The sequence below is a fragment of the Dendropsophus ebraccatus genome, chromosome 1 (genome assembly GCF_027789765.1).
Source record: "Dendropsophus ebraccatus isolate aDenEbr1 chromosome 1, aDenEbr1.pat, whole genome shotgun sequence".
Taxonomy (NCBI): domain Eukaryota; kingdom Metazoa; phylum Chordata; class Amphibia; order Anura; family Hylidae; genus Dendropsophus; species Dendropsophus ebraccatus.
In genome coordinates, this window is record NC_091454.1 from 124,133,173 (window position 1) to 124,421,530 (window position 288,358).

General features: G+C 39.0%; 1 protein-coding gene across 1 annotated transcript; it reads right to left on the reverse strand.

Moving 5' to 3' along the window:
- Positions 1-4,284: 4,284 nt before the first annotated feature.
- Positions 4,285-205,182, reverse strand: SEMA3A (semaphorin 3A). Its single transcript, XM_069978371.1, has 17 exons — positions 204,562-205,182; positions 149,413-149,570; positions 133,972-134,034; positions 106,008-106,127; positions 75,901-75,994; positions 70,827-70,946; positions 56,227-56,369; positions 53,842-53,956; positions 52,929-52,998; positions 52,326-52,470; positions 46,863-47,082; positions 40,119-40,210; positions 38,249-38,290; positions 34,870-35,027; positions 30,102-30,169; positions 13,987-14,129; positions 4,285-10,164 (listed from the first exon to the last, which is right to left on the reverse strand). The coding sequence occupies exons 1-17, from the start codon at positions 204,671-204,673 to the stop codon at positions 9,709-9,711; spliced, it is 2,319 nt and encodes a 772-aa protein (XP_069834472.1). The 5' UTR covers positions 204,674-205,182; the 3' UTR covers positions 4,285-9,708.
- Between the last annotated feature and the right edge of the window lie 83,176 nt (positions 205,183-288,358).

Genomic DNA, 288,358 nt, shown 5'->3' on the forward strand with positions numbered 1-288,358 from the left:
TCAGTCTCCTCCTCAGTCCTGTTTCATGCCTGGAGGTGAAAAGTTGCTGTGTGAGTAGCTTTACCAGTGCCTGGTAGTAAGGTGCTGGAGCAAGTTAGAGGTGAAATGTTTAGTTAGTGCTCAGACGAGTAGGGTTTTATTTTGTGTTTGCCACTGAACCTGCTTGATGTATAAAGGCTGTTTATTTTCTGTTGCAGACACCACGATAAACAATTCAGATGCAGCTGTCAAAGTTGACAGCTGCATCTGAATCCTTTATGCAGCTTCATCCCTCGTGTGTAGTGGGGTGGATCCCCCCCCCCCCGGGACTTTGTCCTGGGGGAGCCATCCACACATCCCTCACCGGACGGGGTCTGTGCCGTAATGGCGCTGATCCCAGCTCGGCATTGATTGCTTTCGGCTGCTGCAGCCGGAAGCAATCCAGTGCCTATCTCATTGATCTATGCTGTATAACTATACAGCAGAGATCTCAATGAGAGATCAGTGTGTATATAGTAGAAGTCCCCCAGGGGGGCTTCTAGTATATGTGTAAAAAAAAGAAATATAATGTTATTATTAATAAAAAAGCCCTCTCCCCCTAATAAAAGTGTGAATCACCCCCTTTTTCCATGTTATAAACAAAAATAAATAAATAAACATGTTTGGTATCGCCGTATGCGTAATCGCCCGCACTAATAATCACATTCCTGATCTCGCACGGTAAACGGCGTAAGCGTAAAAAAATCCCAAAGTAGAAAATTGCCCATTTTTGGTCACATCAAATCCAGACAAATTGTATTTAAAAAGTTGTATATGAACATTGAAGGTATCGATAGAAAGAACACATCATGGCGCAAAAAATGACTCCAAACATAGCCCCATAGACCAAAGGAAAAAAGTGCTATAAGCCTGGAAATGGAGCGATTTTAAGAAAGATATTTTTGTTAACAATGGTTTGAATTTTTTACAAGCCATCACATAAAAGAAAAGTTATACATGTTACTTATCGTTGTAATCGTAATGACTTGAGGAACATATATAACGAGTCAGTTTTACCCCAGGGCGAACGACGTAAAAACAAATACTCCCCAAATAAACTGAATGTGTTTTTTCTTCTTTTTTTATAATTTCACCACACATTTATTTTTTTTTCTGGTTTTGCAGTGTACTTTATGAAAAAATTCAGCCTGTCATTACAAAGTACAATTAGTGGCGCAAAAAATAAGAGCTCATGTGGGTTTCTAGGTAAAAAAATGCAACTGCTAAGGCCTTTTAAGCACAAGGAGGAAAAAAACGGAAGAGCAAAAAAAAAAAAATCGAAATTGGCTCTGTCTTTGGCTATGTTCACACAACGTCAAAAATTTTGAAAAGGCCTCCGATTTTCATATTTAATAAAACGTCCGTTTTTGCCGAGATTTAACTGACTGCATTGGCAATGCATTGGAGTCAATAGGAAGACGGACGTCCAATGCACACAATGCATTGAAAAACAGACGTTTTTGCCACGGACGTCAAAATAATGAACATGAACATTATTTTCGGACGTCTTTTGCAAACAGCGGACGTTTTTTATTTGTAGTTCACACACAGTTTTCCTTTTGTCACCGTTCTGTCTCTTTTTTTGCTATTAAATTCAATGGACTTTTCAATTAAGCCCCATCCAACTGCCGATTAGTAACCAAACTAGAATAATGTGCAAACATCCGTCAGTGCACTAAGAGAAGGGCAGGCTGCTAAATAACGTCCATTATTGTAGACTCAAAATGACGGACGTCATTTTAAACGGAGCTGAAAAAATGTTGTGTGAACATAGCCTTTAAGGGGTTAAACTGACAATGTTCATTATAATTTATCTTTATCAAAGTGTTTGGTACTGGGACATTGTTTAATTCATTACATCTGTGCTGTCACATCACTAATTCATACTGTGTTGTGTTTTCTATTCCTCTGCTGTGACATCACTTAACAAGTACTTGTGACCATTAGTGCTTTTAGCTTCAACATAACTATCTTTTGAATTTGTTGCATTATACCATTGAGAATTTTCTTTCTGTGCTGTTATTTCCATATGTTCGTTCCATTTGACTGTTACCTGGGCTGGTGTAGGTTGGTTCTCCTTTTATAATATACAATCACAGACTACAAGACTAAAAGAGAAACTGTTAGCTAATCAAGATCTTCCAAACTTCATACATGGCTTTTTTTATTTATTTATTTCTGAAGTGTCATAGCAACGTGGCTAAGGACACGCCCATATGATACTTCAGAATGGCAACAAAAAGCAAATTCCAAGGCGATTGCATCTTCAGACAACTACAGTAAAGGTATGGATAGTCTCACTATGTCCATATAGCAAGAAACAACAGTATTTCACTTGCATAAACATAGATCTCACTCAATGGTGCTCAGTGATCCAAAGTGTCAGCAATCAAGTAGTCCAATATATAATGAATAAAATAAGAAAGGTCACAGCATCTCACCTACAATGAAAAATGGCAAAACTTTGTGGGGCTTGAGAACACAAAAACGCAGGTGACATCTCCTGCTATGCCCCTATATAGTAATAATGCCTTCTGCTGTGCCCCATATATAGTAATACATGTCCCTTGCTGTGCCCCCATATAGTAATAATGGCCCATGCTGTGTACAGCTCCCATAATAATAATTCACCTGCTGTGCTCCCATACATTAATGCTTACATCCATTACTCTTCCAGAACTTACTGATCTCTACTCCTTATATTTTGGTACTGTATGTCTGTGTACCATGCCAAAATTTTATTTGAAATATTGTAAGAAACTCATAGCCTTGAACATTACATAAACACTACATGACTAAACCTACTAGATGCAAACCTGTATTTGCCACCAGGCACAGAGGGGATCAGTTGCAACTGCACCATTTATCAGCACTCACAAAGCAGTGAGGTTGTGTAAGTACCCAAACTTTTTGTTTCTCTTTGTAAGTGTGTGTGTGTGGGGGGGAGGGTAATGACGTGTTGGACTTGCTTACAAAAGAGAGGGATAGTTGCAGGGTGTTAATACAATGCTCCTGTGATGGGGCCAGGTAGTCATTCCTCTATTCCTTCTCTAGTTGCCCCCCTGATGGACAGATTAAGGCGACTCTGTACCCACAATCTGGCCCCCCAAACCGCTTGTACCTTCAGATAGCTGCTTTAACTCCAAGATCTGTCCGGGGTCCGTTCAGCAGGTGATGCAGTTATTGTCCTAAAAAAGCAACTTTTAAACTTGCAGCTTCGTGCCCTACGGGAGTGGCTTACATTGTGTATGCATTAGGCTGGCACAACCTGTCTGTACTTCCTCCCCACCCTCCTCATCATTAGGAATGCCCCAGGCAGATTGCCTACTATTTGGCAGCTGTGTGAATACTGAACATGGGCTGGATCGTTAAGCACCTATGCAATGTTCGCACAGGAGACAATCTGCCTGGAGCATTTCTAATGATGAAGAGGGTGGGGAGGAGGGACGGAGAGGTGGTGCCAGCATAATGCATACACAATGTAAGCCATGGCCATAGGGCACAAAGCTGCAAGTGTAAAAGCCAGAGAATGAAGAGTATAGAAACTATGGATAACCTCAGGTGGAAACACTTTTCTGTATCTTCAATAGTCATAACCTTCTATACTGGTGTGAAATCCTACTTGTGAAATCCAAAACAGGCAGTTACAGCTGTGGTGAAAGTGTACTGTGAGTACAAAAATGGCACAAGTGCAAAAAAAGACAGAGAAACTGTGAGGTCCCAGCAATGGTCATCAGCGCCAGTAACTGCACTCCAAAAAAACAACAACAAAAAAACATTGCTGTTATAAGAGGTGTTCTTTTTGGAGAAAGGAAAACACTGCATTCCAAGATAAAAACCTTATATCACCTGTGAAACATGTTTGTGGTAGTATCAAGATTTGGGTCTGTTTCACTACATCTGGGCTAGGATGATCTGCCATCATTGATGGAACAATGAATTATCATTTATACTAGAAAATTCTAAAGGAAAATATCAGGACACCTGTCTGGAAGCTGAATTTTCGCTTTGAATGGGAGTCATGCGGACCCTAGACACACAAGTTGCTCTAGCAAAGAATGGTTAAAGAAGAGCAAAGTTAAGATACTGGTAACCAAATACATTTGGTTCATTCTTGGTGGTTCTGTCTCTATAAAGAAATAAGCAGTTTTGTACATAAAGCTAAAATTATTTCAAGGACCCCATTAGTATTAAAACACGTCACACTTTATTAATACTGACTTAACATCCATACTATACTTTTATGTTACTTTTACTAGCGTGCAAACTTTCAACAGCATACTGTATTACATGTGTTACACTACCAAAGACACAAACACTGCATTATACCATGCATCTGCACAATTCATTCTCCAAAGCAGTACCCTACATACAGTATGTTCTAATTCCAAAACTAGAAGTGTTGATATGACACAGTGATCTGGACACCTACAGTAGGCACATGGTAATTTGGCTCATTAATTATTTAGTTTATAAACATACAGAGTTTAGGGTATTTTGAAGAAATGTTTATTTAACAACTGAATACATGCCAAAAAGAATAATTTACAGCAGCAAGTCTTAATACATTTCCTCTCCAGTTTTTTTTTTTTTTTTAATTCCCCCATACAATGCATTGATACATATTAACAATGAAACATAAGCACTTTGTTCTTCGGCTTGTTGATAGAAACACATTAAAACAGCAAAATTACCACTGTTAGGCCACAGTATGTGGCTGCCATTTGGGCTTTGTAATGATTATATTTGTATGTGAGCACATTGAAATGGAGTACCTATGGTTATCAGTACATTACACTGTACCTCCCTAACTATTGAAAAATATTTACATCTCTGTTGGCTAATGTTCAGGTAGCAAAACCAAACTATTTAAACACATACCATTGATATCACTAAATACTGCATAAAATGGGATCAGAGACTTTCTTCACATGCAAATAGTTGTTCTGAAGGATTTTTTTTTTTTTACATACAGTAGTTGCTCTAAGTGGGCCTCAAGTCTGTACAATAAATGCAAAGCGGCATTTTGCACAATTGTTGTCATTGTTGTCCAATACTGAAGCATTGTTATGTTATATGGTTCATGAATATGATAGTGGAAGACATGTTAGAAAATGTACAGAATTATCTATTTACAGTTATGTGCTTCCCATTTCCGGCTCCATTGCTTAGGTAGAGCAAATATGTTTAACAACTACTGCACGCTGAATAGCTGTGCGTATATCCCATTTGTCATGTATTATATCAGTAAAAGGATAAGTAAAATTATTGTGCTGACACATAGGTGCCTTGTTATGGTTAAAAACCACTTTGTGCTACCACAACCATCAAAAAAGGAAGGAAAATAACATCTAGATATTGTAAATAAAATGCTACTTTGGATCCAAGGTTATGGCCAAAAAGCTTTCCATAGTCTAATGTTTCAATAAATATATTTTGCCTAACCTAGATTTCTTTATGACCGAAGAAGCAAGATCACATCACTTTACAATAGTGAAATAGTTTATTTTGTTATAGTCATCATGTAATAAGAATGACATGTGAAATAAATACACTTCAGATGACATTTATGGTAACCATGGTTTAGAAAAAGATTTTTTACCTTGCTATTTATTCATTCTTGCTCATCTACTAGACTGCAAAACGGCATGGGACAACCAATTGAAGTAACACATTGGGAGCAGTAAATAAAAAATAAAAAAAGGTAAATTATATTAATGAGCATCCTGTAAAGCTATAGACTGTAGATGTTATTACAGGGCCAGAACCCCTGATACCTATAGAGACGGCATCAAATTCTACATAAACCCAGACATTATCATTTGTTGACTGAAAACTTTGTCTAAGAAAATAAAGGTCTTCTATCTAAATAGTGTATGTCACATTATATAAGGAGTCCAAGGCACTAGAGTATTTAAATCAATACAGAGCAACATGAAAATGTTTTTGAAATTTTTGTTTGACATTTTTATTTTATTTTATTTTTATTTTTTTTTGGGGGGGGGGGCATTGTTTACTATTTCCTAATGTTTTTATGGATTTGGAATAAATAAGGAAGTTTTAATCTGCTCATACTGTTAGATAGCTATTAAGTCAAGGAGAGATGCATGGTATGTTTTATCAGAAGCTTGGAAAAGTCTTTTTGACTCTCTATACCAGAGAATAAAAGCATTTTCTTACATTCTGGAAGAACAGTTATAAAAGGTACCACATGTCTTCTTGACCTAACAGCTATCTAATGGTGCGTTTACACAGACAGGTTTATCTGACAGATTTTGAGAGCCAAAGCCAGGAATGGATTTGAAAAGAGGAGAAATCTCAGTCTTTTCTTTATGACCTGTTCTCTGTTTATAGTCTGTTCCTGGCTTTGGCTTAAAAAATCTGTCAGGTAAATCTCTCCGTGTAAACACACCATAACAGTGTCAGCAATTTATAATTTGATTTACAGCTGACAGATCACTTTTAAGCACAGAAATCTGTAAGTAGGGCCTGGGACACTTTCTTTAAATCACCCTATGTCATTAAATTTGGCCAAACACATGGCATAACTGTTACCTGGGAAGCTATTTGATGCAACCATAGACATTTCCGTGTAGGTTGGTCAAATGAGCATAGTAAAAGAATTGACAATATGGCACCTCTGGCATAAATTCCCTCAGGAGATACAGTAAAATTAGTTAAAAATCAATCACTCCCCCCCCCCCTTTCACTATTGACCCCCATGTCGAACAGCAAAGACTGAGGCTATCAGTGGTCAGCTCCAGTAAAATAATAAGGCTACATTAAGTAGAATTACAAAGGTTAAAACGCAATCAAAAAAGGAATTAACAACTTTAGGTATACAAATGCATTATATGTACTGTACTTGACAAATGCCATTTCATGAGATAGATTGTAACAAGTAAAGTTCTCTAGTGGATGTTACTGGAAGTTCTTCAGCAGTTCTGCCTGACAGTTTACATTATTACCATTTGCAATATTCAGAATTAAATTAAGATGATTAAGTAGATGTTTAGACTGATTCTTTTATAAAAAAATATTTCCTGCTTGTAAAGCAGAAAGCATAATGTATATTACAAGATAGGGATAAAACAAAAACATAAGCATAACAATAATAATTGCCATTTGGGCATTTGATGGACATATTATGGACAGCTTAAATGTCACCTGTGGTAATGGAATTTAATGGCTATATTGAGAATTGTGAGGTTAAAGGGTGATAAAAGTGAACCATATAAAGCAAACAGTCAAGTTATAAAAAATAAGCTAATTTTATAGGATAATGAAAACTGAAAAGAACAAAAAACTTTGTTGCCTATAGTAACAACACAGTTTTCATGTAGTTGGTGCTTGAATAATGAATGCTGACCTTGGATTGATTGCTATGGGCAACACAGACAATTTTTCTTTCACACTGTTTTTGATCATCTCCCCTAATGTTTTACAATGTAAAAAGGATAAAATTTACATTGTAGTGGCCATTGTTAATTGTTGCAAATGAGCTTCAATGTTATCATTACGCCACTAAGGAAATAAATAAAAGCAAACTATAATTTTTTTTTAGAATAACATTGGAAAAACTTACTGGCTGAAGATGCTTACATTCAGGCCTCGTTCACACGCTGTAAGGCTCTCTGCAGCCAGCCAGCCTCCCTGTCATAATGACAGTCTATGGGAGTCTCGCACACCTCCTCTCTCCGCGCTAAAGTATGGTTCATTCAGTGTGCACAGAGCCTAAGACAGCGGCTGTTCTGTGACACGGCCGTGTCACAGAAAGGCCGCTGTATGTGAAGTTTAACCCAGCCGGTATTGCAGTACCGGCCAGATGAACATCACTTATTTCAAATTAGAATTCGGACACATTCGGGTGTTCCCGCATTCCAATCAACCATAGCAGACAATGTAAAGTCCAGCTGGAGCCGCACTTTACATTGTCTGCACAATCAATTTTGTGCGGCCACCATTCAATGAATAGTGGCCGCACAGTGTATACACTCCGGCCGGGATTCCATAGAACACAATATCATTTGAGACACTTTCAATAAATAGTGGCTGGTGTTGCAAATTGCAACAACAGCCGTTATTTATTAAAATAATACATTGTGTGAACTGGCCTCAAACAGAAAACTAGTTCTTGCCTTCCACTATAAGATTTGATCTAGATCTTCTTGAAGATGTTGTATAAGAAAAGAAAAACATGGCAGCTTTTATTCACAACAGTGTCATAATCTCTGATATTGCAGTGCATACCTATGCAATATAACAGGGTTATGCTGCAATACTAGACCTAGCCTATATACAAGGGGCACCATTTCTGAAACTTCATACAACCTTATTGACAACTTTAAATATATAAGATTGCATAGTCAGTGCCCAGAATTTACATTTCAATTTGTCATATGATAAAATCAGATATCATTTGATGGACACCAATATGGACATATATGTATATGCAACCATATTGTACTGTTTTAGATATTCACCAGAATACTTGGTTGCATTTTGAATACTGGATGGATACTTTATATTGTGTAAATCACATTATATTTGCTGATGTTGTAAAAGTAATGGTTAATGATCACAATCACCAAACTATCTAAACTATCCATAATCTACATGTCAGATCAAAACAACCTGTAAGAAACTTTTATATTAGCAACTATCCTAAGTCAACTATTACACAAATGAGTGGTATAACTAATGCAATTTATCCATCAGTAATGCCACTCATTCTTCATTAAAGCTAAATGTGAAAAATATGGAATATTCCAACATCTCGTACAGCTTCTCCTTATGCCAGATGGACCTTGGATCCAAAACATAATTTATTCAGGATATTTGTTCCCTTTTTTTTTCACGTGGAGTTTCTTTTTCATTACAAAATATGTTTAACATTTAAATGTTATCCCCAAAATATGACACATCATCCCCTTGTTAAGTATTCAATGCATTACTTTTTAAAATAAAAATGTTAAGTCAAAAAAATAAAATAAAAATAATTTTCTATTTTCAAGAAAAATTGCGTGCAAGACAAAAAATGTGCTATAACTAGTAAGAAACCAAAAAGAGGAACAAATTACATTTACTGCATATTTGTCATGGTATGTTTAAATTAAAGTTTAGTACATTAAAACTTAAGGTCAAAGTTGGTTGAAGATATCAGTAGTAGATCAGTAATCACAACTTGTTTGCTTGGGAGCAGCCAAGTTATTGTTGCAGTTTTGTACATTCCCCGGCATCATCTTATCCTATGCACATAGTAGGTAGAAAAAAAGCAAGTTACTGTAAATGTACAATATAAAGATATTGTTAACAAGGATAATGAATGTCATATCTAGTTCCAAAATGGTGCTGACGACTGATGCTAGGCTTTTCTCATTTCAATGGCAAACTAACTGTTTCTCCTTAGAAAAGTAAAATAAATGGAAATAAATTGGATGAGGATTGTTTCAGAAATAGGAAAACCAAGCTGTGAGTCTTTGTCTTTAAAATCTTACAATTTGTCTATGAAGTCTAAGTCTATTTGGAAAGTCACTAATGTATTTTATTTAGACTTAGTAGAAAGTTTTGTTAACTTTCCACTCTGTAAACATCCAAATAATGCCATGAAAAGATTCATGAATATTGCATTTTTCCAGTTTAATGTCTATACAAATCCTATTCGGATGAGGTTTGAAGAGGTAATGTGGATTAGACACTCCTTGGTGCCCTTTCAAATTCATGGGTCCTCCTGTTTCTGCCCTTCTTATTTTCTTGTAGGTGCTTCCATTTGTTAGGGCTAACCTGGGCATTGGCATTTTTTTGCCGACGTTGTTTACGGTCTCTTTTCCATACTTGCTCACAAAATTCATCCATACTATTGAGATTTGGGTGGTTAATAAGCTGCATGAAGTCTCTATACCAGATCTTCTGTGTGGGTGACATGTTGTTTGATGGTTCTTTGTGCTTCTGGCTTTCTCCATCTTCTTCTTTGTGCAGAAGTTCATCAAGATGCTCTGTATCAATAATTTCTAGAGTTACTTTGAGGAGTGTTTGCATAAATCCATGTTCTACTGCAATACAATAATAGATTCCTGAATCTTTCTTCTTTAAGGTGCGGAGGAGAAGACCATGGTCTGTTTTTATTGTGCGATCATCCATTCTTACCTGTAAAAAGGGAGAAATTACAATCGTAAGCACTTTAAAATCCTGAGTGTACATTAATAGGCAAAAATCAGACATTACAAATCTCCATTCAAATTATCTTACTACAAGAGTAGAGAGGGCCCTGCTTGTGAGAGCTTACAATCTATGAGAAATGGGGTTTATCTTGTTTTGAGCATGGATTTGTATTTAACAAAAACACAATTTGCTTAAAGCACCTTGTGTATTAAACCTTGTAAATGTGTATTCCGGCGAAACTAGGGACAGTTAATACAGGGGAATAACTGTACTCTTATAACAAGTTATCATTATACTATATTATATTATATTATCATATTTCTCACATGATGCCTACTCAAAAGTTTGGGATCCTTGGATTGCTCTAATGAAACATAATCAATCTTAATAGATTGTTTTACAACATACGATACATGTCTGTGTATGGATCTTTTGCATTTAGGTCTTTGCATTTAAATCTTTAATGTGGTGAGACGCAGGAATCCCCCCACCCTCTTTCCTCCCTCCCTCCCTCTTTCCTCCCTTCCTCCCTCCCTTCTCTTCTTTTCTATTCCCCATCTAAACTCCCCCCCTCCCATGGTTCTGTTAATTCCCCCCTCCCTTCTTTCTCACCTAAGACCCTTTCCACATTATATATCATTCTAGATGAAACTGTTACAGGACTGTAACTTGTATCTTCATCGTGTACTGCATTTGTGTACAGTTATAGGCTATGTTCACACATTTTTTTCAGCTCCATTTAAAATGGCGTCCGTTATTTTGAGTCTAAAATAATGGACGGTTTTCAAAGCCTGTCATCCCCTTAGTGCAATGACGGGTGTTTGCACATTATCTTAGTTTGGGGTTACTAATTGGCCTTTGGTTCTGGCTTAATTGAAAAAAACATTGAATTTAATAGTAAAAACGGAGACAAAACGGTGACAATAGAAGAACTGTGTGTGAACAACTAATACAAAACGTCCGCTATTTGCAAAAAATGTCCGAAAATAATGTTCATGTTCATTATTTTGACGTCCGCGGCAAAAACGTCCGTTTTTCAATGCATTGTGTGCATAGGACGTCCGTCTTCCCATTCACTTCAATGCAATTGCATTGGTGTCAGTTAAATTGCTGCAAAAACTGACTTTTTTTAAATAGCAAAATCGGATGTTTCTCCATTTTTGACGTTGTGTGAACATAGCCTTAAACTGAATTTGCAATAGGATCTACAAACCCTTTCCGCTTTTCTCTCTGTTTTTCTTAATGTCTTTTACTTGACACTTTTAAATAGCTGTTCGTTCAAGAAAAACAAAGGAAACCTTGCGTATATCAGTCTGTGCTTCCATAACATAAAAATGCTTATTTTTCTATGCAACGTGTTAAAGAGTTTTTCCCCTGAGCTTCTGCTCCCTATTCCTGCATGATTGACAGCTTGTCAGTTGAGTCCTAAGCAAGGAATGGCATGGGAGGGGGAGAAAAGTGGCATTCAAACTTATAGCAAGTCAGGGGAAACCTCTAAAAGCATGTTTCTATATTATGGAAGAACAGAAAGATATATGAAAGGAAATGTCTGTCTCTTTGCTCTAGTAGTTAACCGTGTCAGCATGTACCATATATATAAGTACATGATATTGGTACATGGATATGCCCATTCAGCCAATCTGTGGGCATAGTGGTGTCCCAACAAAAGTACTGCGTATTGGGACTAGGGCTGCAAGAGAATGTTAGCAGCAGGGAGCAACTAAGGTAACTACTCTACTTTGTAACAATAATTTTAGACAGAATCAAGCTTTCACTGGGTAATATATGTGTCTTAAACTTAGACACAAATCTGACAAGCTGTCTAGTGTTGTATAGAGACATTCTTTAAAAGTAAAAGTGGTAAAAGTATTATAAGTCTTACACCTTATGCACCATCTTGGCACAATATACACCTAGAAAGTATTGTAAATATATTGAAGAATTCCCAACTACAATTTAATGTTAACTTAGCACAACAATCACTGAGCTCAGGGAGATCAGCAAAAAAATTCAATGGAGTACTTGAAATTATACTGAACATATGGTAAAATAAAGAAAAAAATAACTTTCCCTATAGTTATACATATAAATTGTATCTATTTATATCCAATACTACTATGACTTACATAGAGGCTATGTTCACACAACGTTTTTTCAGCCCCATTTAAAATGACGTCCGTTATTTTGAGTCTAAAATAACGGACGTCATTTAGCAGCCTGGCCTCCCCTTAGTGCAATGACTGGCGTTTGTACATTATTGGGGTGTGTCCATTGAATTTAATAGTAAAAAAGGAGAAAGAAATACTGTTTGTGAACAACTAATAACAATGTCCGCTGTTTGCAAAAGACGTCTGAAAATAATAATCATGTTCGTTATTTTGATGTCCGCGGTAAAAAGTCTGTTATTCAATACACTGTGTGCATTGGACGTCTGCTTCCCATTGACTTCAATTGCCATTGCAGTCAGTTAAATCCCGGCAAAACCAGCCTTTTTTTTTTTAATACCAAACTCGGACGCTTTTTCTCTATTTTTGACGTTGTGGGAACATAGCCTAAGGTCTATTAAAAATAAGCAGACCGCAAAATAAAGTGAAAGACTTACAGGTCTCCCTTTAACTGAACAGAGCAGTAATCTTTTAATATATTTAGATGCAAAGTACTTGGGTGGATAAACAGATTGAAAAAAAAAAAACAACTACCATCTACATCTACATATGGCAGTTGTCTCTCATTTTTGTTTCTTGACCTTAAGCTGTACATCGAAAGTTAACATAGCAGCTACTATTTACAACTAAATGTATTTTACTATATACTAAAAAAGTTAAAAAAATTCATGCTGAAGAATTGTGTTGTCACTTCAGTCAGTATAACAGCTAAATATGCTCTTAGCTGCTATTGTAAAAATGGTTTTATACTTGTTAACGGTTTCTAAAGAACATTTGTAGTGTTATTGTAATCACAAATCACTTTATGCTTATATGCATCATATATTTATCTGAAGAAGAAACAAACAAACAAAAAAACCCTATATAATTACATTTTATTTCAACCAAACTGTGCTAATATAGAAATTTACAATTAAATAAAATAACTTTTCCAACTTTTTCAAATTACCTAATAAAGCATATTCAGCTTTTTACCAGCCTGTAACTTTTTTTATACACACTTTAAAGATACTACAATTATGGTGGTGGCACCAGCACTTAACAATGCTACTACATGTCAGTGTCTTTTTTTGCTATGCAGTGAACACTTAAATGGAAAACAATCTTATACTCCTTCATACTTTGACTCTATATTTAAAGGAAATCTGAACTCCAAAATTCTATTGGTTATATAAAGGTGAAGATGATATCATAGTTTTATGTTTTAGTTTTGTTTTTGTAGACTAACAAAATGCATGAAAAAATTACAAGGTATTGTGTATCACTTTATCTCGGCAATGACAGCCTCTGAAGAGAGGTGGCCTTATTATTTACAGAAAGAAAAGCAGACAAGCAGCCATATTGGTTTACCAAATGGCATCATTTACATATTAATAAAACGCTTCCTTCATAAAGAACTGTGCACTGGGACACAATATTAAAGGCACCATGTGCCTCTACATAATGTCCCGTTACAATGTCCTTACCTGCTGATAGCTTCTCTTTAATTAATGTATCAAAGCATTTACATTTTTCTTCCATGTAACACGATGATAAAATACAGGAACTGACTGGCACTAACAATTCAAATACTTTAATTATAGTTTTTGTCATTACAAATACTGCAACGTTAACGTGAAGAGGACCTAAAAGTACTATTTACCTCTTCTTTCCTGTCATCATTCTGTTTCTTAAACTGCCAGAATACTGTGGCTCTCTGTGATTTTGGGCTGCACTCAAGGAAAGTACTGCTGTTCTCCACACCATAGATTATCTTCTCCTCCAAACTTTGTCTATGTGGATCATCTGAAAGCAGAAAGAAAATCACATCAATATGCACACATGACACTTTTAGTCTGATACCTTTCTTTTTCAAACATGGTAAAGTACCAATGGTTTTAGAACTTTTTATGTTATGAGAGACTGAATAAACCATTTTGCTAACAATTAAGTTAAGTTCAAGCACATTGTATGATCACATCTAGCACAAGTATCATCTAAAATTACGATTGCAAAACATAGGCAGGAGATGCTTTTTTTTAGTGGGTCTCTATTACATTATGGCTAATAGATGGTGGTCTTAGGCAAGAGACCTATTCATTGTGAGGTTCATATTTTATAACAGAGCACAAAAAAAACCAAAAAACAAGAGATGTCATCTTTAGGCCACATTCACACAATGTTTCTTATATTCCATTTAAAATGCCATCTGTCATTTTGAGTAAAAAAAGATTGCTGTTTGGCTGCCTCCCAGTGCATTGACAGCTGTTGGTACATTATTCTAGTTTAGGTGGACTAATTGGCCTATGAGTGTGTTTTTGAATTGAAAAGTCCATTGAATATAATAGTAAAAACAGTGAAAAGACAATGAAAAAGTAAAAAATGAGTGTGAACAACAAAAAAATAACGTCCGAATAGATAATAATAATAACAATAATAATTGACAAGATAATTATTTTGATGTCCGCACAGACAACACCAGTCATTTTATACACTGTGTGCATTGGATGTCCATCATTCCTTTGACTTCAATGCATTGCTTTGAAGTCATTTACATAGCAGCAATAACAAACATTTTTTAAATAGAAAAGGTGGTTGCCTTTTCTCTTTTTTTGATGTTGTGTGAAGATAACCTAACATAGTCCATTATCACAAAAAGCAGGATATGCAGGCTGGAGACACAGCCATGCCAAGGGTTCGGGACTTCTACGGAGCTGAACGGCAACTGATAATAATCACTACTAAACTACTGGGAGTCGTAGTGATTAGATGAGAATAACATTTATTACATTGATAACGCGTTTCGAGGCTTGACCTCTTCTTCAGATAAGTAGTCTGAGGGTTGGCTCATTTGAGAAGATTATGAAAAATTACACATGGTATTTTGTCAGTATTTCTGTCAGTATTTTTGTCAGTATCTGTAGCCAAAATCAGGAGTAAAGCAAACAGAGTAAAATTAAAGTGAGTTTCAAACCACTTTTGCTTTTGGTTGAAAAATTACTGGTTGATGTACTGATGGAAATACTATATGTAAACATAACCTAAATGTAGACTGTGCATTCAAAAATTAAGCTGGATTTTAAAAAGACTGAGCGTATGTTTCCACTATGGGATTTTAGTGCAAAAGGAAGGCAATCTATTCATAATGACGGACATAAATCATTATCATGATCATCCCATTGTGGAAACATATTCTAATGCTGTTGTAAAACTGGTGCGTCTCGTGTAAATTTGTACTATTATTTGTACTATCTATTAGCTATCTTTTACAAGAAAATTGTACAGAAAAAAGTGTCACATTTTTGACGCTTGTAAGCCATGCCTAGTTTTTAGTAAACCATACCTTCCTATCCCTAAATACTCCCCATACAGAGAAAATTTTGAAACAGCCAAGAGTTCTTGTGCTCTTTATAAGGAGGGGTAAGTCTCAGACAGACACCTTTGCTGGTGACTTATATCTGTGAGAATAAATTGGTGGGCAGTGATTTTCCATTACGTCGTTTTATGTTGATGGCTGATCCCCATAAAGATTATGCACCAAATTTATCAAAGTGTCTCAGACTATTAGCTGGGTTAAATGGCAACTAAGTCCTGCACCAGATTTTTTGGTGCACTTTGGTACAATGTATTGCATCTTAAGCCCAACCTCCCTTTACCAAGACCACACCATCTTTTCCAAGGCCACAACTGGCAAAAATATTTAAATATTGTCTAAAATTTGGTTCAAGTTACATAGATTTGTATTTGGTGCAAGTTATGCCATATATTTTTACAAACAATTCTTATAAATAAAGATGATAGCAATGTATCATCCAACTAATAACACCTTTTCAAACAACCATATCAGGTTTTTTTGTTATTCAGGAGAAAGAAAGTGAGATATAAAGCCATTATGGGCATCCTATTCTTCTTAGAAAAAAAAATATAAAAATACATCTTTAGGCTATGTTCACACAATGTATATTTTGTATAGATCACAGCCATTGTTGCAATTTTCAACAACGACCATGATTTAAACAAAACATATGTTGAATGTGAATGAATGGAACCCCAGCCAGAGCGTATACACATAGTATACGCTCCGGCCATGATTCCATCCGGCCGCACGAAAAACTGACATGTCAGTTTTCTGTGGCCGCTATTAATTGAAAAGAGGCCACAGAGAACCTGTCAGTAAACACAATGGAGCGTGCGGCTCCAGCTGCACACTCCACTGTGTGCAGCAGTAAATTGGGATGCGGGCGCACACGAGTGCGCCTGCTTCTGAATTCAGCAGTAGAGAAGATCATCCAGCCTGTACTGCAGTACTGGCAGGGATGATCTTCAGTAACACCGGCCGTTCTGTGACCTGACTGGGTCACAAAACAGCTGATGTCATACATAATGTGAACATGGCCTTAGGCTATGTTCACACGCTGTACAAACAACAGCTGTTTTGCATGAACGGTCGTTGTTTAACACTACCTAGGGATGGAAATAAAGATCACGATCATTAATTCCGCCCATAGGTAATGTTAAACAATGGCCATTCATGAGCAACGTCCGCTGTTTGTACAGCATGTGAACATAGCCTTATGGACCAAATGATTGAGAGCCCCAATAATCCTTAGTAATTTTACCTGTCACTTCACATTTTGTAAAATGAAATCCTAATCTACTGTTTAGCTCTGAAAGGGGTTTTCCTGAAAAGTCCTGTGTTTCAGTTGGACCACCCAAAAAGAACCTAATTGTGGGCTTTAACAGAACATTCTAAAAAAAAAACAAAAAAAACACTTCTACAAACATTTAATAATCTTGGTATTTACAAATATTCTTTTTCTTCACTTCAAGCTTGTAATTTCTTATATTGCACAAATTATAGGACACATAAAGCAGCAAACCTATTATGGTTGATCCTTCCTGATCCAGTCAGCTTCCTTCTTTACAAGGGAATTGGGAGGTATACTTTACAATTTATGTAATCTGGCCTTGTGGCTTTCCATATAAACTCAGTTTGTGTTTGTATGGTTAAAACATGTTTTCCATAATATATTGCAGTTGGATATTGTTTTCCACAGTTTTATAGGGAAGATTTACAATCAGTGGCAATGTTATTGAGGAAACAATCTCCAATCAATTATTTCCATAATATATTTACTTTTGACGAATTGGGAGAACAAATGCAGCAGTTTTAGTTGTTCTACTAATTATTTCCTTTCACAAGAGCAGAGTTTCCTGAGTATTAATCATGCTATAAAAAATCACTTTGCAATTACAGGCTATTATCCCCTTGGCATACCTTACTGAAAATGGTGTTTATACGTCAAAATTTCCTAAACAAACCACACAGTTGAGAAAATTAGCATTTAAGGCAGTGACATAAAGCATAAGCATCACACCTTACATGATAAAAACACAGTAGGATAAGAAAATATTTACAATGTCTATTAAACAAAGAGACCACCAGAACATTGTGTGGCAAGGTCACATTTGCAAGGTGACCTGCAAAAGGTAATTAAGGGAATGCTGAATACTTAAGAAACTAAGCAAAATTCTCGGACTTTCACTATACCACACACATAGAGAAGCTAACACTGCTTCCCTACTCAGAAGTGTGATCATTTCAACAAGAAATTTTCTTTTAAAAAGAACAATAATTTATGTTTTGGGCTGCAAAATATTTTGGCGCTTTGGTGTCAAAAGTACTTTTTTTTCTTTTGCTTACAAAGGGGTAAATGTTCTGCACATTAATTTAAATGCTTAAAAACAGGGTACAAACAAACAAATAAATATGATGGGTGCCGTGTCACCACACCGGCTATTCCTGGATGTGCGGTCTCATCTCTTTTTTCTTAATTTAAATGCTATAACTGGAATACTAGCGTCATGTAGTTCACAAAGGACTACATTGATATTTCAGAACGTTATGCAATTATTTATTTGTTGATTGATTGATTTTACTGGTATAGCTAACATTTTCACCCACAGATTTTAATAGTCTTAGATGAAAATATTTTCTATATAAAATTAGGAAAAATTGCTATTGGCACTTTTTCTCATAAAAAGAGGTAGATTTAAATTTTAAAGACTGGGGTATGCTAATATAAAGTTTGGCTTTGAGGGTAAGATGTGAGGCTTTAATGTAAAGGGGTGGACCAGCGCTGTGGGAGCAGGCAGTGCTCCTAACGAAACTACACTGAAATGTTATATGGAAGACCACAATGTAAGACAATAAATCAATTTCAAATAGCCAAAGAATGAAAGTTTATTAAATCAATCACAGAAAAACAATTAAAAACAAGACCTGGGGAGGTGGGGAAACCATGCTGCTGGGACAAGTTGTTTAAAGTGCCAGTGCATCCATGTAATGTGTAAACTATATAATATAGGCCATCCAGCATAAAGGGCATACAGTAAAAAGTGCTAGTGCCAGTAGCTACAGTACGCTGATAGGAATCACATACATGTGAACAAATACATATGGATGACAATTAAAAGTTTACCGATATGCAACCAGTTCCCAGTCCACTGGTCCCCCCACTTCACACTCCTATGCCGTTTCGCTCTCCAAGCTTCGTCTTACCAGACAATGGAGCACACAACTAACTGCCTCCTCAGCATCTCCTGTGCAATAGGAGTCTATCAAAATATTTTGTCCTGTTAATGTAATTATTGACTACCCGAATACCTGAATACCCGAAAGATATTAAAAGCTAAAAATTAGAAAAAATTCAAATAAGAAAATTTACTTTATATTATTATTATTTACTTTTTAGAAAGCTGTTAATCCTGGTAAATCATTCATTTTATTGACAGCAAACGGTTTCTATGCATTAAGAAGCATAACATACTGTATATGACAACACACATTAACCCCTATCTATGTAGATTTAAATTTTTTCTATACAGATTTTGAAACCAAAATCTTTGATAAAGGGTTGTTTGACTAAAAGTCTTATCTAAGAAAACTGTTTAAATAGTGGCCCCCGACAAAAGAAAACAATCTGTAGCAGAATGACCTCTTGTTTGTTTTTACTAGCTTTCATCATTTTCATGGTATATTCAGCCATCTGAATATAATACACAACATAAAAACCAAGCATAGTCATATGGTTTCTAATAGTTTCAGATGTTGATATACTATGGGAAAAGTACTGAGATGGAAAGTATGCACTGTAACTGTGGGTTGCAGAATACACATATAGTGCCGTTAAAGGTAAATTTACACGTCAAAACTCATTTTAGCAACAGGTTTAGCCCATGTTATTGAGCGATATATCAGTTGTACTACCCATACTTCATAGTTTATTAAAGGGGTAGTCCACCCAAAAAAAATTTCTTTCAAATCAACTGCTGCCATGAAGTGACAGAGATTTGTAATTTACTTCTATTAAAAAATCTCAAGCCTTCCAGTACTTATCAGCTGCTGTATGCCCAACAGGAAGTTGTATTATTTCCAGTCTGGAGAGCAGGAGGGGTTTTCTATGGGGATTTGCTCCTGCTTTGGACAGTTCCTGACATGGACAGAGGAGGCAACAGAGAGCACTGGGTCAGACAGGAAAGAAAACACTACTTCCTGCTGGACATACAGCAGCTAATAAGTACTGGAAGACTTAAGATTTTTTAATAGAAGTGAATTACAAATCTCTGGCACTTTATGGCACCAGTTGATTTGAAAGAAAAATTTTTTGGGTGGACTACCCCTTTAAGATATGGTGTTGATGATTATAGTACAATAGTGCTTTAGGCTATGTTTCCACTTCGGGAACATAGTGGAGAAAGGCAGCAGCCTCATTATAATCACTGATGCAAAGATCTCAGACTGCAATCAGTAAAAGGAAACAATATTATTCACATTTAGGCCCTATTACACTAATCGATTATCGGACATATTATTGGCCATTATGGACGATAATCGCTTTGTGTAATAAAAGGCAATGATCAGCCGACATGCGCGATGTCAGCTGATCGTTGTCTTTCTGTGTCTTTCAACATCTTGAGAGACAACGATGGCAATAATCTGCTGCTGTTGCTCCATGTCATAAGAGCGGAGACAGCAGACCGCTGCTATTTCGTATGGGCTCCCCGGGCAATCTAAAGATCAGCTCCCCACGGACCCCCTGCACTTACCCGCTCGCTGTCTAGGTGTATAATAGCCGTGTGTAATAGGGGCTTTAGATTCTGTAAACTCTGACAATGTTCACCTTACACCTAAGTGTTTAGCTAAATATGAGATAGAGCTTTGATACACTTCATAAAGATCCTCAGTCAGTTTATCTGGATCAACATCTAAATGTAAACAAGAATGTGTTTATCCAGAAACTACAAGCAGAGGTCTTGAAAATGATGGTTACTTGGAACACAAGACACAAGAAAGTTACCTAATGTTTCAATATACACTGAATACTCTGCATGTACATAAAACTCAAAATCCCATTGAATTGTCTATGCACAAAAGTATCCAAAATATGCACAAGATGGAGCTCTTTGCTCATGTAAAGCCTGGATTTGAGTAATGTTGTATACATCTGAATTGTCAGCTTCAACAATGGGAGTAAATCACATGCATACAATATATGTGTCTCAGGGTCATTTTTTGATCATTTTTTAAAAATAAAAGCAAAATAAAAATTAAAGATTAAATGATGTATGTAATACACAACTGTTTGAAAACATATTAACATTTTATTTTAAATTAATTTTAAAGTTCATGTAGCTGTTTAATTCAATACTAAAAAATTACAAAACTGAGAAGTCATGTATTAAAGGGAAACTATCAGAAGGTTAGATAAATCTCGAGGCACTGAGGAGGAGGGTATGTCTCTTACCTTCCCCCTTGGTGCCATTGCTGTGCTGTTAGCAGTGTAATCCCCCCAGAGCATGATCTGGTCCGCTTCTTCTAATGATAATCAATGGATCAGACAGGCCAGCTCATGCTCTGGGACCGAGGATCACACTACTAATGGCATGGAAACGGTTTCAAGCGGAAGGTGAGAGTTATATCTACCTTCTTGACACCACGTGAACAATAGGGGGCTATCAGCAGGTTAGATTAGTCTAACCTGCTGATAGTTCCCCTTTAATCCAACACAAACACAAAGCATGATGTGTCAAACACCAATTCTTCACAAAATACTAACTACCAGTCTCGGACTGGCACGCAGAGGTACAGGAAAGTCCCTTGGTGGGCCCCTGAGCAGGATGTGGGTCTCCCTGTTAAGCAACTCCAGGAAAACATAATATCCCCCAGCACTGCTGCACGCTCCATCCACCCGGTCATATATTAATCTAGGGTTTCATCTTTCATTTATAGAGGAAGGGAGTGACCAGAGTAACAGGCAGTAGAATGTAATCTGCAGAATCCGTGCAGCCCCTCTCCTCTCCCCTGGGATCTTCCCCCATCTCCTTTTCTCAGGATACCTCCATCTGCCCTATTTGCTGCTGCTGGCAGTCGGGACACAGGAGGAGAGGAAGGAGAAGGATAACAGACAGCAGTGTGGCTTCTGAGCAACTCCTGGAGCTAAAGATCTGACAACATATGAGCTGAACCTGGTGCTTTACTGTACCTGAGGTAAATTTGTGTGCACATGAAGTATGTTTGTGTGTGTATGGTATGTGTGTATTACTACCTAAATATTTTTAAGGTACCATGCGTCTTCTTGACCTAACAACATCTAGCAGTGTCAGCAGTTTGGAAGATGAATTACAGCTGCAATGTCACAGCCCGGTTGATGGATTGCATGCATAGCCAGGCAAAGCCAGTCAGTGAATGCAGCAGTGTCCCACCCCATTCACTAACTGGCTGAGCGGGCGATTTATCATGACTTTGCAGCTGGGGGAGCTGCAGAAGGTTGGCGGCTGTCACACATAATTAAGAAAGCACTACTTGAGCACGGGGACAGGTAAGTATATATTTTTTATTATATTCCGAGCGTGCTTGTGATTTTGTTAGTTTTATGGGACTTTTATGGGTTGTTAATGGTGTATATTCTGAGCAGAGACTGGTTACAAGTGGTGTGCCACAAGGGTCTGTTCTGGGTCTTATTCTTTTTAATATGTTTGTTAGTGACATAGGAGAAAGTTTGGTAGGTAAAGTTTGTCTGTTTGCTAATGAAACAAAAGTGTGCAATAGGGTTGATGTTCCTAGAGATGCCTGTAATATGGAAAATAATTTAGCTTTGCTAGATAAGTGGTCTAAACATTGGAAATTGAAGTTCAATGTTTCTCAATGTAAAATAATGCACTTGGAGAGGGGAAATCCTCTATCCGAGTATTATAATGGTAGTTCTGTGTTGGAAAAAACTTCAGAAGAAAAGGATTTAGGGGGTAGTGATTTCTGAAAGCCCTACAATGAGTCACCGGTGTAACCAGACAGTGGGAAAAGCTAGGCATGCTGGGCTGTAGAGCTAGAGGGTTAACCAATAGGAAGAGGGAGATTGTGATCCTGCTGTATAGAGCTCTAGTGAGACCACATCTGGAATACTGTAATGCAAAAAAATATAGAACAAGGTCAGCTCACCGTGTGAATATGTCCCAATATTAACGGCAACCCTCTTGGTAAGGAGCAGGTGATAAGAAATGGACCGTTCACCCAGGTATGCAGTCCATAAAAGTACAAGGAAATCACAGCTCCAAAAAACGTGAAGGAGTTAAAATGTCCAAAAATCTTTATTCCAAAGCATGTTAAAAAACAACAACCATGTTAAAAACAGTACGTCTCCGCGTTTCGGGGACAAGCCCCATAATAATGATTATGAGTCACGATTATGGGGCTTGTCCCCGAAACGCGTAGATGTGCAGTTTTTAACATGGTTGTTGTTTTTTAACATGCTTTGGAATAAGGTTTTTTGGACATTTTAACTCCTTCACGTTTTTTTGGAGCTGTGATTTCCTTCTACTTTTATGATCTGGAATACTGTGTCCAGTTCTGGAGACCTCACCTACAAAGGATATTGATAAAATAGAACAGGTCCAAAGATGGGCTACAAAAATTGAGGAGGGTATTGGGCATAAACCATATTAGAAAAGACTTAAGGATTTGAATTTGTATAGTCTGGAGGAAAGAAGGGAAAGGGGGGACATGATTGAAACCTTTAAGTAGAGTACGTTAAAGAACTAAACAAGGTCTAGGAGGGAAGTGGGTTTTAGTAAAAAAAAAAAAAAAACTGAACTCAAGAACAAGAGGACACAGTGAGAGGTTAGTCAGGGGAAAGATCAGAAGCAATGTGAGAAAATATTACTTTACTAAAAAAGTAGTGGTTGCTTGGAACAAACTTTTAGCAGATGTGGTTGGTAAATCTACATTAACATAATTTAAACAAATATCTATCCTTAAATAGTAAGAATGGGAATACTAAAAGGGCAGACTATATGGACCCAGTGGTCTTTTTCTTCTTCTATGTTTCTATGACTTCTTTTTAAGAAAGTGAAGTGGTGTGCATAGAGTGACTGACAAGTTACTAGCAGTGAGCTAGCATCGCTGGTAACATACAGAGCTCTGTGTAAAGTTACTAGTGATGAGCAAACATGTTCGTAAATGTTCGTATGAACATGCCGCTAATTGTTTGTGTTGGTCGATCACAAACAATTTATTCAATGATCGGAATGGTTATGATGATCATTTTCGAAATTTTCGAACATGAAAATGTACGCAATTGCATACGCGACTGCGTAAGTTTCCTCCCACCAATTTGAAAGAGCCAATGAACGTGTGGGGATGGAAGGGCACACCATGTAATCTAGTAACCATGTTCACTACTGGTATTACTGTGATTGGGTGTACAATTAGCGTCATTATGTACCTTATGTACATATAATAAAACGCGGCCCTGGGGAGAATTTTATCACAGTCTTTCCTGATTCCTGTGCCGTTTAGTAGGGAGAGTGAAACAAGCAGGGACAGAATCAGAATATAGCAAAGCAGCAATATTCACAGTGGTAGTTAGTCAGTGTAGGGAGGGAGAGTTGACCGAGTAGGGCTTAGAACGTTGTGAAATTGTCAGTGTAGGGAAGGTTATAGTATCCAGCATTTAAGCACTATAAGGATTAATTTCTTAAACATGTAGAGACCTGGCGTCCTCTGTGGAAAAAAAACTTAAAGTGACACTGTCACCGACTTTTTTGCATTATGACTTGATCCAGGGATTATTCAGGGTTTTTGCCTTCCCCTGGATTAACACAGTAGGGTTTCCCTAGGTTTAACCTGAGGGACTCTTGTTTTCTTTTAACATTATTTACTATGTTACTATGTTACTTCTCTACACAGGTGTAAAAGGGTAAATTTAGCAGTTTTCATAACTTATTTTGTCATATGTCATGGTGCTTGTTCCAGTAAAATGTGATCTTTTATCATCTGCAGATTGTGCTATCTGGGTGGGGCTTCACCTTCGAAGTGCTACTTAGCCCCACCCACAAAATCACCCTTGGCCCCAGATTGTGCTATCTGGGTGGGGCTTCACTGGTGAAATGTCACTTAGCCCCACCCACAACACCACTGTTGCCTCCCCTTGACATCATTGGCACATAGGCCCTGCCCTTCGGTGGCCATTGGAACAGGCAAGCCTAGGGACCTATGCCTATTATTACATGCCTTCCACATTTGTGTCATTTGTGAAGCACAGAATGTGGGAATAGGGTCTAAGAGTTCTTTACACACATTTAAGAGTATATCTATCATAGAGGGAACTTCCTAATCTGCTTGGTTAACCAGATCTGATTGGTTCTATGCATACCATGTGTTATTGATTGTAATAACCTGTGTGGGACTTCCCTCTACTGACAAACTGCATAGTTATCAAAGTAGAGGATTAAGAAATTAGACCAGAGATTATCAAAGTGATGCACCAGGCGAATACCTGAAAATACCTGCAGATCTTTAAGCAAACCATGTAATTTTTGCACAAATCTTTCAAATATTTATTTGGCGTAAACCCTGTTCACCTAAAGGGAATGCCTGATTTATTATGGTTTACACCTGTTTTAGAGCATGTGTATATTTTTGCATCTGTCTCGGGGTAGTCGGATTTACTAAGAGCTGTAGTAAATGGGGATTTTTATAAGCCCAGTGTACTTGTATGCCAGTGTCGAATAAATTTGCCCCTTTGCCATCCTCTGCTAGGTTTTAAAGCAAAGCTCAGTAATTACAGGGCCCAGTTTGAGCTCTGTTATAGGGGCTTCCTATCATCTGTGTTCACCACTTATTATTATACATTACAAAATGCTTCCCAAATGAATCCTTGAAATGTAGTTTCTCCCTAGGTTTAACAGGCCTTTAACAGATGTCACATACAGATGTCAATACACAATAAAAACAGTTATAAAATAAAAAAGATAACAGAAAGACTAGCACTTCTGTATTGCCTCCTCTACTTTTTAAGCATAGGACCAAGCAATGGACCTAGACAGGTCATGTAGCAAACCATGTCAATTACAAGATTTTTGACTAGGTCACAACTTTTTTTTTTTTTGTGATTCAGGTAATTGTGTACAGGAGCAGGGACAATCGACAGGCCTCTATCAATCAGAATGGACTGTAAAAATTCAAAAGAACGTTCAAGTTCATTCAAGATGTTCCTCCCATAAGGTCTAGGAATTAAATAGTTAATGGCTCTCCCAATGGATAATAATATTCCTGTAGCCATCTTTTGTAGCGGCAAAAGCTAGGCTTAGATGTCAAATGTAATACTCTTTTTTAAAACATAAACACTAAACTCCTCCAGATTCCATGGTTTAGCACACCCCTGTCTCTCAATAAAATCTCTTGCCTGTCCAAAGGGTTTACTGTCATTACAAAGTTAAACATGTGGATATTAAATTATACACAATCATGATGACCCCTTTTTTTTATTTAGAGTCATTTTAGAAGGTTACATGTAAAATATAATCTTTAATTCCTTGCCTCAAGCTAATGGAGAGGCATTCACCTTAAGGGAGCCCTAGTTGAGCTACTTGTGACACTGATGCCCTGCATATTATTCTGATTTCCTCTGCCACATTCTCTTAAAGTGACACTGTCATGCCCTATTTGCATTTTGACTGCTCTCCACAGGTGTAAAGGGTAAATGTTACAGCTTTCATTTCTTATTTTATATTATACCTCAGGGTGATTGTTTTTATCACCTGTGGATTGGTATATGTGGACGGGGCCTTGCGGCCTTTGTGCCACATCTCTCCGCCGGGCAGGGCTAAGTGGCGCTAGGGGTGGAGTGGTCTGGCACAAAGGACGCGAGGCCCCGCCAACATATACCAATCCACAGGTGATAAAAACAACTTGTTACCAGAACAAGCACCATGAGGTGTGATATAAAATAAGTAATGAAAGCTGTAACATTTACCCTTTACACCTGTGGAGAGCAATCAAAATGCAAATAGGGGGTGACAGTGTGACTTTAACCCTTTAAGGACATGGCCCATTTTCGTTTTTACGTTTTCGGTTTTTCCTCCTTGTGTTTAAAAGGTCATAGCACTTGCATTTTTCCACCTAGAAACCCACATGACCCCTTATTTTTTGCGTCACTAATTTTACTTTGCAATTACAGGCTGAATTTTTGCATAAAGTACACTGCGAAACCAGAAAAAAATTCGAAGTGTGGTGAAATTGAAAAAAAAAACGCATTTCTTTTATTTGGGGGAAATGTGTTTTTACGCCATTCACCCTGGGGTAAAACTGACTTGTTATGCATGTTCCTCAAGTCGTTACGATTAAAACGATATATAACATGTATAACTTATATTGTATCTGATGGCCTGTAAAAAATTCAAACCGTTGTTAACCAATATACGTTCCTTAAAATCGCTCCATTCCCAGGCTTATAGCGCTTTTATCCTTTGGTCTATGGGGCTGTGCGAGGTGTCATTTTTTGCGCCATGATTTGATCTTTCTATCGGTACCTTGATTGCCCATATACGTCTTTTTGATCGCTTTTTATTACATTTTTTTCTGGATTTGATGCGACCAAAAATGCGCAATTTTGCACTTTGGGATTTTTTTGCGCTGACGCCGTTTACCGTACGAGATCAGGAATGTGATTAATTAATAGTTCGGGCGATTACGCACGCGGCGATAGCAAACATGTTTATTTATTTATTTATTTGTTTACTTTTATTTAAAACCTGGGAAAAGGGGGGTGATTCAGACTTTTATTAGGGGAGGGGGCTTTTTACTATTAACAACACTTTTTTTTTTTTTTTTTACACATATACTAGAAGCCCCCATGGGGGACTTCTAGTATATACACTGTGATCTCTCATTGAGATCTCTGCAGCATAGATATGCTGCAGAGATCCATGAGATCGGCACTCGTTTGCTTTCGGCTGCTGCAGCCGAAAACGAACGAGTGCCGAGCCGAGGACGGCGCCATCTTGGACGCGTCCCCGGCCGGCATCAGTAACGGAGATCGCTCCTCCGGGACAAGGTCCCGGAGGAGCGATCTCCCCCACTAGACACCAGGGAAACGTTGCCTCCGGTAATCGGAGGCAGCTGTCAACTTTGACAGCTGCCTCCGATTAGCTAATTAGCGGGCACGGCGATCAGACCGTGCCCGCTAATAGCGGCGGTCCCGGGCTACACGCGGCACCCGGGATCGCGGCACTTCAAAGCGGCCCTGCTTTGAAGTGCAAGTGAGGACATAGGACGTACCGGTACGTCCTATGTCCTTAAGAGGTTAAGCAGTAAAAACAGAGTTTTTTTTTGTATAGTACTTAGATGTGTGAGAATATAATACACAAAATTGTCTCTGTTCCCAAAATTCATTTTAACACAAATGCAATGTAACATTGTTTATGAAAAGTGGTTATATAAATGATGTATGCAGCTAAAGGGATGCAGAGATGAAATATTAGATTACTTGCTAACCTCCACTTGGCCATTAAACCAAGGAAAATGTGAATAATGGTCAAAATTCCACAAAATACAATAATAAACTTGGCATTGTGCAGATCAGGCAACAGTGTTTATTATTGAAGGTTAATAACCTGTGAAAAAAATGCACGTTTACCATTTTGTGTGAGCATTAAAACCCATACAGTGATAGAATAATAAGAACAACGGATAAAGTATTTAAAGTTTGGGAAGTAAAATAAATAAGCAAAAAAAGAAAAAGTGAAAAGGGGGGTCTATACAAAAAAATCATTAGATTCTACAGATCAAGAAAAATGACATTTACATTTTTACTCTATAAGTTAACAATATTACAAATAATAATATTTAATCATAATAATAAAATTGTGAAAAAAAATCTGTAACATTTATATAGTGTCCACTATAGTGCCATACAGAAATTGTCCCCCTTTCACATTCTCTCTTTTTTTCTCATCTGGGGGGGGGGGGGGGGGGGAGAACAAACTCTCAAAGTGGGGGGAAAGAACAAACAGTTAACTACAATCATTGCACTTTCACACTAGTACTATGTAAGCATTATGTACAGTCATTTATTTTGATATGAATCAGTTGTGTGGAAATTGACATCATTTTACGCTTTTGCGTTATGGTTAGATTAGACCATATGTTGTTTGTATTCCTTTGTTTTCCCTATTACATTATAAACCCATTTGAACAGATGCCTTATTCTACAATGCTGGAAATTCAACAGTGTATCGGTGCATTTTTAAATTAACTGGTTTTATGTGGGAAAAAAAGAAAAGAAAACTCAGAAAGAAAAATGTTATGAGAAAGGTAACTACTGTAGATGCTTTCAGGATAGAGTTTGCCAGCAATAGGCCATTTAACGGCCGTCGTTTTGGACTTCTGTCATTTTGAGACCAAATTTTGAAAACACAGATGTCATTGCAAGATAACAGACACTATTTGGCCTCAAAATGACAGACTGCAAGCAAATGGCAAAAAAAAAAAAAATTGGCGTGTGAACCTAGCCATACATGGTAAGATGTTTAACCAATCTTATAATATATCTCTGTTTAATCATATCATCACTAGAGATGGTCGAACATCAGGAAATCTTAGGTTCGATCGAACTCAAACCTTCACGAACCTTCAGCATTTGATTCCCAATGCTTTCCCGTTCCGTGGAGAAGGTGGAGACTGCCCGAGTACCGCCTGGAAAACAGGGATACAGCCTAGGTAATAGGCTGTATCCCTGTTCTCCAGGCAGTACTTGGGCAGTCTCCATCTTCCCCACGGAACGGGAAAGCATCGAGAATCGAATGCTGAAGGTTCGAGAAGGTTAGAGTTCGATCGAACCAAAGATTTCCCTTTGTTTGATCATCTCTAATCATCACACAGCTGGTGCTGTAGTGATACTGCCACAGTTTGTTTTGAGTCTTCTTTTTTCTTTAACTGAGAATAATCTGCTGACCTGTTGCTCACACTCATGCCATCAACGTTTTTCGGGTTTCCCTTCCTCTGTTGTGCATTATCTCTGTCCGAGCACCACTGTTGACCAGGCCTTATTCCGCTCTGGCCATGCGCAGAGGGTTGGATTTTTTTTTATGAGCTACTGTACCTGTGCGGGTCTTCTGTTTCTATTGCTAAGTATTCCCAGTATATTGATTTCCTTGTCCCATATTTCAAGAATCAGACCTCAGATTTTATAAAGTGGCACATCACTTGAATCAGTGCCATGGGCTTGAACTACACAAGGAAAGAAACTCTTATGTGCAAGGTAAGTGCTAGATTTCCTTTAAGAATTTTCCACTGATTATAGTCAAGCTTGATAATAAATGAATTGTTAAGTGTTTTATGGAAAGCTCTCTCTTAGTTTCTAGAGAGGTATATTAGCATATGTAATAACTCTCTAGCTTTCTTTCTCATAAACTGCAAATTAATTATCCGACTTTACTCACCATGATGTTGTAAATCTGAACAGTGTGTTAGAGGATCTCCATTTCTGATATCTTGTCTTCTTGTGCGCCTAAAAAAAAAGCCAAAGAAAAAGATTATTTGCATTCCCACTTAAAGACAAAATCATTGTATGAGGTAAAATAGTTCCAAATAGTTTATTCATTTAAATGCTTAATATAAGCTGCGCCTAAGCAGTAGTTACAGATCAGTGGGCCCCAAGTAGCTGATCTGCACAGGAGATGGGAGAAAGGGTGGGCCCCCCATTGATCAGCCAACTAATTACATTCTATAGTCATTGCATAATGTACTTAACAGTGTACAGTGAGCTACTGTGTATTTTCATTATTATCTATTGTCTGAAGAAAAGCTAAAGAAACCTTTAAAATATTGCTCCTATTTTAAGGTAAGAGATAATTTAGCATATTATGTAGTCAAATAACCAAATTCATGTCCAATTGTCATATTTCAAAGGCAATGTTCTTTCAGAAAAGCTAGACAAGCACATTTAAATTGTTCCATATTTGATTTAGAAAAGACGGGTCCTCGTTTTATTGTAATCCTTTGTCATGTTTCTGATCAAGTTCTTTACACATCTAATAGCATGTCACACAAAGATCAATACATGTTATTCAGAATATGTTTGCTGAGAAGGTGTGTGCAGCTTCTTCCAGGACAATTGGAAATATTGATCTCAGCCTGCAAACTGCTGACATTTTGCTCAATAAGAAAGAGAAGCATTGTTCAAAGGGTATTTCATTTTTCAGCTTTTCGTAGCAGGCTTTACGAATTTAAAGTGGTCTTATTATCTGTTTCAAAACTCCAAAACAATAAAAACTGATGTGAACATGTACTTTTTCAATCAATATAGTTATAATTATGAAGGCAGCATAATTAATATATAAATAACATGAGGTGTATTACTTTTTCTTTTACCATAGAATGTATGTATAGGAGCAAGGACTCCTCTCAATAGCCAGAGTCCCTGCTCCTGTATTTTTTTTTAGCTCCGTTTAAAATGATGTGCGTCATTTTGAGTCGAAAATAACGGATGTCATTTAGCTGTCTGGCCTCCCCTTAGTGCAGTGACGGGTGTTGGTACATTATTCTAGTTTGGGATACTAATTGGCCTTTGGGTGTGGCTTAATTGAAAAGTCTATTGAGTTTAATATTAAAAACGGAAAAAGAATGGTGACAAAAGCAAAACTGTGTGTGAAAAACTAATAAAAAACGTCTGCTGTTTGCAAAAGACGTCCGAAAATAATGATCATGTCATTATGATCATGACGTCTGCGGTAAAAATGTCCGTTATTCAATATATTGTGTGTATTGGACGTCCATCTTTCCATTGACTTCAATGCATTGCCATAGCAGTCAGTTAAATAGCGGCAATAGCAGATTTTATTTTAAATTTAAAAATCGGCCACCTTTTCTCTATTTTTGACATTGTGTGAACATAGCTGTACTCTGATTGACAATGTAAACAATATTTGATGGGCCGAGTGCTACACAGATGCACAGATGCATACAGCATTGATAGGCAGGGTGCAAGAGTGCACAGCCCAACAATTGTAGTAATAAAGTTATAATTTTAGTTATAAAGTGCCAACATTTTCCAGAGAACTTCACAATCCTGAGGGTATAAACATAAAAAAAATCTGACATTACAGAGATTTACATGTAATCATCAAGTCACACATGAGGAGTATCGGCCCTGCTCCCTGAGTTGCCTGGCCATCACAATTTGGTCCCCATGAAGGTTTCCCAGAGCCTTCCGTTTTCCCATTAGGACAAGCCTTCTGGTTATTAGACCTTGGAACTTAGGGCCCTATTCCACCGGACGATTATCGTTCAGATTATTGTTAAATCGTTCAAATCTAAACGATAATCGTTCGGTTGAAATGCAGTTAACGATTAATGACCGAACGAGAAATCGTTGATCGCTTTATAAGACCTGGACCTATTTTTGTCGTTGCTTGTTCGCAAAACGTTCGCAAATCATTTGCATCGAATAAGACATCGTTCAGTCGTTCGCAATAGATACGAACGCAATGGCGAATAAATAGCGAAGAAAAACGATCGCAATTATGATCATAAGTAACGATTATCGTTCCATGGAAATGAGGGAACGTTTTCAGGTCTTTCGCAATAGCGGTCGTTTGAGATTGTTAATCGTTAACGATTATGCAAACGATAATCGTCCGGTGGAATAGGGCCCTTACACTTGGCTTCTGCTGCCAGACTATCCTGCTTGACCTTTTGACAACTGATCTGTGGACCTACAGTATCCCTGAATGCCTACTGCATGTTATCTCCACTACCTTGCAAGCTTCAGGTACTGGCCCATCACTTTGCATGATCTGTATCCTCCTGTACTAATTCAGGAATGTATGTGCCTCTGTGTTTGGGGTTGCTCTTACCAATGGGAGTGTTCTAAGTGGTCAGAGACAGTTGAGGGTAAGATTAAGGCTTCACTCTAAGGCTATGTTAAAAAAAAAGAGAAAAGGCGGCCGCATTTTCTACTTAAAAAGACCTCCGTTATTGCTGCAATATAACTGATTTCAAAGCAATGCATTGAGGTCAATGGAATAGCAGACGTCCAATGCACACAGTGTATAAACTGATGGATGTTGTTTGCACAGACATGTTATTTTTTAGTCTTTCCCCCATAGTTTTTCTTTTTTCACATCCTTAAACCATTTTTACTATTGAATTCAATGGGATTTTCAATTAAGGACACATTTAGGGTATGGCACACTGAGGAAAAGGCGAGGGATTAGGTCAGGAATTGAAGAGGAATTTCAGCTTGAAATTCCTCCCGTAAAATATGTACAGAGCAAAGTCCCATTGTGTTCAATGGGTTTTCTGCTCTGTTGTTCACACTGCAGAATTTCCGAGCAGAATTTTCTGTTGTAGATCTGCTGGAGGAATCCTATAAAAGGCAATGGGGGGCTTAAATTCTGCTTGAATTCTGCCTGAAAACATTCTGCTTCAATTCCTCGAGATTTGCTCAGTGTGCATATACCCTAGAAGGGTAATTAGTCCACCTAAAATAAAATAATGTACCAACAGCCTACACTGAACTGACGGGCGGCCAATCGGTGAAATGACGGACTTCACTTATCAAAAACAGAGAGGAAAAAATGTTATGCGAACATAGCCTTACAGTTATTTCATGTAAATTTAAATACTGGAGTATGTTACACTTTGCGTTAACATTTCTCATTAACTATTTTATACTTCGCCTGTTTTCTTTTTGGGATTGCATAGACTGCATAGAAAATGTCTGAAACGCGAAGTGACGTCCCACTAGCGAAAATCATTAGTTTGTCTAGGCGTTCCATAAAATGTTTCATTTCACACAATAACCGCAATAATAATTAACATTATTTATAAAGCTATAGCAATGCACCATATGAATAACATGTTGCTGCATTATTGTTGTGTGCAATGCCCATTATTTATAAAGGGATTATTGAAATCTTTACTGTTTTTATATGATGTAAATCCTTTATTTATGAGTACAAATAGCCTAAATAGAAGACTTTACCTTTTATTTTTTTTATATTTTCTATATAATTCTTTTTAAAAAATATCTAACATTTGTAGAAGTCCATTCATAAACAAAAGCTGAGCACACAAAGCTTGGCGTAAATGGTAAAAATGTCATTGTAGAAAATGGCTAGAGGATTTGCAAAGTCAGGACACAGCAAAGGGGATTAGTCTGAGAACAGAGCTGTAAATCCGCTTCTAATCATCTCACTCAGCTTCCTGTATACAAAAGTCAAGTATTCTTGGTGTAGAGACACTCGGTTGCATCAGTCATGTCAGCTGTTATATAGGGATAATCAGTTATTTTCTGCTGGGGATCAAAGTCATTTCATACAAAGGCTAAAAAGGAAGTGTACTGCGTCTCCTATGCCTTGGAAGGTTGTTTATTGAATAGATTACTTACAGTCTACTTTGTGCATGCTAAGAACAGATTGCACAATTGCACAGAGGTGATTCAATTTGTTCAAGGACATTTTCAATAGAAAGCAATAACATTTAAATTTGAGATCCCATTGCAAATGTGATTGTTTTCTTAAGCAGAGAATTCATTTGTTTTATTACATTCGGCTGCCCACTCTAACCATGTAATATATCAAAATAAACCACGGGCACAAGTGGCTTCTCAGGAAAATTCCCCTTCATTATTTTTAGTCAAACATTTCAAAGAATAGCGCAGAGTAATTATGGCAATCTATTTATAGAATTACAGAAGAATATCAAACAAATGTCATATGTGGAAATTAAGTCAACACATGAGTTTATGAAATAGGAGCCACAAAGCATTTTCATGCAGCTAAGTGGTAACTTTGTCTGCGATCAACTGTGGTCTCAGCTCTTTGATATGTAATGAATGAGGGAGGAACGCTGCTTCAAAGGCAGTGATTATGAGTCATTCAATTATATGATAATTAATGAATAAATCGGTATGATGACCTTTCATGATAATGCGTCTTTATCATTGTGCTCCTTTACTTAGTTAATTTTTTTGCTTTCCGAGGCTGCTTCAGGACAAATGGACATATGTATGTTTGAGGCATTTCATTTCAAGCCATAAAATAAAACTCAGCAGCACATACCATCTGCCCTCTTTGCTTTCTTTCCTATAACACCAAGCAGCCATATGTTATGGAGATTATGACATGTCAGAAGAATGTTAAAGGCACACAGAGTGTAATACTCTACAGGCTAATACAATAAGCAGTATGTCTTAGAGGTTATCACCTTTTAGCAGTAGGAAAGTAGCGGGAGCATGAAGAACCATCCCAGGCACAATAGGGGTCCCTGGCAAGACAACATTCAGCACATGCTTTTCCATAAACATCACAGCGGTGTAAAGGGATCTGGGAAACTCCCATCGGTGAACCAATGTACAGTTGTTGCTGTAAAATAGATGTTAAGAGCTAAATTAGAGGAAGAAATTGCATGGTAAAAGTCTTTCATTGATTATATATGTTTCCTATGATTTGATGGACATAACAGTAAGAAACATTCTTTTTTGTTTGTTTTACTGACATACCTCTATGTTTACTGTAACTTAGTTTAGAGAAAAAGAGAGGGACAGAAATTTTATATAACATGGTGTTCATTGAAATGAAATATATTCACATGGTGAGTTCTACAGGATGTTTTATAGCTTTGTAGTTTTTCTAGTAGAGGGGAGACCAAGGAGGTGTCCCTCCACATAATTTAAATATGAAAACTCCTTAAAGGGTTTTAAGACACAATAAATATTTTAAAATGCAGTGGGAGAGCTTTAAAAATAAAAAAGGCATACTCAACAGGCCAGATCCCCTTCAGCTGCTCTTTAGATGTCTCAAGATTCCCACTGCTTCTTCCTGTTTTCAATGACATTTTATGGCTATGTTCACACAACGTCCAAAAAGACAACCGTTATTGCATCGTTTTAATTAGCTTTACTAAAATGCATTGAAGTCTATGGAATAACGGATGTCTTTTTCACACATTGTATTGAATGATGGACGTCTTTTGAGGCGGACGCATTCAATACAATGTGTGAAAAAGACGTCCATTATTCCATAGAATTCAATGCATTTTAGTCAAGCCAATTAAAATGATGCAATAACGTACATCTTTTTAAACACAGAAAGCGGACGCTTTTTTCTTTTTTAGACATTGCGTGAACATGCGTGCCTATGTGTGCAGAAAATTTCCAATTAGCCTAGTGATTGGCTGAGTAGGCATTTCCTACCAAAATAAAATGTCATCAGAAAAAGAAAGAAGTGAACCTTAGTGGGGACCAAGAAACACTGGTCGGCTATGTTTACACAACGTTTTTTCAGCTCCATTTAAAATTACGTCCGTTATTTTGAATCTAAAATAACGGATGTTTTTAAGCAGCCTGGCCTCCCCTTAGTGCAAGGACTGATGTTTGCACATTATTTTAGTTTGGGATTACTAATTGGACTTTGGGTGTGTCTTAATTTAAAAGTCCATTAAATTTAATAGTAAAAATGGGAAAAAACCGGTGACAAAAGTAGAACTGTGTGTGAACAACTAATAAAAAACGTCCGCTGTTTGCAAAAGACGTTCGAAAATAATGTTCATGTTCATTATTTTGATGTCCGCGGCAGAAACGTCTGTTTTTCAATGCATTGTGTGCATTGGACGTCCGTCTTCCCATTGACTTCAAGGCATTGCCATTGCAGTCAGTTAAATCACGGCAAAAATGGACATTTTTTCTCCACTTTTGCCTTCTTTATTTTTAAAGTGTCACCTCTACATTTTTAAATGGTTATAAAGTCTGGAAAACCCCTTTAAACATTCATCACTGAAGCCACTAACTTGGTTATTCAGGACATTATTTATTTTTTTTATTTACTGACATAGACAAGATATTTGCTTGCAAGTACCATACTATTACAGATATATTATTGTGTAAGTACATACAGCACACTATTTACTCAGATGTTTTTATGTTAAAAAAAAATAATAAAAAAGTGTGTTTGTAGAAGTAACAGTCTTGCACATGTATTTTCCCAAAAATCGCTGCACCTCTGTAACTAACTCGTTTCATTTTTATTTGCTCAAGAGTCTTGTAGTTGCTCCATTAACTGCAGTGCATAAACTGAATTAACTAACTTGAAATCATTTTTGTCCTATTAATGTAGAACACTGCATCCATATGGTTATTTACAATATCCAGAACATTACATACATTATATTATTACTACAGTATACTAGCTGTACGACATGTGATTCTCTATGAGCAATTCTACACTTACAAATAAATACAGTATCTGGGCACTATGACAAATACCACTTACATTATGGGAGAAAGCAATCCCCAGTCACTTAATGTCAAACTGTCCAAGACAGACAGAAAGCCTTGAAGCCTGAAGTTGTGTTTCCGCAGTAAAGCAGAGTATATATTTTGATGCATTTAACTGTAGTTCTGCCAGCACAACAGATCCTTCCTTGCTCTCAAATTAAACATGTTCTATTGCCAAATACAATTAACTCAAACATACAAAAAAAAACATATGGATAGTGCAAGCTGTTTCCAAGCTGCATTACGGTGTGTGTTTAAACCATTGTAATATCCAGGTAATACAGCACTTAAGAGCCAGAGATATCCTGCCTTCATTGTGTGCCTTAACCTTAAATCATACAAATGCAATAGTGAAAAATAATTTAGCATTCGTATTCAATGGCGGCATAAATGACACGACAGCCTCACCATAATCCTCATTTAATATAAATTCTTTTTCACATTGTTTTGCCTATGTATTATGCATAGCTTCATCTGGAATTTCAGAACACTGCATTTGAGCGTGAACAAAAGTATCATGGGACAGCAGGACATTTAATGTTTTAGTTTAAAATCTGCTTTCCAAGTTTAAAAATACATAGGTAAATAGTTTCCAGTAAATAGGACTGGATAATGTGGTTGTAATATGGTTATATTACAATGTTCATTCACCATATCAGCTTATTTTATGGAGACATTGTGGAGTTATATTTGTATGCTATGTAAAGTTGGTTAAAGTATCAGTCCACTTAACAGCCCCTGGAAATAATAGCTGTTCACACAATGTAAAGTTGACTCGCACCTTACTTTACATTGAAGAGAATAGTTAATTGATTTGCAAGTCAATTGTAAAAAAAAAAAATGTTCCTGCAACCGATACAGAGGTATTGGCTGCAGAAACGTGCTGAAAGCAGCCCTGCAGCCAGGGGTTTAACAGCGTCTGTTACTATGCAGTGAACGCTGGTAAACATAGTGTGAACATAGCTTTATTTGTAATTATGGGACCAGTTTTAAACTAACATTAAAGATGTATTTCCTTTTAAGATATGTTTCTATACATGGAAAAATTATAGGCCTGCATTAGAATCCAAGATAGACTTTGGAGCAAGCTCACAGTCTACCAGCTGACAAGTTTACATTGAGCTTATGAGCAATGAGTGTATGTAATAGTTTCCTTTTTACGTGTTCTTGAATGATGCTGTTCAAAAACCAGCTTATGTGAAATTAAAATAAATGGATTTGTTATTATATTAGCCAAGAGCTAGATCAACCAAGATGCTACACCTATAGAATAATAGAAATATAATAAATGAAGTAAAAGTCACTGCATACTTGCTTTGTGGAAATCTCCATGGAGGAAATTGTAGTTGGTTCCTGGAGAAAAAAGCACAAAAAAAATAGATTGGCTTAGTCTAATTAACATCATCTATGCTTGTAAATAATGTTCACATGTTGTATAAACAATGCCTGTTTTTTGGCACTCAAAACAATGGTTGTTGTTTTAAATGCAAATTGCATTGAAGTCTATAGGCAGCAGTTGGAAATAACTGACATGATCATTATTTTGATGGTTGTAGCAAACAACGGCCGTTGTTTAATAGGTTGTGTGAACAATGGCCGTTGTTTGCACTGACTTTAGTGCAAATCATTTCATTATGAAAAGACTGACTGTTATTTTTATAAGAAGTACGTTGTCTGATCATAGCCCTAACATCAAACAAAAAATGTTTATGTTGCAAATGCAAATGTAACAAATAGTTGTCATTACACTTTTTCCCCCCTGATTTATTCTAATTTCAGAGCTGTTTTGGGCATGAATATAAATTGGTATGCTCACCAAGGCTTTCACATACAGTATTTCTGCTCACATATTCTAAGCAGCCTATATTAACACTGGATTTTAAAAACACCTGCAGGATGCCTCAGAGAGACTTTCATAAAGCACATGCAATATGTGCTTATCCATGTAGAAATAATATTTCAAAGGGCTGAGAAGAGCTCACTTCTTTGTTACAGAATATAATCGCAAAGGCAAATAAAAGAATTTGGCAAAGAAACAAAAAGATTAAGAGAATCGAGAAATATAACTATTGTGTAGAAAACTTTCACAGCAATAAGGAGTAGTTTACTTAAACCCACTTATTTTCCACTCATAATGTCTAAAAATTATAACAGTCAAATTAGTGGCCCAGTATGTTAGGTATTTCAGTGGTAGCGTTGGTTAAATTGCCAGTTTATACCAACCACCCAACTAGACACAATGCCAGAGTTATTACTCGCAGTAAATTGCTTTCTAATATAAAACAGGACATAATTTAATGAAACAATTTCATAGTTGGGCTCATGTACAGTACATGGCAATTGCTGAACCACTGGCACTCTGCTGCATGGAGACTGTGAGGCATTGTATTCTTCCAGACAAGAATTCTCTATAGGGAAAAATACCCATACAGTGGTACATTGGTTTAAGAGTAACTTGGATTGAGAGCGTTTTACAAAAAGAGCACACAGTTTTTCAAAATTGTGACTTGGCTTAAGAGCATTGCTTTGGTTTAAGAGCTCCCTGTACTGGATGGGAGAGGAAGTGGGGGCGAGGCATGGTCTGCATAGCGGGCTCTGTAGCATTGTACTCTGACCCAGGAAGTCTCCAACACCTTCCAAATCATGGCAGATGCACTCCAGGCTGGGGCTCACATCAGGGGACAGGACGGTGGAGATAATCTCTTCATAGCTTTAACCCCTCTCTCACCAGACAAAGAGTGCTGCTATACTGTGCCCACATCTGCCCTGCTCCTTCCTTCATGCTCCCTGCAGTCTCTGTTCGCCCTTGTGTTTCCCACCCTCTCTATTACTGTACAGTAACTTATGACATATTCAGCTGTTTCTAAATGTTTGTTTCATTTCTTTTACAAGTTATTTAGAAAAAAAAAAATAATATTTTTTGGGTGTGGAACCATTTGTCTGCATTTCAATTATTTCTTATGGGAAAATTTGCTTTGCTTTAAGAGTGGATTTAGATTACAAGCACGGTCCCAGAACAAACTATGCTCATAATCCAAGGCACTGCTGTACATAATATGACATCAAGTGCTACATCCAATTCTGTATTCTAAATCTGTGTGTGTTCTAGTATGAATCTATACTAGTATATTTGTAACGAATGCATGGGCCATTTGTATTGCTAAAAATATAGTATACATACCCTGAACACTGTCATTTCTTCCAGAAGTACCTCCTCTAAATCATGCCAAGTCTCCTTGGGAACTGAAACAACTTTTAAAACAGTCCCAATGTCTGGAGAAAAAAAGGAAAACATTTTTCATGTTATGATAGCTGAAAAATATGACAAATATATAAAGATTTAAGACGTTAAGTTTATTTGTGAAATGGTGGTATACGCATGACATAAAGTATCACCAACAGCACACAAAATAAATACTGCTACACCCTCTTTATTTGTATTACCGGTTCTTCAAACCTGAATTCATTCAATCACTGTCATGTTATCAAAAAAAGAGGGCAACATTATTTTACTAAGAAAGAAGACTAATATCTACTTAATCACTCAAAGAAAAATATTCTAAATTAAACATAAAATTCTGGAAAAATCAATGTACTGTAGAAGCAGGCAATATAATGTGTTATCTCTTTATTTTTACTTTGGCTTCAATTATTTAAAGGCAGCCTTTAAACTCCAAACAGGAAGTGGCAAAATATCTGAAATGCTAAAGTTTTTACCTATTGATTTACTTTAACCCCTTTAGGACAGAGCCAATTTCGATTCTTGGTTTTTGTTTTTTCCTCCTTGTGCTTAAAAGGTCATAGCACTTACACTTTTCCACCTAGAAACCCACATGAGCCCTTATTTTTTGCGCCACTAATTGTACTTTGCAATGACAGGCTGAATTTTTTCATAAAGTACACTGCGAAACCAGAAAAAAATAAATGTGTAGTGAAATTGAAAAAAAAAAATGCATTTTGTTTATTTTGGGGGTATTTGTTTTTACGCCATTCACCCTGGGGTAAAACTGACTTGTTATATATGTTCCAGAAGTTGTTACGATTACAACGATATATAACATGTATAACTTTTCTTTTATCTGATGGCCTGTAAAAAATTCAAACCATTGTTCACAAATATATGTTCCTTAAATTCGCTCTATTCCCAGGCTTATAGTGCTTTTATCCTTTGGTTTATGGGGCTGTGTGAGGTGTCATTTTCTATCGGTACCTTGATTGCGCATATCCAACTTTTTGATCGCTTTTTATTACAATTTTTCTGGATTTGATGCGGCCAAAAATGTGCAATTTTTGCGCTTACGCCATTTACCGTGCGAGATCGGGAATGGGATAAATTAATAGTTCGGGCGATTACTTATTTATTTTTATTTATAACCTGGGAAAAGGGGGGTGATTCAGACTTTTATTAGGGAAGGGGCTTTTTATTGACAACAACACTTTATTTATTTTTTTACACTTATACTAGAATCCCCCCTGGGGGACTTCTAGTATATACACTTTGATCTCTCATTGAGATCTTTGCTGTATAGTTATACAGCAAAGATCAATGAGATAGGCACTCGTTTGCTTTCGGCTGCTGCCGAGTGCTGAGCCGGGGTCAGCGCCATCATGGAACGGACCCCAGCAGGTAATAGATACGGAGATCGCTTTTCAGGGACAACGTCCCGGGGGAGCGATCTCTGCCACTAGACACCAGGGAAGCACTGGATCCGGTAATCGGATGCAGCTGTCAACTTTGACAGCTGCATCTGATAACCTTATTAGCGGGCACGGCGATCGGACCGTGCCCGCTAATAGCCACAGTCCCGGGCTACACGCGGCACAGGGACTGCGGCGGTTCAGAGCAGGGTCGCCGTGCGGCCCCGTTCTGAAGCCCCTTACCAACAATAGGACGTAAATATACACCCTTTGTCGTTAAGGGGTTAATGACTGACGCTTCAGATGTGTGTACATGTGTTAACTGTTTATTAAAAATATAGAAAAAAAAACCCTAGACGTTTTAAATGTGGTACCAAAAAATAGCAGTATAACTAAACTGTATATAATATACATGTTCTTTTTATGAGTTTTGTGTGTTTTATGGTTGTTTCAAAACACTTCAGTACATATATCAAAGGCCAAAAAGTGTCACATATGTACAAAGGTCTAGATAACATCTTTGTTGATCTTTGAGGGCACTTGTCAAACTAGTGTACAGCTGAATTTACACTTCACTATCCGTGCAGCTGCATGCTGGAGGCACTTCATTTAACTTACATGGCATGCCCTGAAAACATACAGCCTTTCCCAATCATGGGACAGACAGGAACACAAATGTGTAAAGTATTTGTTTATGTACTATAGATACTGACAAATAGCAGTATACAATAGGAAGGTTAATAATTGCTTCTTATCAGATGCTGAAACAAACATTTTCCCGAATTATAATTTCTATACTGTAACTGTGCTGGATACTCATATGCAGTTTTACTTACAGGTATTTTATGTACTTTTAAATACTGATCATAGAAAGGGGATGACTACAGCAAACAAATAGATATCATCCCTTAAACATCTGTGTTAGAATATGTTTTATTTATATTCATCTTAAAAGCTATTAACTTATTTTTTCCCTATGTCAAAACAAAAATTAGACTGTATACTTCACTGGTATGAGAGTGCTGAAACCTAATACAGATACTAATCAACCACAGTAAATCATAGTAAGGAAATTAATTCTTCTCTTGTTAAGTTTTGTCATACTTCCTGGGGTTAGTAAAAAGAAGCTGTAATCTGATTGGTTGCTATAGGCCGTGGTATCCAGCAACACATGGCATTGAGCAATAAATACCATAATGCAACATAAATTAAGTAAACTATTTTCATGAAAGGACATATACAGTTTTCTAAGACACAGAAAAGTAAAAGGGTCATCATAAGCACAGTGATTTTCATTAACAAAACTAACATTAACTTGCATATTTCCATTGATTCCATAAATGAAATCAATTCCGGCCTTCAGTATTATTTTACATTTAAACCATTTACTGTACTGAATCAAAAACCTAGTTTATAATTAATAGTTCAGACAATTCTATGATGATGTAATGATACCAAATATGTTATTATATTAACTTTTAGCTATATTTTTATCACTATCTATCTTATCTATGTAATTTATTTGAAAAATGGGAAAAGGGGGGTGATTTAAAAGTTGGGCTTCCATGGCAGTTGGGGGCCTCATGAAAGCCTATGGGTCTACCATGAATGCACAACTTAACTGGTCATGACTCCCAGCAGGCCCAAATAATCACATTTGGTTTCATTACATACAAAATGGCCTAATGAATTATAACAGCATTGTCTACACAATGGCTATGTTCACACAATGTTTTTTCCTCTGTTTAAAATGACGTCTGTTATTTTGAATATTGGCCGCCCACCAGTGCAATGACAGCTGTTGGTACATTATTCTAGAGCAGGTGGACTTATTGGCCATTGGGTGTGTCTACTGGATAAATACTGGTTGATAAAAGTTGAATAGTTAGAGTCATGGCTGAGAAGATGTATATTGCTCAATTAAATAACACTTAAGGCATACCTATCATTTAAACAAACTTCTGACATGTCATAGCGACTTATCAAGAGTGCATATCAGCGGGGGGGGGGGGGGGTCCAGGTGCTGAGATCCCCGCCAATCCTAGACTCAGTAGTGCGCACTCTGCCTCTTCCTCTTCACTCTGAACTGCTAATGCAAGCAGTCAATGTTTATAATGAAAGCCTATAAGAGAGCCTCAAATTACTCTGGAAAAATGAAAGCTGAGTTGTGTGTGGTTGGTATGGGAAAATCAGAAAGTTTTGCCTTATTCCACATTTGGGATGTGTGTCAATAAAGAAGCTGTGTCAACCAACAGCAATAAAAAATGGAATGTATTTCTATTACTAATTATAAGTTATCAACAACAACTGAGCCTCAGCCATTACTGGACCCAGGCCCATAAAAAGCTATGTTATAACATGGTAATGCACTGGTGCAGTTCGTGCAAAAGCTTTCTTTCTATCTAAATGAATATATTGTATATATTAGTCAATTTTTCCATTGTTTGTTATATAGAGGGTCCAAGTAAGGCCTTGAACTGGAAACTCTTGAAGTGGGCTACTCCTCCAAAGTTACCAGAAGATCCTCCAATGGTTCAAGATCTTACATAGTAATCTGCCATAAACTATAACGATATAGTGTAAGATGCAGTTAAAAGTGGTAATGTTGTCTTTACATTTATGGTGGTCTTTTGTAACAATTTTCTCCATTGTGCCCATGGTATCCCAATTTAAAACCGGCAACATCACTAAAGGAACTCTGTGATCAAAGCAACTAAATCAGGCCAGCAAAACAGCTTGAAATATCCTGGAATCCAGAAGAATAGGACAGCTGGGCATTTTGAGGAAAAGCATTTGTATGCTAGAACAACAAACTATTCATAGAATTCATGTTATCCCATAAAATTCCCAAATCTTGATGTGATTAACAGCAATCATTAACCTAGTAGTAGTATAGCAGAGCGCTGTGGTGTTTTCCCAAGGCAAAATAGTATGGATAAATTACAACATTTTTCATAGAAATGTGAACAGTATTATTTTGAATGCTAAATCTAATTTAAGTTCTGAAAGAAAATGTGTCAAGAACAAAATAGGGTAGTGCGAACTTTCAGCACTTATTATGCCATGAATGTTTTAGGGTAGATGCAGACTTTGATAAGTAAAGGGTGAAACTTGACAACTAACCTCTGGGCACCTTAATTAAAATGAATTGGTTCTCTCTGAAGAATACTCTACATAAAGTAAGTTTTGGAGACTCTGCATCTGCAGAAACTTTAGAGGTCAAAGGTAACATAAGTTAATCACTATGGAGACTGTGCTCAGGCCTCAGGTACCAAAGTTGCACTGTATCTGAGCTGCAGATCAAATTCTGAAGAGTAGAATTTCAAATACTTTTACACAAATTAAAACATCTACTTTTTTAAGATCAATAGGCTCCAGTTTACTTTAGCTTGGCCAAAGGATAAGAGGGCTATTAATTCACTTTAATGACAGAAGCGCTTCCACTATTTGAAATATTACCTCAGGTCATATATTTAGAGAATTGATCCACTGAGACATTGATTGCACTTGGTAAGTCACACAAGCTACAGGGTAAATAGAACAATGCAAATTTTAGACATTTTTTTATTCTATACATAGATCAAAGAATACAAATTATGACCTATCACTGAACTGTATTTTTGGATGCTCTGCCTTGTATTCTTGTGTTATATCCAATGTACTGTAGCCTTTTAAACTACTAGGAAAATCTCTAGCAGACAAATAAAAATGTCTTAGAATTTAAATGCAGTTGTTTTGATGGCTAGCATTATGTTTTAATGTTGGGACTTAAAACTGACATTGATGAGGATTATCTAAGGAAGGAAAGGAGTACTCATTCATCCAGAGTCAGTCTAATTTGGAATATTACTTCCCACTTAGGGAGATGAAGAACAGCTGTCCCTTAACCCAGACATGTTTGTAAAGACTGGTAACGAGAAGACTATCGATAATAAATAATTAAACATCATAATTAATAATTAAGCATGGAGGTGTTAAACCAGAGCTATGAGGATATCATTGTTCTGGAAATGCTCGATATATAATCCTTATCTGTCATGACAAATGGTGCAGAATAGATTACCATTCGGACAGGTGTTTACTGATAGCCACTTTGTTCAGGTCAGCCAGATAAATTGCTCTATAGTATCCTACAGCCATCTTGTTAAATTTCGCAGCAATGTGCTAATTAACATTTCTGTCAGCTTTAACCAAGTGTCTACTCAATAGTGTTACTATTCTACGTATGCAACAAACATGTTGATTGTCTGGGGGCAACAAATAGGCTGCAAACCTGCCTTAGCTTGCAATACTGTAAGTGTCATTTAATTAGCTTGGACAATACAATAAGCGTAGCATGTACAAATACAGATTGCGTAGAAGATATTTGCATTAAACTAAGTTGACAAGCCTGTACAAAGTAACAATCATTTGGCTTGCTGTAGGGAAAAGAACAGGCATTGTGAAGATCATGATGAAAGACTAGTTAAAATAATTGATCAAAAACACCTGCACTATTTCTGACCTGCAGCTAAAATAACATGTAAATATCACACTTGTATAATAGTGGAATAATAACACAAGTATCACATAATTTAATATTTATCAATAAAGGTATGGTTATCAATAATTGCATTCAACTGTAAAGCAAAATAATCTATCCATAGTGCCTAATGCTACATGTTCTTTTACTACACATTTAGTTTTCTGAAAGCACCGTTGCTAGAAACTATAGTAGAGTCAAACTGCATGTGAATGACAGAGAAAGTTTTATAGCTCCCACAGAATCAGATTAGCAGAAAGGGAACTAATTTTGAAAGCTCGACACCATAACACCCATAGCAAAAATTATTTCACACTTTAATTCTCAATCCACAAATGCCCTCTTCCTGAACTAACTATAAGACTTTCCCACAGATGTAAAATGTTAGGAACTAAAGCTTCAGACCAGTGTTCAGTTTTCTTCTGATTTATGTCAGGCATCAATTTGAACTGAGTCAGGAGATTTACAACGCAGGAATCTGAAAACTGACCCTGAGTACCCAATTGCATACTTTGATGGCGGCATTTAGCAATAATATCACACTCAGAATGAAACGGATCCTTTCCTACACACGTCCCTTTACTGTGATCTCATCCCAGTGTTAATATTTAAGCTATTCCTTTTAACCATGATTTTCATCGCTGCCTAAGGCTTTCCTGTTTAGTCTGAAGTTTACACCTCCTTACATGTATTCTTGACAAATTATACATCATGTGTACAGCTTAGTTATAAATAAATAAATAAATGTATAAATAAATAAAATACCTGTTCCAATAAACATTACATCATATTGTCCATCTTCTGCTTCAACACGATCAACTACTATCTGAGAGAACTGATAGTCCACTTCTGTTTTAATTATGATTGGACGGTTGTTGATAGGAAAAACAGAGTTGTACATCGCTGGGTGGCTCCTGGCAAACATAATAACTTCATCTGGGAGATCCTTTGTTGAGTCAAAACCTCCAAATGTTTTGCTTGGGCACTAAGGTTCAATTATAGAAGGTGGGAAATAAAAATAAATAAATAAATTCTAGTAAGACCAATGCAAAACTAGTTAGAAATAGTCAAACGAACTGTTGTAAGGTTAAAAAAAAAAACTACATAAATCTGTATAGCCTTTATTGCATATTATCAAATCACCCATACATTATTGGGGGGGGGGGAGTTTTGTGAACCTTAAGAGAATTTTTCACTAGGAAGTTACCTATTGTGTAAATCAGGTTTTTGTAGTAAACATTTTTTTTATTTTTTTTAGAAATGTTTCATACTTTTTTTAAATTTTAAATTTTACTATTTGTACTAAAAGTAATAATAAAAAGTAATAATAAAATCATGCAATTCTTATTTTGGCCACTATACTCATAATTAAGACTTCTCATTCTGTCTGTGATAAAAAAGTAGGGGTCTGCTGTAAAGTGATCTATACAGCATTGGGATATGTTTACACAGGCGTGCACGGATGCTCCCACATAAGAACACTGCGGCCTGAAAGATCATCCGTCCGGGTCTGCAGTACCTAACGCTGTGGGAACATAGCCTTAGGCTATGTTTACACTATGCATAACACCGTCCCTTGTAAAGCATTGAATTCAATGAAACCACTGCAGAAAAGAACGGACGCTGATTTAATTGCAATCAGTGTCCGTTCTTATCTAAAAAAAAAAAACAATGTTGTTTGAACATAACCTTATAATGATATTGAAGTGAATGGTTAATTGATTTGCTGGCACATCCGAAGGTGCCCGCAAGTCAATTGTTAAAAAGAACGTTACTGCGTCTGAAGAGGTATCGGCTGCAGGAACGTCCTGAATGCTGCCTGGCGTCCGGCAGTTTGCTATGTAATGGACGCTGTTAAACATTGTGTAAACATAACAAACTGTGTCCCATACAAAAAAAGCTTTTGGAGATGTTGATTGTGTTTATATCCATGAGGTTTGCCATAAAGCCTGTTATTAAATGATGTTAAAAACAGCCCTAGAAAGATTAGATTCCCCAAAATAATGTACTAAAAAATAAAAATTTTAATCAGAAAATAGTTTTAGTATGTTCTAGTATCTGGATCCAAGTACAAACAAATGTAGGTGATACATTCTCTTTAATAACTAAAGATTAATTAAATTATTCCTTAAAAAATACCTCCACTTACTCTGACAAGTCAAAATAAATTCATTATTCATGAGAGTGAGGGTGCGTGCACACTATGGAATTTCTGCAGAAGTGGATTCAGCCAGGTGGAATCTATTTGAAGTCTCAGCGGAAATTCTGTAATGTGCACGTACCCTAAGCAAGATGCAGTGGGAAATATGATTCAACAAAGGCATTGTTAGTGTACCCAAAGTTTGATATGACTGTGACATTAGAACTGTAATGATGGTTTCACGCATTGTATTTTTGGAAAAATGTTTAATTAGTTTTTTAAGGGTTCTTATAATTTTTTTTTAAAAAAGACAGAAAGTGAGGAATTCTAAACACGTTTTAAATTTTATTGTATATGTGTTTTAGAACTTTCTATACAAAAGTCTAAAAGTTAAGGGCCTTTTACATGGACCGATTATCAGGAAGGAGCATTGCTAGAAACACTACTTTAGCAAATAACTGGCCCATGTAAAAGTGTCAGTGATCAGCCGAGGACTGAAATCGCCCAATCCTCGACTAATCGCACCTTTTGTGCTGTGATAAAATATATCTCTATCAGGTACACATTTCCCTGTGTAAACAAGGGATGTGCAGCCAACAGCAATAAATTTGAATGGGTGCACATAAGATACAGGGATTCTTAATGTAGCTTTGCAATGCAATTGATTATGCCTTCTGAAGGCACTGCAAATATAGACTACTGATCTTCCTGATCGGTGCTGGACTGCTTCCATACACAGCCCCATGTCAGGATGTCTATTTGTCTGCTTATTATTAATTATTACTTTACAAAGCTTCATAGGTTAACATTTCAACCATCTTGTGAGCACATATAAAACCTCTTTAACTTTTCATCAGTTAGCTTCACTTACTCCACTTGAGCCAAGGTATTAGCAGTAAAGTGACAGAACCAGTTACATGTTACTATGATAAAGCCTTTTCAATACACCATTGTTTGTATTTACTCCACTGAAACAGATTGATGCATAAGTGAAGATTAATGTGCCTTAGTAAAGAATATTTAGTTCCAGTTAAATGTGTTATAGGTTATTTTTCCACTGAAATGACTAACAATTTGGTAACTATATAGTGTGTGCAGTTCTTGGTTTCAAAATATATTTTATAGCCTAACTTCTTAAACTAACATATTCAAAGTAGAGGTATACATTTCTCAAGAACGTACATCAGGGAACAAAATCGATTATCTTTGTTTTAACCTTGATCTCAGTGTTATTAATATTTAAATAGCAAATGGTATAAAGATCAATATTGTCACAAACAAGCTAGTGTTACCCTCCAACAGATTTCTGAGTTGGCACATTTTATAAACTGATCTATTAACATTTGTTTCATAATTTTATTTTTACTATAACTTTGATGTTTCGATTGCTTAGTATTTCTGGTAAGTAAAATGTAAGTTTACTTACCAGAATGGACCAGATTTATCAAACTGTGTGAAATAGACACCAGTGCATTCTGCCCATAATAATCAATCATTTTACCAGGGCTGAGCTAATATTCCTTTAAAAGTATTCTCAACCCTGAACTTTTTTTTTTGTGGGGGTGTTACTCACATGCCAGTCTCAAGAAAACTCTCTCCCCACCCCCCTCAAGCACACAAGCCACATATAGACTATGTTCACACATAGTATTTCTGTCAGGCTTTTTTCAACCAAAAACAGGAGTGGGTTTAAAACACAGAAAGGCTATGTTCATACTGTGTTTAAAAAAAAAAAAAAGGAAAAGGCACCCACCTATGTCAATGGAATAACGGCCATCCAATAAAGATGTTGTATTAAATAACATGCGCTGTTTGTGTGGCAATTATTTGCTGATGTTATTTTCCAAACAATGGATGTTAAAGGGAATCTGTCACCCCCCCCCCCCCGTAGGGTTAGAGCCCGGCCGACCCCCTGGTGCAGACCCATATACTCACCGCTTTCGAGAAATCCCACTCCTGGACCCTCAGCCGACATATCTCCATCCGAAGCCATGCGCGCGCTCCCAAAGATGAGTCCGATGCCCATAGAGAATGACAGCTCCAGTCATTCTCTACGGGCATCGTACTCATCTCTGGGAGCGCGCGCACGGCTTCAGGAGGAGATATCTCGGCGGCAGGAGCGGGTCCAGGAGCGGGATTTCTCGGAAGCGGTGAGTATATAGGTCTGCACCGGGGGTCGGCCGGGCTCTGTCTCCTTTAAAGTTTTTACACACTTTTTTGTCACCGTCCTTTCCTTCTCTTTACTACTAAATTTAATGGACCTCCAAAACAGAACAACACTGAAAATGGCCTGAAAAATTAGAAAAATTTACCAACAGCCATCATTGTAATGATAGGCGCCAAAAATGAAATGAAGGAAGTCATTTGGTAATCAAAATGACAAACCTAATTTTGTTTAATAGTAGTTTTCTGTAATAGTAGTATTGTGTAGTGTGTGTCCATATTTTTTCCAGTACTTGATCAGGGAAAATATGTTCCAGGAATTAACATTATTTATTTTCACATATTTTGGCAATGTTTTACAAAGCCAAAATGTTTAGCTATTAACCCCCTTGTGACCTCCAACATGTCTTTTTACAGGGTTCACCAAGGGGCTACATGTGTCTTTTTATGGCACTACAACAGAAGCGTGGCATCTCTGTGTCTGCTTTTTCTGTGCTCAGCTGTAGTGTACATGGAGACTAGTCTTTGCCCTACCTTCTGTACACTATATACACACTAAAAAAAGGATCCTGCAATCCTACCTAACTATAGCAACCTTTAGAAGTTCCCAGACCAGCACTAAGCAGTCTGACCTGTAATTTCAGCCATTTCAACAATGTATACTCTGCTTGGCAGCACTTTCTCCTGGCTCATTCTCCTTGGCCCTTCTCCCTTCACAGGCTTGTATGGGTAGTGTAAGCCTGTCTTCACTCTGCTGTTGATGCCTTTACCACAGTGATGAAGGGTGAGAAGTGAAGAGGGAGGAGGGAAAATAGCCTTGTAAGTACCGAAGGAAGTGCTGTTGCCTAATAAGATCTGATACAGACCTTCTCAAAGCATTCCTTAACATGACCACACAGTACTGAAAAGGTTTTTTTTGTCAGACAAGAGGCCAATGAAGCACGACATGGAAAGAGAGGAGCGGCCGCACATTCCACATATGGCTGACACTAGTGCCACTAGGCCTATTTTAAAAACCGCCAGGGTGTCGGTATATCATTTGTTCAAACCATAATAGCCCCGTGTACCATGTGCAGACTGCCATTCTTCTAATTGTGGTAGTGTCTAATAGGATGCCTGTTAGTTTTATACTGACAGAAATTGCACTATATAATACAAATGCAATTCCAATTACACACAAAGAATATGCACTCACATGGCTATGTTGACAAAGAAATACAATAAGTATTGCTCTTCAAGTGAATTTTGGTGGTTGTTTCATAATTATTGCCAATGTTTGCATTTAACTAAAATACAAAATGATTCAAAAAGTAGCATAAAAGCATCTGAATGGAGTTTATTGGGAATACATATTTTTAAAGAGAATTTAAACTTAAAGGGGTAGTGCGGCGGTAAAGAATTATTCACAGAATAAAACACATTACAAAGTTATACAACTTTGTAATGTATGTTATGTCTGTGAATGGCCCCCTTCCCCGTGTCCCACCAACCCCACCCGTGTACCCGGAAGTGTGGTGCGCTATACATTACCTGTCACGTGCCGACCGCCAATCGCGGCTGAGCATCGGATGACGCTGCAGAGGGCGTCCGGCATTCGGAACAGTCGGAGCTGTTCGCTGGCCGGCCAAAGAAGACATCACAGACTGAAGATCTGGGATGGGGGTCGGCACGTGAAAGGTAATGTATAGCGCACCACACTTCCGTGTACACAGGTGGGGGTGGTGGGACACGGGGAAGGGGGCCATTCACAGACATAACATACATTACAAAGTTGTATAACTTTGTAATGTGTGGTATTCTGTGAATAATTCTTTACCGCCGCACTACCCCTTTAAGCAATAGATATACGAGCTAGTATTCATTCAGTATACAGTATGAATACAATGCAATGTAAAGTAAAGCAAACAGTAAATATAACTACTTACAGTTCCTGGTCTTGGATAAGGAACTCTTCCTTGATAAGGCACCCACTGATAATTTGGACCATCTCTGTGAGCATATGGACCCAAAAACACTCTTCGTACATCAGACAAGCTATACATACATACAGCTGAACCCTTAAATACATTACTAGAAAAAAATTAATAAATAAAAAAGTCAAAAGCTAGTGGTTAATAATCTAGTGGTTAAGTATGAAAAATCAACATTCTATCTTAAATAGAGATATGCTGTCATGTTCTGATCACAGGAGGTCACCACTTGAATGGCCACTTGAATGGCACTAAGCAGCATTTTCTCACACAAGGGTTGGCAGGGAGCAATGCAAAGGAGATGCACATGAGGAAGGAGGGGAGCACATGGTTACCTTCAATCTCAACATTAATGATAGTCTTAGTATTTAGACCTACATGATCAAAACCGATGGCTTACCCCAACAATAGACTAATATTTTGTGTAATAGGAATAACTCCCTTAGTTGATGTGATCTGAAAAATCTGCTCTAATATAGTTTTAATATTCTTCTATATTTATAAGCCAGATAAAACATATAAAACATGTGACTTCAAATAGGGGAGAGAGTATTATACCTTGAAGTTGTAAAAACTGCATACACAACTGGATTTTTTGCATCTTTGGAGTTCATTAAATACACATCCTCTATAACAGAAGGGAAAAAAACAACAGTTAAAAAGCAAATAACAACTCTTGGTTGCATAAAAAAATAGAAAACAAACAAACAAGCTTTCTAAAATACTTTAGCGCTCAAATGAAAGTCATTACTCTAGCTGTCCACCACCATGTTTTATTACACTGCCCCCATTAAAGTGATTCAATAAATGTATATAGTAGTTGCCCTGACATACATATTAACTATTAGGGAATATGGCGATAGGTTTTACAGGTTTTCAAACATTTATAAAAAATTTTTTTGATATTTATAATATTCCTGTCTTTTACAAAACATTTGATATTCCACAGAGACATGTAGAAAGTTTTCAGGGTCAAGGTGTTTCGATCTCCACTACTCCTTGGCTCACTTCAATCACTGTCCAATTGCGGGAGACTCAATCCAAGTGTACGGGCCCTTCTGCCACTCGATGAAGGGAGTGAAGTACACAGCCACATGCTTCTCTCAGCTTGCTCTAATAATTGGTGAGGGTCTGAACACCCAGACACCGACCAATCAAAATGTTTGACTTGTCTCTGCCACAAAAGTATGATAAATTAAATACTTTTAAACCACAAACAGAAAACTATAGTACTATGTATCTCCTTTATCTAACAGTTAACAATATCATTATTTTGGAACATAAATTGTAGTCAAAAATTACTATATATATATATATATATATATATATATATATATATATAGTAAAATACTCAATCTTTGCACACAGTATCTTGTCATAACTTGAAAAACATACTAGACAGGCTATACAAATGAAACAATTATTCTAATATATTAATGAATACTTATTATTATTTAGAGATGATACTTACGTAATTCATCAAAATGTGTATCAATTCCATTAGGACCAGGAACCGAACAAATTAACCGAGCCTTCAGGAACGTCGTCCACTTGTTAACCAAACTTCTGTGCCCACCAAAGTCATTCTGTCAGCAATTAAGCAAACAAATGTCAAATTTTGGCAAACTTATCAAAAACAAAGATTTTTTTTTAAACGCTGCCAACTATTGAATAATTAGCAACAACCATGTGTCTTATATCTCCATTTACAGTCTGCTGATATGTTTGATCAAGGCTGCATGCTTTCCAAAAACTGTAATGTAAAAGAAATGTACAGTATATAACAAGCTCCCTATGCTATAGCACATTCCAGTAATGTTAGATTTGTCCTCTGATATAAATTATGTTGCTGTGCAATATGTTAGTGTGTTTAGACTCTTGGGAAAGGAATAAGATTTTGTTTTGCATTTGGAAAACATCTCAAATGTGTTGCTCATAAGGATTTGTGGGTTTTGTCATCACAGTACATACTCTAGAGAAGTTTTTGATGAATAACATATTTATATGCCATTGGGCATAAATATACATATGTATTGCACTCTAAACACTCTAAACATCTGGTATACAATCTCTTATTAAAAATAATAAGATGTCTCTTTATGAGAAAAGTGCAAAAATATCTGTTGCCAAATATTTGTTGTTTTTTTTTTTTTTAAATAAAATGAAAAAGCCTTTAGCAAAGAAAAACTCTTGTGTTAAACTCAGTGTTATGGATTTTTTTCCATGGAGTAATCATAACAGGGACAGACTGGTTTCTTAATCTCTATGGAATAAAAAATGAATAAATAAAGTATTACTGCATGCAATGGCATTCTGATAAGAGACAGATGAGAATGCCAAGGTTAGGGACATTTAACATCATACTTTAGATACATTTTTGTTGTAATACTAGCATATATTTTACATAAAATAACTCTTTTCCCTCTGCAGGCTGATAAGCTATTAACCCATTCAAGCTGAAGGCTAACAGATGTCTTACTGTCCACAGAAAAACTTTATGTATGTATATATCTTTGCTTGGCACTAATAGGATACCAAAATGGAACCAATATCTTTTCATTTTTATGAAGCACACAAGCACACATTGGCAGGCAGGCTTTCTCACACAGCCTTTGCCCCCTCTTATCAGTGTAACTCTGAGCCGCCTGTGCTCTACAACACACTAAGAGCATGTGCTGCACGGGCCTGCTCTATGCACTGGAGGCGGGCCTAGTGCCTGCAGTGTAATGATATCCCCTCCTCTCTGTGATGCGCCTCCATTAGAATCAAAGCTGGCTGCGATATCCTCTCCCCTTGGTGACGGGAGCCTTGATTCTAATGAAGGCACGTCACTGCAGGAGGATATATCAGTACGCTGGGAGCGCTGGGAGCGCCGGGCCTGCCTCCAATGCATAGAGCGGGCTGGTGCACTTGAAGAATACCAGAACCAAATGGGGAAACAGGGCAGCGTTTTGGAAAATAGACTGCACCATCTGGATGCCAGTGCTGGCACCAACAAGGTAGATATTATGTAGGATTTATTTTTTTATTTTATTTTTTAAAGGGACTGGTTTCTTCCAAAAGCAGTGTCACAGCTGCCCTTAGGTTTTGTGTGGTATAACGTCTTAGTTCTATGCACTGTAATACCTTATAACAACTGAAGGCAAGAGTGGAATTGTTTCAGTTTCTGGACAACTATTGCCAAATTCCAGGAAGGGTTAGAGTAAGACATTAGGTTCATAAATAGAGGTAAGTGAACCTCCAGCATGCTAAGGCTGCCTGGAAAACATGGATGTTTTTTAGGACTCCCTAGGTTGCATCCAACTTCTCAAGTCACTAAGAATCAAATGCAGAGCATTAGGGTTTTTTGCAAGCAAACCTCATTCTGGAGGTTTGCTAATTTCTATTGATAAATATAATACAATTTTGTAACTGATGTAAGTTGATGTATGTTTTACGTTAAGGTGAATGTACTACTTCGTTACATAAACTTTTTTTTTACATGAGCTGATCGGTGCCATCGCGTAGATCCCAGTAGTGCAGACCATTTTTCAAATACCCACCCATTTCTCTCCTGCTGCGCCAGTTTCTTCATATGCAAATAGGGCAACTTTATGCACTAGAGAAAGGCCCAGCCCCCTCAGTACAGCAATGTCCCCTCCCCTCGGTAACACAGTAAGACTTAATTCTGAAGGAGGAGCATCGCTGAGGAGTATCGGTACACTGGGGGGTGCATAGAGTGTCCCTATTTTCTTATGAAGAAACTTATGCAGATGGCAAGGCTACAATTTGAAAAGTGAAAAATTTTGCAAAGTGATACTGTGCATTCCCTTTAAATAATTTTATTCTTACTTTATATATCATACTATTACGTCACCTTGCATAATTGTCCTATCCTTGCATGTGTTGCTTTTCCAGCATGTTCTCCATCTATTGCATTTTCACGAAAGAAAAAATACACTTTGTCATCTTCTGGGTTGTCATTCTCTGGCACTAGATAAGCACCAACGAATCTAGGATCTAAGCAGAAGAGAAAAAGCATTTTAAATGTGATCAAAGCTTAGTAAAAGATGCAAAATATATCTTTAAAGGCTATTTTAAAGGTAGTATCCATAATTTCCGCAGATTCTCCTATTATAAATAGCTCTGAACAGCGCCATTTCCGGCTGTCATCTGTAGCCAGGGAGCACCTCTATTAGCCGGCGCGGGTCCTGTTGCCACGCCGGCTGATTAAGCATTTTAATACAGCTGTCAAACCTGACAGCTGCATTGAAATGCTTTATCACTCACGTCCCTGGTGTCTAGTGGGACAGATCTCCCCCCTTTTCCCATTTTATAAATATAAATAAATAAATAAATAAACAAATGAACAAACATATTTCGTAATCGCCCAAACTAATAAATTATCACATTCATGATCTTGCACTGTAAACGCAAATGCGTAAATGCGTAAGCGCAAAAAAATCCCAAAGTACAAAATTGCGCATTTTGGTTGCATCAAATCCAGAAAAAATATAATAAAAAGCGATCAAAAAGTTGCATATGTGCAATCAAGGTAACGATTGAAAGTACAGACCATGGCACAAAAAATAACACCTCACACAGCCCCATTGACCAAAGGATAAAAGCGCTATAAGCCTGGGAATGGAGCGGTTTTAAGGAACATATATTTGTTAAAAATGGTTTGAATTTTTTAAAAGCCATCAAATAAAATAAAAGTTATACATGTTACATATCGTTGTAATTGTACTGACATGAGGAACATAGATAACATGTCAGTTTTATCATAGGGCGAACGGCGTAAATGTGACCCCCCCCCCCCCCCGAAATCAAAACAAATTCCTTCTTTTTTTTTCAATTTGACATCGCAAATGTTTTTTTTTTTTGTTTCGCAGCATATGTTATGGAAAAATAGTGCCTTTCATTGCAAGTACAATTGGTTTCACAAAAAATAAGGGCTCATATGGGTCTCTAGGTGAAAAAATGCAAGTGCTATTGCCTTTTAAACATAAAGTGGAAAAAGCAAAAGTGCACAAACGAAAACTGGCTTTGACCTTAAGGGGTTAAAGACCAAAAATTCCCTATAGAGATGAATAGCGGAATATTCAGGAATTCAGACAGCACACAGCACAGTACTAACCAGCAAAGCATAGCACAAATAGCTGAAATGTAGCAACATCCTTGCAGTCATATGTATCCTATTGGCCAATTCAAGATGACAGGTCCTTATAATTTTGCCTCACTGACATAAATACAGATTTCAACAATTTAAGTAATCTTCTTTACCATTATAAGGCCGCTGTCGATGTCACTGTTAATAGATCGGTATCAAAGTCACTACTAAAGGGCCGGTACCAAAGTTGCTCTTAAAGGGGCAGCATTAAAAGTGCTCTTAAAGTTGCTCTCTTTTCAAGCAATACATTTTTTTTTTTTTTACTGGAAATGCACATCTAGTTTTATATGGTCACTTATTCATTTAAATAGGCACTGTGTATAACCTATGTAGCATGCACAACATCTATCTGGTCATCTGCCTGCCATTTTTTTAAAATTTTTTTGAAAGCAATTGTTAAAAATGAAAAAAATACTTAAATTATCTTGCTAATTTATCACATAAACCGAGGCACAACAGGACATTAAACACACTGTTGGAAAAATGGCCCCAGAGACTACAAAGTGCTATAAAAACTTAGGGTTGGCTCCCAGCACTGAGCCTTGCATGAAGAGGTGTGGGAGGCAGCACTGCCTCTTTGACACTTGAGCTTGCAAGAATAATTCATGATTTTATAACCTACAAATAACCTTCAGCTAAGAGACAAGTACTATTTGTTTTATCTAACTATCAGCTATCATACCATGTCTGCATCTTTAGGAACAATACAGAGCTGACAGATTTGCTTTAAACATAATTTTTTTTAAATTAATGCCTACATGCTTTACACCTCTGCTTTATATATACCGATGAAGGACCTGTAATGCTAAACTTAGAGTAGGAGATCATACAAAATGTTAAAATGCTAATATGAGGAAATATGTACAGAAATGTATCATACTCGTTTCATGACTCATATCCCCTAAGGGATTCTTACTGTCTGAAAATGAACACCTTAATTCAGAAATCTCAATATTTTAAGAAAACCATTAAAAAATAACAAATAGCAAACTATTTAGTCTCTACTACATCAAGCATAACAACATAAACATATATATTCTGCCTAGGTACATACAAGTATCCTTTATCTTGGGGATTGTAAAGAAGACAGTTGAACATCTACTTTACTTTAGATTAGTAACAAGTAGCAATGGGTTTGGCAGGAAGAAAGTTTAATGCTCGTTATATCTGCCTGGCTTTAGATGCTAACTTGGCATCAGGTAGGCTTCCAACTTACAAATCTCTGCATGTGAAGCATTTGGGCACCATCCCCAATGGCTTGGTATATACAATGATAGCACACATTTCTTGTGTTCTTGAAATGCTACAAAGGACATTGATTGATTACTTGCTAAATCTTTCATGGTTACCAATTCATCTTCCATGTACAATACAAACTCATTTGTAGCTACAGCTTCCTACAAAAGCAGTTGAGAGCATTTGTTTTTACGCATTTTCCAGGAAAATTAAGAATACAAAGATGGTCTTTGTTTTTTCTGAATCAGGACAATCTGACTTTGCCTTGACTTTTTCTATTACACTTTTTTTATGGCTTTGTTTGCACTGTTAAGCACTTGAGACAGGATATCTGTTCTTTAAAGTATCTTGGTCATAATAAAAGCCTCAGAAAATCAATCTGTATTGTAACTCCCTCACTCATTGGTGTTTTACAATTCCCTGAAAACACATAAAAATGACTACTTGTGCCAAAATGACCAACGATTCATATTTCCAATGAATTCTACAACCTGGTTTAAACTATGTCTTAAATGAAAGTTGGAAAAGATTCAAAATTATTTCACACAGGGCATCTGATAATTTATTGGACTCTCTGAGTTAATACTCCACCTTTTCATTACAACTAACAAACAGCAGATCACGATCTGGAACAATTGTTAGCATAATGCATGCAGTTATTCTTTATCCCCCTGGGAATTGTGATGGGAATTCCTTATTTTCTTAAAGGTGTATGGTACATTTAAAATACCTATTTATGACAGCAACATAACTTCTTTTGTAGTAAAACAGGAAATAGTAAATATTATACAAACTTCCTCTTTGAAGAATAGCAGGCAATATATTTTTGTTATGCTTTGCTATGAAACAAAATAGCAGCTAACAGTAAGCAGCTACATGAAGACATAACTCAGTGAAAAAGAAATGCTGTGAAAGTAACATGTTACTAATACTAACTGTATTAACACAAGGATAGCTTACTTGGTTCACAGGCAGTATAACAGCAGAGAAATCAGTATGATGTCCAGCAAGTTCCCTGCACTAGTGTTGGCATCAGATGGTCACTTTGGCAAATATACCAGCCAGTGTGAGCCGTATCTCCCCGCACTGATCTTTGCAAAATTGTGTGTGTGTGTGTGTGTGTGTGTGTGTGTGTGTGTGGTGGTGGTGGGGGCAGTTATGTTCTTTCACAGTTCTGCATATTTGTGTATCGTTTCACTGTTATCTGTTTTTATTATGGCAAAGCATTGCTTAGCATAGCATAATAAAAAAACTGTTGGTATTGGTAATGTTTTCTCTACTTCTACAACTTTTTTTCCTATTCATTTATCAGCCAACAGTATAAGGTGCATGGGGGCCTCCTGACTCCTCAAAGACAAATGATGTCCAAGGAGAGAAGGGTTGTTTGTAGTGTTGAGCAGCACTTAAATGTTCAAAGGCTTATTATTTGAGTTTAGCATTTTTACATTTTTTGAGTAACGAACCCCAATGAAATCAATTGGAGACTCAAGCATTCAACCAGGTGTCCCCTGCTTGGAAGACCGGGAGGGTGCTTGGTTAACCCATTAAATTCTATAGTTTTAATTTTTTTTGTATATTTTGCCCCCTTAAAATGCTGGCAATAATGGCATAACGCCAGAGTTCTAATGTGTCTTACAGAAACCTGTTACTTTTTTTGTTCTAATTTTTGTATATTTTGTTTAACCCCTAGACGACCCAGGGCGTATAGTTACGCCATGGAAGTCTGTCCCCAGACGACCTAGGGCGTAACTGTACGCCCTGGGTGTTTCTCCCGCTATGAAGCGTGCTCCGGAGCGGAGCGCGCTTCATAGGAGGTGGGGGCCGGCTGCAGTGAGCAGCCGGGACCTCACCGGTAATGACACGCTGCAGCGATCGCGCTGCCGCGTGTCATTAACCCCTTAAACGCCGCAATCGCGGCGCGACCGCGGCGTTTAAGTGTAAGTGACAGGGGGAGTCACCTGTCACTTACCGATCGGGACCCCCGCAGTGTGACTGCGGGGGTCCCGATCGGTAAAACGGACTGCAGGAGGTCTCTCACCTGCCTCCATGCGGTCCGATCGGCGATCTGCTACTCTAAGCCTGCACAGGCAGGCTCAATGAGCAGATCGCCGATAACACTGATCAATGCTATGCCTATGGCATAGCATTCATCAGTGTAGAAATCAGACTAATGTATGTACAAGTCCCCCAAAGGGACTTCAAATGTGTAAAAAAAAAAAAGGTAAAAACACTAACACACAACCCCAAAACCCCTCCCCCAATAAAAGTTGAAATCACCCCCCTTTCCCATTATATAAATAAAACATCTAAAAATAAATAAATAGATAAACATATAATATACCGTAGAGTGCGTAATTGTCCGATCTATTAAAATATAACAAGCGTCATTGCGAATGGTAAACGGCGTACACGAAAAGAGGGAAAAAAGTGCGCGGATTACCGATTTTATGTTACATTATATATATAAAAAAATTAATAAAAAGTGATCAAAACGTCCGATCTTCACAAATATGGTATTAATAAAAACTAGAGATCATGGCGGAAAAAATGACACCCCATACAGCCCCTTAGGTGAAAAAATAAAAACGTTATAAGCGTCACAATAAGCCCATTTTATTAATATTTAATTGCCAAAAAAAAGGATTTCATTAAAAAAAAATATATAACATTAGAGAATCTGTGTAACCTGCATGTGGTTGTGTTCAGACTGACCTATAGAATAATTGTATCATGTCGCTGTTACCATATAGTGCATTACGTAGACACAGGAACCCCCCAAACGTTACCATATTGCATTCTTTTTTGCGATTTCACCAATTTATATCTTCATAAATAATATATTTGGGATTCCATCATACATGTTATGGTAAAATGAATGACGCCATTACACAGTACAACTATTCCTGTAACAAATAAGCCCTTACATGGCCTGTAGATAAAAAACTGAAAGTGCTGGAGCTCTTAGAAGGGGAGGAGGGAAAAACGGAAACACTAAGATCAAAATTTGCACGGTCCACTGGGTCATTTTGGGCCTGGTCCTCAAAGGGTTAAATATCCCTTCAAGGGACAAATTATACAAAGGTAAATAGTGTGATACAACAACAAGGTGCTTGGTCAAACATTAAGCTCAATGGACCACTATGCTCGAACCAAGCATGCTCGTTCAACACTAGTCGCTCGTGATGGATTTTCACTACCCAACCCTTTTGTACTTGGAGGAAAAAGACAGCTCCAGAGCTGTCTGTCTGGCTGTGTCGAACATTTATATGTATGGGGAGGCCAACATTTATTAAAGGTGTATAGATATAGTACAATATTTACTGGTGACTATCTTGTATTTCACTTCAAATTAAAACCCCAGTTCAGAGTCTTTAGATCTCTGGCTTCTAATAAAGCCATGAGTATGACTTCTCACACATGGCTGCTGCATCTACATACATTTACATGCATCTAAAAGCTGTTACTTGTATGATACCTGTATACGCCTGTGTTAGGCATGAGTGAACCGAACCGTTACGAACGAGAAAGTTCGTTACGAACCTGGTAAAAATAGCAACAGCCACACAAAATTGTACTTTTGTCACAGAATAGACCAGGATACAAGGGATTATTACTCCTATAATCCCTTGTATCCTGGTTTTCTGTGAATATCAAGATGTGTGACGTCACACCTGTGAGTATTAACCAAGACACATGAAAGCAACTTCAGTGTTCAAGCTTATCGAATTTATTAAGGGAAAATCAGTTCATATCTTTACAATCAGTTTCAAAAAATAGAAGAACCCCGTTTAGCCGCAACAACAAAAAGTTTAAAAAAAAGTCCAAAAAAAAAGTCCCATCACTGTCTGAGAAACAAAAAAAGTCCAAAAAAAAAGCCCCATCACTATCTTAGAAACAAAAAAAGTCCAAAAAAAGTCCCATCACTGTCCCAGTAACAAAAAAGTCCTATCAGCTGTCCGATCAGCTGTCCCATCACTACACAGTTGTGTAGAAAAATGTTGGCGACTCATTGGGTATCTTGGTGTCCAAACCGTGCACCTCAGTGCTGATATCTGGTCCTTTAATTATGGGCAAGGGCAGTACTTGTCTGTTACTGCTCATTGGGTCAACATTCCCCCAGAAGACCACCAGAAAGTTAGCCCATTCTTGCCACTGTCACCTCCCCAGTGTTTTAGGGGGCCAGTTCTGCACAAGTTCTGCCTCCACCAGCTTTCAACCATCCACCGCTTTGACTGCAGTCCAACCTGCCCTGATGTCTTACCAGCGATGTCAGGCCTGACGCTCTCAGGCTGTCCTCCATTTTGTGTGCCTGGGTGAACGAAGCCACAGTGGGCATGAGCTCCTCTGGACCATCAGGAAGGAGATATATGAATGGCTGAGCCAAGGTCAACTAACGGTGGGAAGTGTTGTAGCCCACAAAGAGAGGAACCTTTTCTCTGCAGTGCAGCAGGGAGTCATACACTTTGTATATATGTGATAAACCTCATAGTGCACAGGCTTCTTCGAACATGTTGTGCCAATTGTTTATCCCTTTTGAGGACAAGACTCTGTGAGGACATCATCCCACTCGTCCGTATTCTGGAAAGTGCGGTAACCAACATCATGAGCGAGGAATCCCAGGCCACCACTCCAAGGCTGACCATCCTCCTCCATGAATAGTCTGTTCGCAATCATACTGGCCTAGGTGCAATCAGGTACTGCCTCCTCCTCCTCAAATAGTCTGTTCCCAAACATACTGGGCTTGGTGCAATCAAGTAGTGCTGCCTCCTCCAATAGTCTCTTTTCAACCATACTGCACTGTTTGCAATCAAGTGCTACTGCCTCCTCCTCCCCCTCCTCTACACTGGGTCCAATACAGTACTATTACTGCTGCTGGTTCCACTGTTAAAGTAAACCCTCTCAGGGAGTCAAATAAAAGCAAAAGAACAAAAGACAAATGACTTTTCTGAAATGAAACATAAGGAAGGTACCTCTGTTTCATCACTGCAAAATGGCCTTATGGGTTGCAGCAGCCCATACAAGCAAGATGTCTTTGATAATAAGAGAGGCTATATAGAAAATTATCAAGGGATTATTAAAGATGGCCAATTCCAGAGATAAGGGTATATCGCGAGAAGCAGAGTCAACATAATTTTAATCTACATATAGGTAAAATTGTTCCCTTAAAGAATCGGGTACTTCCATGTAACCTCATCCACAATTAGAGGGCATAGTCAAGTCACACACAAATCTACAATATGCTCTCTCTAGCACACTATAGATTAAGGGTGGTTGACTATGCAGATATGAAGGTTTTCTCCGAAATGGTAAATGAACAGAGTTAGGTAAGTCTAGCCCACACAGTCTCCTAGCATGTCCCTAGCTATAAATTGTGGTCTAAAGAGAAGGATTGTCTTTTATCTCTTACATGACATTACCAGGTTGCAAATGTAAGTGATATAATTTTAATGTCAGGGCATATAAAACTCCTATGCTTGGCCCTCTTTATAATCTTGATGTTTTGGACTGCCTTACCAAAAGTAACAATGTCCAAGTCTGCAACTGGCCTACTAGTAACTACAAAGAGTTAAAGAATAAAGTATAACTTTTTTTCTCTGAACAAATTATAACGGTTTTAATGATAGTGATCAGAAGAGGCATATTATAAAGGACATGAAACTATTAATTTTTAAAATAATGACAATGACTAATTCACAGGGTATCAGTATACAGTGGGGAAAAGAAGTATGATGTTTTCAACCCAATGCTTCATGGTTGGGACTGTGTTTTTAGGGTTGTACCCATTCTTCTTCTTCCTCTAAACACAGCAAATGGAGTTACTAAAAAGTTCTATTTATGTCTAATCTAACACATGACCCTCTCCTGTGCCTCCTCTGGATCATCCAGATAGTCATTGGTAAACTTCAGACGGCCTGGACATGTGCTGGTGTGGGCAGGAGGGCCTTACATACTGTAAAGGATTTTAATCCATGACAATGTAGTTTAATACTAATGGTATTTTTTGGGACTGTGGTTACAGCTCTCTAGTGGTCATCGACCAAGTCCTCTTTCGTAATTCAAGGATAATTCCTGACCTTTTTTCACAATCATCTTTACCCCATTAGGAGAGATCTGGAGCTCAAGACTGAGGAAGATTGACAATCTTCTTATGTTCCTTAAATTTCCTACTAATTGCACCAACAATTGTTGCCTTCTCACCAAGCTGCTTGCCTATTAACAGCACTTGACAAAGGGGGTTCCCCCAGAAACGTTGTGTAATGATGCACCACAATATAATCTCTCTCATCAACTGAGCAACTTAAGGACAGTGGCCCGCGAGCCGCCAAGTGGTGAAGCCACAAAAGAGCAGGAATACCGTCCACAACTTATGGGATTTTGCAGTGCACTTTTCAGAAAACACTGTACTGTTTTGTTGAACAAATCTGTAAATATATTGCAAGTATTGGAACAAACTTCGATTAAAATAAGTAGCGTATCAATACTTATTTTCCCCACTGCATATCATTGGCTTTATAATTAACGGGGTTATCCAGCGCTACACAAACATGGCCACTTTCTTCCAGAGACATCCCCACTCTTGTCTCCAGCTTGGCTGGGGTTTTGCTGCTCAGTTCCACTGAAGTGAATGGAGCTTAATTGCAAATCACACCTGGAGACAAGAGTTTTCTTGTCTCTGAAAGAAAGGGGACATGTTTTTGTAACACTGGATAGTCCAAAGTGCATACATTTATTGTCCAGTGTACATAAGGTGCGGCAATCAATAAAATGCAGAATAGGAATCCTAATTCAATTGCTAAAGTAAAGCAAATACACATTAAAATAATTAGTTCAAAAAACGTATACAAAGAGGAATTCTGTGATTCATTGCTCGATCATTTTAACACCGCCCCTCTTTCCACTGTAATTTCATCTTTATGCACATCCTATTGATTCTCCTAAACCTGTTCTATACATCAGTCCCAATTACGCAGTTTATTTTTATTCTTAAGTTTGACTACTACTGTCTGTAGCCCCATTACATAGTGACCTAAGTTTCCCTCTCTTAGTGTTTAGACTGTGACAAGCACTGTGACAGCTGCTACAGTTTCCCACGCTATCTTACAAGAATGAGCAAGAAGTATAAAATGGATGGAAGCAATTGGTAGAACAAAATGTCATTGCAAAAGGGAGAACAGTACTGCTGAGAGTTATTTCTGTGCAAAGTTTATCATTGATTTTTACACTTTAAGTGTCAATGTGCATTGCATTCAATTCAATGCAAAAGTGGGGTGTTAAGATCAATGTAATGGTTAATTTTCAACACTTCTACTACTATGCTGAAAACTGACATATTAAATTAAATAAATACATACACATATAAATAGCAATAAAATGAGTTCCATATTCACATAGTGAAGTATGTCTATTTACTAAATAAGGCTCCAAGGTAAGCTTTTGTCATGCACTCGGTGGTGGATTAGAAGTACCTAGCGTTTTTAGGATTGGACAAATAATGTCTGTTATAAGTTCAATTTAAATGATAATGCCTATCTAGACCTCAACCAGACCTCTAAATACAGATACTGGGCCTTAAAATGTATTCAGGCCCCCGAACTAGACAAAAAACAGGTGGGGGTAAGCTCCTTACCTCCGTCCTTTCAAATCCGCGATCTATGTGTAGAGTCTGCTCTCAGGCAGGCTCTATACAAAGATCGCCTATAACACTGATCGATGCTATGCTATGGCATAGCATAGATCAGTACATACAATCTAATTGATTGCATATTTTACAGTAAATAAAAGTGTTACAAAAAGTGTAATAAAAAAGTTTTTAAAAGTATTAAAAAAAAAACCTTATAAACCCCCTCCCAATAAAAGTTTAAAATACCCACTTGCCCATTATAAAAATATAAATATATAAATAAATATATTACATATCGTAGCATGCCGAATTGTCCGATCTATTAAAATATAACATTATTGCTCCCGCACGGTGAACAGCGTAAACGGAAACAAAACTAAAAAACGCATCAGGATTGCTGATTTTATTAAATTATATATCACAAAAAAATTAATAAAGAGCAATCTAAATTTTTCTGCCACACCAGTATGATATTAATAAAAAGTAGAGATCATGGCGCAAAAATGACACTACAACCAGCCCTGTAGGAGGAAAAAAAAAAGCGCTATGGCTCTTAGAAGGCGGGGAGGAACATTGCATTAATTTGACCTGGACTTTTGTTACATAGTTACATAGTTAATACGGTTGAAAAAAGACACATGTCCATCAACTTCAACCAAGGAGGGGATGGATACAGGGAAGGGAGAGGGGTGATAGGTTCTATATATATGCATTTATATTAATTTGGTCTAAGAACTTGTCTAGGCCGGTTTTGAAGCCCTCTACTGTTTTTGCTGTGACCAGATCCTGTGGTAGACTGTTCCACAGATTCACAGTTCTCATGGTAAAGAAGGCTTGTCGCCTCCGGAGATTGAACCTTTTTTTCTCCAGGCGGAGGCAGTGCCCCCTTGTCCTTTGAGGGGGTTTTACCTGTGCATCAAAGGGCTCTGTCTTGAAAGGGTTAAAGAAGAAAACAGACAAAAATTATTTTGTAGGTGCATAATTAGATTTCTAAAATTATACAAAAAAAAGTAATTTCCTTTTATTTTTTTAAAGCCTACACTTAGGCTTTGTTCCCACGCTGTCTTAAACTAGCCCACATACACCTATGTTAAAGTGATATTGTGACAATATCACTTTAAACATAGGAATTTTTTAAGGTTAAATGCAGCACAAATTAGTATTATTATTTTATTTTCTTACAAAAAGGTATTTTTACTATACCAAAGTAGTAAAACATAGAACAAAAACTTTAAAACTGGTATTGTTAAATAATGATGACCCATAAGTTTACATATTTATACCACACCTGATGTGGACATCAACAGACATCATAAAAAGAATCCCTTAATAAAAATTGTGAAATCCTGTGTTCCATTAAGAATAAAAAGATCTATATTATACATCTTGATTTTGCATTTACCAAATGCAAAATTAACATAGTTAATTACATTTAAATCAAGAGTTGTGACCATTAGGGGGCTAAAAATCCAATATCCTGGTTTCTTTCTTAAACTGAATTTCAGATCCCTCTATTTTTGTGGATTTTATTATAGCTATCACAATAATTAAACTAATCACATCCTACAGGATCGGTACACCATCTGGGTAATTCATTTAGACAAACTAAGTTCTATGAATGATGTTTCCCAACATTTTTCTACTGGTCTTTCAATCTGTTCTGTGTCCTTAATAATTGAATGCTTCACTCGAGTTTCTGAAGACACGTCCAATGGTTGAATGTCTCTCTTTAGCACCTTTGTAATTGATTAATGAATATAAGTCTGATCTGCATATCATGTGTGGCTTCATTTCATGCCGCATTCTATACAGACACTAATAGGTATCAAGTGGGTTGGCCTGATTCACTGGAGCATAGGACACACTGTGTCTCTGTTACTATAGCTATTTCACACTTAACCTTCACCATTGCTTCATGGAACGATAGATTTCTTCAATTTGTCTTCAGCAGATTGGAAAAACAGACTCAAATACCGCAATGGGCCTTTGTATACCACACACTAATCCAATTGTTTTTCAATTCTACAAACTTTAGGTCAACAATCAAGCTGCCGCTAGAAACTAATTAATTTGCAAATGGGTCTTATTTTCACAGGAGGAGATCTTTACAATGCTATGTCAGTTAAGCCAGTCACACCATGGTGACATGCATTATCACTACATCCTCCTTCTGGTACATCTCTTAACTTTCCCCATGCAGATGAACTCAAATTACCCGGTGAACAGTAAATTTGTATTGAACACCAGCTGAAAGTTCAACGCGGTGGTCTGAATGAAAAAAGATTGATCAATGATGGTGAGAATCTTGTCTGGTATGTGTGTGTTCCATTTGACATTACCATTTTAAGATTAAAGCTTGCTCATATAAAACCAAAATGTTCAACACATATTGACTTATCTATTCTTTTTAAATATATTTTTCCATATCCAAGAACTCTGGCTAAATCCACCTTGTCTAAGAAAACACATTACACAGGTTCACACTATGTAAAAACAACAGCCTTATTTCATAACAACAGCAGTTGTTGTGCTAACAACAGACGTTATTTTACAAATAACAGCCGTTGTTTGCACAACTATGGCCGTTGTTATGAAATATGGCCATTGTTTTTGCATAGTGTGAACATAGCCTAGTATAGTAACAAGAAATATTAATGGTTAGCAACTTAGATATCTACTTATACGGGTTTTCAGAAACCAGTTATTAGTGCAAATGCTATATAATACTAAGTTTGTACTAATTGTATGCAGATTTACAAACTAATATAACCAAAACAAGAAGTAACAGTGTATATAGGTGTCACATTATGTGGCCCACCTTTCTTCCATCACTATACATGTAACTAAAGTAAGTCAACAGGTCTTTAATACATACAGTATGTGCCATGGAACTACACCATTCCTTTATTTAGAATGACACTCCAATCCAATAGAGATCCAATGTTCTCACCTTTCGATCCCCTAATGGGCAGTTGAAGACCAGAGCAGTAAGTGTACTTTCACTGAACACTCCCCCCCATTGCAATTCAAAGTGTATTTGTGTTATCTGTGACGTTCGGCCCTTCTGGATTAAGCGGAGAGATACTCTGCTAATCCAGAAGGTTGGGTCTCCATGGATACGGAGATGCAGTCAGTCATTATTATCTGATTGCATCTCCATATTCATGACAACCTTTTAGATTAGCGGAGGACCTTTACACTGATCTGGAAGGGTTGATCACCACAGGTACACTTTAAGGCTATTTTCACACAATGTCTTTTCATCTCTCTTTAAAATGACGTCCGTCATTTAGAGTCTAAAATAACGGACGTTATTTAGAAGCCTGACCTCCCCTTAGTGCACTGACGGGTGTTTGTACATTATTCTAGTTTGGAATTACTTATTGCCCTTTGGGTGTGGCTTAATTGAAAAGTCCATTAAATTTAATAGTAAAAACGGAGACAGAACAGTGACAAAAGGAAAACTGTGTAAACTAGAAATAAAAAACGTCCACTGTTTGCAAAAGACGTCCGAAAATAATGATCATTATGATCATTATAATCAATGCTCATTATTTTAACGCCCGCGGCAAAAACGTCCGTTATTCAATACACTGTGTGCATTGGACGTCTGTCTTCCCATTGATTTCAATGCATTGCATTGCAGTCAGTTAAATTTCGGCAAAAACGGACGTTATTTTAAATCTGAAAATCGGACGCATTTTTAATATTTTTGATGTTGTGTGAACATAGCCTAAGGCTGGGAAAATGCATTATGCTGTTAAGGGGTACCCGAGCAGGATGCAGTATTTGCTCAAGTATCCAATACTTTCGAGTAGCCTAATACTCCAACAAATACTATATACCAGTGCTTCTCAAACTTTTTCTATTGGAGCTTCACCTAATAGACCAAATAGTGCCTGGGCCTCACCAGACTGACCAAGAAGATGCTGGGCCTCACCATCATGCAAAGATAAAAACTATTGCTCAGTCTACCCTTCATCCCTTAGACTCCACTCCCTGTTTTTGCCCTATGGAAAATTCATATCTGCCAAGCAGATTGACTACCTCTTCCATGATGCCTTGTATCTGTAGGCTTCCTGTTATCCAGAGCACCCGCTGCCACCCAATATTAGAGCCACATCTTTCAGCATATCGCTTCCTTAATACATTCCTGATGTAGCTTACATTCTAAAGAGCAAAATAAAATGCTGTACACTTTGATTCCCAGTAAATATATTACATATTAACAGAATAACTGTCTTTAGTTGCAAAGAATCATCAAAACTGAGAAGCATTACAACAGCAGTAATTTACTTAAAGATCTGTACAGAAACCAAGTAAACTGAATTAATCTAAAATAATGGAGCATACTTGAGATTTTTAACTATTCTCCATGGTTTATTCCAGAACATACAATCTAAGTGTTTCCACATCCACTTTGTTTTATAATAGGTGTTCTGCTTACCATTTAACCATCTGGAGTCATGCTGCTCTGTTCTAATTGGATGATGATTTCCAAGCGTGCGGAAAATGGCAAAATCTCTTCCCATAAAATCTGCTGCAGTCCCTGAATACAGCTCCCCATCTGTGAAATGAAACAAAAAATCAACAATTTATATTTTTTTGCCAGCACAATCATATTTAAATCCCACAATATCATAACATGACTTATGTCCTTTGTAAAATGGCTATAGCATGCTCACTTTTCATTCAGGAATCCATATAATCAGATACACACCAGATGTCCGACAATGGTTTTCTTTTCAATGTAAAACTGTGATATTCTATATCTGCCTAGCTAAATGCACTTACATATATGAAGCCTACATTTCATAAAGTTACCTGTAGGATTTGTCATCTAGATAGAATATACACACCGCTAAATGTGTTTACATTTAATCCAAGGCTACAAATTAGGCTCAATTCACACAGTGTTCTACATACAGTACAGTTAGCGGTATACATCTGGAACCGGAAATAAAAGGTATCAGGTATAGTTTATAGTATCGATCGACTTCTATGGGGAAGAGGCTTGCCAAAAGTGCTTAATTTTGGCAAACTTCTGATAGGTTTCCATCTGAATAGTTCTGTCTAGACATCTTATTTTCCAACTGTATTAAAAAACTGTACACCGCAGTATGCATTTGGGTCTGTATGAAGAAATAAAATTACATTAAGTGTTCACATTTACTTCAAAGAATAACACATACCTGTCAAATTGAAGTCTATTGTATGCTTATTATTTGATCACTCACCCAGTTGTACATTTTAGGTGGAATACAGTCTATTATGAAGTGGTAGTATATGAGTGAAAGTTAAGGTATAGAACTATGTGGTATTCAAAGGGTTAAATCTTGCAGTAGTGGTATTAACCCCTTCACATCCACAATCTGTGAATATACATTCCTACTGCTGATGTCCCATGATATGTACATATATACTGGATTCTCTATTAGCAGGTTGAGGGTCTTAATAGTTACAATAATCACCACTCCCCCAAATCGAGAAGGCCTGGGGAATAAAGTCCCCCCTTAGGAAACCTGACTAAAATATAACTTTTAATGCATAAATAAATGAAATATATAGTAGAGTAGATAAAAGAAAGAAAGGTAAAAGCATGATTTACAATGCTGATATAAACTGTGGATAGTACAGACCAGAAAAAAGAGAGTGTATCCACAGCAAAGCACAATGTTATCGCTAGTTAAAACCCTAGTAATGCCCCTTCTACATGTTTGGCTGCAACAACAGCGTCCTCAGGAAGAACAGCTATCCAAAGGAAGTAACCAAAAAAGGGGGATATTTCATCACCTAGTACCAAAGCCCGTCATGTTTTAAATACTTTTTACCAATGTAGTACAGCAAAAATACCATGTGAGAAATTCTAAGAAATTAAAAAATAATGGTCACATTAAGCGCTGAATATGTCTTAACGTCCCCATACACCTTAGACTTTTGTCAGCCATACCTGACACTTGCTGTGGGTTTGTCCATCAATCTGAGGTAAATAGGGTTCTCCTGAACAACCACCGACAGATGATGTCAGTGGTTATAGGGGTCAGACTTAATAGAAAATCACAATCCCGCCCCTTTGCTCAGTTAGTGATAACCTGCAGTGAGAGCTCTCTCCCCACAGACTACCTCTTCCCTCCCCATAGAGAATGAAGGAAAAATCAGCTGTGCCAACAGTTCCTGTGTACAGTATGTGGGAAGGGCGGGCTGTGGGTGCTCAGCTGTCATTTATTGAAGGTATATGACCACCTTAAAGTATGGGCACACAACGTTTTTTTCAGCTACATTTAAAATGACGTCCGACATTTTGAGTCTAAAATAACGGACGTCATTTAGCTGTCTAGCCTTCCCTTACTGCAATGACGGCTGCTGGTACATTATTCTAGTTTGGGTTCCTAATTTCCCTTTGGCTATGGCTTAATTGAAATGTTCATTGAATTTAATAGTAAAAATGGAGAAAGAACGATGAAAAAAGAAAAACTTTGTGAGAACAACTAATAAAAAACGTCCGCTGTTTGCAAAAGACGTCTGAAAATAATTGTCATGATCATTATTTTGACGTCCGCGATGATAACATCCGTTATTCAATACATTGTGTGCATTGGACACCCGTCTTTCTATTGACTTCAATGTATTGCATTACAGTTAGTTAAATCGTGGCAATAATGGATGTTATTTTAAACAGCAGAAGCGAGGGTCCTTTTCTTTATTTTTGACGTTGTGTGAACATAGCCCTGAGGTTCAAATCTCTAAAATCCAGCATCCACGTACACCTCATTAACAAATGAATGCCATTTTTTAATTTTGATACAAGGCTACATATTTCTCTACACTGCAAGATTCAAAGAGGCAAGAGCTAGATGGCCACTCAAATGATATGTAATTGAAAAAAAGAAAATTAGGATTTATTAGACTAATTCCACACTCATTTCCTTGCAGTTTTCATTATAATTCGGCTATCTAAAGAGTCCAGGGATGATTAGCTAGGATATAAATAATGAGATATATTAAAATAAGAGCATTATCTTTTAGAAATATAAAAAGCATTTAAGTATAAAATGAGATATACATGACATTAAGCAGGGATATGGAATTAAACAGGTTCACATCAAAGGTTTGCAGTACTATAAATGATCCAGCTTGCTCAGCATGAGGTATATGATCAAAAATGTACCAGCACGGCAGTCTTATTAACAATTTGTGTGTGGGTTTCATCCTGATGTACAAAAATACCAATAATTACAGCCTTGCCCATGTAATTTTAAGAAAAACACATAAAACTTTCAGCATTGAAATGACTTTGATGTTTTGCTCAACCTTTATATAACCTTATCCCTGTTTTGTTATCACTTACTCCACAGGCATCTGAAAAAAAGAAATCAATGGAACTTAATATAAAGGATCAGCACACCTTCCCGTTCCTTCACTGCATGCATAAGGTCAGTAAGATAGGTTTACAACAACAATGAGAGACTGCACATGATTAAATAGTGACATAATAAAAACTATGAGACAATATGCTGGTAAATTCATGTGACATGATTGGTTCACAAAGCAGCAAACTAGTTTAAATGGGATAAGAACGGGGTAAATTTCACCAGGAATTTTCTGAAATACTAACAATTCCATTAGTAACAAGTTCATAATAACAAGATGTGGAAGGAGGAGAGCATGAACAGCAAATTGTAAGAAAATAATAATAAAAAGTATTCAATTTTGCAATAGTTCAATTTTTCAATAATTTTTGCAAAATCAAGATACCTCTTTTGGGAAAAAAAAAAAGAAAAATCTACTTATGGCTATATTCACACAACAGTGTTTTTGCGGCCATCATGATTATTATAGACAGTAGTAATTAGCAAATATCAGACGTCTTTAAGATGGTCGTTGCCAATGAAGGCTGAAAAATCTGGTCATGTAAACTTGTTATACACACAACATATAAAAAGACCTCCATTGCTGCAATGTAATTGACTTCAATGCAATGCATTAGGGTATGTTCACACTTAAGTAAATCAGGCGGAATTCCACAGCGAAACTCTCTGCCGCGGAATCCTGCCTGCCTCAGTGTGCCATAGCCTGTCTATGGGAGAGGTTGCGCACCTCCGAAGCCACCGCTCACCGCTCAAAGAATTGACATCTCAATTCTGCCGTGGGATTCCACCTGATTTATTCAGTGTGAACATACTCTTAAAGTCAATGGAATGACGGACGTCCAATACGCACAGTGTATAAAATGACAGACGTTGTCTGTGTGGACATCAATATAATGATCATGACAATAAGGGCCCAAAATAATAAAGGCAGACTACACAGACAGGGTGGTTGTATTCTGTCCCTAATCTTCTATATTTAATGTTCTTACATTTAATAGTTCTTATATAGTATGACACTTTCTGAGCTAATAACATGTACAGCACTAAGCCAGAAAGGCTTCAAAAACAACTATGGATGTTAAAAATAAACATATTGGGCACTAGGTTACAATAAATGTGGTGGTAACCATGGAAATGGACCATAGCTTATTGCAAGACACAAATTGCAGTCAAACAATGTATATGTTTATATGGCTAATAACATGTCGATAAGATTTTATCTACTTATCTATATACTGGTAGGTTCACTACAACAAATTCTCACGGATATTGTAGGGTTTACTAACACAAAAAGTCTAGTTGGAAATGTTAAGCGTTAATTTACACCATTTATTGTGAATGAACCTTCTTTTCAAACATAAAGCTGGTAGTTGACTGAAATGATCCTTGCAGGAAACCAGTCTGTGGTTATTAACTGTGAAATATTCAAAGAAATGACTGCCATTTCAAGCAGGAAGGTCAACAATCGGCTTCAAGGAAACTGCCTCTGGAATGAGGGAATTACAAAACCAAATGTAACTGGAGAACAGATGTATTCTCACTTACACATTAAATTAGATACATTGTTGTGAACCAATAATAACTACATACTGTGGCAAAACTGCAGATTACACTGTAAAATAAAACAATAAATGTCCCCATAAACTGTTTGCAGTTATACAATTAGGATTACAGTATCTACCCCTGCTCAGTTTGTAGCACAAAGAGGACTGGTAAATTCATTTCCTTTTGCTTCATTCAGCTAAAAAAAAAAAAAAAAACACGTTTATTTAAATTTCCCCTAATTTTCTAAAATTTATAGGTGGCTGGATAGATAAATAGTTTTTGGTGCACTGGGGGGTGGGAATACTACCCCCAGTGCATTGATCCGCCCCCCCCCCCAAACACACACACACACTCTGCTGATATTTATTAGGAAAGTGTGTGTGTAGGGGGCCCCCCCCCCCCTACACACACACTTTCCTAATAAATATCAGCAGAGTGCATGGGTGCACCGGGGGTGTTAGTATTAGCATAGAGATTAAGCTCCTAATATCACAGAAACAGTGCCAAGGATTAAGGTAAAAAATTTACACTATAGGGACATAACAGCAGCTAAACAGATTACCCATATTGGTATAGCGATATGTTGGTCACAACATGTGTACTTACCAATCAAAATCGATGCAGTTAACAATTTTGGGTCATAAGGACTCTTTCCTCTACCATTTTCAAAAACTAAATCCACAAGTTTGAATACATTATCCTGTAAGAAAAAAGATAGACTGCTGTTATATATTGATTATATCAAAAGTTAAAATACTGACGTTTCAAAGTTAACTTTATAGTTGGGTTCAGAGATATAATTCGTTTTTTTAGATGCTCTAAATTCACAAACCATCACAAGCAACCATTACGTCTATTGATCCAAATGTGTCAAAAATGAAAAATAAAGCAATTTTGCAAACGGTCTTACCTAAATAAATCTTAATGGATTTAGAATATACGATTATTAGTCTGACTCTGTAGCCATGTGTTACTCCTTTCCGTATCATGTTTTGTCTTACAACGAATTCACTAGTAGTAGAAGTGGGGCACTCAACCTTGGTTCATGTTGATAAAACAAACTTTATTCCATGCTGGTATTGGAATACGGACTAGCGGAAGACGATTGTTTCGCGCGCACACCTATGATGTGACTCCTCTCATCGTCACCACTAGTCCACATCCTAATACCAGCATGGAATAAAATTTTATCTGCATGAACCAAGGGTGAGTGCCACATTTCTACTACTAGCGAATTCATTTTAGGACTATCTTCTCACATGTTGAGCACCACTGTATGGTTCAAAAGTTAAAGGTCTTCACTTATCCATTTAACACTAACCCAGCGCTTTGGAATCGGGCTAGTAGTGCCAAGCATTCTACTTAGTGGACTTCTGCCTTACAACTACTAGGTTAAAATATTACCTGCACACTATACTACAGTATAAAGCTATGTTCACACTACATAAGTAATTGCGGCCGTTGTTGCTGATTCACAACAACAGCCGTGGACACTACAGAACTTACGTAGTGCTGCCCTTTATGGAATCCCGGCCAGAGTGTATACACATAGTATACACTCCTGGCGAGATCCCGAGTGGCACCACAAAAAACTGACATGTTAGTTTTCTGTGGCCGCTATTCATTGAATAGCGGCCGCAGAGAACCTTTCAGTGCACACAATGGACCGTACGGCTCCGGCTGCACGCTCCATTGTGTGCAGCGGGGAATTCGGATGCAGGCACACACTGATGCACCCGCATCCGAATTCAGTGGCAGTGAAGCTCATCCGGCCGGTACTGCAGTACTGGTCGGGATGATCTTCTCTGACACCAGCCGGGTCACGGAATGGCCAGTATCTTACTACGTGGGAACATGACCTAATAATAGTAGTAAGACTTCTGGACATAACAAAGACTTTTAAATAAAGTTTTAGTTTTCTTGAAGATTTTCTATGTTGATTCCATGTAAATCATAGAGAATCCCCTTCCTAATGTTTTCACCCTATTGACTATGGCTTCCAGATTTGAAGTACGTGTTGCAGAAAAAGATGTGGAAAGTGTGCTACATAACCCAATTGCAGGTTAGTTACATTATATTGATAGGGGGTTAACCTTCATCCAAAACTGCAGACAAATCTGTAGGATATTCCTGGGATTTCTGACCCAGATTCCATGCTTTTTTTCTCATGGATAATTCTGTCATGTAAACATACAGTACTCTTAGGGGAAATTTATCAAAGGCTTTGCACCTATTTTTAGGTGAGTAATTGAATTTTTAACCCTTTTTTGGTCTAAGTTCTATTAATGAACCAGGTATTTTTTCACCCAAAACTTTGCATAATGCGGGATTTGCTCCCAATTTATTATTTGCAACTTTTAAAAAAGTCACAAAAACTGGTGCAGGCTTGCGTCTGGTCAGTACCAGGTGAATTTGCTTGCGACCTATTAAATTAGACATATTAAAATGGTTTTCCTTCTACAGAGCCTGCCCTGCAATCTCATTGTGAAGAGCTGATTTAAACCCTAAGAGGGAGATTTATCAAACATGGTGTAAAGTGAAACTGGCTCAGTTGCCCCTAGCAACCAATCAGATTTAATCTTTCATTCCTCACAGACTCTTTGGAAAATGAAAGGTGGAATCTGATTGGTTGCTAGGGGCAACTGAGCCAGTTTCACTTTACACCATGTTTGATAAATCTCCCCCTAAATCTCCACTAAAGTAGTAGCTATTAGGTTTATTAAACCATGTTATTGATTAATCTGTGCCACCATAGTACAAACATTTTTCCTTAAAGAAGCCAGAAGCCACCAGACAGGGAAAGGGCTCAGGTTTTGAGCCTGCTCCACACACCTTTAAAGGCCTCAGGACATGTATACTTGTCCTGTGTTGTAAAGAGGTTAAATAACTTAGACAACCCCTTGAAATGTTTACCTTTCCTTTAGGCTAGATGCTGTATTGATATGCATGCAATGCCACTAATGAAGGCTTATAATGTATTGTACAATCCATAAAGGTTCACCAGACCATTGAGGAAACAGATCTCGCCAAAGTAATTACATTTTGGGCATAAAACGGTTGATGTATATCTAAAGCACAACATGTGATATAATGGTGGCTATACAAGCATCCAGCATGTTTTATCACACATAATAAAAAGTGTCCAGCATTAAAGGTAAATTATATGCTGCGACAGCACCCTAGCATTAATGCATCAATGTGTGCATCTGATTGGCACCTCACTTCTTATGCCTTACTAATAATTATTATAATTAATAGCAATCTTTCCAGTGGCTATCAATTTATGTCAAGGGGAAGGCCATCCTTTTCAATTACAACTTCTCCTGTATTAATGCAATGTGTTACATTAAAGGAGGAAATAGCTATTAGAGTGAAATGAGCGGAAAGAATATTGAGTGTTTATATGCTTCAGTTCAAATACAGTGCTGACATGTGAGGTCTATTTCTGTATCATATAACCAGCATCATCATAACTGGATGCACACTTCGAAGTGATTCACAAGAAGGCCCACAGGACCAGGCAATAAAAACATTTGTCTCTTCTGCCGCATTCCTTTCATTTCAAATTGATTAAAGGAGACATTTTCGAGTGCATGTTAGAGAGCTTTCAGAATACAATGCTTTACATTACCACATATAATGGGACATGAACAGAATGGTAAAGTCACTGAAATGCGTAAGGTCAGAGGGCCTGTGAGGTAAAGACATGTATATGGTGAGTTATTCAAATATGATACTAAAATAGCGCCATTAACCCCCCCGCCGCCCGGAGCATACTTTACCTGCTCCACGCTCTGGGTTGCTTAGGGGGCTTCCGCCGTCTTCACGGCCCTTTCAGACAATCAGCGGCTGCGATGGGGCAGCGCACTGATTGGCTGAGCGGGACGTCAAGCCGAGAACCACCGAAGCATGCCAGAGGGGGTAAAGTATGCTGCAGATGGTGGGGGGTTAATGGCGCTGTCACGTTCATACTCCCAGCGGGATGTAAACCCCGCTGCTCGTATGTATTCTCAATGAAAGTCACCGGCATAGGATGCACAGCATATTTCGTTGCAAAGTTGCAGTGTAAAATCCGCTGTGAATCCGTCTGTGTAAATTTATTGTAATATTAAATGTACTAGTCCAGATGACTTGAGCTTATTAATAAAATCTGTGTCTGCATTATTTAGCAAGTCTGTACAGCTGGGGGCTATGTTTACACTGCGTATGTTTCCGTCCTTAGTGCAAACCGCGAATATACGCACGTATTTTTGAGGTTGATGTGTTCGCTTGAAAGTATACGATATACGCCCGCACAATGCACACTACGAATGAGCTTACGGCTGGATCGTATACAGCGCCATGAAAAATTAACAAGACCATTGTTTGAGGACGGAAATGTTGAAACTCACGGCCGTGGATTTCAGTGCGGTCCCGTACGAAGTACTTATTTCAGCCAAATTGAACTTGATTTTTCGATCCAAAAGGTTCTGTGAGTTTTATTGGCTGGGCGAAGATTTCCATGTAAATGACCTGTTTCAGATCGCTTCGAAACAAGCTAGGAAGCATAACTGTATGTTTGCGGTTCGTACGCATCCGGCCGCATGTCGATTTTTCCTACGCCTGTAGTTTCAGCCGCACATGTACAGTGGCGTACGAACTACGGCCGGACTCATACGCAGTGTGAACATAGCCTTAGAGTGGCTGAATTCGCCTTTTCCACAACTAAATGGGATATCCTATATACTAGTCTACAATTCTTACTTAGTACAGCAGCTAAACACCTACCTTTTACTCACTGTGATTTATACTTTTGGCTGTCCAAAGATATACACTTATAGTTTATTGTATAAAAGTTCCAGTTTTATATACCTGGTTGAATATGGTTCTAATTGAAATATCCTTACATACCTCATCTGAATATAACAATTTGCAAGATCTAAATGTCCTCAGACAATGTAATATACAGAGGTCTAATATACAGTTAGGAGCCAGGCAGTTTCTATAGAACATTTATTATTGCAAGCATATTTCCTAGGTCTAAAAGAGGGACATATAATGAGAGGGACAGAGGAACTGTAAGAGAAGGGGGATTTGGAAGCCGGCACTCCATGACGTAGTAGATTAAAATATAACTTTTATTCGTGCATTAAAATCCCATGGTGGGCACAACAGGACCTACGCGTTTCGCGCTACTGCGCTTAATCATGGTCTAAAGGAAAGTGAATTGGGAACGAATAAAAACAGGCGACCAACCAGTAAAAAGATCCCTACGTCATGGTTCATGTGCTGAACCAGCACAGGTGTTGCATAATCAGGTACTCCTGCTCATTTACCGAATGCAAGTACAAATGACAAATAGCTAGGGAGACAAGAGTCAATGGCAACTAAAATGAAATACGTAATTGTGTGGATCAAACCCAAGTGCAAATTACACATTAGAAATAATGATAGAGTAGGTCATTTTTATAGTTAAGATCCTTTGGATGCCGTGTGTCTAGGCGAAATATCATTTCTGCCTCCTTATGTAGAACTTGTTTCTGCCAGTCTCCTCCTCTCTGTGGTTTTCTAACCCTTATTATGGCATATGCACTGAAAGTGCTAACATCTCCCTCATGTATTTCTATAAAATGTTTGGCTGCTCCTGAAACATTGGCCCTATTTTGTTTTTTGATACTAGTGAGGTGTTCACTCACTCGTTGTTTAAATTTCCTTATAGTACAGCCAACATAGTACAGGTTGCAGGTTGTACACTCAATAATGTAAATGATATGATCGCTATTACAGTTCAGAAAATCATAAATCTCATAGGTTTTGTTCCCAGTACTGTTACTAAAAGTTTTCTTGTTATTTGGAATAAGCCTACAGGCTGGGCAACGGTTGTCTCCACATTTATGGCAATTGGTGTGCAATGTCTCAGGGTACAACATACTGGGTGATAGTAGATCACCCAGGGACTTACCCCTGCATGGCACACATCTGAAACCTTGATCAAGGATCTCAGAAAGGGTAGCATCCTGTGTTAAGATGGGAACATTCTTTTTAAGAATGTCTATGATTTGTTTATATTCAGATGAGTATGCTGTGGAGAAAGTTATTTGAGTAGGTGATGATTGTTCACATTGTGCGTCATTACTTATGGCTTTGGTTAAAAGTGAATCCCGATTTTTCATAGATACAATATTCCGGGCTCTTCTAATATTCTGTCTTCTGTAGCCCCTTCTGGTTAAACGGGCTGAAGTTTCTTTACATTGGGATTCAAAAACCGCATTGTCTGAACATATGCGTTTGATTCGTGTGAACTCCCCTACTAGAATAGCTTGTATAGTATATAGGGGATTTTCACTGGTGGCATGCAGAATAGTGTTACCTGCGGTGGTCTTACGGAAGACGGATGTGGTGACACTTTTATTTAAGTCTGACACCTGTAATTTAATGTCCAAAAAAGCAATTTCTGTTTTATGAAGATGGTTAGTGAAGGAGAGATTAAGTGTGTTATTATTTATATATTTGATGGAATTATTTACCTCTTCTTCTTCGCCATCCAAGACCAATAACAGGTCATCAATAAAGCGTCCGTACCATTTTATGTTTTGAAGAAATGGATTACTGGGGCTAAAAATGAATTGCTCCTCCCACCAGGCCATATGCAGACCTGCTAAAGTAGGGGAGAATTTGGCCCCCATTGGGGCTCCCTTTGTTTGTAGAAAAAACTCATCGTTAAAAGAAAAGTAGTTGTGTTTGAGTAGGTAAGTTGTTAAATCAATAATATACTCTTTGAGTTCTTGACTGTACTTGCTATATTTATACAAGTGATGTGTCAGGGCTGCAATCGCCAAATCATGCGGTATGGACGAGTACAGAGCTGTCACATCACAACTCAACCAGGAAAAAGAAGGACTCCAGCAAAAATTCTTAAAAATGTTTAAAACTGAACCAGAATCCTTCAAATACCATGGTGCTCTCACTACCAGGGGTTGAAGTAACTTGTCCAGCCAGGCGCATACCCTTTCATTAAGGGAGCCAACCCCCGAGATGATGGGACGTAGAGGTGGGGGTTGGCTCCCTTATGAATTTTTGGTAATCCATAAAAGATGGGCAGGGTAGGGGTGGCAGGGACAAAAAAGCAAATTGTTTTTCCTCCATAATGCCCAGTGCTATGCCCTCTTGGACAATGTTGGATAAAGTTTCCCTGAAGGTCTGGGTGGGATCCGATTTTAACCTACGGTAAGTTGTTGTGTCGTTTAAAATGTTGTAAGCACCATCACAATATGTCTTACGATCAAGCAATACAATTTTTCCGCCTTTATCGGCCATTTTAATAATTACATTTTTGTTCGCTTGAAGGTCTTTTATTGCGTTTCTTTCGCGATTTGTGACATTATTGTGAATAGACCCCACATTAGCCGACAATTTTTTGAGATCCCGCTCCATAGCATATTGGAAATTATCCAAAGCTTCCACCCAAGATTTGAAAGGGTAGAAGGAGGGATTGAATACAGTGGTTTGTACATTATATATTGCCTGCTGGTTTTCAGTAGTGCCGTCTATGCCCAAGTCTATTAACTGTAACAAATGAACTTGATCCTGTAAGCAAATGAGGGACATTTGGAAGGTATGCTGATAGGGGATTTGCAGTGCCTGCACCCTATACAGATTGGATTGGTTTTCCTCTTTCCATAACTCCCACATAGTTCAGTGGAGGCAGCCCTACAAATAAGCAGCATATTAAGACATTGCAAACAACTGTGCCAAATCACAAACTCAGCTTAACTATGTGTTAGTGTACAATATCGTTTTTAAATATCCAGTATTAACAGTATAGTTTCAATGAACCATATAACACTTGAAAAAAACACTAAATTGTATACAAATTGTATCCAGGTAAACCTGTTTGGTAGTTACAGTGCCTATTTTACCTCAAGTAACACAATACAGTAGAGCTGAATAGGTGATTAGAAGGCCGGGGTCATGGTGCCTGTTATAATCATAGCTGTCATGGTTACACTATTTCAGAACTGAAGATTTCTCTCTCTGCGAGGCACTATTTGGCCACTCATGGTGGGTGTCATAAATACAACAAAAATCTGACAATGTGCGTGTTTATATCTCGGGCAGAGGGGTTGTACCTATTATTTATTTCTGATTGTTGTGAGATATATAATTGTGTATCCTTATAATAGTTTATTTAGTACATTATTGTACCTGATTATTGGGGTTTTGTGTGCTGGTTTCAGGAAGAAATGCTGTGTAAAAAAAAAATCTGTCACTTTTGAATAAAATTCTTCCTGACATGGAGCCTTTTGCATTATTTATGTTTAGGAAAAACATTTTTTCCTATTATTCTTCATGTGCCCAGGAGAAATTATACATGGAGAATATCTTGACCTATAAATATATTCCCTCAGTTATCTTTAGTGTCATTTCAGCAGTCCGTCTAGGTAAAATCTTGGGCAAGTTTGTTTCTACATGTCCATTCTTCTGTGCTGCCATTGCATGTGAGCTGAGGAGCTATATGCCTCTAAGGGAGGGGGTAGATTGGTATATGGCCTGAAACCTAAACAGGATTTATAATGGTACAGCTATTTTTTTTCTCCTAAGCCTTTTTCCCTTGACAAATTAGGCATGGGAATTTTTTGTTTTGGAACCAAATCTGTCTCCCCCTGACCGACTACCAAGCTGGCGGTGCTGCTAGATAGGTATTAATAATAGGATTCAGAACTTACCTTTGTTGCCCGTGTCTGGGCTTTTTATTTTTGACAAAAAAGACCTTTATTCAGGCTGTGAATGTGTCAAAGAAGAGCCAGACCTCCACTGTTCCTGATTAACCCTTTAAATGCCGTGGTCAGATCATGACCATGACATGTAAAGAATCTGCAGCTGCATAATTACCTATCGGAATCAAAATGACAAGATCTCTGATACCGATGGGTCTCCATGGCAGACGGGGGTCTTATGAGGGTTCCCAAAGCTGCAATGGATGCCTGAGTACCTGGCCATGTCTGAGCACATCCGGGTACCTTGCCTGTCAGCATAATAAAGGTGACTAGTGCAGTGTATTAAAGTAGTGATCTAATGATCAATGGAAAGGTCCCCTTGTGGGACATGAAAAAGGTAAAAAAAATTGTACATAGTACCCCTATCCCCCTATAAAATAAACAATACATTTTACATTTCCCATCTTCTATTTAAAAATATGCATATGATGTATCACCACATCCGTTACGACCTGAACAATAACATTAAGTCCTGAGCTAATCTTCCCTGATCCTCAGGAGTTGTGGTGGCTCTGCCTCCTAAACGATACATGGTTCCGCTTTTGGTACATGACTCCACCTCCTGAACAGACTCCCCTGACCATAAACTTCTGCTTGCTGACCTGCTCTGTAAGTGCTCTTTTCAATTAGGAGTCAGTTCAGCTCCCAGAGCTGCTTCAGGCTGGTAAGGCAGTGTACAGACTACTATTCTGTAGGAGGGGAGCTGAGCAAATACAGTATAGAGGTTGATGTGACCAGCCATGTTCATGGATACTCTGATCTAAAATTTTGCCCACAGTATACATAAGGGTAATTCCAAGCATTGGTTGGACACTTCAACATCTATACTTGTTACCTCAGTGATATGACCACTGACTAATGTGAAAATCATCTACATTCATCTACATAAACTAGGATCTGCTACAGAGGTCACAGCACTGGCAGAAGGTACAGTAGATGTATTTGCTTTTCTTCTGATATCTGCAGATGCTCACTGTAGGATGGATGAAAGTCTGTTGCTCTGTGTTATCAGCCATTTCAGGTTGTGGAGAGCAGACTGTATGACAAGGTAAAGAAATGTACTGCTTCCTGCTATTTGTCATTTCAGCCTCTGATCTAAGGTCTTCCAACTTACTTGGAGTTCTGGCGTCTGAATCTAGGGGTATGATCTGGGTCTTCAAAATAATTAGGAGTCCTGTATGGGGTCAGTTTATTTGAGTTTCTATATGCTACATGGAGGGTGCTCTTCCCTGCTGCACTAGTGACCACTACATGTGGTCATGAACTGTAGGCGGGACCTGGACTGGAAAGTCTAAGCCCTGCCTGCAGTTCACATGTCCTAGCCAAGGTGGCTAGCACACCAAGGAATGGGAAAAAGAGAAACAAAAAGTGCTGAAAGGCAGTGTTTTTCCACATTGCATTTTTAACATAAACCCAATGAGGGATCACAGTCCAACAATTACCCCTCCCTGCTTCTGGGGGGTGCCGGTTTGTGGCATCAGCACTCAAAGGGGGAGATTTATCAAACATGGTGTAAAGTGAAACTGGCTCAGGTGCCCCTAGCAACCAATCAGATTCCACCTTTAATTCCTAACAGACTCTTTGGAAAATTAAAGGTGGAATCTCATTGGTTTCTAGGGGCAACTAAGCCGGTTTCACTTTACACCATGTTCGATAAATTCAACCCATAAAGTCTAGGGCAGCATGCACTGCAATACAGGCCTGACCACTAGTTATATTGGAGGTGAAACTCCTTGAATGGACTCATACTACAAAGCATGCTGTGTTGATATATGCAGGCTGCAATAGTGCTGACTAGCCCTCTGACATGTGTTATAGTTATATAACAGATACACTTTAGTTGGGTTGGCTGGAATAAGACCCCTCCCACCCCACCCCCACCCCCAGAAACCACACTATATTTGTCAAAGGCAGAGTTTGATATTACAGATCATTCCCATTGTAGAGAGAAGGCCATTTTACCTACTGTTATAGAAATCCTTTAACATACAGTAATAGTTGGATAATGTGCATAAAATAAAAATAGTTCTATGGCCTAAAACAGAAGCATATCATGAACAAAATAACATAAGGCATGCAAATCAAAATTGATAAGTTCTGCTTTCTAATTAAAAGGCCACTTGAGTATAATAGCTAAAAGGTCAAATCTGTTAAAGGAACAATGTGGTCATTGCACATGCTTAATGTACTGAAAACAGCTTATAAATTACTAACTTCCAGGCAAATGAAAAATGTTTGTTGTCATAGACGTCAAAGATTTACATGATACTTAGACAGGCTGTTTAAAAAGGTTAAAAGTTAATTTAAAATAATAAGAAATGTAAATGTGGCAGCTCATAAACTGATACAATAACAAATCTCTAAAAGGGGCAAATATTCCATGGATCTGCTTTATTCTAAGAACTATAAATCATTAATAATGTAGTCCAAGCTCTTGACTCCCATTGCTCTTTCTAACGTGCCCTCTAATCCTTTCTAAACATGGACAATTTAACCTCTGTCCTCCGTGCTATTTCACAGCGTTAAAGGGTGCTGCAGACAATGAGCATTTCATTCATCATCCAAATGACATGTTGTAACTGAGAATACATATATATGGAACGATATAATGCCACCAGAGGACAGAACACTTCTGAAATAAGAAGAATATAGCCAATCATGTGATTGTGTCCACCTCCATTTAGATATGCATGTTATGTATGTTAAGTTTTAGCAGTTAAACACTTTCTGAAATTAGGTCAATATAATTGTGGGTTGAGTTGCAAATTGAGCCTTTTTACCATTTTACACAACTCTCAACACTGCATGCTCCATTGTGTGCACTTGCATATAGAAAAGAGAGACAAAGCACTACTCAAAAAAATTGTGCACTGACAGGTCAGTTTTTCTTTGGCGACGCTAGGGATCCCGGCCAGAATTCCTAAGAAGGCAGCACTACGTCAGTTCTGTAGTAATCATGGCTGTTATTGCAACGGCCATGATTATTACGAAACTTACGCAGTGGGAACATGGCCTTAGTAAGTGTACTTACTGCACTTATGTAGGCTATGAAACAACGGACGCGATTATTACAAAACTTACGTTGTGTGAACATAGCCTACATGTGTATGGAACTAGCTTTGCAGCATTTACTGTATGTACAAAAAGGACACTCACTTCAAAGAGAAAGCCACATAGCATAGGCAAAAACAATATGCATTTTGCCAAATCATCAGTATGACCATAACTAGAGATGAGCAAACGTACAGTAAGTTTGAGTGTGTGTGACCCTGATCACTCAGTATTTGAATCCTGCTTCCTGGAGGAAGCCACAGGGCTGCCTTAAAAACACAGATACAGCAAAACACAACAATCACTGAGCTAAAGGAGATCAGAAAAAAAAAAACACATATATATATATATATATATATATATATATATATATATATATATATATATATATATTACAATAGAGTACTAGTTCAAGAGTCTCCATTGAAACATTTTCTATGTATGTCCCAATACTCACAACTGAGTTAGACTTTGATGCAAAAGGGGCCACCCTGGTATTTCCCTATTTAGGTTCCAATACTCACAACCGAGTGGGACCTAAAGGGCTACATATCAGGGTGGTTTGGTGATCCACTGGGAGGCAACCCTTAGCAATGGGTTTCCTTCCTAGGAGGACTATCTGGTTATTCCCATGAGACTTGTGTCTGGGGCTTCATACTGACCCCCCCCCCTTTTTTTTTTTTTTTTGTTGCAAAGAAACATACAGCCAGATACAGATAAATGACTGACATCATCAGCACCTAGCTAGACATCTCCCTTAATAATATTCACCTAATTTAGTGAACCATAAAGGTTAATTGGTTAATACAGTGTTCAATACCTTTGTGGTAAAGTGGATATGAGATAAAATAAAAAATGCACTTATTCTAAATGTGACTACAGTATGGCAGTCTGGTGGTGTTCAGAATTTGGAGTATCTGTGTAATCTTGCTGACAGTTGAAGGCATATGAACACACTCTGATCTACATATTTTTTTTTTTCTTGCATATAATGGTCTTTTAATGGTTCTCCTGTGTTCTGTCAAAGTGCGATATAATAGAGGGAAACAAATAAAACACATGCCATATTTTTGTTAGCTGAAAATTTGTTTTTAAGACTCTCACATTGAAAGGTGAGATCAGTTTAAGTTCAGATATGAGAAGTTTAGTTGGAGCCTTAGTTGACAACTGGTTCCTTGGGAAAATATATGTCCTTGAATGAGGAATTCCAGAACCTTACTAGACAACCTTGTTCTGTTAACATGCAGAATAATTGGAAAAGAGACTTGTGGATGGACACTGTGGATATTTACAGATAGTTTCATTTTCTCCAGCTACACTTTTATTGTCTGGCTTTGTAAGTTAAAATATGCTTTGTTGTGTCCAATTAGCTATAAACCTGAAACACTGCACAGAGATATATTCTAGAACATCAAATACAATACTCTAATGACCAGATTTAGAACAAATGTTATTTAACAGTGTGGTAAAAGGACATTTTTATTCTCCAGAAATACCCCAAAATTGTCTTATCAATATAAATAATATTGAAATACCATCATACCATCAAATCACCAGGCCCGCTCCTGCATGCCTTCATGATTTTTGGTTACTTTGAATAAAGAAGTTGGTGAGGTGAGGGCCCTCTACTATTTTTTTTTTGCCCGGATTGTATACATGGACGCAACTGTCTTTACTAGGGTGAGCACCCATCAGTAACTTCACCATACCCACTCTCGATATGTCGCATTTTTCTAAAACCTAAAGGTAGTGCCAGCTGCTATGTCTATTGAAGTTTGTATAGAACTGGCCTTAAGTATTATTGACCTGTTTATCTGACAATGAATTGCATGTTTTTTTACCAAGATATTAAAGGGGTTGGCCACATAATAGTAAAAGTGCTAAGTGTACAGTATTACACATTATGTTCCCATGTTGTATGACACCGTCCGTTCTGTGACCTGGCCAGGTCAAGCAATGGCCAGTGTCAGAGAAGATCATCCTGGCCTGTACTGCAGTACTGGCCGGATGATCTTCACTGCCACTGAATTCGGATGCGGATGCAACCTTGCGCGCCCGCATCCAAACTCCCTGCTGCACACAATGGAGCGTGCGGCCGGAGGGTTTTCTGTGGCCGATATTCAGTGAATAGTGAATGCAGAAAACTGACATGTCGGTTTCTTGCTTTGTCGCTAGGGATCCTGGCTGGAGTGTATACTATGTGATTCCTTAGAAGGCAGCACTACATAAGGCAGCACTACATGGCCTTAGTAAGTGTACTTACTGCATGTTCACAAGCTCCCTATGTATCTCATAGAGCTAATGTCAGACTCCCCTACTCCAGGTTATGCTGTCCTGCTTTGTGGTGAGTCTGTCCATAAGAATGGCCGACATGGAGGAGCATGGGAGCATGCCCTGCCCCCAGTGTCCACCACTGAGCCTGTATATGTCTATAGAGGACATAGGTGGGGGCATGGTCACATGCTCCTCCATGTCGGCCCTCTTATGGACATATTCCCCACAGAGCAGGACAGCACAGTCTGGAGGAGGGGAGTCTGATCTTAGCTCTTTACAGGGACCTGTTGTCACTACATATAGTGAGTACACTTACTAATACTGTATACTGAGCAATTTTACTATAAAGTGGACAACCCCTGGCCAGCAGGATATTGTCATGCATTAAAACAGGCATGGACTCACGGGACAGGGATATAATATTACCGCTTTATAAAGCTTTGGTGCGGCCTCATCTGGAGTATGCCGTCCAGTTTTGGAACCCGATTCATAAAAAGGATGTTCTAGAGCTGGAGAGGGTACAAAGACGGGCAACTAAACTAATAAGGGGAATGGAGCATCTTAGTTATGAGGAGAGGTTAAAAGAATTTCATTTGTTTAGTCTGGAGAAGAGACGTTTAAGGGGAGATATGATTAACTTATTTAAATATATAAATGGCCCCTACAAGAGATAGGGGGAAAAGATGTTCCAGGTAAAACCCCCTCAAAGGACAAGAGGGCACTGCCTCCGCCTGGAGAAAAAAAGGTTCAATCTCCGGAGGCGACAAGTCTTCTTTACCATGAGAACTGTGAATCTTTGGAACAGTCTACCACAGGATCTGGTCACAGCAAAAACAGTAGAGGGCTTCAAAACAGGGCTAGACAGGTTCTTAGACCAAAATAATATAAATGCATATGTATAGAACCTATCACCCCTCCCCCTTCCCTGTATCCATCCCCTCCTTGGTTGAACTTGATGGACATGTGTCTTTTTTCAACCGTATTAACTATGTAACTATGTAACCCCTTTAAGGGGATCATAATGATTACTAGAAAAGTTGCAGGCATAATCTGACCTCCGCCTTTCATGGCAACCATGAACAACATTGCAGTTGTACTATGGGGGCTACCCATTGGCCAATCTATGTAGGTGTTGTGGTTGCTACTGACCGCAGCATCGACAGGGTTAAACTGCAGAGGTTTGCACTAGTGTAGTCTCTACAGTTGCTGGGTGCGCTCTGCTTCTGAGCCCACTCGATCATTAAGGCATATGTGTACACCATGAGGCACCAAAGATGCATTTGTACATCCTGGAGTGGGAAGGGGTTAATAAAAAGTAGTCTTTTTTTTATTAATAACATATACTAAAAGCTATGGTCTGTTATTCACATCCTCACATTGCTACAGAGGGTAGATTCTGTGTTTCAGGTGTACAGTGAGGCAGAATTTAAAAAATTCTAAAATCTACTTGTAATATACACCTAGGTTTCCAAACATAAACATGCAATATCAAACAGATAACAAATAGGGAAATTGATGTAATTTTTTTTTATACAATCTACTTTCTGTTTTATTTTTCTATACGGTAAGCTTGAATTTAAGACATGGTATAAATTCAAATATTTTCTGTACTCCACAGTTTTATATTACTCTTCAGGAGTCTAAATCTTATTTCCCTACTCAGACTGTTGAACATATTCCAACCATCGCTGAAGAAAGCATTCTGTAATCTGAGCTGGAGTTCAAAAGAAATGGGTCACTTCACAAACAAGATTACAAGCTTCAGCTATGAACTGTTATTTTCTACCTGATCACCTCTAATAAACACTATACCTATCGCTGTGATAGCTGTCTGGCAAACATATAACTAGAAATTGTTTGCAACCTTTTGTAAAAGAATATGAAAGAGGCAAAAAAATATGTTGTATAAATCCAACCACAAATATTGCAAAAAAAGTTTTTTTTTTTTTTTTTTTTACTATGGGAAACAATATCTTTGGTGCATGAAACAGCAGAAATTCGAACATGCCTCTAAGCACTTGACTTCAAATCCAATCAGATTCCAAAAGATAGATAGATAGATAGATAAATAGATAGATTTATTTATTTATTTTACAACAGATTAGCCACTCAAATCAGATCTGATCAATTGTTTGTTAAAAGCCCCTCCATTTGTTATTATTCTTTTATCCAATTATGTAGTTTTAATTTTTTACATCCTTTTGACAGTAAGAATAAATATTATCTTAACATGCACATATCTTTTTTCCCCACTATAATATTATGCAATAACATTTATTATATAGTATATACAGGGGAAACACTTTATTTCCTGTACGTTTTGTATGCCATTTCCTTTACAAAGTTACATAAAATTTGTTATACAAGTGTGAAAACAGGATAAAATTAGCTTCAAAGTGTGAAGATCATGTCTGCCTCAATTGATTCTTTACTAGTGCTAATTCTATCATTACATGGAAAAAGAAACTGCTTTGCTGTCTGACACATTTTCTTTACTTACAGTATATGTTTCATTAGCCTCTTGAATACCGAGAAATCCAAGAGGCAGCTTGATTTCTCCTGAACAAGAGCCTTTGTCTGCATTGTAAAATACGCCAAATTATTTGCTAAAGTATATTTGACTTGTTTAGGGTTGCTGGCACAGAACAGTCTGAAAATTAAAACCAATAGGCAACACTAGCACTTTGATGGTAAACCACAAGGAAATAGTAGACTGCCAAAGTGGAAGGTTAAGGCCTTAGAATTGCTAGGGGCTGGGAGAATTTGAGGCTTACTGTGTACTGTGTGTAGTAAGAGATTTCTAATAAAGTAGCCATGTAAAAAGAGTTTATAGTCTCATAGCCATCATAAATGGAAAAAAAAACTATTTAGACTTAGGAATATAAGAATGAAACATATTACATACTTTTTTTTTTTTTACTTAAAAGAACAATACATGCAAATTCTTTTATTGGCGTATACCTAAAATATTCACAATTTTCTTTTAAACCTCTTTGTTGTTTAATTTAATATTCTACAAGGGAATGTAATCATGTGTTTCTAGAAAATATTGCTTTTTAATAAATGCAATGGGTTATTCTCTCTGCTCTTAAATATTTAAACAAATATTGCACATCTCCATATCTCCATTTACTCGTATAGTTGGATATTAGATTTGTAGTATATTGGATGCCTTTGTTATACTACATAAACACGTACTGTACAATTGTCAAATAAATTTGTCAAATAAATTAATTTGACAAATTGATGGCTAAGCCTAAATTACAGAGTATATAAAACAGGCAGAAACTTGTTAATGCTAATGTATATATTATAAATGTTTCTGGAGAAACTGTTGGGAGACTGAACATTTCAGAGTTAAAGTGTCACTGTCATTTAGTACAGGCGATTTTAAGAAACTTTGTAATTGGGTTTATTAGCCGAAAAATGATTTTTTTTTATCATGAAAAAGCAGTTTGAAGCTCTCCCCTGTCTTTATGGTGGTTTTCCTATGGAGAGAGGGAAATGAGGCACCAAAACAGGACAACAAAGAGTTAATTTACAGCAACATCACTGATCTGATCGCTGGTCTGATTGCCGTGCCCGCTAATTAGCTAATTGGAGGCAGCTGTCAAAGTTGACAGCTGCCTCTAATTACCGGAGGCAACCGTTCCCTGGTGTCTAGTGGGGGAGATCGCTCCTCCGGGACGTTGTCCCGGAGGAGCGATCTCCCTGTCTGATGCCGGCCGGGGACTCGTCCAAGATGGCGCCGTCCCCGACTCGGCACTCGTTTACTTCCGGCTGCAGCCGGAAGTAAACGAGTGCCTATCTCATTGATCTCTGCAGCATATCTATGCTGCAGAGATCTCAATGAGGGATTAAAGTATATATACTAGAAGTCCCTTAGGGAGGCTTCTAGTATATGTGTAAAAAAAAAAAAAAAAAAAGTTGTTTATAGTAAAAAGCCCCCTCCCCTAATAAAAGTCTGAATCGCCCCCCTTTTCCCAGGTTTTAAATAAAAGTAAACAAATAAATAAATAAACATGTTTGCTATCGCCGCGTGCGTAATCGCCCGAACTATTAATTAATCACATTCCTGATCTTGCACGGTGAACGGCGCCAGCGCAAAAAAATCCCAAAGTGCAAAATTGCGCATTTTTGGTCGCATCAAATCCAGAAAAAAATTTAATAAAAAGCGATCAAAAAGTCGTATATGCGCAATCAAGGCACAGATAGAAAGAACACATCATGGCGCAAAAAATGACACCTGACACAGTCCCATAGACCCAAGAATAAAAGCTTTATAAGCCTGCCAATGGAACGATTTTAAGGAACGTATATTTGTTAACAATGGTTTGAATTTTTTATAGGCCATCAGATACAATATAAGTTATACATGTTATATATCGTTTTAATCGTAACGACTTGTGGAACACGTATAACAAGTCAGTTTTGCCCCAGGGCGAATGGCGTAAAAACACAGTTCCCCCAAATAAAAGAAATGCATTTTTTTTTTCAATTTCACCACACTTTGAATTTTTTTCTGGTTTTGTAGTGTACCAAATGCAAAAATTCAGCCTGTCATTGCAAAGTACAATTAGCGACGCAAAAAATAACGGCTCATATAGGTTTCTAGGTGGAAAAATGCAAGTGCTATGGCCTTTTAAACACAAGGAGGAAAAAACGAAAATACAAAAACGAAAATGGGCCCCGTCCTTAAGGGGTTAAAGTAGTCATCAAGAGGGCAGCAATCTAATTGAAGATTACTATAAATTGACCCCTATTAGGTCAGTTTTACAGGAGCATGATATAAATTCATTTTTTCACTTGCAATAGGAATCTAATGTATAATGACCAGCTCAGCTCATTATACCCATTGTAAGCTATCATGCTATGGCCTAAGAGTAGATTAAAAGATAGATAAATACATTTTTATTAAATAGATGGTGTTTTTGTTGCTGTACAATGTACCTACATTATGTAAAATGTCCCTATCATCTAGGGAAAAAAAAACAGTTTTGCCAAAATTTAATTGCTTGTGATCTGAGGGTTTAGACTCTGACCAATCTCTTGATATTGCTTGGAGAAGCCTGCTTCAATCTCTGGTTGGCCGTGATCTCCATCCAGTTGCACTATAAACACTCAAACCCTGAGCTATCAAAACATTTGACGCCTCTCCGACATGTCATAAGTATTTGTAAATGATAGAAACACTCTAATTTTCTCTAATGTCCAGTGTTGTACAAATAGCTCTGAGGCACATAATCCTGAATGATAACAGAATAAAGGACTGATTGTGTTTTTTAAGAGGTGTAAAGTTTTTTTTAACCTGGTTAGCACTTTATAATCACCTACTCTAAATCCAGAGCATATACACATGTGTACATATCACCAGAACAAATTCCTTTTCAACCTGTTAAGAAGTATATGGCTAACACAAATCTGATGGAATTAGATATGTGCATTAATGATTTATTTCCCCCTAGAGCCAGGGAAATTCAATAGGTAGGGGTGGAGGTAACACACCCATTCAGACAATACATATGCTACATATTTACTTTTGCCATGCTTTTCCATTTGACTATTTGAAAATGTAAACCACACAGGAACAGGGTTATTATCGACTTCCTGAGTGCTTTATCAAACACGATATGTTTCACGTGCTATCCTCACCTTTTCCAACAATTGGAATTATTAAAGCTGAATCTAAGTTAGGGCTGTAGTTATATTTTTCTAAATGATCTGATTTTATGTGTAGAAGAAAGGAGCTGTAATAGAGACATAAGAAGAAAAAAAGGGTTTGGTGAATGGGTTCTAACTCTCAATGTGTAACACATCACTCTATTTTCGGATCTGAGTTAGTGCTGGTGTATGGGTTTATTCCAGCTTTGAACACAATACCTGCAACAAGGCTTGTATCTGGGATGTTTTATATTTTAATCACATACATGTGACTTTTAGGTGGTTAGTGGTATAGTTTTAGGGGCACAGAGGTTGCATTATCCTGACTTTGGTATGTGAGAGGGCCCAAAACATTTTATGCTACATAAGAGAACAATGAAATTGTTAAGAGATGAGGAAGATAACAATGCAGAACCCCAGTTTATTCCTATTTAGACCCTGTAATGCTTACAATGTATTGTAAATAATAACAGCCAATAATAAATATTTTGTGCACCAGGAAGAGAGATGTAATGTAATCCTGTTTTTTTCCCATAAATATACATAATATCTATCTATTCACTAAAAAGCCCCATCATACTAGACCATACTATTAGTTATGTGTTTTAGGCAGACGTCGGGGCGTAACTATCACAGTAGCAGCCATAGAGGCTGCGATGGGGCCCGGAGCATCAGGGGGCAAAGCAGAGACACAATTAGAACAGCATCAGAGAGATTACAGTGACGGGACCTGCACAGGTTTCTGCAGCTCCGGCCTCCCTGTATAGGATATGCTCTGCCACTAACTGTGGACTCCTGCCTGTCATGCTGCTCACAGCCTCCCCACAGTAAGCTGGATAAGCACCCAGCTTACTATATGGAGACTGATTCTGTCAGACAGGAGAGAGCAAGCAAGAAAAGCAAGGCCCCCTCCACTGCACCCCCAGGCCCCTTCCAGACCTCCTCACTAGGATCTAAGGCTTCCTCCTCACTCTCTGATGTCGCAACTGTAGAGGAAAGGGGGGAGAAGCTGCTGGAGTTATCTGAGGTGAAGGAGGAGGAAGTATAAACAGCCCTGCATCTTCCCTACATTAAAAGTAAATGTGCTTGTGTCTGTGTATGTTCATATGTGTCTATCATGTACTGTATATGTATGTTAGTGTGTGTGTGTGTGTGTGTGTGTGTGTGTGTGTGTGTGTACATGAATGTAAGTGTACTGTATATGTGCATATATATGTGTTTGTATATGTGTCTGTATATGTACATGTTTGTATCTGTCATATGTCTGGATATGGGCATGTGTGTATCTGTGTCATGCCTCTGTACTGTATTTGTGCATATGTATGTATCTCTGTCATGCATCTGTACTGTATATGTGCATAGGTATTTGTCTGTATATGTGCATGTGTGTATCTTTAATGTGTCTGTACTGCAAATGTGCATATGTGTGCATTTATGTTATGTGCCTATTTGTATGTATGAGTGTGTGTTAGTACTGTTGATGTGTATATGTAAGGTGCATGTGAGTTTATGTGTAAACTGCGCTCCTGACTCCTGACCATCCAGTTCCAGGCTGTCCACTCTCTGCTGTTGTCAGCGTGTCCACAACATCCACTGCCATGCTGCAACCTTAGGAAATGACCACCGGTCGGCATAGACTCTATACACTGTCTGTGCTGACCATTTTTTGCGGGAGCAGTATGTCAAAAACTGACGACTGTGGAGAGTGGAAAATGTGGCCAGGGGTGGGGTGGGGGTTTGATATGGGGTCCAGTCATTTCTAGTTACACCCCTGGGTGGATGCACATCTATAGATAGCCTTGGCTGTATGCATAATGGGAGTTGCAGTTTTGCAACAGTTCGAGGGCAGAAGGTACTTCATTCTTGAAATAAAACTTTGCTTTTGTGGGAAATCAAAGGGCCAGATTTACTAAGAGTCTCCTCGTTGCTTTGCTGCGTCCCATCGCCCGCCCTTTAAGCAAATGGGGCTGCACCTGGTGAATACTTTAAAATAATCCCAGGTTTATATGCAAAGTGGCCACTCCAGCTATACCACAGGTGTCAAACTTGAGGCCCTCCATCTCTTGCAAAACATCATGTCTGGAAAGTCAAAGGCTTAACTGTCCAGGTATTATGGGACTTGTAGTTTAGCAACAGCTGGAGAGCAATTTTAGAGGAAGAAAATTGTGAACAAAACATTGTGGCTTGCTGCTATATTACCACTACTTTAAGGGTTTTCTGATACAGCAATTGTTTGTGCAACTTGGCCATGGACCATGTAAGGATACTGCAAATGATGAATGTTTATGACTGCCTGATTAATTCAGTGATTATTTGTGCGGCCTGGCCGTTCAATTTTTTTGTGAGAAATTGGTAGTGGTGTCATAAAAATAGCAGTATCATAAAGAAAAACCCTCAATGTAGAGGTACATAGCCGCAAGACACAATGTTTTGTCCCCAATGTTCTTCCAGCCAAGTGAACTTCTTTTTTATATATACTCAAAAGCATGACAACTTGTGTTGGCCAGAGCCAGTATAAAGGGATACTATTTCTCTTGAATACATCTTTAGATACAAAAGTAAAGTTTAGAGTCTGAGCTGCATGTCCCTGTTCCTAACTCATACTTTCATTAGATGATTTTAGTGATAAAATCCCTTTAATATAACATTACACATTTCAATTCATTAGATATACAAACTGCCAGATTCGACTTCTACTTTGAATGAAGCTGAAAAATAGACACCGTAGATAAAAAGAGGCCTATACATTTAGTATCGAAAAACAATTAGCAAGTCTTAAATACACTTTTTATCGAGTTTGGTCTGTATTAAAGTATTACATAGCGAGACATCTCTACAACTTTTAAGTCTAAGCATTCTATTATATTCACAGTCTCTGCAACCTAAAATTGGATTATATGTGGTATTGATCAAACACTCAGCAAGCAGCTCTACTGGATTGCAAAGAAAGTCATTAGTCCTGAGTTCAATTGTCTCTGTTCTTCTTTTCATCGACTTTAATGCCACTGCACAATATCCAATTGTACTACTTGCTGTGTTATTCTGAATGAAATATAGTCTTTATCTAAAATGAAATGATTAAGGATTACATCTTCAAAAACTAAAAAAGACCAGGAGACAGTTCCTGTGCTTACCCGCACCTGTCTGTGCATGTACACTCCATGCAAAGCCATGTAAGAGGAGATTTACCATACAGAGGTGTTCCTATAATTTTGCTCTTGACAGGTCTTTTCTCTACACTTTTGCATTATTTATAGCGGTAATGTTAAATGTATAATTACAACAGTATATATTTCAGAGAAGAGAGCACAGACACGTAGTCAGACAGTTAAACTATTATTGATCCAGAAGCACATTTTAACAATTTTAAAAAACATGTAGATATGGGAGATTGCGCATTTCTTTACATTTGGTGAGTTTTAGGATAAGCTGCATGACATATAACTAATATTTTCATTTCTTGTAATATAGAAGAAGAAGGCCTAAGACATATATCCGTGTAAAAATCATTAAGTATAGACTGTTCTATAATAGGGCAAAGGACTTTTGAAAACTTGTCCTCATGACTGCAAATTTTATCCTGCACAGTAGTGAGGTATGTCTTGTAAAGATTGTCACATTCAAATAATTGATATAAAGTACTGAGCAACATTAGAAGTTGTGGTGTGTTTTAGTTATTAGACTCACTGTTCCACCTGAATGGTCTCGGCCACACAACGGCCAAAACAGCTGCCAAACAGCTTTAAAAAGATGTTGTGTCGTTTTACCTATAAGCTGCTTCTCTGAGCCTTTTTAAGCACCCACATTCTGAAGTAGAATGCTCTTTTGTGCATAGATAGATAGAAGATAAATAGATAGATAGATAGATAGATAGATAGATAGATAGATAGATAGATAGATAGATATGCAGGTATGTTTTGGACAGCGCTGGTTTAAGCGAGTACCTTTTTTTTTTTTTTTTTTTACACAATAATTGCACATGCCTCTGTTAGGAGCATCCCCGTTCTGGGCACTATGAGCGTAGCAGTCTCTTGGAATCCCACACACTACTCTCAGGTTACATCCTGTCATGCCACAATGGCTGTTGTACCTTCACTTGGTATTAGGGGGTTATCAAAGTAGCCCAAGTGGCAAATAGAGCAGTTAAGCTTCATGGGCTAATTTTAACCTTTATTCAAAGGTATTATATGAGGTGCTTTTTTTTCTTCCTTTTATCCCTTTACCATACAAAGAGCGGCTATAGTAAAAAGGGACTTTTGTGGACAAATTATTTATAGCTAAGGATCCCATAGAAATTATTATGAAAACTGCAGAAAATACCTGCAGAAATAATATAGAGAGTAGGCATATTTACTCTCTATTTTCTGGCAATTCCAAACTACTACTTACAACATGTAAAATCTCGAACAGTGGCATTTAAAGTGCAGCTCCAACATAATTACTGACTTGTATATCTGTCACTTAGACACAAATAGATTGAAACAACAGTAATATATAATTATGAAATATGCTTGGGCAAAACTGCATACACTAAATGACAGCTGAAAAGAACAAGTGATTAATTGCTAGGTAATGATTTAAGCAGGACCTTGGAGAAATATATTATGAAGATTTTTTTAATCTGTCACAGAAAATTATTACTATAACTGAGAAACCCGATAGCTGTCAAAGAAAATCCCATAATAATTAACTGTCCATTCAATCAGCCTTTTTATTCTTCCTAATACAACTGTCCTGAATGTTCTGGTATAAGGGGAAAAAAAATATATACATAGCATAATGTATTTTTAACGCCATAATGCACCCAGTTGCTAGTTTAGAACAAAAATAAAATAATGACTATAAATTTTTAATCTGATAATATGTTTAGAGATGAGCGAACCTGGAGCATGCTCGAGTCCATCCGAACCCAAACTTTCGGCATTTGATTAGCGGTGGTGGCTGAACTTGGATAAAGCCCTAAGGCTATGTGGAAAACATGGATATAGTCATTGGCTGTATCCATGTTTTCCAGACAACCTTAGAGCTTTATCCAAGTTCAGCAGCCACTGCTAATCAAATGCCGAAAGTTCGGGTTCGGATGGACTCGAACCCGAACCCGGTTCGCTCATCTCTAAATATGTTCTATTAAAATCTGTGGAAAAGCATCTGTCAGGGAACACATTGGCCCAAATTTACTAATATGTCTTTACCAGAATTCTGTCTGAAGAGGTGGCGAACAGGACTTTACTCCACATTTATTATGCATTTTACACAGTTTTCCATTTCATAATAACTGCAGTTATTGCACAAACCATCAATAAGTCAAGCCAAATAATAAGTGGTGTAAACTAAAACTAGACAGCCTGAAAAATTTGGCACATTTAAACATTGAAAGATTGTATACTCTAAGGCTATGTTCACACAACGTAAGTTCTGAATTAATCACGGGCATTGTTGCTGATTTGCAAAAACGTCCGTGATTAATTCAAAACGCGTGCACTGCAGGCACACATAGTATACACTCCAGCCGTGATCCCTAGCGGTCGCACGGAAATAAAATGACATGTCCGTTTTGTGCAGCTGCTATTCATTGAATTGAGGCTGCACAAGTCTTACAAGTCACACAATGGAGTTTGCGGCTCCGGCCGCATGCACCATTGCCGGGTATGGTAAACTGGGATGTGGGCGCACATGGATGAGGTCGAAATAAATGTGGCCGCATGGATGTGGCTGGGATGATCTTCACAAACACCGGCCGTTCTGTGACCCGGTTTACAGAACGGCTGGTGTTTTACAATGTGTGAACATGGCCTAAGTTTGAACTTAGGTTTAGTTAATGTGAGTAGAGATAATAACTAAATAAAAAAAAATAAAATAAAAAAATTCAGAACTTTTCAAAGAAATTGAATCAGGAACTAACCAGATTTTTCAAAAGTTTGTACACAGGTTAAAGGGGTACTCCAGTGGGGGGGCACTTCCCCGGTTCATGTGGCGGGTCCCACATCACAGCGCTCCGGTGCCCAGTTCCCGACTGCTTCCGGGTGTCTGACGCGGGCCCGAGACATGACGTCTCAGGTCCACTCAGCCACTCAGTGAAGGAGGCGGGATCTGAGTGGACTTAAAACGGATCCCACCTCCTTCACTGAGTGGCTGAGCGGACCTGAGACGTCACGTCTCAGGCCCGCGTCAGACACCCGGAAGCGGTCGGGAACTGGCCACTGGAGCGCCGCGATGCGAGACCCGCCGCTGGAACGGCGCTGGGGAGGTGAGTGGATGTCTTTTCCCTAGGCCACCTCCTCCCCGGTCCAGCACAAAAGTGCCCCCCTGCTGGAGTACCCCTTTAATCTAAAAAAGTACAATACATTAAGTCAGCTCTTGTACAGTGGACTAAACACATATATTTACACTAGCTTTATACATTAATGATGTATAATTTAGTAAAATTTTGGAATAAAAAAATTAAATCATAAAAAAAGTGATTTTTAATGTCACATTGCTTTCTATGGGTGAATCAGTACAGGCAGGATTAGAGAGGGTTATAGAAATTTGATTAGGTATCAGGGATACATAGAGGATAGTGTAAGTGTAGTAGTGTAAGCTGACTCCTGGCAAGTAGAGGTGCGTCTACCTCTATATGACTGCATGAGGTGATAGTGATCTGTGTACAGTGGATTCAGTAGCAGCGGTGGTGTTAGTAAGTATGTGGTGGTATTAGTTAGTATGTAGCGGTGTTAGTCGGTATGTGGCGGTGTTAGTCAGTATGTGGTGGTAATATTTGTTACTTGTTATCTGGTACTGTGTTTTATTGGTCTTAGTATACTGGATTTGGTCAGTAACAATATGATGGTGATGGTAGTGGTTGTGGTGTGGCGTTAATATTTGCCCCTTGTATACTTGTATTATTGGCAATATTGGTCTCAGTATATAGTAACAGTATGGCAGTAATATATATGGTGATAAAATTGTCTCCTCCTATATGCTGGTGTTATTGGTAATATCTGTCTTGGAGTGTGTGTATATATATATATATATATATATATATATATATACACACACATACACCTACCAGCAGCATCACTTGGTCGTGAAAGGAAGGGGGGGGGCAAGTTGACCTCTCGCACCAGGACCCAGGAGACATTAGCTACGCCCCTGCTCCTGCTGTATCCACCCGCTGCACGGAGCGACAAGACAGCGGGAATCTGTTCGGACCATCCTTAGTTAATTCACCAAGTCTGACTGTTAAAGGGTACCTGTTATTGCATAAAACGTTTGACTTGTCACAGGGACATGTTACAAAGGGTTTGATCATTACAAGACCCCCAGTGATCAGATAAACAAATGGGGACAAGCACAGTAATACGCTCCACTTCCTCGCTGTCAATCATCTCCATCCTGTGGCCAGAGTGGCAGGAAAGACATCTCTGAGAGCTGAAGTATTCCTATGTACTTCTCCTGGCTTGTTCTCTATGATATTTCAGACTTTAAGTGCCCATTTAACTCATCTGCATCTCTATTTTCATAGACTTGTTTGAGAGGTATATATAAAATGTCACAAAAGCCACAACAAACACTTGTTATGTTTTTAAAACACTGTAAAAGAGCAGATCTACTACAGAATTTTATTCTAAGTGTTCCTGCACACAGCTCCGCACAGTCAGATGCCATGTAAGGGTCTGTTCACACTGAATAAAACATGCAGAATTCCGCCTCAGTGTCCCATAGCCCGTCTATGGGAGAGCGCATGCTCCTCCGCAGCCTCTGCTCTCCGCTCAAAGAAGTCACTTTTTTGAGTGGAGAGTGGTGGCAGCAGAGGAGCGCCGGCCCTCTCATTCACTCACAGCGGGACACTGAGCACAGCGGGATTGTGCATCAGAAAGATCCACCGTATTTGCTCAGTGTGAACATACCCTTGTATTCCTTCTAGAGGGAAATAGTGGTCTAATACAGCAGAGCATACAAAGTTAGAAAAGACATAGGGACTCCATGTCCTGCCAAACAGGTATGTGCATATTGCCTTATGTGGACAAGTAAATCCTTCTTCTTTTGTTAAGTATGTTACAAATACTTGAATAGCACTGTGGAATGTGTTGACTATATAAATTAAGGTTATTACTTATAACAATTACTGTGCAGTAAAATTGAAGCCACACAGTGGCAGAGAATTGGAGACATAACAATTACAAATATTCCAACATATTGGAAAGGTTTGCAATAAACCCAAGGTTGCTTGCCATTTGGGAATAACTAAAGTCACAAATCTACTGAAATTTAACCATTAAAAATAAAAAGTAAACATAATACATATGTTTAAAAACAAGAACAATTAACCTATATCCCCCACCGCTATACATTGTGACCCTTTACTAACACTGTCAGAAAAAAAACTGTACTTTGGAGAAGGAATTTCCTGTTGGTTATTACTATGGATTAGAGGCCTGAGGGGACAGGTAAAGCACAAAAGTCTACATTCCAAGGAGATATTCTATAAGAAGCAAGTTTTACTTTATAGCTTATGTGCTGTTTAGCAGACATAGGGAAAGTTGTAAGAAGGTATGTGAACCTCTAAACAATCTATCATAATACCATGCCATTTGGACAGTGAAGGGTGCCCTGCAATGAACTAAGTATGCTAAATTACATTGGAAAAAATATTTAGCACAAAAATCTAAAGAAGGAATCAGCAGGATTCAATGAATATTGTAGACATTTTACAGGCTGTTTACATTGTGCATTTAAACATAGAAGTTTTTTTTTAGTTTTGCAGAACCCTTAAGCAACCAATATAATTTAATACAGCTAGTTAAGCATTACTTTGTAACATAAAATAACTATACTACTTGTTTATGGTGAACATGTAACATTTCAGTTTTAAAATAAATAATACAAACTTGTTATAAATTTGCATACTTTGTGGATTTATTAATAAAAAAATTAACAAATTCTGTTATATTTCTTATGAGGACCAATCAAGAAATTAAGAAATAAATCTAAAAGTATTCACTTTTCCCTGAGAGTGCATAACTTTCATGGTATTGAGTACATACTGAAGGACAAAAACCTTGCAAACAACGACCGTTATTTCTAAAAAAAAGTGGTCGTTGTTTGCACAGCGGCTGTTGTTATGAAATACGGCCATAATTTTTACATAGTGTGAAAATAGCCTATATATGTCTAAATTAACAGTCTCTCACTTCATGCTCTTTATATTAACCCTTTGATGACCCAGGACATACACGTACTTCCTGGGTCAGGTGGGGGAGGGCAGAGGAGGGTCATGCAGTGACCCCACTCTGAACCTTCGCACTCCCGGCTATCAGCAGCTGTGGGCAGTATCTATTAGTGGGTGTGGTATGATCTCTGTGCCCGCTAATTATCAATTTAAATGCAGCTTTCAAAACTGACAGCTTTATGTAAATTGACTTTTTCCCCTATCATTGGGTGTATAGTGGTGGGATTGCCCCCCCCCCCACAATGCAATCACAAAGGGGAGATCCCTACTTGTTGCCAGGCTGGGGCTCTTCTCCATAATGGTGCTGATCCTGGTTCGGCGATCCATTACTCTGGGTTCCAGCCATCCAGAGCACTGGATCACTGATCTCATGGATCTATGAAGTACATGCATAGCCACTTTTGGCATTAAAGACCATGGCCTATGTTTCAAATCTCACTTTTTGTTATGTACTAAGAACTGTATAAAACCTAAACTTGTCCAAGATAAAATGTACTTCATGTTAGTAGTAAATTTTGGTTGATATGTTAACTAGACGTGAACGAATCTGAGAGCTCATGCACAGGCTAGAGGTGGCTAAAGACACGTAAGAGGACACCAGACATGTGAGCAAACCATCTTTTTCTGAATTTGGTTAACAAATTTAGCAAAATTCACTAAAGCTTTTTTTTTTTTTACTAAATTTACTGCAAATTCAGCTTTGCTTTAAATTGAACAAGACTTTACAATCAAAGAACAATGGGTAAGGGTATTCTGTATTTTTTTTTTTTTTTTAATCAGTACAATAACGTTTCTCACTCAATACCAGTTTTTACTAATTCTGCCTACTTCAGTCTGCAGATTTAATGTAGATGCTGTCCTTTACAGTCTGGTATCTTATCAGGGTTGAGCCACCACACAGTGTTTAACTAGGTTTCACTGTCCTGGATCATACCTCATTCCTGTTTCTAATAAAATACAGAAACACAGAGTCTCGAGCACTGCACTGTAAACATTGTGCATTTCCCTCCTCTACTTCTGTTTAAAGTTTGAGCTCCTGCCAATGGACAGGCAGAGTTACAAGCTGATGAGTGAATGATCAGGTCCTATGTCAAAAGTTGGCCTAAACTAAAAATGTGTTCCATATTCTCCACAGTTAGTTTGTATGGTTTAATGTATGCCAGGGCTGCTGTCTACTCCTAATCCAGCTCTGGATAATTTCCAGATGACCCTTTTTTTCTATAAGATTAATGACAACCTGTAGGGACTCTACTGACTGCAGTCACAGTTTCTCCAAAATAGTGTGAGCTCTTGGATAAGTAATGTGATGACAAGAGGGTGGCACAAGGCCTCCTAAGAAAAGCACCCTAGCAACAAGTTTTATTTATACAACAACCCCCCCCCCCCCAAATGATTGCAACAATGTCACATTTCACTAAACATTCTAATAAAGAATTTGGAGACACAACATAAGTATTTTTAAAAGATTGAATAAACTATGCATGGATGTTTTAAATTCTTGGTAACCATCATATTTAATTCAACAAGAGTGAGCAATGGCTTTTATGGCCTCCATAAATATGCTATGAATAAAATGTATACTTGTACAGGAGTGGCTCTATTTACATATTTATATCAGTCTATACATCATTTCCTTCCATATGAATAAGAAAATGGCAGCTGTACCCAAGAGAAGACTCTGCATTGGCGATGAAACAAATAGCTAATGGTATTACCACATTCAGCTTGACATATTAGAAAAATAAATGTTATAATTTTACCTCCGGATAGTGGCCAATATCAACATAGGTACAAACAGGATGGAAAGCTCCAGTGCCACAAGCATACAAGTGAGTGTGGTTATATGCCTTAAGAACCTTAATGAAATTTGCACATTCTCTCTGTGGAAATAAAAAAAAGCCTCATGTTAGCACTTTATATTTTTTATGTTCATACAAACTTTATAACATGATATATTTGCTCAAATATATTAGAATAACTAGTAAAAGCAATGATGAGGACAAAGTCATATCAAGAGTCAATGACAAGCATACTTGGCATCCTGATACTTACATTTTTTATGTTGTTTACATAGTACAAATGTAGTCCACAGTACAGTGCATAATACAATAAATTACAAAAGCCTTGGCCTTAATGTGTATCTGTCTGAACTCCTTCACACATACATAATGGTCACAGGTCTATACATAAAAAGATAACTGAAAATACCTCTGAGCTAGCCATTCATAAACTTGTCCATTGTTATTAGATGACTCTAAACTGTATTTTTCCAAAAAATAAAAACCTAAAAGCATAACTATAAAGTATATTGACCATTTAGTTTTAGTTAGCTTAGGCCATGTTAAGAATTTTTGCAATATACATTAATAAGCTAAATTGGACCATTTTTCTAATAAATGTAGCTGAATGTGCTCTCAGCCCTGTGTCTGCTTCTGCATTACTTGTCCATTCCTGCTGGCCACGCTCCCCCTGGAAATCCATACTCTGGCTGAACTGTGTGCGGATTCTCAGACAGCCAGCACATGACAGGCAGCCCTCACACTGTAATTGACTCCCTTCAAACCCACTGTCATATGTACTGTAGGGCAGGGCTGTTTTTGCTAGGTGGCACTGATAGCAACAACCTAAGTATATGAGACAGTTTATACATTAGTTATGCATTTTATTCCTAAAGGACTTTGGTGGGCTTTGCCATGTCAGGGAGGAAGCAGGTGCACTGTACTCACAGACCCAAAAAAAACAACCAAAAAACAAAAACAAAAGGTGCAACAGCAACCCACAGGTACAAGGGCTTACCATATATACTCCTCCCACTGTACACACAATAAACACCTGCTCTATTGATATTAAAAAGTGAGGATCTTAGCAAACTATTTGAGCAAACAGAGTGTACCATGTCACCAATGTTAAGGTGTCCTCAGAGACATGGTCCCTACTCTAGCATTTTCACACTAGCAATGGCCTCTACTGGGCTTTAATAAGCCTACAACTGGGCAGATAGAAGCCAAATAATCTCTTTTTATAGCACTCTTGGGACCCCCAGCTTCACACTGCTTTATGTCTCTGGCAGTCAGATTCTGGGCTTCTGTGTCTGCAGCCCCTGGGCCTGCCATGCCTGTGTAGATCAGGGCAGTGGCCCCTCCCATTCCCCCCTCCCCCGGTGTGGAGCCAACAACACAGCCAGCTCTGCATCATCACTGAGCAGGAAGTAGAGGAAGAAGCTGAAGAGTTTGCTGTCAGTGCAGGACAGGCTGATGCTCCCAAGGCAGGCTGTCAGCAAAGGGGCATGTGTAATGGCCCCAATATACTGATTAATGCTTGTTCACATTTAAGCATGTCAGGATGGGGAGGAGGGGACCAAAGCTCCTGGGTCCATTAAGACTGGGGGCCCAGTGACAGAGGCCCATGTCCCAGCAAATTATTGTCCTCTCCCGATGATAAGCCACGCCCTGGATGATACACTCTTCCCCCAGGTGACAAGCCACGCCCTGCACCTGCTGCGGGTGGGGTGTTCTATCACTGCCAGAATGCAAAGTGCAAAGGGGCTGTACATCTTCTCTGTGTGCCAGTTAGAGGTCACCCAGATTTCCCAGCTCCCTATAGTGAGTATGTCAGAGGGCACCGAGCTTTCCCAGCACCCTATAGTCAGTATGTGAGAGGTCAGCCAGCTTTCCCAGCACACTATAGTCAGTATGTGAGAGGTCAGCCAGCTTTCCCAGCACACTATAGTCAGTATGTGAGAGGTCACCCAGCTTTCCTAGCTCACTATAGTCAGTATGTGAGGTCACCCACCTTTCCCAACACACTATAGTCAGTATAATAGAGGTCACTCAGCATCTTGTTGTCAGTGTAATGCAGGTCACCCTATCATCCTTGTGCTGCCTGATAGATATTAGACAGATAGAAACGTGTGTGTGAGAAAGATCTTAGAGATAGATAGATAGATAGATAGATAGATAGATAGATAGATAGATAGATAGATAGATAGGAGATAGAAGGTTGTCCTGATCCCACCGTCATACTGCTACCCCTACATGTGTGCAGCCATTATTTTCAGCTATCACTATGCAGCCACCTTTGTAGTGATATATCCCTGCTTGTCTTGTAGAATTCTGTCATAGTAACTGACTATACCAGTGTTCCTACAATTTCCATTATCTCCTGCCATATGAAGGCTAGCAGGGCATGCTGGGAGCTGTAGTTTTGGAAAGCCACAGGTTTGAGATCCCTGGAGTATATAAAGAAGTTGTCCCAGCTAGTTTTGTCATCACAGATCACCCATCTTCCATCAATTGAGACCCCTCCAGCAACCCAATGATTCAAAGTTGAGATAGCTGTGGTGTGCACTGAGGAAGAGGGGAGGCCACGGCCACTTTCTGACAGCCAGGAGAAAAATTCATTTATATTTCTGAGCCAACAACTAGCAATATTTCAGCAACCGCATAAGATATACACACAAGTTAGGGCTCTTTTTAAAGGGTAACATGTGGGCTTTTTATTTGATTGATTTAATTTTTTGGTCACTTAAATTATAGTTGCCCTTTAAGTTTGATACCCTGTCTTTTCATAGCCATTGTGTTGCATTGTTATTATATTAATTTATTTTGCTTACTAGATATCTCTTACATTTATATGCAAAATATCTGCAGTTAATTACTGCAGTTAATAAAAGCATATGATTTTGCACCAAATGGCTGTCTTCTACCAAATCAATACAGACCAGATTTACTATTGCAACTACTCCTTCACTACATTTATTATGAGATTTAGACACTTTTCTAGTGTGCCTTAAAGGAGTGCTGCCTCAATAAAAGGTGAATGGCTTCATTAAAAGCATGCACCAAAATTCTGGTGCAGTTTAAGCCTACTAATAGTTGGTCTTAATTTAGACTGTTAACCCATAGCTGCACCAGGACGTTACTGAACGTCCTTGTGCCGCTATGGGAGTTCAGAGGGGGGTCGCGCGGCGACCCCCCTCTGAACTGCCGCGATCCCAGGTGCTGCATCGCCGTGCCCGCTAATTAAGTACTTAGAAGCAGCTGTCAAAGTTGACAGCTGCTTCTAAATACTTGCTAATCTCCATACCTGGTGGTCTAGTGGGGGGATCGCCCCCCTGCGGCGCGATTGCGGAGGGGCGGTCCCCGCATCCATCCCGGGCCGGGGTCTGCGCCATAATGGCGCTGATCCCGGCTCGGCATTCTATTGCTTTTGGCTGCAGCAGCCAAAAGTAATAGAACACCGATCTCATGGATTCATGCAGTATAACTATACTGCATGGATCTCTATGAGAGATCAGAGTGCATATACTAGAAGTCCCCCAGGGGGGCTTCTAGTATATGTGTAAAGTAAAAGAAAAATGTATTTTTAATAACACAAAATCCCCTCCCCTAATAAAAGTCTGAATCACCCCCCTTTCCCCATTTTATAAATAAAAATAAATAAATTAATTAATAAACAAACATGTTTGGTATCGCCGTGTGCGTAATCGCCCGAACTATTAATTAATCACATTCCTGATCTCACACGGTAAACGGCGTCAGCGCAAATAAAATCCCAAAGTGCAAAATTGCGCATTTTTGGTCGCATCAAATCCAGAATAATTGTAATAAAAAGCGATCAAAAAGTCACATATGCGCAATCAAGGTACCGATAGAAAGATCACATCATGGCGCAAAAAATGACACCTCACACAGACCCATAGACCAAAGGATAAAAGCGCTATAAGCCTGGGAATGGAGCGATTTTAAGGAACATATATTTTCTTTAAAAGGTTTTAATTTTTTACAAGCCATCAAATCAAATAAAAGTTATACATGTTACATATCGTTGTAATCGTAACAACTTAAGGAACATATATAACGAGTCAGTTTTACCCCAGGGCAAACGGAGTAAAAACAACCCCCCCCCCCCCCCCCCCAAATAAAAAAAAAACATTTTTTTTTCCAATTTCACCACACATATAATTTTTTTCTGGTTTCCCGGCACATTTTAGGCAAAAATTACATCTGCCATAGCAAAGTACAATTAGTTGCGCAAAAAATAAGGGCTCATTTGGGTCTCTAGGTGGAAAAATGCAGGCGCTATGGCCTTATATACACGAGGAGGGAAAAACGAAAACGCAAAAATGAAAACTGGCTGTGTCCCCTAAGGGTTAAATGATGCTCCACTGGCTCTTTTTTTTTTTGGCATATTCATGTTTCCCAGAAAGCAATGCACCTAAGATTTCACTGCATTGAGTGCTTTAACTAGCAGCCAGCAATGTTATCTGTTTCTCTTATGGATCTACTAGGCATTGCTCCCATGTAGCCAGAATCCTGCTCCACACTGATAAGGGGAAACACCCCAAAACAGCTGTCTGTGGATGGACACCTGGCCTTAATTTTACCTTATTATTACATTGACTTATAGGGCCACTTAAGATGGTGCTTTTGGTGGTTTCACTAGAGGATCAAGCCCTTGGCTGGCTCCTTCCAAGCAATATCTGGCTCATCCTGTGTTTTGAGACTTAAATAAGGCTCCACTGGCTTTTTTTTTTTTTTTTACTTAGACTAGGCAGTAGACAGGCTATGTTTACACTAAGAACAAGGATTAGTATACCTGGGCCTATGTTTACTTGCATTTTTCCTAAAGGTCAAGCAGAGCCATCATTCCTCATGTCTAAATGTTGCATGTGTATCTCTCTCATGTTTGATTATGTCTTTGTATTTTCCCCACACAGCGGCCAAAGGAAGATCCTGTTGCCAAGAACATTTCCCACACTGGCTGACGTCCATTCATGAGCCCTATTTTAATTGAGCTTGTGAACAGAACATGTCCGGTGTTGGACATATCCGCAGCAACCCAATCTTATGGCAGCAGCAGCTTTGTGACAGGTACTCTTTAATTCCATCTACCAGTAGTAATTCCAAGTCTCTATAGACAGGATGCAAAACATTGTAATGTATTTGTATCCAATTATGACATATGTATTTTCCTATGCTACATGATACATGATGTCATTGTGACCTACAACCCACATTTCCTTTGCCGTACTAATGTTTATTGCACTTATAAAGAAGCACAAGTCTTACTATTTTGTTAACCTTACTGCTTTTCACAGCTGTGTGCAGACAACCAGTCCTGAGAAAGAACAGTTCCAAAGGTGTTATGTGTATGCACATGTGTCATAACCGCAGTACACCTCTCTCCTTATTGTTGGCGCCTGGCCTAAAAAGACATTGTCTCATAGGCAGAGTCCCTCACATGTCTGGAGTCTCACATCTATAGCAGTTTAGTAGGAAACAAAGGGCATCATATATCTGAAGCATGGCACCAATTCAGAGGAAAGAACAAGCAGGCAGACACAAAGAACATTTTTTATTTGAACATAACGCACAAAGAAATGTGGTTCAAACTTTCCATTCACTACATTGTCTTTTGGCTACTGACTATAATTCCAAAACACATAATTGCACTATAAATTTAGCAGGTATAATGGATTGTTATTGTGAACATGAACATGCTGAAGGTTTCCCCAGACTTGTTATATTTACTGCAATGCCTGTTTATATCTGTGATAATTTATAGAAAGAGACAAATCTAAATGACTGTAAGCAAATCATAAACTTTCCTTGGACTATGTCTACAATCAAAAGAAGAAATAGTGTATCTATTACAAACTTAAAGGGAATTTCCCCTTTGGAAGCCACATTAAAGATGATATTACTGACCTCCAAAATAGAAATCCTCTAATACGGTATAAGGTTTTTATTGGACAACAGTAATCCCTAGGGGGTTTCATTTTTCTAAATTTGTTCTGTTGATACATTATTTCAACACCAACAGCTTTGTGTTTACGAGGGAATGTTTCTGATAAGGAATTGTTATTCATGCATTCACCTAATATTGAAACTATTTTTATAAAGGCACAAAGTGCAAATAATATTATAGATTTAGAGTTGAAGTCCATGTTTAATTTATTGCTAAAATTTCAAGGTCGCCTGCAGTCTTGTTTTCCATAGGGAAACATTGGGGTCGTGTTGCGGTAATCCCATGATTTTAGTGCAACTTGCACATTACCAAATGTCACTACTGCTGAACAGCTTAGATTTCACAAACAACATCAACTCAAACTCTTAAAACTAGACATAAAATACAATTTGTATTACTGTTAGCTATTCTATTATGTGGCATGTGTAAATATTTTCACTGTTTTTCACATTTAGACACTGCATTTTGGTCAATATTTCTCTCAGTCTTTTGTTTACAATTTGTATCCAAAATCAAGAATGGAACTGAAAGTGCAAAATTGTAATGCAAATTTTTGTACAGTTTGTGTGACAAAAATACTATATGTGAACCTAGCCTCATTTGTGCATATTGAACATACAGACATATTTTAACCTCTAAATCATGGTATTTTACCTCTATTTTACTGTATGTGTTTGCCGTAAATATACAATTTAAACTCTCAAAATGCATCTGTTGCCCTCTATGAGAACAAATGTCTTTAACCCCCTTCCTCCAGGGACACTTTTCATTTTTGCTCTTTTGTTTCAAAAGGCCATAACACCCCACAGGAATATCAAAAGCTTTTATTTTTTCATTTATTTATTTTTATTTATAAAATGAGAAAAGGGGGAGATTTAAACTTTTATTAGGGGAGGAGATTTTGTTATTATTGAAAAAACTTTTTTTTCCCACACCATAACTTTTAGTCACCCTGGAGGACTTTTATTATTACTGCACTGATCTCTCATAGAGATCAATGCAATATATAAATACTACATTGATCATTGAGATCAGTGTTCCATTGCTCTGGGCTACTGGAGCCCAGAGCAATCAAGCACCAAGCCAGGATCAGCATTGCTGCAACACTGAGGCACAGCAGGGTAACTAGCAGGGAACACCCCTCTGTGACCACATTGTGAAATGGGGGTCCCACCACTAAACACCAGGGATGGCTTGTTTACAGCCATTTAAATACAGCTGCATTTAAATGGCTAATTAGCTGGGTGCGGCAATTCTCCATACTGACTAATGCTTGCCGAAACTGCACACTTCAGAGTGGGGTCAAGGCGTAACCTCTCTCTGAACTCCCCCACCCAGGAGGGGTATGTCCTTATGTGGGAAGAGGTTATTGGACAGAAAAATGCTGCACACAACTGTTCAAAGAGAAAGATTCAGTATGGGACATTGGAAGGAATAAATATGGATGACACATATGATGGTTGACAACTAGAGTTAAGCTAACATGCTCGGATGCTATTTGGGTAATGTTCAATAACTGCAGAAACCCTACAGAAACCCTACAAACCTATTTAATATTTTTATTGTAATTCTTGTATATTTTGATCTTTTGTAATTGTAATGGGTTTCTGTAAAACACATCAGAAGTCCAGCAGGATGCCTGTAGACTTATAATGTGTCTTGCAGAAATCTGCCACGTTATTTTTTTCTAATTCTGTTCATTATGTCTATAGATCCCCCGAATTAAAGAAATATACAAACATTTGTAAAAAAAAAAAAATAAAATAAATATAACCACCACCCTCTGCTGTACCGAGTAAGGGGATACAGGTAAAATGCTTGAGTATCCTATTTATTTCAATGGGGCTTGTTACTTACAGTAAGTCAAGCACTCAAGCATTAAAAAAGGCTGAACTCAAGTAACAAGGACTCGAGCATTTTAGTGCTCACTCAACTCTAATTATAACAAAAAAAACAACAAAAAACACTTTTTCTCCATTCAACCTACAGCGTCTAATGAAAGATATAGCCCTGGATAATATATTTCTAAAGAGATCAAGTATTAGGGAATGATGTTTAATGCAAGTCTCTGGGATGCTACAGCATAACATACATTAGAATTTAGGTACTAAACTTATGTACAGATAAACTAAAATATAGAGAAATCTTAATTTACTGCAATGTGCAAGAGATAAACTACGACAATCTGGCCCAGCAGTACTGTGAGAAACATGTACAAATACATTAATATTTTACAGTCAGGTCTTTCTATGCTTTAAATAAACAATGAGAGCAAAGACTACAAGTTGGCATGTTCAGTAAACAGAAATATAACCCGGCTGCAATGGAATGTATATTTAGCCAATTCATTATTTAAAGCACTAGTTCTGCATATTCTTATCAATATGTCAACTGCACATGTAATCTTTCTCCTTAGACACAACTAAATTGGGTGGATAGCTAAAGCTTTAAATAAACTCCTATAAGATAACATACAGTCTGCTGATTTTGCAGAATACAAGACTAACAACAATCTAACTGAATCAATAAAGGGATGTTATACTAATAAACTAATATTCATGGATGGTGAATATTTATGCTTACAGTGAAATTATTTGATATGTGAACATTCTGGCTTTAAATGAGTATTTCATTTTATTTAAATAAAACAAACTGCTGCATGCTATAGCTGTGAGATAATAAAAGACACTACATTCAGCTCACTTAGCACAATACCAGCGACTTGATCTGCCTGTTTACTTACACTGATGACATCATGGCCCAGCCATTCTGATGACATTCCAAACACACTGCAACCAATCACTATGTGCTGTGTGTTTACAATGTTATCAAAATATATCATCTTTTTTTAACTTGCATGGTTTTATCATATTAACCTGAGTTGTCAGTCATTTTATTGCTGTCTTTTAGCCCCTAAGAGCACCCTCCATGGTACCCAGCAGGTTTTAAATCACTACACACAGGAGGAAGGACCACAGATTGACTGTTTGCACGTTGAATAGACACACATGTTCTTCCTTTCCCTGACTTCTCTTGCTAATACAAAATTACATATTACTTACTGCTATGCCATAACATAGTGCTGATAATAGTGCTTTGAATAGGCCTACACTTACTGTTCTAGGCTAACTAATTATACAATAAACTACTATAGATGGCACAAAGAAGCAGAGGGGGTTACTGATGCACTGGGTTGGCAAGGTACTATGTGAAATGAAATAAACAACAGCTTCACAGCAGGCACTAAACAGGCTGCACTGTGCTAGGAATGATTTACACAGCACACTACTAGGCTATGTTCACACTACGTAAAATAATGGCCGTTGTTTTCACCGGCCGGACTTTTGCAACCAAAACTACGGCCGTAGAATTACAATAGTACGGGCTAGTCGTGAAACTACGGCCATTGTTTAATTTAAAATCCTAGCATGTTTATAAACGGGATGAAACAGGTTATTTACTTTAAATACTGCGCCCAGCCCGAGAAACCACTGAGAAATTTTTGTTACATCAAAATCAAGTTTAATTCGGCAGATATAAGTTTTACATTCGCGGCCGCATTGAAATCCACGGCCGTTGTTGCAGTATTACCGGCCGGAAATAATTGACATGTTAATTTTTAATGGGGCCGTAATCTGATACGTCGTGTGAATTCAGCGGCCGTATTTACATTGCATTGCAGTCATTATAGGGAACCTCAAAACAACGACCGTAGTTTTACGGCGCAGACAATGGCCGTTATTTTACGTAGTGTGAACATAGCCCTATACTGCATACAGGTACACAGCTCAGGCTTTCTCAGTCTGTATTCTCCCTCTCCTCAGAGGGCAGATGGCGTGCCTCACCCACACTTCCTGTTTTCCACTTTGCTCGGGCTGTTACTAGAGAGACATTTCCCCAATTATGAGTGGACAGCAGATTGCAGTGAAAGGAAAATCCTGGTGGCCAAGCCTTTACAACTGTTTTTCTGGAGTAAGTAGTCATTTTGGTAAAGGAAGCAACTTACTAAAATGTTAGTGACCATAAGAATAAAGTTTTGAAACGGCCAAGCCAAAGTGCTGACGTGTTGTGAAAGGATCTTAAGGGAGCAGTTCATGAAAGGAAACTAACCAACAATGCAGTTTTGCACTGAGGAATAGTCTAAAAGTTTTCCATGCTGATGTGCAGGACTAATCCTTAAAGCGTAACTATAAAATATTTTGACCATTCAGTTTTAGTTAGCTTAAGTCATGATAAGACTTTTTGCAATATACATTAATAACCTAAAATGAACAGTTTTTTAAATACACAAGGCTGATTATGCCCTTATAGCCCTCTCTGGCTGTGACTTATTTCTGCATTCTTGCTGGACACGCCCCCTCCCTGCAGATCCGTCCTGAGTGTACGGACTGTGACAGGAGGATCAGATAACAGAGAACAAACATAAACAAACCCTCCTCCCCCCTCCTAGCAGCATGTTCTCCCCCTCCCCTCACAGAGGTGACTAAGCAGAGCTGAGGGTGTTGTGTGAGGAGCAGCGCAGGGGAAGAGCTGGGTGGAGGGACAAGTGCCCAGTGCTTCACCCAGGGGGGACATGCCAGCCATGACTCCAATGTACTGCATGAGGGAGAGTGGGTGAGTCACTGAGGGGAGGACTACAAGTCCCAAATAATGGTGTGCTGCATAGAGGCTAGGTTGAATTCTATGGGTATTAGGATATTTTACCTCTGTAGGTTGACAACCTGATGTACTGTAGAATGTCTCAATTTTTGGAGAAACAGAGGTACACCAAAACCTCACTTTTCACCATATTATGACTATATGTAGAACTCAGAAGTTGTACAAAGCAGTAATATGGATAAGTAAACGAACACTATGGGGGAAATTGATCGAGGCCTTTGCACCAATTTTTAGGTGAATATTTGGATTTTCTTTTACCCATTTCTATTCATGAACTAGTATTTGACAGGCAAATATTTTATAGAAATAACTTTTTTTTTAATCTGCCTGTATTCACCCAAAAGTTCGCATAATTCGGCATTAGTGCCCAATTTATCATTCTTATTCTTATTCAATTCAAAGATATTTCTGAGATACAGAGATGTTACAGGGAAAATGACAATGGCAGCGCTTATATCAATATCCGCAACTACAATGTACCCTGGGATCAGCTGATTTTAGAGAGACCTGGTGTTTTATACTTTTTTATTTCACCTTAGGAAAAATCTAATATAACAACATATCCCAAGGATGCTACTTAGGGCGCATTCACATGTTCCATGTTCCGCACAGAACACGGACGCGGAATGCCTGTAAAGGAGTCTCGGGGAACTGTATTAATATGTGTCTCGCTGTAATGAAACAGCTGTGCAACGCTGTCATTATAGCACGGTGGATATTCATAAAGTTCCCCCACTCCCAGCATCTTATCACAGTAAAATACTGTCAAAATCACAAAAAAGCATCATTAATGCAAAGTAAGCGGCATGTGTGAACACAGCCTTAGTATATTAGGTTAATTTGTGTTATTTCATAAGACAATTGTATTGAAGTTTTTCATAAGAGAATTATAATCTGTAGTACCTGAAGTACATCCTATACTGGTGATACTCTGATCTGTATAGCATTATAAGTAGCTCTCTGCAAATCAGATTAGTAATAAACAAATCACTGTGAGAGACATCCATAAATGAGTTAAATAAGAAAGCGTTGGTGAAGTGAAGTTGGCCTTACATACAGAGAACAATGATTTGGCTATTTTAGGCAGACTTTGCATGGACAGTTACAAAAATAAAGTCTATCCATCTGTCAAACATCTGCCACACACAGAGAAATTCAAGCAAAATGTAGGAATGTTTAGATATATCCCATGCATTATTTTCTCTGCAGAAACTCTATCTTTGCTTCCTTTTTGGCTAGCAAATGGAAAAATTACATAAAATCTAAGCAAATTGCATATGTCAGTAATGAAAACTTTATGTAGAAAAGACATTTATGTTATCTCACACTTTTATCTGCTCAACACTAGAAGAAATTGCCTGCAACTGTTAACATGATGTGTTCAAAGTAAAAAAGGTATTATAGCTTACAGTTAGCTATACACCTAGGACTTTAATCGATCACAAGGTGGCTGATCACTTGTCCACCGGTTCATCATAGAAATAATCCCACCAGCAATATGACAAACTAAACTGGCAGATCCCAATCATTTGGAAGAAATGACTCTCCAGTCCTCTGGCCACCTCTGTGTCTTCAGGCCCTGCCTCCTATGGCAGCTTGAAGTTACAGCAGCGGCCAGAGGACTCTCAATTTCCATTTATCGTTATTGGCCACAAATAATCCTGTTTGCACAGGGAGATGTGCGGCTGATAATGATACATTTTTAAGCAGGCTCAAAAGACATTTGCCTTATCCTCAGCTGATCGCTGTCACTATTACACAGGCCGATAATCGGCCACAGGAGTGTTTCTACCAAAGCTCCTGACCAATAATCGTCCTGTGTAAAATGAGACTTGTGTTGCATGGTTTGTTGTAATGCAACAATTACACGGCCATAAATAATATTACCCACACATAAAGAAAGAAAAGTCTCGGCACTATCAGGAATATCACTCCTGCAATATCCCAGCACCTGTGGAGTATTACCGCTTCTGGACCGACACACAGCCAATGGTGTTGCTCTACTTCACAGTAAAAGTTCCATTATAATATTACATTTTAGGGCTATGTTCCTACAACGTCTTTATTTTTTTGCCCAGTTGAATAATGGCTGTTTGTACAATTGTAGAAATGACAGCCGTTATTACGAAAGAATGGCCATTATTTGGACTGAAATGGTCAAAAAAGACATGTTAACATAGGCTGACTACGTTTTTGTTAGATAAACTTAAAAATATTCAGAATACCGATGGATTAAACGCAACAATACATAGATTTCTGTGGGTTTTAGACCTTACTACATAATTATATGTGTCGATTTCAGTTCAGTACATTGCATTATATAAAAATATGGAACAGGGTGGTTTATTGCAAACACTTTATAACCTTTTTAAGAAGAAACTGTCCCATCCCTAAGAAAGCATTTCTTAACCCACATGAGCTGGCAGATAATAACAATCCAGTCCCGGTGTCAGAACCAAGAGGGAACATAACAGAAATCTCCTTAGACTGTGATGACAGAACAGGGTCCATGCTTAATCTGTTCCCTTCTTCTGTCTCTGCCACAAAATTCCTCGTTAGACTGCCTAGCAATGGTTGTGGAACCTCCATTCTCCCTACTGGTAACGGAGGGTAGACGCCATCCTACCAGTTGAACATGGGTAAGACTTCATTTTAAGATATTATTGCTTCTTTGCGGAAATTCTAATAACAATGATGATATGATCATGTGGTTGTGCGGGGCCATATATTGATGGATTTCTTACTGCTATTAGTGTGCAGGGCCAAATACTGAGGGGTTTATTACTGCTATGTCTATGGACTAGTACTATTACTGTTATACAGTAGTTTACATCTAGAGAGGGCATAGTACAATTATTATAGGTCTATTTATCCCATGTATTCTGTTGAGGTGGTGTCATTTTCTGTATTGGGTTGTCGTTGAGCACAAATTACATCTTCGACTGTTACGTTTTTAATTGCAAATAATAAAGGGTAATTTTTATGTGGAAATGTGGGCCCATGTGTTGTTTTTTGTATAAAATGGTAACTGAGATGAAAGGCCAACATGTCTTACATTTGACCTGACCTAAAAATAAAGTATTACATTTCTATGATCAAAATACCTGTTTACAATATTAAAGGAAACACAGAATATAAAGGATACTGTAAAATTAGCAAATCAGACTATATAGAGATTATCTGCTTTTTCCAAGCAAATCTGTCAGCAAACATAGGTTTATGGATCTGCAGGGCAACAGTTTGGAAATCTTTAGCTAATGTTTAAAGCCAAACCTACATTTCAGGTATTTGCTATAGATCTGCAGTTTGCTGTATTGCACAAAGTTGTGAAACACAAACCATAGCAGTATGTGGGTACATTAAAACAGTAGGAACTCGGACCATATAATAGTTTCTCTGTCCTCTAGGATTTACAGAGGAAAATTGTTAATATTTATAGTAATTTGACTATTATATTTAATAAGTACCATCTGATCTCTAGCTTGCTTTAGGAAGTTCTGCTTTGTTAAATAGCTGTCTAGTAATGAATAGCATGTACTGTTTGTAGTAACTAACGTAAAATAACTGCATTTAGTTATTGGAAAACATAAAAAAGGAAGTCTGGAATATCTAATAGGTGATAATAAGAGAAGAAAACAGTACTGTGGTTATATGCAGATTTCTATACAATCAGCTAACAAGATGGTAAAGAGATTATACATAGAGTATGGGGTATTTAAAATAAACATATGTAGAATTCATTTACTCTGAGGATATTATACAGTTTTCTATTTCTTTAGCCATCTTATTAAAATAATAGTTTTATTATCCTGGACGCGCAACTTTTAACTCATCCCTGCTACCCCTTTGCTTAGAAGACCATAATGATGATGAGAATGGTGGTAGATGGTAATTACAGGCATATACAAAGACAATATAGCATTTGTTCAGTCTTCCTCAGCCTGGAAATGAATGGTAACTGACACAAGACACCACTCCAATGTAAGCTATTATATCAAGGGATCAGAAAACTAAATGATGGAAACCTTTGTTAGCTTTCCATGTTATCATAAAAGCATCAGCCAAGTAACATACACATTGGTTTATCCAAATAGCTACATTTTATCTCGCAATGGTTTGGAAAGTGGATTTCTTTTTTTTTTTTTTTACAATGAACTGTATGTTTTTACTTAGGGAAAATGCAGATTATCCATCAAGAGTTCATATTGTAAATTTGCTGCAGATGTTGGATTTTATAACATATGTTCATCCCATCTTAAGGCACAATATTACCTCTCACTGTATCATGTCAGATTAACAGAAACAGAACCAAAAGATATACTCGGCAAACCACTAGTGTTCTTTAAAATGTAATTCCCTTTTAAGTGTTTTTTTTCTATTTCTGCCTGTTATTTAGAAAAGTTCAAAATAAGATCCTTGTGGGACTATTCTTTGAATTACCCACATAACAGACATTGTTATTCCATACTAAAGATGAGCAAATCTCCTGAGATTCCTTTTGGGTCTAATTTGGAAAATATGAATGTAAAATTTGTTTTGGATGTGAATCCTATATTGGAAATACTTCAATTGCCCTGCAAAGTATGTACAGGAGCAGGAATTCCCATGGAGGAAGCAGTGTTTGCTCCTGTACAGTACATACGGTATGTTGGGAAGTTGAGCCAGCTATACAGTGGCAGTCCCACTTACCTGTGGTAAGTGGAAGTGCTCAGTGTACAGGAGCAGGGACAAAATTCATCAGAAATAAATCACATCAAATTTGAACACTAATGAATCAGACATTTTTAGTGAGATTTCAACTAAAAAGAAGCAGGGGGATTTTTACAGCTCATGCTGCTCTAGGCATTTATGTTCACACTGAGCAAATGGGGCGGACCCTCCAACAGAAACACCGTCTGACACTAAAGCAGACAGGATCCTGCGGCAGAGGAGTGGAATTCCACCCTATTTGCTAAGTGTGAACATACCCCTAGATTGAATATGCTGTGATTTATTTACTGTAGGCCAGGTGTCAATTGTGTCATTTGTGTAATTTCTGTGGTACTTGCAAAGAAAGGATTTGTGTTTCCAATGAACAGTAGCTTGTTAAGGTAAAGAGTAATAACCAATTTTGAAGGCTATGGGGGAGATTTATCACACTGTCTTACAATAGGAATATTCTTTGTTACCCACACCACCCACTCAAAAGTCTGCTTTCAAATATTCATGAGCCCTGGAAAAAAGAAAGCTGAGCTGTGATTGGTGGCTATGAACAAAATAAAACATTCCTACTGTAAAATGCTTAATAAATCTCCACCTATACATTATAAAACTATGGAAAAATAGACAAATATGTTTAGTTTGAAGCATGATTTGCATACACTGTATATGCAGTTATTCACATGTTTCCTAAACGGTAGTAATGGTAAGTACTACACTATCTTTACTGTATATGCACCAAAGGTAATGGGATAAAGTCTTAACTAAGACCCCACTAGGATTTCTTCATAAAGAATGGATACAGCAAGCCTGGTTGGGTTATCCTCGCTCCAAGAGCACCATACTTGTAAGATGGGCTAATTCATTGCAGCATAGGTTATTGTCCATTTAATAACCAGGTCTAAAACCTGTGTCAAGTATGTGTTAGTTAGTAAAGGGGGGGGGGAGATCATTTAAAAAAATGGAAATACTTTTTTAAGGCACAGCTGGAACAAAGTAAAAAAAAGAAGTACTTTTTGTTATACTTTGGGTTTAAAATTACACAATTTCTGTATTTTGTTCATCTCAAAGATTTCCCTCTGTCCTTTAATAATTTTTTTTTTTTAATAAACATTTGCTTGAGCTGAATATTATTTTTGGAGGAGGATAATCCACATAGAGTGGTGCTGTAGAAGAGCTGAGGCTGTTACGCATGTTTTCAGCTGATTGACAACGGGCTACATGTAATCCTGCTTTACTATCTCAAATATTATGATGCTAAATTAATACAGCTCCATAGAGATCAGTTAAATCATGTTGCTACAGCTATTTATATTTTTTTCTTCCAGGGAACATGACTTGAATAAATGCTTAAATATGTATTTTAACAATTTTCCAGCTGAGAATGTATAAACCGTATAATCACAGGATACATTCTCTGTAATATATCCTGCCTTTTGGAAAAACACTGAAGCTATAAATATGCGGTTGTGCATGCCTCAATGCATTTACAAATGGGTATTTCTGAAAGGTTATTACCCTGAATCTGTTGTTTATGGTCACAGACATTTGCTTATGGTCCATTGTCAACAAGAGATCGCCAGAAAACATATAGGCTTTCACTTGGCAAAATGTTACACTTGCTGAACAAGTATTCCTTTGTTGAAGCCTGCTAACAGTGCCAGTTCTGTGGGTGGTTGGTCCATAGAACATTCTTTAGCATTTGTCAGTCTACACCTTAGGTATCCAGATGAGTGACAAACTCTGCACCTTCAGGAACTTGCCTCTCTAGCGTTATTTCCATACTTCCTGCAGACAGAATAAATGTGATAGGACCCAGATTGTATGTATGTCACTGGTACAGGACAATGATCTTCCCAACTATCTCAAATTCAAAAAAATCTGAGATGAAAAGGAAAGAAAGAAACATCCTTAGGATTGATATGCATGTTTATATCACAAATACAGTGCAGCACACATTAATATAAAAATCTTAAACACATGGGCTTATACTGCATTCTCCAATTATATAGTATACAGTATTCCCTTGACATTTTTCCCTGCACAGTGATACAGCATTTATCACAGTTCATATGATGGAGCTATTAAACATAGAAGTTTGTCGGCAGAAAAGGCCACTGGGTCCATCTAGTCTGCCCTTTTAGTAATTCCTTTCCTATTATCTTAGGATAGATATATGTTTATCTCAGGCAGGTTTACATTCAGTTTACATGTGAGCGTCATATGAGTAACAGTATCTATGGCTCAGTAGTGATAAACTGTGAGGACTAAGTTTGCTCTTGGACAGAATCTACGCATGTAACATTACTGTGTGCAAAGTCTCATTACAAACAACATGGCGAGTCACCATGGAAGCAGCTACACTGGCTGTTAGTATGCGAGACATCTTCACAGCAGCGGGGGCACAATAAGAGGCTTGGACGCTCATTTATCCCTTGTTGTACCCTGTGTATGTTGGCTAGGCCTTGGTGCAAGATAGTGCTCCGTGCTGATGGTAGCAATAATAGTTCCACATTTTAAGAACTGCGGCTGATAGTGTCTGTACAGCCTCGGTTGCTAATCCTCAGCTTAAAGCATCCAGCATAACAATAATAATTCCAGACACCAAATAGATCTCTCTATTCTTTAGGATAAAACTTTTATAACAATCACTTGTACTTCAAATTTCCAATAGAAATATACAAAAAGATAGTCCCCCATGTATTTGGAGGCTCACTTCTCCATTGACCTTCCATTTGTTACCTCAGTGAGCGCTGAATGCCAGATACCATTAAGGCCTGGGGACTCCATGTTTCGCATGTGGTGATATGCTTTTGTATTTTTCTATTAGAACTTTGCTGTAGAAGTGATTATCATGAAAGCTTTAAACTAAAGAAATGAACAACATTCTCTTGGTGTCTGGAATTATTGTTTTGCTGGATGCAAAGCCTTATTGTCATTTACAAGTTACAGATTTAAGTCTACTGGATAAGATAGTGTGGATGTGTCCTGTCCTGTATGGTTACATGTTTTATCTGCTTTGATCCTGGCACCTGTTTGACCCTTTTGAATAGCAAGCAATACTCACTAGGGACTAGCATACTGTTGTTAAAATACTGTACTAAGCTTTCAGTGTTTCCACGTAATAAAAAGATTTTTTTTCTCTGTCCATTGGAGAACGTCCTGCTTCTGCCCTCCCCAGTTAAGTTAGAAGAGAGATAATCATCAGTCTTACGCACATAGAAAAGCTGACATGATTTTACTGCTTAGCTTTATCTAATTATTTCAAAATACACATTAGTTTCTTATGGGTGGTCACCCAGGGATGATCTCTCTGGGACTTCTCAATTCCGTCTGTGCTTAAAGAACACTGTTATTATTGCCAAAGAAACCCTACCCAGTGGAATTTCGGGAATTTTATATTTAACTAACAGTCTGTCTGGCACATAGCCACAACTATTAGTTTGGTTTAGATTTAGATGCAATTTAATAAAATTGTTTTGATCTTGTTTAAAATAATGGAGACAATCACATCTGAAAATGAAAAAAAAAACAACAACAGACAATGGCGACAGTTTGTGCTTAAGCTACTAGAGTATGTGCTTAACCTTTTGGACTTACTAACAAATTGGATTCTCTAATTTAATCAGACTTAAATGGTTGGCGTAAAGTGGAGAAGAGAAAAAGGAAAAAGTCACTGAGATTTCTACAACTGATTCTATCAGTGTACAATGTATAAACATAGGTAAAATATGCTGCATGCACATATATGGGGCTCAAAACGAATAAAGAAAAAAAATGGAAGATAGATAGATAGATAGATAGATAGATAGATAGATAGATGCAGGCTGACCCCACCAGGGACAATGTTGCTGAGTCATCTATTAGGACTGGAGTTTGATAATAAGATGTATTACAATACAAATTCATTATTTTTAGATACATTCTGTAATAAAGAGATGTGGTACCATAAATTGGGTCAGAGTAAAAGTAAATGTGCATTAACTCAGCTGAAGAGATAACACTATTGCTCTTATTTGAAATCTCTGTCTACACAAACACACTATGTTCACTCAATGTCGTTTTTATGTAAGGAACGGATGCCAATTGCAGTGGGATCAGCGTTCGTTCTTTACTGCAGGGGTGGCATTGCATTGAAGTTCACACATCATGCCCGTTAAAATAATGTACAGTACCTGACTATTATTTCCAGGTGCTGTCTACCGAACAGCATCCAGAAATAATAGCTGTTCACACAATGTAAAGTCAAGCGGTGGCCGCACTTTACATTGAAGTGAATGTCTAATTGATTTGTGGGCACACTCGAATTGTAAAAAAAAAAATTTCCTGAAGCCAATACAGAGGTATCAGCTGCAGGAACATCCTGAATGCAGCCCAACGGCCAGCAGTTTAACAGTGTCCGTTGCTACAGACGCTGTTAAATGTTGTGTGAACATAGCCATACACACAGAAATTATTCTTGAACTATAAATTTAACATTAAAAAATGGAACTACAGAGAATTACCAGGTACAAAGTTACTGTAAATTGGAGATAGATCCACTGTTAAGTTGTCCTCAACATAAGTTGTCTTGGTTGATGATCATGCACCACCCATTCAATGACTAGTGGGTTCCAAGGCAGCAGCAAACTGTACTATTTTGCTGTACAGGGTGGTGCATAACCTGGCACAAAGTGAAGGTTTTGAGATTTGCCTCATGATATTACCTTTGTTTTTTGTCTATCTGATAAACATTTTAATAAAATGTATTATTTTAAAAGATGTTGTAAGGCACATTTATGCCTATTAGATTGGCTTAACTGGCTATGGAAAGGTACCATGTGAGACCCTTTGCTGAACCCATGTTAGGGCAGAAGCAGAGCTTACAATATGAATGGAGGTTGTCAATTTCCAGGGATTGGTCCAATAAGTACACATTAAGTTATGTTTGGTTTAAAATTAGGAGGCTATCTAAAGCATGACTAAATGGTTATAGCAATATGATTGATGTACCGGTCTATAGTATAAATAATTATTAACATGTGATATTAAATAAACAGTTGAAACTAATCAGAAACTATGCATTGGCATATCATTGAAACATATTGGCCCAGATTTATCAATCAGTCTTAGACAAAAATTGCACACATTGTTGGCTCTGACAGATTTATAATTTGGGCCCTTCCATATTTTCAGTTACTGCTTGTAATGTTATATAGATTGGAGAAACAAATCTGTGTTCATGTAATCCATCTGTACAAATTCAAATTCAACAAAAGTATTAGCAACAATACATTTGTACTTAATGTGACATGTAATATTAAATTAAAAAAAGAAATATCTATACATAGTTTATGCCAAATGTTGAATAAAAAAAATTGGAACTCTAATGATTTGTAAAAAAAAATGGTGTCTTAAAATAAACGCTTAAAATACTCAGAATGAAAAGTAAAAATTTGGAAGGAAAACTTAGATTTCTATTGCGATACCGTAGCGAGCAAACAAACAAAATAATCCAAGCAATGTAAAGTTTTTTTTTTTTTTTTTTTTAGTACAGGCTGCAACCAACAGGAGTTGTCAGCCATCTAAAGTCTCTTGCCAAGCCTCCTGTGAAGATTTCATATATCTTGTTTACTTGACGCTGCAGCTAGTCACTGGCCTCAGTGGTCACATGTAATTTACTCTATTCGCTATGACCCAGTATCATAATTTGTCCCCTGTTATAGTCACAAAGATTTATGCTATTGTCAAAAGGTAGTGTTATTTCCTTCATGTGTCATTGGTTTAAACGTCTGATCAGTGTATGGTTACATTCACACAGTGTTTTGGTCCCGTTTATTAGTTCCACTGAACTCAGTGATGAAAACGGCTGTTATTTTCCATTCAGTGAAATGTGACATATAATTATGTGTAAAACTTTTTTTCGACTGTAAACGCTCAAAAGAAAAAAAATCTGTTTTTAGAACATTTTTCACACATCCGCTTTCATCCCAAAAATGGTATAATGTAAAGATGAACATAGCAGGTAGAAATTTGTTTTTCAAGCTTCGTGAATTTTGGGTCAAGTACGTTAATATTGGCAAATCAAATCTTAATGAATTTCAATAAAAATGCCAAACTACAGTAGCTACAGTACTGGGACTATTACAGAAGAACAAATTTGTTAACGCATGTTCTTATAAGTGACAAAAATTTGAAAATTAAAACTTAAAAAAATCTCAATCAGATAGTCAATCATCTAATCTAATGAAACCCAGCACTGATCATGTAAAGCACACACTCAGGTCGGTAATAAAACCAAATTTGCTTAACACAGTAGGAGTGGAGTGCTCCATTCACTTATCCCAGTAAATTGGTATAACTTAACAGAAATGCATTGTGCCCAGTGAGTGAATAATATGGACTGTATCTTCACTGGTCCCAGTGAATTCCTATAGGCACCCAGTTCCTTGGTAAACTGGAAACTTGGTTGGCAGCTACAACAAACAATCACCCACAATCAGCTCTCCTATCCTATCCTATGTCCTTAAATGGCTATGTTAGTCTCTTGCTGCTCTGCTCAAACTGCCTGATGTGATCCTGCTCTCTCCTCCATACACAGCCGACTGGTCACCTCCGGAATCGAACCACCTTATATAAAGGGTAAGGGTGAGGTGCCGACACCACAGAGGGACCTGCAGCTGATTGGGTTGATGCTAAGGATTATGGTTAATACCTTTCTCCCGTCCATTGATGCTCCAGACAGCATGTGTTGCTGCCACTTCTTTTTATTTGCTATTTCCTTAATGAATTGGAGGGAATTTGCTTCAAATAACAAAGCGAATTGACGTCCTGATTTGCAGCAAATTTTGATTCACCAGATTTACTTCGCTCATCTCTAGTATAATGCTTAAAACATGGGGAAAAAAATTATTCAAAACTAATGCAAACATGAATGTGCACCTGTATTTATTTATTTATTTTAAATGTAAGTCAATAGCAGACCCATGTAACTGGATAAAAATAAAAAGGTTTAACCGGGCCAATTTCAATTTTTGCATTTTAGTTTTTTCCTCCTTGTGCTAAAAAGGCCATAGCAGTTGCACTTTTTCACCTAGAAACCCACATTAACCCTTATTTTTTTGTGTCACTAATTGTACTTTAGGTGAGACTTATCTGGAAGAGTTTATGTGTTTCAAAAAAGTAAATTGTATCAGACTCTGGTTTAAAACATCATATTGTCTTAGAAGAGAAGAGTACAATGTATCCTAAGAGTTGGCAGCGAGAAAAATGCAGCACTTTCAGCCATCTGGATCCCACCCAATGTTCTAGCAAAAGACTTTAAACATAATGAACATGACACTGGCTTAATGACACTATGAAACCTGTTTATATTTATTGTGTAGAGTCAGGTGGCAAGTATAAAAGCAGTTGTCTTTCATGTCTTGAAAAGGATGCCCAAAAACAAAACAAAGCAAAACTGTGCAATGTCAGTGTATATGGCTTAAAGGGGTTTTGCTATGAAGCAAAACTGCTAAAAATCTGATGTGTATTGCATAGATATATGTAAAGGATTACAAATGTGCTGTTTTTAGAAAAGTAACTTACATCCCTGCACAGTTTTTCTCCCTCATGGAGAATGAACTGTGACCCTGCTGTTGCCATGCAACAGTGCAGACACTTTCCCACAATCCACCTTGCTTGCAGGCTAAGTGAAGATCAATGGAGCCACATCATGGAGGGGCGGCAGTTTCCTCCAACTGGGAGCGGGCCGGCCCACCTGCAATGTTTTAGCCCTGGCCAGTGCCCAGCAATAAAATGGAGCTGTACGCTGGTAATGGGCCACGGTTAAAAAAAAGGAATGTGGCATCAGCTTCCCCGCGGCAGCACCCCTCTATCCATGTGAAAAACTTAAAGCTAATGTACTGCTGGTACACCCGCTTTAAAGGCCATTCCTTCTTCATGAAAGCATTTACAAACTAGCTCTCACACCACTTAGACAAAGTGGTGTCCCTTCAAGTCATTGTTTCACTATTTTGCCTGAGGGGTGTGATAGTTTGCATATCCTTTCTCACCTCTGTTCCGCACCCTATAATTGTAAAATATATTACAAGTAGATGTCAGCTCTCACAGCTGAACACTACCAGGATTACACTGCCACCTACTTTAGAATCAGAAGAAGCAAATGACAAGCCTTAAGGTTGTAGAAAAGATTACAAGCTCCAGTTACCCAAGGACACTTTTTCTTTTTGGGTTACCCTTGCTCCAGCCATCACTAATTGACTCTATTGTTTAGGGAAATGTGCCTCCATTTCATGGAGGAATTGTTTCTATAAATTAAAGACTCATCTTGCTCAAGTAACCACAGTGCCTGGCTACCATTTTGCAGTACACATCACAGCACCCCAGACTACATTGAGATGGACACTATACAAGGTGTGCCAAAGGCACTACAACTACCATGACCTACTCTGCAACTCCCCAATCACTGTAAAGGCCTATGATGTCTAGAAAGTCTCTGTGGAAGTCCTTGAGTTATTGTGATCAACTTTAGAGACATTGACAACCTAAGTGGCCATAATTTAGAATGAAGACTGGACCCATTCAGCACAGTACCATATGGTATCTGATATAACACAACATTTTCAGGGGAAAAACACTTTTTTAAACTACTTTTTCAATACTTTTGCATTCTGAGATAAAGTGATATTTAATGAGATATAGTAGTAATAATGTCATGTAATTTTAGACAATTTCTCAGTTGTTATATTCAGGATGCAAAGGCAACATTTCACTAGCTGGTGTTTGGATGAAATTTAACAGCTAATTATCAGTCTAAAATATAAATTTGTTTGCATTTTAACAAAATCTAATTAACAATTTTAAAAGTAGCCAAAAAATAAGACTGCCTGTGTAAGACTGTCTGTTCTGTATATACCTATAAAATAGGATCTGTGCACAAGATAAACTAGCTTCTATTTAAATGGGCAGTGGTGCTTTAACAGTGAGATGTCAATAGTGAATAAATTCTGGGAGCCTAAGGTGAAACTAAATATTTATCTGCAATCGCTGTGAGCTATCATTATATCATCAATCAATGTTGGTGGTAGCTTTATGGGGTCTTTGAGCAGGTTTATATTTAGTGGAAATTTTGACCTCTTTGTTTGGCTTTATGTTTAACATTTGCCATAGCACTCAACTACTGATACAGTGTATAATATCTGTGAAATATTGTGCTGCTCTTTTTGAGTCCTCTTTTTGATGTACAGATTTTGGCCTGGTCAAGTTTATTAGCAGCTGCTGATAAATGGCTACAAGTAAAAGTAATGTTACTGATCTCTAACCTCCAATCAAATTACTCAGTTAAAGTAATACAGTGAAGCATGCATTCAGAGCAACATAGTTGCTAAGAAAAACAGTGCTCTAGTTCGTAAGGCATGCCTTTGAAGGAAACCACTTTAAAGGAAATGTAGCATCAGAAAGTTACATATTGTTTGAATAAATGTTTTGCAATATACACACACAGTGGTACCTCGGTTCTCAACCTTAATTAGTTCAGGAAGGCAGTTTGAGAACCGAGCAGTCTAAGAACCGAGCAGTGTTTTCCCATAGGAAATAATGTAAATGTGTTTAATTGGTCCCAGCGCCAACCAATAATTACCTATAACACTCATTTATTACATTGAAAAGAGCCCAGTTCAATCACTACAGTACAGAGCAGCACTATACTGTACAGGACATTTTAAACAAGAAACATTCAACAAAACCAGCAATTATAGTACTGTAGTCACTAACTCTTCACTTATCCTTTACTGTATAGAATCCCCCCCCCCCCCCCATCCCAGCTCTGTAAAGTATGGGAGATGGCGGTGCACTGACTGTACTACTTCTGTACAGTATATGCACTCCAGCAGTATTATACAGTACAGGATGGAAGATGGTGGTGCACTGACTGTACTACTACTGCATTGTATATGCACTCCAGCAGTCTTATACAGTACAGGATGGAAGATGATGGTGCCCTGACTGTACTACTACTGTACTGTATATGCACTCCATCAGTCTTCTACAGTACTGTACTGTATGTGATGCCTCACCAGTGCTAAACTCACCATCCATGCTCGCAAAAACATTCAGATACCGAGCAAAGTTTAAATTCTCAACGTTACTTCCAGGTAAATTTTCGTTTGGATACTGCTCAATAACATACATGCAATGTTTTGGCGTCTCAATGACGTTTTTTTCAAGCATGCAGTGCTGCTCTCTTGGAGAGTGTAGATAGATAGATAGATAGATAGATAGATAGATAGATAGAGTAATAATAATATTTATTTGTATAGCGCCAACAGATTCTGCAGCACTTTTTTTTATATATAAATACAATACATGTTATATTTATACTAAATTATACAATAAATTATTTAAAATAAAAAAAGATACAAACAGAGTTAGAGACCTGCTCCTAAGAGCTTACAGACTAGGATGACTGGGGGTGAAAGGAGAGGCAACAAGTACTTTATTTGCCAATGTTCCAGTCATTGTACATATATAGATATATACTTGTTTTACACCATCTATTTTTTAACAAAATCCTAAATGCTCCAATTTGGAAATCAGCTTAGTATAAGAAAAATGCTAGTCATGGGACAAGAGGAACAAGCATTTAATCTTTGCTGAATGACTAGGGACAGTAGTCAAGTCCAGGGCACTTTGAGTCATTAATTGCCCTGAACTATTTAATCTTGAAAGAGTAAAGGGCCTATTACACGGGTCGTTAGAGGAGCAAACGAGCGCTCTCAGCGCTCGTTTGCTCCTCGTTCCCCGCTCGCTGCCGCCGCTATTCAGCGCGGCTGCAGCGAGCGGGTGAGTGCGGAGGGGGTGGCGGGGAGCTTCGGGGGGCTGCCCGGGTGTTCGCTAGAGCGACGGCAGCAGATCGCTGCTGTATCAGTCGCTTGTTTTTCAACATGTTGAAAAACAAGCGACTGCAACGATCAGCCGACATGAACGATGTCGGCTGATCGTTGCACTCTATTCCACGGGACGATTATCGTCCGTAGCGGCCGATATCGGCCGAATACGGACGATAATCGTTCCGTGGAATAGGGCTTTAACATAGACAAAGCTTGTTCTTCAAATATCAAAATTTCATTTCAAACACACACATTTTCTTTAATAAAATTACAAAACTTTATTAAAGAAATGTGTTCAAAAATTATTAATAATTTACTGGAATACCCCTTTAATAAAACAGATGCCTTGTGCTTTGTTTATCTATTAGTGACAAGACAAATATTGACTTTGGGTCATACTTTGTTGTGTACTTCTACTCTGTAGATCAAAGACTTATTTCTGAACCTAAAACAAATATTTGAGAATATAATGTATTCCAAGAAAAACATTGCATACATGAAGCATAATAATTAAAAAAAAAAAAGAAGAAAAAGAAGGAAGAGCTGTTGAGATACAAAAAGTCAAGTCATTTCAAATTGTTCCAAAAAAGCAAATCTGCATACTGAGTTTCAAGCCACATACTGTAGCTTATCCATGTAGAAAAGAGAAAGAAACTGCTGATGGAATTAGAATCAGAGAGGTCTTATGAGCCCCAACATTTTTATGCTTGTCTAGGGCTCTATTTTTTTTACATTCTTACTGTATACAGTTATGGCTAGGACTCCCTGGCAACCTTGGTAAAATTATGATCATTTTGTGCAAATTACAACCAGAAAAATTACATCAAAACTGCTTTCAGTGCACTGGAGGGACACTGAGCATCCCTCTGCCATCATCTACTCCAGCAGCCACAGCCCGCACAGCTCTGGGAGTCGGGTCGTGACATCACTATGTTGTCCAGGAAGTAAAGTCTTGATGCAGTAGTAAGTGCAGGGAAAAAAGCACTTTATGTGCATTTCCCAAAATAAGTGTAGGAGAATTTACTTCTCCTTTAAGGTGAAAGACTTCTAACATATCTATTTCATTAAGTTAAATGTATGCTAAAATATGTATACTGGTTAACACTATGTTCACACTGCGTATGATTCCGGCCGTAGTGCGAACCGCGAATATACGCACATAGTTTTGAGGTTGATGCGTTCGCTTGAAAATATACGATATACGCCTGCACATTGCACACTACGTATGAGCTTACGGCTGGATTGTAGCTGCGCCGTGAAAAATGAATACGACCATTGTTTGAGGACGGAAATGTTTCAACTCACGGTTGTGGATTTTCATGCAGTCCCGTACGGAGTACTTATTTCAGCCAAATTGAACTTGATTTTTCAATCCAAAAGGTTCTGTGTGGTTTACGAGGCTGGGCGAAGATTTCCAAGTAAATTACCTGTTTCAGATCGCTTCGAAACAAGCTAGGGAAGCATAACTGTACTACGGGCGTATGTTCACGGTTCACGCATCCGGACGCATGTCTATTTTTCCTACGCCCGTAGTTTCAGCCGTACATGTACGGCGGCGTACAAAATGCGGCCGGACTCATACGCAGTGTGAACATAGCCTAATGCTTTATACAAACAACAAAAATGTGTGTTTATATTCAATTTATCTGCAAGGCAAGACATTCAAAATACCATTTGGAACATCTGTCACAGAACACTGAAAAAAAACAGTTAAAGATTTAAAATGAGTTCCCTAAAGATTTGTACTTACCAGAATATCTTTTCCAGCCCATTTACATTCATCCCTCCGAGTATTCGTTACAGGCCATGTAATCTAAAAACGATTAAAAAAAACAAAAAAAACATGAATTTTTTAAAGTTGTCAATGTTGGAACACAATAGAAAGGTCAGATATTTAGGTATTACAAGTATTAAAAGTCTTTAACACTTAGGGGGAGATTTATTTAAACTGGTGTAAAGTAGAATTGTCTTAGTTGCCCCTAGCAACCAATCAGATTTCACCTTTTAATTTTGCAAAAAATCTTTGATGAATGAAAAGTGGAATCTGATTGGTTGCTAGGGGCAACTAAGACAATTCTACTTTACACCAGTTTGATAAATCTCCCCCTTAGTTTTTAAAGAGTACTAAACCCTCTTCCCCAATTAGTATGCAGAGAAACTGCAGCTGCAACCCCCCACTTTACGTCTTCTACTAGATTTTATTACTATATAAATTTTTTGGGTAAATTTTAACACTTCTGTGAGTGCTCCATCTCATAAAAGAGATGATTGCAGCAAATCTGACAAATTTGAATTGCAGCAAATCAGGCATTAAATTTACTTTTTATTGATTCTAAAAAAAATATATATGTATGTATTGTGGCATGGTGGGGCTGTAAGAGGCAGTTCTATGCCTCTGGAGTGGGAATTGGAGTTCAGGTGGAGCTCCTGCTCCATATACTCCACTCCAGTCCAAGAGCTAATGAGGCTCTGAAACCACCTGGTGGAGTTCTATTAGAGACTCCAGAGCTTCCCAGGTGATGGCTCCCAGGTGAAGACTCCCAGTGTGGGAGAACACAGGCAGTGCTAGGCCTGTGGGAGCTGCAGACAAGAAGTCTGGGTGAGACCAGTGGAGCTGGTGATATTGAGCATTAGGCTCATAAGTGACAGCTAGGGAAGCTGTGGTGTTAGTCAGTGGCTAGACGGCCTAGGTTTTATTTTATTGGCAGTGTTGCCTATGTCTTGTGTTTTTTGAACGGATAAATAAAGCTGACTGAGGTCAGTATAAAGCATACAGCACTGACTGGACTGCAATTTGTGATGTGCCAACCGTCTCAGGCCCAGGAGATGGCGATCCCAGCAAGTGAGTAACCCCCAGATTGTCACAGTATATACATACACACACACACACACACACACACACACACACACAGTGGTACTTTGGTACTTCTCAAACTTAATTGGTTCCAGAAAGCAGTTTGATAACTGAGCAGTGTCTTCCCATAGGAAATAATGCAAATAGGTTAAATATGTTCCAGCACCAACCAATAATTACCTACAATACTCATTTATTACATTGAAAAGTGCCCAGTGTTATCCCTACAGTACAGTGCAGAATAGTACTATATTGTACAGGACATTATATACAAGAAATGTTCAGCAAAACCAGTAATTATTGTACAGTAGTCACTAACTCCTCACTCATCCTTTACTGTATAGTGCCCCCCCCCCCCCCCAGCACTGTAACAGATAGGAGATGGTGGTGCACTGACTGTACTACTACTGTACAATATATATACTCCAGCAGTCTTATACAGTACAGGATGGGAGATGGTGGTGCACTGACTGTACTACTACTGCATTGTATATGCACTCCAGCAGTATTATACAGTACAGGATGGAAGATGGTGGTGCACTGACTGTACTACTACTGCATTGTATGTGCACTCCAGCAGTATTATACAGTACAGGATGGAAGATGGTGGTGCACTGACTGTACTACTACTGCATTGTATGTGCACTCCAGCAGTCTTATACAGTGCTGTACTGTATGTGAAGCCCCACAAGTGCTAAACTCACCAGGTACAACCCACCATCCATGCTCGCAAAAACGTTCAGAAACCGAGCACCTCAAGACTGGGTCCCCGAAAAGTGTTTGAGAACCGAGCAAGAGTTTGAGAACCAAACCAAAGCAAAGTTTGAGAACCGAGGTACCACTATATATATATATATATATATATATATATATATATATATATATATATATATATATATATATATATATACATTGGGTTTTAAATTATAAACCCACATTTCAAGAACTTAAGAGTGTATCAAGAAACTGTAACTAGGTGTGTGACCAGGGCACCCTCAGTTATTTTATGATAGTAACATCTAATTTTTGGAGGGTTTAGATACAGGACCTTTAAAATTTCCCAATGTATTATATCAAGATCTTTTAGATAAATTAATAATAAAAATATCTTTAATCAAACCGAGCAGCATCCACTAAGTAAAGGAACAGGTGCTCAGGTATTTATGTTCTTCACATGTATAATAATGTATATATCTTCACACTATTCATATACAGTGCTGTTTTGCATCTTTTGTAATTTAAGATCTATGTGAAAATTGTGACGACAATAAAATCCCAAAGCAAAAATTAGAACTTACTACATAAACTGTTCTAAATTGTCTTGGTATTGTGCCATATAACAGGTATTTAGCCACAGATACATTGCTAATACAGTCTATGATTATCACTAGTCTTTTAATGCTACCTAAGCTCAGTACTCCTTGCAAACTAAAAACAGCTTCGCACCCACTGCAAAATCCAGGGATCCTCACAGTCAATTATTCATGCTTGTCGAAAGGCTTTTAGGAATTAGGTATAGAATAAAACATGATCCTCATTTAATACCACACTATGAATCTATTGGGAACCTTGGATAAAGTAATATAAATAGAATGAAGGGGCAGTTACAAACCAGAACAGATAATTTACACATGTCAAACAAAAGATATTGGCTCTTGCATTAAATCGAGTGAGTAAAACACCTGGATTAATTTGCTTTATCCATTTTTAAGACTTATATTTGTTCTTTTAGCCGCATTAATACTTTTCCTTCATATACAAATTTGAAGGTAAAGTTCGATGAAAGCGAATGTCTAGCACGAGAGCATGAGTTCCAATGCAAATCGTTTGTTTAAAACACCATGGTCATGGACTATGGAGTGTTTGTGTTTTAAACACCAAAGAAACATTTCCATTGGAACTCCTGCCCTGGTGCTGGACATTCGCTTTCTTCACATTTAGTCTGGCTGTGTTGCCTGCAGCAGTTCTGTGCATGGGTGTGGAGACCCAGACAACAGCGTTGAGCGGTTTTTTATTCAAAGGGTAACATTTAGTTGCTTAGAATATTAGTACATAGGTATTAGGCTTGTAAGAGTATTAAAATGGACTTTCAAAGTTTAAGGATTAAATACAAGTATTATAAATTTACTCTCTGAACATACACCATGGGGGAGATTTATCAAACATGGTGTAAAGTGAAACTGGGTCAGTTGCTCCTAGCAACCAATCAGATTCCACCTTTCAAGTTGACTCTGATTGGTTGATAGGGGCAACTGACCCAGTTTCACTTTACACCGTGTTTGATAAATCTCCCCCCATTTTTTTTATAAAAGAAAAAAACGGACGCAGATTCCAATTAAATCAGCGTCCTTTTCTGCAGCAGAGGAATTACACTGAATTCAATGCAATGCAGCCCGCTGTGTTCCGACATCGTTATTTTAAACCTGATCTTTAGAACAGATGTTAACCCCAGAATGCGTATTGGGGGCCTTTTAGGCCCCCATGCTTACTTTTTTGCTATTATCTGCAAAATTACTTAAGTTAGAATTTTGAAACTCCAGGTAATCCTCAAGTATGTCGTTTTTGGTAATATCCAGTTGTTCATATAATTTTTTTCATAGGCATTTCGGTGTAACAATGCTTTTTTTGTGAAAACCACATCTGTACGTGTTGGGGGCCTTTTAGGCCCCCATGTATATTTTATCATTTTCTCAGTAGTGTTTGTGTCTCAAGTTACTTTATTTGTACTCAGTAATGCTGGTGGGGGGGCCAGGGTGTGGATAATGCCATATGAGGATGTCATGTGATTTTGTGAGGGAGTGGTAAGGCCATGACATCATCTCAGGTCCTTCGGAATACAGTAATGAGCTGTGTATAGAGTAATGACGACAGTATACACTGTGAGCTAATTGTGAAGGACCTGAGATAAGATAAGATGTTGAGAGGAAGACTGATTCAGTTTCAGTTTCTCTGATTCTAAGAAGCCTGCAAATGGTAAAGCTATTGAGCTAAAGACATCCAGAGAATTGTACACCACCTAAAATAAAGTATAAAAGGTAAGAGCTGCTGAGGGTGAGAGGAGGGAGGGGGCACATTACCCTTACAGTGTGTCACACACAAGCAAAGAGTGGACAATCTTGTGTTCATTGTTTTTTTCATAGTTTGCTAACATCTAGTCAGCAATGGCGCAGTCTTCCACCAAGCATCTGACTGACCAAGAGATTGAAGCAATTATGTTTCAAAGTGATGATGAAAGTGAACTATCTTTGTCCGATGACGAGTACCTGCCACCAGAGAATCAAACATCCTCAAGTGATTCTTCTTCTTCTGATGATGAAGAAGTGAATACAGTGGATCCTCAAGAAGTGATAAGTAGAACATCCAAAACGAATATTTTTTGGGACAGTAAACCTACATTAGTCGGACGCACTGCAATCCATAATATTGTGAGACAGGCTCAAGGAGCCGTGGGAAGTCCCAGGTACTTTTCCCCTAAAGACGTATTCTGTACTTTTTTTTCTGACAATATGGCAGAAGAGGTCCTTTTATGTTCAAACCTAGAAGGAAGACGTATTACTTCTGCAAAAAATAAGTCCTGGAAAAATATCTCAAAAGAGGAACTTTATGCATACATTGGACTTTTACTGCTGGCAGGAAGTCAAAAATCGTATGATATTCCTATACGAGAATTATTTCTGGACCCACTTTCTGATCCACACTATAAGGCGACAATGTCAGTGGCAGATATGAGGAAATTAGAAGACATATTCGATTTGATTCGATTTGATTCGATTTGATTTGATTCGATTTTTTCATATGTTTGTGAGAAATTTGGAAAAAAATAATTTTTTGGGTTTTATTTGTGAAAAATTAGTAAAATTTTGTTTACTAGTCATATTTTATTTAGCAGTTTTAAAATAAACTTGTAGAAGTTTTATATAAGTGTGTTTTTCCATGTGATTCGCATGGGGGCCTAAAAGGCCCCCAACACGTTAATATGAAGATTTCTGATGTCACGCATTCTAGGGTTAAAATAATGAACATGCCTATCATTTCCAGATGCTATTCGCCTAACAGCGTCCAGAAATAATAGTTGTTCACAAAATGTAAAGTACGGATGATGGCCCTACTTTACATTGTAGTCAATGGTTAATTGAAATGGTGGACACAATTCAATTTTAAAACTATAATGTTCCTGCAGCCAATACAACAGTATCGGCTGCAGGAACATGCCGAACGCAACTCGGGGTTTGGCAGTATAACGCCGTCCATTGTGGTATTATACTAAGTGTAAACATAGCAATAAGGAGTTCAAAGGTTAGTGTCACTCAATGATAGGATTAGTCACTGGACTTCTTACATTAGAGATTTCAATCAATAAAGTTAGACTATGTTCACACAAGGCAAGTAAAGTATTAACCCTTTGAGGACCAGGCCCAAAATGACCCAGTGGACCGCGCAAATTTTGATCTTAGTGTTTCCGTTTTTCCCTCCTCCCCTTCTAAGAGCTCTAGCACTTTCAGTTTTTTATCTACAGGGCCATGTAAGGGCTTATTTGTTACAGGAATAGTTGTACTTTGTAATGGCGTCTTTCATTTTACCACAACATGTATGATGGAATTCCAAATATATTATTTATGAAGATATAAATTGGTGAAATCGCAAAAAAGAATGCAATATGGTAACGTTTGGGGGGCTCCTGTGTCTACGTAATGCACTATATGGTAACAGCGACATGATACTATTATTCTATAGGTCAGCCCGAACACAACCATATGCAGGTTACACAGATTCTCTAATGTTATATATTTTTTTTAAATGAAATCCTTTTTTTTGGCAATTAAATATTAATAAAATGGGCCTATTGTGACGCTTATAACGGTTTTATTTTTTCACCTACGGGGCTGTATGGGGTGTAATTTTTTCCGCCATGATCTCTAGTTTTTATTAATACCATATTTGTGAAGATCGGACGTTTTGATCACTTTTTATTAATTTTTTTATATATATAATGTAACATAAAATCGGTAATCTGCGCACTTTTTTCCCTCTTTTCGTGTACGCCGTTTACCGTTTGCAATGACGCTTGTTATATTTTAATAGATCGGACAATTACGCACGCTACGGTATATTATATGTTTATTTGTTTATTTATTTTTATATGTTTTATTTATATAATGGGAAAGGGGGGTGATTTCAACTTTTATTGGGGGACGGGTTTTGGGGTAGTGTGTTAGTGTTTTTAACTTTTTTTTTTTACACATTTGAAGTCCCTTTGGGGGACTTTTACATAGATTAGTTTGATTTGTACACTGATGAATGCTATGCCATAGGCATAGCATTGATCAGTGTTATCGGCGCTCTGCTCATTGAGCCTGCCTGTGCAGGCTCAGTGTAGCAGATCGCCGATCGGACCGCACGGAGGCAGGTGAGAGACCTCCGTCAGTCCGTTTTACCGATCGGGACCCCTGTAGTCACACTGCGGGGGTCCCGATCGGTAAGTGACAGGGGACTCCCCCTGTCACTTACACTTAAACGCCGCGGTCGCGCCGCGATCGCGGCATTTAAGGAGTTAATGACACGCGGCAGCGCGATCGCTGCAGCGTGTCATTGCCGGTGAGGTCCCGGCTGCTGATTGCAGCCGGCCCCCACCTGCTATGAAGCGCGCTCCGCTCCGGAGCTCGCTTCATAGCGGGAATAACACCCAGGGCGTACAGTTACGCCCTAGGTCGTCTGGGGACAGACTTCCATGGCGTAACTATACGCCCTGGGTCGTCTAGGGGTTAATCAAGGCCATTGTTGTCAATTTGCAACACAACCGTGATTAATACTTTACTTACATTGTGCTGCAGCTAGAGGTACTCCCAGCCGGAGTGTATACACATAGTATACCTTCCAGCTGGAATCGCTAACAACCACGCAAAAAACTGACATGTCAGTTTTCAGTGGCCGCTATTCATTAAATAGTGGCCGCAGAGAACCTGTTGGTGCACACAATGGAGCGTGCAACTCCAGCCGTACTCTCCATTGTGTGCAATGTTGAATTGGGATGTGGGCACATACATCAGAAATGGCCGGGATAATCTTCAATAACATCGGCCGTTCTGTGATCCAGCCGGATCACAGAACGGCCGTTTTTCAGTGTGTAAACATGACCTTACTAAACTACTAAATCTTTTCCCATAAAGATATTTTGTATATCAATCTGCTCTGCTTCTGCTCTATAACACCAGCCTTTTCATGATGACAGGCTCTCTTTATACAACGTGATAAACACGAAAGAAAGAAAGAAAGAAAGCTTTAGAAATTTCCACAGTAAGTCATGTTTTTTAGACCTTACATGGCGCTCCCTGCTGCCACCTCTGCTTGTGTCAGGAATTGTCTAGAGCAGGAGGTGGCGAAAGGTAGTACTGTGTTGGACTGAAACAAACTAAAGTGATACTTTGGTTTAACCCTTTCTGGACCGGGCTAATTTTTCATTTTTGGGTTTTCCTTTTTTCCTCCTTGTGCTTAAAAGGCCATAGCACTTGCACTTTTACACCTACAGACCCATATGAGCCCTTATTTTTTGCGACACTAATTGTACTTTGCAATGACAGGCTCAGTTTTTTCAAAAAATATGCTGCAAAACTAGAAAAAGATTATATGTGCGATGAAATTGAAGAAAAGGAATTCTTTTTCTTTGGGGGGGATTCGTTTTTACGCCCTGTGTCCTATGGAAAAACTGATATATATGTTTCTCAAGTCGGTACAATTAAAACGATAGGTAATATGTATAACTTTTATATTATGTGATGGCTTTTAAAAAATTCAAACCATTGTTAACAAATATATGTTCCTTAAAATCGCTCCATTCCCAGGCTTATAGCGCTTTGGTCTATGTGGCTGTGTGAAGTGCCATGATGTGTTCATTCTATCGGTACCTTGTTTGCGCATATGCAACATTTTTTCTGGATTTGATGCGACCATAAATGCACAATTTTGCATTTTGGGATTCTTTTGTGTTTACACCGTTTACCGTGAAAGATCAGGAATTAATAGTTGGGGCGATTACGCACACGGCGATACCAAACAAGTTTATTTACTTTTATTTATAACATGGGAAAATGGGGGTGATTCTGACTTTTATTAGGGGAGGGGGCTTTTTCTTAATAATAACACTTTTTTTTTTTTTTTTTTTTTTTACACATATACTAGAAGCACCCCTGGGACCACCAGGGAACAGCTACAGTAAGTCTTCAGATGGAGCTGTTAACTTTGACAGCTGCATCTGAAGACGTAATTAGCGGGCACGGCGATCGGACCGTGCCCACTAATAGCCGCGGTCCCGGGTTACATGCGGCCCTGCTCTGAACTCCCCCACCCGTGCGAGGACGTACAGTTACGCCCTAGTGCGGGAAAGGGTTAAGAGTAGCTTGGATTAAGAGCGTTTTGCAAGAAAAGCTCACAGTTTTTCAAAATTCTAACTTGGTTTAAGAGCATTGCTTTGGTTTAAGAGCTGCCTGTACTGGGTGGGAGGGCGAGTGGGGGAGGGGCATGGCCTGCACAGGGTGGTCTACAGCAGGGGCTTACATCAGGGGACAGGACTGTGAAGGTAGTCTTTTCATAGCTGGACAGCTATCCCTGGACAGAGAGTGCTGCATTCATGTGCCCACATATAACCTACACATTCCTTCATGATCCCTGCAGTCTTTGTCAGCCCTTGTGTTTCCCATTCTCTCTATTCATGCTATAATGTGCCTGCACTTACACTCAGCCATTCACACTGCTATATATAAAGTTTCTGTCTCTTTCCTCCTGCACAGCTCTGTGATTCTAACTTCCTGATTGGTCCATGCTGAACACACCCCTTTCTCCATTGCTGTCATGTGACCACACAGCCCTCTGACAGCAGCCCTGCTTTTCTATTCTAGCACGTTGTACTACCTTAATGCATTATGGGGATCTGCACCTCTATTCTGTATCTACAAACTGCGGCTGTTTTTTCACATTTATGCACTTACTATAAGTTTAACTCCACATGCTGATTGCTATACTGTACAGTAACTATAATATAATTGGCATATTGGCAACTGTTTCTAAATGTTTGTTTCATCTATTCTACATGTTATGCAGAATAAAAAATCATTATTTTTGGGGTGTGGAACCAATTGTCTGTATATGGCTATGTCCACACAAGGTTTTTTCCCGTTTAAAATAACGTCCCTCATTTTGAGTCCATCATTTAGCAGCCTGGCCTCCCCTTTTTTTTCTAGTTTGGGATTATTAATTGGACTTCGGGTGTGGCTTAATTGAAAAGTCCATTGAGTTTAACCCCTTAGTGACTGCCAGATCGGCTTTTACGGTGGTCACTACTGGGCTTTATTCTGTCCCCTTCTAAATTTTATGTCGGGGACAGAATAAATGGTACCGGAACTGCAGGAGATCAGCTGTCAGCATGACAGCTGATCTCCTGCTGCAACTATCTGGAGCGGTAATTTACCGCTATGGGTAGTCTTAACCCGTTATATGCCACTGTCAAATCATGACAGTGGCATGTAACGGGTTCTGGTCAGATGCGGTACTATATTCACCTGATCGAAAGTCCCACGGCCTCTGATCATTGCCATGGCAATCCGGGGGCCTTCTGAAGGCCCCCAAGATTGCCAGGTTGAAGCCTCTACACAGCCATATGTAGCTCGTTGCTGACATAGACAATACACTGCACTACAGTAGCAGTGCAGTGTATTGTAACAATGATCAAAAGATCACTGCTTAGTATACACAAGTGTATAGTAATGTACACTAGTGTAAAAGTGAAAAAAGTTTGCACCAAAACACACAGACAAAAATCCCCCCAGCCCCCCCAATAATAATGCATTATATTTAGAGATGAGCGAACCAGGTTCGGGTTCGAGACGATCCGAACCCAATCGGTCAGCATTTGATTAGCGGGGGCTGCTGAAGTTGGATAAAGCTCTAAGGTTGTCTGGAAAACATGGATACAGCCAATGACTATATCCATGATTTCCACATAGCCTTAAGGCTTTATCCATGTTCAGCAGCCACCGCTAATCCAATGCCAAAAGTTCGAGTTCAGATCAACTCGAGCATGCTCCAGGGTTCGCTCATCTCTAATTATATTCCCTATACATAAAACATTACATAAAACCCTGGAAAAAAACCCCATAAAATCTATATCTGTTTGGTATCTCCATGTCCGTAACGAGCCAATCTATAAAACCATTTTTTTAATTATATTACACGACACACGCTGTAGAAGAAAAATAGAGAAAAAAAGCACCAGAATTGGTGTATTTCATCAATCCGCTTCAGAAAATACATCATAAAAGAGATCAAAATGTCATATGCATGTAATATATGGTATCAATAAAAACTACACATCTTTCCGCAAAAAATGAGCCCAAAGCCAGATAAAATCGTTATGGATCTTGCAATGTGGCAACAGTTTTTATCCTATTTTTCAGGAAGATAGTTTCTATTGTGCCAAAGTGGTAATAATAATAATTAAAAAAAAACTATAGAAATTTGATATCGACATAACCGTAGTAACCCAGAGAATACAATAATTATGCTATTTTTACCGCATGCAAAATAATGTAAGTTAGATTTTTTTAAAAACAGAAAAAATTATTATTTTTCCAATTTTTTATGATATTTTGATGTTTTTAACAAAAAAACACATGATAGTGACCAAATTTTGCCCCTAATATAAAGTGCAATATGTCACTAAAAAACTCAGAATCTCAGAATCGCTAGCATACATTACTGCATCACGACGCTATAATCGCATTAAGTGACACAGGTCACATTTTGAAAATTTAGCTTGATCATGAAAGCCCAAACTAGCTGCAGCACTAAGGGGTTATTAGAAAAAATGGAGAAAGAACGATGACAAAAGATAAACTGTGTGTAAACAACTAATGTCTAAAATGTCCGCTGTTTGTAAAAGACGTCCAAAAATAATAATCATGTTTATTATTTTGAGGTCTACGGTAAAAACGTCCATTATTCAATACATTGTGTGCATTGGACGCCCATCTTCCCATTGACTTTAATGCATTGCCATTGCAGTCAGTTAAATTGCGGCAATTTTTTTATTTTTTTTTTCAAATATCAAAATCGGGTGCCTTTTCTTTATTTTTGACGTTGTGTGAACATAGCGATCAGTGATTTCTTAAGGGAAAATTTGCTTTGGTTTAACAGTGGATTTGGATTACAAGCATGGTCCTGGAACAAATTATGCTCGTAATCCAAGGCACCACTGTACATGATTTTTCTCAGGGGCATACAATTGTTTTTCAAAAAGAGGTAATTTCCAAGTCTGTGTAACTTTATTGTTTATGTTTTTGGTGGACATGGTCATGGTATAACATAGGCGTGGTGTTACCTCAGTAAGACTTTGGTTTACTTAAATTCTTAAACAGATACTATAATCAAAAAGAAGTTTATTTTGAACTGTAACATTTCCTGTCAGAGTATACAATGTGGCAGTTCTCACTATCATCAGCCAGCATAACCTGGTATAACCACATATAGGTCAGGGAAATATACAATTTATATATGTTTTGCTTTAATATTTTGCTATGTAAATAGATATCAGTGGATACATTTTACTAGGAACCTAAATAAGTATGAGCAATGTTTCAGCTGGCTCCATATGCTGCAGTCAATAAACTCTATTTTGACTTGTCACACTTGAAGAGTGTTAAAGTTGAAAGTAAATTTCAGAGAGACCTCTCAGATGGAATTCTGGAATATGAAACTTGAATGAATGGCAATCTGAAAGATCATGTTATGTCTACATTATTACTATTACTACATGGCTGTCATAACATTCCTTTTGAATAACACTTTTACTATAAATGACTCTGCGTTATGATGTTTTACACTGTATGAAAAAAATTTTTAGGACCATATAATACGTTGTATGGGGGAGTGCCTGTACGGTGCCGTTCTCTCCACGGGTCCCAGGCCGGAGCTGAAGCACAGGAGGCAGGTCGGCCCACCCCCGGTGGGTTGGGTTCCCCGCCCCTGTATGATACGGCTCCATTGATTCTTATGAAGCCATGTCATGGAATTTCCTCCCACTGGAGATCGATTGGGCCCATCTGCACCTTTTAGCTTTTTAATAAATTTCCCCTATAGTGTTTTACAATTTTGCTTTCCTAAAAAAGTAACTATTGATGATTTTTGACAACAATATGGGTTTGTGCACACAAATTCTTGCTGTTATGATATATATATATATATCGGGACTGGTCTTATAATCCAAATCCACTCTTAAACCAAAGCAAATATTCCCGTAAGAAATTATTGAAATGTAGACAATTGGTTCCATACCCCAAACGTTCTGAATAACATGTAGAACTAGTGAAACAAACATTTAGAAAAAGCTGAATATGTCATATTATAAGTTACTGTAGAGTATAGCAACCAGCATGTGGTGTTTAATGTATAGTATGTGTATAAACCTGAAAAAAAAGATGTAGTTTGTAGATGGAACTGCAGATCCCTATAATGCAGTAAAGTAGTACAACAGGCTAGAATAGAGAAGCAGGGCTGCTGTCAGAGGTCTGTTTGGTCACATGACAGCAATGGGGAAGGGGTGTGTGTCCAGCTTAGACCAATCAGGAAGTGAGAATCACAGTGCTGTGCAGGAGGATAGAGACAGAAACCTCTCTATACAGCAATGTGAATGACTGAGTGTAAGTGCAGGCATATTATAGCAGCAGTATGTATAGCTGAGTGTAAGTGCAGTCACATTATAGCAGGAATGGAGAGCTTGGGAAACACAAGGACTGACAGATACTGCAGGGAGTATGAAGGAATGAGCAGGGCAGATGTGGGAACAGTATAGCAGCACTCTCTGTCAGGGGAGAGAGACGTTACAGCTATGAAGAGATTACCTCAACAGTCCTGTCCCCTGATTTAAGCCCCAGAAGTGGATCTGCCATGATTTGGAAGATGAGGGAGACTTCCTGGGTCAGATTACAGTGCTGTAGACCACGCTATGCAGACCATACCCCTCCCCACTCGCCCTTCCACCTAGTACAGGGAGCTCTTAAACCAAAGCAATGCTCTTAACTCTTAGAGGACCGGGCCAATTTAAATTTTTGCCTTTTCGTTTTTCCCTCCTTGTGCTTAAAAAGCCATAGCACTTGCATTTTTTCACCGAGAACCCCACAGGCTGAATTTTTTCATAAAGTACACTGCGAAACCAGAAAAAAATCCAATGTGTGGTGAAATTGAAAAAAAAAAAAAAAAAGCATTTCTTTTATTTGGGGTTTTTGTTTTTACGCCGTTTGCCCTGGGGTAAAACTGACTTGTTATATATGTTCCTCAAGTTGTTACGATTACAACTATATGTAACATGTATAACTTTTATTGTATCTGATGACCAGTAACAAATTCAAACCCGTTAACAAATATATGTTCCTTAAAATAGCTCTATTCCCAGGCTTATAGCGCTTTTATCCTTTGGTCTATGTGGCTGTGTGAGCTGTCATTTTTTGTGCCATGATGTGTTCTTTCTATCCGATTCGCAACACTAGGAGCCGGCATCAGCGACATTACGGCGCTGAGCCCGGCCGGAGCAGGATGTGTGGATCGCTCCTCTGGGACAACGTCCCAAAAGAGCGATCCACCCCACTAGACACCAGGGATGGCTGCATTCAAGTAATCAGCTGTCAACTTTGACAACTGCATCTGATTACTTTATTAGCAGGCACGGCGATCAGACCTTTGCCGCTAATAGCCGCGGCCCCGGGCTACATGTGGCACCGGGACCGCAGTGGTTCAGTGCGCGGGCCCGCTCTGAACACACGTAGGCGACCCTGTATGTACAGGTATGTCCAGGGTCGCCTAGGGGTTAAACCAAGTCACAATTTTGAAAAACGGTAAGCTCTTCTTGCAAAACGCTCCTAATCTAAGTTACTCTTAAACCGAGGTACCACTGTATATTTAAGAATTTTGACAAGTTAATTCAATGCTCTGAATTCGTTAAAGCGTAACTGTCACATTTTTTTTTTATTGTAGAAATCAGTAGTATAAGCGATTTTAAGAAACTCTGTAATAGGTTTCATCAGCCAAAAAAGCCTCCTTCTGTACTCAAGAAGCAATCTCCCAGCCTCCCCCCCTGACTTCTTATCTGTGCATTATCAGGCAAACACGTCTTCATTACAGAGAAGCCAGTGAAGATGGGCTCTGCTCTCTCCATTGTAAGCCTATGAAGGGGGGAGGGGCTGAGGTAGATGAGGGAGCAGGAAGAGGTGACATGAAGGTCAGCTGTCTGTAGACTCTCTGGGCAGCTAAAACGCTAAATTCAGGTGTCAGAAAGGTCAGTGCTTATCTATGAACTTACTGAGAGAAGATTGCAGGGTGTTGTGCTTTGCAGAAATCCTCCGTGCTCAGTCACTCCTAACAGCCCCTCCCCTCTCCATAGCCACATAATGGAGACAGAAATCCTGCTTCATTTGATGTGAGGGGGGAGGCTGGGAGATTGCTTTTTCAGTACAGAAGGAAACTTTTTTAGTACATGAAACCTATTACAGAGTTTCTAAAAATCGCTTGTACTATAGATATTTATTGTTTTCAGAAAAATGAACCTGAAATGACAGTTACGCTTTAACATATATGTGTACACTGTTTACTTTATAATTATCCTGGCAGAATATCCTGACCTTGTAGGAGGCAGTCGATGGTCCACTTGTGTGATTAGATTGCTGAAGACATGTGTATACATATTAAAGAGGCAGCATCGTTACGTGGATTAATGAAGATATGCAAAATATATCAGATACAGCTGCTGTATACATAGGTATAATGCCTGTTACCATTTACTACATAACACAAGTTACAAGGGACAGTTCTCTTGTGAATGGAGGCTGCAAATTGCACATGTGTTTACATAGAAATTAACCTGGAATCGAAATCCAATTCTCTGGCACTTATACAGCAGGCAGACACAATACTGGTTCCCTTTTTTATTTGTGGATATGTCTTGTACACTTATGGTCACTCCTTTCTGCTACAATACTATGTCCAGGAGGTGGGAGAAGAGTAGAAAAGTATAGAACTCAAGAAGAATTACTTCTAGCTATATGACATGTGTCCTGCTGGGTCACTGTCCAGAATTAAACTGACCTGTTGGATTCCTGCTACCAAAGTAGCCAAAGTCAATGACCACTAATCCAACAGGCTGCAGTCCTAGACAAGTATCTTCGTGTAATTTCATTCTGTGTAATAGAAATCAGCTATATGCTAGTAATGAGTGAAAGTAATCAAGACAATAAGATTACAACAAATTCAAAAAGGCAATGAATGTACTTTATTCCATATCAAGGTCATATACAATACCTTTTGATAATCTTTGATGTTAGCCAAATTAAATGAAAATATATGATCCTTAGCCCCAACGAAAAGTCTTCCCCGCTCTTCATCTAATGCAAATGTACTGTAACTTGAGCTGTTGGCCAGTCCATTAAATGTGATTAAATTGTTGGAGTCCAACATTTCTAAAAAAAAAAAAAAAGAGAGATAAGTTAGAATGAAAAGCAATTTATGTTAGAAGAAAAATACAAATGTTCTAGATAGTGGTAGTTCTGTAGGTATTCTAATAGTCATGACATGATAAAACTTAATGAGATTAAGTGCAGAAAACAAATGGTCAAGCATTTGAGATGACCCTAAATAGGAATTTCTTAACATGTGTGTGTAACCTTTCGTGTACATATGCTGACCAGTTGTTACAAAGGTCACCTAGAGCATGTTCCTGTAAGCCACAAGGGTCATTATGCCACATTTGACCATGTCCAAAGTGTTTGTCGGGTATACATATCCATATATAGGAACTTAATGTGCATGAATATGGGCTCTGTTACAAAAACAGTTTTAGGCTATGTTCACACTACGCAAAAGTACGGCCATTGTTGCCATTGGCAACAACGGGCGTACTTTTTGTGGAGCGCAACATAACCTTATCTGATATGGGATCCCGGCCGGAGATCCCATACGCTCCGGCCGGGATCCCATACGGGGCCGCAAATAACTGACATGTCAGTTTTCTGCGGCCGGAGTTCAGTGAATTCCGGCTGCAGAAAGACCTGTCAGTTCACACAGTGAAGCGAGCGGCTCTGGCCGCTTGCTTCACTGTGCGCTATGGGAAGCTCTGGTGCGGGCGCGCGCTGATGCGCCCGCATCAGAGCTCTGCGGCCGGACGTATCATCTGGCCACAATGATCCAGGCACAGACCGGCCGTTCCGTGACCCCGGCCGGGTCACGGAACGGCCGGTCTGATACGTTGTGTGAACATAGCCTTAAACAGTATTTCAACCACTAAAGGAAAATAAAATGTGAATGTACAAATACTTAATCTAACCATGCATTTAAACTCCCTGATTAAAAAGTAAATAATAATAATAATAATAATAATGCTTGAAAGATACGGGTCTCAACTCTGGGTGTTGCACCTAACCCTGTCTAGCCTAGCTTTAGTGGTCCGGGGGACCAGGATTCTTAAAAACAGCCAAATGGTATGCTGTTTGCATAGCGCCTGTTTATTTATTTATTTGGAAATAGTGTAGAACAGCTTGCTTAAAAGGGAACTATCAGTAGGTAAGACAAATCCAACCTGCAGATATCTCCCTAGTGGCCACAGAGTGCTGGTCATGAAGGTATGTCTCTTATCTTTATCTTTAGTGCTGTTTTTGTGCTGCTAATCGTGCTTGTTAAGCCATTAAGAGCACTTGGGGCATGAATACCACTCCGGCCCCCTTTGAACACCAATCCCGCCAGCCTGCTTCATTGATAATCATTAGAGACGGAGGGTCAGCCCAGGGAAGATCATCGCATCCCTTGGTCCTGAATAGGTTAATTTCTGAAATAATACCTTCATACTACCAACTGATGAGATGCCCACTTTTCAGCATGACCCTCTTTGCCCAAACATGTATATTATGATTTAAAGGAGAAACTTTAATCCTATATTATTTTATCACAAAATCTCTTCTTCACATACAAAATTTTTTAGGCCAAGATGGTATAAAAGGATCAAAATGTTTTATTTCTCAAAAGTGGCAAGAAAGAGAAAAAGGGATGGTTCTAAAGGCGCTGGAGGCCAGCTGCAGTGTCTCTTATTAGAAGCGGGCTCATAACATCGGACAGATACCGGGAGTAAGATGAAAGTAACTTTATTTTCAGATGATGCTCTTCAAAGGTTGACAACCTTCTTCCTCAAATACTGAGATACTGAGCTCCTTTGGAACCATCACTTTTTCTCCTCTTTGGCAAGTTCTTCATCCAAATTTGATCCTGGACCCTTGATTCTGGGTTGCTGCCTCCAGTATAATTGATTATGCCAATATAGACATCATACCTGCCTGAAAGACTAACCCAGGTAAGCAGATCTGATCTCCCTCACCTGTTTATTCATCACCCTGATAGCAGCACATGCAGGCACCCTGCTCTTTTTTCTTGCTTCTATTTATTCTCTCTCATACTAAAATACAAGTAATCTCAGAGGATTAAGGTAAAGCTGCACATTTATGACAAGATGGCCACTTTCTATTGTGCTTTACCTTTTATATGTCTATCATTGATGATTTCTAGTTTCAAAGATAAATGTCACCTTAGTTAAGTACTTTTATTTTGTTAATTTCAATCTGAAATAACCTATTTCCATATCAAAGGCAATTTCTCCATCTGCACTGGCCTAGCTGTCTTAAACGACAATAAGACGTTTCATGTATTTTTGTCTCTGCCAAACATTTTATAATAAAAAGGGCAATACCAGAGGAAACTGGGATACAGCTGATTTTCCTCTTTTGAGTTTGCCCAATCCATAAAAAAGGGTTTCCATTACATTTTTTGCAAAGCAATAAAAACGGATTATATTTAACATTAAAAATTACGCTCTTATTAGAAAATACATGATTGACTATGTTACAGTTACACTAAGACCTGCACAACATTGCAGTGCACAATATATGAAGAAAGGTAATATGTTTTGTGATACAAGATGCTTGACTTGACTTGCACAGTCCTTTGTTCTAATATTGTCTTGCATGCTGACCCTTTTCATGACCTTGGATTTCATGCCATCTTATCTGCACATGTCACAAAGTGTTGCTGCCTTGTCATCAAGTATGTTTTACTTTCATCAATGTACTGTAGGCTCTACAGAGAACAAGAATACATCCCCAATACAGCATAGCTTGAGCATGTACTCGACTAGTTTTGATGTACGATTAAAGTTATAAAAATACTTGAAACACATGAACATTGCCAAGCACTTTTACAGTATGGCATAAGGATCCTATGTCGTATGGCCATATATGGATTAAAAGGTAATTGTCTATTATAATACCAAGTTTTAGGCTAAAATTCCTATTTTGTGTATGTAGTTTGTTAGTCACTTTTGCTTGCTTTATTTCAGAAACAGCAGTACACTTGTGCTTAGTTTGTCTGTGCTTTTTCAGCTCAATTCGATTAAAGTGAATAAAGTTAAATTATAATACTACGCACAACCTGAAGACAAGGGTGGTACTGTTTTTGTAGTTAAGTAGCTGTGCTTTTTCTAACTCTCTAAAACCTTGTTAAATACTGAAACAAGCCTATTTAACCACTAGTGGTGCCTTTTCTACAAACTAATGGTGAACTTTGCCACTGAAGTCACTGAATACTTTAGAATCGCAAGAAACTAACAATTATTTAATATTCAACATTGGCAATATGGCTCAGCTTAGCAGAAAATAAAGTTAAAACCATGTCATGCTGTGTTTCCACTAGCATCTTGTCTTCTGTTACTGACTCAGCCATAAACCACAGTAATAGATTTATAATCCTGCGGGATCCTATTGACTAATTATCCATCCATCCATTCCCAGTACTATTGACAGCAAGCTTAGCTAATCACACTGCTTTATTCATACTGTAGAGATGTAGCCAATAGTTTTGGCTAATGCGTCACAAAACATGATACACTTTTAGCTTAACATTTTTTGATGGAAGTAGGAACACCTATTTTTGACAGGACTGTTTGCTCTTTTGTGATGCTCTTCACTATTAGCATAGGACACAATACCAATAGAAGGGCCGAGTCTTTAGTATGCTAAAGTCAAGCCTGGCGGAATCGCCAAGGTAGGCAAAGAGCACCAGCTCAACAAGTTTTCAAACAGTAAGTCAGTTATACATAAAGCATCCTCTGCTTCTCATTGGTTCGACAGACTCAAAAAGCATTGCTGGCTTTGACCAAGTAAGCAGTTTCTCTGGGAAAGACATGGTGCACATGGTCTAGTAAAGCTACTGACATTACACCATTGATGCATACATCATAACTTACTTACTGTTTTACTGTTAAGTACATTGAGCAGGGAATCCTATCAGGTTTGACAGAAGTCCCTGCTCCACTTAAGATGTAGTGCTCTACACAAGTTATATATGTTGCCACAGAAATTATTGTGTAAGATGGGATGTATGTGTTTTATTGGTCAAAATAGTCAAAATAGGCTGTAGCCCGCCCACAAAATGGCTGAACATGTGTCTCTGTGCACCAGTACCCTAAAAGTATGAACTCTATGCAACTTTCTTTTCTCTTCTACTGGACTTGTGCATTAAAGGGGAGCTAACCCACTATTGCTCATGGGGCCCTGAGGAGAAGGGTATGTCTCTTACCTTCCTCTTAAGTGTCATTCGCTTGCTGTTAGTAGTGTAATCCTTGGACCAGAGCACCGCTAGGAGCACTGCCCTGCCCCAGAGCACTTATCCAACCCAAGCACTCCATTGATATCATTAGGAGTGGGCCAGCTCACGCAATGGGGACGGAGCAGTTCTCCGGATTGGGGATTACATTGCTAACAACATGGAAATGGTGCAGAGGAGGAAGGTAAGAGACATCTTCCTCCATGACACCCTGTGTGCAATAGGGGGCTATAAGCAGGCAAGATATGTCTAGCCTGCAGATAGTTCCCCTTTAAAGATTGTATCTTCACACTGTTTGCAGAGTTTATATATACTTTATACATACTGCGCCTCTCACAAATGTTGCTCAATATTATATAATGTGAGTAAATATGATGGCTGAAGAAAACTAATGTCCTATGGCCCAAAGATGTTATATCCATGCAACGTTTGATAGTGGCTATGTATATGTAATCCCTGAAGTAACAGCATAACTTTAAGAAGAGCTCATCCAAAAAAATAAACTAAAATAGTATTATCGAGATTACCGTTTTTTCCGGCATATAAGGCGACTGGGCATATAAGAAGATCCCCAGCTTTTATGAAGATTAACAGAGGTTCGCCTTACATGCAACAAAATTTTAACCCCTTCCTGACTGCGCCCTGCTGCGGTCAGGCAAGGGTTAACTGCAGCTAAATTAAAAAAAAAACAGTTAACTCACCTGGGGCCCATTCCCACCATCCGCGCGTCCCCTGTCCCTTTCCCAGTGCAGGCAATGTGACTTACACTGCCTGCGCTGGAAATCCCGAAGCTCTCCCGGGCAGCCAAGCATCTCATCGGATGCCGGGAATGGGCCCCAGGTGATTTAACTGTTTGACGACCCCTGACTTCTAGGAAGATTTTTGGGGGTTAAAAAGACGTCTTATACACCGTAAAATACGGTATTTGTAGGATACTTGTTTCCATGCATTGAAGTTGTTCTTTATTTTAAAAAAATTTCCGAAGGGAACAGACTATACAGACAATAATTATTATGTTCTGTTACAACTCTACATATGTACTGCTGTACTTCTATATTCTTCCCATTCAAAATTTTGTACGTGCAAGCACAGTACAAAACTGCTGGTGTTGTTTTACAGCCAGAAGGAACAAACATTTAAAAAAGTAAAGAGCATCCTTCCTCTAGCATGTTGTTGTGTCTAGAATATGCTGTACACAAGATTGCAATGTACTTTTAAAAAGGCCATTAAAAGTCCTATTCCTGGGCATATTGTAGTCGCATACTGAAGACAATGACTACAAGGCAATTTGTCAGGCGACAAAGATCTGTCAGATACAACACAGCAATACAATACTGGCTGCATCCTTTCAGCAGTAATTGGGTGAGTGTCAAACCATTTAGTCTTGGCCCACCTTACACAATACCAAACTGCTAAGATGTTCCTAAAAAGTATCTAAAAAGTAGAAAATTATCAAAATACTCAGCAGAGCAGAACATGACGTATAAAGCTGACACATACTGTAGGTATTAAACAAACATTTTCACGCCTTTATTTTTAGGCTATGTTCACACTACGCAAAATAACGGCTGTTGTCCGCGCCGCAAAACTACAGCCGTTGTTTTGAGGTTCCCTATACTGACTGCAATGCAATGTAACTACGGCCGTTGAATTCACACTACGTATCAGATAATGGCTGTTGTTTATACGGCCCTGTGAAAAATAAACATGTCAATTATTTCCTGCCGGTAATACTGCAACGACGGCCGTGGATTTCAATGCGGCCACAAACGTAAAATGTATATCTGCCGAATTAAAACTTGATTTTGATGTAAAAAAAATTCTGAGTGGCTTCTCGGGCTGGGCGCAGTATTTAAAGTAAACGACCTGTTTCATCCCATTTATAATCATGCTAGGAATCAAAATTAAACAACGGCCGTAGTTTCACAACTAGCCCGTACGATCGTAACTCTACGGCCGTAGTTTTGGTCGCAAAAGTCCGGCCGATGAAAACAACGGCCGTTATTTTACGTAGTGTGAACATAGCCTTTAACTGAAACATGAACATACACATACAATGGTCAAGAATGCATGTAAAATAAAAAATGCACTAAAGAAGGTACATGAAAAAAAAAGGGATGCTATAAGTTAAATCGGTTAGCTTCATGTTTCACCTGACTTAGGGACCAATGGGATTTCCACATAGATAAGACTTTCAACATGCCTCATGAAAATAGCCTCAAATGACAAATACCTAATGTAACAAATTTCTGTAAAGATCAGCTAGGCTATGAAAATACATTTACAATGCACATTCTAAATCTCTTACAGCCTCAGGGAACTATTCCGAAAATAAGTCTTTAGGAAGCAATTCATAAGGACATTAAAGCTTCAGCATTCACAAGTCTGATTTACAAAGCGTAATGTATTGTGGCCTAAATTAAGAACCTTAAGAGGAAAACAATATCTAAATCGATCAAAATTACATCTTTCTACAATTCATTCAATTAGCTTAAATTCTCTAAAGAGCAAATGACAGACCCTACAATAATATGTTGATGTCCAATCCAACAGCCACCCTTCCCTCTCCTTTGATATCTCCTAGCTCCTGTAACAGTGCTTGCATTTTAAGTCCAATATGGTTAGTATGACTACAAAAGTGTTTGGCCTAAAAAAATATACAGTATATTAGGAACTAGCTCTTAAAGGCTGTATTACAAGGGCTGACTCGTTTTGTAAAAGAGTGTCGATCTGGTAGATCAGCGCTCACTTGCTGAACCTATTTCACAGCTTGACAATCATGCAGCAAGGTCTGAACTAGGTCGTTTGTGTAGCCCTTTCCTTTAACATGCTATCGCTCACCCATCTCTTATTACACAGAGAGGTGTGCTTCAGACAGTGGATTACTTTTGCCAGGTTTAAAGAGCAATCAACAAACAAGTTAACCTTTTTTTTTTTTTTAATTCAAAAGTTTAACAAATACCTTTTGGATGTTTCAATCAGATGAAACAGCTATCTGGTTCATAGTGTGCTTCTGTTTAAATTACAAGAAACTGAGTTATAGAATTGCTACATGTCGTTAACTACTTTAAAGCTTTGGAAAATGAGCCGAGGTCAACAATATTTCATTGTGCCCAGAAGAGCCATAAACTGGTTTTAAATGAGATCTTCATTATTTTCCATGGGGTAAAAGTTGTTTGAGTAGCCATTTGTTTTCTATTAGTTGTCCCCTTCCACAGAGTCAAACAGCAAAAAAAAAAAAAAAAAAAAAAAATCCTAATAAGAACTAGAAATGTAGCATGAAACAATAATATATTCTTTATATTCTGTCATTATTTAAAACCATAATTAGGCCTTAGACATAATAAAAGATTAAAGTGCAATATATTTTTTCTATAATGAGAACAGAAGCTATTTCCAACACACTGTCATAAAACAGCCAGTCATGGTAGAGGGCTGGGGTTGCTGTGCACAGGGAAATAGCTTCTGTTCAATGATGTTCAGTAGCATTTGAACTGTTAATTCTTATGAAGTGTTAGGGCTGTGAAACTTAACAGTAAAAAATGAGCATGTGTTAGAATGTTTGTTGCTAAATGCAAAATTAAGTTCAATGAGGAGGTCTTATGCATGCATCATATTATTCCCTGATATCACTGAATTTTAAGTGTCTTGTAGCTCTGGAAATAGTAATCACAAGTTATTTTTATAATAATGCTAAAGATCACATATCTGATTGAGATAACAGCAAACTTCCTGCTCTCAATTGATAGAGAGAGATAGGGATCCTGTTAGTTGTGACTTCCCTTGCTTCTCATAATTAAAAATATTTACTTAGCTTTAAAGGAGAACTCTGGCCACCCTGGTACAGGCAGGGGGTAGGGGGAACATAATAATAATGCATACTTACCCATTCCCGTGTCCCCGCAGTGGCGCACCACTGATCTTGGCCCCTCGACAGCCTCCTCTAGCTTCCGCTCCTGCAATGTTACGGCCTGGGCTCAGGAATGCCTGCTTAGCTAGTCAGTGACTGAAGCAGAAAACTACTCCTGTCACTAACTGGCTGAGCAGGTACTTTCCCCTGGGTCATGACGTGGCTGAAAGACAGGAGGAATTTAAGTCTCACACCTGTCAGAGTGATAGTAACGAGGAGTTGTGAGGGTCATGGAGTCGGGTAAGTATACATACTTTATTATGTTTCCCAACCCCCTGCATGCATCAGATTTCCAGTTCTGACCTGAGGTTTTCTTTAAGATCCCCATACACCTTATATTTTTATCGGCCATACGTGATGCTCACAGTGGGTTCAACCATCGGTGTAAGGTTCATAGGGGACTCAAGACCAACCAATGACAGATTATGCTGGTGGAGATAGGGGTCAGTTGGTGATTTTCTATCTTTTTTTTTTCGTGGGGAGGTAAGCTGCAGCCAGAAAAATTAATCATCCCCTCCCCATAAAGAAGAGGAGCTCACCTGGCCATGCTGATTGTTCCTGTGTATGGGGAGGACGGAAGCCAGATATGATATCTGATGGCTGACGGCTGATCGATTTTTTTATCTGTCAGTTATTGAAGGTGTATGGCCACCTATAGACACTTGCTAGTTTGAACAAATTCAACATTTTTTTTGTCAGACTATAAACAAACTAATGCTTATAGGGATGCCACTAAAAATATACTTTTCAGCTTTATGGTATGCGGGAAACCTGGTAGACGCTTCCTGATACAGGTTTAGGAAACTCTATAGAATGGGACAAATAACATTCAAACTGTCTTCTCACCAAGATGGCACCTGCTGACAAAAACTATATGGATCATAGTCTATGGACCATAGAACTCTAACTAGAAGTAAGTTTAGGTTTTATATATAAATACATACTGTGCAGTGTGTGCTATGGGAGAGGTTGATATATCTTAGTTTTAAAGCTTTACATCACATTTAAAATAGGGTTACTCAAGCATTTTGCATTGCATTATGTTATTTATTCTACCTAGTACTATGTTGCATTTGTATTGACTTGTCTAGTAACTATTATAAACAAAATGTGAAAAACAAAGTTACAATAAATAGTTGCAAGTCAATGCAAATACTGAGGAAGCAGTCAGACTTGGTGCATTAAAACATTGAGTTAATAGACTATTTTACTCTATTAACTCTGCTACATCTGTATAAGTGAACTGGACTTGGCTGGAGTCCTGAAATTACTCATTTACTAGTTTAAACTAAAAAAAAAAAAAGTATCCAAAAATTGTCTGGTCCTGAAATGCAAGGATTAGAGATGTTTGGTTTGGTTTGCAGCATGTAGTATAATTTCCTATTCTATCAGCACCTAATGAATTTCCCATGGAAAGGAACAATAAAGTACAGTATACAGTATGTGTCTTTCTCCTTACTCCTAGTAATTAAGTAGCGTACTGATAAGAGAAGGTAGACAGTATATCAAACACAAAGGCAAGGCTTTCATTTTCTGTCCTTCCTTTCTTTTTCATCTCTCTAGCACAACATTAATTACAACACAGCTGTTTTTTAGGGCGTAATTCCAGTTTCCTTTCAATAGGATACAAGGCAGAGACTTTCTGACGTCTTGATTTAAGACACACATCTATCACAAAGCCACCAACACCCTTCCCCTCAACTCTGAGATAAATATGATTTACTCCACCCTCTGGGAACATTTGCATGTTTATTTTAGCCACAAACCTCATCTGGGACCAATTCTTAGACTAATCGGTGTCATTATCATTTTTAGATAACAATGGACCTAATGTGCCAAAGATCCACTTCTCAGGTTTTAAATGTTGAGTACTGGAAAATTCTAAATCTTAAATAAATATTTTGGCTTGAGTTTTGTTTGATGTGTAAGTCTATTGTTTCTTAAAATTAAACGATATCAAAGAGATAAGAGAGGTTATCGGTCCAAAAGTACTATGCAACATCTTTTTCTTTGCAATGAATCAAAGTTAATAGATGTAATTATTTAATAGAGAAGCAATTAGAGAAATGAAGGTTGCGCTGTGATAGGTTGCTATGGGCCACAAAGAAAGTTTTGCCAATATTTGTAATCCTATATGTGTATATGACGCACACTTTCAGCGCTACCCTGTATGGTTTTGTTCACACTTACTATTTGCTATAGTGTAGGAGCTGCGTATCAGTAAAGTTGTAACCTGCTAACAACCTCAGTGTGTAAAAGGTCCTATGTTAATTTGTATCTGATCGCGCTCCTCAGTTGTATCGCTATATCCACATTGGTAGTAAAGCAATCTTAGATGACACCAAGTTGATATATGCCTATACAAATTCACTCAGAGCACTCTGGTAATTAGCTGCACCAGCTGTAAACTGGAGTGTGTTGATGGCAACAGTTAATCTCAATATGTCCTGTTCACATTTACTCACCGGCGTCCTGCAGCTTTAAAACTTTTGTTCCGATGTGCTGTAAGTGTAGGTTCACTCAGAGCACTCTGGTAATTAGCTGCACCACCTGTAAACTGCAGCGTGTTAATGGCAACAGTTGATCACAATATGGCCTGTTCACATTCACTCACGGGCGTCCTGCAGCTTTAAAACTTTTGTTCCAATGTACCATATATGTAGGTTTTTAATATGTAGAAAGGATGTGGATCCAGAGTAGTTCGTACACACAGAGAGGGCGCCCCGGCCTGCGGCGTTACTCACTGTCAGTACACTGTTTTCAGGGGAAAAAATCCTTCAAAGTCTCGTGTGACGTCACACTATCTACAGAGTCCCTCTGTAGATAGTGTGACATCACACAGGACTTTGAAGGATTTTTTTCACCGAAAACAGTGTACTGACAGTGAGTAATGCTGCCGGCCGGGGCGCCCTCTCTGTGTGTACGAACTACTCTGGATCTACATCCTTTCTACATACCAAAAACCTACATATATGGTACATTGGAACAAAAGTTTTAAAGCTGCAGGACGCCGGTGAGTAAATGTGAACAGGCCATATTGTGATCAACTGTTGCCATTAACACGCTGCAGTTTACAGGTGGTGCAGCTAATTAAGAGAGTGCTCTGAGTGAATGTGTATAGGAATATATCAACTTGGTGTCATCTAAGATCGCTTCACTACCAATGTGAATATAGCGATAAAACTTAGGAGCACGATCAGATACAAATTAACATAGAATATTTGTAATCCAATTTTAATCTCCGCCCCAGAAAGCCCTTACTTTTACTAAATATTTCTATCATATTATTTCAGAATATAGTGTGAGGATACCTGCTTAGTGCTTTAAAAAGTACAAAAATAGAGGGAAAAACTTTAAAGAAGATATTGCTTAGGCTATGTTCCCACTATGTATAGATAAACGCAAACAATGACTGTTGTTGTAAATCCACAGCCATAATAAATGTTCATGATCGCTAATTCTGGATTATGATCGCTAATTCTGTTTTCTGCAGCCTCTATTTATTGAATAGCGGCTGCGGCTGAAGAGAAACTGTCAGTTCGCACGCTCCATTATGTGCATCAGTGAATTGGGATGTGGACACACAAGGGTACACCCACATCTGAATTAAGCAGAAAAGAAGATCATCCAGCCGGTAAGGGGCAGCCTGGAGACAGTGGATGAAGGGTGGGGCAGACGCAGCGTGACAGACCCGCCTCTGTGACACTGTAGTCTTGGATGGATCGTTTTTACAAACACACTTGATCACAGAGCAGCGGTAAAAGTGCCTATGGATGCTATGGAAACTGGCAGCATATATCTACAGTATACATATGCATGCTGCCAGTTTACTTTTAACTAGAATAAAATTATATATATATATTTTTTTTAAATTGAGCAGCCTGATTTGATAATTGTCAGGTTTGTCTTGAAAGATGTTTTCATGTATTTTGTTGTAAAAATTCTAAGGCATGGCCAGTAATACTGCTAATTTGTTTTCATGACTAGACTGATATAAATTACAGCAAAAGTAAATAATTTGCAGCTCTTTGCTGTGCCATTTTATTGGGAGTGCTGGCATGAAGCATTTGATGTTCATTTATTAAATTACCAATTAATGGTTTCCAACAGTAGGAATTCCTTTAATTCTTTCAATACGGCCAAAAGAATGTTTTATAATTGAGTAGATGCCAGGCTTCTCCTTGCCTAGAATTTGTTCATTGAAATAAATTATGGGCTTTCCTTCATTTCACAAACAAATTATACTAAAAATATGTAATGTAATACGATTTCTGTTCCTTGCTACAATTGTATTATAAAATACAACAAAGCTTTATATGTTAGGATTTATTTCACCTTTAAATACCAATGGGTTTTATAGAGACAGTTTAATATGTCTGGAATGCCTGGAATCTTAGTTAAAAAAGCAGAAATACAGAAAGAAGTGTATGGCTATATGGCATTATGTACTTATCACTTTAATTTTTCGTTGCCAAATGTAGAATATTTACATTTTATACAAGGTATCTGGTTTGTTATAATAATAAAAAGAAATGAATTGGATCTGACAACTATATATAAGGTACAGGGAGCCTCCTGTACCCTGACAACAGTTGAAGGAAGATGCACAATGCAGTCTGCAGAATTTCTGCGCCAGAATCTACAGTACAAAGTATGCACAAAACTGTTGCAGAGGATTTTCTGTTGTGTATATTCTGCTGTGTATTTTGGTATGTAAAAATCCACTATCGTGGACTTGCAGTGCTTTTACAGCTGAATCCAAAATATTGTGGGTTTATTAAGAATTTCCTCTTCAGTAAAGCATACTGTACATACATCATAAATTGACATGCTGTGGATTGAAACATATGCTTAATGTGAATTATTCTATATTTAACGCTTAAACTAAACTCACAAAAGAAATAAAGTAAAATGATAATTTAGAGACAAACAAGTAACATTGTATGTTATCTCATCCAACAGATGGATTTCTACACATCATTGTTCCACACTTTGCTTTAGAATATTAATTTCCATGTTTTTAGTGTGGCATCCTCCATAGATTGTGTGCATAGTGTTCATAGGGAACATGATCTATAACAGGGGTACTCAACAACTTTTAGTGAAGGTCCACTTACCGGGGTCTTTTGTCAGGTGAAGGTCCGAGCTGAACATCAGTAGGGAACATGTTTTGTTACTTTTCACAAATGTTGTTGAACTATTTACATACAGAATAGCTGCTTATTAGTGGGAAAACTGGCATTTTCTCTCTCTCACCAGCCCTTTAAAATTAGGTACACAGGGGGTGACTGCCTTAGTAGTATATAGCTCCCCCTGTAGTATAAAGCCCCCCCTGTGGGCTCTCCCCCAGTAGCATATAGCCTCCCTGTACCCTCTCCCCCAGTAGTATATAGCCGCCCTGTACGCTCTCCCCCTGTAGTATATAGCCCCTGTGCACTCTCCCCCAGTAGTATATAGTCTCCCCTGTGCATTCTCCTCCTGTAGTATATAGCCCCCCCAGTGCACTCTCCCCCTGTAGTATATAGCTCCCCTGTGCTCTCTCCCAGTATATAGCCCCCCTGTGCATAGCCCCCCCTGTGCTCTCTCCCCCTGTATATAGCCCCCCCGTGTTTTCTCCCCCTGTGCTCTCTCCCCCTGTATATAGCCCCCTGTGCTCTCTCCCCCTGTATATAGCCCCACCTTTGCTCTCTCCCCCTGTAGTATATAGCTCCCCTGTGCTTTCTCCCCCTGTATATAGCCCCACCTGTGCTTTCTCCCGCTGTATATAGCCCCACCTGTGCTCTCTCCCCCTGTATATAGCCCCACCTGTGTTTTCTCCCCCAGTAGTATATAGCTCCCCTGTGCTCTCTCCCCCTGTATATAGCCCCCCTGTGCTCTCTCCCCCTGTATATAGCCCCCTTTGCTCTCCACTAGTATACAGGCTTCCTGTTCTCTCTCCCCCTGTATATAGCCCCCCTGTGCTCCCTCCCCTGTATATAGCCCCCCTGTGGGCTCCCCCCCCCTCCCATATAGCATAGAAAAACAAACCACTTATACTCACCTAAGTCCTGGGCATCCTCCTCTCTTCCTCCTGTGGCCGCACTGCAGCGGTCACTAGAGGCCGCTCTCCCCGCCGGCGCAGGAACGTCACTCGCCGCCGACACCAGAGGGGGAGCGCGGCCTCTTGTAACCGCTGCGGCCAGTGAGAGCTGACTGACAGGGAGAGAGCCAATGGCTCCCTCTCTGTCAGTGCTGCTGCCGCTCGGTATCTATGAGCGCTAGTTACGAGCGCTCATAGATACTTACTGTGCAGGGAGCAACGCCGCAGCCGGGGTCCTGACAGCTGGCCTCCGCGGTCCGGGTTCGGACCCCGGTCTGCCAGTTGAGGACCCCTGATCTATAATGTTGCTTGACTACTGTTTGTATAGAGGAACAGGAGTGAATGGTAGAAATACTCTATATTGATTCCTTGAACATATACATATTTCAGATAACCTGAGGCAGTTTGAGGCTGGATTCACACGCTGTAACTGTGCGGCTGTATTTTTTATGCGGCTGTAAATGTGCGGGTGAAACTCCGGCCGTGGGAAAAAATAGACATGCGGCTCAAAACATACGGTCATTTACTTGGAAATCTGGTTCAACTAAAAATAACAAATAAAATGTTAAGAAAGTGATGGAAACACCTCTGGATGCATCTGGGAAAGCAGGGAACACAGTTTACATGAATCGCTATTACCGGGGTTTGCGATCCTCTGCACTATAGCCGATGTCTCTCATGGTTAATATATTGAATTAATAAAACACATTTTCTGTCTAATAAAGTCCCTTTTATTGTTCAATAATTAAATGTAAACGATTCCATCATTTTGCAATTAAATATACTGTTAAAATAAATATATATATAAATAAATGTATATTTATATATATATTTATTTTTTGACAGTATATTTAATTGCACAATGATGGATTCGTTAGAATTAAATTATTGAACAAAGAAACTGTATTTATTTAAACGAAAATGTGTTTTATTCATGAAATATTAATTAGTACAGAAAGCTCTATTAGCCGGTAATTCATATGCCGGCAATAGAGCATTCTGTACTAATCATCACTTTACTTTAATGAAAACATCAAATGTTTCTTCTAATTATGTTATGACAATAACATTATTAGAAGAAACATTTAGAATTATATGTGCGCTCAGCTGATTGGCTGTTCGGCTGAGCGCACATATAATGAGCCGGTCCGCAGTACAGTCACTTCATTGTGCTGCGGACTAGCGAAGAGGACACATCGGGGTGAGTATAGAGCTCTCCCCACCCCCTCCCCGGCACTGCACCCCTCCCAGCAAGGAAGGGGGGGTCAGTTAACCCCTTCCTTGCTGGGATGGGTGCAGTCTGACATCAGTCTGGCCCCCAGGGGGTTAAGGGGGATGCAATACATCCTCCCTTAACCCCTTGGGGGCCAGACTGTAAGCAGCGATCTGTAAAGATGCTGCATACTGTAAGGTGCACAACACCGCTCACAATGATGGGTGTTGTGCTCCTGTTTGTGTGTTTTTTGTGTGTTTCTCCCTTTTTGTTTTTCAGATATCGGTATCCTGTGGATTACGTCGGATTCCGTGGACTACGTCGATGACCAGCGGTTGTTCTTTGAATTTTTTAAATAAAATGGTCAATGAGGGGTGTGGGGGTGTTTTTATTTGAATAAAAAAATTTGTAAACTTGTGTCTTGTCTTTATTTCTTTACTTTATAGACTTAGTAGTGGAAGCCGTCTAATAGACGGAATCCATTACTAAGTCGGGGCCTAGTGTTAGCCGGTATAAAATGGCTAACACTAACCCCCTATTATTACCCCAGTACCCAATGCCACCAGGGGTACTGGGAAGAGCCGGGTGCCAGTGGTCCCGGAGCGTCAAAATTGGCGCTCCTGGACCGGGCGGCAGCAGGCTGGTAAGATTTAGGCTGGGGAGGGCCTAAACCAATGGCTCTTCCCACCCTGGTGTTACCAGGCTGCTGTCGTTTGGTTTTTAACCCGGCTGGTTATAAAAATAGGGGGGACCCTATGCGAATTTTTTTTTAAATAAATAAATAATTAAAAAAAAACGCATAGGGTCCCCCCTATTTTTATAACCAGCCGGGTTAAAAACCAAACGACAGCAGCCTGGTAACACCAGGGTGGGAAGAGCCATTGGTTTAGGCCCTCCCCAGCCTAAATCTTACCAGCCTGCTGCCGCCCGGTCCAGGAGCGCCAATTTTGACGCTCCGGGACCACTGGCACCCGGCTCTTCCCAGTACCCCTGGTGGCATTGGGTACTGGGGTAATAATAGGGGGTTAGTGTTAGCCATTTTATACCGGCTAACACTAGGCCCCGACTTAGTAATGGATTCCGTCTATTAGACGGCTTCCACTACTAAGTCTATAAAGTAAAGAAATAAAGACAAGACACAAGTTAAAAAATTTTTTTATTCAAATAAAAACACCCCCACACCCCTCATTGACCATTTTATTAAAAAAAAAAAAAAAAAAAATGCTGGTCATTGACGTAATCCACAGAATCCGACGTAATCCCCAGGATACCGATATCTGAAAAACAAAAAGGGAGAAACACACAAAAAACACACAAACAGGAGCACAACACCCATCATTGTGAGCGGTGTTGTGCACCTTACAGTATGCAGCATCTTTACAGATCGCTGCTTATAGTCTGGCCCCCAAGGGGTTAAGGGAGGATGTATTGCATCCCCCTTAACCCCCTGGGGGCCAGACTGATGTCAGACTGCACCCATCCCAGCAAGGAAGGGGTTAACTGACCCCCCCTTCCTTGCTGGGAGGGGTGCAGTGCCGGGGAGGGGGTGGGCAGAGCTCTATACTCACCCCGATGTGTCCTCTTCGCTGGTCCGCAGCACAATGAAGTCACTGTACTGCGGACCGGCTCATTATATGTGCGCTCAGCCGAACAGCCAATCAGCTGAGCGCACATATAATTCTAAATGTTTCTTCTAATAATGTTATTGTCATAACATAATTAGAAGAAACATTTGATGTTTTCATTAAAGTAAAGTGATGATTAGTACAGAATGCTCTATTGCCGGCATATGAATTACCGGCTTATAGAGCTTCCTGTACTAATTAATATTTAATGAATAAAACACATTTTCTGGGAAATAAATTCAGTTTCGTTTGTCAATAATTTAATTCTAACGAATCCATCATTGTGCAATTAAATATACTGTCAAAAAATAAATATATAGATAAATATACATTTATTTATATATCTATTTTTTTTAACAGTATATTTAATTGCAAAATGATGGATTCGTTAGAAATAAATTATTGATCAACGAAAGTGTCTTGATTACAAATAAAATGTCTTTGATTAATTTAATATAGTAACTATTAGAGGCATCGGCATTCGGCATCATTGCCGGCTATTTTTGAAGTACTCCGTACGGACCGCCTGTCAATCCTCGGCCGCATGTTCAGCCGCAAACAATGGTCTTGTTCATTTTTTACGGGTCCGTTTACGATAGGGCCGTAGATTCATACATAGTGTGCACTGTGCAGCCGCATATCCTATACTTCCCAGCATACACACGAACCACCAAAAATACCGCCGCACAATTACAGCCGCAAATACAGCCGCACTCTTACAACGTGTGAATCGAGGGTCATGAAGCTGTAACTGTGAATAACACATTAGGACCTAAACAATACCTGCTATGTACAATATTTTCCAGTGTATCACAGTATTGGGGAACAGAGGTTTTCACTTATGAGGGATTATTGTTTTAATGGGAACAAAATACACTTACTGCTTTGTAAAGTATCATGACAAATGAATCATCACAAATGAATGTTCGGATACAATGGAAAACAATACTCAACATTACAATGTATACAGTAAACTTTTCCTATTGAAAGATCCAAAGCAAATGATTTATCTTTTCAAGTTGTTTCATGTACTGAGTTAAAGCCATATGACTTTAATTAAGGCACAACAGATTTCAAGACTTTTTTCCTTCATTTGCAAACCTTTTTTTTTTCTTAGATCACATAACAATTTCTTTTCGGTTGATTATAACAGTGATAATAAGATCCACACATAAGATCACAATAAGTGAATCTGATCAGAGGCATTAAACAATGCACACAATAGTGAAACATACAATGGCTACGATACTATTACAAAGCAAAGCAAATATAGTAATAACTTCAGTCTTCAATCAAATCATTTTCAAGGTTCAGTGATGACATATGATTTATAGCCTGATGAACAGGAAATACGAAGAATAGCTACTTTAGATTTTTAAAATATATATCAAAGAAGCACTATAGAAATTGTCAGCGTTGTTAAAGAAATTTTTGTTAAAAGGTTTGATTTTCTGAAAAAGGAATTTGGGTTGTTGAACCATCATTTGGTTTTGGGGGTTGTTAATGGTTATTTGTAAAAAATGTAGGACTGATACTGCTTATTAGGCTATAAAATACCAGTACATACACATTTATCCTATATGATCAGTGCATGCAACCAAACCTATTATATCCATGATACTCTTATGTTCCGCTTTGATATTGATCTGTTGTCTCATTCATGTAAAAGCTAAATTTAGGTTTCAGGAGACTATGCAGATAGCTCTGCAAACAACAGATTTTATCAGGATCTATAACAGTATAATAGGGGCTGTTATTAATACCAGACAAATCACTCGATGGATGCCTGACAACCTGAGAATGTAACCTGGACTAGTCTCTAGGGATATATTGTCTTATAGACAATGATGAGAAAATGGAGGTAGTAAAAATAAGGGTCAAGAAGTTAGGCTAGAAGGGACTGTGTGTGGCTAAAGAGAAAACTACAGAAAATGCTTAAAACAAAATAGCTTTTTTTTACCCCTTCATGCCCAAAGGTAATTGACACACAGATGTCCAGGTCACACTGTATAGTGCTCTCCTCCTCGCCTTTTAAGGGCCATAACTCTTTTATTTTCCCAATTTTCCCTGGAAGATATGTTTGCTACTATTTATATTTGTAAATTAAGGGCACAAGCAGTTTGGCGCATGGAGTCTAGAAACTGGAGTACAAAGTAATCGGCTAGTATTAAAGCCTGCAATAAAAGTAGGCTTACCCTGTCTGTGACCTATGACATGCGCAGAGTACGGTATTTGTTTCTGAAATCCTGCATACATCACTTACACAAGATAGAAATCATGTAGAACAATAGGACTTCGGCTGGTTTTACACACAGTATTTTGGGCCTTATTTTGTAGCCTTACTAACCCAAACCAGGACTGGGTCCAAAACACAGAAAAGAGGTACAAATCTTTCCATTATTGTTTTCTCTGTGCCAGTTCTACTACTGACCAAAATAAGGCCCAATATACTGTTTGTAAACTTTGTTACAGTTTGTTATCTCCATAACTATAAATAGGTTTATCTATTCTAATCTGTCCTACTTCTATAGTATAAAAGTGAGTGCATGTTTGTTTGTCTGTCAGTTCTCTATAGGCATCTAAACACCTGAAACATTTTACCCCAAATATGAAACATAGGTACATAGATATACTGAGTTTCTGGGGAAATTTCTGTAAAGCTTTTAACTTCACCAGACATACTGTATATACAGTAGCACTTGCAAACTTTAGTTCTCCATTATGAGCCATTGTCACATGATTTTATGCAGAGGATCTGTGTCTGTTCTCTGTCCAAAGTTTCCAATTCAACAATCATTGTTAATTATTTATCTAAAGAAAATCTATTATGTTTGTTGTCCATGGCAACAAAAGCTCAGCTTTCATGTTACCAGATTAGTTGAAAAAATAAAAGCTCAATTTTGATTGGTTGCTACGGTGGGTATTTTTCTTGCAATACCAATGAACATATGTTAAATGGGCACCATCATAAAAAATACTGCTGCGGATCTGCTGCAGATTCGAAGCTGCACCATCAAATCTGCTGCAGATCTGCTGCGGATCCTGTACATGTGAATGCACCCTTAAATAGCCACACGAACAATGCAGGGATCGTTTGTGCGACCCGTCCGTGTGATTAATCATTTTTTGTAAAGGCAATGCATGTAAAAGAACTTTAAACCCTGTTCAATTCTTACCCATAATCTAAGCCTATTTGTAATAGATTTCTATTACATGAATTGGATAGTTTGTCTGCAGCACATTCTGACTTACACCCTGAAGCTGCATAAAATCCTCACTTCCTGGTCCACATGATCTGTCCTCCCCCTCCTTCTGAGACCAAAGTCACATAAACGCGATCTCTTCTGTTGTCAGGCAAGCTTTAACACTTCATCTTTATCCCCACCGACCACTGACATCACACCAATCAATGATCACTTGGCCAAGGGACAGCAAAACAACAGAACAGTGATAGCCTTCACAGCAGCATAGTTCTAATCTATCTACTGTATGTAAATGGATATGTGGCCGAGAGTAAGCTTGACTGTCACTGTCAAGGGTTAATTACCTCTGTCTGGCAGTTAGAGAATGCCAATAGTGCCAGCACACAACATTGCTAGGTGTCCAGCAGTGAGGGAGGGAGCAATTCACTTTTTAGCTCTTGGGTGGAATACCACTTTTTGCCACGCATAGTGGATTTCAGATTAACATATAGAGAAAGCTCTTTACAGGAATGAGTAGGTAGAAAGATTAACAACAATTATGCTGGAGAATCAGGAGGGTTATAATTTAGGTATTTGCCACCTTTATGGAAAAATGCTAAATACCATTTATAACTGATCATCTAACGTAATAAATTGCAGGGGAAAAAATGGTTTCACCTGTGATCTAAGGGGAAAAAAAACTTGCTAATATTTGTAAAGTGTTCCAACGCATGTCATCTTGTTACAAATGATTTTGTACGAGAAGAAGATGTTTATAAAGCCAAAAGCAAGGCTGAAAGGGATAAAAATATCTCATATTAACCATATGATAGAGGTTAGGGCTGATGTTGATAGATTTGGCAGCCAAAAACCTGAACATAAAACTGCATTTTGACCATGTGAAGGTGTCAGTTTGATGGTTAGCAGACAGATGGAATGTTTGATGCAAGGGACAGTGTGAGCTAATTTGGAAAAGATAAATGGCAGTACTTGTCATTAGGTGTGGAAAGCAGTTACTGCCCTTTGATAAATGGATCCCAACTAGCAAAAGAGGTTTCTATATTATATGGACCTTAAAGTGTCTGTCTGGTGCGGCAGTCTCTTTAGATATGAAGAAAGGGCTGACTCATCTTATGCTTGATGTCTTTAACACTCACTGAGAAAGTGACTGTTAAAAACATCAGCAAAACTGAAAGGAGCTGAGAAAGCAGAGAAAAGAGAACTTTGTTTTTTTGTCCAATTTATTTTTTTTTTGTCTCTTTTTGTTTTCTACAACCTATTGTAAAACCCTTACAGTGGCTCTTAATGGGATCTTGTCAACCCCAAAAATGCATAGAGCTGACAGCACTGCGACATAAAGGTTAATAAAAGCTATTAATTTCAATAAATATAGATTTTATTCTGGCTTCTCTTTTTCTGATGGTGCAGTCAATGTGTAAGAACTTGCCTCAGTACTTCACTGTGGCTGTGCCACTATTGTCTTAAACTGCAGAGGGAGGACATATGGACCGAAAGGCACAGGGGTCCTAGGACACAGGTCATCCTAACCTACGCCTCTATGACACTGTCCTGGTTAAATAAAACCACAGATATGCTCTTTACTGGTATAACAAATATAAAGGTATGAAAGGAAAGACTTTAAGGGTGAAAGATTTGAATTAAGATTATTTCAGGTGGTTGTTTCAAAGACAAACGAATGTACATCACATTAGTGGATCTCTGACCATGTACTCCCCATACAGTACCATGTAATAAAATAATTGGACACTGCTAGAGGGTGATCTTTAAACAGCTATTAAATTTAAAATGGCTAAACGCATTCTATCATGGCAGTGGCAAATGAGAGAAACTTATTCTTTCAATCCTAGACACACCAACAATGTTCTTAAGGGGTTGTTTGGTATAGAAAACTCCATTGTGTTAGTCCTATGAAGATGCGTTGAATGGGCTTTCGAGCTAAAATTGTCCTTTCCACAACCTTATAATATAATTTAGCTTTAATTTCACACTATTTAAAAATCGCTGCGGTAGATCTTCTGTGTTCGCTACTATCTAGCACTCCTCTTGGCCAGTATACAGTGCTAAGAGAACACATTTTTCATTATCTCCCCTTGACTCCTTAGGTTATAGATATGAAGAGGAGTGGATACAGATGAATAGACTTTTATTATATAGAGAATTTTCTGTAAGGGCAGCTAGTAAGATATAAGAGAAATCCAGTACCTTAATGTACTTTTATAAAAGGTAGTCCTGAAATATAACATAGTGTCTTTGATGTTATCTTTGAGTGATTGTTTGTATCTTCTTTATCTGCATATCTATATCCACATCAGTATCTTGGTGGTATTTACAAACACAACAGTGCCATACAGTATTCTGATGCATAAATCCCAGGTGAGTTCTCTAGAAGCATAACCTGCCTTGGCTACATACTTCTCTATACTCCAAGTCAGTAAATACAGAAAACCAATTGAAAAATATGAAAATCACAAACTGAAGCCTCACAGACATGTTTATAGAAATGCAGATGTTCTTTATTACAAAAATACAAAGTTTTTTTAGGGAAGCTTAGAATTATTAAATACTCTCTTTCTTTTTTTTTAAATTCCTTATGCTACATGAAATTCAAAGCAAATTTGTCATTCTTTCACATGAAAAGGGTTAAGGGGTTGAAAATGAAACCTTTCCCTTGGCAAATCTTACATTACATACAAGCATATGCAACAATCACAAAATGACACTTAGTTCAATTACATAATCTGGAGATAAAGTGCTGCTCTGCTCTGCTGACTTTTCTGGCTCAAAGGAAAACAAAAAATCCTACCCACTGAAAGGAGTGCACGCTTGTGGCTATCTAGGGTCTCCGATTTCTCTTGAAATTCCTTATCTGTGTCATCTACATTTTCTATGGGGCTCAATACCACATTTTTACTTTCAATCAGAACAATACATCATTATAACCTATAAGCCTTTTCAGAAAATCAGATAGCCATCGACAGTCTAACGTGATCACAAGGATCTGAGTGGCAGGCACTGCAATAGAAATAAGGGAAAGTAAATATCGAGCTCTCTGCATGTGAAAAATATTGAGTGGAGAAAAAGTGGAGGCTTGTTGTGCGTATATCATTGCAGCTATTCTGTGCTGCTCTTCTCTACTGTAGAGTCTCATTACAGAGAATAAAATAGCCGTGGCAAGTACACTTGTGAGATCTGTCAATCTGACATCCAGGATTCCTACCTAGCCTGCTCCTTGACCCACACAAGTACCTATCAGCTTTTAACAAGCACTAACCAGCACAACAATACAGTGACAGATTATTTCAATTCCAGCGTGAGATTTGCTTCTTTTTCCCCGTTTTACGTTCTTTTATATATATATATATATATATATATATATATATATATATATATATATAGCTGAGCTGTAGAATGTTTTCTACAGACTCTCATACAGTAATGGGTAAATCTACAGCACTGTTGTTTGTGAAGCAAGTAGTGTATGTATATAAACTACATAGACATGTACTAAGAGGTTTAAGAAGTAATCCGATTGTCTCCTTTCTTTATGCTGACACTGAAAAAATTGCCCTTCTCGGCAAGGAGTGCTGGTTGCTACAATCACTGTAGAAAAAAATGATGGATAGATGGCAATCACTACTTGAAGCTCTTACTGAATCTATGGACTTGACTTGCCAAGGGGATCTGATGAGGTCTGATGAGGTAATGATGAGATAATGAGGTAATCCTGTAGTTCACAGGAAGTCATTTGACCCAGGAAATACCACTTCCTGTTAAGTATAACGCTATGTAATTCTCCAGTCATCTTAGTGCTAGTCACATAATCCAGCTGCAGTAATGAAATGAATGGATGTAACAGAGCTGGAACCGAATACTCATAATGACCTTCGGTTTCTATATTTCTATTTATTAAGACTGTTTACAAATTACCCTCACTGGATCACCAAAAAAAGGCAATGCCAACTATTATCTACATTAATTTGGTTAGACTTTAATCATTCACTTTAACATGTGTCCATACACAGAACTTTAAGGTGTTAGTCAAAACTAACTTCGTATTTATTAGTTCATTTTGGATGCCTAGGATACTGGTTAGTTATTTGTTAAATGTTGAACTAAAATGCATAGTAGCAGTTAGGGTTATAGTGCCCATGGATTGATGATACTAACCACCTTCAGCATAATATATATATATATATATATATATATATATGTGTGTGTGTGTGTGTGTGTGTGTGTACACTAGTGTTCATGTAATGTACCAGAAATTTAGAAAAAAGCATGGTCCCATATCCACATTGATCTATTGCTTTTTAGGAAGAATTACAAAACTAAGATGAGGGTGTTAGTACACAGTTTATTTAAATTAAATAAGCTCATTTGCCAAATCTACAGCCATCTATTTCAACCTACAATAGATAGCACTGCACCTCTACCAACACTGCCACAACACCTGCACCCATAGGTGGCGGTGCAGGGGTGGGGGAGCAGTGCAGGGGTGGGGGGCAGTGAGGTTTAGTCCTACAGTACAGCAAATCCAGTGCTGTCAGACCACCCCATCCCACAGACACAGCATCCCATTAACAAGCCGAAACACCTCACAAGGTAACCTTGATTTGAGTCAATAGAAACCCTGTGACAAAAGCTGATTATCAGGAATTCCCTTACACTGACCCATGTAAAAAGACCAGCTATCAGTCAACAAAAGAAAAAGAAAAAAATCTGTTGATCACACCTTTTGAGCAGCCATTTAAGTGATCATTATTGGTCGAACATTGTAAACAGGTTAGAAGTTAAAAGGCCTCAGAAATATTCCAGCTGGTCCAGCAAATGTTTGTGTGAAGAGCACCAGAGACATTGGCACTCATTATTGTGCCCCGTTGACCTGTGTAAAAGGCCACAGTAACGATAATCAGCCGGATCGGCCCCATTTGGCCCGATTCGGCCGATTATCGTTCGGTGAAATAGAGAGAACGATCAGCCGATGATCGTGTCATCAGCTGATCGTTCAGTTAGGGCCAGTCCTAAAATCATCGCTCCCCCACTGCGCAACGCTACGGTTGAATAGTGATGCGCGGCGGGTGACTGACGATTTGACAAGCAGCAGCAGCATACATTACCTGCAGGTCTTCTTCTCTGCGCTGTCTTCCTCCCCATGTCCCTCCTCGGCCTGTGGAATAGGACCCTTAATGCGGCAGAATGTCAATTCTTTGAGCGGAGGCACGCAAGCTCTCCCTTAGAGTTGAAAATTGACACTGAGGAAGGCAAGATTCTGCAGTGGAGAGTTTTTTTTATATATAGGTATGTGCCACCACAGAATTTCGCTACTAATAAGGGAAAGAGCCTTTCCGAAACGCGTCTAGCTAGCACCTCAAGAAATATCAAGCACTTTATAATTATTATAACTACACATTTTATCGATTCAGTTCCAGTGTTTAGTTTTGCTTGCTGCTCACAGCTTGTTCTGATTGCCGGATCTCCTCCCCTCTTTCACCTGTGATTCTACGAGCCGTGGCCACGTCACGCCAATGTGCATGTGCAAGTCAGATTCATTGGGAGCCTTACTGCTAGAGACCCCGCAGCATGTCCCGGAGCGCTCCGATCATCAGTAACTTGCCCACGAGCTGTTACATTGGACCGGTAAGATTACATTATCATCAGCAAATTCCTTATGAACTGCTGCATTGGACCGGTAAGATTACAAGATATACAGCAAGCATTACGGATACTGTGAGATACAGTATACGGACATAATAGACTTTTAGCTATTAGTACATTACCATGGACATCTACTTATTGCCTATATAAGATCGGATTCAATATTTTTATATTCTTTGTATATCTGTATCTATTTTATGTTTTATATCTATATCTATTTTTTACACATGAGGTTTATGAATACAGATTTTAGATATTGTCACAAATAAATCAACATAGTATGCTTTCACTTTGAGGCTCTCTCTCCATTTCCTTAGTTTTTTAATGTTAAACTTATTTTCTAAGATTTTTTTAGGTGTTTCAAATTTTCTATTTTACTTTCTATATTTTAAAATAATCCTAAAATCTTGCAGTTTTCATTCTCAACACTAAAGATTCCCATACACTTTCAATAACTGTCAGCTGGCAATTATCTCTCCTCCCTACACACAGGAATGTTCCTATATTCTTTTTGGAGAGGGGAGGGGTAAGCCGCAGTGAGAGAGCTCTCACTACGGCTTATCTCTGCTGAAACAAAGGGGTCGGTTGTGATTTTCCCATTCTGCCCAACCGCTATCACCACAGAAAAAAACTGTGCTTCTTTGGCAGAGCCACTTATAGCTTAGATTGACAGCCAAAGCGATTGTACCAATAGGTACATAACTTTTTGAACTGGCATGTTTTTTTAAACACTGCCTAGTACCCGAACTTTGCACTGTGCTTTTGCCGTGCATTGCTCTGGCTCTATGCTAGGGGGTAGCCTTTACATCTGAATCTGAGACTTTCTGTTCTGTCTTTGGTGATAAAAGGAGACTGCTTTTAAGTGATTTGTGCAGAAATACATGGACAGATGACACCGATAGATAGATAGATAGATAGATAGATAGATAGATAGATAGATAGATAGATAGATAGATAGATAGTACTAACATAAGAAAAGTGCAGCATCCTGTGCAATGACCTCTTCAAAGGTCTCAGAGTATGCTCAGTAATGTTTCACATTCATCCCAAGGGGACAGATCCTGCCTATTGTTGAAAACACTATTTCCACTGGGCAATCATATATTAGGCCACATTGCTAAATGTTTCCATCTGAATACACACATATAAATAAATATATATATATATATATATATATATATATATATATATATATATATATATATTGTGGGGTACCAACTAGGCACTTCTCACGGTGCCCAGGAGTGGTACACGCCCATTCCCTGGATACACTGACACATGTCTTTTGTAATAGAACAGGTGTAGGTAGTGCAGGTGTAATGCAACAGTAATTACTGAGGCTCAGATATCTCAACCAGGAACAGGTTTACAGAAATGTACAAAACACACTATACAGTCTCTTAGAATACAAGTAGCATGCACACTCTGATTCAGTGTAGTAACCCATGAATGGGCCCTGGCCTCTAGACTAAGCCCTGGACAAGTCTCCTCAGAAGTCTCTGTCTTTTGCAGATCTGAGAACTAATTGCCATCATGTCAGTCACAATGCTGTGTCGGTGCTTCTCTCCTGGCTATTGGTGTCTATAGCCATGAGGCTTGCTGTACAGCATATCACTAAATGCTGTTAAAACCAGTTCAGGCAAGATGACACCCCCCATAACAACATGCAAAAATTAAATAAAAAAATTTCAATAAAAAAATCACACACAAAAAATAAGAAAAAAACAAACATGTTTCAGTATCTGTCTCTATAACAAAAAGTGCAACAGCAACCTACAGGTGCAAGTGCTTACCATACATACTTCCCCTGTGTATACATGATAAAAACCTGTTTGATATAAAAAAATGTGGGTCTTAGCAAACTATTTGATTAAACAGAGTGTTCCATGTCACCATGTTAAGGTGTTCTCAGAGACATGGTCCTATTCTAGCATTCTCCCACTAGCAATGGCCTCTCCTGGGCTACATAAGCCTACAACTGAGCTAAATCTCTATTTATAGCACCCACGAGACATGGGTGGATTGCAAGCCAACAGGAGGTAGCCACACCCCCCACATATAACAAAAAAAAAAAGCAAACATTGGCTACACCTCTTTGCCTATGTTCACATTGCAGGTTGCACGCTGCATGTGGCTTTAGTACAGACAAAAAAAAAAACCTGCGCAACAGTAACCCACAGGTGCAAGTGCTTACCGTTTATACTCTCCCCGGCATAAACATGATAAAAAACCTGCTCTATAATCAAGTATCTGTCTGTAATCAACAAAAAAATGTAGCTAATACATTCTCTTAATAAATGTTTATAGGATCTTTGAAAATCTGTGAGGAAGGGATTGGGGCCAGTGGCAGTTTTCTGCATTTTTTGCTCCATGAATAGTAACAGAAAAGAAAAACGTGTACTAATGCCATGATAATTCGTGGACCCCTTTAGCTGTAATATTTCCTTTTATTATTCATAGTTCCTACTGGTTATTGTTACCTATGTGGTTATTGTTAGGAATATAGGCATTCTAAGCAGCTGTGTTTGCCTTATTCCTATTCCAAAGAGATTATCTCAATTGCCTTGGATAACAGTGATTTTTCATTCACTACGACACCACTGTGTCCCTTGATAATCTTCAGGTATTAAAGTGTATTGACACTGCAAATTTCACATTTAGTCTTTGACAGCGCAATGTTTGCAATGAAACGTGCAGAATAATGCAAGCATAAAGTGCATCTTCAATTTCTTGGCTACAGATACTATAAGAAAAGGCAAAGAATATTAAGGTACGACTATTTACAGAACTAATACTATATGCATGTAATCTAGGAGGGTAAATGAATGATTTTTTTCTACAATTTAGGCTTATGTAAAGGTATTTTAAGTGACTTTTCTCTAGCAGCAATAGAAGTGTTTTACATCATGATACAAAGCACCTGCTATTTTGTTAAGTACAACTATTAGGTATATCACGCACGTAGATATGGAAACCCTGCACCTGGTGCTTTTGGGAGAAGCTGATAATTAGAGCGTGATGATTTAAGGCTGAGTCATCGCAACATTTACATGTTACTTCATTGAAGCCAAGACACATTCAGAAAACTGAAAGAGATTCTCGGTTCTCAATCTTTACCTGAATACGGTTAATTCATACATACCAGAACATTGCCTGCCTTTTCATATGGAGTATACTCCAGCTTCAGGAGAAAAAAAAAAGTATATTGAGGTTTTGATTTGTGCATTACTGGCTGAGATTGACAATGATTATATGGAAAGATTCACATAATCAAAAGGCGTCGATTATCCTGAGTGGTAAACACTTGCTATTCTTGATTGCAAGCATTCTCAACAATCAAAGCCATATATGCTGAAAATTGCAAATAAACACTAAGAAATTTTAGCATTCTACAACAAATTTAAAAGTGCTAGTTTTACTAGGCTATTTTAACTTAAAGGGGTTGGCCACTTCATAGTAAAATAGTTCAATGTTCAGTATAAGTAAGTGTAGTCACTGTATATACTGAGGGCAGCTCCCTGTATACCCTATTTTCCGGCGTATAAGACGACCCCTGACTGTTAAGAAGATTGTCCGGGTTCGCCTTATAAGCAGGAAAAGGCAGAGGTTAACTGCAGCTAAATTAAAAAAAAAAAAAATTAACTCACCTGGGGGCCGTTCCCGGCCTTCCATACCGTTCCCAGCGCAGGCAGTATGACGTACACTGCCTACGCCGGAGACGGAGATCCCTGAACCTCTCCCGGGCAGCCGAGCATCTCAACGGAGAGAGCCGAGAGAGCTTTGGGAGAATGAGAGAGGCTTCGGGTACTTCCGTCGCCTGTCTCATTCTCCTAAAGCTCTCCCAGCAACCAAGCGTCTCCTAGCCTCTCCGATGAGCTGCTCGGCTGCCCGGGAGAGGTTTGGGGATCTCTGTGGGCAGGCAGTGTACGTCACATTGAACAGTACGGGAGATGCGCCGATGCCGGGAACGGGCCCCAGGTTAGTTAACTTCTTTTTTTTTTTTTTTTATAGTAATCGCCCCATACGGTGGAAATCCGGTCATTTTTGAGCCCCCCCACTGTATGGGGCGACCAAACCCGGCGTATATGACAACCCTCAACTTCTAAGAAGAATTTTCAGGGTTAAAAGTCGTCTTATACGCCGGGAAAAAAAAATTAACTCACCTGGGGGTGAGATAAAATTAGGTTCTTCTCCTTTAGGATGTGCCTTCCTGCTCTGTATGCTACATGATAGTCCTGTCCATAGGGTGGCCAAGCATGGAAGAGCATGTGACCATACCCATGTGACGATACAGTGCAGGACACTGATTGGTGTACAGCAGCATTTGAGTATATCAATGTTGTCATATATGAACATATTTGCCTGCAAACCTATTTCCAGGAAATCCCTTTTTCACTTTCCAAAATATCATGTCTTCAGAATACTTATACTGTACACTCACACAAAAGCAATCTAAACTTGTTATAGGTTCCTAATTACCAGATAATAATATGTAAAGCATGATTAGGTAATGATTATGTTACAGTTTCTAATGCAGTAAGTCATGCTAGCAAATAGAAAATAAGTTGTATGGAGTACAAATATGTTCTTCATTGGTTGTATGCCACAAATGTTTTTCATTTCCTAACATAATATAAAACATCCCTTTACTTCTTATGTATATCACTGGATTTTGTTTCCATCCTGCAGCATGGATGAGCTGTCAGATTTGTCTAGAATTACATTTTCATGTGGTACAGGCCCAAAGCATAGGGTTTACTTTTCTGTAACACAGTATTAGGTGTATTATATACACACACACACATCTTAAAGTCAACATAGCTGTAAGACAATTTCTTTGTATGATAACGTGAGCAAGATTTTCCCTCAAACAACATTATAAATGTGTGATCCCCGACTGCCAGTACCCCAATTATGACGAGAACAGCAGCTCCTAAGCGAATATAGTGGTAATGTGCCTGAGCAACTGCTTAGGGTGTAGCCAGCCTCACCTTGATCCATGCCACTTTAAGATAGTGTAGTCTACTTTTGAAGTTATCCTAACATGTTATATAAAATTAAGTTTAACATTATTTCTCGATTACTGTCTATCTTTTTCCCTCGTGTGTTTGAATATTCCAACATTAAACATTGCTTTGAATCGGTTTAATACAGTGAAGATAACTATGGCTACATCTGTACTACTTGTCAGACTGACGAAGATAACTTACAAATCAATGTGAAAATCCCTTTACACCACTTGTACCCTCTGTAAAAAGAAAGGACCCCTTTGAACAATAGTTATTCACTAAAATGATTAAATTATATAATTATGCAAAGAAGAAACATCAGTAAAAGAAAAAAGTAGCCAGCTCACCTCTATTGCCGCAAATTAATTCGGCTTGCACGGATCCATTCCAATGGAAAGCGAACTTCAATAGAATACAAAAAATGATCCAGCAAACTTGATAGTAAAAATCCAATCCCATTTATTGCACACATCACCTGGTGGTACAGACAGACATCAGCCCCCAGCACAGATAACTCCGACGCGTTTCGAGTGCGTTTTTTGCACTCTTACTCATCCTTGAGTAAGAGTGCAAAAAAACGCCTTCGAAACGCGTCGGCGTTATCTGTGCTGGGGGCTGATGTCCGTCTGTACCACCAGGTGATGTGTGCAATAAATGGGATTGGATTTTTACTATCAAGTTTGCTGGATCATTTGTTGTATTCTAAAGAAGAAACATCATAAAGATAGAGTATATCAAGGCAAATGTTATATTTTCAAGAGTCACATAGTACAGACAAACTATTGCCGACAAACTATTTATAATCACATAGTGGCTGATGTAGGGTAGCTTCACACACACCGTATCACACAGGATTTTCTGCCAGCATATTTTTTGCAAATTGCAACAACGGCCGTATAAATATGAAAAAATACGTTGTGTGAACATAGCCTTAGTATGCATTCACACGTACAGGATCTGCAGCAGATTTGATCTAAATAACTGAACACCGCATCAAATCTGCTGTGGATTCTGTACGTGTGAATGCACCCTAAGGCTATGTTCGCACAACATATTTTTTTGTATTTATACTGCCGTTGTTGCAATATATAAAAAAAATATGCTGGCCGAGTGTCTATAGGATCACGGCCGGAGCATATACGCATAGTATATGCTCCTGCTGGGACCCCTAGCGACGCCGCAAACAACTGACATGGTAGTTTTCTGCGGCCGCTATTCAGTGAATAGCGGCCATAGGAAACCATGTCAGTGCAAACTATGAAGCGAGGGGCTTCGGTCGCTTGATTCTTCGTGTGCTATGGGTAGTTCTGATGTGGGCGTGCGCTGATGCGCCAGTATCAGAACTCTGCGGCAGGAAAGATCATCCGGCCAGTACTGCAGTATCGTCCGGGATGATCTTTGCAGAGACCGCCCGCTCTGTGACCCGGCCGGGTCACAGAGCGGCCGGTCTCTTACGCCATGTGAACATGGCCTAATACTAAACTCTTGCTACTGAACATGTAAGTGAACACATTACAACTAAATCCAGAAAATCACCGATGATGTGTTCTCTAATTGGAGTCTTTCATACGAATGTGCAACTCTTTCCTTCCATAATTATACACAATCCCCAATCTCAGAGAAATATGTGGCCAATGAGCATCAACTTTTTAGCGGGTAAGAAAAATGCAATACGGGAATGAACTGGCTGATCTCTAGCCCTTATACAGGGCAATATCGACCTGTTTGGCTGATTAATTGCCCCATGTAATAGGGCTCATACTATTTCAGATAGAATTGCTATATTTATCAGCCGCACAGGAAGAGTACAATTGCAATATGGAGAAAGAAAGAGAGTTCAGGGAAACATGCGGCTCATCTTGCAAAATGGAGAGAAAAAAAATGATCACCTGCATCAAGTGATATTTTTTGTGTGTGTGTAGGAATAGAAATCAAAAGCAATATCTATATGATCAGTAAACACTGGCCGTATGTTGTAATTCTACACAATGTGGCACAGGCATTAGTGGAGTCTGATAAATGATTCCATTTGTTACTCATGTAGTTCCACGGTCTTGCTGCAGACAGCCAGTGATTGGAGTGCGATACGGGTCAGCTGCACAGATGATGCCATTAGGAAATCAAAGATGAATTGGCTTATACCCTTTCTCAGGTAGATTATTTTCAATAAGGACAAGGTCAATTTTTGACCCAGGGCCACACTTTCTCCTATAAATATAGTGCTAGGGATTGGGGGGAAAAAAAACCTTTATGTTTCCAGAAAGGTTAACATAGCTAACACAAATTTCTTTTTGGAGACTATGGCTCTAAAATGAAAGAAAGCAAATCCCATAGTTGTACCAATATCCTTGATAATGTTTGAGGCATTTTCAGTTATTATTATTATTCTTATTCTTATTCTTATTATTATTATTATTATTATTGTTTTGATATTTACTTTTGGTACTAAACTTTGTGTCACAAATAAAGGACTATTCTAAGCATTAGTGTTCCAAACTCAGTTCATTTGTTTTTACCACTATTCAAATTCATTTTGCACCAAAAAAAAAGTATATCTTTCATTTTTTTTTCTAAACTGGTGGTTATTCTACCCATACAGTTCTTAAAGTGAAGCTTCTATCAATCATGCAGCTTACAGTGTATTACACACTTGGAAACCATTACGCAAGGCTCTATACAGTACATGAGCATAAATTTCCAATGCCACAAAGTCCCTCTGGCCCAAACTTGCCTAAAGTGCCTAGTGTTTTAGTTATCCAAACAGAGTAGGGCACGGGAGGGGGGTAATTAGATGAGATTTACACTGCAATTGTTATGCTGTTTCAGTGGGAGCTGGATGCCAGTAATTGTCTACAGAAAATTTTCTGGTTCAACAGATATATTTACATTTGGAAATGTATGTAAAATGTTAAATTCCAAATATAAGGATTAATTTCAGAGCTAAATTATGTTTTACGCAGTGGTCTCTGGAATTTACATTTATACTGTATCTATGTTTGACTATCACATGTTAAGGATACCTTATTTTAAGAGGATCTATTGCTTATCTGCAATAATAAACTTGCATTAGATATTGAATATTAACATAATCTTAATGAAACAAACTAAATCCTCAGCATATGAGATGAGCTTAATCTTACAGTGTGTAAGTCATAAAAAGTCTGCACTCCACAGGACATTCTCTTAAATGGGGTATCTACCTTAAAAAAAAAGGTTTTAAAAGGGCCTAAATAATTAAAAATAATAACCCATCAGTAACTTACTTCTCCCATCCTACCATGATTCTCTGTTCAGGCCCAAGTTAGGATTCCAGTCTTCTTGCTTGAGCAGATGTCACATGGTTGCCATAGCCAATCAGAGGCATCAGTGGCCTGGGGTTGTACTTCAGGGATCTCCACACAGTGATGGAATCCATGATGCCAGGACCTCTGATCCCGCTGGGTGGCCACAGTGGTAACATGACATCAATTCTGGCTAGAAGAGCTAGTTGCTAACTGAAGCCCGAAAGGAGAATCAACTCGGGATGTAAGATGTTGGTTAGGGGGCATCCACACAATATGTGCGTGGTCTGTAAAGCTGTGTCACTATAGTAGTGCAAAGATTTAAACAGGTTTTGAGCTCCCGGCATCATGATGAATGAATGATGAATTTAAGAACCATGCCGTTAACGTGTGAATGCCCCGCTACTGATGGTTTGTTAGGGTCCTTTTTGTTTAGGGTCCTTTTAAACCTGCCAACACATGTTCAGCAATTCCTGGCTGCCACACTCTCTGTATATACTTCATTAAATTGATATCTGTTTTAGAGTACATTCACACATACAGTATCATGCTATGTTCACAAAACGTAATCTGAAATGATCATCAGATGATCTTTGGCGCTGCCAGAGCCGCTTGCTCCACAGTGTGCACTGACATTGTTTTCTGTGGCCGCAGAAAACTGACATGTCAATAGTTTGCGGCGCCACTAGGGATCCCGGCTGGAGCGTATACTATGTGGACAACGGCCGTGGTTTTACAAAAATATATGTTGTGTGAACATAGCCTCACAGTGGAGCATCATAGGCTTTAATGGTAGTCAGATTTGCTACAGATTTCAGTGCAAGAAACTTGCAGGGTAAAATCTGTTGCGATCCGGTATGCGTGAATGTGCCCTTAGACCGGGTTCTCACTACATATGACACTGAGCATTCTGTGACCCGGTCATGTCACAGAATTGCTGGTGTCAGTGAAGTTTATTTGGGCCGGTACTGCAATACTGGCTGGGATAAATTTAAATTCTATTGAATTGGGATGTGGGCACATCCATGTGGGCCCTCATCCTAATTCACCATTAAACACAATGGAGAGTGCAGCCAAAGCCGCATTCTCCATTCTGAGATGGGTCAGTTTTTACTGCGGCCGCTAGTGATCCTGTTTGGAGTGTAAAATATGAATATACACTTCGGCCAGGATCCGATTCATTTTCAAAGCAATATATGTGCAACAATGGCTGTGATTAATATAAAAAATACATTGTGTAAACATAGCCTTAAACTGGATTGGGAATGTAGCAGCTAGGAATTGGTGAACAGTGGTCAGAGGATCCTCATTCTTTTTTAAGTGCCCTAGGGTTTATAATCCTGATCTTATTATCCTCATGATAGGCCATAAATACTAAATTGGTGGGGTTATGACTCTCTGTGCTTCTACCTTTCAGCTCATGCTGTTCATTTAAATTCAATAATGCTGCTACTAAATTTGGCACCACTGCTACTAATAGTATAGGGACTGCAAGTATTAACAGAGGCAAAGATTGAAAGGCTCACATGTGTGGGGGGTGCCCCTCAACAATCTAGTATGGCCCCTCCAGTAACATTTTACAAAGTAATGATATATAGCTATGCCATGCTGCCATTCTGTTATCTGTAATGTTAAAAGGAGCTGTCTTGCAAACAACACTTAACTCTTAACAACAGTAGAGAAGGTTTGACTGCTGAGACCCCCAGAGATTTTAAAAATGGAGGCCTGCAGCTTGAATGAGGCGGTGGTCACATGTATCCACTGCCCATTCATTGTCTACAGGACTGCCAGAGATAACAGGGAGCTATACAAGGCTCAAGCGGGCCTCCACAATGAACTCCACTGGTGGGCTTTATTCACCTCTTTCTGACACTGCATGACAAATTTAATTCATAATACATTATTTTTTTTTGTGTGTAAATGTCTATTTTACTAAGCCTGAACTCGAAATAAAACACAATAAACATGGTTCTACTAAGAGGACACAATGTAATTCTGATTACAAAACTTTATAGATGAAAGATGTTTTCCGATTATTCCTTTTACCAAACAACATGGTTTATTTGATTGCCAGCACAACTATACTGAGAACAAAGCTCCTTTCCTGATACTTTATAAATGAAACCAGATTAGAAAAAAAGCATTGCGCTTGGCATTTAAATGAGAAAAAGGTCCCTCAATGACAAACTCAAATCAGGTGTTCCATTAGTGAAATATATTGGCATCCAGTGGCAAAATACTAAAAGAAGAGGAAGTGGTGTTATTTAGGAAATATCTACATAATTAAGTGACCTATAAAATGAATGTATTACAATGTTTGTTCACGTTTTCATATACCTTTTTCTGCTTATTGTCTATTATTGTCATGAGCAGTCTTCAACTGAAAGTGTACTGACCTCCATCAATGTGTTATATTACTGTTAAATGATGGTTTCAACATGCAACATATGGAACATATTGACATGGTACCCCCATACAGATTATCAAACCATTAAGCCACACTAATATCCTCTAGTCAAATATTTTCTTGCCAGGGTTAGTTCTTTCAGGTAAGTCCAATTGCCTTTTAAATATTGTTGCAATTTGCTTGCCCACAGGTAAAATATGCTTTTAATAGACGTAGGAAGTGAAGCCTTCGAATATAATTTCTTCTCATTATTTTGCAATGAATCAAACATTTTGCTGTATATTGGATTTAGAGTTGAACCATGTTGCACTGTAATGCATTTTCAGGTGTCAGAAAACTTAACAGATCAAATATAAGGAGCACTGAACCCATGTTTCCCCTGGTTAAAGCCTAAACCTTTACAACCTGCTGAAGATCTGGAGCATAAATGATTATATGAGTGAAATATACGGTATGTTTGCTGCACATATATCTCAAAAAGATTGCTATTTAAATCACATGGAAAATATATCTTCCAATACGTTCCAGCTTCTTACACATCATTAACTCCAGAAAGGTGTCTGGCAAAGAAACACAAGCACTTGTAAAACTGCAGACATCCACAGTCTTCCATCCTAAAAGCAGTAGTTGCACTTTCATGGTCACAGATATCAATATGACCTTGAACAGATACAGTATTTGACAGTTATGTAGGCTAGCTTAAGGGGCAATCTATTCTGGCACACAATCTACAGGAAATTAAGAAATAGTGTAGTATACTCTTTTCAGTTTCCTGGCAGTTGTTGGAAGTTTTCTCAACTCCTTAAAGTACAACTCATTTTGCTTTCGGGGGAATATGGATTTTTATTGAAGAGATCTAGCTATGTATCAAGTTTTACAGGCAATGGTCTACTGGAGAGTCAGTTTCCTTCCTCCTGGAAAAAAGATAATTTGCATACTTCTTTTTCGTGAGCATTGCCTGTAAGTCTCCATACATAGCTAGATGTCTTGAGTAAGAATCAGTAACTCCTCAAAGCCAGCTAGTACTATATTCTAAACTGAAGCCCATCAGGTTTACCCATTTATACTAACCCCAGCTGATCCAGAGGAGGGCATAAGCTACTCTTACAATGGCAGGGAGCAACTTTCCTCTCCTACCCTCGCTGGCAATTGCAAAGACTGCAGAAATAACTACATTTTAGTGGAACCTTGGACCTTCTATGTTAATACCAGTGGCCATGCATACTGTGTTTTACAGTCGTAGGTGCTAATAAAATGTCAATAGCTGCTAGCTGACAGACACCGTGCACATGCACTCTTAACTCAACTTAAGAAAAGAAATCACTGGTGCTGGAATGAGTTTCAATTGGATGTAGAAGTTCAACATGCCATATTGTGCTCTCTCTGGCAAAATAAACTGCGGATCGAGAGTCAGAATACCCCCATACACATTAGAAAGCTGACTTAACTGAAATCAGGAGGTTTTGCCACGTTTTGCCTAACATTTAAGTCATCTAACATTCCTTAAAGCTATCCATACATTCAGCCATAATTAAATCCTGGGGTCACACGTTCCATAACTTTAGTTTGGACATGAAAGTATTGCTTTAGAACTTTGTTATGAAATTGCATTCTCTTTAACTGGGCTGTGGCCCCACAAAAAAATAACAACATATTGGAAAGTATATTATATATACATTAAAACAAAAAGTAAGAATAAAAAATACAGCACTGATAATTTTTTGATCTAATGTCATGAGTATGAGTATGATCAGCTTGTCAGGACTGGTATCCGCAGTACACATCTGATAATTCAATATGCTCTCTGTATGGTTCTGCATTCCAGTCTTCGGCAGTTTTTATCATCCTGTACACTTGTAGGGGTCTCAAATGGTCACTCCCACATGAGCAATTGTAGAAGACACATGCTGGCTTCTAATCTATGTTATTTTACTTTACTCCCTTCTGTTTCTATACATTGATTTACAGACATAACTTCTGGGAAGCATCTGAATTCCTAAATGTGTTTTAAACAGGTATTTAATTTAAAACATAAGCATGCAACACATGCTATTTGCTATAAATGAATTACTCATATGTAGCTCAATACCTTCTTACTCAACCATGGTAAACTAATGATGTAAAAATGAACTACTCATAGAAAGACATAAATACCTTCTTATTCAACAATGGCAAACCAATAGTTCAGATTATATCAATCAGCCATGACACTGAAACCACCTGCAAATATTGTGTAAGGTCTTCATGTGTTGCCGACACAGCTCTGGCCCCATAAGATCACTCAAGGTGTCCTGTGGTATATCACACTAGCAGCAGATCATGTAAGTCCTTTTTGGCAGTGGAGCCAATTTGAATTGGACTTGTTTTACAGCACCTAAAAAATCTTCCTAGTGTTATTGAGTACATTATACTGGTAAAAGAGGTGACTGTCAGTAAGGAATACAAATGCTGTAGAGGGGTATTCTCAATCTGCAGCAATGTCTTGGTATGTTATACAGTAGAAAATAACAAAACAATAGAATTGTCAAAAGAACAACAATGGAATTGCCAGGACCCAAGGTTTTCATGTAAAGCATTTCCCAGAGCGACATCCCGTCTCTTTGGGCTTACCTTTTTCCCATGGTGCATCCCTGTGCCATTTGTTCCTAAAATAATTGAGACACATGCTCCTGGCTGTTCACATAATCTAAAATATAATATTGGACTAGGCTACCTTCTTCTGTTGGACTTGTTAAAGTTGATAAGATGCTTACACTTACCAACTTCTGCTTCTAACACATTAACTTCAGGAACTGACTGTTTACTTGCTGCATAATTCACCTTTCAATGGTTTTATTGTTATGACTGATTGGTATATACATTGTCATTAAATCGACAAAGATCATTTTTGTTTTCATAGTCAACGCCGCCTAGGTGTAATATGCATGTCCTCTTACCTTCCTAAGAATGTCTGCCCCAAGAACAATCCCAATATTAATTTTTAGTAACATAATATTTTTAAGATTTATTAAATAGAGTGTTGAAGTTTTGCTATATATTCTTCAAACCCATATATGCAAAAATGCTTTAAGATTCAGCCCAACCATCCAATTCTAATCGAAAAGAGAAGATGCATTGTTACTACAAACATGCATCCATATTGGCTAACATAGGTGCATGGTGCATTAGAGCTTAATAAATATTAGCATAATAAAATGATTGTAGGAGTAAAGAACATGTATATGTAAAGAAACAGTGTCCCTCCTGCAACCCCCAATCAATTTACTTACTGTAGGATGAAAAATGAAACGCACTGATTGGAAGGGATAACTGTTTAAATTCTCACAGATGGCCAGTGACCAATACATAACCAAAGGTTTCTTTAGAGTTAGGCATACATGGTGGGTAGACACACATGGTAGCTATGTAACTTATTACATAATGTTTTCTCCCAGTAGAGAGCCATATAAAAATGGTGCTCTGCTAGCTGATTCCTTGCTTATTCCTGCTGTCATGCTATTTTTCCCTAAGAAAAGCAAATATTCCAACTGGGTAATAAACTACAGAACTGAGCTTATGTCAGCTAGGACTGGAGAATCCCTCAACACTCCATTTGGGGCAAGAATCATTTTGCCATTTCTATTGCAGACGACAATCTTACCAAATACTACATTTTACTGCATCGTATACATTATTTATTTTGAATATCAAAATCATTGAACGTATTAGATAGATATATGTTTATTTCTCTTTTGGATCTGTTTCACAGCTGGAACAGTTGTTGGGTGATGGTTTGACTCTTTTAAAGCCCCAGGGGTGTCATAAAGGTCTAGAACCAAGATCTGTGATGTGAAGTCTCAAGTTCAGTGCTCCAGGTCATTTTTAACAATGTAATGACAGCAATAGTTATTCCTTGATGGCCAGGCTCTTTGCATTTTAGGGCTTCTTGACTTCATGTAAAATATGTTTTCAATTTTATATTCATCCAGTATTTTTTTTTTTTTTTTTTAGATTTAACTTTAGTATTATACCAATAGAAAGTGGTGTCTCTTCCTGAAACAATTTCCACCCCTAACTTCATGTCTGGATGAAGTAATAAAAATATAAAGGTAACATATTCATGTACCCTGACAATATTTTAAATTACATATGTCATCTGTGTATTGGGAAAGCATGAAACCAATCCCTGGTTCTGAGACATACTACTTTCCTGGTTTCAGAAAGGGCATAATCTAAAGGAAACTGCACTATATAGTTTTCCTTCCAGTATGATGAACCCCTGGGACATGTTTAAAGGGGATGCCTTAAATCATAATAACAAGGGTCAAACTACTGTGCACATATAACTTATAAGGACTGATCACAATGGGCCTGACGTCTTATTGAGAGATTCTGTCGCTGTAGATTGTTACTGTACATGACATCCATTTACTCAGATGGCTGTCTATCTTAAGTGACAGCACCCATTTGCTTGCCTTAACAACCGCAAAATGTGATTTCATGACCTGTGCCATTAGCTGTCCCCACCTTAACCTTAGCCTTAACAAGCACAGTCCCAGTAAATAATATTGAATCATCTGCTTATTGAATTAATTCTCTTTATGAAATATGCAAGTAGAAGAAGAAAAGTGCCAAAAAGTCCTTCTGGGGACCAGCGCTGCTCCAGAGAATTCACAGCCACAATGTAGATGAAAGAAATGTTGAGTTTATTGTAAAAGCACAGGTATAACGCGTTTCAGAAGCAGCAGCTTCCTTCATCAGAAAATGTGCCTTTTTTTCCCTCCTTCTTTATGAATTAGAAATTCTTCATGCACATACAAACACAGAACAATACATCACTACTTGGTGCAAATCATTTTCAGACAGCCCTTCAGAAAGTTCATCTTTCATTTGTCATGTGAAAAACTTGTCAAATTTACCAATGGCAATGGTACTTGTAATAAGTGTAGCATTTTGGCAAACTTAAACCCTGATATAAGCAGGTTTTTTGAAAACCTGACAATCTTAGTAAATGAGGGCCACTGTTTCTAAAGTCCCATAAAATTCAGGCTAGCTGGGCCTTGTGTAAATACTAATGTACCTACTGCTGTATGTCCATGGTGCTGCAGTATCCCTATCCCCTCTCCACATCCCTTTAGATTCACCACAGTAAAAACAGCTTGGTACCTAGTGTAACCCTATCTTTGCTGTGCTGCTGCTGTTTCTACCATTTCCGCTAAGATAGCACCTTGCAGCCCCGGTGTATCAGAAACCCCTCCCATTCATTCTGTAGTAGTTTACTCTGTAAATCATTCCCCTGTACAAAGAAGCCTGTGTGGTGCACTTTCACCAGAATAATGTTATGCCATAGCAAAGAGGAGTATGTGTTGTGATTGGCCAGAGAAGTAAAAGAAAGTCTATGCTTGTGTACTACTGGCAAACAGCTCAGCTCTGGTACTGCCCCCTAAAAAGTAGAGACAATGAGAAAATTGTCTTGTCACCTCTAACAAAACAATGCAAGTTTAAAAAAAACTTTTAAAAAGTTTAAAAAAAAAAAAAGCTTGAACTTGAAGCTGCACTCCAGGACAGAAAACTTTTTTACTTATCTTCAGTAATATCATATGATTGTTAGACAGCCATGCTGATCACTCCACTACTAGGTGCCTTTAGTTCCCCGGTACAATGCTGCACTCACCCTAATAACTAGCAGTATGACTGTCCATGTTGCACAATAACATCTACATGAATTGGAAATCACTCTCAGCATGTATCTCTATGAGACACTCAATACGATTTTCAGAGATGCACTGAGCCCATAGGCAGTCTCTGTGGAAATTGGAGAGTAACCTGGGTGAGTAGGATGGGAATGGCCCTGCACTGGGAACTGAAATTACCTTGTGAGAGAAGTACTGTTGCAGTATCATGTTACTGTCAGGGGAAATAAAAACGTTTTAGATTTTTTTTCCCAGGGTGGTACATTTTTTAAAAGGGAAATTAAACTGTACTGTAAAGCAAAAAAAGAAAAAGAAAAATCTTTTGTGTTGTAGATTACCATATGAAGTTTATAGGCCATAGCGGTTACGGCATTTGGTGGGCAGACACAAATAAGTCTAGCCGCAATAAAAAATAATTATGCCCACTGTGTCTTATTGTAGTGTTCTAGTATACATTTATTTCTATATCAACCTAGATACTATTTCCAGTGATTCGTATTAATAAAAGACCTCAGAAGTTCATTTGGCTAAGTCCTTTAATTTACAGTCTAAAAATATGCTGAACTTTTATTTAGGCTCAGAATGAACCATTCCAAATATATATCAAGTGTTCCTTTTATAGAGAGCATAAAATTATAATGTGCCTAGTACACACATTTCCATATTGTCACCTTCATATACCTCAGACAACTACAGTATGTATAGCCTGATGACTTCCACATGTTTGGCTTCTGGCTGAATAGTTTGCATGAGCAGTAATGCTGCTAACACACATTGAAACAAGATTTCAGTTTTGTCATCATGGCCTCAAATTATTATTCAGGCTGTTAGGAAAATATTTCAAAGCAGTTTCCTAGTCCTGAAATTCCCACTTAACATTTGTTGTGGTTAGTTTCACCTCCAAGCTTTTATTTGAGTGAACCTACCTCTGTCAGTCTAGCTTTCACCTCTTTTTAAATGAGCCATGTTGGCTTTATGTCAATGTCATTTATGCTTTCAGTTCATTTACATTTGGGGCAAGCTTACCAAGCCGTGAAACTTTAGGGTGCCTAATAAGCTGTACAGCGGCGCCTGTTCACGCATTCATATTTCAAAGGAATTTTTGAATTTTATGCTGAAATAGCTAGAAGGAAAGGCAACCTATAAATCACGTACCAAATTACCAAGTCTGTCATGCAGATGCAGGTGTGTGGGCCATGTGAGCATCAATTGTTTTCCCATTCCTCTTCTTTTTAGAAGTACAGTACATAAAATAGAGGAGCCTGTACATGCAGTTTTCTTCCCTTATCATGTGCTTTTATATGATAGATAAAGCATCACATTTCTAAAACATGAATAAGATATATTATGTCCATATTATATGGTATAGAGACTATATTGGGACAAGCACAAGTTATTAGAAAACTGGTAGCAGTATAGGGGTAGTATTAATGCTATACTTATGTAAATCTTGGTGAGTTGGGATTGTGAAAATATATAATCTATTTATCTTTCTATCTATACACTATCAAAACTATAATGTACTACACTGGATATGAAGTTTACTGCATTTCTATGAGCAGCTCATGCCAAGACGGTCAGATTGAGCAATGTGACACAATGTGGCTCTGCTTGATCTTGGTGGATATACTATAAGGTCAGTGTTGGACCACAATTACAAGGGATGCCTCTGGGATTAGTTTGATAAGGAGTATAGCAGGTAGTTCCAAATTGGCTAGTGTCTCTTTAGGTATTATCCTGTTGTTTTATTTTAGCTGCTAAATTGTACCTCAAGAGGAATCAACAGTCCTTCCAAGAGAAGAGTATGACACATCTGTTCTGCTCAAAAGCTATTTATCATGGTTTTGTAGTGGCTGTGACTAGCCCAACAGCTTAGAATAGAACATTTCCCATAGTAGCATATTCATTTTACACTATACAATTTTGTTTTCCTTTTTTTTTATTACATCTGCAAATGTCCTCTGCACTGCAGCACACTTAACTCCCTCCAAGAACTCTGCAAAGGCACATACACATCAAGTCTGTATCTTGGCAGCATATACATATTTTCACTTAGGCAATAAGCCTTCCAAGCGTGACATATTGTCTTTTCCTCATTCCTGAGCTGAGAGGTTTCACATTTTCCTGTCACCACTCATAATGTGGCATAATGGAATGATACAGATCAAAACATTATGCCAGTGGAATGCTTTAAGGAGATCTATAGGTATAATTCAACAAAAGTTTTTTTTTGGACATATATTGCTTTAAAGACCACTACAGTAAATGGGAACATCAAACAAGCTCTTTCCACTGCAAGCAAGTACTTAAAAAATTACATTAAAAGCAGCAAGGAAGCACGGAAAGGCAGACAAGAGGAATCTATGTCTGATTTTATCTCAGCTGCTAATCTCTTTCATTAGGATACGTACACTTAAATAATGGAAAGGCGTCACTCACATTCCCTGTCAAATGGTGACAGACTATAGAAAATCCTGTAGGAAACTGACTGCTTCTTCCTTTAACTGCCTGAGGTGAATTTAAGGGTTAGAAAAACAAATGCTACTGAAAAATCAGATGATTTCTTTAACAGATATAGTATGTAGGTAAATGTCAAACTGAAAAGCATCTGGAGGGGTCATGAATCTCAGTTTTTTTTTTCTTTTCCTACTCAGTGTAAGGCATAAAATAAATGAATCATATAGGGTAATACTGAAGATTTGAGAAAAGCATAGAAAAGTGGAATGGCAATATGTATAAAATTAATAGAATTACACAACAAAAAACAAATAACAGGGAAATCTATACAATAATGATCAAGTATTGCACCTAAAGTACCAAATATGTAGACCCTATAAACGACAATCAGACTGACAGAGACTAAACTGAAGTGCGGAGTCTAAGAGAGCCTCTGGTCTTCACCCTTGACTCCTGCAAGGTCGTTTGAACTTTGCTGCAGGGAGGGTTCCAGGTGTCGGTCGTAATGGCAGCTGTGTAGTAACCGGATTAGAATCAGGAATTCGTAGAGGCTTAAGTCATAGCCAGTACAAAGCAAGTTATTGTAGCCAGGAGAGCAGTCAGGAACAGTACCAGAGGATCAGGTGGTAGTCCGAACCAGACATGTAACCAGGAGTCAAGGAGATAATTATGTGTTCAGAGATGAACCAGAAAACTAAAGTGATAACCTGATGTAACAAATAGAGATGAGCAAATTTACAGAAATAATGAAGAGCTACTTAATCTCTGCAAACCGCTCATCAGCCTGCTGCCTTCTAACTCACTGCCTTTCGTCTCTGGGTGCTGGGAAACGCAGGATCCAGTCCCGGGAAACTGGGAGGTTTCCCAGGACTGGATCCAATTTTCCCAGCACCCAGAGAGGAGTGACAGAGAGTGGCATGGAGTGGAAGTGAGTTAAAAGGCAGCAGGCTGTTGAGCAGATTTTTTAGATAACGTAGTGCTTTGCTTCGTTTATACTGTTAATTTGCTCTTCTCTGGTAACAAATAATAGAACTACAAGTCCCAGAAATGCTAAAGGCAGAAATAAGCCGACACAAGGAATTAAAAATTAAAATGGAGGCATGATGTATAAGTCTTGATGGCATCATCAGTATGTATGCTACAAACCTGTAATTAGTTTCTATATGGCAGAGACAAAAAAGGTGTTTGACATGGGTTATTGTATACACCCATATTAGTTAAGATTCGGATAGGGATCCTTTAGGGAACCCTCCAGCTTTTGCAAAACTACAAATTACATCATGCCTGGACATGATGGGAACTGTCGCTATACAATAGCTGGAGGGCCCCAGGTTACCTATCCAAAGCTACTGTGAGATGGAAGCATTAGGCACATATGTATGTTTAATCTCAATGTTACTTTTGTCAGTTATAGGGTATATTTAAACAATGTTTTTTTAGGTTTAAAATGTGGCCATATTTTGATAATTACAGCAGTAAATAAAGAGCATGATCATTATTTACAACCATAATGATTAAAATACGGTTGTAGTTTTGCCTCAAAAAACTCTGAATGAACATACTTATACAGGGAGATTTATCAAAGGGTGTAAAATTTAGACTGGTGCAAACTGCCCACAGCAACCAATCACAGCTCCTCTTTCCTTTCACCAGAGCTGGAAGCTGAGCTGTGATTGGTTGATGTGGGCAGTTTGCACCAGTCTAAATTTTACACCCTTTGATAAATCTCCCCCATAGACTTCAATCAGGGAAACCTTTCAATTTTCACATTACATTCTTTAAAAAAGATAGAATTTTGATTTATTAGGAAATAGAATGTGAGGAATACTCTAAATGTTTTCACATAGAGGGCAACAGGTAACAAAGAAAGACATCACTGTTCAGTTGCAGAAAGGCACATGTAATGGTTCCCTTAAAAGGGAATTTGTAACCAAACCATTTTCTTTTAGGACATTTACTTTTTATGATGCATTAGCACAAAATATTCAGTGCACGTTTGCCCTCTAGACAAAGCCAAGAAGTTAACATCACCCCCTTAGCTCTTTACGTCCAAGTTTCCTCTTAATATAATGGCAGCGGAATATGCTACAGGATTTCTTTGAATCTTTCTGAATAGTTAAAGGATCATTGTTGTTTGGTAGAAGGCTATATAGTGAATATTATTGCCACTAGTAGTACAAAATTTGCTCTATATTTAAGATTTATTAGGATACCTGGATATTATAATGTAAAGGGACATAACCTGGTGACAACTTTTCATTAAGACTTCATCATTAATATTTCACTAAATTGAAACATAAAAATGCCTCATAGTTGATACAGTACTCAAGATACTACAGTACCGTTTATGGCCATAGTATTTCCGTCAGTCTTTTTACAACCCCATTATAATTTTGCCCCGTAAGTTCCACTCCTGATTTGATCAAAAGAATGACGGAAATACTATGTGTGAACATAACCTGAGTACAGTATTTTATTATAAAACCCAAATACTTTTAGGAAATCATCAAGTCCAATGGATGTCTAATAAGCAGACTCTTGTTATCCTTTTGACAAAAATGTGGACAGTTGGTAAACAGAAGTTATTGGAAGTTCTGTCAACTTATTTCTACATTGTGGGAAACTAATAGCCATTTCTCTCCTTATAACTGGAAAGAATTTTTTAGTTACCTATAACTTTCTTTTAATATTATGTTTATTATTGAGGCTACCGAACAACCATTTTGATACTTTTGACCCAGTGCTAATATTATTCGATTGATCCAGTGTTTAGCTCCTAATTTAATGCATCATAACAAATATTGTTCCATAAATAGTTAAAACCATGTTTTTGAGCAAAGCTTTTTAGTTACATTTGAGAATTAATTTTCTTCTTTCAAGTCTATAACACAGAAGTAGGAAAGATGTCTAATAACAGTACATTTTCTTAAGTGTTGTCTTGTAATGGTGCTGTTAAATCATGTTTTCAATGCACTGAACTGAAAACTGTTACTGTGTCTTATGTGCTTTTGCTAGCTGCAGAGACACGTTACATGTATTTATTTAACTACTCAGTTCTTCCCAATTAATCTCCATGGTAACATAGTCACAGTGCACTAGCTGTGGAATCTTTCAGATATGTTTATTCTTTGAGAAGTTATTAATTCCAGTGGCTTTACTTCAGCTTCAGTCTAATCCACCCCCTTATCCAAGCCTTGAGATGTGAATGGTTTTATATACTTTATATATATAATAGAAAGTAATTATTTCAATATTAATGTCATTAGATATGTATAGATAAAAATCACATAGCTACTTTTTTTTGTAAATAGATGATGATGTTGGCTAGAATTCCAGGCTCCAGCGCTAGGAGGGGTCGAAAGTAAAAAAAAACACTGCTGATCTCTATAGGAGTGTGTGGATCTGAAAATCACCCACGCACCCTGACACCTTATCCTAAACAATATCCCAACAAATAGAGCACCTTATAATTATCTTGTGGACGCCTTCATGAATAATTATGATACAGACCGTTTCTTACCATTTATGGTAAAATGTACATTATTTCTAATAAAACTGCTGAATGTAAGTTTTTGGAAATAAAACTCAACAGCAAACTAAATAATTTAGTATGGTACTTGATAGGGCAAACAGGAATAGGTAACAGTGTGGCAGATAAGAGTCCACTTTGCAAGTAAAAATAAAAGGCAAAGGATAGGGCATACCGATGTGTGGAGCTTTATGGGTCATTTATGCTCCACTGGGAATTCTGGGAGGATATGCAAAACAGTTCTCGGATGCCGACATTTAGAGGTAGCTTTTCCTTCAATTCAATGTTCAGTCTAAGAATCCTTAGAACATGACTAGGAATTTAATGCGAAAAGTCAGAAACTCCCCAGAAAGATCACTTACCCATCTGTAGACAGCTGATTTGGTGTTTGTTGCCTCCCATTTTAATCCAAATCGAAGCTAAATGATAATGATTAAAGATGAGCAAACCTGGAGCATGCTCGAGTCCATCCGAACCCGATCGTTTGGCATTGGATTAGCGGTGGCTGCTGAAGATGGGTAAAGCCCTAAGGCTATGTGGAAAACATGGATATAGTCATAGGCTGTATCCATGTTTTCCAGACAACCTTAGAGCTTTACCCAACTTCGACATTTTTAATGTAGAATCTGAGGCTTCACAGAGCCTCTGCTATTTGTTATTATTATTATTATTATTATTATTATTATTATTATTATTATTATTATTTTTAAATACATTGGTTTATAACTTGGCACTTCATTCTTCATGGGTAAACGTATTTACGTATTTGAGTCACATATCTTCATTACAAACATTACAATGCATATAAAGCTTGGTAGCTTACAATGCCTCGTGTTTAACTTTACACTCTTAAAAGAACATATAGGTCTCAGGTGTCACACTGGTAATGGGATATTGTAAACTAGAAAATTTTATGACCTTACATACTTGGTTTAAGGATCTAACATTTTATGCCACTTGGGAAAGAAAAATGAAAGTCAGCTGATAAACAAAGATGAACATAGCCAGGAGCAAAATTAAGAAACAGTACCTCCAAACACCTCATGGATGTCAAGTGGCAAGAAAGTAGCTGCTGATAAAGGAATTCCATGTTTAGACCCCCTGCTCTTAAAGGATCAGAGATAAAGGCCAGAAAATTCAGGCACAAGAAATGCAGTTTCATGTTACTCTATCTTGGTTTCATATTCTCTACCTTAGTCCCAACACATGAGAATTCTGTACTGAAGTGAGACTGTGAGATTGGTATCTTACAACATAGAAAACCTTTTATCTGGTAAATAAAATGAACAGTGTATGCTTAGAAAGAAAGGGGCATGACAAATATTGAACATAATGGGCTATGTTCACACACTATAAGAGACCGGCCATTCCATAACCCGTCCGGGTCACGAAACGGCCAGTCTCAGAAAAGATCATCCTGGCCGGTACTGCAGTAATCTTTAGGGTCTCAGAAAAGATCATCCCGGCCGGTACTGCAGTGATCTTTAGGGCCGCAGAGTTCTGATGCGGGCGCATTTGTGCGCGCCCACATCAGAACTCCCCACTGCAAACTATGAAGCGAGCCGCTGGTGCCGCTCACTCCATAGTGTACACTGACAGAGTTTTCTGTGGCCGCTATTCACTGACTAGTGGCTGCAGAAAACTGACATGTCAGTTTTCTACGGCGCCGCGAGAGATCCAGGCCGGAGCTTATTCTATGTGTATACGCTCTGGCAGTGATTCCATAGAGGCCACGTAACATATATTTTTGTATTAATCACAGCCGTTGTTGCAATCGGCAACAATGGCCATACTTTTAGGAAAATATATGTTGTGTGTACGTGGCCTAAGCATGTAAAACTATATGCAATATACATTTAGTATAAAAATGCTTTATTTCTATTATTAGGTTTGTATTAACTTGAGTTTGGGGGTTGACTTGGGTCTGCTAGCAGCTTTAGCACATGCAGGGCTCTTTGACATCACATGACCCGATAACAGTAAACGATTATTGGCCTTACTTGGCTGATTACCTACCGTTCAGTCCAATGATCGTTCAGTGCAATAGCGCATGTTGAATGGCCATAATCAGTCTTCTGCGTGTCACTCCAAGTAATAGGAGCAGTAGCAGCAGACTACCACTGACTTCAATGCCCCCCCCCCCTTTTTTGTCTTTTCATGTAATAGCACAATACAGTGAGCATGGAAAGAGGGAAGTGAGCAACGAGGTGGAAGTGAGAACTGAGCCGACAGTTCAGGGCTCACTTCCCGAGGGCCATGTATTACGGTCTTTACACCAGGACTAGGACAGGAAGCAGTATTGCTATTTACTGTATTTAGAAAATTGCTAAGCTGTGGTGGTAAGGTTGGGTTCACACTGTGTTTTTGCAATCCGTTCAACGTATCCGTTTTTTAATTGGTTACTTTTAACGGACAGAAAAGTATAGTCAACACTACTTTTGTGTCCGTTTTTTTGGGAAGTCAATAGAAAAATGGATTCAAACGGATGGAACACAACTGCATCTGTTTTTGCATCTGTTTTTTGCATCCCTTTTTTCCATTAAACGTATACGTTAAACAGACTGAAAAAACGCAGTGTGAACCCAGCCTTATTTATTTATGTAAATCTATGTTCATTTTGGGTGGGTGCTGCCATTAATTGGGTGCTGCCATTAGCCAACACATGCACATTTACAACCAGATAGCTGTCAATTACTGAGCATAACCGCTCACCTTACTACATATTTCAAAATGGGTAAAGATTTACGTTCATAAATGATAATTAACATCAACATATTACTCAATTTTTTAGTTTTGTTTAGATTCAAATGTCAAAAACCTTAAATAGATTTAAGTTGCATTGTTATGCTTTTGCTTACAGATAAGAACATATTTTTCACTGCTTATACGCCATTAGTTTCTTTCACAACTGGGTACATTCTAACCCCTTCCGCCAGTCACTGTATCAGCACCATTAGTTTTATTGGCCAGTATGCAAAGCTGAGCCTAGACTGTCAACTAAGAAGTCATTATTGCTCATTTCTCAGCAGAGAGAATACTGAAGTTCATGACTAGTGTTGAGCGAACTTGTCAAAATGTCCAGGTTCAGCAACGTTTGGCGTATGATTCCCCATGGCAGCAGGAATTGGACACCTCCCTAGGGAGTGCTGGCAAACATGGATACATCCTGTGGCTGTATCCATGTTTTCCTGGCAGCCCTAGGGCAGCATCCATCTTCTGCAGCCACAGAGAATGAAACGCTGAGTGTTCGGGTTTTAATAAAGTTGCCAAATCCAAACATTTTGACAGGTCCGCTCAACACTATTCCTGACTCATTGACAGCTACGTTGTGGTGACTGCCCCTTTGCTGTCCATAAACTGCAATTATATTCAGACACTGGCAAATGGGCAGTAACAACTGCTTAGTTATAAATTGGGTGTGAACCTTGTCATTAAGAACTGAGTGATGGTGACTCTAAAACTAATAGAGCTGATAACTGGTAAATGGGGGAAGGGTTGGTTAGACGATGTGTAGGAAACTGCAGAGCAGAGGCTAAAAGTGTATGCTAACAGCTGAACATAGGACATCACAGGTCCTATTTAATAAGGCTGCGACACAAAGGTTTAACTAATCAATATCACAAAGTTTAATAGCTGGATTACAGAATGTACACAGAACTTTTGGTGACTTACTGCCACCATAGGCTCGGTTAGGAGAACCAGGCCTGCAACAAGGCAGAATATGCTCAAGTGGGATTCTTGGCAGCAGTTCTCCAAACTATAGACATTAACAGACAGCCACTTATATAGTTTTATGTGTCATGAGGAAGATAGGACAGGAAAATTGTGATTACATAATATGCAATGTCTGTTTATTTGTACTAAATATCCTGTAGATGTACTCCTTTAATACAAAATAGTCTTAAAATGAAGATGTTTGTGTATTACTAGCTAGTGAGAACTAAAATTCAGTATATACTGGGAATAATATGTTCAATTTTCTCAGTTCTTTACATTGACACGCTAATCAGCAGGCATTCAAATAGACAATATTATGATCTGTTATTAATGTTCACATTACTATTTTTAAATAGAAATCTACAAATGCTGGGCAGGCTTTCATTCGTTGTTAGTTTTTACACTCTGATTCTTTGTATAAAATTGACAGATGATATGATAAAATATACGCATTCTTTTTCAAAACTATTGAATAATTATATGTTTAGTAAATATTAAATGGTTAAATAAAAACACAGCTATCTCGTAGTTATGTCCACTGCTGTGTAGTAGAATATTGAATGCCAATAACTTGTAAATTTATGACAAACCACAAACTATGCTCCTAAAACATTAAAGTTCCAAAATAAAATGGAAGCATTATTTACTTAAAAATTAGTATTAGCTAGTCCAAAAAGGTACTGAAAGTAATCTCACACCTCAGCCCACTATAACTATTCACAAAAGTTAATAAAGACTCGAATGGGCAATCAGAAAACTCTTGAAAAGAACCATCCTCACCATTATATTTTACCTCAATCATAAAGCACAAGACTTGTTTAATTGAACACTGTTAAACAAAGAGTTAATAAATAAATCCATCATTCACTCTTGTCTCTTTACAGGACTGAAGCTTTACAAGAAGAAAGTACAGCTATTCTATATTCAAAGGGGCTTTAGAAACTGAGACTGAACTAAAAATGTCATTGGAAGTGAAAATTTACTATCTACCCACATTTGCATGTCCAAATGGAGGAACCAAGCTCTTGTTGAAAATAGGCCAATATTCCATTTTGCTGACATGTTGAGTTGTGTGTGTCATGTCTCCCATGTAGCAGAGCATTGTGAAGCCTTATAAAGTAAACATATGGTTAATGTCTAAGCCACAAGATTTGCCTATGGTCCCATTTCATTTTAGTTACCTCAGTAAAACTAAGTGTGCATGTTAACTTTTAGCACTCAGACATGTATTTGGCAGCCTGAGAAATGACAGAGCTGCTATAGACCTTTGAAAACTAGTGACCATAGGAAATTAGGTCTGGCAGGGATTTAACCCTTCATGAATCACCCTGGAAATGTTTTTAGAACAAGTGTTCTACGCATTTCAGATATGTTTGACATCTAATTAGTTTAAAAAAACACGAAGCCAAAAAGTACTATTATTCCACAAAACAAAATACCTACAAGCAGCAACAAGGTTCTAACTTCAACAAAACAATTCCTTAAGGGGATAGAAAAGCTTATTGACAATGCCATCGAGTAACAAAAGGAAAACAAGGACAAAGTGTATTCTTTTACTCCACATGAGTCTTCTCCATTTGCAGACTCTTGAAAAAAATCCAAGAGCTCAATAAGAAGGGCCCTAAACTAATTGTAGGATGTATGTAATAGAATTTACCTTCAGCCTGGCCTGTAATAAGTTACAGGAATCCTTACTTCGCATAAGACAGTTTAGCCTCCTCATTTACTGTCTATTAAAGCAAGATCATCCTCAAGTGGAATTTTATTGCGTACCATTTTATTGCTTTCATACCTTTTTTTCAGTATGAACTGTTTTATTGAAGGGGGAGTGACAGTCTGTAAAGAAATGCCCTGAAAATCAGCAGAAAATTAGACTTCAAGGAGTTTACGCAATTAAGGCTCATCTCATTATATGTGACAGTTTTATTACTGGTGGCCCTGGTTAACACATTTGGAATTAACAAGGAGACAAGTGTACAACTTTGGATTAGCCACTTTGCAGCTTATATTTGTTTAATTGTAGTTAAAAAAAAAATCATAGACTGCACTGAACTTTAGATTGTAAGCTCTTCTACATATCTCTTGCTTAAATAATTAGACCAGCACACGTTATTCTTATTACTTACCTCCACAGTTTGCAGATCTATAGACGATATCTATATACAAATAATATAAATATACAATATGTACAAGATAACACAGATTATACAAAATATGTGATTGTAACACCTACAGGCAGTTATTTCTCTGGCATGAAGTGTGAAAACAGCATTCTGGTCTCACAGATGTGTTTTTCACACTTGTGTCATATCTTCCTCTGCCTGAGAAAGCATGCTGATACCACAATAAAACATTTCCTCTAGCATAGGATTTATATTATATGATCAACCCAGCCACAGAGAAAACTCTGCCTTCCTTATAGGAATCACATACACACAGTATACTTCATTCCAGCCAGTGTTTCCACTTCCACTCCAGCTCTTTTCCCCCCTCTCCATATTTTTCATTTAATGACCCTTATATGTTCCTATGTTCCATTGTGTGCTAGAAAGCAAGCCAGAAATTGTTTCCTCACTCAGGGCTGCAGTATCACTTCAATCCCAGTTATGGCATGCTCACCTTTACAGCACACTCATATATTACCACTGGCTACTTTTATTCTTTCCAGATTGAACATGGTTATAGTCTTTATGTGATCAATCTCCAGTGAGTATTTAGTAAATAACGAGCCTTTCCATCAGAGCTGTTTACCAAGGAAATGAAGTGCAACCCTGCACACACTGGCACAAGTCCCAAGTCTCATAAACTACATGATATTAATGTCCCTAGGTGACCAGATGACACAAAGCCACAGCTCTAAGCATACTGTAATGTGTACTGGATACAGAGGAAATCGTGTGCAATGACTTATGGATTTCTTACATCCCATATAGTACCATATCAGTAGCATCAATGCCCTATTCTTTCATAAAGGACCCTGTTCAGCCACGTGTGAACACATATAAACTTGTGCTGCAGTTAAGAAGTGAGATCATGCAGGAATTGGCTTACCTCTGTAGGATAATTTGACCCTGGGCACGTTATTTTTGACATTCTGACAGTTCACCCTTGTTGTTATCGATACTCCCAAGAAAAGAAATGCAATCCCAGTAAAAGAGCCCATGCTGAGGTGCAGTCAGTAGGTCCCTTGTGCAGCCTGGTGCCCCTGCTGCAGTCTTGCTTCAGTACAGGGCTTCTTACAACTCCGGAGAACAGGTGACTTAGGTCAGCCTCATTGCAGCAGTCTAGGGAGAAGAAAACCCCTCATCTCTCCTCGAAGAGCAGGCAAAAGATGGGAAACTTCAGGGATCTGGAGGAAGAAGGAGGCAGCAAGCACTGGAGAATGAGGCACAACTGTTGTGTGGAAAGCAGAAAGGAACCAGTGCTGCAGTGCTGGAGCTTAAAGATCCATTTGTTTCATAGGAGATCTGGTGGAAGAAACTAATCCTGTGCTTCAGTAAGTGTGTGGGAGCTGAATGAGTGGAAAATGCACAGAAAGGAGCCCAGAGAGCAGTACTGCTGACTTTTCCTGTCCACATGCAGAGAGATGACACAGGATCTCCCAGACAGGTTTTCCCTACTACAGCAAAGGCATACTGACAATGGGAGAACAGGCAAGCTCAACCCACTGCCTTTCCCTGCTGTCAGACAACACATGCAAAAACCATCTAGGAGAGATGAGAGGAGGGAACAGAGACCTGCACCAAGCATGTAGAAAGCAGTGCAGCCACTCACACATATACCTTTAAAGGCACAACTGCATGAGTTTCTGCAGACTTGGAACTTAGTTGTCTTGTCCATCCTATAAACTAAGCCTCACTCTGCATTTCATAGACATGAAAGTACTTCAAGGGCATCTCCATAAACTTTATGGGATCATGTAAAATCGAGTCTTAGTTGTGGGAAACCTGCCTCTATAAATATTGCGTATACATCTCGATTATTCCGTCATTGCTCCAATAATTACTATGTAATATGATGTATTAGCGAGGGCTTTACTATATCTTTACTATATCACTATGTGATATTACTATATCATATGATGTAAAAGACACAAAAAGCATAAACTGTATTACTAAAGCCACATTTGTGTTGTTTCAAGAAAGTGGAAAACGTTTTATTCGAATGTGTGAGTCATTATGCTTTATTTATCAGAAATTATGTTCCTCAAAATGCATATATATTAGGCTTGAATAATAATAATAATAATAATAATAATAATAATAATAATAATAATAATAATAATGTAACACCCACCCCCACCCCCCTCTTTTTTAACATCTGATGTGGAAATGATACTTTTATTATATGACCCCCTTCCCATGTCTTTCTAAGGGACACATTTCCTGCCAATCCTGGTGGGAATTCTCTAGTTAGTGCTCTATTCAAGACAAGAATCGCTCTGCTGGGGATTAGAAATCATATTTGCTGATTCTCCACAGGATTCTAACAATTCAAACATATCTAGACACTTGCAGCCTCCTCTAAATCCCTTGATTATTTCATTAGTCAAATTACACTGGTCTTAGCTCCCTCTGCTAGACAAGGAAGCAAAAGGTTTGCAATAATGTGTCAAATCCCCTTTCAATTGAAGAGATACAATTTTCCATGCTATTCTTCTAGTCAATTACTCCTGTAAACATGGGAAAAGTGAGCCTTTCACAAACAAGATAGTCAAAGCACATTAGACGTTTGCCCTCTAATATGTTTCAGGCGAACAAACTGCAGGGCTTTGAAATCACGTAATCTAATTGCAACACCCTGTAACCCTCTCATGTCAATGCATGGAGAAAAAACCAAAGCTACAAAAACTTTCACCCAGGCGGGTCACATTTTTAAAGGGGCATAATTGTGTGATTTTAATTAATCAGTGCTAGAGTCTACTACTGTAAAGGCTTAATTTCATGGTGAAGGAAAACCCAGCGCATCCTGTCGTCAGTGCTATTAATGGCTCGCTATAGTACACAATAGGGGAAAATGCAGTGTTCACAAACTCTTCTGCTTCCTGGCCCATACTCATCACTCCCACGGTTTTACATCTGCCAAATTCAACAATTCTATTGATCAGTGAAGTTATTGTGAAAATAAAATGGACGTTGGAAGAAAAAAAATGTTGATTTTGGTGATTCCCACACTTGTTATATTTAGACTCGGAATACTTTCATGCTTCAGGCATTGGATTAAAGGTCTTCAATGACAAGAGGCTCCTGTCTGCATTGCAGGGATTACCACAGACATTCACTCTGTAAAGGAATTCATGCCATTTTGAGATTATTTGCTGCATTTGCCTAATTAATTTTTCCCCTTATTATTCAGAACGCGGTATATACAACACAAATGATGCTCCGTTTCTGGCGTGAAGCTGAAAATACCACACTGAATATGCAAATGGGGTCATTTCATTCTATTAGAGCTATCATGAAGTATGGTCACCATTCACAATTCTCTGCCACACAATAGTGAATCAAAGAATCTGGAGATGAGAGTCATTTGTTCAGTGTCTAGTACATAATTACTTGTAGCCTTAACCTTTCCAAGTGTGTGCATGTTCCTGAAACAAATACTACGCAGAGCTTATGTTGCTGTATTATTCAGGTAATACCAGACACACTGCTGTGTAATAGATAACATGATGAAATCTTTAATAGATTTCCTAAGGGTGCATTCATACAGGCAGTCTTCTCCTCTCTTGTATTTTACTGCCACAACCAGATGTGCAGATGCAATGAATAGGCATTTATGCATATTCCCAATCACATATTGCTGTGTTATATGTGCACTGAGTGTCATCTTCGTGGGATTCTTCTTCTTTATCATAATAGTAAAATTCCTTAAATATCTTCTCCATGGGCACAGTTTTAGGTGTTTTTTTTAATACTTGTAAGAGACATCCTGAATTTCATAATAAACTTTGTGTAGCTTTTTTTTTTTTACAAGCATTTAAGCATCTTTGTATTTTTTATTCTCTTTTTCTTTTTTTTTTTTTTTAATTTCTCCTATAGAAAAGCCTTATACACAAAAATGGCACAAACCAATGTATCCTATGTGTAAACTCAATATTTTACAAAAGAGTATAAAGGAAACCTCTCAAAAGTTTCATGCTGCCTGAATCATAGGCAACATAAAACAGTACCTGTCTCTCTTAATACTATCTGCTATTTCAGAGGCATAATATTTACAATGCTGGCAAGGAATTGAACTCTGCATCACTATGCCTTCTCTTTGCCCCACTGATCAATCTCTTCCTATTTGGATATTGAAAGAGATTAACCAATCACGGCTTGTAGGTGGAGAGAAGCATCTGGGATCTGGCCAGCAGTATAACTATGATTCCTCTGAAACTGTGCAGTTTTATGGGAACTTAATTACATTGTAAAATGGGAGCCTGTCAGTGGTTCAAGTGCTGCCTGTGGTTCAAGCAGCATAAAACTGATGACAGGTTTTGTTCTAGGGTGCATTCACAAATAGCAGCGGAGTACCTACTTACCTCTCGCTGTTCCCACAGTGGGACGGGCCTTGAGACCCCTGCCAAAAGTAATTTTGTGATGATGTCCCACCCCAGTCACTGGCTGGCTGAACAGCCAGATCATCAGCAGGGTCGTGACATTTACACTCTGGAGATCAGGAGCCCGGCAGGGGTCCCAAGGCCTGTCCTGCCGCTCACTGTGGGCACAAGGAGAGAGGTAAGTTGGTAATTGTTCAAATTCCCCCCCAGCCGGCTGACACATTTTCAAAAACCCCGGACTTCACTTTTAATAAAGCATGTAATAATCCACAAAATCTCACAGGATCACAGAGTCTCAGAGACTCCTCCCTTGTGATTGAAAATAAAGATATAGTAGACCTTGTATCAACATTTTATTTTCAGCTTTCTTGCCAAAGGGCTACCCATATGCTTGTCAATAACTGTCCAATAATGCTGAATATTTAAAAGGCAACACCTATTAGGAACAAATGAGGCAAAATAATGAGATTTTACCTTATAAGGTGTCATCTGTTCTCGTGTTATAGTCAATTTTGATTAATTATTCCTTTGTCTGTTTTTGTTACATTTTTATTTTATGTTTAGAGACTGAAGATAAAAAAAAACAATTAGAGGAAAAGCAGTAGGATAAACAAAACAGAGCTGCACTTAACAAATAAAAGGCAAATGGCAAGAGCCCCCTACAGGTTTATGAAGTGGCAGATCTCAAGATAATAAAAAGCATGGTAAGGAAGACAGATGTCATTGTTAGCATTACAGTGCTAACAAGGTTACGTAGAACATAGAACAATCATCAAAAAAGCAACAAGCAAACAAACTTGGCTAACACTGGAGAAAATAGACAAAAACTCCAAGACCCAAGACATACCAAATCAAGCTATATTTTGTGATACTTTATTTTAGTTTCTAGAATACATCTGACTAGTCAATTGAATAACGTTTCCATTAAAATACAGTGTTACTGACCCACCTCAGGTAATAGGAAAATTCTCCCTCTTTAGTTCTAATAAAATATATTGAACAATTGTTGTTTGTGGTTTGTGATTCTATAGGCTCAGCAAAGATATAACCTAGGGTCAATCATCAGTACAATTGGCAGAAAGAGCAATGTGCTGCTGCATGCTTCTCTCCCCTATTTGTGCTTATGAGATCTGGATAGTCTAATAGACTTAGGACCTATTACTATACTTGTACCGGCTAACCCCTCCCACAGCTTCCCGTGGCCCCTCCTGCTACTCCCAATCGCTGTCTGTGCTTGTAACAGGAGTGGCAGCAGCAGACCACCGCTTACTACAATGGGCACCGGTCGCTTCAAGCGATTATTGCTTGGTGTAATAGCGCATTTATATAAGACCATGATCAGCCAACATGCACGATGCTGATCGTGGGTTTACATTTCTCCTTTTTTTCAAATCCATTCCTGGCTTTGGCTTTAATAATCTGTCAGATATCTGTCAGATAAATCTGTCTGTATAAACACACCATTAGTCTCACGTGACACAGAGGCAGAGAGAGTGTGGACTCCCAGCTCATTCTCGTGACCGGTAAGGGTACAAACATTTAACCCCCTTCCGTTGCTGTACAGTAAATTAACATCGCTGCAGCCTATGCCTGAGGCTGCAGCTATGTTAATTTACAATCCCTTGATGACAAAGGCACAGAATCTCTGCATTTGCTGCACTTCAGTGCTGACAGCTAACCCTACAGATACTGCAGTCAACACAACCGCAGCATCTATAGGGCTTCAGACAGAGAATTTTCCCTGTGTGATCACAGAGCCCCGATGGTAGTCATGTACACTGGAAGCCTCAGTCTATCAGCATCCTGGCTACGGAGGCCGGCGGGAAAGGGAGGGAGGGAGGGAAGGCCGTTGCGCTGCCGCAAGCTCTGCCCCCTCCCTTCTCTCCCCTGCCACTGTTACTGGCTTCTAACAGCGGCATGGGACAGAGGAGAGGGGCAGAGCTATGGACGTCAGTCCAAAAACACTTTTTTTTTTTTAGGTATACTTTATCATAAATTAGTTGTTTAATGCAGTGAGTCAGATCCTAATGTGTTAGTATTATGTTTTCCATATCTAATAAAATATTCTACAAAAGCTGTATCCTATATGGTTATAACTATTATTGCTTGATTGAAAGTTATCCTATTTTATTGGTGCTGTGAAGAATTGCTTTACTTATATTGAGTACAAGCCTTGTATTTATACTACTAATAAATGTTAGGAGACCCTTTTGGTTTCCAGCCATTCATGTAGCGACAGGTCCTCTTTAAAAATTCTTTGAATTTAGTGCTACCAAATTGGCTATAAATCCCTGCAAACTAGTTTAATCTGAAAAATTAGGTAAAGTTAAGTGACAGACAATGTAAGATTATAATGGTAGCTAAGGTAAATACCATATTGCATCTTAGAAGCAGATATGACTAATTTAAGCATAGGACCTGTGACAATTAGAGGTCAAGTTATATATTAATTTTGTTTTTTTTTCTTTATTTTTAAGAAAAAATAGATGTCTAGATGAAGTTCCTCATTACTAATATGATATTTAATGATATGCAAACCTTCAAGTATTAAATTGTAACGTCATGTTTATAAAAAAAAAAAAAAAATGTTAAATTACACAGAACAACACAGAAATATCAAAATATTCCTAAAACAATTGAACAGGAAGGAATATGAGTAAAACTGAAATCACAGTCTGTGGTTTATTTTTTCACAATAGCTTGTGTTGTGTACTTATCACAAGTCTCTGAATTGAACTAGACACCAAATTGCTTTGTAGGATCTTCCACCAGCAACAAACAAAGGGCGGTTAGAAAGGAATCAGTAATTGCATGACAGAGGCAACTGGTGGTGTATTTGTCACTCTCTAAAATGTGATGTGTGGCTGATGTACAGAGCATTTGGAAAGTGTGCATACCCTTTTACTTTTTTTTCACATTTTGTTATGTTAGGGCCCTGCGCTAAAATTTAAAAAGTGTACCACCATCAATCTGATTTAATACCCCTTAAACAGAATTTTAGACATTTTTGCTAATTTGCTAATGTTTCCACAGCTCTCTAACTCTCCCTACTGGGTGCCTCTCTTATGTAGGGCCAAGAGACCTCGACCTGTGGCCAAGAGACAACTTTGCATCCAATTACTCCTGATGGTGCACACACAGTTGGGAGTCTGTAGATGTCGAGGTGGCAACAAATATGGTGGAACATACCTCTTCTTGTATTGAGAATAAAATTGCCAATACAAGAGAAGGTGAGATGGTGTCTGCCGACTTAGAAACACTAAAGCAGAATAAAAGATGGTGTGTTCTGACTAGGGTTGGGGACTGCCTCTAAAGCACACCCTCAAACATCTAAAGCAGGGCTTGATCAGGCTTTTGTGGCTCTTTTCCCTCCCAGGCTCTGTTAATGATGAACAAAGTTCCCAAAGCAACAAACCCAGCTGGATGATGGCAGCAGCCCACCATTCATTTGGTCCGGCATAAAGGTGCACTCCACATCCTCAAGAGGTTTAAGGTCATGCATGTAGTTCAGGAGGTAATCACTGCTTATAGAGTAGTGACTCATAAAGTACCCATGGTGGTGCTTGACTTCTTTAAAAAAGCTATATCCTTTATGTTTATGAAATTCTCTCTCTTCAGCACATTGTTCTCCTGTTTTTTATCCATTCCAGACATCTTTGCACTACCCACTCCTGCTCTTTCTTTTCCTGAACCAGCTCCTATAGTTCTGAATGTGATAGGAGGGAATAGGTTTTGCCACAGGAGGAGGTGTTTGGTTGCGTTGCCAGGGTTTTGGGTCTAAGGAGCCTATTACACAGAGCGATAATCGGCTGAATTGGCCCAATTCAGCCGATTATCTCTCAGTGGAATAGAGAAAACGATCAGCTGATGATCATGTCATTGGCTGATCGTTAATTTAGGCCCGAACCAAAAATCATCGGTCACCCACCGCGCATCACTTCTTGGAATAGTGGTGCGCGGCGGGCGACCAACTATTTGAGAAGCACCATACATTACCTAGCAGGGCTTCTACTCCCGCGGCGCAGCATCAGCTTCGGTGCAGCCTGACTGAGCTGTCAGACTGCTCAGCCAATCACTGGCCGGGACCGCCGCGGCCAGTGATTGGCTGAGCGGTCTGACAGCTCAGTCAGGATGCTCCGGAGTTGATGCTGTGCCGTGGGACCCGGGGAGGAAGACGGAGTGGAGGAGAGGCCCTGCTAGGTAATGTATGCTGCAAGGGTTGCAAGGACATCGGTAACAATTTCCCTGCAGCCCTTGCTAATGATTATCTGGCTGTGGAATAGGTCCAGTAAATGAGAGCCGATCTAGCATATCGGCGCTTGTTTACATCGTTGATCGGGCCCTGCTCAGCCCATGAAATAGGACCCTAAGTCTTGTTCTTTTTCAGATTCCCTATCTGAGTAAACAACTGGGCCTGAAAATGAACTTCTGACACTTGGAGGGGACTCAAAATGGCTTTATTGCCTCAGTGAGAATGCTGCACGTGCTGCATGCTTTACGGGCTCTTTGGGACAACTGCACGCTCAGCATGGCTTGAGGGCTTCAATAGGACTGCTGCATGCTGCAGGCACAAATTATGGCTTCTTTGGGACAGCTGTAGGCTCAGTGGGACTGCTGCTCCCTCAGATTTGCTTGACGGCCTCTAAGGGACATCTGCTTGCTCAATATGGCTTGACGACCTTAGTGGGGCTGCTGCATGCTGGAGCTGTATAAAACTTTTCAAAGGTTTGTTTTTGCAGGTTTTCTGAATATTGGGGTAAAATGTGAAACTCAACCTTAAACAAACCACACTAAAAAAAAAGCTAAACTATGGCAGCTACCCTAGCGGGACTATATGGGTTCTTCTGCTGCAAAAGATGCCAGCAAAATAGGGCTTTTTAATGTCGCATTGCTATAGGTGAGGCGGATGTTTAGAGAGTTTCTGTGTGTATTTTTGTGTTTTTGCTAACACTGATTAAGAGCTACATCTAGGTACCTGTGTTTTTGCCTGATGGGTGCCATGTCTCTGCCCCCTGTTTTTGGTCCTGCATTAAAGTGAAACTAAAGTACAGAAAGGTATGGTGGCAGCGTGGTGCATTTGGTAGTGAAAGAGATGAAATGTCTGGATGTCCACAAGTGCTTATGGTCAGATTTTTGCAAAGCTTGGCATGAATCTCAGTTCAGGAAGTTTGATTCACATCTCTACTTAACATTAAGACACGCTTGACAACCTTTCTGGGACAGCTGCAAGCTCAGTGTGGCTTGACAACCTTTCTGGGACTTTTAAACTCCAGTTAATTATTTCTGCATCTGGGCCCAATACGGCTTCCCAGTATAATGGTGGTGGACTACGTGGAATTGACTCCTCACCCCAGCCAGTTTGAAGTTGTAAGGATGCCACTTGCCATGACACTATATCCTTCTTCTCCTCAGGCCACCCAATAAGCACTTGTGGACACCTGGGCTCCTCATTATCCTCAGGCCATCCCGTAATGACTTATGGACTCCAGGGTTCCTTATCCACCTCAGGCCACCCTATTAGCACTTGTGTGGATAGCCAGACATTTTGCGTAATCACCTTTTTCACTACCACATGCACCATGTTGCCACCATACCTTTCTGTACTTTAGTTTCACTTTCATGCAGGACCAAAAACATGGGGCAAAAACGCTCCTAACATCCGATTCACCTATAGAAATGTGACATTAAAAAACCCTTTTTTGCTGGCATCTTTTGCAGCAGAAGGACCCATATAGTCCCACTAGTGTAGCTGCCATAGTTTAGCTGTTTTAGTGTGGTTTGTTTAAGGGTCAGCTCGGAAGAACCCAAATTGTATGCCAAAATTTAGCGAACCTGCCAAACCAAACTTTTGAAAAGTTTTCTCATCTCTAATCCTGGCATTTCCCCTGTTTTTTTTTTACGCTGTTTACCGTGCGAGAACAATATTGATAGTTTTTAATCTGACAATTGTGCCCCTACTATTTATTTAATTATTTTTACATGTTTTATTTGTAAAATGGAAAAGTGAGTGATTTAGATTTTTATTTGGGGAGGGGCTTTAACATTTTTTTTTTTTTTAAACATTTAATTTGTTGATATATTTTTACATTTTTTAAGTCCCCCTGGGGGACTATTACAAGCACTAATTAATTGCTTATACTGTTCAGTGCTTTGTATAACATTCATTAAAATTATCAGCGCTCTTCTCATAGAGTCTGACCAAAGCCGCACAGAGGTAAGCATTAAACTTCTTGCAGTCGGGGAGACCTATCGGGACCCCACGGTCGCACTACAGGGACCCAATCAGAAAGTGACAGTAACCACTCCTATCACTGACACTTTAATGCTGCGATCCTATAGTGATACCTATCAGCAAAATGCAAGAAACAAAAAGTCATACCTAGGGTGTACAGCGTTTCAGAAAAAGAAACCTGACAAAAAAAAGTACTTTATATCTAGCATATATTTTAGTGTATGTTATGTAACGCTAGTAACCTTTGACTATAAAGATATGTTGTTTAAAGTACCAAAAAAATGCTGTGTGTGAAACCAGCCTGAGGCTACCCTCACGCACAGCAGTTTTTAAGTCAAAACTTAGGCTGGGTTCACACTGCGTTTTTACAATCCATTTAACGGATCTGTTTTTTTAACGGACAAAAAAATCGTTTCAGCAACGTTTTTGTGTCCGTCAAAAAAAACGGATCCGTTTTGATCCGGGTTTTTTTTATAATTGAAGTCAATGGAAAAACGGATCAAAACGGATGCACACAACTGCATCCGTTTCTGCAATCCGTTTTTCATCCATTTTTTTTTTTTTTTTTTTTTCAAAAAATGGATGAAAAAAACGGATTGCAAAAACGCAGTGTGAATCCAGCCTTAGAGTGGATTCAAAAGGAATGGGAACTACACAGGGAGGACTTCTACTTCTGCATCTTGCTGGATTTACTTTTAACTTTGGCTCAGAAATTGCAGTGGCAGTTCTCCAATTAGACTGCCCCGTGTGACACCCTCCACACATAGTAATCATTGGTAAAAAGGTTTCTAGGGGAACATTGAGTGCAACTAGCCAATTAATATATTTACCATGCTTACAATAATAAGGTTTTTTGTGATCATATGCTAAAACAATTTATATAATTTACTATAGTAATTTAATGGAGGTCCATCCTACATTACCCTCTCTTGTTCTTTGATGCATGAAATTCCTAATTTATCCTCTAAGCCTAGAGGTAGAGAAGTGACATCCTGATGACAGATGACTACAGGTGACATGTTGCCTGTTGTCACCTGTTGTGTTAGTTTGGCTACATGACAGACATAGATGCAACTTGGTCTGTTTGGGAAAAATGGATATAAACAAATATTGAGGGACAAACACACAATTGGTCTGAATATTTACTACAATGTCCCATCATACACAATTGTTTACAGCATAATAACTATCTAGCCTAATGTATTGGTTACCTCATGCATTTTAAGCCTATGTTAGAATATTTTCAAATAATCTAATGCTGATTATAATAGCATTGTATGCATGAGGACTTCAAACTGCATAGCTCCTTCTGCATTTGCTGATGTTACATGGACATTTGTTTGCTATTGACAATATGATGATCCATGTGGTTTCTATAGGGAAACAGAACCGTCAAAATAACACCCACATAGAGCTTAGTAGAGAGAGGAAGTGTGCTGTTGTTGCTAGAATTCTCTGATAGCAGCTTATTTCCCCATGGATAAAGGGATCTACAGTTGAAATCCTTCTCTCTCCTGACATCATATATTGGGGGAGAGTTCGGAAACCCCATCCACTTTAAGATTGTCTGCTTGTCCCGTCAAAGTTGCTGAGTTTGGCCAATGTTGGTCTAAGTTACTTTATAAATAAATAAAGTAAAAATAATAATATTAATTGCATTTTGAGCTTTTTATAACTTTACTTATAGCAAATAAAAATTACACTTGTAATGTGTGAAAGGAATGCAAATTGTTTGTCTTCATTGGATCAGATCATCCTGCTCAACCAGGTAAGCATATTTGTAGGACATTCTACCAGACTATAGAATTACATTTAGTAAATAAACTCTATTAAGCAGTAAATGATCTATGATCACCGGGATGTAATGCTTTATTTATGTTCTGGCTCATTGAAAGGACCACAAGTGCATCACTGATACCCACCAGGATATTTCAACCATTTCAACATAATTAAGATGGAATATCATGCCAGACAATTACATTAATTTAATCAAGAGTTTAATATCTTTTCCTTCCTTTTATGTCAAGAATTTAATTTTAATATCCAAAGCTAATGCAGATTTCAGGACAATGGGATATGGCACTTTAATTAATCTTAGAGGGAAGCTTGGTGAGGACATTTATAATCCCGAGCAAAAGTCATGACAAATTACAATGGTTTTTATGCATGGTAAGGTCATGCAAACTGACCCGCTTTACAGGTCAAGGACTTGAAACATAAACAGCAGCAGACTTCTGTTTTCTTCAAGCCAAAACTAGTGTTTTGCATTCTTGGTCACCAGCTCTAAACCACTGAGCACAGCATGGATTAGATATAAGTGATGTGTGACCCTTTCATGAATGAATCTATTTTGCATATGAAAAAGTCAAACTCCTTAAGTAGCCATGAAGTCCGATAGGAGCCACCAGGGATTTCTTTTCCTAAAAGATGCAGAAACTTTGTACCCTAGCTAACCTATAAAGCCCCCTTCCTTTGAAAAAGATTAGTTCCACTATCTTTATATGTGCAATATATCTTCCTTATCAGTACCACCTGTCTCAAATGCCATTTAAAAAAAAAAGGGTCTCAGTGTATTTGTTCATCTGCATACTTTTAGCTTATACAAACACCTCAGCGCTATGTGATAAACCAAAAGTTAGAAACTATGGGGAAGATTTATGAAAGGGTGTAAATATACACCTGGTGTAAACTGCCCACAGCAACCAATCACAGCTCAGCTTTCAGCTCTGGTAAAATATAAGAGGAGCTGTGATTGGTTGCTGTGGGCAGTTTACACCAAGTGTGTATTTACACCCTTTCATAAATCTCCCCCTATATGTTTTGAACAAATGTCTGATATCAATTTGTTCTTCATATAAGTGTTTCTTCATAAATGATTTTAATAACACTCCTACTATTTCATCATATATTCGGATTAAAATGTTCAATGTAAATAATTTACATAATACAATATATAGTGGCTCCCTAAGAACTCTTCCTACTTTTTTTGTACTTCAGTATTAAAGTTTTAACAAATAATGTATTACAAATACATGTAATGCATACAATGTGTAATAATAAATATATATTAACAATATTAAAAATATTTTTTGTTTTGTAATAAAAATGGCAGATTCACCAATATTGACCAAAATACAACATGAATATAACATTTTCACATGCTTTCAGATTTTTTATTTTTTTTTACAAAACACGTAATGACTGTGTTGGATTTTAACACTTGATAAATGTGAATTACTTATCAATTTTAATCAGTCTCTTCTATTTACAAACCCTTAAAAATAATTCCGTTTCCATTGACTCGAGGCACACTTAAATCAAGCATATCAGCAATGTCTACTTATCTGCCTGATTAACAATTGCTTTGTAATTGCTACACAAATAAACAAAAATCATTTAGCCTAAAAGTAATGGTAAACAGCAGTGAAGAGTCTGTTAAACATTATAGCAGGATATATGTTTCCTGACTGGGTAAAGCCGACCACCAGGCAGGCCAAACGATGGGTGGTATGGTAATGACCCATTAACAGTTTGAAAAGAGTTTGTGAATAAAACCATTAAACATAGCACACACTTTAGAATATTATCATGAAAATATTAATCCAAGCTGGTGCTGAAAATATTCCATAAATATTTTTTATTATTATTATTATTATTATTATTATTATTATTATTATTTACAAGTATGTTTCCTTGTCAGTAAATAGAACCTGTTATTTTATTTTAATTTAAATTTTCATTGATATAAGATATATTTATCCACATTTTTCATATCTATAATTTAACTTTAGCAATTACGACAAAAACAAAACTCAAAGTCTGCTTAGGTAAGGTAAAAGGGATAATCAGGACTGATCAGGTCTCTTTAGCCCAAGATGTTTCTACAGTGAAGGGGACATAATGCTTGCTGGTCTGTCCAGACAGCTGATTGGTGGGATGTACGAGAGTTGGACCCTCAGAGATATAATATTGATGGCCTGGGTGTTACGGCCGCGGCGGCGTCCCGCGTTCCGGGCCGCCGCCGCGACCGCTACCTGCCCTATGCAGCAGCCGGTGTCCATAGTCGGGGACCCGGCGCTGCTGTCACCTCGGCCCCGGGGGGCGCCTCACCTCTCCACGCTCCTGTCTCCCGCTGTGCCGGCCGGCGCGCGCGTCCCCGCCTCCTAGGGCGCGCGCGCGCCGGCTGTCTCAGATTTAAAGGGGCAGTGCGCTCCTAATTGGTAGTTGCACCCAATCACTCCCCTATAAATCCCAGCATGCCCTGTCCTTAGTGTTGGAGCCTCTACATGCTTCCCATAGCGTTTGGCCCAGCCCCCTGTTGTTCCTGAGTCCTATCTGTTACCTGGTCCCAGTCCCTGTTCCTGAGTCCTATCCGTTACCCGGTCCCTAGTCCCTGTTCCTGGTTCCTGTTTCCCTGTCACTCCATCTGTTCCTGCGTTCAGCCTGTCACGTGCGCTCTCACCTGCAGACCTTTGCCAGTGTCATCTCCTGCCTACTGCTCCTGCCACGCCTCGCCTGCCGTCACCAGCAACCAAGCCAGGGGTAGCGACCTGGGGGTCGCCTGCCGCAGCAAGTCCATCCCGCCTTGCGGCGGGCTCTGGTGAAAACCAGCGGCCCCTTAGACTCCGCTCCCTGGTGAGGTTTGTGCCAGCGCTGGTGCCGGTCCAGTGGATCCACTACTCCAGGCGTTACAGTAGGCTCCAACCATGGATCCCGGCGAGGTGCCAGATCTCCGTGACGTCGCCAGAGTGGTCGCGCAACAGGCTCAACAAATCCAGAAACAGTCACAGCAGATCCAGCAACTCACTGCCGCCTTACAGCAGCAGACTACTGCCCAGCGCACACCATCTCCTGACGCTGCTTCTTCACTCCGACTGGCCCTCCCAAGCAAGTACTCTGGGGACTCTAAGTTGTGCAGAGGATTCCTGACTCAGTGCACCATGCACATTGAACTTTTGAGTAGTCAGTTTTCCACCGAGCGCTCTAAAGTGGCTTTCATCATCAGCCTATTAGAGGGTAGAGCCCTGGCCTGGGCCACGCCACTGTGGGACCGAGATGATCCTGTTGCTGCCAATCTCCGGGCCTTCCTATTCGAGTTTCGCTCCGTCTTTGAGGAACCTGCCCGTGCTTCTTCAGCCGAGACTGCTCTCCTCAACCTCTCTCAAGGCAGCTCCTCTGTTGGTGACTACGCCATCCAGTTCCGCACCCTGGCAGCTGAATTGGACTGGAACGAGGCCGCCCTATTGGCCACCTTCAAGAAGGGCCTGTCTAGTCGTGTGAGAGACGTGCTCGCTGCCCGAGACCTGCCTACCTCCCTGAACGAACTCATTCTACTGGCCACCCGAGTTGATACTCGTTTTTCGGAGAGGGAGGAGGAGGTTCGGCATGAACATTTACTAACCCGTTCCCGTCGCCATCCCCAGCTGGCGCCAGTTTTCCAGAATCCTGACCTTTCGATGTCCCAACCCTCTCCTGAGATTCCTATGCAGGTGGAACGGGCTCACCTGACGCCTGATGAAAGAATCCGGCGCCTGGAGCAGAATCTCTGTCTCTATTGCGGTGGTTCCGATCACTTCCGGCTGGGATGTCCCCTACGTCCCCAAACATCCGGAAAATGCTCGCACCTAGGTCCGGTGGGACAGGTGTCCCTAGGTGTGAATGCCACCATTCCAAGTCTGTCTATGCCAGTTTCCATCCGGACTCCCTCAGGACAAAATCATCAGACTACTGCCTTCCTCGATTCTGGGTCAGCAGGCAGTTTTATTGCGGCAACATTGGTCCAAAGATGGCGGCTACCCGTGACCCGACTAGCCAGGCCCCTGACTATCTCCTCGGTCACAGGCGAAATTCTTACCGACCGTGTGTACTACCAGACCGCATCTTTAGTCCTCCAGGTGGGTCCTTCACATCAAGAAGAGATATCCTTCTACGTCCTGCCCCATTCTTCCCCCGCGGTCCTCCTGGGACTCCCGTGGCTACAAAAACATGCCCCTCAGGTGGACTGGAGAACCGGGGAGATTCTCAGTTGGGGTCAGGACTGTTCCCACCAGTGTCTCAAGTCACCTCAGACCAAGTGTATTATGTCATTTCCTGTCCCGGCCAAGCCTCTATCCGGCCTACCGGCAGAAGACCAAGACTCGGCGGATGCCTTCTCTGCCGAGGTGTACCCTCTCCCCGTACCCAAGACTAAGGTCGTGTCCTCTCACCACCGGAAGAACTTACAGAAGGCCCCTTGCCACGTTATACCGCCTGATCGCCTAGTACCAGTCGTCACCTCCACTCTTCAGAGAGTACCCCCCGGAAAGACTCATGTTCACCCTGCGCTTCGAAGAGGTATTTTGAACTGGGGACATTCCTCGTTGGAGGCCGGGCACCCGGGAGTCCGTAAGACCGGCCAACGGATCTCTCGCCACTACTGGTGGCCCAGCCTATCCCAAGATGTCAAAGACTTTGTGGCTTCCTGTGCCATTTGCAGGCAAGAAAGAGGGGGAGGCCAAAGGGGGGGGGTACTGTTACGGCCGCGGCGGCGTCCCGCGTTCCGGGCCGCCACCGCGACCGCTACCTGCCCTATGCAGCAGCCGGTGTCCATAGTCGGGGACCCGGCGCTGCTGTCACCTCGGCCCCGGGGGGCGCCTCACCTCTCCACGCTCCTGTCTCCCGCTGTGCCGGCCGGCGCGCGCGTCCCCGCCTCCTAGGGCGCGCGCGCGCCGGCTGTCTCAGATTTAAAGGGGCAGTGCGCTCCTAATTGGTAGTTGCACCCAATCACTCCCCTATAAATCCCAGCATGCCCTGTCCTTAGTGTTGGAGCCTCTACATGCTTCCCATAGCGTTTGGCCCAGCCCCCTGTTGTTCCTGAGTCCTATCTGTTACCTGGTCCCAGTCCCTGTTCCTGAGTCCTATCCGTTACCCGGTCCCTAGTCCCTGTTCCTGGTTCCTGTTTCCCTGTCACTCCATCTGTTCCTGCGTTCAGCCTGTCACGTGCGCTCTCACCTGCAGACCTTTGCCAGTGTCATCTCCTGCCTACTGCTCCTGCCACGCCTCGCCTGCCGTCACCAGCAACCAAGCCAGGGGTAGCGACCTGGGGGTCGCCTGCCGCAGCAAGTCCATCCCGCCTTGCGGCGGGCTCTGGTGAAAACCAGCGGCCCCTTAGACTCCGCTCCCTGGTGAGGTTTGTGCCAGCGCTGGTGCCGGTCCAGTGGATCCACTACTCCAGGCGTTACACTGGGGCAGAGTTCAAACAGCTAATTGAGAGCATGAACAATCCAACAAGCAAAACTCTAAAATCCAACAGTTAATCTGCTTTATTTCTTGGACAGACCAGGTGCAAATTTAAGACAAATTCTTGAGACCCCTTAAATAGATTTGATAAATTGGATTTTACATATCCTAAAGCTCCTCTTCGTGGGGCTGTTAATGTACTCCTTTAATAATGTGGTTATTAGTGATGGGCAAGCATACTCGTCCGAGCTTGGTACTCGATCGAGTATTAGGGTACTCGATGGTACTGGTTACTCGGACGAGCATCTTGCGATACTCGAGAAAATCTCATCATCCATTCCAGTAAGTTTGGGCGCTATTTCTCAGCCAATAAACATGCAGGAGACTCTTTGGTACATCCTGCGATCACGTGGGAACCATACATGTCGATAGCAGCAATTGGTTGGCCAGATCAGATGACCCTGCCATATAAAACTCGGCGCCGGCAGTGCTCGATTCAGACGCATTCTGTGAGAGATCAGGGACAGAGCTGCTGCTGGTCAGGGAGAGCGTCAGTGTAGGATTTAGCGTTCCAGTAGGCAGGGTATATACTAGCAATACAAACAAACAGCCCTTTTCAGGGCTTCAAATCGTTTATTAATAGTATTACTACAGACTGCTGGCTGGGATTTGCAGTGCTGCTACCACAATTTAACCAGCACACTGTGGTGACCGGCTGCTGGCAGAAAGGGGACATTAGGTGTTGCATACAGACCCCTAAGAAGTGCTCAGTGTACTCTTTTTTTATTTTGGGGCTGGTGGTCCTGCTGTACTACATTGGATTGCTGGGATTTGTAGTATACCTGCATAGAACTTCACTGCTCATTGGACGGGGGTATCACAGCGTGTATCTAGGTTCAGCCACTACCAGATTGTACCGTACAGCCCCCTTCAAACTAGTGGGTACTACACTATATTGCTGGGATTTGTAGTACACCTTTATAAAACTTCACTGCTCATTGGACGGGGGTATCACAGCGCGTATCTAGGTCCAGCCACTACCAGATAGTACCGTACAGCCCCCCTAAACTAGTGGGTACTACACTGTATTGCTGGAATTTGGAGCCCACCTTTTTAAAACTTCACTGCTCATTGTAAGGGGGTATCACAGCGTGTATCTAGGTCCAGCCACTACCAGATTGTACCATACAGCCCCCCCAAAACTTGTGGGAGCACAAGTATTTTTCCTGATTTCTGTATTTCATATACAAGGCCCTTCTAAGTTCCATACTGTGCAGTGTCCATAAAATGGTGAACCCCAGGAGGCCGTGGTTCAGGGCAGGGTGACACAGCAGCACCTGTTGAGGAGGTAGCAGTGGCACACCGCAGACGTCCACCTTCTAGCTTCTTTGCCCAACTTACGGGGTCTCATGGTAGACCGATATTGAAACCGCAGCAGTGTGAACAGGTGATCACGTGGATAGAGGATAATGTGTCCAGTAACTTATCCACTACCTAGTCTTCCACGCAGTCCACCCACGCTACCCAAGGGAGTGGAAGCCTTGCTCCATTAGCTCAGCCTCCTTCCCCACAGCCTGGCCCCTCCAGGGAAAAAAGGGATCCACCACCATGCTCTCAGGAACTCTTTTCTGGACCCTTCCCTGAGTCAGAGCAACCGGAGCAGTCGATCTGTCCTGATGCCCAAACTATGCAGCTCACGCAGTCAGTGGGTGACTGGAGTGGGGACTTGCAAGAGGGTTGGAAGAGGTGTCTGATGATGACGATGAGACCCGGTTGTCAGACAGTGAGGTTGTTGTCATGGATGTAACTCAAAGTGAGGAGGAGAGTGAGGAAATGGAGTTGACAAAAATGATGTTTAGGATACACACCGCAGTTAATAGTTTGTTAATGCTGTTTGTGCCTTAAAGGGGAGGGTGACTATCACTTCATAGAACGATTGACGTGACTATAACTTTCATATTGACATGTCAGCCTCCTTACCCCCAACAGTTGCCAAAATAGGGCAGAGGTGGTCAGGTCGTCACCTTTATGTTTCTGTTTGTTTATCCGGGAAGTGATGATCAGGAAGGAACAGATCCCGCACTATGCTGAGGGCCCTCTATTGAGGGCCTTCTGTCCCTTCCTTTAAGTAAGTAGGGTTAGGGTCAGCACTTGGACCCTAACAAGTTTGGTGACATGTCAGAAATTTTGAAATGATGGTTACCCTTCAGTTTAATTTGTTGGGATATATACATATTGTAAGTTTGCACAGTATGAGAGAGAAATCTATCTAGCTGTGCTCATCCTTGTTTGTTAGCACTTAAACCAGTTAGCACTTAGAATTGTGACTTGTCACATTAGTCAACTAGGGATGTCACTATTAATGGGTTCTTAGTTTTCAGTTCATAGTTCACATTGTAAAAGATTAAAGTTCTGCACTTATCTCACTTTTCATTGGTTGTTGTTTGATTGCACAATTTGTGTTCACTTTGATACCACTTTGATAGTTTAGAATGCTGTGTGCTTTCCCCCCCAAAACATTTGCACTATGATGTACCACACCACCCCTTACTAAGACACCATGTATAGATATATTGTACTTTTTTCTTAATTTTATATTTTCTTTTTTTTTTTTTCTTAAAGGGGAACTCCAGATCGAGGCAAGAAAAAATGAAACTTCTGCAGAAGCATATAGCATTATTTATTAACTATCTATCCCAGTTTTGAAACTAACAATAATCCATTTGTTTTGTGTTTTTTTGTTCTGTTTTTAGTTTCTGTATTTCCTGGTTGAGCAGATGTACTCAGTACTACAGGTTCCAGAATGCATTGCTGTCCCTCTGTTTTAACCAGGCTGTTGCACACAATTAGGCATAATGGTGCGATTAGGCAGCCTCAGAGGCATGCGTACATGCTGCCCCTGCTGTTTCCTGTCCATTTCCGTGGTGTTTCCATCATTTTCTGAGGTTGACAGGTTTTCACACGACCTTCCCCCTACCAAACTTGGGTCCCCTGCAAAAAAGCTTGAGTCTCCCATTGACTTCAATGGGGTTTGTTACTCGAAGCGAGCACTTGAGTATCGGGAGATATTCGTCTCGAGTAACGAGCATTTTAGTACTCGCTCATCACTAGTGGTTGTGTATGCATTGCTCTGACTCTCCCATAGAAACTGACAAGTACACTAAATCCAGGAAACAGTCACAGGTGTAGTAGATTCTCGAAATCATCACCTATTATTACATCTTTCACATTTGCTTTCAAACACTTCTAACACACATTTTATTATAAACTTTCCTTTTTAATAGATGCTAGAAGAATTATTAGATTATTTTCCATCTTGTCATTGCATTAGATGACTAGAATGGTTGATACATATTACTATATTGTCTTGTATAAACCTTACCTTATCCTTGACATCTACTTCCCTCTTCTATACTCTACATGAGTATTAAAAAAGAGACTAAATATTGAGCAATGTAAAAGTGTTTCCCCTTTATTAGTTTAAGTCAAAAGTACTCTAGCGCAGCACAGTTAACATCTACATGTTCTTCTAGCTTTACAATTTTTTGTACATTACTGGGGCAGGCATCTTGCTTGAGCATAGTTTACAGATATCCTTTATTGCAAGCTCCATGAACAAAGGTAAAAACTAACAGGAGCTATCCAACTGATGTGAATAGGAAAGGTGTTTGGATATGGCCTGTGACCTTTTGTGATGTCATTCCATAGGGCAAAGGGGTCTGAGATCCTGTTGTCTTCTCTATCTACTGGTGTCATCCTTCACTCTAATGCTCTACTGATCACTTTTTAGCAGCCTCCTCTTTATCAGACAAAACAGGAAGTGTAGTTAATGTAAGTGGAGAGATAATGTAAAGGGTAAGGGTGCATTTAAACACACAGATAACCGATCAATTTATCTGACAAATTTTTGAAGCCAAACCCAGGAATGTATTTAAAAAGAAGAGAAATCCCAGTCTTCCCTTTATGATCTGTTCTCTGTTTATAGTCTGTTCCTGGTTTTGGATTCAAAAATCTGTCAGATAAATTGATCAATTATCTGTGTGTGCCCTATTAAGCCCTATTAAACCGGGTGATTATTCAGACTGATTCAGGCAAAAAACTGTGTAATAAAGACAACAACAAGCATCTGAGGGGCTGATCATTGGTGGATCGTTGTGTTTCAGCAAGTTTAAAACTCATCTGTTGGCTGCACACCTATACACGTAATAGGTTATGTGCGGCCAACGGCCACTGAAAGTGCAGTTGTGCTCAAAAGTTTACATACTGTGGAAGAAGTTTTGCTTTCAAATTAAAATGACAACCAAAAACATCCAAATAACACTGATCAAAAGTTTACATACAGTTCTTAATACCGTGTATTGCCCCTTTAACATCAATCGCAGCTTGAAGTCTTTTGTGGTAGTTGTGGATGAGGCTCTATATTTTCTCAGATGGTAAAGATGCCCATTTTTCTTGGCAAAACGCCTCCAGTTCCTGTAAATTCCTGGGCTGTCTTCCATGGACTGCGCTCTTGCGATCTCCCTAGAGTGTCTCACTGATATTGAGGTCAAGAGACTGAGATGGCCACTCCAGAACTTTCACTTTGTTCTACTGTAGCCAATAACAGGTCGACTTGGCCTTGTGTTTTGGATCGTTGTCATGTTGGAATGTCCAAGTATGTCCCATGCACATTTGCCTCCAGCTGATAACGTGCTTCATTCATCTTACCTTCAACTTTGACCAATTTCCTGGGCCTTTGTAGCTTTCACATACCCAAAACATCAGTGATCCACCTCTGGGCTTTAGAATGGTGTAGTAAGAATGGTGTTCCTCATTTTTAAAGAATACAAAAAGTACAAGGAATCCATTCACGGATAACATATAAAATGCATCACCACAGTGCTCAGCAGGGCTGTTTCTAGGTCATTTTGGCAACAGGGCGACTCTTGATAAAAGCCTCCCTCCCCCTCACTCAGTTCAGCCCTGAGGAAGGAAGGGGGGCTGTTATCAAGATCAGGGTTACTGGAAAGAAGCAGTGTGGGTATTGCAGCATAGAGCGGTGTTGCACCCCTAACAGATAGTGTTCAACTGAATGCAAAATCATTATACAGGGATTCTTTGATCTTAGGCGTCCCTTTCCTTTCCCTCTCCATCTGGCCCAAACCATAATGGTGATTTCTTGCAGCTACAATTCATCTCTTCAGAACCTGCCAGACAAACATCTTAGGCTCCGCACTTAGGGGGGGTTCACACTGAGGACAGAAAGCTGTGTTACCTCCATTACACTAACATACAGGATGCTGGGAAAGCTGGGTGACCTCCATTACACTGACATACAGGATGCTGGGAAAGCTGGGTGACCTCCATAACACTGACATACAGGATGCTGGGAAAGCTGGGGGACCTCCAGTTCACTGACACTGGCTCGCCCAGGCCCTGGTGCTCAGGATGGGCCAAATTCGGTCTTCACACTGTGACTACAGCACTCCTCGGAAGGCAGGGTCCATAGGAGACTCTTACTCTCCATGGAACAGAACAGTGATGTCAGACACTGAAATGTAGCATTAGAGTGAAGAATTACACCAGTAGATAGAGAAGACAACAGGAGCTCAGCCCCCTTGCATTCTTTTGCAACAATCAGTTATTAAGCATTGAACCATATGTCCGTCTTGATTTGTTATGATATTGGGAGTTTGCTGAGATTTAGCGGTTTATGGACACTCTTCTCATAGTGCAATAATTGGCACAGCATCACTATAGAATGGTGCTCCTTTTATCATAGGCCTTGTTGACACTTCTCCAAATGTAACATTTATGCTTGAGGCCAAAAAGTCCCATTTTGGTCTCATCAATCCAAATTATCTTGTTCCAGAAGTTTTGAGGCTTGTCTCTGTGCTGTTTGGTGTATTGTAGGTGAGCTACTTTTTGGCATTTGCTCTGTAATGCCTTTCTTTTGGCAACTCAACCCTACAGCCATTTTTTATTATTGTGCATATTGAAACATCCACACCGCTAGTTTTCAGAGAGTCCCGTATTTCAGTTGATGTTATTTGTGGGTTTTTCTTTGCATCCCAAATTATATTCCTGGCAGTTGTGGTTGAAATTTTTGTTGGTCTATCTAACTGTGGTATGGTTTGTATAGAGTACCTGATTTTCCATTTGTTAATCACAGCTTGAACACTGCTGACTAGCATTATCAATTACTTTGATATCTTTTTGTACCCCTTTCCCCCTAGATACATTGACTATTCTTTTGCTTTCCCTATGACTCACAATCCAAAATCATCAATGGCTGGACGAATGATGGAAGAGTCTGTCTGGATCCCAGAAACACACTCAGCTTTTATGCACACACACAAGCAAACAAGTTGCCGGAGGATGTTACCTCTAGTAGCCATTCAAACCCATTTGTGTAAACTTCTGTGTAGGTTATCAGGCCAAAATCACCAGGTTATGTAAACTTTTGATCAGGGTCATTTGGATGTTTTTGGCTGTCATTTTAGTTTAAAACGAAAAAAACACAGTAGTTTGACAATAAATGGCTTCACACAACCACTAACAATGAGTGGAAAAAAGTTTTTGTATTATGCTTCATATTACCCACAAAACAGACCAAGAAAGTTGGATAAAGCCCTAAGGCTCTGTGGAAAACATGGATATAGTCATTGGCTGTATCCATGTTTTCCAGACAACCTTAGATCTTTATCCAAGTTCAGCAGCCCCCACTAATCAAATACCTAACGTTCGGGTTCGGATCGACTCGAACCCGAACCCGGTTTGCTCATCTCTGGTAAGTATGCAACTTTATTATTTTCTATATATGCAGCAAAGGCCAGCAATACCAGCAAGGACTGCACAGACCACTACTAATGTCTGTGCAGCCCTTGATGCATGTTCATTGAGCTGTGTCATAGCAGATTGGTGCTCGCTTATACTGTACATTGGGCCATGTAATACCCCCCCCCCCCTAATGAAAACTATACAGCCTCAGATCCTCTGACTTATAATCAATACTTAAGTCTCAATAAAAGTCCAGATTTATATGGCAGTGTGCGGAAACTATGGAGAACATCTCTAAATGGTAATGCCATTACTGACAAAGTGTGCATATACATGAACAAACAATATACATTCAATACAGACCATAAAGAGGGGCACTACTACTTCTGCATGCTTTCTGCCAAATTCAGACTAGCTTTCTCCAGGGTAATAACTATTAAAATTACTGCTTGTAGTAATTTTATGGTTTTTATACAGCACAGTGGCTCAGTGGTTAGCACTGTAGTCTTGCAGCGCTGGGGTCCTGGGTTCAAATCCCACAAGGGCAACATCTGCAAAGAGTTTGTATGTACTCTTCGTGTTTGTGTGGGTTTCCCTTGGGAACTCCGGTTTCCTCCCACACCCAAAAACATACAGATAGGTGAATTTAGATTGTGAGCCCTATTGGGGACAGGGAGCAATAATTTGCAAAACTATGTAAAGTGCTGCAGATCTGTGTGCGCTATTCAAATAAAAGCATTATTATTATATTTGTTGTGGGACATGATATTGGGAATTAATTATTCTTGGTTTGGAGTCATCCAGTACAACTTTCATCTACATACAGTGGTCTCTCAACTTACGATAGTAACTGGTTCCAGGATAACCATTGTATGTTAAGAAAAAAACAATATGAAAATATGGTAATTGAATCTGAAATCACAAAATGAGAAAAAATAAAGATTTAAAGGAAAATAAGCGGATGACTAATATGGGTAAAGCAAGTCCTTACATACAACAGACAGAAGCTACTGGAGACAGTAAATTGCTTTCTACATAGAGGACCAAAGCATTTTCAGGGTCCTGTACATATCACATAGGTTCCCAGAAAAAAAAAAAGGGCACTGTCCTGGCACAGGTAAAGAGCAATGCAGGACATGTAGTATTGTACTGTAAAGAATCACTAAAAGCCAATCAATGCAGGCACTTCAGTAATTTTTTGGATTTAAGCAGTAAAATGGTCACTTTCATTGGTTGATCATCTAGTTATTTACATGTGCCACAGATCCTGACTGTCTGTAACATTATATGTTGAGTCTGGTCTCAAGTTACGATGTGGAGAAAGGACCATTGTATGTTGAAAATATTGTTTCTTGAGGCCATTGTAAGTTCAGGGACCACGTTATACTCATTTTGATTTCCCTTTATATTACTTTTTAAAATGTACTGTACGTTCCTAATAAGCTTTGATTGCCCTATTTAACCAGGTTAAATTGATTAACCATATCTTTCAGATTCTGAAAAGATGGTTGATAAAGCCTTATGCGTAAAGGTAAATCCTTAAAATAAAATAAAAAAAATCAAACTTCCTGAAACAAGAGAGGTTTTCAGTTATGTTCATACATCTTTTCTTCTCAAATTTGCAATTCATTTACATTTGTAGATATAAACTACATTTTTTTATTTCTTACAATTGGAGATCTAAGACAAAAGTTACATTGAAAAAATTAAAACTGAATATGGACTAAATAGAATCACATTTCATCTTCAGTACATAATGTTATATACAGTACACCAGATTCAGCTTGCCTCCTATTTATAGCATAAAGAATGTTCTATGCCCTTGTGAAAATCAGCTCTATTCCAGTGTAAAATCAAATGTGGCACTAAACTGTACATCACATCGAAGCCTCTGGTTTTAATGAGTCTTTTTGATTAGAAACATAATGTCAGGGATGTGTGGGCAGAAACCAATTTAAAATATCAGAAATGATTAAATTATATAGGAGATGTGAGTGTTTACTTTATGCATTCAATGTATACATGTTAAATTGAAGTATTTAAATTAACCATGGATAGCAGCTCATTTATATATCATTGTCTTTATGAAAGGTTTACTGTCATATCTGTTTCTACAGCAATAGATTGCTCAAAGTATTTCATTTACGAGCAGTCATTTCAACATACTTTTTTGTGTTTCATTTCTAAGTTGGCCGAACTCGTTCTCTACAGTCCTACTGTACGCTGGTGTGCCTGTGGCGCCTTACTAGTAACGGAGGATGTGCAAGAATTGTATAGCAAAAGGGGACATAATCCTGGCTAGAAGCGTTACTAAAATGCAGAGGAAGCTGATTTTTTTTTTCCATTCTAATTTTATTTAAACATCCCTTGAAGGGATAAAATATACAAAAATTATAACAAAAATTGGAAAAATAATGACCAAGGTTAAGCAAGAAACCTCCACTCTGCCTAGTAGGGGCACCTGGTAAAATGAGTCTCCCATTGATTTCTATGGGGCTCGTTACTTGAGTTGAGCATTCGAGCATTCGAGCATTGAAAAATACTGTACAATTCTTGCCCTTGTAGACAAACAAATTGAAGATAAACAACATTTGTTTATCTTGAAGTGGCTGAAAGTAAAAACTAATCCAATTACTTTCAAATAAGTTTCAAACAGAGAGTGCACAACTTTACATATGCTATATGAACTATGTTAAGCTATGTGGATACAATACTGTAGCCACAAAGCAAAGAGATCTGTCATACAACACATATAACGGAGTTGCAATCTGTAACCATCTCATTTCTCTACACTGTATAAGAATTTAACTGCATATCCACAACTATTATACTTAAAAACAGCTACAGCCATAAATGATTGCCTCTACTTCTAAGGAAAACTACTACAGCTACAAATTACCAGTTTTTACTAGTAAATGAACGTGAATATACCATCAGGTGCATTGCTTTAAGTTTTTTATAAAAATGGATTGGCACTGGCACAGGGATGCCGATGCCACTGTCCATTTTTTTTAAACTCAGTACTTGCAAATGGCCAGGCACCGGCCCGGCATGAAGCACTGGGGACAGACCCGCTGGAGCCGCATGACAGAGAGAAGGAGGTTTCTTCCAGTGGGGGCCAACGGGTCTGTCTCCAGTGCTTCATCTAAGATGAAAAAAATAAGTTGACACAGCATTTAGTGAAAAAATGAATAGAAGCCTACTTTATTCACGTAATGCAACGTTTTGACTGTAGCGTGACAAAGGCTGGAGTCACAGCCAAAATGTTGCATTGCCGGTGAATAAAGTAGCCACCTTTTTTATTTTTCCACTGAATGCTGTCTTAAGTCTACATGGTATTTATGAACCAGTATTCCAATTTTTATCATTTGTTTTGCGTATACATCTAAATATTTCAATTATCTGGGATTCATATCTCTTTTAGGAGGTGTGTGATTTTTGATAAATTCACCAAGCACAATGAGAAATACAAATTGCTAAAACTAGATTGAAAAAAATGCAGCTAATAGACTCAACAATAAATTTCACCCATAGTGTTTACTTATATACCTTGAAACAGTGCTCAGGGCAGTATAGGTACATATCTATATCTATAGGGGCTATTTTATGATGATTTGTCCCCTTCAAAGCAGGTCATACAATTTAGCTATGAGATAGCTAAACAAATCAACTGATGATTTTTTGCATGAGGGGATTCCTGACTTCTCACCTACACAAGTGATCGGCAGTGGCTTATCTCCTCTCCTGATCAAAATAAACATGGTTGTTTAACCAAGCCTGGTGTGCATAATTATAGTGAAATTAGAAGAAATAGTTGTCAGTGAATAGTTATGTTGTGTATAGCCAAGTTAAGGGTATGTTCACACAAAGTTTTTTGAGGTTAAAATACTGTCATATTTTGAAAATTATGACACTAAATAATCATGATCATAATTTAAAGCTGTATATATTTAACTTTAGCTGCACTTTTGCCTTAAAAACATTGTGTGCACATACCCTTAATCTAAATAAAAGGGTACTCCAGCGAGAAAAAAAAATATCTTTCAAATCAACTGGTGTCAGAAAGTGCCACGAATTTTCAATTTACCTCTATTAAAAAATCTCTAGTTTTCTAGTACTTGCTGTAGTATGTCCTGCAGGAGGTACTGTATTTTTTCACTCTGACACAGTGTTCATTGCTGCCACCTTTGTCCATGAAAGGAACTGTCCAGAGTAGTAGCAAAACCCGATAGAAAACCTCTCCTGCTCTTCAAACTGGAAATACCACTTTCTGTAGGACATATGGCAGCGAAGACTGAAGATTTTTTAGAAGTAGTAGATTTCAAATCTCTGGCACTTTATTACACCAATTGAAACAAAATTTCTGGAGTAGCCCTTTCAATTTTTTTTGCGATTTTATTTGTTCAAGAATTTCTTTACCTTCACATGCCGAAATGTTATAATGCACTATTTTTACATTATTTATTCTCACAATTCTAAAGTGGATGTTACAATATAAACTGGTTTGGTGTAAAAACAACAACAACAATTTTTGATAATTTCACAAACGATTGACTAGCACTGTAAAGTCCACTTTCATGGGATGAAAAATTACAACTGGTTTTATAGGACTAATATTACTAAAATACCCTTTTTAGAGATTCATAAAGCTGTTTGTTTTTCTGGCTGAAATTAGTTTGTCGCCTTCTTAAAAACATTATTGTATAGCTTTTTGGTATGAGTATAATTATAGATATATTAACCCTTAGACGACCCAGGGCGTATAGTTACGCCATGGAAGTCTGTCCCCAGACGACCTAGGGCGTAACTGTACGCCCTGGGTGTTATTCCCGCTATGAAGCGCGCTCCGGAGCGGAGCGCGCTTCATAGCAGGTGGGGGCTGGCTGCAATCAGCAGCCGGGACCTCACCGGCAATGACACGCTGCAGCGATCGCGCTGCCGCGTGTCATTAACCCCTTAAACGCCGCGATCGCGGCGCAACCGCGGCGTTTAAGTGTAAGTGACAGGGGGAGTCCCCTGTCACTTACCGATCGGGACCCCCGCAGTGTGACTGCGGGGGTCCCGATCGGTAAAACGGACTGCTGGAGGTCTCTTACCTGCCTCCATGCGGTCCGATCGGCGATCTGCTACTCTAAGCCTGCACAGGCAGGCTCAATGAGCAGATCGCCGATAACACTGATCAATGCTAGGCCTATGGCATAGCATTCATCAGTGTAGAAATCAAAGTAATGTATGTAGAAGTCCCCCAAAGGGACTTCAAATGTGTAAAAAAAAAAAAGTTAAAAACACTATTACACTACCCCAAAACCCCTCCCCCAATAAAAGTTGAAATCACCCCCCTTTCCCATTATATAAATAAAACATATAAAAATAAATAAATAGATAAACATATAATATACCGTAGCGTGCGTAATTGTCCGATCTATTAAAATATAACAAGTGTCATTGCGAACGGTAAACGGCGTACACGAAAAGAGGGGAAAAAGTGCGCAGATTACCGATTTTATGTTACATTATATATATAAAAAAATTAATAAAAAGTGATCAAAACGTCCGATCTTCACAACTATGGTATTAATAAAAACTAGAGATCATGGCGGAAAAAATGACACCCCACACAGCCCCGTAGGTGAAAAAATAAAACCGTTATAAGCGTCACAATAATCCCATTTTATTTATAATTAATTGCCAAAAAAAAGGATTTCATTTAAAAAAAAAATATGTAACATTAGAGAATCTCTGTAACCTGCATATGGTTGTGTTCAGACTGACCTATAGAATAATTGTATCATGTCGCTGTTACCATATAGTGCATAACGTAGACACAGGAACCCCCCAAACGTTACCATATTGCATTCTTTTTTGCGATTTCACCTATTTATATCTTCATAAATAATATATTTGGGATTCCATCATACATGTTATGGTAAAATGAAAGACGCCATTACACAGTACAACTATTCCTGTAAAAAACAAGCACTTACATGGCTTGTAGATAAAAAACTGAAAGTGCTAGAGCTCTTAGAAGGGGAGGAGGGAAAAACGGAAACACTAAGATCAAAATTTGCGTGGTCCACTGGGTCATTTTGGGCCTGGTCCTCAAAGGGTTAATTGCAAATACACATGTTTTATACAATTCATTTGAGGTTGTTTACAAAATATATGAACAATTTCAAACATTTGGCTCCTATCATATACTGATTGTAACCCAAACATGAAAAAAGATCTATTTACTTATACCAAAGACTAAGCGGAACCTCCTGTGGAGGTGAATGTTATACACACAAATATCCTTCAAGTATTTTAATCAGTGGAATCTTCAAATAATGGTTTACGGTATGAACATTTTGTAGCCTTAAAACTAAAGGGAACGTTTGTGTAGACCTCTGTCATTTACAATCTGTTTAAGAAATGGCAAGCCATTTCGATATTTTTAAGTGTGGCTACCATATGTATGGAGAATGATCTTTTGAAGCCACTCTTCTAAGTGACATGTTAAGGGTTTCAACATTCTTATGTCAATTAGGCACGAATACCTTAGTTTGATCCATATTTATTGGCATGCCTGTGATATTTTAGGGCTTCTTAAGTGAAGCATTTAATCTTATAATTGAGACGTTTTGAACGTGCTCATACTACATAGTAAAAGGTCTGAAACCATGATGACCATATTGAATTCTACAGTAATACAAAAAACTGTACTATATTATTATTTTTTTTAATTTAAAAGATAAGGCACATACTTTTCTCAGCTGCTTCTTTTAAAATGATCATAGGTCAATGGGAAATATAGCTGAGCTGCTATCAAATGATTGTACCATTAATCCATCATCCAATCATTATTTTTGCGTGCTAAAAAAAACCCCTGACCAGGCAAATGTTTAATGGATATAAAAAGGAAAGTTAAAAGGTCATTCTAAATTTCTCCACACAAAGAATTATACTGTACATGTCCACAAAATTTGCCTCCAATTGAGGACCCACCACAGTGAACAGACTACAGACCCATACTTTAGAAAGGCTCCACCATAAGATTACCATTCACTAATAAATGGGTCCATGAGTTGCTATCAGCTACGCATTCACACCTGTAGGGCTGCCCCAAGCTTTGTGTCCCTGACTATGGACAGCGCTCTGGAGGAGTAGCCTTACTCTGGTAAACAGAAGTTCATAGAGCTCTCAAGTAAGTAGGTAAAGTCTTCACAAATAGCTGTAGGTTGAGTATACCTTAAGTAATCTATTTTTATAGGCTACTAACTTTACTTGGGTGGGAGTTTAAAAATAAGTAGTTGACAATATTAAAATGAAAACTGGATCCATATAATCTATTATTTTGACTTTGGAATATGATTTGGTTATTTGGAATATCTGTTTTTGGCAAGTACCACTGTAATTTACAAAACATTGGTAATTTTTGAAAACTGGGACACAGATAATGGTGTCAGGGAAAGGATTTATAGCAAGAATCTATTAATAAATTGGTCTTTATAAAGTTTAAAGAGTAATAATAAACATCACAGCTTTACAAAAAAATCCTGCACATAATGTGCTGCAATACCAAATATACAGTAGTATACTATGCTGTTAGGAACCGGACAGCAGGACAAGACAAGACAGTGAGCCCTAAGCTCAGCCCCGCCCACTGTCCTCTACCTACTTGCCACAATCCGCCCTAAGATGGCGGCGAGCAACTGGGCGGCAGTCCCTGCACTGGCTAGGTGGGACACAAAGACAAGACAGACAGACAAAACACAATGAAGAATAGTCGACAGTCCGGGTCACAACAATCGGGCAGCAAAAGTACAAAATCACAATCCAATAAGCAGAGTCAAAAAACAAGCAATATGGTAAGGGGCAGGCGGCTAGCAAGGAAGGTCAGAACACAAGGCAGAAGGGTCAGAGAAACGACAGATAATAGCAGAAACTCAAGCAGGCAGAGACTAAGTCAATAACCAGCAATGATATCCCAGACTGAGGAAGTTATATAGGAGGCCAGGGTTCTGATCCAGAACATCATTGGACCATCCCCCTGATCTCCAAGCACAGACACCTGAGAACAAAACAGATCCACTGGCAGGAAGACCTGTCAGTCACAGCAGAACCAAAACACAGATTAACCCAGACATGGCCAGACAGAACTCAGCAGGTGAAGTCGGGTGTGTCTCTCAAGGTGAGCAAATAACCAGTGTTCACACACTAAAAAACAAAACACAGAAACAGAATGCAAGAAAATCAGCGCCTTCTCGGCCGCACAGCATGAGCCGAGGGGCGCATAATGCTCCGCAAAGATACAGTCCTGACATATGCTATGTAATTTATTACACAATTTTTTTTATCACTGCATCATTTTTTCCTCCTAATTCTATTGTTTTCTAACATAGTTTAACAGAAATATGTGTCTAAGAGTAGCATCTAGAGTCCCAGCCACAGATTTTGCCTTCAGAGTATCTTCCACCAGAACACCTTGTTCCCACAACATCTTTTTTAGACTTTTTTTTTTTAAATAACAACATCCAATCATGATTTAAACACACCATTATAAAATAACAACCATTATTTCACCTAAAAAGACATTGTAGGGACATAGCCTTAGGCTAATAATAATGATCATTAATAACACCCGTTAGTTAGAACAAAGCCTCACAGTGCCTGCAATACAGTGAGATTTCTCATTGTATTCTTCATTGACTCTTTCCGAAACAACATTTTAATGTTATCACTTATTAATGAAATGTACGGTCTCCAATTACACAATATGTTAATAGCACAATGCAGAAATCTTGGGATCCAAGGATGTTATCATTGATATCTTGTATGTAAAGCAGTTCAGAAACAGAACAAAATCACATGTAATTTCCTTGATAATTAGTTGCATTTGTTTCATAGAAGTTTAATCTAACATACACGCCGAGTGTTTTAACTACATTTGTGTGCGTGGTTTCAGTGCTGTAAAACAAGAATTAAAGAGAAGACTTTGTGGTATTGTACTTAAAGGAAATGATTTACAAGTCTGCTTGAGTCTTGGGAAAGAAAACATCCAGAGAGAGTTGATAAACACTTAGGGAGGCATTTATTAAGTCCGGCGTTTTTTACGCCGGACTTAAAAATGCCCCCGCAGCTCCGGCGGTACGGGGATTTATGTAGAGGCGGACTGCCTGTACATAAATCCCGTGCGCGCCGGTGCGCACCGCCGAAAACCTACGCCAGCTGAGGACTGGAGTAGGTTTTCGGCGTACATTTGGGCGGAACGGATGATAAATCGCGCGGACTCTGAGTCCGCGCCCTCCGTTCCGCCCACTTCCCGCCTACTTTCCGCCCCCTTTCCGCCCCCTGGCGTACTCGGCGGAAAGTGCCGATTTGCGATTATTTTATTCGCAAATCGGCCATTTGCGTATAAAATAATACGCAAATCGGCACTTTCCGCCAAAAATCATCCGTCCGCCGGATGATACATGTGGCCCTTAATGTGTGAGTTTGTTGTTTAAGGTAGATTAGTTTTCCTTTGGTAATAGGGATGGATACATATCTGTAAAGTTAGCACTTTGAATTGCAGATAGACTGCTATTATGGAAGTGCACCTTTTACATGAATGACATGCACGCATTCACAATAACTGAACTTAACAACAAAAATATCTAGCAAAGCAAAATAACTTTGGTGGGCATCTGTTATATACTTTTGTGTCAGAAAAATACACCAATCGTTGGCAGAAAATGTTCTGCTATTGGCCTTCTGAACTTTCTTAGATCTATAGTTTATGGCCAGTCTAAATTAATTGCCTGGGGAGAAAAAAAAAATATATATTTTTTTTAATGGTTCTTTAATATGTAATTGAATAAGATTTATTAAAATAATATAATCATGAACGCTGTAGCATTCTCCTGATCTTAGCAATGGTAGCCACCACTTCTTGGTTGGTTCTTTCTACTCTTATGGTACATTCACAAATAACAGATTTTGATGGTAATAATGTAAATTTTTTTTTCTATACACTCTTGTTTCGTATATCAAGTACTGTATAGTGATAATTGGTGATGTGATTTAAAAACAAAAACAAAACAAAGAAAGAAAATAGAAGACTTGATTTGCGTTTGCACAAGTATGACAGTAAAAATCCCACTTAATTCCTCAGATAGGTCCTGGGATGGTTTAGCAGGTTGACACATGATGAAATCCCATCACTTCTAGGATGAATGATCAAAAATGACCTGTGCTGTTTCTGGCCTAATAACATTACCATTTAAAAAGCTGCCCAGTGACCTTTGTAACACTATCTGTGGGTTTTACTTTTATTCCCAGTCAACAGGTATTCTCATCACAGAAGCTGTCTTTATAGTTATGAGTTTTAGAAGGCAAACTAGGCATTATACAGCTATAGAAAGGGGATCTTCATTGTTTTCTTTGGTAAGTCTATCACTGTTCTTTGAACCATTTTATTTTAAAACTTGTTTTATGTGGCTTTTATTTTCAATGGCTTTAGATCAGTCAGGCACTAGATTAAGTCATGGGAATAATGTTTGTGATTAATGGTTTATGTAACGCTCACATAAATGAATTCTTATAATTATTGTAATAATTTATACACACAGTGCTATTTTGTGCATGTGCTTATTAAAGTGAAAGAAAAATTAAGTTTAAAAAAAGTGCTGGACAAATCTTTTAATCTGTTTTGTTTTTGAAAGTTTGCTTGTGAAAAGTACATTTCACAAGCAAACTTTCAAAACTTTATTATATTAAGTTCTAAAATAAAACTCTTGTTGAGATAGAGTGTGATACTTGTCACAAAATCCTATTTGTAGCCTCTGACATTTGCTGGACCCCTAGATATAAATTAGAATTAAGCTCTACTTGAAACTTTTTTTTTTTTTTTTGGTCCAGTTGTGTTGCAGTCATGGATCCTCCTCCTGTGCGGATTATCTGGTCTCTCTAAAATCTCCCTCCATTAGAAATGATGCCATGATGTCTAAATGCTGGAGTCAACTAAACCCATACTACCTGTTCATACTTTCATCCACCCTATTGTTCATCTATTTAAAATATCTATTATTGGGGGCGGAGCCTAGCCACGCATGGAATGATACGTGTTCTTGTGAGCTCCCGCCAGCGGTCTCTCCAGGAGCCCTCCACACCGCACCTTTACACCCGAAGTGGGGAAGACAGACGCCGAACATGCTGAGCGCTTGATGGAGACACCGAAAATTAAGAAAAATCTGCCAGACATGTCTAAATTCTTTAGCAAAAAGGCTGGGATCTGCACCGCTTCCCATTCCAAGATGGTGCCAAAATGCTGCGCTGGCTGCAGACTTTGATAATAAAAGTATGGCTGACTCATGCGACACAGGGGCTGATGAAGATGCTAGACCGATATCTAGGACATTTTTAAAACACCTTGTCACTCCAATTATGAAAGATCTTGCAGATATTAAGTCTGACTTACATCATATCAGTCACCAGGTGGAAACGCTGGAGACAGCGCAGGCAGCTATTACGAGTCATGGGGAAGTGGTGGCTAAAGCCTTGTGTGATCATGCCACTCATATCAACAATGCGATGCTGGCTGTAGAAGATCATGAAAATCATAACAGGCGCAAAAACCTACGAATACAAGGTATACCCGAAAGCCATGCTCTGGAGTTGCTCCAGAAACTAGCGCTGGACTTATTTTCTGATCTCATTGGAGCTGAGACAGTGGCGGACATTAAAATTTAACGCATACACAAGGCCTTGCAAGTACGTTCGAAACAACCCATAGACATTTTTGCGGCCTACTACAATATCCGGATACTGCAGAGCCACTACAAGCAGTGAGGCGCGAAACAACATTGGAGTTTGAGGGGCAACCTTTTCAAGTGTTCCAAGACCTGCCACCTAGCACTTTGGCCAAACATTGCATAATGAAACAGCTACTTCCTTTTCGCTGGTTATACTCTTTCAGGATGGCGATTATAAAGAACAGCAGAAATATTGTCATCAGAACTCCGGAGGAGCTGGAGTCGGTGTGGGACAAGCTGGAGATGACCCCATTGTACATTCCCTATTGGTTACCGCTGCCCGGAAAGAAAGATCTCCCCTCTTTACCAATGCCCATGCAGTGGTCTATAAAACGCCACAGCAAATCGCCAAAGAGCGTCAAGGAGAGACTCTGTGTGCCTGATGAGGGTTGAATCGCCCACAGCCTGCTATCGCTGAGGTGTAAGGGCGTGAGTATAGTTATCCAGTTGCAGGACTATCCTGACCCCAAAAATTGTTGACAAACTGGAAGTTAATCAGTTCTTCATGTTCATGGTGTGGACATTCTATGTTCTTAACTATGCTCTTAGAGGACCGGGCTAATTTAAATTTTTGCATTTTCGTTTCTTCCTCCTTGTGCTTTAAAAGCCATAGCACTTGCATTTTTGCTCCTAGAAACCCACATTGGCCCTTATTTTTTGCACCACTAATTGTAGTTTGCAATGAATTTTTTCATAAAGTACAGTGCAAAAGCAGAAAAAAAATTAAATGTGTTGTAAAATAGAAAAAAAAAATATTTTTTTTTATTTCTTTTTTTTTTGTTGTTACGCTGTTCGCCCTGTGGTAAAACTGTCTTGTTATATATGTTTCTCAAGTAGTTAATATTAAAACAATACGAAACATGTATAACTTTTATTTTATTTGATGGCTTTTAAAAAATTCAAACCATTGTTAACCATATATGTTCCTTAACCCCTTAACGACATCGGGCGCAAGCATATGCCCCCGCAGGGTGAGCTTTAACGCAAACGGGTGTATACTTACGCCCAATGTTTCCCCGATCGCTGAGTGTTCACACACAGCGGTCGGGGAAGATGACCTGCTATAATGTATAGCAGGCCATCTCTGCTCGTCGGCACAGGGGGTGATTAACCCCTCCCATGCCAATGATCGCTGCTAGAGGCTGATCAATACAGATCAGCATATAGCAGCTGAAAACAGCTTTCCGGGTCATCGGTGACCCAGTGACCCGGAAAGCAATGGCGATTGGTGCTGTCCGAGATAGCACCAATCGCCATTAGTGTCCCCACCAAAGATGGCACTGATGCCACCCCCACGATCGCCGTGATAGGCCGGCCATTACCGGCCGGCCTATCATGGTGATCATACTGTAAAAAACCCTGTTTTGCTGGGCTCTGCACCCCTCAGCTAGGTAGCTGAGGGGTGCAGAACAGGTGTGTGTGGTGCAGGTGTACCATACTCACCTGATCTGGGCATCCGGAGCGAAGATCTGCAGTCCGCGGCGTCTTCTTCTCTTTATCGGGTCACTTCCGGGTTCGGTTGTCCAGCGTTGGAAATCTTCGGAAACACTCGGGTCCTCGGGTTCAGCGGGCCTCAGCAATCTCCGTCAGCGTCGCTCTACTGCCCCCCTAGCGGCTGATACGGAAATATAATTCACTGATCAGTTGCTTTGGGTTAAAAAGATTTTTTTTTCCCCATTTTTTTTTCTACTTTTGCGCTCTAACGCCGCTGAGTGCTGATCAGCATCGCATGTAAGTGCGCCGCTGATCAGCAACTCCTCCTTTTTGGCGTAGGGGCGTTTTTTCCCCCATGCGGAATGGCGAAGGATAACCCTTTGTGCATTCCGCAGCTGGCACCCACTGGCAGACTGATGCAGGCGTGAGTCTCCACCGGTGTCATAGACCCCATTCTATGCACGGGCAGATTCCGTTGTCTGTCCAAAGAATGAACACGTTCATTCTTTGGACAGAGGGCGGAATCCGCCCGTGCATAGAATGGGGTGTGACACGAGAGGAGACGTGCGCCTCCATCAGTCCGCCGGTGGGTGCCAGCTGCGGAATGCACGAATGGTTATTCTTCGCCATTCCGCAGTGTGCACGTACCCTAATTAGAGTGTATGAAGGAAGGGACACCCGAATCCAGCCCCCAGATGTCCCTCCCCATCCTCAGAGTTAGTGGGGAGATAATTCGGGAACTGATCTTCCCACTGCTGAACAAAGGTTACCACCTGTACGGGAATAACTTTTATACCAGCACCCCCTCTTCTGGTCCCTCGCTGCCCGAGCTACTGTTGCTTGCGTCACGATCCGAAAATATCAGAAGTAGTAATAAAGCCCTAATATTTAGCAGCCATGGAGCGGACCCAGCGCTTCTGGATATGAAGGACCCCGTATCGCACCAGGACAACATTTTCCAGGTGACGTCCCCCACATTGGAAAACAGGAGACCCCAGAAGAAGTGTAGAGTGTAGAGTAACAGGGGGATCAGGAAGGACACAATTTTCCAGTGTGCCACCTGTCCTGATCACCCCGGCCTCTGCATACTGGATCGCTTCAAGGAGTACCACACGTCATTGGAGTTCTACATTTTCTAAATTTAGTCCCATATTCCTATTTCAGGGGTCACGTTGATGCAGGGATTATTCTGATTGCCAATATGGAGTCAGGAAGGAATTTTTCCCCCTGTGATGAGGCTACTGTCGTCTGCCTCACAAGGGTCTTTTGCCTTCCTCTGGATCAACACAGGTTACAATTTGATGGACACCTGTCATTTTAAACCTTATAAACTAATAATTGGCCTAATACCCCCAAATAAATTAGAATTGTCCCTTTTCCCCAGCTAAATAGGTATGGCCGCCATTCCCATTAGAGGATACCATGATGCAATTACAAAGCCTCTGTGCGGCCAGGACAGTAGAAACCCCCCACAAGTGACCCCATTCTGGAAACGACACCCCATATGGAATCTAACGAGGGGGGCAGCAGGGATATGGCCCCCTGGTGACGGGCACATTTGTGGCGTGAAAATGAAAAAATAGTTTTGTTTTTTTTCTCGGCACATGTTTCACATATGTGCCCATCACCAGTGGGGTCCATATGCTCACTGTACCCCTTGTTGGATTCCTTATGGGGTGTAGTTTCCAGAATGGGGTCACTTGTGGGGGGTTTCTACTGTCTTTGCAGCACAGGAGCTTTTTAATTGCAACATGGCCTCCATCCTCCATTCCAGCCTCTAAATGGCGCTCTGTCCCTTTGGTGGCATTCCCTGTGCCCATATAGCACATTATGTCCACATGTGGGGTATTTTCGTACTCAGGAAATTACCCTACACGTTTTGTGTTCACTTTATTTTTTAAGCCCTTGTGGAAAAGGCAAAAATCAAGGCTAGACCAACATTTAGTATAAAAAATGTTTAATTTTTACACTAAATCATTGATCTTGTGTTGATTTTTTCATTTTCACAAGGGGTTAAAAGATTTAAAAAAAAACACTAAATGTGTAGAGAAATTTCCCCTGAGTACGGAAATACCCCACATGTGGACAAAAAGCGACATGCGGGTGCAGGGTAAGCCTCCAAAGGGAAGGAGCGCCATTTGGCTTTTGGAAGCTGGATTTGGCTGGAATGGATTTTGAGGGCCTTGTTGCATTTAAAAGGCCTCTGTGTTGCCAAGACAGTTGAACCCCCCCACAAGTGACCCCATTATGGAAACTACACCCCTCAGGGAATTTAACAAGGGATGTAAAGAGCATATGGACCCCACTGGTGACGGGCACAAATGTGGAACAATATGGCGTGAAAATGAAATATTACATTTTTTACACTATAATGTAATGTGGACATAAAGCGCCATGTGGGCGCAGAGCAAGCCTCCGAAGGGAAGGAGCGCCATTTGGATTTTGGAGGCTGGATGTGGCCAGAATGGATGATGAACGCCATGTCGCATTTACTGAGCCCTTGTGCATTCTGGAAACTACACCCCTCAAGGAATCTAACAAGGGGTGCAATGAGGATATGGACCCCTTGATGACGGCCACATTTGTGCCGTGAAAGTGAAAAAAATAAAATTTTCCCTTTTTAACGTCACATTGTTCCACATTTGTGCCCGTCACCAGTGGGGTTCATATGCTTACTGAACCCTTTGTTAGATTCCTTGAGGGGAGTAGTTTCCAGAATGGGGTCACTTGTGGGGAGTTTCCAGTGTTTTGGCAGCACAAGGGCTCTGTAAATGCGACATGACCCTTGAAATCCATTCCAGTAAAATCCAGCTTGCAAAGGCCAATTGGCGCTCCTTCCCTTTGGAGGCTCGTCCTGCGCCCGCTTTGCACTTTATGTCCACATGTGGGGTATTTCTTTACTCGGGAAAAACTGGGTTACACGTTTGGTGTTTTTTTTTTTCTTTTATCCCCTTGTAAAAATGAAAAATGAAGGCTAGAACAACATTTTAGTGTAAAAATTATTCCTTTTTTACACCACCAGCCTAAGCTTGGCTGGGTTCACACACAGTATATTTCAGGCAGTATTTGGTCCTGATGTCAGGTCCTTATAGCAACCAAAACCAGGAGTGGATTAAAAACACAGAAAGGCTATGATCACATAATGTTGTAATTGAGTGGATGGCTGTCATTTGATGGCAAATATTTGCTGTTATCTTAAAACAACGGCTGTTGTATTGAAATAATGGCAATTATTTACTGTTATATGGCGGCCATCCACTCAATTTCACCATTGTGTGAACAGAGCCTTTCTGTGTTTTTAATCCACTCCTGGTTTTGGTTACTATGAGGACCTGACATGAGGTCCAGATACTGCCTGAAATTTACTGTGTGTGAACTCTGAACAGGTCCCTAAAAATATCTGATTTTGAAATTTTACAGAAAATTTGGAAAATTGCTGCTTATGTTTTAAGCTTCCTATTGTCTAAAAAAAAATGAAAGATAGTTTAATAAAAGCTACCAACATAAAGTAGACATGTTGCTAATGCTATTTAATATATAATTTATGTGGCATAACCATTTTTTGAATAAGCAGAAAGGTTTCAAAGTTGAAAAAATGAATTTTTTCTAAATTTTTCACATTATTTTGGTGTTTTTCATAAAGATTCGTTATGAGTATCGACTCCATTTTACCAGAAATGTAAAGTACCATATGTCACGAGAAAACAGTCTCAGAATCGGCCGGATAGGTAAAAGCATCCCGAAGTTATTAATGAATAAAGTGACACAGGTCATATTCATAAAATTTGTCTCTGTCCTTAAGGCCATTTCAGGCTCTGTCCTTAAGGGGTTAAAATTGCTTATAGCACTTTTATCCTTTAGTCTATGGGGCTGTGTGAGGTGTCATTTTTTGCGCCATGATGTGTACTTTGTATCGGTACCGTGACTGTGCAATTTGCGCAATTTTGCACTTTGGGATTTTTTGGCGCTTACGCCGTTTACCGTGCGAGATCAGGAATGTGATAAATTAATATTTTGGCTGATTATGCACGCGTCGATATAAAACATGTTTATTTATTTATTTTTATTTATAACATGGGAAAAGGGGAGTGATTCAAACTTTTATTAGGGTAGGGGGCTTTTTATAATATCACTTTTTTTTTACACTTATACTAGAAGCCCCCCTGGGGGACTTCTAGTATAAGTAAACTGATCTCTCATTGAGATTTATGCAGTATAGTTACACTGCATAGATCAATGAGATATGCACTCGATTGCTTTTGGCTGCTGCAGCCGAAAGCAATAGAGTGCCGAGCCGAGATCAGCGCCATTACGACTCAGACTCTGGCCCAGGTCAGATGCGGGGATCGCTCCTCCGCGATCCCCCCCCTTTAGACACCAGGAAGTGGGGAAATATAGTATTCAGATACAATTGTCAATTTTAACAGCTGCGTCTGAATACTTAATTAGCGGGCACCCAATATCCCTTCTAAAGTCAGATGTTAAATGGTGGGCGAAGGTGCTGGCCACTAGGATCAATGAATTGCTCCCAGATCTCGTAGGCCCTGATCAAGTGGGGTTTGTGCCTTCTCGAGAAGGGAAGCACGACACCACACGAGTAATAAATGCGATCTGTCATGCTAAAGTTTCTAACACATCGATGGGATGTGTCCCCTCGCCAGGGTCTGGGTCAACAGCATACTTTCCCCTACCTTTACCATTAGCAATGGCACGAGGCAGGGCTGCCCCCTTTCCCCCTCTCTTTTCGTCCTAACTTTGGAAACTTTAATACAAAATGTCTGACAAGATAGTCCAATCACTGAGATTACGGTTGGCAATAAGGAGCACACAATTTCTGCTTTTGCAGATGATCTTTTTTTTTTTCTTACAAATCCATCACGCTCATTGCATGCCCTGATTCCAGTGTTTGATGCCTTTAGTTTTGTTTCTGACTTCAAAATTAGTTTTAGAAAATCAGAGACTCTGAATATTACAGGGAATAGTTAAGAACTTACAAGCTACATTGCCCTTTGCTTGGGCTTAGAGCCCTATAAAGTATCTAGGCCTTCAACTCACACCGAACCCAACAGGGTTATACTCCGCTAATTATTCTCCTTTACTGGCTAAAATTAAAACTATGCTCGCTTCCCTACGTGTACTGTTTGTCTCATGGATGGGTAGGAAAAACTATTTTAAGAACTATATATTCTGCCTGAATAAATTAGCTTATTTCAGGCCCTACCTATCCCCGTACCAGCTTCCTTTCTTAAAACTTCTCAACACCTTCTATCTTCCTTTTGTGGGTGGGTAAGAGACCTAGGCTTGCCCATCTCCACCTGATTCTGAAACGCGTAGATTTCGGTTTTGGCCTGCCAGATCTCAGGGCTTATCATAAAGTGGCTCACTTGAGCAGATAGTGTGATACTCAGCGACTTTACCTATGATCCTTGTTGCGTTTCCCCATTAGTCCTACCCCTGCTACTTATTACTAACACCACCTAGCAAACACCTATTTGCGTGTCCTCCATTCTTTATAATACTTGTCACAACATTTCACAGGACACAATATAATGTTGGATTCTCACACTGTACTGTTTCTCTTGTTTCCTAACCTCTTCCTTTTGCACTCCCATGACGTAAATCACTTGCCCTTTACCTCTCCTGGGGTTTGTTTGTTTGTCAGTTTGTTTGCTTGTTTGTGTATGGCAAATTGTCTGGCTACCTCTGACACACCATAGTCTTTCGCCAATAACGGCGCTCTTTTGTTATTGAAACTTGTACCGACTCCACTGGTGCACTTGTTTTGTCTGTCATGTTTGATATGTTTGTGTTCTTCGCTGAGAAAAAGGTGTTTTTCCTGTATATTTTCCCGTATACTGTTTGTTGCACCAGTTGATCAAGTATACCAGCTACTATGCTATGTAACACTTATTTTATGTTTGTTCAAAAATATAAAAATTCTGTTCAATAAGAACTTATTGAAACATTAAGCAGATAGTGTGGTCTGGTACGAGGCCATTTGCCTGCTTTCCCTCCATGGATTCATATGGAATTCTCCGTCCTAACTAGCTCTAGGGTCATCTATCTGTGGACAGGCACTAATACCCTCCCTACCTTGATACCCAAATACCCGATCCTCACCGCCACTCTTAAAGCTATTCACACTGTATGGACTTTAGACATTGCCCTTACACCACCTTCCCCCCTGATGCCGTTGACCCTGCTCCCAGCCTTCTTATTGGGAAAATACATATCCCCCTCTCCCTTTTGGAGACACTTTCAACACACAGTGCTAAGAGACTGTAAGGAGACAGATTTTGCCAATTTAGTGGACTGCCTGCCTGTCCCAATCTACCTACACGTAACGCACTAGCAGAGGCAGACATGCTACGTCTTGGTCGTAAATTTGCTTCTACCCACCTGCCCTTTCGTACTAGCTCGTGGTTGGAAAAACTAATATCTACCAATCCACTACCTAAGAAACTATTATCAAAAATATACGCAGGTCTGACAGACCCACCTCCAAACTATAAACCTGGATACGTCTCAGCATGGGAACAGGAATTAGGTACCTCTTTTACCCCACATGACCTTCATATGATACAGAGTGGCTCTCATGTTTTTTCCTGTTGTGTGAAGACTCAGGAGAGCTCCTATAAATTATGTACATGCTGGTATAGGACTCCGGTCTTCTTGCGTAAAGCTGGACTTACACCTACTGACCTATGCTGGAGGGGTCAAGGTGCTCCTGGCACTTATAAGAACCTGTGGTGGGACTGCACTATTATTAGACCTTTTTGGATCTCAGTACAAACATCACTAGGAACCGTTGCAAATAAAGTAGTGGAACTTAATGAGAAATTAATACTCCTGTGGTTACCCACTTCTAGCTTCCTCCCTTAACTTTTAGTCCCATTCTACTGGAACAATACCTCACCCCCATCACTTTTACAATGGGAACTCAAATGTGATCAACTAGCTAGAATAGAAGAGTTGGTGAGCTGGGAAATAACACTTTATTGTATTTCCCTCCCCTGGACTTACACTTTAAGTTAAATGTTATTATTCTGACTTTTGGAACCCATGGTAATATTGCTTTGCTTTTGTTGTGTGATTTATCAGTCAAATAGGTAGTTGTTAAACAATTTCACAGCTGGTCACAGCGAAAACAGTGGAGGGCTTCAAAACAGGCCCTATACACAGAAAGATTATTGTACTAAAAATCCTTATATAGGCTATGTTCACACAACGTAACTTTTCGTAAAAGTACTCCAGTTGTTGCAGTCGGCAACAATGGGCGTACTTTTTATGTAAAGCTACGCTGCTTAGCCTTCTATGAGATCCCGGGCGGAGCGTATACACATCGTATACGCTCCGGCCTTGATCCCCCGCAGCACCGCAAAGAACTGACATGTCAGTTTTCTGCGGCTGCTATTCAGTGAATATCGGTCGCAGAAAGCTCAGTCAGTTCACACAATGAAGCGAGCGGCTCCGACCACTTGCTTTATTGTGTGCTGTGGGGAGTTCTGGGCCCGCATCAGAACTTTGCGGGCTGAAAGATCATTCTGCTGGTACTGCCGTACCGGACAGAATGATCTTTTCAGAGACCGACCACTCCGTGATCCGGCTGGGTCATGTAACGGCCTGTCTCTTACGCCATGTAAACATGGCCATAGTTTGAATTTAGGTGATAATCTTTCTGTGTATATGTAGGCAATGATCAAACGACAAACGAAAATTTGTTTGTATGTTGTTGATTGCATCTTTTCAGCTGACCATAAAATTATAGTTAATTGTTTGCTAATCGTTCACAATTATTTTGGTTTCTGTACAACTCTTTAGTTTATAATTCCCAGTATACAAACGATGACAATTACGATCGTAATTGCAATTATAACTAATGACCATTTCTGTGTATTAGGCTATGTTGACATGTTTTTTTGAGCTCCATTTAAAATTATGTCTGTCATTTTGAGTCTAAAATAACGGCTGTCTTTTAACTGTCTAGCCTTCCCTGACGGCTGTTACATTATTCTAGTTTAAGGTTATTAATTGCCCTTTGGGTGTAGCTTAATCGAAAAGTCCAATGAATTTAATAGTAAAAACAGAGAAAGGATGGTAAAAAAAAGAAAAACTGTGTGAGAACAACTAATAGAAAACGCCTGCTGTTTGCAAAAGATGTCCGAAAATAATTATCATTTTCATTCTTTTGATGTCCACTGAAAAAATGTCCGTTATTCAAGGCATTGTGTGCATTGGACATCCGTCTTCCCATTGACTTTATGTAAGTCAATGGAGAATGGAATCTGCAGTGTGGTATACAATAGTATCTGTTTTTACCATATGTTATTGCATATGTTTGTTTTTCCTTTAAACATATACATTAAACAGACAGCAAAACAGCAGTTAGAACCCAGCCTTAGACAAGTTCTAAGAACAAAAAAACAACAACATTAATATAGAATATATCCATCCATACCCCCTGCTCTGGTTGAACTTGAGGGAAATACCTTTTTAACCTTAGTAACTTTGTAAATATGTAATTTTATCTACAGGGCTGTAACTATGTATAACTTTGTAATCCTATCTACAATGTTACATATGTACTGCTCTATATATTTTATGATATAGTCCTCCAAGGGTTTTATCCCTTGTTCAAAAAGCATCTCACAGGATATACCGCTTGAGGGACTATATTTCTGAAAAGAGTAGTTGGTATATATGCAGCAATTCAGTCTTATGGTGTGGATTCAAACAGTAACCCTTTAATGACCCATGACAGAAATGTTAGTCATGGGAGGCTAACAGTTGAGTTTAAGACAACAATCCATAAATTTAACATGCCACATTTTTCACTATACAGTGTTAGTATAGTATAGAAAAGTGCATTATCGAATTAAAACCCAAATACACATCTAACCCCACATATTTACAAAATTTGCACATTTAAATGGTCATCTCTGTGGGGTCCTGCAACACTAATGTTGGGGCTTTAAATCTGATCAAATATAACATCTTTATGCAGTTTGTCTATTCTACCTGTTTTTGTGCAGATGCTTGGTCAACAAGTAAGAGTTGTCCCCTTGGATAATTCTCTTTATTTTAAGGTACTGCATTAGTAAGCTGATTACAGGATATTTCACTGATCCTCACTGATCAATGGCAATCTTTTGGGGAATTCAGCAGCAGGTGTTCAGTTTTCCTTTAGCACTTAATGAAAATGAAGGATTTCCATTCCCCATTGATGATGGTGCTGAACAGGTATTCCTTTTTTCACTCCAAAATTTCCTAATAGAGTATATTCAAATGAACTTAATAAATTAGTCAATATATTTAAACCAAAACTAAAAGTTATTGTTTTTATGACAACTAATGATTAAAAGTTAGGTTTTTTTACCTATACATTTCTTGTCTTGGGAAAAGCCAGAGGCACAGATTCAGCTAGGTTTTTGAACACATTTCTGCCTTTTTTTTTTATTTTTTTTTATTTCCCACTTCAGTGGGAAATCTAAATTTGCCAATCTTTTGTTTAGTACAATCAGTGAAAATTCTTCTTGAATATGGTCTTTTCTTTATTCTCGGTAATTTTTTTCTCGGTAATACATCACTGGTCCACCGATGTCCACTGCTGTCCTGTGAGAAAATGAATGCTACGCCGCTCGTCCACCGATGTTCACTGCTATCCTTGGAGAAAATAGATGTTACATTGCTGGTCCAGAGATGTCCACTGCTTTCCTTGGAGAAAATTGATGTTATGCCACTGGTCCACTGATGTCCACTATTTTCTTGAAAGGAAATTAATGTTATGATGCTGGTCCACCAATGTTAACTGCTTTCCTGGGAGAAAATTAATGTTATGCTGCTGCTCCATGAATGTCCACTGTTTTTCTTGTAGAAAATTGATGTTATGCCGCTGATCCACTGATGTCAACTGCTGTCCTGTAAGAAAATTGATGTTACACTGCTGGTTCACTGATGTCTACTGCTGTCCATGGTGGAAATTGGATGATTAACTAGCCGATTTACTTTTTTTTTTTTTATTGTGATTTTCCAATTTTTGACACTTCTACAAGAATGTGCATTAACAAATTTGTCCTTTTGTCATAGTCCCAGTACTGTAGCTACTATAGCATGGAAGTTTTAGGCAAATTCATTTAGATTCAAATCGCTAATATTAACAAATTTAACCTAACGTTTGCAAACCTTGCAAAACGAATTTCCGACTGCTTTGCTAATCTCTAATAGTAAAGTAAAGGAATTATCCAGGATTAAAAAAATGCTTTTTTTTTTCTTTTTCCAGAAACAACACCTCTCCTGTACTCAGTTTGGGAATAGTTCTGAAACGCTTTTCTATTGAAATATATGGAGTTGAATTGCAATACCACACACAATCTGAGGACACGGCTGGTGCAAGAAAGTAGCTGTGCTTTTTCTATTCCTGGATAACTCCTTTAAATAAAAATATACATTTAAAATTTAATTATTTTAGAAATAAGCTGGACAAATATGCTGTATGTTTAGATGTTATTAACTTGCAGGTTTTGGTGTGAGCATACCGTCAGACTACTAGGCCACTCTAAACCTTAGGTATTACGATCTTCAATTTTGTTTCACAATTTGTGCTATGTACATAGCCTCACTTTCCTCTTTAGAAATGTACTGGAAAAACAATTACATCTCTTTGTTTTCCATAACGGCATATTCTTGATCCAGACACAATTCTTTGAGTCCTTCTGCATATTTCAAAATACTTGACCTGTGTGAGAAAATTGCAATATATATGTGGTATGATAAACCAGATATTCCAATGATTCAGTAGCATTTCTGTAGTGTATAAGTTCTTGTAAGTTAAACTAAATCACTTATCAACTATAATTTAATTAGCCAAAAAATGAAATTTCTCAAATAAAAAGCCCTAAATTGTGTTGATAGCATGTGAGCTTGCTGAGATATCGCCAATTCTTCTTGGCTGCCTGAAAGTGGGCACGGCCTCCTCTTCTTCTCTCCATTGCTTAGTTCCTACATCCACTGACTGCTGACAAGCGCCTTAGCAGATCACACACAGCAGGGTTAGATACAGTGCCTCATCATACAATTTCACACAGTGAGATCAGATACAGAGCCCTAGCAAATGGTATCGCATACAGTGGGATTACATATAGAGCTCCAACCGACGCTACAGTCACCTGCTCTCACAACTCTACATGATGCTGTCAGCCATGGAGGGAGAAGGGGACACCTGCTGCAGTACTATGTGCACAGTAAGTGTTGAGTGTTGTGGTGCTGGTAGTCCTCCCCTTAGTGACTCACCCACTCTCCCGCATGCAGACCATATTGGAGTCATGGCTGGCATGTTTCCCCTGCTTGAAGCACTTGGCTTACTTGTCCCTCCAGCCAGCACCTCTCCTGCGCTGCTCCATGGGGGGAGGGGAGCATGTGTTTGCTAAGTGAAGGGGGTGGGAGGATGTTTTGTAAGGGTCCATTTACACAGAAAGATTATGTAACAGATTATCGGCCAAAGATTTGGAGCCAAAGCCAGGAACAATAAACAGAGATCAAGTCATCAACAAAAGCCTGAGAATTCTCCTCTTTTCAAATCCATTCCTGGCTTTGGCTTCAAATCTTTGGCAGATAATCTGTCAGATAATCTTTCTGTGTAAATGGACTCTTAGTTAAGTCAATGAGGGAGAGAGGGGAGGGCTGTGTATTTTGGACTAACATATAGTGTGAGGGCTGCCTATTATCTGTGCTCTGCTATCTGAGAATCCATATAAAGCTGCTAATTAGCCACTGTATGGATTTCCAGGAGAGCAGGAAAAGAATTGACAAGTAATGCAGAGGCAGACACAAGGGCCGAGGGGACATTAAACTACATGTTTAACCCTTTCCCGCACGAGGACGTAACTATACGTCCTCGTGCGGGCGTACAGAGCGGGGCTGCGCGGCTGCCGCATGTAGCCCAGGATCGCGGCTATTAGTGGGCACGGTCCGATCGCCATTCCCGCTAATTAGATAATCGGAGGCAGCTGTCAAAGGACGTTGTCCCGGAGGAGCGATCAATCCGGCCGGGGACCGCTCCAAGATGGCGCCGTCCCTGGCTCGGCACTCGTCTGTTTTCGGCTGAAGAAGCCGAAAGCAAACAAGTGCCTATCTCATTGATCTTTGCTGTATAACTATACAGCAAAGATCACAATGAGAGATCAGAGTGTATATACTAGAAGTCCCCTAGGGGGGCTTCTAGTATATGTGTAAAAAAAATAAATAAAGTGTTGTTATCAATAAAAAGCCCCCTCCCCTAATAAAAGTCTGAATCACCCCCCTTTTCCCAGGTTATAAATAAAAGTAAATAAATAAATAAATAAACATGTTTGCTATCGCCGCGTGAATTAATCACATTCCTGATCTCGCACGGTAAACGGCATAAGCGCAAAAATATCCCAAAGTGCAAAATTGCGCTTTTTTGGTTGCATCAAATCCAGAAATAATTTAATAAAAAGCGATCAAAAAGTCGCATATGCGCAATCAAGGTACCGATAAAAGGAACACATCATGGCGCAAAAAATGACACCTCACATAGCCCCATAGACCAAAGGATAAAAGCGCTATAAGTATGGGAATGGAGTGATTTTAAGAAACGTATATTTGGTAACAATGGTCTGAATTTTTTAAAGGCCATCAGATAAAAGAAAAGTTATACATGTTACATATCGTTTTAATCGTAATGACTTGAGACATGTCAGTTTTTCCATAGGACACACGGCGTAAAAGCACAATCCCCCCAAAGAAAAAGAATTGTGGTTTTTTTTTCAATTTCACTGCGCATATAATTTTTTTCTGGTTTTGCAGCATATTTTATGCAAAAGTTCAGCCTGTCATTGCAAAGTACAATTAGTGACACAAAAAATAAGGGCTCATGTGGGTCTGTGGGTGTAAAAATGCAAGTGCTATGCCCTTTTAAGCACAAGGAGGAAAAAACGAAAACGCAAAAACAAAAATTAGCCTGGTCCCGAAGGGGTTAAAAAAAATAAAAAGTTCATTTTAGCTTATTAATGTACAGTATATTGCAAAAATTCTTATCATGGCCTAGGCTAACTAAAACTAAAATTAATAAATCCACAACCGGATCCACAGCAGATCTCACTTCTGCGGATTCGAAGCGAGAACCACTGCGGATCCGGTACCATTCACACCTATGATAGCACATATTCGCAGCGGGATTAACATCCCGCTGTGAATATGTGCTTTAACCCCTCGCTGTCCGCAGCCCCCCCGCCGCATTAGCCCATCCTCGGCCACATCCCCCATCTCCGGCCGCATCCCCCCATCCCCCGCCGCATCCAGCAGCTCGCCGCCGAGAGCATAAAGTACCTGCTCTGCGGCGCGGCTGCGGACGGGCTAATGCGGCGGGGCTGCGGACAGTGAGGGGTTAAAGCACATATTCACAGCGGGATGTTAATCCCGCTGCGAATATGTGCTATCATAGGGGTGAATAGTACTGGATCCGCAGCGGTTCTCGCTTCGAATCCGCAGAAGTGAGATCCGCTGTGGATCCGGTAGGTGTGAAGGCACCCTTACAATAGTTCTGCAAAATGCTACTTTATTTTACAAAATAAAAGGGGTTGGCTTGTCAGTTAAAAAAAAAAAAGTGGTATAATCAGATTATTGCCCTTATTTCTCCACAGGTCTGAGTAGCCCTCAGTTCTGTTTCATAGAGTTGGATATCCTGAGATAACCACTTTAAAGGGGTTTAAAGAATAGAAAAGGTCATATTTCTTCTGCTCTCCGGTACTTAAATTCCTTCCTCTGGCCATCTGTGCCAATAACTTCCACAGATAAAAGGAAGACAGGGGCATTTTGTGGGTGCACATCTCTTAAAAACCACGTCACAATATGATGATGCATTTGCATGCATCTTTTGTTCATTGGTGGTAAAGGATTAAAGTGTCACTATCGTTACAAAAAAAGAGACATAGAGACGTGTCAAAAGTTTGAGCAGTCTGGGTCTGACTGTTCAGACCCATACCGATCAGTGAAACGAGTGGGGAGAGGACCACACTGCATCTGAGTCCAACTATTTTTTTTAAACTCAGAGCAGAGAGTGGACACACCGCGGAGTGTCTTCTTCCGGCTCATTCTCCCGATCAAAACTTTTCCGCAGCGCTTCACCTATCTGTATGTTTTTGGGTGTGGGAGGAAACCAAAGTGCCCAGAGGGGACCCATGCAAACACAGAGAGAACATACAAACTCTTTGCAGATGCCATGTTGAAATTGTTTTGTAACAGTGACACTTTAAGGCTGGTTCACTCACAGTATATTTCAGGCAGTATTTGGTCCTCATGTCAGGTCCTCATAGCAACCAAAACCAGGAGTGGATTAAAACACAGAAAGGCTATGTTCACACAATGACACGGCTGTTTCAATACAACAGCCGTTGTTTTAAGATAACAGCAAATATTTGCCATTAAATGACGGCCATCCACTCAAATACAACATTATGTGAACATAGCCTTTCTGTGCTTTCAATCCACTCCTGGTTTTGGTTGCTATGAGGACCTGACATGAGGACCAAATGCTGCCTGAAATATACTGTGTGTGAACCCAGACTTAAGCTGTGTATGAGCTTTTGGATTCTCTTTTCTTTTATGTACTGTACATAGCCATGCGCGGCTAAACGGCTACATTTACATTATTTTGTTGTGTAACATGAAGACATAGGCCCACAGGGTTAATTTATTAAGTGTTTTATTAATTCATGTTGTTAAGGAAAACTCAGGAAGTGGTGGAGTCTATGTGATTGTGAAGTTTTACTTCTTACCTACTTGAAAAATGTATAGTATGGTACCGTGTTAGCCAGAAAAATCCATATCGTGGTAAATACTTGAAATCAAAGTATTTTAGGAGTGATACCTTTATTGGCCAACAAAAAATTGTTAGAGCTGTGAGCTTTCGGGATTCACAAGATCCCTTCGTCAGACAAGTTCACAAATGAATGACTTACAGAAACAGCACAACATTTTAGGGATGTTACAAGCCAGAAGGGAGAGACATCTGTGAATGGGGGGGGGGGGGGGGTGAGGGGGTATATACATCACATAGATAAGCCAGGGCAATAAAAAGGACTTGTTGTAAATTAAAGCATATTTGGAAGTCCAAGATTGTTGGTCAGTTCAGTCTTATCTGTGGAGTGTGTCCATGTAGTGGGTCATAAATCCAGGTGCCAGGTTTAATCCATGTGTTAATGATTGGAATGTTTTTATCAATTTGAATTCCCACACTTTCCTCTCTCTGTCACTCTGGAAGTGACCTTTGAGGACCATAACCCTTAAATCTGTTATTCTATGGTCCAGTCCTGAGAAATGTTGGCCTACAGGGGTGTTGAGACTTCTTTTTATTGTATGTCTATGTAAGTTCATTCTAGTTTGTAGTTTCTGTTGACGTCTTGTCTGACGAAGGGATCTTGTGAATCCCGAAAGCTCACAGCTCTAACAATTTTTTGTTGGCCAATAAAGGTATCACTCCTAAAATACTTTGATTTCAAGTATTTACCACGATATGGACTTCTTACCTACGGTATGCAAGGAGGTGCGACCTATCATAGTCATAGTACCAAGGCAGCAGGTAGTAATCACAGACAGATGGTGTAAAGGTCAATCCTTGCAGAGTTTGGTTGTGAGCAATAGATCGGCAGAGGTCAGACTGGTCAGCAGACAAAAAGATGAGGTCAACCTTTTGCAACCAGTGGAAGCACTTTTAACTGCAGTTACAACTAACTAGAAAAAAAAAAACAACTTTAAAAGTAAACTAAAAGCATGTCTTGATGTAAAGTATGTTTGTTGTTTTAGATTTAGGAAGTTTAGAGGGGGGCAACTAATATTCATTCTCTGTTTATTTTGTTCTTGTGTCTGCTCCATGATTATCATTTCTATACAGTATATGTCTAATAGAATGTTTACAGTCCTTAAACTGTCGTGTAAGTCCAACATTAGGATCTCTTTATAAAAGAGAGCTAATTGAACAGGCACTTGCTGGGGCATACTGTGTGTGCATGGAGATACAGGAAAGTTAGGTGCCAAGTAAAAAGCTTGGTAGTTGGAAGAATGTTGGCATTTCTTTGCCTCCTAGAGCACTGTTTGGCCCATCTTATAAGCATAACCATAAGCATAAGCAGGCAGGCTGGAATATGGGTTGATAGGTTTGAGCCTAGCGGTACTCTGGAGGCCAAGAAATACCCCCAATGCTTTAAACTAGTTAAAGGGAACCTGTCACCCCCGATGCCGGGGTGGCAGGCTCCCGACCCCCAGCAAGAGCACCTTATATGTACCTGATCCCACCGGGTCTAGCTTCTTTAATCCGTCGGGTGACGGAGATATCAGCGCCCGAAGCCCGGAGCGCGTGCTCCTGAGATGAGTCCAATGCTCATAGAGAATGACGGAGCGTCGGAATCACCAGTCATTCTCTATGAGCGTTGGACTCATCTCAGGAGCGCGTGCGCCGGGCTTCGGGCGCTGATATCTCCGTCTCCCGACCGAATCAAGAAGCGGGACCCGGCGGGGTACGTATAAGGTACGTATAAGGTGCTCTAGTGGGGGTCGGGAGCCTGTCACCCAGACACCGTGGTGACAGGTCCTCTTTAATGTTCATATTTTTAAGAGTTAATTACATAAAAAACGGTGTCACTTTCAAGCATCGAGAGACCGGCACCAGTAAGAGGAGGTAAGTGGCTACTGGGAATTTTGCACAAACCTGCAAATAATTTTCCATTTAATTGTCCTGTAAAGGAAATATACTAAAAAAAATGTGTTAGAAACAGGTAAATTTACATTTCTATTGCACTTCTTCTTGCAGTGAAGGGGCTTTTAATGTGTGCTGCTGCTGCAATGTGAGCGGTCCCGTAAACATCAATGTTGCCGGTGCCGGACGTAATGACATTCAGCCGCGGTTGTGCAGCTGCCATTAATTCCTTAAACGCTGTGATGCATAGTGATTGTGGCATTAAAGCAACTCTGTACCCACAATCTGCCCTCCCCAAACCACTTGTACCTTTGGATAGCTGCTTTTAATCCAAGATCTGTCCTGGGGTCCGTTTGGCAGGTGATGCAGTTATTGTCCTAAAAAACAACTTTTAAACTTTCAGCCCTGTGTCAAATTGATGTGACCTAGAGTGTCTATGCCCTAACCTTGCATCACCTTTCCGTCCCTCCTCCCCACCCTCTTCACCATTAGGAATGGGCCTGGTAGAATTTTTCCTATTTTTCACTTGTCTAAACACTGCACAGGTGCTTTAACGATCCAGCACATGTGAATAGGAGAAAACCTGCCTGGAACATTTCTTATGATGAAGAGGGTAGGGAGGAGGGACGGAGAGGCGGTGCAAGCCTAATGCTCAGATACTATAGGCCACGCCAATTTGACACAGGGCTTCAAGTTTAAAAGTTGTTTTTTTAAGACAATAACTGCATCACCTGCCGAACGGACCCCAGGACATATCTTGAATTAAAAGCAGCTATCCGAAGGTACAAGTGGTTTGGGGAGGGCAGATTGTGGGTACAGAGTCGCTTTAAAGTAAGTCATTGACAGGATAAGCACCTGTCGCTGACTGATCAGGAACCCCGCAGCATGGCTGTAGGGGACCCGATCACTTACAATGACAGGCAGGGGTAAAACACTTACCTCTGTCCTGTTTTATTGGTGATCTGTGCATAGTCTGCTTTAAGGCAGACTCTATATATACAGTAGATCGCCGATCATAATGATCAATGTTATGCATAGCATTGATCAGTATATGCAATCTAAGCATTGCATATATAAGTTCCCTAATGGGACTTCTAAAATGTGTAAGAAAAAAAAAAAACGTTAAATCGCATAAAAAAAAAAAATAAAAATAAATAATAATAAAAAAAAAATATATATATATATATATATATATATATATATATATATATATATATATAAAGTAAAGCCTCAATAAACATTTAAATTACCTCCTTTCCCATTATAGAAATAAAAATATAAAAAATAAACATATGTCATAGTATGTGGAATTGGCTGATTTTTTTTAAAATATAGCAATATTTTTCCCGCACAGTAAACTGCGTAAACGAAAAGAGAAAAAAAAAAACAAGATTGACGTTTTTTTTTAAATTATATATCAGAAAAAAAAAAATTAATAAAAAGCAATCAAAATGTTTATTTTACACCAATATGATACCAATAAAAACTAGAGATCATGAAGCAATAAATCAGGCCCCAATCAGCCCTGTGGGTGGAGGAATAAAAGTGTTAAGGCTTTTAGAAGGTGAGGAGGAACATTCAATTTGCTTCAGTTTGACCCGGACATCTGTGCATCAATGACCTTCAGGCCTCGTTCATTTTTGATTAAATAATGGCAGTTATTGCAGGTTTGTAACAACAGCTGTTGTTTAATCACAGTGGCCGATTGCATTAACCCCAATGGAATCACGGTCATAGTGTACACACTGTATACACTGTGGCTGGGATTCCATGTGGCCACACAGAAAACTACCATGTCTATTCAGTGAACATGGGCCGCAGAATGTAACGGGACTGACGGCTCTCGTCCGTACTTTATATTGTGTGCTATGGCTAATTGGAGTGTGGACACACCCCAATGTGCCCACATTCCAATGAATTTGTAGGGATCTCTACCTGGCTGATATTGCAGTATCAGCTGGGTTGAGCACCTCAGAAAGTGACCATTCTGTAACATGACCATGTTACAGAATGGCCATTGTTTTGCCATGTCTGGACATGGCCTTAGCATGAAAGGGTTAAATAGTATCTGTTAGCTGCAAATCGTGTTTCAAACTGCTGACAATGACAAATTGTCACAACTAGGGCAAAAATACCATAGCACACCTATGTGGTCCCTTGGAGACTCAAAATAATAAAAAAATAGTATAATAAATAGATGAAACAAAGTTACCATTCCTGTAGTCCATCAGGACAAAGTCCATAAAAAATGTAAAGGTAACAGCATCAAGGCGTAGGTAAAGTGCAAAAAAGAAGTGTTTATTCCCTCATGGCAATAACATAGCAGCAACGTTTCGACCACACGGTCTTTCTCAAGCTGATACAGTATACAAATGAACAGGGTATATATACAACATACAACCAATCACATGTTTAGGCTAGCAAGTAGTTGCCAAGTACATAATTAACTTTATTAACCCTCTTCACCAAAAGCAGTGTGTCAGTGAACATGATAACTTACATATTAAAAGCAAACAATACCCCAGGACTTGCATCCAACCGACTCCACGGTACAGCTAAAGCGCGCTAACATCGGCGTCTTGCCGGTGTCACTGCGCAGGTGCAGGGTATAACCAATCCACAGTCCGCTGATGCTAACACACCGGTCAGCTGACCGGTGCTATAGCAACCGCGACGCTCATACGGCATGATAGTACATAGAAAAAAAGAAAAGAGAGAAAAAAGACACAAATGGGATGTAAAAAAACAAGTACACTTCAGTCCACATGACAGATGGAACATAATTCCTCCTATATAGCTCCAGCTGCTGAAAATTAAAAAAATAAAAAATAAAAATAAGTAAATAAAGTCCATGACCGTTGCGGGCACATCCACAGGTATATGTAGGTAACAAACCGCACTTGTGGGAACTGTTGCTAAGCCGCATTGTCCAGCTTGTGTAGCTCCACCTCCTAAAGCTAAGCTCGCAATCGTTCCAGTCCAACCATCGGCACAGAAACGCATCAGTGTGTACTGTCCCAACACATACCGTCCTGTCCCACACATCTTCCGAATGGACACGGAGACCAATATACGGATGTACAATCCAGTCTCTTACGTAGCGACACAGGAACTCCAGGTGGCAATGTAAAGAGCTTAGCTGAAAACATGATAGGCTTGCCGTAATTGTAGCATCATAAGCTTGGCTGTCTGTACATCATCGTCACCGTTTCACCAAAAATAAGGGTCATGCAGGTCTCAGGGTCCACTCCGGGCGTTCCATTCCTGCTAATCGGTGACGAACTGATAACATGACACATAGCTCACCTAATCCATGCCGGATTTTAAATCATCATGAGTCACATCACTTTCATGCCTATGTGAACAGGCGTCAAAGGAGTCGCTGGGAAGATATCGACAACACACACTGATAGATGTCTCCTTAAAACGATTTCATGCACACTGTGGGCTGTAATTCGCGGCAGTAACCAATCAAGCTTGCTTCATAAAGGTATGCTTATGCCCAAGGGAAAAAAAGGAGAGGAGAGAGGATAGTTCATTATAATCATGATTCATGTATGTTGTGTGGACTGCATAATTTCAAAAAAGGAAAAAAGAAAAAACAGCTAATCTGGATATACTCATCATGCCGTTCCAAAAGCAAAAAAAACCCCACAAAAAACTAAATCCAACCAATGGAGAGTCGGAAGCAAGTCGCTGGAGTAACTGCAATAAACAAAATAAAACAATTAATATGCATAATCTAAAAACATTTAAAAACAAACTCAAATGTATACAATAAAAATACTGACGAGGAGTATCACATACCTGGAAGTACCTTGTACTCAAGGTTGAGTCCTTTAGGGCTCAGCGTCTCAAGTACAAAGATCCATCTAAGTTCTAATTTCTTAAGCCTCAATTCTCTGTTTCCGCCCCTAACCAGTGGGGGTACGTGATCAATCACCCTGAATCTGAGCTGACTCACTGTATGTCCTGCTTCACTGAAATGTTTAGGAATAGGCAACTCTGTTTTCTGTGTCCTTATCGTGCTTTTATGTTGTTGTATTCTATGTCTAACCTCCTGCGTGGTCTCCCCGATGTAAGATGTGTGGGACAGGACACATGTGTGGGACAGGACGGTATGTGTTGGGACAGTACACACTGATGCGTTTCTGTGCCGATGGTTGGACTGGAACGATTGCGAGCTTAGCTTTAGGAGGTGGAGCTACACAAGCTGGACAATGCGGCTTAGCAACAGTTCCCACAAGTGCGGTTTGTTACCTACATATACCTGTGGATGTGCCCGCAACGGTCATGGACTTTATTTACTTATTTTTATTTTTTATTTTTTTAATTTTCAGCAGCTGGAGCTATATAGGAGGAATTATGTTCCATCTGTCATGTGGACTGAAGTGTACTTGTTTTTTTACATCCCATTTGTGTCTTTTTTCTCTCTTTTCTTTTTTTCTATGTACTATCATGCCGTATGAGCGTCGCGGTTGCTATAGCACCGGTCAGCTGACCGGTGTGTTAGCATCAGCGGACTGTGGATTGGTTATACCCTGCACCTGCGCAGTGACACCGGCAAGACGCCGATGTTAGCGCGCTTTAGCTGTACCGTGGAGTCGGTTGGATGCAAGTCCTGGGGTATTGTTTGCTTTTAATATGTAAGTTATCATGTTCACTGACACACTGCTTTTGGTGAAGAGGGTTAATAAAGTTAATTATGTACTTGGCAACTACTTGCTAGCCTAAACATGTGATTGGTTGTATGTTGTATATATACCCTGTTCATTTGTATACTGTATCAGCTTGAGAAAGACCGTGTGGTCGAAACGTTGCTGCTATGTTATTGCCATGAGGGAATAAACACTTCTTTTTTGCACTTTACCTACGCCTTGATGCTGTTACCTTTACATTTTTTATGGAAATTGTCACAACTGTTAGGTCAAGAAGACACATGTTACTATTCATATATCTGTCTGTGCTTCTGAAACATAGAAAACAAGTTTTTTTCTATTGTAAAATTTTCTTTACGGAGCTCCTGAAGTGCAGCAAGCTGTAACATACTCCCTCCTGCAATACCTGACCCTGCTTGGGACTCAGTGTCCATGTGTCAATCAAGCAAGGAGGGTGGAGAGAGGAAACATTCCAGCTTGAAGCTTTTTAGTAGATTGGAAAAGCCTATTTGACTCTTTGTAGCAGAGAATAAAAGCATTTTCGTACATTGAGGAAACACATATATATGAAAGCTATCATGTGTCTCTTTGTCCTGACAGATATTTTAGTGTCAGTAGTTTGGGACATTATTGTCATATTTCCTTTAAATAAAACTGTAAAAGGCTCAATAGATGCTTCAAAGAAATCCTTAAAAAGTAATGAAAGAAGGAAACAAGAAGGAAGAGGCACACAATTTTGTAAAAGAAGTAATGCTAGTATAGATAGTAGCGGTAAGAATCATTGGCAAAGAATGTAAAAATTATATCAATATTAAGAACCTAAAAACTGAACGTGTTGGGTGTAATGGTTGAGGAGGATTAGGGAGAAAAATAATCTATGTCTTTTCTCTATTTACACAGGATGGGGCATTTGATATCCACCTCCTTTGTTTTTTTTTTCTACTTCTAGATTAAGGCCATGTTCAAACGGCATAAGACACCAGCCACAGAGCAGCCGGTGTCAGGGAAGATCATCCCGGACGGTATTGCAGTACCAGCCGGATGATCTTCACTGGCGCTGAGTTTGGATGCGGGCGCATCAGTGTGCGCCCGCATCCGAATTCCCGGCTGCACACGATGGAGCATGCAGCTGGAGCTGCATGCTCCATTGTGTGCACTGACAAGTTTTTTGTGTCCGCTATTCAATGCGGCGCCACTAGGGATACTATGTGTATACACTCCAGCCGGGATTCCTTTTGCCTGCAGCACAATGTAGGTAAAGGATTAATCCTTTACTTACGTTGTGTGAACATAGCCTAACACAGTAGGTTCATTTCTTGTCTGATGAGGCATGAAAATGAAATGGTTTTCATGTGAATATAAGAAACAAGAACATCTGCTATCTTATCAGGTAAATAAATAAAAATTGCAGTAGCCAATGCTATATTACATATCATTTATATCACCCTTGACATCAAACCTGCAATGTTTTGAAAAACCCTTCAAAGGATGGGAAAGTTGTGTCACCTGGCATGTTTAAAACACCCAAGTACGGACTAAACAGGGTGATAGGAAGACCGATTAAGTGATTGTATATTTTGGCCATATAACCCCAGCCCTGCTTCTGAAAGAACTGATAGCACCAGACTAATTGATGAGGTAGAGAATATGTATGTCAAGGACAAGGATTCGTCTTGCCTTGAATATCTAGCTTAGTCAAATTTACAGCCTACATGAATAAATTTCATGTGGTTAACTTCACTATTTAGTGTTTTTTTTTTCTTTTTTAAGAGAAATTTACATAATGTGTTTTAATAGTACTGTCTGATGGTTTACTCATGACAGTGTGTTTGTATGTGTGTGCTTGTATATTTGTTGTTAGGGGTCAAAATAATGCTGGCTAACATTAAAGTAAAAATCAGAGCTTATCCATACATTAAACTACTAGCTCTTTTGCTATACCCTGAATATCAAAGGTTTCTCTTTTTGTTTTCACATTAAGGTTTAAGCAAGCAACTGCTTTGAGGGAGTTCTATCAATTCTGTACAGGGATTTAGAAAACTAATCCTACCTTTTTCTACTTACTCTAAGAACACTTTGCATTCTTATGTTTTACAAAATGGCATGATGTTTCTCCACCATACAATAGAGACTGGGCTTCTTTAGATTGCACTGTTTAGTTTTACAAACAAAGGATGTAGGCCCTCGGTGAGTTCAATGTAAAACTATAAGAATGGTCTGCATGTACTTGTGTTATTAACCTAACAGTCATTTGTGCCTTGAGCAATGATCCTTCCATTCCACCAAAAGAGTAAAAACTGCAATCAACATGAATGACTCCTTAAGGGTTATTCTAGGTCAGTCCCGGACAGATGTATCATTGGTGAAAATCTTAAAAAAGTCTATTAAAAAAAAAGAATGTTTCACTTTACCTGTGACTTTCGTCAATCTCAATATTGTTTTAGACATGCATGTATGCCTTGCAAAAAGGATGGAATTATCCCCAATACATAGCTATAAATGAGGAAGAAGGCTGTTGGGGTGTAATGTTACTCTTTCTTAAGGGTTTATGGTGACTGCAAAAACAACTGCTTAGGAAGTTAGACTTAGCACAACAAGTCTACCGTAGTATTTTTCTAATGTATTTTACATGAGTTAAAATGGTTTGACAATGTTTTCTTTGTCTTGGCTCCAGTTTAAGCTGTTGAATGTGGTTAGAAAAATGAGGGGTCATTTTGGACAAATAGCTGCTGTTAGAGCCTTATACAAACTTTTCTGCTCAGTTTAAGCTAGTATTGGCTCTTCAGAAGGAGACTCTAAGAACAGCCCCAGAGATAACATAACCCTGTTAAATGACGTTTTTCTATCTGCGTTACATCCTCAATCACATCACACTCACTTGAGTACTCACAACACCTTTTGTCTTATATGCAAGAGTATACTTCCTAAAATATCAAAATAAGAGCTGGTAAATGGAGGTAAAATCCAAGTTACCTTTTCACACATTCAAAGAATATACATTTTAAATTAGACAATCCATAATAAGAGGTGTTTTTAACCTCTAAAGGACAATGACAATTTACATGTTTGGGTTTTCGTTTTTTTCCTCCTTCTCTTCTAAAAGTTTTACATTTTTGTTTATCTCATCCACAGTGCCATGTCATGGCAAGGTTGTTTACAGTGTGGTCAAACATACATGATTTATTAGGTCAGTATGAATACAATGATGCTAGGAATAAAAGAGCCAACTTCGCAAACTGAGATTCTTTGAAAACATTTGGAACAAATTTTTGATTAGCTTGTAGGACCTGATCCAAAATTACGGCTGCACATTGAATATTCCATAACAGCAATAGTCCAGTTGCAAGGGGTTAACCATAATTATAGCAGCGGAGGTGAATATTTACAAATATGGTGCAATAGGCCTGAATATCAGAACTTATAAAGTAGGATGGACTTCTGCACAATAAAGAAAATCATTCATAAGGCACTTGTAAACAGCACTTGTAATTAGCTTACATTATGGTACAGAGTATACCGTTAATTTTAAAAGTCACTTGACAGAACATCCATATTAATGTTTTCCTATGAACAAAAGAATCTGGTGACTCTTCCTTTAAACAAAAGAGACTAGTGACTACCAGAAAGGCGACAATATAACATAAGACTGGCATAGTATATCTATACAGTATGCTTTGAATTAGAAGCCCTTTTTTTGTAGATAGAAATCCTCTATCATATAAGAAGTAGCATCCTTTAGAGTCTCCGCATAACAGTGACCAAGCATCATCCTTTATAAAAGACAACAGAAGCAATCTCAGTAGTAGCATGTTTTTAACACACTAAACCTCAACAAAACATGTGGTGTAATGACAAGGTACAGTTCTTAAACTTAACACTGCACAACTTAAAGAGTCACTGTCGTATTTTTTTTTTTGCAGAAATCAATAGTCCAGGCGATTTTAAGAAACTTTGTAATTGGGTTTATTAGCCAAATCTGCCATTATCTGCATGTAAAAAGCCTTTTCCCAGGTCCCCCCCTCCTTCCTCTTTTTCATCCACTCTGAAAAATCTGAAAATTGTGACTTGTTGCAGGAGACATACCCTGTCTGCTCTAGGGAGAGGGGAGGGGGGAGGAGGAAGGAGGGAGTTAGCCGGCAGCAGAAAGCAGATAACAGAGGATTACAGGCACGGAGCTGGGTGACAGCTGTAATCCGAGCTCAGACAGGTCACTGGTGATGGTCAGAACAGATAACGGGTGAGGGATTTGTAGATTAACTCTTTGTTGTCCTGTTTTGGTCTTTTCTTTAGCTCTCTCCATAGGAGAACAATGAAGACAGGGGGGAGAGCTTCAAACTGCTTTTTCATGATAAAAATGCATTTTTCGGATAATAAACCCAATTACAAAGTTTCTTAAAATCGCCTGGACTATTGATTTCTGCAAAAAAAAATTTCACGACAGTGACACTTTAAGCACGTTGCCCAGCTGGGTCTGCATAACATAAACAATAACTGCCCAAAGGGTGTATAATAGAGGATCTCTAACTTTCCCTATTTTGCAAGATGCTGATTCTGAGAAAAGATATAGGAGAGAATGTATCATTTGTGAAAGAAAAAAAAAAAAGTGCTTATGTTCTTTTTACGTTCTGAGTAAAAATCTCCAAATCCATGCCAGGCTCTGAATAGTACTGCTGCGCAATAATTTCAAAATAAAAATTTGCGCATAATAAATCTGGCTAAAAAAGTAGTTAACTTGAACCATGCCTGTAACCCGCCCCTAACCCACCCCCACAAAGCAAAATATTTAAAAACTGGCACAGTCCGCATAAGATGCTTAAAAATAGCGCAAACATCTTTTTAATGCTGTGCAAAATGTTGTGCCGTGTGCAAAAACACTAAGTATCACAATAATGGCACAAAACGAATGATACATATGCCCCTTATGCTTAACCTCTAGCCACTGAGACTTCTGGGTATCCTCTCACTTACGATGGCACAGACATATGGGCACCTGGAGATGTAGAGTTGGGTAGCTTAAGGGGAATCCCTTGTAGGAGGAGCTGGTGAGGTGGAACCAGCCACTGCAAGGATGGTTTATGCTCCTGTTAGGTGGTTTCCCTGTCCTAGTGTCAGGCTCAGACCCTCAGGTGTGTCAACCAGGGCTACCTATGTCATATACACTCTGGCAAGGGTGCCACTATAGTACTTGTCTATCTATATAGCACTTTTTTAAATAGTTTTATGCTACACACATGGACCAGGTATATTTGTCTCTCAGGATAACACGTATGTGATAGACACTATCACAAGGGTCTAACTATAGGACTTGTCTATCTGTAGAGCATGTTTTTGTTCCGTGCACCCTTTGCTCTCCAATGCCCAATCTATTTATCTTTTGCCCTCTCTATATTTCTCTTTCAATCACTATATGTTTCTCCTCTCCGCTTTCCTAATCTTTTGGTCTTTGCTTTTCTACAATATATTCTCAGTAGTCAGTAGTCAGTAGTACAGCAGCACCAGCAGTGTTTTGACAATGACGAGCTCTGTGCACTGCTAGTCTCCTTCCTCTCTCTCTCTATCTGCAGACTGCGTCGTACGGTCATGTGACCGCTCCTATTAAAGCAATACCGACGTCACACAGGGGGTGAGCTACTGCAAGATCCCTGCTGATTGGATGTGTTCCAGGCATCATGGGAAAGCGCTTTTCCCGCACGGAACACTTCCTGCTTTCTTAAATGGTGGCTTCCATTTTAGAAAGCAAGGGGAAAAAAAATCGGAGCTGACTTCCAAAAATCCAAATCTGATCGGACTTGGACTTTTGGAAAAATCCGAACCGGATCCCATACCGGCCGAACCGGTTCGCTCATCTCTAGTAAAGAGCAGTACAGAACATGTAATATCACATTGTACTTATTTATGTAGAAGGGCCCAGTCACATACAGGTTCCTTTTACTTGGAGTTTACATATCACTAGTGATAACATGCAATAATTTTAGGTGAATTTAGAAAAGGTTTTGTAGTTGTACAGTATATGGTGGGCTCTTTTTAAAAAGATGTATAACCATTTTAATATTATTAAGAGTAACAGCAATTATTCATCCAAAATTATTCAGGCAAAAAAAAAAAAATACCATTTCTTTCTGCATGGTGAAATATAATTGTATAGATACATTAATTAGCTCGAGCAGTGCATGATGTTTGCAAAATAAAACATGTATTGAATGTGCTGATGCTCAGGATTGGAATCAAAATATACTAATATTAAACCTAATATTCCAATTTATCTCTCAATCAAGTCGCCGACAATTACTTTAGCTGATGTACCCCTCAGCAATAATTCGGGGGATCATTGGTGGAGTTGGTGCTTTCAAACTTTTTTCTTTTTAGCTAATAGAAGGATGTTTTAAGCCTGAGACACTATGATCATATATCCTATTACATACAGAAAGAGCAGCCCTAATGAGATAAGTATTTACATGATGACATTCCAGTGTGCCCATGTGTGTAATGCTGCGTTTGCACGGAACGATTATCGTGCAAATTTGCACGATAACGATTGAATTCGAATGATTATCGTACGTGTAAACGCAGCGAACGATCATCTTTCGATCTTTGAGCATGTTCTCAAATCGTCGATGGTCGTTCGCAAAAAATTCGCAGATCGTTCCATGTAAACAATCATTCACTGATTTACCCTATGTGCGAGATAGGATCGAAAAAAAAAACTATGACAAAAAGATTTTTCTGTACGATATATGGTTCCGTCTAAACACTGATTGTTATAAAAAAAATTGTTACTTCGAAATCGTTAATCGTACGATCGGGCGAATTATCGCTCCGTGTAAACGCAGCATTACTACCTAATTATAACAAATATAATTCTGTTGAAGAGACAGGTAAAGAACATTGTAACTGATAGACATGAAGAGAAAGGAGGTGTTAAAAATAGTCCATGTGTACTTGTATGGTCTTTCTTTGTGCTGAAATATTGTTCTCCTGCATATAAATCCAATTAATATGAACTGTGCTTGACTGGACTTGAACTCTGGACTCCCCACTTTAACTTTGTAGCCTTGTTCCCTTATCTTGTCTTAACTTTCTAGCCTTGACCAGAACATGTTTGCTATGCCTAGTGATTAGCTAATGGCTTGCACTTGCTCTGGGGCCAATGACAGTAATTGCTGCCCTAGTTAAACCTATAGCATTGTACTTCCCGTGCATGATTATTCTGGTTTCTGGTTTGTCAATGGTGCAGCTTTCCTGAGTGTATCTACTGTCTCATTTAACTGAATGGCAAAATGTCTGACTCCTGTGTGCTAAAATCTGCATATGGGTAGCTTCACACGTACCGTATCGCTGCATTTTTAACGCTGCATTTTTATCGCTGCGTTTTTGGTGCGGTTTTTACATGCGAGTTTTGATTTTCACATGAAAATCATGTGAAAATCAAAAAGCGCATGTAAAAAACACAGTAAAAATGCTGCAAAAACGCAGCGATAAAAACGCAGCGATACGGTACGTGTGAAGGCACCCTTAATCTGACTATAACTAAACTCCCTCTCTCCTGTATACTGAACTCTGCATAAAATTTTGCTTATATTGTAAACTTTTTAATTGCCTCTCTTATTGCATTCCAAATCAGAGTATGACAACTTTCTGCCGCCAGTTAAGAAAGGACTGTATAAGAAACTTTAGATTCAGGAGAAATATTATGAATAATAAGATACTGTAAAAGAAATGTTTATGTGTATTTGTTTTGGGGCAGGGATTTACTCTAACTAGAAACCCCTCTACTCTCATACAATACTCCTGGATCATTTTTACATCCACAGTCCTCTGCCCAGAAAAGGCAGTGAAACTATTTAAAACATAAATATATGCTTCTGTCTTCCAAATAAAAATGTTCTATGGTCTATTCTGAAAGCGAACCAAGGCAGACAGAGAACTCCAAATAAAATATTGTTGGTGCCAGAATAACAGCCGTTTTGCGTTTGTGTTCAATTTGTTTGCTAAATAGTTGACATGTGCACTAAATCTACAATAACGGATTTACTTTGTTCTGTCACCTGAAGGATTGCCCTTTCAGAATTCTTTTAACAATTACATCAAACATAAAGTCAGAAATTTGAGTGGCTGATTTTTTTTTTTTTATATATATATATTGGGAAATTACCATGCTATTAATTTTGACACATCCAAAAATAACAAAAGCACAGAAGAATTGGCCAAGGCCTTAGTTCTTTAAAGTCTGATGTATACTAATCCATTTTATAAGATACATGTGCATTATTTATACAAGAGTGTGATTTTTCATTTCTATCAAAGTTCAATAGCAGAAGTGGAATGTATAGTGGAATTTTTAATATGACAAATTTAAGATCTAATCAGACGGTTTGGCGTCAGATACTTCAGTGTTTTCCATGAGTTTTAGTGTGTTCATGAATATTAGTGGGCTGATCTAGAATCCAACGCATTTTTTAAATATTTCTGTTCACACATGCTAGTATTTAAAATACCTTTAAACAGAGAAAAAATTATAAGGTAAACAGCCAACAGAGAGGATTGAACATTTTATTTTATTTTATTTTTTGCAGAATAGTGATTTTCTAATACACATACTGTACTTATATCACACATATAAGACTATATGTGAATTTAATACAATAATAGTTGAAATGTTTAAACACAAATGCATATTAATAAAAGGAATATAAGGCTCTACAACAGAAAATAAGCCTATTGGTGAAATGCTATTAAAGAGAATCTGTCAGTTGCTGACACATAGATCACTTATCTCAGGAAGACCAGCTAGTCAGCTGCTGCTTAAAGTGCTCAATACAATAAAATCCTAGGTGCATTGCCCCACTGGGAAATACAATATGCAAAAAGGGTCTGTGGAGCCTCATATAAGTCTCGAAACACAGGACTAGCCAGATATCCCTCAATGGAAGGGTCTAGCCAAGGGGTGGTTCCTGGAAAGAAACCACCAAAACCATCATATTACCATTTAAAATGATCCTTTCAGTCAGTGTTCAGCTCAAGTACATATACAAATACTTTTATTCTACAGCAAAAAGAGTCAAAGAGGCTTTCCTGAGCTTCTGAAGTGCAGAAAGCTGTAACACCTCATTACTCTGACCTAAACACCTGAGCCTGCCTGGGACTCAGCTTCCAGGATTCAAACAGGGAGGGGGTAAAGAAGACTTTTCAGCTTGCAGCTATTCAGGAGCTTTGGAAAGCCGCTTTGACTCATTGTACCAGAGAATAAAAGCATATATCTACATCCTGGAAGCACAGCTGGATATATGAAAGGAATCATGTGTACAAAGTGTGTCATGCCTATCCTTGTCCTAACAGCTATCTAACTATCTAACAGTGTCAGTGACAGCAATGTGAAAAACTGCCAACAAATTCCCTTTGTTCTTTGTGCTGATTGGGCTGCACAGACTTTGCAGCCTTCACGTTGGGCAGTGCACTGACACGTTCTGTCCTGTCAGTGCACTCTGTGGGGTGAATGGCAGGCAAGGAGACCCGCAAAACGTGCTAACAGGACAGAGAGCCATAACTAATAACAGTCCTGATTGATACCTCATTGCTCTCCCACTGCCTCATGCACAGGATTAAAAAGCTGTTTACCAGACAAGACGCCTGCGGAGCCCGGAACCCCCAACACCATAGAAGACCCGTTTGCGAGGTCTGTGCAGCTGTTCTGCGAGCTGAATCAGCACAAATTTGCTGATTAGTTCCCTTTAAGGAAATATTTGCTCATTTGTAATATACAATTAATTATCCACTTTAAGAATAATAGATAATAAAAAGAGAACCTTTCTAGCATCTTGTTCACACGCAATTTCTGAGGCTAAGCTGAAAAAGCTGTGTGAACAGAAAAGTGCCAAAAATAAGGGGTAAAAAAAAAAGCTGTGTGAATATAGCCTTCGGCTTTGTTCACACAACATAATTTTTATGTAAAGAACGGACGCTGATTGCAATGGAATCAGCGTCTGTTCTTTACTGCAGTGGCGGTATTGCATTGAAGTCAATGCAATGTCACCAGCTGTATGCACACATCATTATTCACCATCACTGCACACAAGGTTGGCAAGCCCTGATAATTGAAAACATTTTAGTTTTATTAATTGCTGTCACACAGACATGCTAAAGGATTTGACTGGTCCTGATATCCCCTCCAATTGCTAGATATAGCCCGGAGAAGCTTGTGGTTCTGTTTGCCACCAAATCTGACTAGTTGCAAGAGACAGGTTCCATAGGCCTAGAATGAAGCCCACCTTCCGAGACAGGTTGGATCAAGTTGGATCCGGGAAGTACATCTCAACGCTTCTTTTAGCATTGACTTCTTACTCATCAAAAAGAAGAATAGTGATCTTACTAGTTTTTATTTTTTAAAATAATTGAATTTCTCATATTTACCTACTGAGAACTTTCTATTTCATGTACTTCATATTTACCTATCTAATATATCTGCAATCACCTCATTTACTACTTGGTACCATTGATCATTTTCTTTACAGGCATTTAAGCCAATTATTTTCCCAGGAGATTCATACTGGCTGAACTCTGAGGGCTTTTCAGGCAGTTGCTAGTATATAATAGCACCTGCAGAATTACTCAGATTAGCCACTCATTCTTTTGCAGTGATACATTCAATGGCAGAATCATATCGAAGGAGTGTGAGCAGCTGTTCAATGTACCACCAATGTAACACAAGTAGAGAAGTTATGCTGTTCTGCTGTTAGGTCTAATATAACTATAATAGACAGATATTTCAGATTTGGTGATAAGATCCGTTTTAAACCATTTAACATCACAGTATGAAGTATATCATGTTGCTTTTGGTCACATGTCCTTTGATTCATGCATGGAAAATTCTAAATCCACTGGGAGGATTATCAATTTTACGCCTTATTATTTTATGCTTGGGAAGTATAACACAACCTATATTAAACATATAGAAAAAGCTCGGAGAAGCAGCATTTGCATAGAAGAATATAACATATATTCATGATTTTTTTTTGTAAAATAATCTTGCTTATTATACATGACACAGCTTTCATTATATTCAAATTCAATGGCTAGCAGTGTGAGAGGTAAAAAAAATATGTTATATACTTTTGAAGTGGGTTCAGGAAAATTCAATTTCTACTATTGTTCGGTCAATATCTGATATTAATGTGTATGGTATTCCTATTTATGTAATTGATGTCATGTTCTTTATATAGTGGCAATATATTCTAAAATTCTGTACAGAAATTTTCCAAGAAAATCTGAAATTTCATCTTATGAGCCCCCATAGTTAGAACATCAGAGGCCTCAAAAAGGTCTCTGATTGTCGTGGCTAGCATCAGGTCTTTATATCCCTATAGATGCTGCAGTCACACTGACCACAGCATTTATAGGGTTAACTGCTGGAATTGGACGCTGGCAGTGGATGCCCAACTATCATTGACAGCCATGACCTGCTGAGAATGGTATAGGCACTGCTTTTGTGTCTGTGCCATCCTGTGTAATTGTCACTGAAACATCAGGCATAGACTGAAGTGACTTTAAATGACTGTACAGCAGACAAAGGGGGTTAAGCAAACAACAACCAGTTATAGCTTTCATTTTACCAAGGCTCAATAAGATATAAAAGCTGAACTGTGATTGGTTGTTGAAGCAGAATAGATCAGTTTTTATTGTAACTTTGATAAAGCTGACCCATTGTGTTTTAGATGCTTTTACACACTGACATGAATAGTTTTGAAAAGTGTCTCTTAAAGTGGATATAGCTAAATGGAGTCGTAGCAAGTGGCTGATTTAATAAGAAACCCACAATGGGTTTTTTTAAGAAATTTATTGTAATGATGTATGGCAATTAAGAGGCAGTGTAAGTAATGAAAATGACACGTCTAATATGCCACTGTAATAAATTTGTTATCTCTTTTTACCTGGCTTGTCTATTTTTAGGTTTTCTAAATTTATGACAGTAATATTAAACCTCCTTTAATATGATATTTCTGACTAGATTTTTTTTCTTTGCCCACCTGCAATGAAGAAAAGTTAGCATACTGCTTTATTTTTGTATGCCCAATTACTAAGGGCCCATTACACGGAGAAATAATGGGCCGAATCAGGCCGAGTTGTCTGATTATTGCTCCGCATAATAGAAAAAACAATCAGCCGACAACGATTATCAGTTGATTGTGTCTTTCTCTCTCACGTTATCTTTAATAGCGATGCACTGTTGACGGCTCACGACTGTCTAAACTGTATACATTAACCCTCCACGCTCCCGATGTTATTTTGCCCTCTGCTTGCTTACGGGAGTTGCTGCTGTAGCTTCACAGCAGGTCTTTAGAGCGGCCAGTGATTGGCTGAGCAGCCTGTCAGAGACCCACTGTGAATCTACAGTGGCGGCTTCCAGAAGCAAGCAGAGAGCAGAATGACACTGGGAGCATGGAGACAATGCATAAAGTTTAGAGCAAGGGCTGCACGGACATTGCTAACAATGTCAGTGCAGTCCTTGCTAAACAATTTTTTATTTAACAGATTGGCGCTTATTTACATTATTGAACAGACCACCATCAGGCCTTCTAAGAGGACCCTTAACCCCTTCACATCAGTAATCTGTATATATAAGTACCTACTGCACATACCCTGTGCAGTAGGAATTAGGGCTGGGCGATTAATCGAATTAATTCGATTAATCGCCCAGACAGTTAGAATCGATTTGATTTTTTGTGAAAATCGTAAATTCGATTTTCACAAAAAATCATTGCGGGCGGCGCGGTAAAGTGTCGGGTCCGGAGAGAGTTGCAGGACGGCGCGGTGAGGTGCAGGGCCGGCGGTCAGGAGAGATGTGGTATCGGCGGCTCCAGCCTCTTCACAGAGCCGCGGCTGACCTCTCCCGCCCCTTACACGTTAGTGCCGCGCTGAGCTGCGTCCCGCTCTCTTCCTGTCACACGTGCAGGTCCTGTTCTGTGGAGGAGGCGGCAGGGATCGCAGCAGAAGGAGAGAACGTCGCTGCCCGCTGTACAGCTCCAGGACCCGCAGCGACGTTCTCTCCTTCTGCTGCGATCCCTGCCGCCTCCTCCACAGAACGGGACCTGCACGTGTGACAGGAAGAGAGCGGGACGCAGCTCAGCGCGGCACTAACGTGTAAGGGGCGGGAGAGGTCAGCCGCGGCTCTGTGAAGAGGCTGGAGCCGCCGGTACCACATCTCTCCTGACTGCCGGCCCTGCACCTCACCGCGCAGTCCTGACACTTTACCACGCCTGCCTAGTCCCCCTCAGCTGCCCCATACCCCCTCAGTGTCCCCTCAGCTGCCCCATACCCCCTCAGTGTCCCCTCAGCTGCCCCATACCCCCTCAGTGTCCCCTCAGCTGCCCCATACCCCCTCAGTGTCCCCTCAGCTGCCCCATACCCCCTCAGCTGCCCCATACCCCCTCAGTGTCCCCTCAGCTGCCCCATACCCCTGAGTGACCCCCAGCCGGCTTCATATCCCTCAGTGACCCCCAGCCTGCCCCATACCCCTCAGTGACCCCCAGCCTGCCCCATACCCCTCAGTGACCCCCAGCCTGCCCCATACCCCTCAGTGTCCCCTCAGCTGCCCCATACCCCTCAGTGACCCCCAGCCTGCCCCATACCCCTCAGTGACCCCCAGCCTGCCTCATACCCCTCAGTGACCCCCAGCCTGCCCCATACCCCTCAGTGACCCTTAGCCTGCCCCATACCCCTCAGTGACCCCCAGCCTGCCCCATACCCCTCAGTGACCCCCAGCCTGCCTCATACCCCTCAGTGACCCCCAGCCTGCCTCATACCCCTCAGTGACCCCCAGCCTGCCCCATACCCCTCAGTGACCCCCAGCCTGCCCCATACCCCTCAGTGACCCTTAGCCTGCTTCATACCCCTCAGTGACCCCCAGCCTGCCTCATACCCCTCAGTGACCCCCAGCCTGCCCCATACCCACTCAGTGACCCCCAGTCCACCCCATACCCCCTCAGTAGTACTACTACACCCATCATCTATACCTGTACTACTACCACACTCCTCATCTTTACCTGTACTATTACATTACCCCTTATCCACTATACCCTCACTACTACTCCCTACCTAGATGAAGGCACAAAGAAGATCGCCTATACTATATGGGGGCACAGAGTACATAGGGCACATATTTGGGAAAACTACTTATATGGGGCACACAATGTGTTTGTCTACTACATGGGGGCACAGGAGGAGCACTGTTACACTGGGAAACAATATAGTTGTCTCAAACGTCAATAAAATCGTATCTGATGCTGCAGGGAGAAAAATGTCCTATTTATTTAGCAAAAACAAAAAAAATCGAGATTTAAATCGAGAATCGTCCAAAATTTTTTAAAAATCGAGATTTTATTTTTTGGCCATATCGCCCAGCCCTAGTAGGAATGTATATATAAGTTCCTGACTCAGGGGCTGTAGATGTGTGCAATGTCCTAGGAGCCCATTGCCTCTCATTAACCCCTTAAATGCTGCGATGCACAGCGATCCCAGCATTTAAGGTAGTCAGTGACAGAACAAGCAGCAATGCTGCAAGAGTCCCGATCACTTGTACCGATGGGCGGGGGTAAGTCACTTACCTCCGTCCTGTCAGATTGGCGTTCTATGCATAGAATCTGCCCTCAGGCAGGCTCTATGCATAGATCGCCGATAACACTGATCTATGCTATGCTATGATTGCATGTTTCACTGTAAAATAAAAGTGTAAAGAAAAATAAGTTTTTTAAAAGTCTTAAAAAAAATTGTATAACCCCCCCCCCCCCATAAATGTTTAACATAGCTCCTTGCCTACTATAAAAATCAGAATATGTCAAATAAATAAATTAATAAACATATTAATATATCCTAGCATGCGGAAATGTACGATCTATTCAAATATAACCTTATTGTTCCTGCACGGTGAATGGTGTAAACGGGGAAAAAAAAATCACCAGGATTGCTGATTTTTTTTTTAAATTATATATCAGAAATTTTTTTTATAAAATGTGATGAAAATTTTTCTGTTACATCAATATAATATTAATAAAAACTAGAGATCATGGCACAAAAAATGACACCCCAACCAGCCCTGTAGGTGGAATAAAAGCGCTATGTCTCTTAGAATGTGGGGAGGAACATTGCATTCATTTGACCCAGACATCCGTGCATCGATGGGCTCGGACTTAAATGGGTTAAATACTATTCAGTATCCTTGATTAAAGAAGCAGTTCACAAAAAAAAATTTTGCCGTTCAAATCCGGCGCGTGCGCTCACATCCGCCGGCGCTGTGACTCCTCTTCTCTGCCTTGTAAATTGAACGCCGGAAGTCATGCGCTTCCATAGAGAATGCATGGAAGCGAGTGACTTCCGGCCTATAATGACAGGTCAGAGAAGAGGACTTACAGCGCCGGCGGATGTAAGCGCGCGCCGGATTTAAACGGCAAAGTGGGACGGGAACGGAGCTGCGCTGCGGGACATCGATCAGCTTACGTGAGTATACATGCCAGCGGCTCCTTTAACTACCACCTCATTATTTATAAATAGATACCAATCAGTTATTTCTAAGCATGCACAAAGTAAAGCAGTTTCAATTTTCAAAACTTTTTATTCACACTCTATTGGACTTTACAGTAAAGTTGAATAGAGCACTACCTTTAGGAATCCTGTAGCAGGAGAAAGGAGCACATGCTCGACATGGGGTACAAAGGATGCATGTTCGCAACAGTCAGACCTACACTGCTCAGTAACTTATCACCTATCCAGTGGGTTGGCGATAAGTTACAATCTTTTTTTTATACCTATGACAAAAGAAATATGGGGAAACCTTCATGAAATCTTATTTTCCTCAACATTTCAAAACACTTCTTTCATTCAATTATTTCTATCCTAGGCTCCAAAACATACTGGGGGAGATTTATCAAAGGGTGTAAAATTTAGACTGGTGCAAACTACCCACAGCTACCAATCACAGCTCAGCTTTAGGCAGTGCTGAAAGGAAAGCTGAGCGTGATTGGTTGCTGTGGGCAGTTTGCACCAGTCTAAATTTTACACCCTTTGATAAATCTCCCCCACTGTGTTTTTCTGTTATAAAGAAATTAGATCTAACTCTTAGCAAACTCTATGCAATGTGTTGGTGCTGTATTTATTAATGACACTATTATATTGTTTCTATTATTATGTACATTTTTCATTAGGTATGGAGCATATTGATCTATATCTCGGTCATCTTGTCTCTTGAAGCCAATTGTCTGTAGACATTATGCTTTTCTGAAACCCTGTCAGTGTTGTTTTTGTTCCTTTCTTCTTGTTATCGGTTCTGTCATCGCATATGTGTTCCTATTTGTGTCATTTGTGTTTTGTCTCTCATATCTTTCATTTGGTCCCTCCCCCAATCACGTCAGTCATGGGTGAGTAGGAACGATTCAAGCTTTTTAGAAAGGATTATGGAAACAAAAGATATTGAAGGATGAACATCTGTTGCTCAAAGTTGAAGGAAACTAGCAGAGTACATTGGACATCCAAAACTCAGAAGATTGGACACATTTTAAATATATTTCAAACTGAATAGGAGGAGCATTGCACAGATGTCATATCCCCCCCCCCCCCCCCCATTGTAACTCTTTTGTGCTGGCTGAGAATGTTGTGTTTGATGCATGTATTTGTATTTTAAAAACTACTGATCCATGCATACAATAAAGACAATGACCTTTAGTTAACCTGCTGTGAATTTATTTTTATCTATTGTAATGTACTAATCTGTTACCAATAAAGGTTTACAAACATTTTACATATTTAACAAAAACATTTTAAACAACTACATTTTTATTCGATTGTTACTCCAGTTTGACCAGAGCAGAACATAGAAGAGGTACATGCTGCAGGCATTGTTTCATGCTGTTTAACTAATGTAGTTACTGCTTTAAGGGGTTCCCCAGAATTAGAAAAAACACAGCTACTTCCTTGCAAAAACACCTATGTTCATATGGGCAGATTACAAATCCTTTTTTTTAATGAATGAATATGAAGTATGAATAAGTAAACTAAAAACTCATGAATGGCACATTATTAGTAACTCTACAACAATATACAATTCAGTGAACATCCAAAATTATTTGTAGAAACATCACATTCTGATTAGAGATGAGCGAACTTTTCAAAAGTTCGTTCTGACCGGACTTCTTTATTTTTTTGAAAAGTTCGGTTCAACTGAATTTTGGATTTCTTCGGATTTCATAATTTAAAGCATCTGTATAATACGGGGGTAGTGTATTTGGTTGAAATTAGGGCTCCGCATGTCAGTAACATCATTATCTTTTCAATATCTCAAAGTCAATTTTTTTTTTTTTTTAGACTTCAATATTCACCATTACAGGGTCTATGCAGGAAATTCACCATTACAGGGTCTATGCAGGAAAAAGGTCACAAATGCAGTGAAGGAGCAGCAGTAGTCATTGGAGGCCAATGGAGGTCCAGCAATAGTTTTTAGAGTTTTATTCTACACACATGCATGAGGTATATTTGTGTCTTAGGATAACACGTATGTCATATACACTCTCACAAGGATCCAACTATTGTACTTGAAATATCTGTAGAGCCCTTTTTTAGAGTTTTATTCTCCACAAATGCATGAGGTATATTTGTGCCTCAGGATAACACCTATGTCATATACACTCTCGCAAGGGTATTGTACTTATATATCTGTATAGCACGTTTTTTGTTCCGTGCACCCTTTGCTGTCCTATGCCTAATCTATCTATCTTTTGCCATCTCTATATTTAGCGTTTTGTCACACAGTCTCCTTCCTCTTTCTCTCTGCAGACTGCCTCATGCGGTCATGTGACCGCTCCTCTTAGAGCAATATCGACGTCACACTGGGGGTGGGCTAGTGCAAGATCCCTGCGGATTGGATGTGTTCCGGAAATCATGGGAAAGTGCTTTTCCCACCCCGAACACTTCCTGCTTTCTAAAATGGCGGCTACCATTTTAGAAAGCAAGAAAAAAAAACTTCGGAGCGGACTTCCAAAAATCCGAATCCGACTGGACCCCATGCCGGCACGAACTGGTTCGCTCATCTCTAATTCTGATATTATGACCACCCAATTGCCATTCAACAGCAGGGGTGTTGCAAGCACTGTTCATCTGGGGAATAAGAGTGGCTGTGTTAGAAGCATTTCAAGGTCTTGGTGGGGCCTAGCCAGTCTCCAGATCTGAACCTAATAGAAAATCTTTGGAAGGAGCTGAACCTCAATGTTGCCCAGTGACAGCCCAGAAACCTGAGAGATCTAAGCAAGATCTGTATGGAGGAGTGAGACAAAATCCCCGCTGCAAACAAAGATTTCTGTACCAAATTAAGTTTATTTCTTTTTTATTGTATTAAATATTTATTTCATGCAAAATAGAAAATGCTTAATAATCATTTGAAGATCATACAATGTGATTTTCAGCGCATATATATATATTTTTTTTTATTTTTTTTATTTTTTTTCCCCCTGTCTTCCACAGTTGAAGTGTACCTACAATAAAAAATTACAGATACCTCCATTCTTTGTAGGTAGGAAAACATGCAATATTGGCAGAGTATAGAATAGTTATTTTCCTCACTTTAGCATAAGGACAAAAACCTGAAAGGGATACTCCAGAGAATTCTTTATTTGTATTTATTCTGAAGTAGTGTGTTCTTTCCAGACTTAAATATTAATAGTACCCTTAAGATAAGATTAATATTTTTATTAACCCTTTTGATATCAATCGATAAATGGTAACAAGAAACTCAATTTACTTTTCAGATGTTGCAGCTATGTTCACACAACGTTTTTTCAGCTCTGTTTAAAATGACGTCCATCATTTTGAGTCTAAAATAACGGACGTCATTTAGCTGTCTAACCTTCCTTTAGTGCAATCACGGCTGCTGGTACATTATTCTAGTTTGGGGTTACTAATTGGCCTTTGGGTTGTGGCTTAATTGAAAAGTCCATTAAATTTAATAGTAAAAATGGAGAAAGAACGGTGACAAAAGTGAACAACTAATAAAAAACATCTGCTGTTTGAAAAAGACGTCAGAAAATAATGATCATGGTCATTATTTTGATATCTGCTGTAAAAACGTCTGTTATTCAATACATTGTGTGCTCTGGATGTCCGTCTTTCCATTGACTTCAATGCATTGCCATCGCAGTCAGTTAAATCGCAGCAAAAATGGATGTTATTTTAAATTGCAAAATCGGCTGCCTTTTCTCTATTTTTGATGTGTGAACATAGCCTTTGTGATTTGCAGTGTATGGAATACCTTAAATGCTACTATAGTAATTAAATGTAAACTAGTCGACAACACAGGATGAGTATACTTGAAGCTTACCTGTCATTAGAAAAAGATGCCAAAAGTTTTGAAAGCTCGAAGTCTGAGTGCTCAGACCATGACCGATCAGAGGAATGAGTTGAGAGAAGACTAGGTGCAACACGTTCTCTCCCAGCTTTGTACTATGTGACCAGGACAGCTGCATAATGTAAGTCCAAGTGGCCGTCAAGGTTGGAAGAACACAGAAAGTGCCCACAGCATGGTCCAACAGCATCTAAATTGCAGAAAAAAATCCAGCAATTTTATTGCATATCTGAGTTTCAACCAGAGATGGTCTTTATTAAGCGTACAATTCAGTACTGACATTGAGGGCATATGTATGAAAAGGAAAGGAAAGAGCTCACCAATCCCCACAAAGGGGGAAGGGTGGAAGGGCAAGACAAGACTGAGGATGAGAAGGCAACATAAGACTGAGAGTGAGAAAACACAGAACCATAGTAATCTACTGTATATACAAAACATATTAAAAGTACCTCCCCAAATAATGCATATTGTGTAAAATGAAATGAATGGCAAAGTAATAGAATACAAGGAAGGGCAAAAAAATATGAACAGTGTCATTAGCTGTCAATGTCAGTGTCACTGTCAATTTTTTTTTTAATGACAGGTACACTTTAAGAAGGACAATTCATTGAATTGAATGATCAATCTCTTGTTGAAGTCCCCTAGAGGAAAAGTACAATCACCCTACTTTTCCCATTCTTCAAATAGAAAATGTTTAAAAAAAAAATGAAAATGTTGAAAAAGAATATGTTAAAAAATACATATTTTGATATCTATCCATGTAGAAATATCCAAACTATTAAAATATAATGTTAAAGAAACCACATAATGAATGACTTAACGCCAAAAACGTACCAAATACCAGAATTGTGGAGATTTTTGGGCACATCACATCCCACACAAAATTAAATAAAAAGCAATTAAAAAGTCACACCGATGCTGAATGCCAAGGGAAAACTCCTATGTGGAAGAGCTTTTCATTGAGATTCATTTTCAGTAAGATTTTTGTAATAGACACTCAAAAACAGCAAGAAAATATTCACTGCACACTTTTATCAAATGCAGAAGCAGGAGACACCTCTGTAGATTTAGTTTAAATACATAACATTAACGGATCGCTACAATAATTGTAGAAGCCAAACCCAGATTACTGATACTGATAATTTTGTAACTGAATGAACGGCTGAGCGAAGAATTTGCAAAGCACAAGTGATTTCAGAATGACTCACTTTAGAATTGACCTGCCAGCTTTCTGCATTGTCCAAGATTAAGAATTGCACTAACTGCCCAAGCTACTTTCTTATTATGTGCCAACTGTCTTTTCTTTTTAATAACAAAATCCAGTGTTTTCTCCATGTGTCTTTAACTTCACTAAGAGGCAGTTGTATGTAAAGTGTCATCTCCCCCCTCCACAATCAGCATTGTGGTAATGATTGACATTGGCAGCCAACAACGATAGTGGGAGTATCTCATTCTTCACCATGTGCATGCTTTGGACTAAGGGGTGATCTGTCAACTCTGCAATGACTGAACAAATTGAATGATTAGTTTACACCACTTTAATGAATGGCACTGTTAAATCTTCTAGAACATCTTTAAAATAAGTATTTTGTGATGTTTTTTGTTAGCACGACTGTATTGCATGATATAGAAAGATTATTCATTATCAATGAAAAAAAGTTAGGTTTTATGTTTACTGCTGATACCTAACATATTAAGTAGATTTGTTTCTTCAATATCACAGAACATATAGAAATAGCAACATACATATGCTAATACAATTTTTCATGCCCTAACACAATCTGAATGATTAATAAATGAATGCTTGCATCTGAATTTTCAGCTTAAACTGTGGCAGAACAAAAGCCCTTTAGGCACAAGAAAGACAATATCCACTCTGCCCTAATCTATCCCTATACTTTGTACAATACTTGCTACTGAGTTGTATGGCTTATTTGCGTTTTTGAAATTTAACACAGAATAGGTTATATATTTTAATACACATGTAAATCTTATACTACTGAATAAATAATAATTGGGTGGATGCATTTTGATACCAAATTAAACAATAATTTTATTGAAAAATATATAAATAAAAAATAAAATAGAGAATTACAGTTATAATTGTCATTAGAAAACTACACAAAATAATGGCTGCAGATCCTTTTAGGTCCTGTAAGTTACAAGGGGAAGCCTTCATGGATGGGACATGTTTGTAGAGCATATTCATCTCTAAGTTCTCATCTTAATTGGAATCTTCAGAATTTGGAGGCCATGTCAACACCTTGAACTCTTTATCATGTTCCTCAAACCATTCCTGAATAATCCAAGCAGTTTTATAGGGAGCGTTATCCTGCTGAAAGAGGCCATTGTGACTAGAGAATACCATTGACTAGTACTCTGTCTGCAGCAGTATTCATGCACGAGGCATGTTTTAATGCTTGTGTTACTTATGCCCCCGGATGCACCAGGATATCAATATGCTTCGAAAGAAAATGTTATTCATCAGCCCAGGCCACCTTCTTCCTTTAAGCTCTTCCCTATGGTCATGTTTTCACATACTATACTATATTATATTTTAAGCACATTTGGTGGTAAATCAAGTGTCCCCAAGTACAAGAATCTGTGATGCAATGTATGTTCCATAACCTTATAATAGGCAGCTTTATCCTCCTTTTTTTTCCTGTAGTAAATTTTATGAGATTTAATCCCACAGATGAACCATCACTACCCGTGTGTATCATTGAACTTTGAGGATGTATAACCTTGCAGTTAGCTCACTGTTTGTCCACCATTGGAAACTTTTAGTAATTTAGTAAGACCTGCTCTATGGGATGCTCTAGCCGACACAATTTGACCCTTGTCAGAGATCTTTATATCCATATGTTTGTTTAACTTTCCTGCATCCAACACATCAACTTTAAAAGGAAAGAAGTATCTAACCTGTTGATAGTCACCGCCCCAAAGTCAACTGATCAGCTCTGGAGGGGAAACAGTAAATATGGGGTACTAGCCCCCCCCCCCATGCCCCAAAACAACCTATATGCATAAGGAATAAACTAAATAACTCCGAAACAGGGGCAAGAAACTTCATCCTCAGCCCCCCCTGCGCTATGGGGACATATCAGCAGGTAAAATACTTTTAAAGAAGTACGGCGAAAATTTTATTAAAGTATTGTATTGCCCCCTAAAACTTATACAAATTGCCAATATACACTTATTATGCGAAATGCACATAAATTGGTTTTTTTCCCTGCACTTACTGCTGCATCAAGGCTTCACTTCCTGGATAAAATGGTGATGTCACGACCCAACTCCCAGAATTGTGCGGGCTGTGGCCAGTGGAGAGGATGATGGCAGAGGGATGCTCAGTGTCCCTTTAGTGCCCTGTGTCCCTCAGTGTCCCCCTACCATCATCCTTTCCAGCAGCCACAGGACACACAGCTCTGGGATTTGGGTCGCAACATCACCATTTTATCCAGGAAATGAAACCTTTATGCAGTAGTAAGTGCAGGGAAAAAAGCCCTTTATGTGCATTTTCCATAATATTATTATTGGTAATTTGTATAAGTTTTAGGGGGCAATACAATACTTTAATAAAAAATTTCGCCGGACGTCTCCTTTAACCAGCCAAAGCCTTCCCTTAAGAACTGAATGAAACTATGAATTTTATCTGTCTTACCTATTGTGTTTCCACTAGCATCATTAAATCTTTACAATTTCTTTCCTATGTAATGTGTCAAATTATGATGAAGGTAGAAGACAAATTACAAAAGGTTTCATAAAATAAATGACTGCAGCTAAGTCACTTATTCACAGTGGATTCTTAAAGAACAACAATTGTCTTTTAACATTCAAAGCAAATCCTGTTTCCCTAATCTCTGTCAATTGGATAGTCATTGCCTATTTCAGACTAATCCACATATGTGGGAGAATAAAACTGTTGAATACAAATGTTAATATTTTAAACATTAACATCTAAAGTAATAGTTTATATATTTCCCACTAATAAGCCTTCCCTTAAACTCATCTAATCCAAATATTTAGATTGCCGGACTGAATGTATTTTCTCTGAGTGTTCCTATGAAGCTACCATGGATAATTTATCTATTGTATCCTGTATCATCATTCTCTCATACTTATACTGTATACAAGGATTGTTTCCAGACAAAATTACTTAACATTCTTTTTTAAACCATATTTACAAATAGATGAATAAGAATCATGATTGGTTACTCTAAATACATGATTGACCTACATTTGTTAAAACAAACAGACATTTTGTAACACTTGTGTCAGCGTCGGGTATGGCAAAAGGCAGTCTGACAAGACAGGGACAGTGAGCCCTAAGCTAACTTCGCCCACTGTCCCTGCCTACTTGCCACAAGACAGTCCTAGGCGACTGCGGAAAACCAAAATAGCAGTCCCTATACTCAATAGGGTGAAACACAGAACAGCAACAGACAAACAAACAATAAATCCAAGGTCAACAATCCGGGTCGGTAAAGTCGAGCAGCAAAAATACAAAATCGGCAGACAAGTCGGGTAAGTGAGAACAGGACATAAGTCAGGACAGGCGTCAGACAGGATACAGAGGGAACAGGCAAGGGTCAGAGATACACACAGTAGATACCAGAGGGAGTACGCTTAGCCTAGATTGCTCTAATAGCCAGCAACTAGCTGCTGGCCATGCATACTACTTATGAGGACAAGGAGCCCGGTCCAGATCCCCATTGGGACGGTGCTCAGATTCACAAAGACCCTAACTGGTAAAGACACCTGCCTGTCAAGGGAAACACCACACTGGTCAACTGTAGGAATCAAGCTAGCAGAGTAACTCTATCATTCCCAGAGGCTTTAAGGCAGAGCGGGTGGGGCTGAACAGATAAAAACAGAGCCCTGTTAACACAAGGTTCAGTGCCTTCTGCGCTGCACACCCCTAATTGAGGAGCGCAAAGACACATTCCTGACAACTTGTATTGGATTTTAAAATATTGATGTTGACTGACAGCTGCTGTCCCCAAGATTGTATCCAAAATAACAAAGCAGATTAATCAATATTTGTCTAACTTTTAAATGTCTAGCAGTTTGGCTCTGATTCTTTCAATTTGTTATTGTTGTGAAAATAGCATAATAAATTTTGCACATTGTAACATTTTGCCACAATGAACTAGAGTTTACCAATATCCCCCAGTATGCATCACAAGCACTCTAAACAGTTTTTTTTTTTTTTGTGGAGAGGTAAAGGTGTCTGCATGTGAAGACCAAGACACTATTCAATTTTTAAAGCGGCCCATCGCTAGATTTAGTGCGGTTGTGCCGATCTGACCATGCTAAAATATATAAGCAAGGTTAGAGCTAGATTTGCTTAAGGATATGGTTAAAGACTTTGTTCTCACAATCTGAACCCCCTAAACCGCTTGTACATTCAGATAGCTGCTTTTAATCCAAGATCTGTCCTGGGGTCCGTTCGGCAGGTGATGCAGTTATTCTCCTCAAATAAAAAAACTTTTAAACTGGCAGCCCCTTGCCCAACGGCCGGGGCTTAGATTGTGTATGCATTAGGCTGGCACAACCTCTCTGTCCCTCCTTCCTGCCCTCATCATCATTAGACATGCTCCAGGGAGATTGTCTCCTTTTCATCACCTGTGTTAGCATGGCACATGGGCTGGATTGTTAAAGCATAACTGTCATGTTTTTTTTTATTGCAGAAATCAGTAGTATAAGCGATTTTAAGAAACTCTGTAATAGGTTTCATCAGCCAAAAAAGCCTCCTTCTGTACTCAAGAAGCAATCTCCCAGCCTCCCCCTCTGACTTCTTATCTGTGCATTATCAGGCAAACACGTCTTCATTACAGAGAAGCCAGTGAAGACGGGTTCTGTTCTCTCCATTGTAAGCCTATGAAGGGGGGAGGGGCTGACGGAGATAAGGGAGCAGGAAGAGGTGACATGAAGGTCAGCTGTTTGTAGACTGTCTGGGCACCTGAAATGCTAAATTCAGGTGTCAGAAAGGTCAGTGCTTATCTATGAACTTACTGAGAGAAGATTGCAGGGTGTTGTGCTTTGCAGAAATCCTCCGTGCTCAGTCACTCCTAACAGCCCCTCCCCTCTCCATAGCCACATAATGGAGACAGAAATCCTGCTTCATTTGATGTGAGGGGGGAGGC

Coding starts and splice junctions, on each gene's coding strand:
- SEMA3A (XM_069978371.1), bottom strand. CDS start 204,673: ATGGGCTCTTTTACTGGGATTGCATTTCTTTTCTTGGGAGTATCGATA. Junction 53,957..56,226: donor GGATAGGACAATTATGCAAG/GTGACGTAATAG, acceptor AATTGCTGACAG/AATGACTTTGGTGGGCACAG. Junction 52,999..53,841: donor TACACATTTTGATGAATTAC/GTAAGTATCATC, acceptor CTTCTGTTATAG/AGGATGTGTATTTAATGAAC.